At 40.6% G+C, this 288,358-nt stretch overlaps 1 long non-coding RNA gene across 3 annotated transcripts; it reads left to right on the top strand.

The window, feature by feature from the left end:
* The first annotated feature begins 251,270 nt into the window (after positions 1-251,270).
* On the top strand, positions 251,271-254,451 carry LOC137770776 (uncharacterized). Of its 3 annotated transcripts, none has more exons than XR_011075227.1 (3): positions 251,271-251,510; positions 253,565-253,688; positions 254,207-254,451. It is a non-coding gene; the product is annotated as an uncharacterized lncRNA (long non-coding RNA). The 3 variants fall into 3 exon arrangements; XR_011075226.1 differs by having other exon boundaries at positions 253,565-254,003; XR_011075228.1 differs by having other exon boundaries at positions 251,276-251,510; positions 253,565-253,636.
* Positions 254,452-288,358: the final 33,907 nt, after the last annotated feature.

Genomic DNA, 288,358 nt, shown 5'->3' with positions numbered 1-288,358 from the left:
TGATCACGTGTCCCTCCCTTCCTACTTGTCTGAATGGGCTCCACCAGGAGCCAGTCTCTCTTTCCATGTGATATGCAGAGACAAATGCCTGAGGCCAATGTCCAAGATCCTAAAACATGGATCCCACTGGAGACATAGGAGAATGGAGTCGGCTCCAAAGACACTTGGCAAGGTTGTGGCAGATCAGAAATTGAGGGCCAGGCCCCTTTCCTGCTCTCACTTGGCTCCCAGCCTTGGCTGGGTTTTGAGGGCCACGAGATGAAAAGATCATCTGGACATTGTCCATCGTGACTCTGCTCCAAGGAGTACAGTTCATGAGGCAGCTGGTAACAAAGAGAACTCCTTGCATGAGCCTGGAATAATTGTCCTCTGTGATGTCTGTCTACTAGTCATTCGACAAACCTGAGAGTTGGGTGTTTGCAAACAGTTCACGGGATCATCGAATCATATTCAAGGGGAATCTAGTTTATTACCACTATTGTAGGAGAAATATCCTCTCTCTTATTCTCTTGTCCCTACCCACCTCAGTTCACAGAATAGGACCCTCTGTCATCTGGGAAGTTTCAGGGAGAAAGAATTGGCTCTTCTTTCCAGCCCCTTCACTTACTCAACCTCACAGGAGAAGGTGTCACTTTGGTGTTGGCAAGGGTTGATGTTTCTCTGTCGGGTGGGTCTGTATGTTAACGACTGTGTGACAGGTGAGCTATCTTAGGTTCTCATGTGTCTTGGTGCCTGTCCTCTGTACTAGACTATAATTTCCATTTCTTTTTTTATTCAGTTCAGTAACTTCATTTATGAATCGCTATCATTCAGAGTTGAAAAATCAGTAGCCATTACGACAGATCTAATCCTTTGATGCATTATTGTTTCACTTGTAGAATAATCATGGAGTTTTGAATTGGATATTAAACTTTGAGCATTGAGAAACTGTCCAATAAAATTCCAAATTTCCAACTTATCTTGGAAAATCTGGCAACATGGGGCCTACATGGAAATAATCAGTAGGAGGTAGCCAAATTTGCCCCTCTAGCTGGGGCTGTTCTTTCCGGTTTTCCAGCTCCCTCCATGCCCACTCACACATTCACAGTATCTAACACCCCAGTGGATGTTTGAGTGTGTGACCCCTGCTAACATGAGGTGTGTGCCTCATTCTCTGTAGGGGTCACATGATACAGTTCGTGTGACGTGTGACCTGTCCTTTTGCGTGTTTCGATGGGGTGTGTAGGAAGCCAGAATGTCCCTCATGACTGGCTGGGTTAGGGCTCTACAGAGCCAGCCTCCCCATGTCAGGGTGCTGAGATCTAATGATAATCCCAGATGTCTAGGTGCTGCAGAGATGTCAGAGAAGAGGAGGCGAGCAGCTTCACCTGGGAAGAGCAGAGAAAATAGTACTTGAGCTGGGTTCTGGAGAACGACTCGGATGTCACTAGGCAAAGGAGGAGGAGAGCGGCTTTCTGAGCTGAAGGATCATCATGTGGGGGAAAAAAAGGCAATTACGCCGCACATGAAACTTTAAAAGACTATAAACATTTTGGCATGCCAAAAATGGCAGATGCATGAGAGGGAGCTGGGAGAGAGAGGCAGGGGTCAGGTAACAAAGGGTCCTCCACTGTCAATGGAAATCTACTGAAAGTTAATTTTCAATTAATTTATAATTACATAAGCAATGTACAATTGCATTTTATTCGAAAGGTCTAAACATTAAAGATAAACTTCTTTGACATCTGTGTAATCCTTAGGCCCTCTTTGTTTATCTAGGGCTTCTCAACCTTGTTACTACTGACATTTTGAGCTGGATAATTTCCTTGCTGGGGGTGACTGTCCTGTGCGCCCTGGACTCCATCCACTACATGCCAGTAGCACCCATCCCTCCTCCCAACTGTTTTGATCACCACCAGTGTTCTTGAGACATTGCCAAATGTGCCCTGGGGGCAAAAAGGTAGCCCCCAGTTGAGAACCAATGACCTAGCAGTAACCAGCATGCTCCGTTTGCTGTATTTCTATACAAAGCTTATTTCTATACATTTACCTATACACATATTTACCATGTTCTGTTCATTTTCTGGTTCTGTTGTGTTTTTCTTTTTCACGTATGTAGTATTTTGTTAGTACGTGTTCTGTTTTTCTTTTTCACAAATGCTATTATGTGATATGCATCAATTTTTAACTTGCTTATTTCATACATCTTTGTGTTTTTTGATACCTAGGTATATGCTGGTACATAGCAAGCTATCAGGTTTTTTTTTTTGTAGCATAATATTCTGTAGTAAGGCTATAGCACAGTTTATTTATCTGTATCTATGTTATTGGATCTTTAGTTTGTTATTCTTTCTTTCTTTTTTCTTTTTTGTATTTCAAACAATTTGGCAATGAATGTCCTAATATATTACCTCATGTACACAGAAGTCTGTACCAGGAAGACAAGGCAGCCTTGCTGTTATTCATCTCCAAAATGACTAAACCATTAACTAGAGTCTCTGTGCTTCTTAGGGAAATGATTCTTTTCTATTGGAAACAGCCCTAAAGGGAAAAGAAAAAGGGGGGCAAAGAAGAGAAGGGTGGAGGAGAGAGTAAGGGCGAAGAAAACAAAGAAGGGTTTCCCGGCTACTCCAGTGATTAGAACTGAGCATTAGTTCAGAAAAAAAGTTTTTTTTGGTGAGAAGATGAATAGCACGACAGGGTATTTCAAATGTCAAAGGAGACATCCTGGTGCAGCAGGAGGGAGGAAGAAAGATGATGCTTCCAGATTTTTCCCAAAGCTTCACAAGACTTTGCCTCTCAGCCTCTGATTTGACCCACAGCCAAAACCAACAGGCCTCTCATATTCCTTATCCCAAAGAAATGTGTCCCTTTAATTCCTGCTTAAGCCAATTATCTGAGATATGTTTTATATTCTGAAAAAATATCATGTGCTTTTAATAGACCCCTTTCTTCGGGGGCTGATAGGCTGGCACTGGGCTGGACTCCTCCAAGGGGGGTTAGTTCATAGCCTTGCCCTTGTTCACCTCACCGCATGAGTGGGTGTTCAGTATCTGATAGCCTTCCCTGTAATTTCTCCAAAGGGTAGAGGGCCAGAGCCTTTGGGATTAATCAGCTCTGTCTTGGGAGAAGCTGAAGCTGAAGATTCCCATTCTGCATGTGCCCTCGACATGCCTGGTCAGTGATCTCCCTCCCATCCTTCAAGACCTGGCTTCCCCTGGGAAATAGTTTAACCCCCTTGCCCTCCTGACTCACTTCCTTGATACCTCCCAAACCCTAGCACCTCCTACCCTCTCCCCTCTATAATAAGTCTCCCTGTGTACCTTAGAACCTCTACTGCTTCCTCTGCTATGTTCTGGACCATCCCTTGGGTCAAGACTCCAATACCTTGAGGGCAAGACTGGATCTAAGGCAGCCGCATGTTCTCATCTCTGCGTACTGTGCTGCATTCCACTGATCAGTGAGTCACGGAGCCTGCCCAAACTCAAGAGCTGGAGAAAAGGACACTGCCTTACAGGGGGAGGAGCCACAGATTTCGTGTTGCAAAGGAGCCTGGATACAGGGAGGGAATTTTTGCCGCTATTTTTATAAGCAATCTATTGGAGGCAGTTTTATTAAAATTAAAAATGCATATACTCTGGGAGCCAACAATTCCACGTTTGTCTACAATTGAGAGACTGAGAGACAATTTACACACGTGCATAAGGAAATATATGTCAGGACATTTACTGCAAATTTGTTTGAAATACAAAACAAGTTCAAGGTTAGCTAACATAGATACAGATATACTGTGATATATATATATATATATATATATATATATATATATATATATATATATATATATACACACACTACAGAATACTATGTCATATTAAAAAAAAAAAAACCTGGCAGTTTCCTATGTACCAGCATAGTTAGCTTATCCCAAATACTAAGGCATGTGAAATAAGCAAGTTAAAAGTCGATGCATATAACATAAAAGAATGTATGTGAAAAAGATAAAAAGAACATGTACTATTGGTAAATACAGGTACAGGTCAGTCTATGGAAATAGGTCCAGGAACTTCTACAGCAAATAGATAACACTGGTTCCTGCTAGGTCCATGGTTCTCACCTGGGAGTGGTCTTACCCTCAGGGGACATGTGGCTATGTCTGGTGACAGTTTCGTGTGTTCTGATTTAGGAGATAAGTGAAGGTACTAGCACGTAGCAGGCGGAGGTCAGGATGCTGCTAAACATCACCCAGTGCCCAGGACAGGTGCCTCTAGCAAAGCACTGCCCAGCCCCAAATGTCAATAGTACCAAGGCTGAGAAGCCCTGCTGCTCTAGGGAGACAAAGAAGAGATGTTTTAGACCATTTCAAAGAAAATGTAATTGTGAATTGCAGATGTAATTACAAATTGACTCAAAAGTAACCTTCAGTAGATTTCCATTGAACACAGAGGACTATTTGTAACCCGGTCTCTGCCTTGTCTCTCCCTGGTTCCTATAATACACCTTACATTTTTTTTTTAACATCTTTATTGGAGTATAATTGCTTTACAATGGTGTGTTAGTTTCTGCTTTATAACAAAATGAATCAGTTATACATATACATATGTTCCCATATCTCTTCCCTCTTGCGTCTCCCTCCCTTCCACCCTCCCTATCCCACCCCTCTAGGTGGTCACAGAGCACCGAGCTGATCTCCCTGTGCTATGCGGCTGCTTCCCACTAGCTATCTATTTTACATTTGGTAGTGTATATATGTCCATGCCACTCTCTCACCCTGTCACATCTTACCCCTCTCCCTCCCCATATCCTCAAGTCCATTCACTAGTAGGTCTGTGTCCTTATTCCCGTCTTGCCACTAGGTTCTTCCTGACTTTTTTTTTTTTTTTTTCCTTAGATCCCATATATCACCTTACATTTTTGGCATACCAAAATATTTATAATCCTTCAAAGTTGCATGTGTTTCATGATGATGTTCTTTAATTCACACGATACTCTGAGCTGCATAGACCTGGAGTGTCTATTCTACGTTTCTTCTTGGATGTCTAATAAGTAGGCCATAATTAACCTGCACGGAACAGATCTCTTGATTCCTACCAGCCCCAAACTTGCTCTTCTCCCAAGCTTTCCTTTATCAGGACTTGGCATCTCTTTCTGCCTGGTTGCTCACTTTCCTCACCCACATCCACTCCATCAACAGGCCCTGGCCGCTGTACCAGCAAACTATATCCTGCACTGACCATTTCTCACAACCTCCTGTCACTTTCCTGTCTCCCTAAGTATGCCATCTTTATATCTTTCCTAAGCCACAGAAAAGGGCTAGGGAGGATGACAGGGGCTGGTACCACATGGCCAGGAAAGCAGATTGTGGGAAGTGAGAACAGAGCTGAGGGAAGCATATTCTCTAAGAGAATTTCAATGAGAACCAGAATATGGAAATATGCCCTCTGCCTTTTTTTTTGGTAATAGAAAAAAATGTTAAATTAGAAGGCTAAAAAGAAGACCGCCAGCTGCGTTTTGAGGGAGGTTTTCCAAGCTGGGTTTGCATGTGGTAATCAGACCTTGTGTGCAGGATTTAGTCAGAGGGCACAGCAGCCCTTTGTTAGTGGGGCCGCATGGGGTTTGCCATGGCAACAGAGGGGGACTGCCCAATGTTCTTGAGGAGGAAGAGAGCAGGAATAGATCCTCTCAGTGGGTAGACTGGGGAGCCAGTCCAGGTTGGAGCTTGGGTTGCAGTCTCATCTATTAATGGGATTGAAGTGGAAGGTGGATTAAGTTTGATGAGCCCTGGAGTTTGAGACAGAGACTAGTGTAAATTCTAGTCTCAACCTACACTAAATGTTTGAGCTTACTAAACATCTGAACGTCTCATTTTCTTTACCTATACAAATAGATTTAATAATTTCTGGCTAGCCTCTATTCACCATTGGACTGAAAGAGCAATTAGAAAATAAAAGAGATAAAAGGCATCCAAACTGGAAAGGAAGAAGTAAAAGTGTCCCTGTTTGGAGATGACATAATTATTTATGTAGAAAACCCTAAACATTCAACAAAAAACTGTTGGAACTAATAAACACATTCAGTAAAGATGCAGGATACAAAATCAACATACAAAAATCAGTGGTAACTCTGTACACAAACAATGGATGCTCTGAAAAGGAAATGATGAAAACATTCCCAATTACAATAGCAATAACAAGAATAAAATGTTTAGGAACAAACTTAACCAAAGAGGTGAGAGATTTGTACACTGAAAACTCTAATACATTAATGAAAGAAACAAAAGAAGATACAGATAAATTAAAAGCCATCCCACATTCATGCATTGGAAGAATTATGGACAAGTATGGACATTGTTAACAAGTATGGACATTGTTAAAATGTCCATACTTCAGATTTAATAAAATCTCTATCAAAATCTCAGTGATGATCTTTACAGAAATAGAAAAAGCTGTCCTAAAATTCGTATGGAACTACAAAAGACCCAGAATAGTAAAAGCAATCTTGGGCAAGAAGAGCAAAGCCAGAGGCATCACACTGCCTAATTTCAAAATACACTACAAAGCTATAGTCGTCAAAACAGTATGATACTGGAATAACAAGAGACATATTAACCAATGGAACAGCATAGAGAGCCCAGAAAAAAATCCATACGTCTATGGTCAACTGATCTTTGACAAGGATGCCAAGAGCACACAATGAGGAAAGGATAATCTCTTCAATAAATGGTATTGGGAAAACTAGGTACCCATATTGCTGAAGAGTGAAATTGAATCCTTATCTCACACCATATACAAAAATCAACTCACAATGGATTAAAACCTTAAATGTAAGACCTAAAGCTATAAGACTACTAGAAGAAAACAGGGAAAAACCTTCTTGACGTTGGTCTGGGCAATGAATTTTTTGGTTATGACCCCAAAAGCACATTGTCAACAAAAGCAAAAATAGACAAGTAAGATTGAATCAAACTAAAACCCTTCTGCTCAGTAAAGAAAACAATCAACAGAGTGAAGAGACAACCTGTGAAATGAGAGAAAATATTTACAAACCATGTCTTTGATACAAGCGCTTAGTATCCAAAACATGTAAAGAGCTCAACTCAATAGCACACTTATTTTGTAAAGTGTATTTACATGTTTCATTGAGATACAAGTAACATACCATAAAATTCTTCCTTTTAAAGTGCACAATTCAGTGGTTTTTAATATATTCACAAAGTTGTGAAACCATTATTACTATCCAGTTCTAGAACATTTACATTAGCACAAAAGGAATTCTGTACCCACTAGTGGTCACTCCCATTAGTCGTCTTCTAGCCCTTGACAATCCAGTAATCTGTTTTCTATCTCTATAGATTTTGCCTATTGTGGATGTTTTAAACAAATGGAACCATATGATATATGCCCTTTTGTGTCTGGCTTCTTTAGCTTACCATGACATTATCAAGGTTTTTCCATGTTGTAGAATGTATCAGTACTTCAGTACTTTTTCATAGCTCAGTGACCTTCCACTGTATGAAAACAAGTCCACGCAAAAACCTGTGTGCAAATGTTCATAGCACAGCATTACTCATAATAACCAAAAGGTGAAACAACCCAGTGTTGTGCAATTAATGAATGGATTTTTAAATTTATGGAGCTGGGAGTTCCCTGATGGCAGGAACTGTGTCTTATTCGATGTTTTATACGTAACGGGTATTAGGTGAATGTTTGGTCAATTAGTAAATGAATGACTACTACTTCCATACTATAATATAGTATAGTACTACTATACTATAATAATATGCAATAATTGACTATTACATTAATTATGATGGAGATGACAGTATTGAGGATGATGGAAATTACTGCTTAATTGAGCTTGGTTAGGTTTCTGACTCTCTCTGGATTTCAGTTCCTCTGTTAATAAAACAGGGCTAATAGTGATGGTTAAAATGAAATCAGGGATGTGATCATTATTCCTATATGTAAACTTAATTCCCCATTACAACCTTCCTTTGCCAGGCCTGCCGTACATATTGCAACAATAGACAATCACTGGGCATTTAATAAATGTACCAGTAACCAAGAGTAAAGGACTCATTGCTCAAGAATTTCTTTGTATCAAGTAAAATTTCGTTTCTTTTGAAATTAAAAGAAACTACACTTGTTCTCCTGGATATACAATTAGTTATAAAAAGTTTATGGATATCTGAGGAAAGATTGAGGTTGAGGCTCATGTATTTTAGGATTTTAGTGTTTGTTTCATGTTTTCTCAGTTTCAATAAAAATCGCTGAATCTCAGGTTTCCTAAGGCAGGGCTGTATCTTTATCATCGTGTCTTCAGTGACAAGCAGAGGGGTTGGCACTTAGAATGTGCTTCATTATTGTTTTGCAGGTCACTACATAGACAGTATTTGATATAAAAAGGTGTCAAAACTGATCTCTAGGCTCTGTGTCAACCTGCGAACTCAATGCTCCATAAATTTCACCCCCAAAAATATGAGCAACAGTGAATTGGAGTAGATCCATCCAAGGAAACTGTGCCTTGCAGACCTGTTTCCCAGCCTAACTTCTTGGAAAAACGTATGACCTCGTGCAGGCAGACTGCCTCCGCCTGCCCCCCACTGCACAAGGGTAAGGCCTTTCAGAGACTCAGCCTTCCAGGATCTGGGTTTGCTGCAGGGGAAAGTCATGTCACGGGAAATCAAATATAGAGCCTGTAGCCTTTCACAGACGGAGGGACAAAAGCAGATTATTCGTGGTGGGAATAGAGACAGTCATTTTAGCCAGTATCTCCAGACTTAAAAAAAAAATGTCTAGCCAGTCTTTGTGGCTGAGCCCTGGAGAAAATAACCTCAGAGCCATATGGCTGATGGGAATGTGGAGGCTAATTTCATCTGTAAAATGATAGGCCTGGATGAGATAATAATCACTCTTCTCCTTCCCAGCTCTGCCCGGTGGTTTCTCTGAGAAACCCTACAGAGGGGGGTGTGGGATCCCAGGGCCCCCAGGGCCTAGGGGAGCCTGGAGAGGGCCACAGGGCTGCCACGGGGTTCCTGCTGGGGGGTTTCTGACTTTTTTCCTGCTGCTGTGTGCACTCAGCTTCCCCCTCTTTCTACATGCTGAGCTTCTCCTCTGCTCACTCATGCTCTCCTACAGTACACGTGTTACCTACACAACCAAGATGCTGAGCCTGAGGGAGGAGGGCTTTTAGCCATACTCCGGTGTCTGGAGCCATCACTGTCACTGATGTGTTTCTGAAACAGAAATCTGACGTCCCTCTGTGACTCCTTCCATAGCATCCATTGCACTGGGTTAAAGTCCTAATCTTTGTCGCAGCCCCCAAGACCCCGGAGCGTGGGTCCCAGACAACCTCTCCAGGATCATCCCTGGCTACTCCGTCCCTCAGCTGGACTAGGTGATTTTCTTTCCCTTTTTTCTTTTTTTCTTCTATAGACCATGTCCTCTCTCATCTGGAACTTGTGCGTATACAGTTGACCCTTGAACAACATGGGGTTGAACTGTGCGGGTCCACTTACACACAGATTTTTTTCCATGATACAGTAGCTGAATTTTCATTTTACAGATCTTTGAATGAAGTAAGTGTGGATTGGTTAGATCACAATATTTGAATTGAAAGAACTTAGGGTTTTAGTCCGGATTCTATCCAAACTGTTTTAGCTTTCTGCCCTTGGGTGAGTCCTTTATCACTTCCTTTGTTTTTGAGGCAGACAGAGCAGTAAGTGCATGTCTGACTGCGTGTAGGGCTGGAGCCCCAAACCCCACATTGTTCAAGGGTCAACTGTATTGCTTTTACAAGAACTAGAGTGATCTTTACATATGTAAATCTGATCACAACCCTCCCCTCTTAAAACCTCCAATGGCTTCCCATCGCACTTAGAATGTAATGCAAACAGCTTACCGTTCCCTACGTGGTTCTACAAGATCTGGCCCTGTCCTCTTTCTTATGTTTCCTGTCTTCTTTTTACTCCCTAAGGCAGCCCTGATCACCTTCTTTATGTGCCCAGAACATGCCAGGCTTGCTCTGAATTTAAGACCTTGGTGCTAGTGCTTCTCTCTGTTTATACTTTAGTTGTCCGCACGGTCACATGGCTGGACTCTTCTCCTCTCTCAGGTTTCAATTGAAATGGAACTTCCTTGGAGTGGTCTTCTACGTCGATCAAGTCTGAAATAGCTCCTTTCCATTGCAGTCTTCATGTCATGGATCACTCCCTGATGTTTTGTTAATTATTTATTGTTGATCGACCAGCTGAAAGCTTGACTCTATAAGATCAAAGACCTTGTCTGTCATGTTCAGTACTGTACCCTTAATTTTTTGAATAGTTCCCAGAATATAGTAGACACTCAGGACTTGTTTGTTGAATGAATGAATGAATGAATGAATGCCTGAACATCTCTCATCATCCTTTCCCTTCTTTCATGTGTCTAACTTCACTTAGACATCATTTCCTCCAGGAAGAGTTCTGTGACCCTGGAAGATGAGCTAGGTGGCCCTCATCTGTGTTCCCTTAGCAGTTGCTACTTTGAGAAACAGAGGATGTATGATGCTGAAGTCTCATTGCCTCTTAACTTGCCATTCTTCCCTTGACTATGTTCTTATGGGCAAAACCTCTAACCTGTACATTGCCACGTGCCATACCTAGTTTACTTGTGAACAGTTCAGTGGCTTTAAAAACACAGAATAAACTGTGTATTCTTTTGCTAAAACTGTGTGGTGCTTCCTAGGTAGTCGCCCTGCTGTCCTCTGGGTTAATTCACTCAAGGACGAGAATGAGGAACTATTTGGGGTTGCTGGACCCAATTCCAACGTGTGTGTGTTGGGGGCTTCCAACAGAATAGCAAGCAATTTTTGGACCCTGCTGGTGTCCAAGAATTCAACTCAATTCTGATACTATCTACCCAGAGATAGCATCAGATTCCACAGGCTAAGAGTTCAGTCCTGTAAGACGGCTCCCCTCCCCATTTCAGAAACCAGTCACAAGTCCAGGTTGTTACCTGTTCTTCTGACTAACTGGCTATAAATCAGAGGTTCCCACAACCTCCTCCTCAGGTCTGATTAATTTGCTAGAGCAGATCTCAGAACTCAGAGAAACATTTTACTTACTAGATTATCAGTTTGTTATAAAAAGATATAACTCAGGACCAGCCAGACGGAAGAGATGTATCAGGCAAAGCATGGGGAAGGGGCACAGAACTTCTGTGCCTTCTCTAAGCATGCCACTCTCCCCAAATCTCCACCAACCTGGAAGCTTACTGGATGCCACCCTTTTCAGGTTTTTTATGGAGGCTTCACTATGTAGGCATGATTGAGTGAATCATTGGCCATTGGCGATTGAGATCAATCTCCAGCTCCTCTCCCTTCCCTGGAGGTCAGGAAGGTGAAACTGCCTTCTAAAACTCTAATCCCATGGTTGGTCCTCCTGGCAACCATCCTCCAACCTTAGATGCTTTCCAATAATTACCTCAGTCACGCAACAAAAGACACCTTTATGCTCTCATCACTTAGGAAATTCCAAAGGCTTTAGAAGCTCTGTGCCAGAAGTGAAGATGGAGACCAAATATAAATTTCATCTTATAAATTACATCACAGGGAAGCACTAGCTGAGTGCCTGCTAAGGGCTGATATTTTGCTTACATTTTCTCCTCTTATTCTCAGAAAGCCCTCAATAGGAGTCCATGCTGACTCCACTCTCTGGGTGTGGGAATTGAGGCTCAGAGAGAGCAGTGACTTGGTCAAGTTGAGAAGACAGAAGCAGTGTTCTGTCCTCACTCTACACTTTCTCCTCTTTTCAACACCTGTCCACAGCAACGGTGCAGGACACGCAGCTGGCATCCCCTGAGAATTTTATTGGCCATCTTCAAATTAACAGCTTCCCTTCTGACCTCCCAGAAAGGAGGCCACAATCAGAAGTCAAGCCGCAGAAGAGGAAGAGACCCTGAGGCTCTGGTTCCAGGTATCGTCTGGGGAAGCGGCTGACGGAAGCCAGTGTTATTACCTGGCTAAGCCTCAGTGTTGATCTGCTCCCTTTCCTGAGATCACCCACGTCTGATCTGAGCAGTGTTTCCTGGCAACACGATTCGATGCTGCCGATAGTTAGATAAGAAAGGAAATGGAGGGACATTCATGACTGGCTGGTGATGATTTGTTTTTGGGGAAAAAAAAAAGGTATTGGATTAAATCCTGGGTGCACTGGTGCCAGGTTCTTTCCACCCTGGCACTTAGGCAGCTGGTGGGGCTGCTGACTGATCTCCATATGCCGTCACCTCCCATCTCAGCAGTTACGGTTTTGCAGAGTCACTTACTACCCTGTCTTAGCGTCCTCAGAGCTCACTGCAGTGGATTTAGGGGAAAACCACAGCCAAAACTATTTGGGCAACTGAAAGCTCCACAAGCTGGACTTCTGTGCATGAGAGAGCTGCTCTGTCTCCCCTCAGTCTCCTCTGGAAATCTCAGAGTAGATACCTCTGCCTTAGTGAGCCCTCTTCCACACACCATTTAGAAGGGCCTTCCTAATCTTCCACAGAGTTGACCCTTGGATGGTTACAAGCAGTTGCCCTTCCTTTCCCAGCCTTGATGGGACATATATCAGAGGCCCTCAGTGGAAGTCGGACACCCAGCTGGAGGACCCGGTCTTGCTATAAACTTGCTGCATGACCTTGGGAAAGTCATTTCACCTCCTTGAGCAACAGCTTACCGAGCCATTAACTGAATGGTTCAGCTACGTAGTGCTATGCAGTGTAATCTTATCTCAAGAGGCCCCTCTGGCTTTTTAACTGTGTGATTTTAAAGCCACTCTGAACTGACAGGGGATGGTGCCCAACATACATTAAGTAGAAGAAGACTGTTTTGATGGAAAACGGTCATCAAAGTATCCCACATTTGTTTAAATACATATGTCCGCATTGCATGTGTTGTTTTGGTAAGTTAAAATAACAACTTATTATAAGTAATCTTTTGTAAGTTGATCGTTCCACTAAATAATCGATTCATTCCAAAGGCTGCACGGGCCTACTTGGTATCAGACATTTGGGATACAGAAATAAAGAAAACGGGACCATTGTCCTGCAGGGTCTGAAGTCTAGGGAGTTTATGGGGACTTATGATTTATTTTTAAAAGCTTTTCACAAAGTAATTACTCTGCATTGAGGCTGGCTTGCCTCCGTGTCTGATACGTGGAAAGGGCACTGGAGCTCTCCTTTTCTCATGATGAAGTGTGTATTGTTCACGTTCTCTTCAGTGAGACATCCTCTCCTTAGTGCTCGCACTGGACTCACCCTTCCTGAGCTCCTACCCAGCCCCGCGTTTGTGCCAATAATTTAGTACTAAACCATACAGCATCTTCTTCCTCCATTTCCGCCTCCTCACCACCCATTCTCTCCTTAGCTCACTCCAACCAGGCTCTGTCCCCTCCGTTCCACTGAAAATTCTCTGGTCAAGGTCACAATGCTGTAGGTCTTTCGTTCCACAAGAGAAGGGCAAAAATGCACATTTTCAACAGCATCAAGTGGTAGAATGGGCTGCTGATGTCCATCTGATGTTGCCTCCTGGATCCTGCAGACTGTAAGGTGGCTCTTGAGTGCCATGCACCTGACCTTTCATTCGCTGGTGTCTGTTTATGCTGTCAGTCTTACCCCCACTTTGCTGTCTCAGGATTCTCTGTTCCCTTAGTGTGTCTTTCTCACCATCAGACCTTAATTCATGCTGCTCTTCCTGCCTGGGTGACCATCTTTGTCTTGTCCAAGTAGAAAATTCCTACTATTCTTTGTAATGGACCTCTTTCTGTCTTATTCCCCCCACCCTTTTTTTGTTTAGTTTTCCTCTATTTCCTCTTCCCAGAGCACCTTGATTTCCCTTTGGGGAATTATATCTCCCCTATTGCAGGCAGGAATGCCCTGCTGGGTCCTTCATCTCACCTACTTGGTACAGTCATGGAATGGGCATTGACTTAACGCTAGGCCAACTGGACTCTCTCTCCAGGAGAATGCATGAAATGTATGGATTCTCTCATTCCAGCAGCTGTTCCAGGTCCCGATTTCAGTCTCCATCTATTCCAGTCTCTTTCTTTAGCCTTCTCCCCTGACCTCAGAGTCTACTCTTACATTCCTGACATATGCTTTTTGAGACTCTCATCCAAAATGGGTTTCTGCTTCTCGCAATGGAAAAGCAACAGCAATAACAAGGTTGATACATCTTTGGAGACTCAGATAAGCAGTGACCTTCCCTGCAAAGTTCACAGGCTTCCTCCTTTGTCCTTCCTTGGCCTCTGGTTGCTCTAGCGGATTCCTCTTCTATGGCACTGTAACTGACCTCTCCGCCCCTGAGGGGGTTCCAGGGGGTAGAGATCAGAGCTCATTCAAAGGTGGGTCCCGAGAGCCTAGGATACTTTATCTGGTTTACTGCTGGGATGCAGATCAAGTTTGTTCAAGGGTGAATGAAGAATTAGAACCCTTGTACCTACAGGGCTAGTACATTCTTCTTATTGACAGAGATGACCACTTGACAGAGTAGTTTCCTTTTCAAGCAGTTAACATTTTGTTTTTTATAGAATTGTCCTTGTAAGAGATTTGACAACACTACATTTAAAGCTATGGATGCCCTTTGTATCCATCAGGTTCCAGTCAGGAAAACGGAAAGCATATCAGGAATTTCAAAGAGAGGGATTTAATATAGGAAATTGACTACACATGTGTTTGAAAACCAAACTAGCAAACAGAGGACATGAGATAATCCAGACATTTGTAACTGCAGGAAGTAACTACTACCCCTCGGGCAGGGAGAACAAAAATGGAAAGATAGTATTAGAAGAACTTAGGAAGGAGGAGATGGAAGCCTGCATGGCTGATTCTCATACTTCTGAGGGGGGGGTGGGGGGGTGGGGGGAGTGTCTTAAAACTGTGCTTCATTGGGCTTCCCTGGTGGCGCAGTGGTTGAGAATCTGCCTGCCGATGCAGGGGACACGGGTTCGAGCCCTGGTCTGGGAAGATCCCACATGCCGCGGAGCAACTAGGCCCGTGAGCCACAACTACTGAGCCTGCGCGTCTGGAGCCTGTGCTCCGCAACAAGAGAGGCCGCGATAGTGAGAGGCCCGCGCACCGCGATGAAGAGCGGCCCCCACTTGCCGCAACTGGAGAAAGCCCTCCAACAGAAACGAAGACCCAACACAAGCCATAAATAAATAAACAAATAAATAAAAATTTAAAAAAAAAAATTAAAACAAACAAAAAAACTGTGCTTCAACCTCTGGGGAGGGGGCACCCTGCAGTCAATGCTTAGACATCTGGGGAGGTGCCCCAAGGGCTGGTACTCAGATTTCAGTGGGGGGTACACTGTGACCAGTGCCAGGACTCTGGGAGCGTGAACTCAGCGCTTGAGCTCAGACCTGATGGGCCATTCAGCGCTGGTACCTCTAATGAGGCATCTCATGGTGGGTACTGGGAGTGCTGGAGTAGACTGAGGCTGGAACCTCAGCTGTCTTGCTTCTGGAAGGTGTCTGGCTGGATCTGGAAACAGGAAGAGTCTTCTTTCATCCTGCCACCTTGTAGTCTCCTGTCAAGTCCTCCTGCTGAGGAACCCTCATGGGAAGTGAGCCATCAAGGAGTCTGGGAAATGTAGTTTGCAGGAGCAGTTCCCAGCGCCAGCAACACAGAGTGTAGAGGAGGGTGGGGAGCCTTGAGGCTGAGAGACACTGGGTAAATAACTGACATAGACTCTTCCAGTAAGGAGAGACTAAGCAGAGTTGGCCTCCAAGGTAATGTGGCAAAACACAGTCTTCCTATTTTGTAACCCGTTTCCAGCCTGATTCCCAATAACTCTTGAGTAAGAAATTGCAGCTTGGGATGGGACTTCGGTGGAAAATTCTGATGCCAATGTGAAAAGTGGCTCCAAAGTCAAAGCATTCCTGCAAGCCGGTACACACGGAGCCCATGGTTTATTCTAGCTTTTCCTTATTTTGCCTCTTTCTGCAGTCCCTGCTTCCAAGAACATCTTCTGGGACAGATGATCCTATGGCTCAGATACTTGGAAACATAGCCATTTACTACAAAGCCTGCTGCTCCTCAGACCACCCTGCCAAACCCCTTGCTGTGCAGCCGCACCCTGTTCCTGCAGGCTTGCCTCTCTCCATGCGTCACTGCCCCACATGTCATCACCCCCTTCCTTGGGAAGAGAACGCCATGACTCGACACGTCCCATCTCCGGACTCAGTTTCTTCATTCTTCATTTTCCATTGCTTTTGCTCATCCCTTCATTCTGATGCAGGATGGAGGTCCCTGAATCTCTTTCTAACTTCTATGCTCTTCTCCTAGGATCCTACTGTGTAAAGAGCACCCTGTTATAATAGTGACAGTGAAATTTCATACAGCCACAATTATTTTTCATCTACAACCTCTTTGACACACTGTTAGGAGGAGAACAGGTTTTTGGATTCAAGTAAGCATATCTAGATCCTAACTGTAATTTAACTTGAAAAAATTTAGCTACTTAATTCTCCTGAGCCTGACTTTCCTCTATTTTAAGAGGACTAATAACTACTTCCAAAGATTGCTAGGAATATTAAATGACACAAGGTACTTGCTGCATCCACACATAGTAGGACAGGGTAAATCTCGGTTCTCCTTCCCCGTGTAAGAGTGGTGTTTTTCTTATACATTTATGGGGAAAGGAGGACAGAGCATTATATAAGCCTAGCCTGAGCCATATAGTAGATATTATAATAAGAAAGGACTTAAGGTTTAAAATCTGGGCAATGCTATGTGGAGGAGAATTATTTATCTATTCCTACAGGAAGATGAGAGTGATACTATCATCAGATGAGTTCTGACTGTGGACTGACTTCCCTCCCCCGAGTTTACCTGGCTTCTGGAAGGTGTCTTGTTATTTGTACAGCTCTGTTATTTGTATATGCATAAGAGCAGGGAATAAGGAGGCTGGAAGCAAAAGCACAGGGCTGGGACAGTATGAGGTATTCCTAGGGAAAGAATGGCAGATTATAGGACTAGAAAGGAAGCTTTGAGTCACACTCTGCCAATCCCTGAATGACCTGCTAAGGAGTTTTGCATTTGATTTCTTAGGCAATAGAAAGTTAAAACCAGAGAGAATAAAAAACAGAGAACCTTTTAAAATGGATTTGACATTTTATTTACAAAAGCTCTTACTTAAGGAATGACAGGCAAAGAGATTCAGAAAAATGCAAAATCCAGAAAGATCTCTCTTGGCAATTCTTTTTTTTTTTTTTTTTTTTTTCCCTTAAATGACTTTAGGAAAGATATACTTAAAGTAAGTGCTAGAGGCTGAGGTGTCCTTGTCGCTTTATCTTTTCTTTCTCCCATTCACATAGAACATGACTTGCCACTGCTTCAAACACAGGAAAGATTTCAGCAGTGGACAAACTGCAATTCTCAGTATCTCATGATGGGTTTATTCTGTTAGAAGCACTTGGATCATTGCTGCCTCTAAGGAGTTAACATTCTGGTTGAGAAGACAGATGCAAAAAGAGATCAGAATAATCAATAAGGTAAATGTAATGAGGAGTACTGGCTAGTATTGGATCCTCAAGATGGAGCTTGTAGGGCTTCACGGAGAACTTTCCGGAAACACACACACAACATTGGAAAGAAATAGCTAAGCTGAGCCTTAAAGGATGAGAAGGAGTCAACCACGTGGAGGAAGAGCCTGGAGGAGAGCAGTCCAGGTAGAGGAACAACCTGGGCAGAGATGAGAAACACCATCATTCACGAGGGGAGACCACAAGCAATTTGTGATCCTGGAGGCCAACGAGGCAGAGAGGAGTCGGGAGAGAGGAGCTGAGCAGGTGAGGTGGGGCCAGAAGGAATAGGGTCTTATGTGCTTGGCCAAGAAGCTTGCAAATTATCCTGTAGTCTCTGATGTGAGGATGGGGAGGGGCTCTGAGCAGGTAATGACACTGGAGATTTAACATTTCATCTGCTCTCACGACTGCATGAAGGAGGGAACAAGATGAGACCAGATGGGAGGTATTAGCAGTATTCTAGGTAGGCTCTTAGGAGGAATGGGGCTCTTGGGGGTGCCAAGGCGAGTATGGAAATGGGATCTGGGAGGGGTTGGTGCTTGACTGACACGGGGAGATGAGCCATCCCAGGTGTTTAACCACCATGACTGATAGGTGTGGTTGCCAACCACAAAACAGGGGGCACACGAGGGGTGGCCACTTCGGAGGAAGACGGTATGCGTAGCTTTAGAAGCAATGAACTTGACGTGCCTTGAGGAGGCTGAAAACTCATCCTCCCAGCTGTATCAATTACCAGCTCTTTGACCTTGGGTAAATGATTTAATCTCCTGAGCCTCAACTTCCTCATCTCACTTCAGGATGGGAAAATAATGAGTAGTTTTCGGCGAAAGATAAATTTGCTCAAGGAACTCAAGGTGTTGCTTTTATCAAACTCTTTCCATTTGTACCTTCTTCACAGTAACTACAGGGAAACAAACGAACAAACTTCTATCCTGAAAGTTGACCAATGTTCCTTTCTGAGCCAAGGTTCTGCTTCTGTTGGTCGTCTTAAGCCTCGGGAAATCCCCCACCTGTAGGACCGGCCCTTGGGTTTCATGTGTGTCATGTGGGATGTTCTTTCTGCTTCGTCTTAATATCAAAGTGACAGATTACAATGTGAAGGTCCCAGAGGTGGAGACACTCCTGCTGAGAAACCACATCGAAAAATTCAGAAGCCTTGAGAAGTAAAGGTGATCCAGAAAGAATTTTGAGGTGTGTGAAAGCTTTGAAATAATCTTTATTTTATATTTACTTCTCTCCTGTCATATTTCTAAAGATTTTGAAGTTCATTTCATCCTTACCTTTTTCTGTAAAAATAATGATACATAAATTTTTCGTCTCTATAAAAGCCATCATTTTTGAACCCAAAGATGGTGTGTGTGTGTGTGTGTGTGTGTGTGTGTGTGTGTGTGTGTGTTTTAGTGGCAGGATAGAAAAAGGGACAGACCCAAACCCCTCGGCCCACATTTACTCCTAGTAACCCATAAGATAAACAAGTCTCACCATCCCCACCTCACGCGCTCCTACAACAAAAAGGATTTGGGTGTGATGGGTCCAATTTTTGCTATGAACTGTGAACTAGCATATTTTAAACTTGACTTCTGAGGTTGATGAAGGAAGCTTTCTTGTCCTCTAATAAAAATGCAATGGCTCTCCTTTGCAAGCTCCTAAATCCACAAAGTTGTGTTTGAGTATGAATCTCATCTTCATCAAGGATAAGAATAGACTGGTAATTCAATAAGTCACGCTGTGCATTATTTCCATTCCTCATCCCAAAACAATTTCTATAGGGTTTGACATATAGTAAGTGTGCATTAAATATGTATTAAATGAGTATATAAGAAGGCATTAGCACTAGCCTGAGAATATGAAGATCTGGGTTTAAATCCTGGCATTGTAGGCCACTATCTACAATGACAGGGAGTCTTGGGTTCTTTAGAATAAAGTCCTTTAAGTTGGTTAGATCAGGATTTGGGTCCTGGTTCCATGCCTACCTGGCCATGTGTGGGGAGGACTGGGGTCAAATTTCATAACCTCTCTATAACTCAGTAGGCTGCAGTGGTTGAGCTTGAGGATGCTGGGTTTGAATCCGGTTCTGTCTCTTATTATCTAGAGGACTTTGGTAGTCCAGTCAAATGCCTTGATTTTCTCATTTGCAAAGTATAAAAAAATAATTGTATCTATTGTTATGAGTTTGCTATGAGGACTTACGATTTAATATACGCAAAGCACTTTGAGTAGAGCTTGGCACATGGTAAGCACTTTGTATGTGTTAGCTATTATTCTATTATTTTTATTACACTACCTCTTACTGTGCTGTTGGAACTCTGAGAATGCACTTTTTTTTCCTAGGGAGAGAGGTTCCAAAGCATTCAACATCTTGAGGGTGGTGTTAGGATGGTCGGTCATTCAACCTTGGCCACTTTGGGTTTCAGTTTCCACACATGCCAATGAGATAATGCTCCCCATCCCTTCTCTCTCTGTATATAGCATAGGCTTTAGTGAGGCTCAAATAAGATCAAATGTGAAAACACTTAGCTAACTCTCAAGGGCTCCATAAATATGAGTTTATTAGTTGGAACCCTTTCCACTACAAATGACAAAGACCCAACTCAAATTGATGTATGCCAGAAAAGAGGATTTATTGTTTCTTGCAACTGGATTCTGGAGTAGCTTTCAGTCCCAAAGGAAGAACTTTGGGAACCCAAACTGATGCTCATTATAACATGAACATGTAATTTACATCTGTATGTCGTCTCTGATGGCTGCATTCTCTCCCTCTCTACACAGACTTTTTTTAATATGATGAGGAAGATGAAACCAGGAGACCAACTTCATATTGTTCCAGTATTCCAAGCCAGCAAAAAGAGGAAATCTCCCAATCATCTCCTGTATATTCACTTCAAGGAAGAATTCTAATTGACTCTGATTTAATCTCCTGTCTAACCTTGGGCCAGTCATTGGATATAAGGGAGTGGATAACTAAGATTGTTTAGGCTTGGTCACAACCCTTTCCATTTAACACGGGACAGAGGGATAGTGTATTAGTCAGAGTTCTCCAGAGAAACAGAACCAATAAGAGATAGACATCTATATAGAGAGAGATTTATTATAAGTAAATGGCCAATTACGGAAGTTGGCAAGTCCCAAGATCTTTAGTGAGTCAACAAGCTGGAGACCCAAGAGAGTGGATAGTATAATTCCAGTCCAATTCTGAAACCCTGAGAATCAGGAGAGCTGATGGCATAGTTCTAATCCAAAGGTCAACAGGGTCAAAACCAAGGATAGCCAATGTTTCAGTTCAAGTCTGAAGACAGAAAATAAGCAAATATCCCAGTTCAAAGGAAGTCAGGCATCAAAAATTCCCTTACTTGGGGGAGAGTCAGCTTATTTGCTTTATTCAGGCCTCCAACTGGTTGGATGAGGCCCACCCAGAATAGGGAGAGCAATTTGCTTTACCCATTCAGCTGATCTAAATGTTAATCTCATCCAAAAACTCCCTCACAGAAACACCCAGGGTAGTATTTGACCAAATATCTGGACATCCTGTGGCCCAGACAATTTGACTCATAAAATTAACCATCATAAATACGTTACCAGAAGAAGGAAAAAAAGAGGACAAAAGGTATTGAGCAGATTTTTAAAAACAATACTCTCATAGATTATCATTACTAATAGTAGTTTCTTTGACTTCTATAGAGATGATTACAATAAGCCTAGATTAATTATACCCCAAACCCTTGAGTATTTCTCAACTCCTGGCAGAGATAGGTTACCAGGATATTGATCCCATTAGAAACTGTCTTGGTAGAGGAGAAATCCTACTAGTACAAGGTTCTCAACCTTGAATATATTGACATCTGTGCAGGAAAATTCTTTGTTGAGGGGTGTTGTCCTGTGCAGTGTAAGATGTTTACAGCATTCCTGACCTCTACCCACCAGATGCCAGTAGCACCCAACCCCCTGCACCATCCACCTTGCGACAATCAAAAATGTCTCCAGGCATTGTCAAATGTTCCCTGGGGAACAAAATCTCCTCCCATCTCTGGCTGAGAAGAATTATACTAATAGCTCCCGGCTAAGTAGTAAGTCATACCTCTCTTCTTCACGCTTAGTCCCAAGTGATGGAGGGAATGCTGCCATGCTGGGTTGGTTTTACAACTTTATAACTCCCCCTGCCATCCCTTCTACGCACACCCCATTACACTGAAGCTCCCCACCACTGGGGCAGTGAACAAGCATACTGTTGAGAAAAAACTGCAGGGTATACAACTCAAGATATTTGGGGGTCTAGTCCCTCCTCTGGCACTGACTTCTGTATGGCTGGGCATCTCTTTTCTCTCCTGGCCTTGGTTTTCCATATTGGCAAAACGAGAAGATGTCCTGTAATTCTTCATGTTACTCTAAAATTGTTTGATACAAATTGATGAGATTTAAACTGTGAAATGGAAAATCACCATACAGAATTCACTGACTGAGTACTTTGTGACTAAGATCCTAAATTTCCCATAAGCATCTCTTTTGCTTCTTGGAAGTGAAGATTGCATTGGGTTACTTGAATAAGGAACCTGGGCAAAAGTGAGGACTGACCTACATCTGGATTTCTGCTGCTACTTGATGTTTTGTTTTGGGGTGTCACTCAAGATTCCATCTGTGCGTAGGAAAACAGTGTCGAGTGGAAAATCATTCAGTGTGGCTAAACGATTGGGAGATTGTGCAAATTTAGATGCCAGAGTAACGGGTACATTACCAGAGTGGGAGGTAGTGGAATGCATAATAAAACACATATCTCTATAACTGGGTGAATTATTTCTCATCTTTATGTTTGAAATTTAGATATATGGGAGAGTGAACTTAGCCAGATGAAATTTGGAGTAGACAATAGTTGTTGCCTCTTTATTTTTCTTGTCAAAATTATAGGGCACTGAATATTGACTTTATTGATGAGAAAACTGACGCTCATAAAGGAAGAATTATGAGCAGTGGACATACTATGAATTATTGGTAGGGTTTAGACACACTTCGAGGGCTCGCAACATCCAGCCCAGTGATGTTTCTACCATATTAACTCCCTGGGACAAGGCCTTATGGGAAACAAGTGTAGAAACACCCTTTCCTCTTCCCACCTAATATTAGAGTTCAGAAAAGAAAGTCAAGTTGATGCTGGTTTTTCCGTCTTCCTCTCCTCTGCCTCCGCAATCTTGGGTGGGTTTTTCACAAAGATTTCACTCTTATTCTTGCCACTTGTTCCTATCTAGAGGCATAGCAGAGCTTATACTAGGGCCCAGAACAGAGCTCATGGAGCAAATGTCTCATAGTCCCAGCCCCCTTCCTGCCCAGCTGAAGAAAAAGCAAAAGAAAAGAAATAAAGGCATCAGTTGTGTTTTCATAATGACCTCTCTGGCAGATAGAGATGAGAAGTTATATACAGTTTTTTTTTTTTTTAATAAATTTATTTATTTATTTTTGGCTGTGTTGGGTCTTCGTTTCTGTGCGCGGGCTTTCTCTAGTTGCGGCAAGCGGGGGCCACTCTTCATCGCGGTGCGTGGGCCTCTCACTGTCGCGGCCTCTCTTGTTGCGGAGCACAGGCTCCAGACGCGCAGGCTCAGTAGTTGTGGCTCACGGGCCTAGTCGCTCCGCGGCATGTGGAATCTTCCCAGACCAGGGCTCGAACCCGTGTCCCCTGCATTGGCAGGCAGATTCTCAACCACTGCGCCACCAGGGAAGCCCAAGAAGTTATATACAGTTTTTGAACAGTCAAGTTTCTAGTTCCTATGTTAGTTTCCTGTGGCTGTCATAACACATTATCACAAACTTGGTGGCTTAAAACAACAGAAATGTATTCTCTCACACTTCTGGAGGACAGAAGTGTGAAATCAAGGTGTCGGCAGGGTCACACCCTCTCCGGAGGCTCTAGGGGAGACTATGTTTGTAGTCTCTTCCAGCTTCTGGTGGTTCCAGGTGTTCCCCGGCTTGTGGCTGTATCATTCCAATCTCTACCTCTCTGGTCACCTTTCTCCTCCTCTTCTCTGTGTGTCTCTCACCTGTCACCTGTCACTGAATTTCAGGCCCACCTGGGTAACCCTGCATGATCTCCTTATCTCGACATCCTTAACTTGATTACATCTGCAAAGCCTCTTTTAACAAATAAGGTTACATTCACAGGGTCTAGGTATTTGGACATGCACATGTATTTTGAGGGCACCATCATTTAGCCCACTACACCTAGGAACTGTGCTAATTTTTTAAAATAAATTTATTTGTTTATTTATTTATTTTTGGCTGCGTTGGGTCTTCGTTGCTGCGTGCGGGCTTTCTCTAGTTGCGGCGAGCAGGGGCTACTCTTCGTTGCGGTGCGTGGGCTTCTCACTGCGGGTGGTTTCTCTTGTTGTGGAGCATGGGTTCTAGGCACGCGGGCTTCAGTAGTTGTGGCACACAGGCTCAGTAGTTGTGGCTCGCAGGCTCTAGAGCGCAGGCTCAGTAGTTGTGGCGCATGGGCTTAGCTGCTCTGCGGCCTGTGGGATCTTCCCGGACCGAACCCATGTCCCCTGCATTGGCAGGCGGATTCTTAACCACTGTGCCACCAGGGAAGTCCCGGAACTGTGCTAAGTTTTCTACATAGGTGTAATATCTCTCAGACTTCTCACAGGTCTTTGAGCTATGAGTGAATATTCATTTTACAGATGAGGAGGTGAAGAAACAGCGGTGAATTTGGAAAAGGATGCTGAGTTAGAAAGTGTCAGAGGCAGGGTGCGCAGACTTGAGTAATTTTTATTGAGTTTATGTTCTTCCTCAACTCTGGATCTCCCTTTGAAGAGTTTAGTTACAGTCACTTTTGTTGTTAATAAATTTATTTTAGGATGAGGCCATGCAGAATAGGGAGTGTCATCTATAGAAGACATAGGTACTGACTCACTAGGTTGATGGGGAGGGGGTTCCCTCTAGGTTATTCTATTGGACCCAATTGTTACCCTCATGATTTAAGAGAATCTTGATTCAATTCTTCAATTCTGGCCCCGTCTCTATTTATGTTGAATACATTTTGTCAAGTCTGTTTACCCCTTGTTTCTCAGATTTTTCACCTGCGAAATGAGCACATTGGTCTTGAGCTCTCAGTTGATGAATCATACCTTTCAACAACATCAATCCTCAAGGACACAGTTTTTAAAGAACTGATCCCGCCTTTGCAAGTATCACGACTGCGGAAAATATTCGAACTCTTCCCACCACTACTGTACTGGTGGAACGGGACTCAGATGCTGGGAAGCTTTAGGGGTCACTCTGGTGAGACTCAGCTTCCCCAGCTACTCCTCTCTCCCAGGCTGTATCTCTTCCTTGGCCTTGAAAATTCATCTCAAACATTCCTCCTGCCCCGATCTTCCTGGGCCAAATTAACTATTCCTTTCTCTCACTTCCTACCTTGTACACACTTGGATAATGACATTTCTCTTTATGTATGATTGTCTTCCTTATCTCACTCCTCTAGAGGGTGTGGAAACACACAAGGGAATCTAGACTTTCTTTCAGGTGGTATGAAGACAGGGAACCTGCATTCTCACTTTTTTTTTTTCTTGATATTTGACTAAAAAAGTGCCAGAACACTTAGAGGGAAACAGCCTGAGATAGTGAGATACTGAAGCCATTTTTAAAAGAAGATTAGAGTTTGCTTCTTTGCAAGATAATTATTTCCTTTGTTTCCTTCCTCCTTTTCATCCTTTCCTTTCCATTCCTGTCCTTCCTTTATCAAAAACACACCCTGAACTCCTACTAACTGTCAGATGCTGCTAGATCTACAGACATAATGGTGCATAAGTTACTGCCCTGCAGTCAAGTAGAGCACAGTCTCATGGCCAACATAGTCAAGGAAACAAAGAATTACAGCCCATCATAGTATATGGCATTATATCGTATATAATATATACAGTATAATATAATACATAGAGTACATATTGCTTTGTTATATATTTTTGCATCGCATTTCACACTATGATATGTGCCACATGGCATACTACAAGGAAAATGTACTGAACACTTTAGTATAGTTTTCTTCTTGGCTTCAGGGGAGGTCCTAGAGAAAAAGGGATAGAAAATGACCATGTGTTCATCAGACAGAGGAGACATATTTAGAATGGAACATTCTCTAAAGCGCAGAGCCTGTGAGCTTGAAAGGCAAACTCAGATATATGATAGCCAACAAAATTCACTGGGGCCACTTTTTACGAGTTATTTTGGGGGCCTACCTGGGCGTTCCAGGGCTACTGTAGAGCCTACCCCTCCCCTGCCTCTACGTGGCAGCAGGCTGAGCCGGCATCACCATCTGCCCACAGTTCAGAACTCTGTCCAAACCAGTCTGCAGGACACCAGCGCGTAGAGACCCAGCACACGACCTTTCTCCCCAAGCACTCAGCCTGGTCCTCATTAACTGCCCTCTCAGCTACTTTGGACTCCACAGAAACCATGTGTATTTCCACTGCTAACTTAATCTGCAAAGCATTCAGTGAACTTCTTAATTTTCTTTTATTTCCCTGTAATCTGATGTTGCAAATAAAAACAAATTATAAAATGGGGGCAATCAGTGAATGGGCTAAGTTATCGATCACCGTATTTTAATGCTGCAAATAGCTGTTCATTGTTAGGTAATGAAAGTACAAAGTATGGTCCATTTTATCTTGATATCCCTGTGCTTGGCATAAATTGGGTAATGAGTAAATGGGAATTAAATTAAGTTGAGCAATACTGAAAGATTGAATGAAGCAGGCATTATGGATTCTCTTCATATACAAGAAAATGGGTCAGAATTTAACCGGGAAGGGATCTGACCCTCCCTGTTTGTGTGCTAGTTAGCTGAAGAGCTATTATTGCCTTCACTGCTAAACACTCATAACTATCCCATTGGCCTATTTCTGCTGGTGATTTAATAGAAGTCTGAGTGCATGGCTTTTCTCTTTTCAGCCCTCCTCTCCTTCATTCCATCTTTTTCCAGGCTTCTGGCTGTGAGTTCTTTCTGAAATGCACATTGGATCGTCTGTCCTCTGCTTGCTTATATACCATTTTATGGTCTTGCTCTTGCCTGAGCCCCATCTCTCACACTCAACCACACGTGCCCTATACTTGAGCTGCCATGGGGCTCCTCCAACACCCTTGTGATTTCTCCATCCTTCCTGCCTACACAGGCTGTACCATTTTCCAGGAGGATGTCTGTCCATCACTTCTCCATTCAATTAACTTGTATTTCAAAGCCTAGCTCAGACCTTAATACCTCCTAGAGGCCTTTTCTGAAGGCCCTTACCTGATTAGGAAGTCACTCTTCTGTTTCCCACAGTCCCTGTTGTATACTTACCACACTAAACTCACTATGTATGTTGTATATACACCAACAGGTCATGTGTCTGCCTGTTTCTCCAACTCAGCTCTGAGCTCCATGAGGATGGAGACCATGTCTTTGTTCTCAGTTCTAATCCTAGGATCTGGCATCTATCAGTTGCTCAACTAATGAAAGAGAGAAAGAAAGAGAGAGAGAGAGAGAGAAAGAAAGGGAAGAAGGAAGGAAGGAAGGGAGGGAGGGAGGAAGTAATTATGAAATGGATGAATAAGGAGAGTGGGACAGTCACAACCAAATGGCAGCAGGAGATGTACACGGTCCCATGGTCACTCCCAGACTGAATTATGTTGTGTCTAAGCATATAAGCTCTTTAGGAAGAATTTCCAACAGCTCCCCCCTATCTGGCTGTGGGGGACCAGGGATATATGACCACTCAGCTACTCCATAAACAGTGCTGGGGAGCTAAGGAGGACTTCAACCATGGAAGCCCGTGATTGCTTTTGTTTGTTGTGTCTCTGCTGCCATGGCTCCCAGATGACACCCCATCTCCACAAGCGCTGCTACAAATAGACTTGAAGCTGCCAGGTGGGTTTTCTCAAACCCAAGAGCCTCAGCAAAGCAGCAGCTGACAAAGGTTAGGAGCAGGCCCCAGACAGAGGGGAAGGAATGCAGGTTTGTCTTGATCTGCCTCATTGGAGGGGAAATGATAAAGGAGTCATAAAAGACTGGCAGCAGCTCAACTATTTGATGCCAAATGCCTCTTCCAAGGAATCATTTTACAGCAGCTCAACTATTTGATGCCAAAGGCCTCTTCCAAGGAATCATTTTCCAAGCAGAGTCTGCGCTCCTGCAAACATGGTCACGTTCATATAATGTTCTGCTTGTCTTTTCTTTTTTCCTGTCTTTCTTTCCTCTTTTAAAAATTTCCCTGATCTTTCAGTGAAAAGAATTAGTAGAAGGGTCAGGTCTCAGGCATCAGGTAAAAATAGAAGAGAAACAAGATAGGGAAGTGAAGCAAACATCCCTCTGGGGAGAAGGCAGGTCTGTTTGGAAGGAGGGGCACTCTCAGACCCCACTCCCTCTCACTCCTCAGGCTGTTTCTGGTCTGGGAGCCATGGATGCAGAGCCCATTGAGTTCTTCCTGTCTGTTGACCTGATCCCAGAAATTCTAACCCCATCATTTTCCCCTAATGGCTCTCCTTCTCCAAGTATCTGCCTGCCTGTTCTCTGGGGGAAGAAATGACACTGAGATGCTCTTCGTCAGCTTTTCTTTCTATTCTGTAGTAATTCACCACTGACAGCAGGTATAACTAAATTCTTTCCTTTCCCCAAGACAGGGGTGCGTCTCCCTTCCCCTCATGCTCCTGACATCTTGTTCGTTGGTTTTCTCATTTCCTCAGCGTCAGCCCCCCACATGTCCCCTAGCTCTTCAGCTTGCAGGGGTCACCTTGTTGGTTATGATGAAGGTGAACTTTGGCTCGAAGCCCCGTTCCACGATGGTGGGATCCCAACTGTCCTGTGTGACCTCTGGGGACTCAGGCCGGTGCCCTCTGGCCCTGGTTTTCATGTCTCTCCCATTGTCCATCCTTTTGCTTCTCCCCACAAGCCATTCCCACCCTCTGCCATTCATCACTGCTTGGAAAACAGCTCCTTTTAATTTATCTCTCCCAAACTCCCACATGGGAGCTGTGGATAGCAGACTTTTACAGAGAACCCACCCTAAGTGTGAGCGTGTGTGTAAGTGTGTAACTTTGCAGCTCGGGATGGATGTCGTTTTAGCCCAGGCTCTGGTCTTATCATTCCTCTTGAACCCTCCCCCTTTCTAGTACCTTAAAACTCACCCTCCAATGTTCTGGTTTATTTTCTGGGTAGAACAGTTTAACTATTTTATTTTAGTCCTGACCAGTGCTACTATTTAATAACAAAATAACCTATAAGAGATTTTGCTACTTAAAAGCTGTCTTCTCCCTCAAATACAATTTCATCACCAGTTCTTAACCTCACAACCTTCTATACCAGTGGTCCCCAGTCTTTTTGGCACCAGGGACCGGTTTCATGGAAGACAATTTTTCCACAGATGGGGCGGGGCTGGGGGGGGGAATGGTTCAGGCGGTAATGGGAGCGATGGGGAACGGCAGATGAAGCTTCGCTCACTCGCCTGCCGCTCACCTCCTGCTGTGCGGCCAGGTTCCTAACAGGCCGCTGGCCGGTACCGGTCCGCGGCGCAGGGATTGGGGCCCCCTGTTCTACACATTCACTCAGTAGACACGCAGCGGATATCACTGCGTGGTGTCCTAGGCCCTGCTGACTACGAAGGTGAAAAAAGGACGATTCTGATTTCCCTCCTGCAGTTAATTTTTTTACATAGCAATCTTTCTCAAGTCTTGCGGGCGTGTGCCACGTTTCATTTATTTCTATATTCCTGGCTTCCAGCATAATGTCTAGTATACACTGATAATGTGCAATAGATAACTGTGGCAACATAGTTTCAGATGTTATTATGCTACACATTTTACAGGTGAGAAGAAGAGTCAGAAACCTCCTACAGCAAGGCCTTAATCACACAGTAAATGGCAGAACGACGTCTTGAAATACCCAAATGTTCAGACACCAAACACCGCACTTTTATTTCTCTACCATATCGGTGGCATGTTTCCTGCAAACAGAAATTTTTTCAGATTTTACACACACATGAAGTCATGTGTTCCGATCATACTGGCCCCCCATACCCATAGGGTGATCTCCCACTGCTCTCCAGTGTTTGTGCAGGGATAGGTGGTGGGCAAGGATTGGGGGAGGGCCATGCAGTCTCCATTCTTGACCCCCCCCTCAGGCACCAGCTGCTCCAGCCACCTCTAAGCCTCGCTGCTGTAAAAAGTCTCTGTACGTCAGTCTAGAAGAGTTCCTGAGCTCTTTCTTACACAGCTGGCTCTTGAAGGCACAGCCTTGGTCATAGCAGCAGAATATTACCATCTTAGAGAAGGGAAAAATGATCATAGGTGTGTTGCCCAGTGTATCAGTTTTCTACTGTATGACAAGTCATCACAGATTTATCAGCTAAGAAATAGCACTTGGACATTATCTCACAGTTTTTGTAGACCAGGAGTCCAGGCATGGCTTAACTGGGTCCCAGAAAATTACAATCAAAGTGATGACTGAGCTGTATTTACATCTGGACACGTGACTGGAGAAGAATTCATTTCCAAGCTCATTCAGGTTATTTGCAGAATTCATTTCCATATGGCTATATGGCTAAGGCCAACATTTTGGTGGTGGTGCATAGGTTTAAATATCTTCTCTCTGGATTCATTTCCATTTCCATTTTAATGAAAACAATACAAATAATTTTCCTTAAGTGTAAAGTACTAAAATTCACTAAAAAATCATATGGGCATCAATTTTGAAGTGAATACTTGAGTATTGAACTCAACCCAAATAATAAGAATGCCAGAAATTTATCCTGTGGAAATAATGATCAAAGCAGAATTATGGTGACCTGACTTTTTTTCCTCTAGTATGTGGTCCACGAGTTGCACCGATAGCAGGAGTGTTGCTTGAGCTCAGTGAGAAATTCCCAGATCTTCGATTGGTACCACTTCGTTTACTCCCCCACCCCTACCCCCTCAGTACCCTTCTCTCCTACCGAAACACTGGAAACTCAGCTGGGAGCCAACACCTAGAGGTTCAGCTCAGCTCAATACATGTTAACTTGGAGTTGAATGTATCACAGTTCCAGCAGCTGAAACTTAAGGTCATTTTGAAGATGAAAAAGTTGTCATTTAAGTAGTTACAAATCGTTTCTACTTTCCTGGGGTAAAGATGTGGACTTGCTTTACGAGGGGATTGTGTCTTTTGTACTTTTTTGAAGAGGGACCACATCAGAAGGCTCTTTCAATCATATAGGTCAGGGGTTGACAAACTTTATTTGTAAAGCACCAGGTAGCAAATATATTAGAATTTTCGGGAAGTCAGTGCTGCCATTTTAGCATGAAAGTTGCCCTAGACAATATATAAATGAAGAAACATGACTGCATTCCAATAAAACTTTATGTATGGATCCTAAAATTTGAATTTTATATTATTCTCATGGGTCGTAAAATATTCTTCTTCTTTTGACTTTTTTTCAACCATTTACAAATGCAGAAACCATTCCCGGCTTGTGGGCCATATGTAATGGGCAGCAGGCTTGATTTGGCCCATGGGGCATTACCTGTCAACTCCTGCTACAGATGTAAAACAAGCACCTATCCACTGCTCTTGGGAAATTTAAGTTTTCTCCCTCACCCCCTTGGAAGTCAGTTGGAGTTGCACTGAGAGTTGCAAGGATCTCTGAAGATTCTTGGTGGTGAGAACTGTCCCTGAGTTTGGGCTTTCAAAAGAAGTCCTTTCTATGTTTGGAGGCGGCAGCCAAAGGAAGAGCTTTTTAGACTCCTGGGACCATTGCATCTCAGTGAAGGAGAGCTGGGCCCAGCCAAGCTAGGATATCAGTGATCTCATGGGCAGGTGAGGATGCCACACCAGGGAGATGAAGAAGTGAAGCGACTGCAACTTGGGTGAAATCATCTCAGTAGAGAAAAGAGTGACCCGAAGAAGAGCAGATGGTGGTCTGGGGACAAATGACTGGTTTATACAAAAAGTGACAATTAGGACAGATTTGTGGAACTTTCCCAGAGATACTTGGTGGAGTATGGTAAAAGAATGAATTTTCTATATCTGAGTAGCTTGAGGGATAATGCCACTATAATTTGGAAATACAAGGAAGCGCAGCATTTTTTGGTAGGGTCTGGCTTGTGAGGTCTGAGATGTGTGTTATCATAAGCACACTTGGTTGCCAAGCAACGTGCATATTCCCATTCTTCCTCTTTTTTTTTTAAACATTCTATTTTGAAATAATGCAAAATCTTCAGAAAAGTTGCAAAATAGTACATACCTCCACCACCCAGATTCCTTGATTATTAACATTTTTCTTCATTTGTCTTAGCATTCTTTCTCTATTACATACACACCCACACACACAGCACACACATTCATATATATATCATTGTTTCTGAACCATTTGCAAGTTTGTATTTCTTCAAAACAAGGATAATCTCCCATATAATGACAGTACAACTATCAAAATAAGAACGTTAGCATTGACCCAATATTGCTTTCTAATACATATACGCACCTGAAATTTCCCTGATGTCTGAATAATGTCCTGTTTATATTCTGGTTCAAATGCAGTAATGTAAGTTCACTTAGTTGTCATGTATTTTTTTTTTTTAATCAGTCATCAATTTTATACACATCAGTGTATACATGTCAATCCCAATCGCCCAATTCAGCACACCACCATCCCCACCCCACCGCGGTTTCCCCCCTTGGGGTCCATACGTTTGTTCTCTACATCTGTGTCTCAACTTCTGCCCTGCAAACCGGTTCATCTGTACCATTTTTCTAGGTTCCACATACATGCGTTAATATACAATGTTTGTTTTTCTCTTTCTGACTTACTTCACTCTGTACGAGTTGTCATATGTTTTTAATTTCGTTCAATCTGAAACAATTCCTCAGTCGTTTTTTAAAATTTAAATTATAGTTGACTTACAATATTATATTAGTTTCAGGTGTACAACATAGTAATTTGATATTTTTATAGATTAGACTCCAAACAAGGTTATTATAAAATATTGACTATATTCCCTGTGTTGTACATTACATCCTTATAAATTATTTATTTTATACCTAGTAGTTCTTTATCTTTCATGACTGACATTTTTGAACAGGCGAGGCCAGTTGCTTTGTAGAACAGTCCTCAGTTGGAATTTGTATGATGCTTCCTCATGATTTCTGAGCTCTTTAGCAGTAATATCTGCCAAATATTCTTCTCACAGGATTATATCATTAGGCACCGAATGCCAATTTGTCCCATTACTGGTGATGCTAACTTTTATCACTTGGTTAAAAGTGTCTATAAGGTTTCTCTACTGTGAGGTTAGTTAATAAGTATTTTGTATTGAATATTAATCAATTCATGATTAATAAAATATATTTTGGGCATTGAAACTTCAAGTCTTCTACTGTAAACTGGAGCTTTTCCTTCTCCCCCCATTTATTTAAATCAGTATAAACAAATAGATATCTATTTCACTCAAAGGATTACAACCTGTCAATAATGTTATTCATTTTGATGCACAAATGTTGTAGATCTGGCCAGTGGAGTCCCTCAAACTAGCTTCAGTAGTGTATTGACCTGTCCCCATCATTCTTTCAGCAATTCCTTGCTTTATGGTACAACAAAATGTTTTTGACCTATCTTGAATTTTCCCCTCTTCAGCTCTGGATAAGCCATTACTCTTAGGGGCTCTAGTTTCTTTACTGCAGAATAGTACATAGAAACCAAGAACTAGGCAGACTCACTGTGAAAGATGTGCCGCTGTTTCTAGGTCCTTTTAATGGGCAGAGATAGAACAGACAGACACACATACACAAAATCTGTATCTATCTATATTTGTGTATGTATGTAAGTCAAAAACCACACGTTTACCTCATCACTTTCCATTTCAATCTACAACACACCATGAGATTTACTCTAGTCTTACCCCTCTCCATTTTTGTTAATACCTTCTCCATCAGTGAAAAACCAAACCTGTAGCATTTTCAGTGTACTTACTTATATTTTCAATCCCTCCTATTTATAACGCACTGAAACATGCATGAGGGAAAGACCAAGAGAATCATACAGGTGCCAGCTCCAATAAATTTAGGTGACTGAATTAATTCTGGCAGTCACCTCACTCTAGTTATGTGAAAAAATAAACCCCTATTAATTTAACCACTGCAGGTCTAGTAGTTACTTTTAGCTGAATACATTCTCAGCTTGACCTCAACTTGGACAGTGTCTGTGTCCTGCATGGGAAGGCCCCCCCTAGCTCTGGGGATAGATCTGATTGATCTCAGGGTCCTCTCATTTCACTTTCCAGTAATTGACTTAGGGATGGGCATGTGGTCCAATTCTGTAAGTGATGTGAGAGGTGAATTTGGCCATGGGAACAATCAGTCTCTCTTCCTCTGTAAGTTACTACGCGTGAGTATAAGGCTCATGATTGCTGTGGCCGTCTAGCTACATGCCTGAAATGAAAGAGATACTTGGAGAGGAACCCAATCCAAAACTGCAGCAGGAAATCCAAACTAGTGTCTGCCTCTAGGGCCACCTTTTGACCCTCAATTATTTGAATTGGTATGTTTTCCTATTAACTAAACCAATTTGAACTGGATTTTCTGTTACTTGCTATTAAAAGCAACCTAACTGATAAATGCAGATAACAATAATATATATCAGGGTCAGTTCTTGGCAGTAAGAATACAGAGAGAAATAAGTCTACTTTCTTTTTCTGTTTTTTTGGCCACACCATGCGGCATGTGGGATCTTAATTTCCCTACCAGGAATCGAAGCCAATCCTCTGCCTTCAAAGCGTGGAGTCTTAACCACCGGACCACCAGGGAAGTCACAATAAGTCTACTTTCAATGAGATCAAACTACATATTACTCTATCAATATGTGCCATCAATGATAAGGAAGACGTAGGACACAATAAGAGCTCACTCAGAGGAAGTCTGAATGAAAGTTTGCCTTAACTAACCAGGATTTTACAGTGCATAGAAGACACGTAGGGAATAAAGACTATCATAGACAAAATACTTAGTACAAAGGCTTGAAACACTAAATGCTGGTGGGAGGTTGGGGATAGGAGTGCTAATATTAGAATGAAAATTTTGAGCCATTGTTGACTTAATGAAGAAACATATGTTGGTAGCATATGGGTGCTATAAAGGTATCTCTGGTGACTAAAGGGAATAAACATGTGCAGAAGTTTTGGGCAACTAAAGATGAAAGGTTAAATGTTCCCAGGACAGAAGGAACTCCTAAGTTATAAATTCACTGCTCTGAAATGCTTCTTCTTGTGAGACTATATTGTGGGGTGGACCCTACTTCTTTCAAGGGTATACTGAGTTGGATCCAAGAACTTGAATTTTCTTCATTTTACTGACAACCCTGTGCTTCATGGACCTGAAAGTAGAGGCCAGGAAGCTGCCCATCTCAAGACCTGAGGCTGTTCTCTAATCCAAGATGGTGGATATACCTACATGTAAATTTTCTTCAATGAGATTATTATTTTTTTAAACATTTTTATTGGAGTATAATTGCTTTACAATGCTGTAAAGCATTAACATTAGTTAGTTTCTGCTTTATAACAAAGTGAATCAGCTATACATACACATATATCCCCATATCCCCTCCCTCTTGCATCTCCCTTCGCCCCTCCCTATCCCACCCCTCTAGGTGGTCACAAAGCACTGAGCTGATCTCACTGTGCTATGTGGTTGCTTCCCACTAGCTATCTATTTTACATTTGGCAGTATATATAAGTTCATGCCACTCTCTCACTTCGTCCCAGCTTACCCTTCCCCCTCCCCGTGTCCTCAAGTCCATTCTCTACGTCTGAGTCTTTATTCCTGTCCTGCCCCTAGGTTCTTCAGAATGATTTTTTTTTTTTTAGATTCCATATATATGTGTTAGCATATGGTATTTGTTTTTCTCTTTCTGACTTACTTCACTCTGTACGACAGACTCTAGGTCCATCCACCTCACTACAAATAACTCAATTTCGTTTCTTTAGATGGCTGAGTAATATTCCATTGTATATATGTGCCAAATCATCTTTATCCATTCATCTGTCGATGGACACTTAGGTTGCTTCCATGTCCTGGCTACTGTAAATAGAGCTGCAATGAACATTGTAGTACATGACTCTTTTTGGATTATGGTTTTCTCAGGGTATATGCCCAGTAGTGGGATTGCTGGGTCATATGGTAGTTCTATTTTTAGTTTTTTAAGGAATCTCCATACTGTTCTCCATAGTGGTTGTATCAATTTACATTCCCACCAACAGTGCAAGAAGGTTCCCTTTTCTCCACACCCTTCTTTTTATTGTTTGTAGATTTTTTATGATGGCCATTCTGACTGGTGTGAGGTGATACCTCATTGTAATTTTGATTTGTATTTCTCTAATGATTAGTGATGTTGAGCATTCTTTCATCTGTTTGTTGGCAATCTGTATATCTTCTTTGGAGAAATGTCTATTTAAGTCTTCTGCCCATTTTTGGATTGGGTTGTTTGTTTTGTTGATATTGAACTGCATGAGCTGCTTGTAAATTTTGGAGATTAATCCTTTGTCAGTTGCTTCATTTGTAAATATTTTCTCCCCTTCTGAGGGTTGTCTTTTTGTTTTGTGTATGGTTTCCTTTGCTGTGCAAAAGCTTTTGAGTTTAATTAGGTCCCATTTGTTTATTTTTGTTTTTATTTCCATTTCTCTAGGAGGTGGGCCAAAAAGGATCTTGCTGTGATTTATGTCATAGAGTGTTCTGCCTATGTTTTCCTCTAAGAGTTTGATAGTGTCTGGCCTTACATTTAGGTCTTTAATCCATGTTAAGTGGATTTTTGTGTATGGTGTTAGGGAGTGTTCTAATTTCATTCTTTTACATGCAGCTGTCCAGTTTGTGCAGCACCATTTATTAAATAGGCTGTCTTTTCTCCATTGTATGTTCTTGCCTCCTTTATCAAAAATAAGATGACCATATGTGTGTGGGTTTATCTCGGGGCTTTCTGTCCTGTTCCATTGATCTACATTTCTGTTTTTGTACCAGTACCATACTGTCTTGATTACTGTAGCTTTGTAGTATAGTCTAAAGTCAGGGAGCCTGATTCCTCCAGCTCTGTTTTTCTTTCTCAAGGTTGCTTTGGCTATTCGGGGTCTTTTGTGTTTCCATACAAATTGTGAATTTTTTTGTCCTAGTTCTGTGAAAAATGCCATTGGTAGTTTGATAGGGATTGCATTAAATCTGTAGATTGCTTTGGGTAGTATAGTCATTTTCACAATGTTGATTCTTCCAATCCAAGAACATGGCATATCTCTCCAACTGTTTGTATCATCTTTAATTTCTTTCATCAGTGTCTTATAGTTTTCTGCATAAAGGTCTTTTGTCTCCTTAGGTAGGTTTATTCCTAGGTATTTTATTCTTTTTATTGCAATGGTAAATGGGAGTGTTTCCTTAATTTCTCTTTCAGATTTTTCATCATTAATGTATAGGAATGCAAGAGATTTCTGTGCATTAACTTTGTATCCTGCTACTTTACCAAATTCATTGATTAGCTCTAGTAGTTTTCTGGTAGAGCCTTTAGGATTCTCTATGTATAGTATCATGTCATCTACAAACAGTGACAGCTTTACTTCTTCTTTTCCAATTTGGATTCCTTTTATTTCTTTTTCTTCTCTGATTGCTGTGGCTAAAACTTCCAAAACTATGTTGAATAATAGCAGTGAGAGTGGGCAACCTTATCTTGTTCCTGATCTTCGTGGAAATAGTGTCAGGTTTTCACCATTGAGAACGCTGTTGGCTGTGGGTTTGTTATATATGGCCTTTATTATGTTGAGGTAAATTCCCTCTATGCCTACTTTCTGGATGGTTTTTATCATAATTCCGTGTTGAATTTTGTCAAAAACTTTTTCTGCATCTATTGAGATGATCATACGGTTTTTCTCCTTCAATTTGTTAATACGGTGTATCACATTGATTGATTTGCGTATATTTAAGAATCCTGGCATTCCTGGGAAAAACCCCACTTGAACATGGTGTATGATCCTTTTAATGTGCTGTTGGATTCTGTTTGCTAGTATTCTGTTGAGGATTTTTGTGTCTATGTTCATCAGTGATATTGGCCTGTATATTTTCTTTCTTTGTGACATCTTTGTCTGGTTTTGGTATCAGGACGATGGTGGTCTTGTCGAATGAGTTTGGGAGTGTTCCTCTCTCTGCTATATTTTGGAAGAGTTTGAGAAAGATAGGTGTTAGCTCTTCTCTAAATGTTTGATAGAATTCACCAGTGAAGCCATTGGTCCTGGGATTTTGCTTGTTGGAAGATTTTTAATCACAGCCTCAATTTCAGTGCTTGTGATTGGTCTGTTTATATTTTCTACTTCCTCCTGGTTCAGTCTCCGAAGGTTGTGCTTTTCTAAGAATTGGTCCATTTCTTCCAGGTTGTCCATTTTATTGGCATAGAGTTGCTTGTAGTAATCTCTCATGATCCTTTGTGTTTCTGCAGTGTCAGTTGTTACTTCTCCTTTTTCATTGCTAATTCTATTGATTTGAGTCTTCTCCCTTTTTTTCTTGATGAGTATGGCTAATGGTTTATCAATTTTGTTTATCTTCTCAAAGAACCAGTTTTTAGTTTTATTGATATTTGCTATTGTTTCCTTCATTTCTTTTTCATTTATTTCTGATCTGATCTTTATGATTTCTTTCCTTCTGCTAACTTTGGGGTTTTTTGTTCTTCTTTCTCTAATTGCTTTAGGTGTAAGGTTAGGTTTTTTATTTGAGATGTTTCTTGTTTCTTGAGGTAGGATTGTATTGCTATAAACTTCCCTCTTAGAACTGCTTTTGCTGCATCCTATAGGTTTTGGGTGGTCGCGTTTTCATTGTCATTTGTTTCTAGGTATATTTTGATTTCCTCTTTGATTTGTTCAGTGATCTCTTGTTTATTAAGTAGTGTATTGTTTAGCCTCCATGTGTTTGTATATTTTACAGATTTTTTCCTGTAATTGATATCTAGTCTCATAGCGTTGTAGTCAGAAAAGATACCTGATATGATTTCAATTTTCTTGAATTTACCAAGGCTTGACTTGTGACCCAAGATATAATCTACCCTGGAGAATGTTCCATGAGCACTTGAGAAGAAAGTGTATTCTGTTATTTTTGGATGGAATGTCCTATAAATATCAATTAAGTCCATCTTGTTTAATGTATCATTTAAAGCTTGTGTTTCCTTATTTATTTTCATTTTGGATGATCTGTCCTTTAGTGAAAGGGGGGTGTTAAAGTCATCTACTATGATTGTGTTACTGTCAATTTCCCCTTTTATGGCTGTTAGGATTTGCCTTATGTATTGAGGTGCTCCTATGTTGGGTGCATAAATATTTACAATTGTTATATCTTCTTCTTGGAATGATCCCTTGATCATTATGTAGTGTCCTTCTTTGTCTCTTGTAATAGTCTTTATTTTAAAGTCTATTTGGTCTGATATGAGTATTGCTACTCCAGCTTTCTTTTGATTTCCATTTGCATGGAATATCTTTTTCCATCCCCTCACTTTCAGTCCTTATGTGTCCTTAGATCTGAAGTGGGTCTCTTGTAGACAGCATATATATGGGTCTTGTTTTTATATCCATTCAGCCAGTCTATGTCTTTCGGTTGGAGCATTTAATCCATTTACATTTAAGGTAGTTATCGATATGTATGTTCCTATTCCCATTTTCTTAAATGTTTTGGGTTTGTTATTGTAGGTGTTTTCCTTCTCTTGTGTTTCTTGCCTAGAGAAGTTCCTTTAGCATTTGTTGTAAAGCTGGTTTGGTGGTGCTGAACTCTCTCAGCTTTTGCTTGTCTGTAAAGGTTTTAATTTCTCCATCAAATCTGAATGAGATCCTTGCTGGGTAGATTAATCTTGGTTGTAGGTTTTTCTCCTTCATCACTTTAAGTATATCCTGCCACTGCCTTCTGGCTTGCAGAGTTTCTGCTGAAAGATCAGCTGTTAACCTTATGGGGATTCCCTTGTGTGTTATTTGTTGTTTTTCCCTTGCTGCTTTTAATATTTTTTCTTTGTATTTAATTTTTGATAGTTTGATTAATATGTGTCTTGGTGTGTTTCTCCTTGGATTTATCCTGTATGGGACTCTCTGTGCTTCTGGACTTAACTATTTCCTTTCCTGTATTAGGGAAGTTTTCAACTATAATCTCTTCAAATATTTTTTCAGTCCCTTTCTTTTTCTCTTCTTCTTTTCGGACCCCTATAATTTGAAAGTTGATGCGTTTAATGTTGTCCTAGAGGTCTCTGAGACTGTCCTCAAGTCTTTTCATTCTTTTTTCTTTATTCTGCTCTGCAGTAGTTATTTCCATTATTTTAACTTCTAGGTCACTTATCCGTTCTTCTGTGTCATTTATTCTGCTACTGATTCCTTCTAGATAATTTTTAATTTCATTTATTGTGTTGTTCATCACTATTTGTTTGCTCTTCAGTTTTTCTAGGTCCTTGTTAAACGTTTCTTGTATTTTCTCCATTCTATTTCCAAGATTTTAGATCATCTTTACTGTCATTACTCTGAATTCTTTTTCAGGTAGACTGCTTATTTCCTCTTCAACTATTTGGTCTGGTGGATTTTTACCTTGCTCCTTCATCTGCTGTGTGTTTCTCTGTCTTCTCATTTTACTTTAACTTACTCTGTTTGGGGGTCTCCTTTTTGCAGGCTGCAGGCTCATAGTTCCCATTGTTTTTGGTGTCTGCTTTCAGTGACTAAGCTTGGTTAAGTGGGTTGTGTAGGCTTCCTGGTGGAGGGGACTGGTGCCTGTGTTCTGGTGGATGAGGCTGGATCTTGTCTTTCTGGTGGGCAGGACTGCATCTGGTGGTGTATTTTGGGGTGTGTGTGACCTTATTATAATTTTAGGCAGCCTCTCTGCAAATGGGTGTGGTTGTGTTCCTGTCTTGCTAGTTGTTTGGCATAGGGTGTCCAGCACTGTAGCTTGCTGGTCGTTGAGTGGAGCTGGGTCTTAACACTGAGATGGAGATCTCTGGGAGAGCTTTTGCCATTTGATTTTATGTGGAGCTGGGAGGTCTCTGGTGGACCAATGTCCTGAACTCGGCTCTCCCACCTCAGAAGCACAGGCCTGACACCCGGCCAGAGCACCAAGACGCTGTCATCCACACGGCTCAGAAGAAAAGGGAGAAAAAAAGAAAGAAAGAAAAGAAAAGAAAGTCATTAAAATAAAAAATAAAAAATAATTATTGAAAATAAAAAAATTAAAAAGTAAGAAAAAAAGAAAGAAAAGAGCAACCAAACCAAAAAATCAAATCCACCAATGATAACAAGCGCTAACAACTATACTGAAAAAAAAAAAAAACAAAACAGAAACTGGACAGACAGAACCGTAGGACAAATGGTAAAAGCAAAGCTATACAGACAAATTCACACAAAGAAGCATACATATACACACTCACAAAAAGAGAAAAAGGAAAAATATACATATATTGTTGCTCCCAAAGTCCACTGCCTCAATTTTGGGGTGATTCGTTGTCTATTTAGGTGTTCCACAGATGCAGGGTACATCAAGTTGACTGTGGAGATTTAATCCGCTGCTCCTGAGGCTGCTGGGAGAGGTTTCCCTTTCTCTTCTTTGTTCGCACAGCTCCTGGGGTTCAGCTTTGGATTTAGCTTCGCCTCTGTGTGTAGTTCGCCTGAGGGTGTCTGTTCTTCGCTCAGACAGGACAGGGTTAAAGGAGCAGCTGATTCGGGGGCTCTGGCTCACTCAGGCTGGGGCGAGGGAGGGGTATGGATTGCGGGGTGAGCCTGTGGCAGCAGAGGCCAGCATGACGTTGCACCAGCCTGAGGTGCTCTGTGTGTTCTCCCGTGGAAGTTGTCCCTGGATCACGGGACCCTGGCAGTGGTGGGCTGCTCAGGCTTCCGGGAGGGGAGGTGTGGAGAGTGACCTGTGCTCTCACACAGGCTTCTTGGTGGCAGCAGCAGCCTTAGCGTCTCATGCCCGTCTCTGGGGTCCGCGCTGATCACTGCGGCTGGCGCCCGTCTCTGGAGCTCGTTTAGGCGGCGCTCTGAATCCTCTCTCTTTGCGCACTCGGAAACAATGGTCTCTTGCCTCTTAGGCAGGTCCAGACGTTTTCCCGGACTCCCTCCCGGCTAGCCGTGGCACACTAGCCCCCTTCAGGCTGTGTTCACGCAGCCAATCCCAGTCCTCTCCCTGGGGTCTGACCTCCGAAGCCCGAGCCTCAGCTCCCAGCCCCCGCCCGCCCTGGTGGGTGAGCAAACAAGCCTCTCGGGCTGGTGAGTGCTTGTCAGCACCGATCCTCTGTGCGGGAATCTCTCCACTTTGCCCTCCACACCCCTGTGGCTGCGCTCTCCTCCGCGGCTCTGAAGCTTCCCCCCTCCGCCACCCGCAGTCTCCACCCGCGAAGGGCCTTCCTAGTGTGTGGAAACCTTTCCTCCTTCACAGCTCCCTCCCAGTGGTGCCGATCCCTTTGCTATTCTTTTGTCTCTGTTTTTTCTTTTTTCTTTTGCCCTACCCAGGTACAAGGGGAGTTTCTTGCCTTTTGGGAAGTCTGAGGTCTTCTGCCAGCATTCAGTAGGCGTTCTGTAGGCGTTGTTCCACATGTAGATGTATTTCTGATGTATTTGTGGGGAGGAAGGTATCTCCACGTCTTACTCTTCCGCCATCTTGAAGGTGTCTCCTCCTTCAATGAGATTATGAAACAAATCCCCCGGGGCAAACTCAGCCTTGCTCTGAACTAGCAGCATCTCTATTTGGTGGCTTCCTTCTACTGCTCCAGAATTGGTCTCCACCCAATTGCCCAGATCTGGTGCAGTTTTGATATGATGCTCTTGATAGATACACCTTTTGGGAAAAGACAATAGAAAGGTCTCCTCATTAGCTATCACCCTGGAAACCTGAACACCAATCAAGTCACTATGTTGGTTGCCTCATTCCAAAGAAAATTTACCTTGTATTACTTGAATTAATTAAAATCCAACAAAAGACAATGATGTAATGGAAAATAAAGAGATAAGTGTTGGATAAAAGACAAAATAATAATTCTTTTCGAGTATGGGATTTTATATCTGGAGAATCAAAGATAATTTGAAAAAAATAACATGTTTTTAGACAATTTAGAAATTTGGCCAGATACAGGATAAATATACTAAAAGCTAATAATCTTTTATGTATCAGCATCCAGGAGATAGAAAATTTAATGATGTACATTAAATAAAATAACCAAAACATTAACCCTTGATGGAGAGATCCAGAATGTCCATCAGACAACCAAATATCGCTATCAATTGAATGGAATTGAGTGTGGAGACCCCCCATTTATTTAGCAAATGCTATGTCTCCTCTTGTTGCCAAGTACTCTTGCAACTTGTGCCATGATCCTCACAGCAATCTTTATAATACACACTATAAGCCCTCTTTTGCATATGAGCAAATTGAGACAGGAGAAAGCTCCAAGGTCATACGGTTGGTAAGTGGCACAGTGGAATTAAAATTCCTCTCTGTTTCTCTGTTTGACTCCCAGATTTATAGTTGTGTCACTGTTTTCACCAGAACATGACATTAGGTTGAGTTCTCTGTTGTAGAATTCTCTCTTTAAGCTGATGATGTTCCTTTTTATGGGAAGACTACTACTACTATTTCCCTCCTTGGCTTTTCCATACATGTAGGTCAATATTTTTTATATTTGGCTTTTGTTGCAATTTCCCTCCCATTTCCACAGGTAAAATGCACCTACTTAAAGTCAGTAGCTGATATCTGGTTTGACTTAGAATAGCTGCTGGTTTGTAAATAGTGAAAACACAACTGTAGCCATATTCTTTTCAAATCGGCCCTTTTGTTTTAAAAGTTGAATGTAGAGAATTTGTGGCATTTTGTCTTGGTTGTACAAATTAAAACTTGAAAGAGGAGGAGAAGGGATGGTGGAGGTTCTGTGTGTCTCTAACTTGATTGGATTAAGTGTCCTCACTGGACTGACATTCTCATGGAGCATTCCTTAACTGTGATTCCCCAAATGTCAGGGCCTTATTAATCAATGCCATAGCTGAACATCTTTCCTGCCTTGTCTCTAATGACAGTTTCTGCAGGAATGGGATCTTTCCATTATCCTTGCTCTTGAGAAATGTGTCTGTGTATAAACTGGAAGGAAGGAAAACACAGGAGAGTCTTTTGAAACTTTTTGGCTTTAGCCTAAAATAACTAACGCAGAGTGTCTTGGGGAGTTATTTTATGGAGAATTTTTTTTTAAAAAGGAAAAGTAATGTGAAGCCCAGAAATTGCCTGCAATTCAGGATACTTACCCTTAAGAAGCAGATCTCATTATTCCTTCTTCTGTTGATTAGTATTTCACATTTGGTGGATTGATAATAAATAAGAATTAATAGCGATACATTGTGAGGTTTCAGATATGAATGGCAAATATAATATGATATAGTGGAAAGAACATGTGTTTGGAATTGTATGTAGCTCCATTCAACACTAGGTTCTCTCACTTATAAAGTACACAAAATAGTTACATGGCTGCTTTTGCTTACATATAAAAATAAAGTAAGAAAATGTAATTTACCTATTTGATTTGGCATTTAGCATTTTTTCCCCATGTTTTTCCTTCTGCTTGGAATGTCTTCTCCTACCCATATGCTCAGATAATGTTTACTTAGGCTTCAAGGCTTAACTCAGTGTTCACCTCCCCTGGGAAGACGTCTTTGGTTGTTCTTCTCCCCTGGGAAGAGTTGCGTTTCTTCCTCTCTGGCTCCCAGGTTACTTCTCACTATTAAAAATATCATGCTAAATTAAAGATATTTATTTCCCCAAGTGTGTCCTTGGTTAGACCCTGTCTTCTTCATCTTCACATCCACAATGCCTAGACTAGTGTCTGATGTCCTGGAGGTGTTAGAAAATGTTTATTTAGATAGACTTGGAATATATAAATGGAGTCATTTTCAAAAGACTTGGTCTGTATTGTCCAGAAGGTTTTCCCAGTTAGCCATTGGCTGTAGAATTGCAGAGCCAAACCCTAGAATGACAGATCCTGCCTGGCCAACTCATCCAACACCAGTGATTTGTGATCCACTTTCCCAGTTTCTTTCACATCCACATACCCCCTCTACCCATATTCATAATGTCTAATGTTGATTCTTTTTAAAAAACTGAGCTATTTACTTTGCATTCATCTAATCAATTACTTATGTGATGTCAAGTATTTGCTATGATAATTATTTTCTAGTGCACATTACAATAATTCACAGCTGCTAAAATGTTTACAAGTTTGTCCAAGTCGTACCTGCAAACATTCCACATACCACCAGTGGTACACAGAGCCTCTATGGGAAACACTGAGTTTTGGGTCCTTATTTACAAGTGAGGACTTTACTTGCTCAGAGAAGTACATGTCCAACCAGGAGTCTCACAGCAGCAGAGCCTTGACAAAAATCCCAGTCCTCTGAGCAGGTCTTCAATAGAAGCTTCATGTATTAAGCCAAATATGTACATTTGCTCGGATCTCCAGCACTTCGAGCAGCCTTTGTCATCACTCCAGGCCTTTGTGGCTCTGGTGAAAGCAAGACACTACATAGCTCCCTGCCTGTGCCCTAGCAACCAAGCACAACACAGATGGCTGGCTTGGCAATCTGCCCACCAGACGCTGATCGCATACCTGGCGGTGAGATACAATGACAGCTTCCCCCATGCAGCGATAGCGTGTATTTGCAAAGTGTGACTAGAGTTTATGTGATATACAGCAAAGATTGTGCCCCGTGCCTTCAGGCCAATTTGCTAGTTTCGAGTCTAGAGGCAATAACTTTCCACTGGTGTAATCACAACTCGTCTCTTGCAGCTGGATCATGTTAGGACAGTAGAAATTTCTTTTTTGGCCCCCTTTCAATAGTGCCTTGTAATAATAAGGTGGCATTTTCCCAAGATGTTTCTTGCCAGTTGCACACATGTATTGGCTCATGAAGTCTTGAGCATTTCCTGGCATCAAAGAATGAGAACTGTCTCTATTGCCAGGAGAGAATAGCCCCCATTTTACAGGTGAAGAGACCAAACCTCATTCCAACTCATGAAGTATTTATTATGTACTCATTGTTGTTTGTTAAATTGAATGAATGACTATAGTGTATAAGCCATTCCACCAGGCCCTGGACATACAAAGATAAATAATGCACAATGTGATTGAATAGGCACTCAGACAAGTAGAGGAGACAGATATTTATGCTAAGATCTCTGATACAACATGGTGAGTGGTCCAAAAGTGGGGTGTACCCAGTACTGTGAGAGCACAGAGGAAGGGGCAGTTAATTCTCCCTGGAGGAGGTTGAAAATGAAAGCTACATTTGAGCTGGACATTACATTCAGGGAAATGCATTCTGGCAGAGTGGTGAGAGCTTTTGCTTGGCTGCCTGATGAATCTGTGCTCAAGTTCTCACTTTACTACTTACTCATTTTGTGACTTTAGGCAAGTCACTAAATGTTCCAGATCTGTTTCTTTATCTATAAAATGGGGGCAGAAAGAGTTCATGTCATATATATTTATATAAAGTGAGAACAAAATGAAATAATTCTGAAGTGCTTAGCATCCTTTCTGGAGTCTAATGTTAGGGCAATAAATATTAGCTCTGGTCGTCATTCATATTATTATGATTACTATGTGATGATGATGTGAGTTGCCTTTCAGGCAGACTTGTGATGTGGTATTATCATTGGCATCAGAAAGCACTGACTAGTCTTACATTTAGATCTTTAATCAGTTTGGAGTTTATTTTTGTGTATGGTGTTAGGTAGTGTTCTAATTTCATTCTTTTACATGTAGCTGTCCAGTTTTCCCAGTACCACTTACTGCAGAGGCTGTCTTTTCTCCATTGTATGTTCTTGCCTCCTTTGTTGTAAATTAGGTAACCATATGTGCGTGGGTTTATCTCTGGGCATTCTATCCTGTACCATTGATCTATATGTCTGTTTTTGTGCCAGTACCATACTGTCTTGATTACTGTAGCTTTGTGGTATAGTTTGAAGTCGGGGAGCCTGATTCCTCTAGCTCCATTTTTCTTTCTCAAGATTGCTTTGGAAAGGGTGTGGTGAAAAGGGGACCCTCCTGCACTGTTGGTGGGAATGTAAATTGATACAACCTCTATGGAAAACAGTATGGAGGTTCCTTAAAAAACTAAAAATAGAACTACCATATGACCCAGCAATCCCACTACTGGGCATATACCCTGAGAAAACCATAATTCAAAAAGCGACATGCACCATAATGTTCAATGCAGCACTATTTACAATAGCCAGGACATGGAAGCAACCTAAATGTCCATTGACAGGTGAATGGATAAAGAAGATGTGGCACAAATATACAATGGAATATTACTCAGTCATGAAAAGACACAAAATCGAGTAATTTGTAGTGAGGTGGATGGACCTAGAGTTTGTCATACAGAGTGAAGTAAGTCAGAAAGAGAAAAACAAATACTGTATGCTAATGCATATATATGGAATCTAAAAAAAAAAAAAAAAAAAGGTACTGATGAACCTAGTGGCAGGGCAGGAATAAAGACATTGACATAGAGAATGGACTTGAGGACATGGGGTGGGAGGGGGAAGCTGGGGCAAAGTGAGAGTAGCATCGACACATATACACTACAGAATGTAAGATAGCTAGTGGGAAACAGCAGCATAACCCAAGGAGATCAGCTCTGTGCTTTGCAATGACCTAGAGGGGTGGGATAGGGAGGACAGGAGGGAGGCTCAAGAGGGAGGGGATATGGGGACATATGTATGCATATGGCTGATTCACTTTGATGTACAACAGAAACTAACACAGTATTGTGAAGCAATTATAGTCTAATAAAGATCTATTAAAAAAAAAAAAGAAGAAAGCACTGGCTATAAATTTGGCTCAGAATTTTACTACCTGTTTGTCCTTGAGCAGTCTTCACTATTCTGAAGTAATGTATACTAGTTGACCAAGATGGAGACGTAAGCCCCTGTAAATAAGAAATAAGAAATATATATTTTGTCTTTGTCCCTGATTCCTGGCAAACAGCTCCTAAAACTGTTGGAATTTCTGGAGTGATAAGACTGTTCTTTGTATGCTAATGAGATGACTGGCATTTGGGGACCCCTAAATAGCTTCGGTATGGGGGCTGGTCTCCAGAAAGACCAAAATATGATTAGTGGATTGGAACTTTCAGCCCCACTCCCTGTCTCTGGGGAGGAGAGAGGGGATGGAAATCGTGTTAATCGCCAATGGCCAATAATCTAGTCAATCATTCCTGTATCATGGAACCTCCATAAAAACCTCAAAAGTTTTGGGGTTGGTGAGCACATCAAGGAGCAGGGGTGGGGGGTTAGTTCACCTGGAGAGGGCACGGACATTCCTTGAACAGCATCCCCATCCTCATTCTTTGCCCAACTCTTCCATTTGGTTATTCCTGAGTTGTATCCTTTATAGTAAACCAGTAATATCAATAGTAAGTAAAGTGCTTTCCTGAGTTCTATGACTGTTCTAGCAAATTATCAAACCTGAGTAGGGAGTTTGTTGTGGGAACCCCCTAAATGTATAGTTGGTTGGTCTGGGTACTGGTGACAACCCGGGACTTGCAACTGGCATCTAAATAGGGCCTTGTGGCCCTGAGTCCTAAAGTTATGGGATCTGATGCTAAGTCCAGGAAGACAGTGTCAGAATTGAATTGAATTGTAGGACACCCAGCTGGTGTTGGAGAGTTGGAGAAGTCATATTGGAAAAGACACTAAGCATTTGGTGTCAGACAGGTTGTGAGTAAAAATCAGTTCAGAGCCACTTATCTTCATCCATTAGGTTTCATTCTAAATGCAAATCATTTGAACACAGTGGCATTTCCAGAATTGTGGTTCTTTGCAAACATCTCACTGTATCGCTCATTAAGTTTTGGAGGTCACATTTTTCAGAGAACTAGCACGATGTGATCATGGCACATTCCGTTTTCCAGTATGAGTCAAGTTTGGACTAAGTATACCATTGCAAGATGCATATCATACTCAGAACTTGAATTCTGATAGAGCAGAGACAAGAGACAGAAGTTGGGGTGATGTCCAGGAAGTGAAGAAGCCTGTGTTGAAAGGAGTTGCTTCCAGGCAGGGGATGCCCACAGCTAATGGGAATTCAGTGTAGGTGGTGTGCAGTGTGTTCGTCCTTCTCAGGGAGCTGGGGAAGTGAGGCTGGCAGAGTCCTGAAAGCTGAATCAGAGTCACCAAGTGGAATAGGTGAGAAAGGATTGTCTGGGCAGAGAGAAGAGAATTGCAAAGACCTGGGAGAATAAGTGTTTGTAGTATATTTGAGGAATGATGAGATGTGAGTAGTCTAGTGTGTCGGAGGAGTGTCAGAATAGACTGGAAAGAGTGGTTGGGGGCAAATTTGGGGAAGGGAAGAAAATGGAAAACTGCTTTCAGTTGAGTAGTTTCAATGTGTTTCACTACCTACCCAATCACTCTCACCACCATAAATGAAAAGTGTCAGTAATGAATACCAACAATGTGCTATGCATCATGCTAAATGGTTTACACATTAAATATCTTTTAGTCCTCACAAAAATGGAAAGAATTTGTGTTTCAACTAGGATAAATTTGTCTGAGAATAATATTTGCACATCCCCACCCTTGGATAACAGTGACATAAGCAAGATACAAATCTGTTTTTCTCTCATGTACAGTCTGGAGTTCAAGGATATAATGGTGGCTGTGATCCAAGAGGGTCTCAGGTACTTGGGCTTCACCTATTTTGTTGTTTCTCTATCTGCATGCCCCAGGCCATGTCATAGCCTAAATCTGGCTACTCTAACTCTAGGTATTTTTTCTGTATTCTTGTCAGTAGCAAGGAGGAAGGGTTGAAAGAAAATAGGGTCATGAGAATATACTGGAGGTGTTCTGAGAAAGCTTTCTAGAAGCTACCTCACAATATTTTTCCTTGCAATCTTTTGGTCCAGAAGTTAGTCCTGTGGCTACACCTAACTGCAGAGGATGCTAGGAAATATGGTATTTATCCTGGGTAGCCATGTACTCAGCTAATAATGTAGAAAAAGGAAGAATGGATTGCTATATCTACGAGATGTATTTCCAGATAAGGAAATTAAGGTTTAGAGAATCAAGGTAGCTTGCCTATAGGGACGCAGCTATCAAGTGCCTAAGATTTCAATTGATTCAAGTTCCAGTGGTCTTAACAACAGGACTTTCTCTTCAACATTACTTATATATCCTAGTTAAGATTTCCCTGAAAATGTAGCCAAGGACAAAGACTTGGGTGAGTATATTTGGAAGGGATTCATAGGGTGACCAACTATTCTGGTTGGTCTACAGCTGAAGGGTTTCCTGGGATGCAGGACTTTCAGTTTTAAAGGTGAGACTCTTGTCTAGGGAAGGGAGACAGACAAGGGAAAAAAGCCAACGTGAGGGTGAATCATGAAGCAACGGGGTTCCATTTCATCAGGGCCTCTGAGATGCATGCAGACTTCCCTTCCGAATGTTCACCTGAAAGACAGGTGCCTGCAGCACGCATCCAGGAGCTCCCTTCCTCATCAGCTGAGAGCTGGTCCCAGAGGCAGTAACTCCAGAGGTACTTCTGGGCTGGGCCTGCCTGCACCATGAGCTAGCCTGTAGTGAGTCAAAGAAAGCTCTTGGGCAATGTTTAGAGAGACATATTTTAGCAGTTGATGAGGGAGGGGCCTTAGCAGTATCAGGTGAGGGGGAATGCTCTACCAAGGTGAGGGGTCTGATTGCAGGTGAGTTGAGAGGGTAAGGCGGGTGTTAGGGGAGTCGGCTACATCATGTGTGTTGTCTTAAGAGCGTTGAGAGCTCAGATATTATCCACAGGACAGTGGTTTTTTAAACTGAACTCCTCTAATTCCTTAGGGATTCTAGGAGCTATTTCTGGATGAGGCCTGAGGTGTGTGTGTGTGTGTGTGTGTGTGTGCGTGTGTTGCAGGGATACTTTAGTACTTTGCTTCTCTTCTGAAGCCAGAGCAGTTCTAATTTTATCTCTTTCACATTCTGTATTGTAACTTTTACTCAAAGAAGAAATTCCATAGTGTAAAATGTTTGCAAAACACTGTATTGGGTAATGGAGAGTCGCTGCAGCCTGGAGAATGAGTAGGAAGAGCAGGCCTATAGGCAAAGAAAACAACCTTGATAGTGCAACAATCACCCAGTCAAGGGGTGATGTAGGACAGGCCAGGGAAAGAGAATGGACTAGGTGACCAGTTGGATCTGGATGGTAAAGGAGAAGACATTGAGGAGGCTCCACCTACTACAGATTTTTTATTCGTCTAGCTGAGGATCAGAATGGGGCCACTTACTGAGAAAGGACACACAGTGGAAGAAGCTGACTTAGGGTGATAATGATTCATCCATTTAATGCGTAATGACCAGCACCTGAGGCCCTTTGTTCTATAATACGAGAGAGTCTGTGGTTGGGGAAGTCACTGACAATTTAGAGAAGATCCCAGGCCTCTGCCTCCTCTTGGCCCCCCCCATAGGGAGAATCATCCAGGCAGAGTATCCTTTGTCCCCAGGGCCCATGGAGAAAGGAATTCAGTTCTTCCTTCTCTGAATAAACTAATCAAGGTGTGTTACCTAAGGCCTCACTTCTCCATCCCTTGAAGAAGCACTGAGCACTGAATTCACTAATGGTGCTCAGGAGATAATGTCACATGGAGTCAAATTGCTCTTCATTAATTCATTCATATGTGGGACATCAATGGAAAAGCTTTGCTGACAAAACTACTTGAAAAAGAACAATAAGTTGGAAATGGCATAGCTTCTAGCCTTGATGAGCTCTTTGGGAGTCTTCTTAGTCATTTGGTCATTTGAGACTTACTGTGTTTTGCTCATATATTTTATACTGATAAAATTAGTAACAATTGAACAACAACAACACTAAAAAAATCCATCATGCAATAACAAATAGAATAAAATCAATAATCTTTAAAGCCTACTTGGAAACTATTAGATATGAAAGGAAAAAAGAATGGATTTCTCAAAATCTGAATCTCAGTCATATGTGTATATTGTCATTTTGATTTTTTAAGGTATAACATGAGATAGCAAAGAACTTTTGAGATTACTACTTTAGGGATATGCTTCCATTCTTTTAAAGCCATTCCTGCCTCAGAATTCACCCTTATCCTCTTTTTTTTAATAATGGGTGTTTTGGGGGGAAATTTGAAGAAGTATAAAAGTATCTGAAAGTACTTTTAAATTATGTGTGTGTTAAGAGAATAATAAATATTTATGACTATAGTAATGATTTATTCTAACTCATATCAACTGGCTACACAAGCAAAGTCTGCCAACCAAGCATCTCTGGAGCCCAAACTATCTTTTCCTTGATTAGACATAGGCCTCCAGGAACTTAGTTGCAGGGCTGCTGTTCATGAAAAGAGTGCTGAAACGCTAGGGCTATTTAGTGCCCAGTTGAGGGGGTGGAGGCTGTCATACCTGAGTTACCCTGTACTCTTTCCCAATTGAGAAGACTCACCCATGAGTACCAACAGGAACAGAGCCAGACCTTGTACAAATTATGTGAAAGCCAACACTGTATTAAGTGTGGTCATTCCCCATCACTCTGGGGTTCTGACTCTGCCCCAACCATGCCAGCACCTCATGAACTTCTACTCCGTGAAGCACACTCTTTCCAGACCAAGTGATTTAACACTTGTCAGTGACAAAATCCTTTATTTAAATGAGACCTTTTATGAAAATTCTAAATGTAAAATTAATAAGAACAACTCTGCTGAAATGGATGTGAAGACCCTGCAGCCCATCTCTCGTAGATTATTTCTCACCACACTTTGACAGCTTCTAGAGTTTCGCAGAACCTAGTTTGCAAATAAATGATATAGACAATTCCCACTTGTAAGTGCCCATGGGAAACTTGCCTGAGTCAGACTTTCTGGGTTTGAATCCCGGCTCTTCCAAGCTCAAACTTTCACTATCTCTGTGACTTTGGAAGACATTACTTAACTTCCCTGTGCCTCAGTTTCTTCAGCTCCTAAGTGAATAACAGTTTTTTTACTAAAAACTGGGTTGCAGTGGGAATGACACAATGTAAGACACGTGAAAGAACCTAGAAGGATGCCTGTCACATAGTGCTCACCCAGCCAATATTATGTGTCATTGTTTTGATTATTGCTATAGCTCAAAATTATGTCATTAGTTATAAGTTAGTCTAATAAATCAATCCATGCTTATGTGCTCATCTTTCCTGGGATAGAAATAATAAAAATAACAATAATGAGAAAAACATCAACAACCGCAAAACACACCAGTAATCACAGGAGTTGCTTTGCAATGATCACTCTGTTTAGCCACTGTTTTCATATGTAGCCCTACAAGGTAAATACTTCTTAGACCCATTTTACAGAAGGGAAAATCAAGATTCTAAAAGATTAAGCCACTTGCCCACAGCCAGAGAACTAATATGTGCCATAGCCGGGGTACACAGCTTAGAATTGTTTAATTCAAAAGCCCAAGCTCGGGACTTCCATGGCGGTCCAGTGGGTAAGACTCCATGCATCCACTGCAGAGGGCACAGGTTTGAGCCCTGGTCGGGGAACTAAGATCCCATATGCCGTGCGGTGTGGTCAAAATTTAAAAATAATCTTAAAAAATAAAAATACTTAAAAACAAAACAAAAAAAACAAAAGCTCAAGCTCTTCACTTTTCCACTAACGGCCCCATGCCCTCCCTATTTTTTCTCTCAAAGAACTTTTCAAGAGATGGTTCTAAGGATGAAGGTTTCAGGTCCTGGTGCCTCCATGCATGGATATGCTCAGGAATAAGTAGCACCTTCCTTGCTGAAGTCCTATAAACTCTAATGCATGCGGATGGCAGTAGTTATATAAGGGCTCCAGGTCCTTCTTTTTCACTGTTAAAAGAAAGTGGCCTCATGGTTGTCACATATGAAATCCTAACTCATGAAAATGCTCCTCCACTTTCTACATCCTAGATACGCTTTGTTTTAAGTTAGCTTTGTAGATCTAACATTCCCTTTCCTCGGACCCTGAAAGATGAGACAGTATAATGGTGGACTTTGTTGTCAGACTGGGGTTGAAGTAATGCCTTGGCTACGTCCTACCCCTGTGATATTTGCAAGTCTTTTCTGTTCTCTGAGATTCAACTTTTTCCTTTATAAGGTAATTAATTTTATCCACAGAGTGGTTATGAGGCTAAATGCAATAGAAAGCTCTCAGCCCCATGCCTGGAGTCCTCAGTATACAGGAGCTATTACTGTAATTATTAAGTTCAACATCCCCATCAGTTTCAGGAATCTGTTTCCAGCCACATTTCACCCAAATGTGAGTTTCTTTCCCAGGAGTCTGTGTGCTCTGCATGGTTGAGAAGGCGCCGGGCTATTCTCTCTGCTCCCTTGATAAAGGCACTTTCACCGTCAAATGGCTCCACTGAATCAGCCCAACATTTTCCCCTCCCCTGCTCCCTCCCTGCTAACTACATTTTGGCACTTCTTCAAGGGGCTTTCTGTAATGAGCAGGTTCCCAGAGAAAGCTGTTTCCCGAAAGGCTTATAGCATTTAAAAGGAAACAAGTTTTAGGGTCTCAGAATTCTTGCTTTTGAAGAAAGAAAGAAAGAAAGCAGCTTAATCTGCAGGCCTGGCAGCTATAGCAGGAGCCTCAGGCTTTCCTGATCACAGCCCTAAAGAACCATCAACTCATCATGCATGCTATTTCCCAGCTCCTTTTGCAACTTCATTCTGGCTTGCCTGTTTGCCTGGGGAGGGTTTGGTGGGAAACCCAGCCTCTCCCCTAATTCTTTGTTCCTCAAATTAAGGCTGAGTATTGTTGCCATCCCTGTCAGACAAGCATAAATAAGCCCTTTCCTTATAGCAGCATGAAATATAGCTGTGTGGGTGTGCGCACTGTTTCTCAGACAGGCTTAGAAACCTGCGATGTCGTAGCAGAAAGTACATGAGTAAGAGCCAGACCAATGTGATGTCGATCGGCCACCAGCTGTGGCACCTTGAACAAATCACTGATTCTCTCTGAACCTCCATTGTCTTTCTTAGTTAAACTGGAATCACTGTGTCTACTTTGCTTGTGTTGTGAAGACTGTGTAGGCATTGCACATTTAGGTCTGGAATATTCTATGTGCTTAACAAATGTCGATTCATTTACAAAGTATGCATTCATTCATTCAATGGAATATTTTCTGAGCTCTTTCTGTGTCTCATACAGTACTAGGCATTGGAAATAAAGAAGTCTGACACAGTATCCCTGTTTTCATGGTGCTTACAGACTGGGGAACCATGTTTTGTACCATGGGTAAGGAGAGGTGGGGGTAAATGACCGGTATGATATAGTTCATCATAAAACCATTGAATATTAAAGTTGCATGAGGACTTAGAGACCAAATAATCTCTTTATAAATGAGAGCAAATGGCATAGCCGAGAAGAAAAGTGATCTATTTAAAATCACATGGAAAGCCACTGAGAAAGCTGGAACTTCATGCATAGTTAGGTACTTTTCCTTTTCTCTGCTCTCAAGAAGGCTATAGTTTCACTGGTGTGTGAAATGATTTGCAAAGAGAACGTGTGAGTATGTATTATTTTGTTAAAAAAAATACTTGGAAGGAGCTCTGCAGTTGGGGAGGTATTTAAGGAAGACTATAGGAGAGGCGGTCACATCTAGATCTTGGGTGAGAAGAGATCATGAGATCTTGAGTTGAGAGAGAATATTCTGGACACAAAGAAATGCATGAAAAACACTGCCATTTTGGGACTTTCTTTAAGAACCTAAAATCAGCTCTTTTGTTTTGTTTTTCTTTGTTTTTGGTTTTACAAACTCTTAATCTAAAGAGTCTTTTCTCTTGGAAGCAGCTCTGTTCAATGCAGATATTAAGCTTAGCGGGTGATAAATTACAAATAAACAGGCATTATACGCATAGATTCATGTTTCCATGACTCTGGATTATAAAAACACTATCCCACAGGAAGATTATACTACGTCTCTGATCTTTTTCTGAGGGCCATTGGAGATTAAGTTTACTCCAGCCTCACCATGAATATCTCATTAAAGAGTCATTAACAAAATAGCTTTTCTATCTCTAAAATCTATGAATTGGAAAGTAGTTATACCTCTTTTCTTTTTCTTTTTCCAATGGGATCTCACACAGACTTTTCTATAGAAGACTTTCTGTGCTTCCAGAAAGCATCACTTGCCAAAAAGAATATTATTTACTCAGCCTAAATCTATTGGAAGGAGGTTGAAGTCAACAATCAATATGACACATAGGTGTTTGGGCTATAAGGAAAAACCATAAACATTAGGAGAATTAACTTAGATACAAGAATATGTACCTAGTTTCATTCTAACCCCAGGACTTAGGGCAGGGGATTCCATCAAGTGTAATTATATCCTGCGGGATTTGTATAATGTTCATTTTCTTGGAAACTGGAGTCCAAATTATTTTTGATATGGTAAGAGCTCTTGGAAGCTTATCCCTTGCTTGTGAAATGGGCAAACTGGCTCTCTTTTGGAAAGCTCCGTGTCCGGGCGGACTGGGCCAAGATATCTTGGGCATCTGAAATGCCTTATGGAGTTGGTTTGTAAGGGCAACTCTCCAGCTTCAGCTGATTCTAGCAGCTGCTTTCCACTGCGTGGTGAAAATGGTGTATTGGAACTGTCCTAGGTTGGAGCTCTCACAGCTTTCCACTCAAATGCTGAAACAACTTTTGACAGGTTGCTGAGCTGGGTGGGGGGCCACTCCTTAGGACTAGGTGAGTGTAGGTTTTTTACAGCCTAGAGATAAGGCAAGAGGATATTCATAGTTCAGAACCTCTTCTCCCCCTTCTTGCCAAAGACAATCCAGGGGAAAAAGGCAACAGGGTGTGGTGCACTTGGGGTTGACTGTGGGCTCTATCCTTTATTCACTGAACTCTTGGAGAAGTTACTTGATCCTTTTCAGCTTTGGCCTCATCTGTAAAATAGAGACACTGACATCTGATTCACAGGGTTGTTATAATGCTCGAATGAAAGATGACAAGCAAAGCACCTGACAAATAACACAACACTTAACACAACATTTTCAATCAACTATACTCCAATAAAATTCTTTTAAATAAATAAATACCAGATAAAAATGGCAGTGATTTAAAAAAAAAAAAGCATCAGGTTGTAAAATAATTTGGGGAGATTTTAAAGGATGAGTGATCTAAGAAGTGGACACACTGAGACTCAGAAAGATGCCCATTGGAATGAAACAATAGAGTTTTGAATTTTAGCCCAGGTTTTCCACGCCTGTTCCCTTTCATCAGGGTACCTTCATTTCATCATTGTACCCAGCAGCGATCGACTGAGTGCACTCACACCAAACACGTCTGCAGGTGACTAAAGGCTAAAACCAAACAGCAATGTACTCATTTATATACAGAAGGAACTATGATTACGAATGGGTTTGAGTGCTCGTTATCTCTGGCCAGCTGATTCTTTCCCCTGTGCATAGACATGTTTACAAGGGGAGCCAACCTCTACTAGGTAGAGGGTGATCAGAAGATACAGAGTGAAAAATGGGTCAACTCAAGCCTCTTATTGGCTAATGGGAAAGAGACATGACTTTTGGTTGACCTTATCCAAGGGATAGGGATAAAACTACCAAGCACCTGGTATGTTTATATTAACGGGACAATGTCTATCCTGAAACACTTTTTCGCCCTCCCTCCCTTCTTTTCTTCTGCTCCTAGCATGTTTCATGAGCAGAATAGGTGGCGTACAACCAGACAATGACTGTCTTTTTTCTCATAGCTACACCTGTGGACCCTACCTGGCCTCTTCTATCCCTGACCCTTTGGATAAAAATCTCTGGCAGACCAACAGCTGATCTGCTCACTCTTAAAGAAAATGTGCCTTCTATCCATTCCAAATCACAATATAATTTCGTCTCAGTAATCAAAATATCCAGTTTCCTTCAGCAGTCAAAATGCTGAACTTCATTAAAGTTTAAGTTTCCCCCCACTTCTTAGCTCAGAAAGCCCACAATAGGTAAGGGGTATAAGCGTGGGTATTTTTTTTAGCTTTTTATTTTATATTGAAGTATAGCCGATTAACAATGTTTCGATAGTTTCAGGTGCACAGCAAAGTGACTCAGCGATACATATACATGTATCCATTCTCCCCCAGACTTCCCTCCCACCTAGGCCACCACGTAACATTGAGCAGAGTTCCCTGTGCTGTAACAGTAGGTCCTTGTTGGTTATCAGTTTTAAATATATCAGTGTGTACGTGTCAGTCTCAAACTCCCTGACTATCCCTTCCCTCCACCCTCCCGCCCCCACCCAGTAACCATAAGTTCGTTCTCTAAGTCTGTGAGTCTGTTTCTGTTTTGTAAATATGTTCATTTCTATCATTTCTTTTTAGATTTTGCGTATAAGTCACATCATAGATATTTCTCTTTCTCTGACTTACTTCACTCAGTATGAGAATCTCTAGGTCCATCCATGTTGCTGCAAATGGCACTATTTCATTCTTTTTTATGGCTGAGTAATATTCCATTGTATATATGTACCACATCTTCTTTATCTATTCATCTGTTGATGGACATTTAGGTTGCTTCCATGTCTTGGCTATTGTAATGTTCATTGTAGTGCTGCAATGAACATTGGGGTGTATGTATCCTTTTGGACCATGTTTTTCTCTGGATATATGCCCAGGTGTGGAATTGCAGGGTCATATGGTAGCTCTATTTTTAGTTTTTTAAGGAACCTCCCTACTGTTCTCCATAGTGGCTGTATCAATTTACATTCTCACCAACAGTGTAGGAGGGTTCCCTTCTCTACACACAGTCTCCAGCATTTATTGTTTGTGGATTTTTTGATGCTAGCCATTCTGACTCGTGTGAGGTGAAACCAGACACTATAAAACTCCTAGAGGAAAACATAGGCAGAATATTCTCTGACATAAATCGCAGCAATATCTTTTTTGATCCGTCTCCCAGAGTAATGGAAGTGTGGGTATTCTTTGATCAGTTGTTTTTGATCTTTTTCTCCACCTTATGCTTTTAATTCTCCTTCTCATTTGTAGAAAATTCTGTTTCTGATTCCTTCAGGAGCAAAATTGAGTCAAGGATGGAGAGGTGAGCTGGGCAGGAAAAGGTTTTGAGACTAGCACTGCTGCGAGCTGGCATCAGTGTTTTATGGCCTTAGAAATTGTTTAAAAGTGACTCTCTTATGGAGCATTCTGTGTGTAGCTGGAGACCTTTTTGCCTCCATCTCTTTTCTGGGGATTTCTCTCTTCCATGAATGACATGGTTGAATGCATCTCCTCTAGCTGGTCACCTAGGAGGCCACCACCCTCTACACAATCTTTGCTGAACTTGCATCATCCCTCCTGGCACCTCTTTCAAACAAAGCCTGTTCAAATGCCCCCTGACTGGCTCATTTGCCCCCTTTCTTGGACCAATGATGAGTCAGTGTGCAGTGACTCCCCAACCTGCTGTATTTGGCTCTACAGGCTGCTTCAGCCAACCTCCTCCTCTTTAAAATTCTCAGGCATGTCAAACTGATCAGTCACCAGCCCTCTGAGTGTTCCCAAACTCCAGGGAAAATGTGTAGGCTCTGTGGTCTTAAAATTCACTTAGCTTGAGGTGAAGGGATAATCATCCCTGTCTTGGGATGGGCTTGAAAGTAGGGTTCACGGTATGCTTCAGTGATAATCCATTTCTAATGCCCAACTTAAATCATTCCTTATTCCTTTAGGATAGATTGTAAGCCACCTCCTTTCCCAGTCCTGCATAGATGGGCAAGCTTCTTATGTTGAAATCGCCAAGTCTTTGACACCCATTGTTTTGGGGACCTAGATGAAAATGAGGCAGAATCCTATTAAAACATCCTGTTACCTTTCCTTCCTTTTCTCCTTCCAATTTTTATCCTTTAATCTTCTGAAAATATTACATACACTTCAGTTATATGATATGTACTCTGTTAGATGTGGGGGAAATAAAAAGTAAACACAACAAACAAATAAATATAGTATTATAATCAGTGTGATAAGTAACATTATGAAAGAAAATGTGGGGTTCTATGGGAAGACAGAGAAGGTACACCTAACTCTGGTCTGTAGTTTTAGATAAGGCCTTAACTGCATTCCAGTAGGAGGCCTTGTCTGAGCTGAGACTTGAAAAACTAATAGAAGTTGTTACGGCCAAAGACTTGGGATGGGGGAAGCATTGGGAGACATGGAAGAATGGGGAACAGGTGCACGGGCTGGAAGGAAGGCAGAAGATGGTGCCTTGCAGACACGAAAAGAAATCCAGTTTGGCTGAAACATTTTCTGAGAGAGAGGAGGTGGAGTGCAAGATGAGATTGGAAGGCAAATTGCAGCCAGATCATAAAACCATTAGAGGGGTACAAATGGAAACATCTGTGCTTTTGAGGAAGTGAATCATAGTACACAGTGTGTACTATGTGAGGTGGGTTTGGTTATATTCCCTTTCAGAGGATCTAGCACATTTATCTTGACTTTACTTGGATCTTCTGGACCCTTCTCAGTCATATTTCTCACATACCGTCTCATTCTTTCATCATTTCGGCAAGCATACGTTGAGTCTCAACTCTGAGCCAAGTCCTAGACAGGACCCTAGGAATTCATACATGAATGAGATGTATTCTGTCCATCAAGTCTTGTGAAAGACAGAGAAGGAAATTAATGGTGTTGAGTTTGAGTTCTATAATAGGAGATCTACTATGTATTCTAAATTCTGTAGTAGATGTTTTCCGTTGGGGAATAGAGGAGGCGAGTGGGAGAACACGGAAGAAGAAAAATGAAGGCAACTTGGAGGCAGGTGAGAGTGGTAAACAGATACTTCTAAGAGTAAGTGATCTGCCTGAGCCAAGGACTGAGAGGTGTGGTGTTAACCAGGTGTGATGGGCTCAGAGGAGCCATAGAGGCAGAGGGGACATCTGTGAAGAGTCAGGAAGCACACGAAGGTGTGCTTGGATTCAGGAAAGTGTAAGTTTCCCAGATTGGCTGGAAGACGGCATGTGTGTACATGGGAGTTGCAAGAGATGTGACTGGAAAGATAAATATGGGCCGGATCAGGAAATCCTTGTGTGCCTTATTAAATGCGTCAATTGCCTTAGTTTAATTTGGAAAAGGTGATGTCATCTCTGAGTTTGGGGAGCATCTTTCTATGTCTGTTCTGAAATAGCAACCCTTAGTTATTGCTACACGAATGAGGCGTCTAGCTCTAGGATTCACAGGAGAATACCAAATTTAAAACTGCTTGGCAATCATTTTCTGAGGTTGTCTTGTAGAGGAAATCAGTAGTAAAATGAATAGCTGGTAACACAACTCATTCACCAACTCAAGAGGCAGTTCATAGAACTTGGAGTTAAGTGTCCTGGAAAAGTGTGAGGCTCATGAAGACAGGCTGAAACCAGTCTGTCTGAAATGATGCTGAGTTGCTCATGTTCTACACCAGGAGAATCCAGGAGCCCAAGTTATCCTGCAAGAGGCTGGAGTTCTGAGATGCAGATACAGTGGGTTAATTATTGTCTAAAGCTCAGAGTTCTCCAAACATTCTAACTTGGCTCCTTGTTGCTACAGTGGAAGCTTTGCCGTTGGAAGATTTTTGGTTTTTGTTGTTGGTACCCACTCTCTCTTCTTCCCCTGCCTAGCAACTCCTTGGATACCAGAGCATTACCTGCTGCCCTGAAGGGCAGGGACCCAGTTGATCTGATTCTAATTTTTTTAACAGTTAAAAGTTGTTTTATTTTGCCAGCAGTCAACCAGTACTGATTCAGGTCTCGTGTGTGTGTGTGAGTGTGTGTGTGTGTGTGTGTGTGTGTTTGAAAAATGTGGTCTATGAGTCTAGAGCACACCAGGATGTGGGAGACTCAAAGGTTACTATTTAATTTTTTCAATTTTTTTCAATTTATTTATTTATTTTCCAATTTTTATTGGCGTATAGTTGATTTACAATGTTGTGTTAGTTTCAGGTGTACAGCAAAGTAAATCAGTTATACATATACATATATCAGCTCTTTTTTAGATTCTTTTCCCATATAGGCCATTACAGTGTACTGAGTAGAGTTCCCTGTGCTATACAGTAGGGCCTTATTAATTATCTATTTTATATATATATATATATATATATATATATATATATATATATATATATATATATATATATATATAAAAAATAGTGTGTATATGTCAATCCCAATCTCCAAATTTCTACCTTCTCCCCCCGCCCCCGTTTTCCCTCCTGGTAACCATAAGTTTGTTCTATATCTGTGACTCTATTTCTGTTTTGTAAATAAGTTCATATGTACCATTTTTCAGAAGTTATTGTTTAATATTATGTAGAAAACGTTTATGCAGAGCCAAGGAGGCGAAACAGTTCTCTAATAAAAAGACCATGGGACTGAAGAGGGGCTCCTGAGAAGTAAAAGTTGATGGAAAGACGAGCCTCTTGTTCTGGAGGTGTCACCACGTCTTCCTACCAGGGGGAAACCACAGTGCATGAAGCTCACCTCCCACTTGCCGTCTGTTGATTCCCTCGTAATAGCAGCCTTGTTCCATCTGTGAAAGGGGTCGGGCTTCGCAGTTAAACCTCATGTTGTGGTTTGATGCCCTTCTGACTCATGGGGGCATGAGAGAGGCAACCCTCTAGCCTGGGATCAGGTGAGCCCTCACTCACACCTCACATGAGCGCCTCAGTTCTGCAGGTCAGACGTCCAATGCAGGCCTCCCTGGGTGAAAATCAAGGCATTGGCAGGGCTGTGTTCCTTCTGGAGGGTCTAGGGGAGAATATGATTCTTGCCTTTTCCAGCTTAGATGCGTCCTGCACTCCTTGGCTCATGGCGCCTTCCTGCATCTTCAAAACCGGCAACATCTGATCCCTCCAGGACTTGCTTTTATAGTCGCTGATTCTGATTTTTAATAGCATATACTTTAGTGTACATATGTGTGTGTGGATAGATATGGATAGCTAGCTAGCTAGCTAGAGATATTTGCATGGTACCCATGGTGGGGGCGGGGCAATTGTATCTGTCTCCGTTCAACTATGTATAAGAAATGTACAGGCAGAATAGAGATGCGGACATAGAGAACGGACGGTGGACACTGGGCGGGGGGAGGGGGGATTAATTGGGAGATTAGGATTGACGTATATACACTACCATGTGTAAAACAGATAGCTAGTTGGAACCTGCTGTATAGCGCAGGGAGCTCAGCTCGGTGCTCTGGGGTGAACTAGAGGGGTGGGATGGGGGGTGGGAGGGAGGTCCAAGAGGGAGGGGATATATGTATACATAGAGCTGATTCACTTCACTGTACAGCAGAAACTAACACAACACTGTAAAACAACTATACCCCAATAAAAAAAAAGAAAAAAAAAGAAATGTAGTCCAGTAAAGAAATCACTTGACTGTCATTGATGTTTGTTTATTTTGTTAAATTCCTATTTCATTTTTTCATTTTCTTAAACTACAGTTTATAGCTTACTGTGACTACCTAGAGGAGATTATATTCTGGACATCAGGATCTAAAGTTTCCACAAAGTCAGCTTTCTCCTGGCATGAAACAAAATTGAGCTCTTATTTTCATGACTCAACCATGACATGAAGCATTGGTCCTATCATCTGATCAATTTTGGATCAGATCCATTCTGATCAAATCTGATCAGTCTTGTCCTTAAAGTGTATTAAGACAAGCATGATCCAGGTTGCCCACATCTGACGAGAACCCACTCACCTTTTTCCCAACCTGAGTCGTGAGCCTTTCACCTCTATTCACCTTACAGCTTTCCAACCTGTATCTGGATTCACTGGATTCTTTTCTCTTGCACAAGCCCTGAAGCCTAAATCGACAAAGCTACCACGTGTTGGTTTCTGATTTCCTTTTTCAATGACACTCCACACTGTTCTAAGGAATAAATGAGATAATGCATGTAAAGAACTTAGCACATGCTAAGCACTCAATACATAGAAGAATAAAATTTGCTATTTTATTAAGTGTCACTAGCCTTAGAATGGATTTTAGTAACGTAGGGGTCTCGCTTAAACCCTATCCAAGACTATTTACGACTGGAAATCCCTTCAATTGAGTTCTAAATTAGATGTCGATTTCCTTACCCCCACCCTCCGCCTTACCCTGCTCACCCATATCAGTGGGTCACTGGGACGCAAAGGCCAGCTAACCTCTTCCCAGTTAGAATGTCCATCAAGATGCCTGAGTTTGAATCCAGTTTCTGCTGCTTACTAGCTGTGTGAACCCAGGTAAGTTACTTCTCTGTGTCTTAGTTTACTCCTCTGTGGAGAGGATCCTATAGTGCTTGTCTCTTAAGGTTCCTACAAGGATTAATTGGGTTAAAATGTCCAAAGCAATTTGCAAACTGTCTGGCGCAAGCAATTACCATATGAGGGAATATTACTACTACAGTGAATCTCCCTGAATTTAGTCCAGAGCTCATCTGAAATTCCCCAAGAAAGGAAAAAAAATCACACAATGACTTCATGAAAGGAAAAAATAATCTGCAGAGCTGCACGTCTACCCACAACGCTGACCAAGTCTACGCCATTATGCAAAGAACACTTTATTTTCTCATTGTCTTGAAATAAAATGGGATTTTGACCTTATCTTTGGGAAATAAAAGGTTCATTAAAGGGCTGAATTCCCCTCTGCCCCAGACAAAGGCACCATCAACCCTCAAAGGTGAATTCGAACATCTGCTTGTAGATAAACTTGGAAAGTAACTAATTACTCATTAAAATAAAATATATCCTGCCAAAAATATTGCAGGGCTGTTTTACCTAGGGTCCCTGATGACATGCAAAATGCATGTGAGATGTGGTGGATTTTCTGTAAATGCAGTAGACTCTCAAATAGGATTTTAATGGTAGTAATGAATTGCCATACAAATGTAAAAGATTAGAATATATTACATTAATCCAAACACAATAATATGAATATGATTGCCTTCATCACCTTCATTTGTTACTGAAGGAAGGTCTTCTATCATATTTTGCACCTAGAGATCTCACTTGCACTTAAATGATCCCATAATACAAGTAATATGAGCAACCTTGATCAATATCAGAGCACCTTTCCGAGGAATTGGGACCTGCATTTACATTTCACAGACAGTTTTCACATTAGGATGGATAATGTAATTTGCTCCTCCCTCCCTCCCTCTCTCCTTCTCTCTCTCTCTCTCTCTCTCTCTGATTTGAACCTATACCTGAATAAGATGTGAAAGGATTTGAAACAGTAAAAGCTTCTCCTGAATCAAATTGTTGGCAATTCTCTTTTAGCAAAGTAATAAGGTCCTTATAAACTTTCAAAATTAAATCACAAATATCAAAAAACAATCTGTATGTATTTTAAGACACATTATTTCAAAGATAGAAAACTGTTTTGTCAGTATGTACACAAAAGGATCCAATTTTAACTTCTGTGACAAAATAAGTGTGAGATTGTTATCATACCCCAAGGCTAACAGAACTGGAAATCTTCTCTACAGTGAAAATATCATTAAAATTGTCTTTAAAGCTCAACTACCTACATGTTTCTGAATTACCTGCAGCGACAATTGTTTACATTTGACAATGTTGATAATAATAATCCATATGAGAACAGCATGTAGAGCCTACATGAATTTCTACAAAAGAAATGTAGTGAATTAAGGTCATATTGCTGCATTACAAGATTTAAAGAAAGAAATCCATAGATCTCTGTTATGGACTGAAATGTGTCCTCCTCCCCGCAACCCCCAAATTCCTATGTTGAAGACCTAACCCCCAAAGCGACTGTATTTGTAGGGAGGCAATTAAGGTTAAACGAGGTCATAAGGGTTAGGCCCTAATCCAATAGAACGGATGTCCTCCTGAGAAGAGGAAGGGACACCAGAGATTTCATTCTTTCTCTCTGAAAAGAGAAGAGGCCATGTGAAGACACAGTGACAAGGCAGTCATCCCCAGGCCAAGAGGAGAAACCTCACTAGAAACCAATTCTAAAAACACCTTGATCTTGGACTTCTAACTTCCGGAATTGTGAGAAGATAAATTTTTGTTAAGTCACGCAGTCTGTGGTGTTTTGTTATGGCAGCCTGAGCAGACAAATGCAATGTTATTCATTAATCATTCCATGATCATTTATTATGCTGTCAAGAATCAGACCATGTGCTAAGGGCTTGGACAGAGGTAAACTAGATATGGTCCCTCACATTGGACAGGTCCCTAAAGTTTCTCTAATGTTCAGTGAGAAGACAGACTCATAGAGGGGACAATTTTGCTCAAGGTCCCAGAGCTAGTTCATAGCAAAGCTGGGTACAAATTGCATCTCTCTTGATTAAATTTAGCCTGATGTTGGGGCCCATGCTCTTTTCATGGAGATAAATGGTAATTTCAGTTAAGACAGGGAGTATTAGGAATGCCATTTTGAAAAATTCAAAGTCCGCTAGAGAAAAAGACATTTGAATTAGAGACTGTTTCTTATAAGTTCCTATTTCTGGTTCTTGACCTTGAGCCTCCCATGTGCACTCAGAGCTTGATCGTGTCTTTGTGACTTTGAACCAAGCAAAGGTTGGTTCCTCTCCATTAACTAACTGTGGTTTAGCAACAAGGCCTGCTCTCTACTGGGGATAGAACTGGAACCTTTAATTTCCTGTCAGCCATGGTCCACACTGGATTTCCCTAGAATTTTCTGGAGGCAAAAGGCTACCACAGGAAGAAAACCATAGAATTCAACTGGAAACCATCCACATTTCCTCACTCTTAGCTCCATCTCTGACAAGCCTCGGTCAAAGAGACAGACCACAAGGCTATGACATAATTCTTGCTTGTCTGCCAAGTCAGAGAGAAAATGATGAGGAAGAAGAGTTTTATTTGAAAAAAAAATAAAGCTTGGAGGATTGTGTTTTTTAAACTTAGGGAAACAAAATTTTGAGACTAAGATCTGTCAGAGTATAACATATATAGGGATGTTAAATCAAAGCAGATAAAGGGAGATGGGTAAGTTACAAGGGTAAAAAGGTTTTAATCCTTGGTGTTTTCTTTGGGCAATGGAAAAAATATTATCTGCATATTACACTATCATTTGTGTTTTAAGTAAATGCCAGAGGAAAGGAATTGGGTCAAGAGGGAGGCACAGGTATTATATACTGAACCTGACCTAAAGAGTTGGAATGGAACGGTTGCAGATTTAAGAAGAGATGATAAAGTCAGAATGTCTGATCAATTTTGTTTTCTTAAGAGTGGAGACTTGCATGAGACAATGCTTGTTGAAGGAAACACACTCATGGCGCTGTGAATTGCCCATAACCTGCTAGTATTACTGATACCCTTGCTCTCCTAGACATTTCCCAGCCTCCCCTGCGTGGGGGTTTGTCATGTGACTATTTCCGACCAATGGAATGTGAGTGGAAGTAATATAGTCACTTCCAGGGGAGGTGGTTAAGTCTCAAGTGTGCCTCCCCTTGACCCTTCACCCCTGCAGCTGGAAGGGAAGGCTTTGAGTTGGCAGAAACATAGGCTGGAAGGGTTCTGGATACCTCAATCACTGGGGGAGAGCCATAAAGGTGAGCTGCCAGGCCTACATCAGACTCAGAGTAAATGAGAAATAAATTTTTGTAAAAGGAAGCCACAAAGATTTGTAGATTGTTAGTGCAGCTAAGGACGAATACAGGTGTTCTAAATGCCTTCTCCTCATTTTCTTGCATCTACAGCTCTGATCTGGTTCAGATGTCAGCCCTACCCCGTACGGCTCAGGGAGGGTGATCCTATCCCTTGTTCTAGAAGAAAATCCTTTTTAGTTTCTTCTTGTCCGTTCCCTTTGCCAGTGATTGGTTTGGAAGTGGACATGGGACCAAACTGTGAAGCTTTCTGGGGAACTCTTTTCTTGTTTTTAAGAAAAAGCCACTGATTGTGACTTTTCTCTTACTGATTAGACATGGAGAGTTGCTGAGAGGGGTAATGCAACAAAGCCAGCTAAGGGGGTTTGCTTAATAAAGTAGTTTAATTGCCTAGATGAAATGACTAAATACCATTCTTTGGGGCCCTGGAACTGAGGACAAGAGTAGAGCGACAAGATGAGGTCCCAGGAACACTGTGGTGGGCAGGGGCAGGGACATGCAGAGAAATAGCCTCTCAGGAGGGCAATGGCCTGTGACCTTTTAGAATAGTAACGTCTGACCCCGATTTAGCTGAAAAGAAATATACTCAGAGCAGATAAGCACCCTCCATCCCTGCAAACCTCAAAAGTATGCCAGATGGGGAACATGGTATAAAATTTGAATGCTAACAAAAATAAAGGAGTAGAGAAAACACTATAGAAAGGGGGAAAAAACCACATGTGTTGCACCAGACAGACTTAGTTTGAAGTTTTGGCTTTGCCATTTATAGGTTTTGTTTCATTCAGCAGTTTACATCACCTCTCTGAGTTTCAGAGAAATAGTAGTCTTTGTGCTTCTATTACTAAACACACTCTTTAAAATTTTTTTCTGCATGCTCTGTACCACGTATACTTATACAATCTTAACTAGGATTCAGAAGCTCTGCAACCTGGTATTGACTCTGCAGCATTTAGGTGTTTGCATAAACTTTTTCATTTGTAAAATGAGGAAGATGCCATAGTCATACCCATCAGCTTCTCTGGAGGAACACACGTGAAACACATCTTGTAAATCCTATTTAAAAAGGCCAAGAGACTATTTTTAATATTATTGCACCCATTCAATCTGAGGACCCCTGCTTTGCCTGATGAATGGGCTGTGACTTCTTTTATAAACAGCCACTCTTCCCCATTATTTAGACAAAAGGCGACAAAGTCAACCTTAGTTACCAGAAAAATCTGGATCGTTTTCACTTGACCTTGTATTTGGTCTGGCTTTGGGACCTCAGGAGCTGATAAACATCATTATTGGAAACTCTGAGAATGCCCTGTCACCCACACAGCTCTGCCCTTTCTGGATTTTCAGCCGTCCGCCCCCGGCTGCAACTGGCTGAGGCTTTGGTCAGTGTGGGAGAAGAGAGAGGAATTTGTTCAGCTGAGTCATGACCAGGCCCCCGCGTATGATACAAAACAGGTTAAAGCCCCCTTGTCTGTATCCTGAATCCATGACACAGTGGCCTTGAGGAAGGCAGAATCTTGGCTTCGTTTCACCTGGCAGCCCCTTTTCCCTTGGAAGGCAAGGGGTTGGGGTCCTTTTTGGTCATAAAAGATGAGTAAGGCACACAGGCAAGGGGGGTAATTGCTTCCACTTCACCCCCGCTCCCTCCCCAAGAAATGTTCTCTGGCAAAACCAAATCCAGGGCTCCCAGAAGACCCAGCCTTCCCAGAGCCAAGAGCAACTCCCACCTCCCTGCCGCCACTTACTGTCCCCAAGGGCCTATCCAGAAGATCTGGTCAGTAAGCTTAAAAATAGTTGAGTGTGTGGTGACAAGCTTTGTGGATTTGCTTTGTAAAAATATTCTGAGCAGGGAAATAAACCTTTCAGCAGCTTATTTTTCCGCTGCTCTGGGGAGTAACCATTTTCTGCTGCCGTAAGCACTTCAGGTACCTTGAAGGTAGGGGGCAGGGGTGCTGGAGGGAAGGGGCAGAACCCACTCAGGGCATGGATGGGGGTTACTCGGTAAAGGGGAGAAGTGTCTTGTCGGAGAAGCAGGTCTAAGAGTGCCAGCAACTCCTAGGATTCAGGCAGACATGATCCAGGCAAGGTAACATTTCTACACATGCTGCATAGAGAAGGAAATTCCAAGCTCCTGAGTTTTGACATCCAAGGCCCTTCCGGATCTAGCTCTGTGCACCTAGCATGCCCCCTCCCAGACATAATTAAGTCTAACAAACAGAATAGTTAGCAGTTTTCTCATCACATCATGATGCTTCATGTGGCCATATCTTCCCACACTCTGTTCCTTCTGCTAGGAAGGCCCTTTCCAGCCCTGGACCCTCACCATCATCCCCAACTCCCCAGCCACCTATTCAGTCATTAAAATCCAGCCAGGAAGTTTGCCTTCTCCTTGAAATTTTTCCTGATTCCCTTCACAGTTAATCACTCTATTTCCTAAGCAACAATTCTGCCATCATTGCATGTATCACATGCTGGGCTGTTCCCTCACAGGGTTTGTTTTATTCATCTTGATGTTTTTGTAACCTCACACAGGATCTGGCAATAGTAAGTACCACCAAACAGATTAATTGAACAAATAAAAGGCTGTAATATTACTGCCAAAGAGGAAGAAGAGACAGAACTGCCGGTTTTCAGGGAGCTTGGGTAAATTCAGGACCCTGGGGGGTTGAGAGTTTATGCCCTCTTCCTTCCAAATGGACATCTGTCCCAGTAAATCACTCGGTTAGAAGTTGTCACAAATTACACAGTAAAAGATTCTCAGAATTTTTGAGTTAACAGAGAAGCTTAGCATCAACTTTTTCCTTTCCAGCATTCCCTTGAGTTAAGATGCAATGATTCTATTTTTACAGGTGAGAAAACAGTTTCCACAGAAGAGGCAGGAGATGAGGAGAGCAGAGCCGGGGCTTAACACAGATTGCCTGTTTCCAGGAATTTTCTCTTTCTACAAATGGCCCAAAACTACTGAAAACAGAAAAAAAAAAAAAAAAAAATATGTGTGCAAAACTCTTTATGTTAGATGATGATTATTATTATTATTTTCAGAAACTGTAAAACCCAAATAAGATTTTGTTTGTCCAAATTCAAGAAAATCACCGAGGGGCCAGGCATAGGGCAGCAGAGAACAGGATGTGTCCCCACCAGGATCCCTAATTCAGAAGAGCTTGACCGCCCTCCTTGGTACGATGTTGATACTGATACTGCCATCCATTGAGAACCACTATCAAGATGGGGACAGTGTGGTCATCAGAGGTCAGGATCTGGAACCAGGCTGTCCAGGCTCAAATCCATGCTACTCAATCTCCCTGTGCCTCAGTTTCCCCATCTTTAAACTGATGGTTGCAATTAGACCTAACTCACAGAGTTAAGTTATACCATAGAAAACATTAAACAATCAGTGTCACTTCTTAGGTGCCAGGTATCACCCTGAAACCATCAGATTCTTTATCTTTTCATCTGAATATCAACTCATTCAGGTCTTATCATTTCTGTCTTACCTATTAAATACCTGGGGCTCAGAGATTAGGTATTTTTCCCAGTGGGTATTCTGGATTTTGAATCCCAATCTTTCTGAATTTAAAATTCTATGTATACTGTCTCTGTTTCTCTGAAGCTCCTGGAAACAGTGCTCCTTTGAGACTCTGCAAGAAGGAGTCCTATGACTCCGATAATCTATGAGGGTCCAGATGACAGACTGGGATTCCCTGAGCTCTCATCAGCTTTCCAAGTGAGAGGCTGAAAGTTCTGCATGGAGCATGGGTGTATCTTGCATAAATACCCAGAGGCTTGGGAGGTAGAGGGGAAAATATTTGGAGCCGGCAAGTCTAGTCAATTAATATGTGCTTGTGGGTCCATTTTAAAGCTGAAAGATCTTTTGTAAGTACCAAGCGACATTAAATTAGTCTGAGGGCAGATCCTGCCCGCAGAGTAGGAGGTGCCCAAACTGATGCGTGTGTGTGTGAATTATCTGCTGGTGATACGTAGGTGCTGACCCTCCAGTTGTGAGGGCAGAATTCAGTAAATGGGTGCTCTTGGGGAGTGAGGCAGGAAGGGTCCAAACCTCTCCTTCACACGGTGCAGGCATTTAGTCTTGCAGAATAGGTTCGCCATCCGTCTTGACGGAGTCATACTTGGAAGGTAAAGGTCTGGGCGGGACCACCCATAGGGAACCAGTGTGCCGATACCCACCGCCTGGTTTGGATCAGGCAAAGCGGGAGAAGTGTGGTTAGTGTTTAGCCAAAAGGTACGGCAGGGCCATAAATGGGAGAAAAACGAACCCTGAGCTCAGAGACGGAAAGGATATACAACCTGTCAGGAAGTGGAGTCCCGTGTAGGTCTGGAAAGTGGCTCAGAAAGGAGTGATGAATGGTGTGAGGGCCTGTCGGCTCTGGGAGTGCTGGATGTCTCCTGCTCAGTGTAGGGTGAACTGGTCTCTGCAAAGCTCTCAGGAGGGTCAGGGAGTCACCCTTCCCTTTTTGAACCTAAAGTCTTCTGTGCCTTCTCCAGGTGGATCTCACTTTATATCTCAGGAATGTTTCTGTTTTTCCTTCTCTGGCGGGGGTGGGGTGGGAGTGGGGAAGGGGGTAGAGAAGAGTTTCCTTGTAGAGGACAGCTGTTTGAGCCCAGGTCCATTCACCAGCTAGCTCTCTGCGACTGCGAGCAAACTCCCTCTTTTCTTTCAAAATCAGTTCCTGATCTGGGAAATGGGGAATGGGCTCAAAATAGTCCCCAAGCTTTCTTCCAGCGTCAACTTTCCATAATTTACAGAACTGGCAGCTCTCTGTTTTTGTGAATTTTCTGCAGAACTCCAGAGTCTTTCTGAGATGTCCTGTCAACCAGTTCAGTAAATGTGGGGATACCTAGTGGGTAAGGCTGTGTTCAAAAGAACAGCCTTGTTTTTATCTGTTTTAGGGGTTCATTAAATTCTCGTTAGACATCCTTTGGGGAGAAAGTGATACTTACATACACATTTATTTGTATGTATGGTTTATTTTGTGAGCTTAATTCTTTAAATGAAATTTATGGCAGGGTATAAAGATAACTTTTGCAACATGAGTAATAATTGCCTCTTGTTGTTTAGAATATCACCTTTTATTAATAATAATTCCACCTTGTATCTGTGAAGCATGTTAGAGTTTATAAAAGCTAATTGTTTGTGTAATCTTAACTGGTCCTCAAAACCACCTGTGAACTAGGCTTTTTTCTTTTTATTAGTTTTTTAAATTGCTTTTTCAATTATAAAATGAATACAGATATAGCAGGGTGCCATGTTAAATATTTAACATTTTTTTTCTTCTGGTGAAAAAAGAGCTACAGGCTACAATGGTCATGCTTGAAAAAGATGATTCAGTTTTTAATTTTTTTTAATAGAAGTATGGTTGATTTACAATATTGTGTTAGTTTCTGGTGTACAGCAAAGTGATTCAGTTATGTATATGTATATATGTGTGTATATATATACATATATTCTTTTTCATATTCTTTTCCATAATGGTTTATTACAGGATATTGAATATAGTTCCCTGTGCTATACAGTAGGACCTTGTTGTTTATCTATTCTATATATAGTAGTTTGTATCTTCTAATCCCAAACTCCTGATTTATCCCTCCACCACCCCCTTTCCCCTTTGGTTACCATAAGATTGTTTTCTAGTCTGTGAGTCTATTTCTGTTTTGTAAATAAGTTTATATCATTTTTTTAAGATTCCACATATAAGTGATATCATATGATATTTGTCTTTCTCTGTCTGGCTTACTTCACTTAGTATGATCATCTCCAAGTCCATCCATGTTGCTGCAAATGGCATTATTTCATTCTTTTTTATGGTTGAGTAATATTCCATTGTGTGTGTGTGTGTGTGTATATATATATATATATATATATATATATATATATATATATATATGCCACCTCTTCTTTATCCCTTAAGATGATTCTCTTTTGAGTCAAGAACGTGGCTCCCTTTCCCCAAATGGAAGGAGGGGGGTTTACCACCAGAGGCAACCAGTGTTCCTTGTTAGGGGAAATGAGCTTTGCAAATCTTGTCTCTGCTATGGTGATCCAGATGCTCTCAAAGAGTCCAGGGAAGGAAGGAAATGAGAACTTTTATTCTGGGTATCTAAATAGGGGAAAAAAAGAGTAGCCCCCGCTATCAGCAACTAGAGAAAACCCGCATGCAGCAGCGAAGACCCAATGCAGCCAAAAGAATTAAATAAATGAATAAATAAAAGAAAAAGGACCCCTGTTCTAGGCTGGGAGGAAGACTATGCATTACTGGTACACAGTTGATGGAGCTGCTGCGTCTGCTACGGCACCCCTGGCAGCACTTGCCCTTTGGTTCCAGATGGGGCTGAACAAGCTGAGCTTGCAGATCTTTGGGCCTGAAAACTAAGGACATTATGGCCTCAGGCTTGGGGCCAAGGGTGGAAGCCCTGTCCTTAGAAGAAGCACAGGGGTGGCTCATGCAAGGACCTGAATCAGCAGTGGCCCGGTGATATTTTCATGACCTTGTAGCAGGGGGTCAGCAGACTTTTACCATAAAAGTCCAAATAGTAAATATTTTGGGCTTTGTGGGCCACGTGGTCTCTGTTGGAAAGACTCAGCTCTGCCCCTGTAACATACAAGCAGCCATAGGTGATATGTGACAGAACAGGTGTAGGTGTATTACAGGAAAACTTACAGATATAGTTAGTGGGCTGAATTTGGCCTGTGGGCCATGGTGTGATATCCCTGGCTTAGGAAATTCCCAGAAATAGAATTACTGAGTCCAAGTGTACACATTTTTTCCAGTTGTTTTAGGTGTTATCAAGTCACCCTCTAGAAAAGTTGTATCGAATCCTTACCATCCATGCATTAAGGTACTTGCTTCCTTCCATGGTCCTCAATTCTTGGTATTTTTATTTTTTAAAAGAACCAGAGAAAATATGTGTACTCTAATTTTGCATATGAAAAATGTTAAAAAATGTTAATCTTCTTTTCTCACCAAAGATCACAAAGCAAGAAATCAGCAAATTTATGACTAGAAGGTGACTTCAAATTAAATCAGTACATTGAACGTGGAGAATCTCTGCAATGTGGGGATGGATTGTGTGTGGGGAGATACCAACAGCAAAGATAGGGAAAGGCTGGGGGGGGGGCGGTCACATGAATTGCAGTTGAAAATAACTTCTGCCTTCTTCATGATTGAATGAGCACTATGGCTGATCAAGGAACTCTCAACACATCTGCTTCGGATTCTTGTTACCCAAGACATTATGTGACTTTTGTGGGCTTGCTTCTTCATGAGAAATGTGCTGGCTTGAATTTATGTCCCCTCCCTTTACCGCATATCTAGCCAATAGGAGCCAGGCACCAGAAAGAAGGACACCCATTGGGGTTTTAGGCTAACCCCTTTAAAATCTTCTAGGGTGGGAGACCTGTTGGCTCATTTGTTAAAATTCTCTGTTGTTTTCTGATCTGCCAATGGCCAGCCATACACTAGCCAGGGAGGTGTGAAGTTAACTGGTAGAGTTCATTCTTTGGGGACACAGATCTGATTTGAGTTTCAGCTCTGCTCTAGAGTGGCTGTGGAGTCTTAGATATACTCTCGCTGTGCCCATTTCTTCAAATGTAAAATTGAGAAGAGTAAAACCTCCCCCTTAAGGTGTTCGTGAAGATTCAATAAACACACATAGGTAGAGTGTCTCGTCAAGTGTGAGGTATGATTTGTCCAATCCTAGGGCATTGCTCACAAACCTGGAATGTAACTTAGAGAGCACTGGGTATCTAGGGAGAAGACCTGGGTTGCACTGACTACTTCAGGTGGGCAAGGATTGGCTGGGTTACTGGGGTCTCTCAAATCACATTTCATAAAAAATAACCTGCATGGAGACAAACTAGGAATTACTAGTTAGGGATTAGGTCCATCAATCTAGTTCAGGAGAAGTTGATTTGGTCCCAAAAAACACTTTAAGTCCCTACAATACAAGGTCATGTGTTTTAGTCTTAGAATACAGAGATTAATCCTGGTGCTACGGAGACTCACACCAGAGAGAGAAATAGCAGAACTTAACATGAAACATTTTGAACATATTCTGAGAAAGGGTTTAATGGAAAAATCATAGGATGCTACAGAGACAAAGAGAAAAGTACCTAACCTAATGGTTTGAATGTCTGGGATTAGGAAAGACTTCTCATAGGGGGCACTTAAAAGTTTAAGCCTTATAGAATGACAATATGGAGTATATGTGAGTGGGTTAGTGTCAATGTGTGATGTGTGTGTGTGTATGAGAGAGAGAGAGGAGAGAGAGAGAGAATAAAGGCACTCAAGCAAGGGAATTCATGAGTGAAGGAATGAAACTGAATGGTACATTTAAGGGAATAGAAGTTTGGTGTTGCAAGAGATGTAAGGTGATAGTTGGGGTAATAGCAAAAAAAAAATGAGGTCGGTTATGAAATACTGGTCAAAGTCTTGAGGTCTTCATTCTTTGGAAGCCATTGAAAGGTGTTATGCAGGACAGTGGCAAGATCAGATTCATGTTTCAATGCTTTACAAAGATCCTCTTGGCTTCAGCGTGGAGCATGGATAGAGTGGCCAAATCAGAGGCAGAAATACTAGTTAGGAGGCTTTGTAGTATTTCGGATGAGAGACGGTGGTGGTTGAACTGGAGAAGCATGGTGGGGAAGGGGAAGGAGATCTGTTCAGTCACTATTAACTGGTAAAATTAGCAAGAGTGGGCGTGGCTTTCATGTGGAGGGTGAAAGAGAGTGATGATAAATCCCAAGCTTTTGATTTGAGCTCCAGAGCTTGATGGGACCATTCCTTGAGACTGGAACAGTGGAGGAGGTGGAGATGAAGAGTTTAGAGAGAAGAAGAGAGACTTCAATCAGGGAGTTCTGGGCTGGAAGCAGATGTTCTGGCTTCTGAAAAATTTTTCCGCTGTCTATGGGCAAATTGTGATCCTTCCTTAGCTTTAGCTTCTCCAGTTCTATCATGAAGGTACCAGACTCAAGACTGGTTCCCAAACATGCGTCTGTAGCCTCATAATTGTCAATTCTGATTCAGTAGGTCCGGTGTGTACTCTGGGAATCAAAATTTTCAAAAGTTTTCTAGTCCTGTTGCTGTCTGGTTTTGGGGACCTGTGCGTCAGGAGAGCCCTGAGGATTCTGATAGCTCAAGCATCTCAGTGCCCTTTTCCCCTAGTCCTTTCTCCGTCCTGCTGACTCTGCAGAGGCAAGCTGGCATCTGGCCTTCAGTGTGGCTCCACAGTCCCTACCACTACGTGCCAGTAACCACAGCATGTCTCACTCCTGCCCCCGTGCCCCTCCCCACTACCCCCACATAGGGGGAAGAAGCCAAGATGACTGCCTCTCACACATATTGAGGCAACTCCCTGCTGTGTTTTTTTTAAGGACATATGGTTACTCTCCTACCGGGGTAATCTGTAAAAAATTGCTTCTGTGGCTCATTGGAATGAAGTGTTGGTTATTTTTTTCCAAGCGTGGTAGTCAATGCAGAAAAAAAAACCCAACCAACTTCTTCAAAAATCAACGTTTTGTAGATAGAGCACATTTAGACATTGAGTTTTATTCTTCCAGCTATGCTCAGAGAACACATTGCCTACCCTCAGTGTTTTCATTGATCCCACTTCCTGCTACAGATGAGCTTAGCAGATGCTGCATGTAGACATGAGGAAAAATCATTCAATGCATCTGAAAAATTCACTGGAGCTTGGCCATCAATAGAGAGGCTTTAGGTGTTACTTCTCCCAACTTGCAAACAACATTAATTGCACTGAGACCTCCAGGTTGGACCAGGAAGTGGTTCCCTTACACCACACATGAGAATTTTGGGCTGGAGTGAGACAGTACAGGTCTTTCCCTCACTGCAAGGCTGAGATCAATTGTTGACTCCTAAAACCAAAAGGGATGTGGGAATCTGGCGAGAATCACAAAGGCCTGGAATATGAGAGTTATGGGCAAAGATGAAAGGTAGCAGGCTTTTTTAGCCTGGAGGCACCATAGAATGGCTTAATTATAACCTCCTCCCATATACAGAGGGTTCTCCAATGAGGTAAGCCCACTACTGGATCCCAGGCTGTTCTGCAGCAGAGACCATATCTTATTTATTTTTTATTCTTTCCACGGTGTCCAGTACAAAGCTCTGAATGAAGTGGTGGCTGAGGAAGCTGATTCAACAACTATATCCCCAGATCTCATTACAGAGTTTAACTTTGGGGTCCTTCAAACCTAGGTTTGAATTCCAGTTACACCAGTTACAAACTGTGTAACTTTGGATAAGACACTTGAACTGCGTGTGTTGAAATTCTCTTACCTATAAAATGAGGTTAAAATACTGACCATGTAGGGCAATTTTGAGGATTAAGAGAGAGTATGTGTATCTAAAATACCTACTAGAAAGCCTGGAAAATTGATTAAATGTTTGTTGAGTGAAGGACTACATAAAGCTCTGGAGAGCATTCAGATCGGCTACAGAAGACAGGTAAGTAGAGTGACTTGAAGTACTGATTTGCCTTGGACAGCGCTGGCTTAAGTAGGTTGAACAGTCAGACGTGCGGATAGATACCTGATTGAAGGGACAAGGAGATATCCCTGTAGCCTTGGAAGAACCTTAGCTTCATGGCTTGTGGCCACTTAGTATCATGGTTGTGCACAAGCAGTGTGTGTGTGTGTGTGTGTGTGTGTGTGTATGTGAGAACACGTACATGCATGTGATGTCTAGTACCTACTACCTGGATGTATTTTGAGCTTTCTGGAAACTTGGCTGGTATCTAATCCACCTCTGTATTTCCCTCTCTCCTGGAAACTGGAAACACCCTGGGTTTCAACACATGTGAGAGGAGAACCAACAGGGATTAGGTGTCTTCTACAATCTGAGAACAGAAAGAAAAACAAACAAACAGAAATTACTCTCTCCCTCCTACTGCTAACATTCTTGTGACAAAGTCAGATTTTCTCTTGGAAGCCTTCTCCAACTATAGTTGTTATAATGTATTCAGCGTACAATTGATTTATTTAAAAAGACTAGAACATTACAGATAAAGGTGTAGCTCCTTTTTCCTCCCTCTATTATCCTCCTCCCTACAAGGCAATCACCAGCATGAATTTTGTAGTCCCTATTTTCTATGTTTATTATGGAATGTATCCATAAATGATATATGTAGTTGCTGGGTTTTTTTTAAAAAAACTTTTTACATAGTGATTTCATACAATATTCTTTTTAGCAACTTGTTTTCCTCCTTTTTTTCTGCTCAATATTGCATTTTTAAGATCCATTTATGTCTTTATACACAGGTCTCATTCATTCATTTAGTTTTTATTGTTAGAGTACATTGTATGAACATACAGCCATTTAATTGCCTATGTCCTGTTGAAAGACATAAAGATTGCTTACAATTTTTCTCCATTCCAAACAAACAATGTTACAATGAACATCCAGGATACCCTGGTACATGTGAGCAAGCATTTCTCTACAGTAGAATTGTTAAGTCATTGGGTATGCATATTTTAAATGTCATTATCCTCAGCCAAAGTGATTGTACTAATTTACACTCCCACCAGCAGGGTATGAGAGTTCTGTTTTCTCATGTCTTTACCAACAGTTTGTGTTGACAGACTCTTTGATGCCTGTCAGACTATTTGGTATGAAATGGTGTTTCACTCTTGTTTTAGTTTTCATTTCCTTTATCACTAGTGAGGATAATCATCTTTTCATATGTTCACTGAATTGTCTGCTTCCATCATTTGCCCACTTTTAAGTTACATTGTTGGTTTGTTTAAACTGACATATAATTTCTCTACCTATTCAGGATTCTAATTCATGTTGGTTTTATATATTACAAATATATTTTCTAAGCCTGCCATTTTTTTCTTTAGTACCTTTTGTGGAAGAGAACCATTTAATTTTGAGGTAGCCAGTTTTATCAATACTTTCCTATAAACTACTGATCTGAGAGTTTTCTAAGAAATCTGGTTATTTTCTCCTACTCAAAAATTATTACCCTAGATTTTCTTCTAATTAATTTTTTATGGCTTTATTTAATTATTTTCATGTGAGGTGCAAGTTTTAAATGGAAAATCTTGCCATTTATTGTTTACTTTTTCCTTTCACTGATTTATAATGCCACCTGTATCATATGCCAGTTTCTCACACGTATTTGAGCTTATTTAAGAGCTTCAAATTCTGTTCCATTGATCTGATTTTCTCCCCCTGTTCCAATATCACTGTTTTAATTTCAATAGCTTTAAAATATAAATGACTTAAGAGATACATAGTTAAGTGCTACCTCTTATTATTTTTTCCTCCAGAATCAGCTTGGTTAATATTTGATGTTTGCAAATTCAGATGGATTTTTAGAATAAGTATGCAGAGTTGTAAAGGAAAAATCTTGTTGAGATTTTATTTGAAATCTCATTGAATATATTAAGGATTTAGATCAAATTAATAGCTTTGTGAATTTTAACATCTCCATCCATGGAAGTGGCACAGTTCTCCATATATTTTGCTTTCTCTTATGTTTCTTAAAACATTTTATAATGTTCTCCACAAGGTTTTACTTAAGTTTATTTATAAACAATTTTGATTTTTTTATAATGACTATACTTATATTACATTATTACTGATATGTATACATTTTTGTGTATTATTCAACCATTCTGAATTCTTGTAGTTGCTCCATTAGTTCATTTACAGCTTTTCTTGATTTACTATATTGATAATCTTAATATAATCTCTAAATATGTAATTACAACTTCCAATTCTTATGCCTCATTTGTTTCTCTTGTCTTATTTCATAGTTAGGACATGCAGTTGACTAGCAATGGTGAATTATGTGGACTATACTGTTATCTTTTCTTGACTTTAATAGAAATGCTTCTAAATTTCAGCATTAAGTTTTATATTTCCAGGGTTTTGATAGCTACTTATTAGATTAAGGAAGTTTCCTGCTGTTGATAATTTGCTAAGAATTTTGTCTTAAATAAATGTTGAATTTTATTGCAAATTTTATATATTCAATATCTATTGAGACATCCATTTGTTTTCTCATTTAAATTGCTCATATGTTGAATAATCATACCTTGATAGATTTTTTTTTTTCTTAGTGACTCATACCTGTCTTTCTGTGATAAATTCTACTGGGCCACGGTGCTTGTTGGTTAGGCTTAGAACAGTGCTAGGTTTAATATGCTAGTATTTTGCTTAAGATGTTTAAAATTAAGATTTTTGCAGCCTAATAAATTCTTCTTTGTACTTAAATTCTTTTGAGAGGGATTTGTGTCTCGTGTTACTGTCTTTTCTGACATTCTAATTTCAATCTATACAATTCTTTTCTACTAAACTCTTCCACCTGCTATTTTCTCCATACCTGCTAGAACTTAAAAGCCACATTCTATCTTGGTCTGCACTCTAATTGTATTACCTAAATGTGCACTTTTCCAATTGAATGACAAATTGTTATTTTTTGATACCCATTTGCTATGCCAATTGTACTCTCACAGTAGTAAGTGGGATTCTTAAGTAGAGAAAATCAAGGTATTCTTCATTTAGTCTACTCATCTTAGCAATGGCTAATAGTGAAATTCCCAGATAAATCAAAGAAATATCTCAACCACCTTCCACAAAACAATTCATTAATAAGTATTAATTAAATTGGTAGCATCCTGTGTGCAAGTCACTGTGCTCAGCCCTTTATATACATGATATTGCATAAAATTTACAAATATTGTATGGGATAGGTAGTGCTATTCTCAGTTTAGAGATATTAAACCTTGAGTTTATGGGGTTAACTAACTTACTTAGGTTACATGGGTGTTAAATGGAATTTTCATCCTGCCCTATCTGATGCCAAACAATATACTCTTAGCCATTTTGCTACACTGTGTCTATACCAAGGTTTGGAGATGCCATCCATGATAACTCCATGCCAGCACACAACAGAGTTTAACCTGTCGACTGAAAATAATGTACAACCTAAAGTTGAGAATTACGTTTTTATTCAGCGGACTTGCTGAGAACTTAAGCCTGGGAGACAGCCTCTCAGATAGCCCTGAGGGACTGTTCTGATGAGGTAAGGGAGGAGCCAGGACATATAGGAGTTCAAACAAATGAACAAAAAAACCCCAGGAAGTTGAACATCACAAGATTACTGCTAATTAAAGAAAACCAGACATCTCAAGTTAATGAATTTAGCGCTTTTTTTGTGTCTGAGAAGATGCAAGAACCTGGGCTCCTTGAAATCATTCCTTTGCTATGCACCTTAACTATCCAGGGCCAGTATCCTGTTTTTCTCCATCCTGAATCCCCTGAGGGTGCACAGTTGGGGGTGGCGGCAGTGGCTGATGACTTGATGGCCGCAGCATCCTTTGTTTATTGATATGGCAGGCGACATTTTTCATCCACAAACCCAACACTGTCTCCTGGTTAACATACTCCTTATATCTTAGCTCTCTGATTAACAGATAAGAATTCTGTTCCAGGGCATACACATTTTGTTTGTTTGCTTTGTTTTGTCTTATGTATGTCTCATTTTCCTTTATTTCTTCTTACACTACATCATAGAAATACCTACTCATGCTTTGACATCTTCTTTCTTCTGTTTTCCTGCCCTCATGTTCAATTTCCTCATTTCTAGCTATTCTCATTAATGCTTATTGATTTTTTTTTCACTTTTATACTAAACAAAAAGAAATCAGGAAAGAATTAAAAAAGAAAAGAAGTTGTCCTACATTGGAATATTGTGCCTCCAAGGCAGGAAGCTGTTGTTGGATTCTCTCTCGGTTGCCCTGGAGTCCTGGTTGGTGGCTGAAGCTGAGAGAAGGTCAACACTTTCGTGAACTAACTTGGATGCTTCTCTACCCTGGGCCTCTCTGACAGGCAATACGCTTCATCTTTGTCAATGGGTAAGGGTTTCTTTGACTAGCCAGGCATAAGACAGAGCATGAAGATGGAGCTGCTTGCCCAGTGGTGAATGTATTCCTGTTTTTGTAATCTACTTGCTGTCAACTCTCTTTTTTCCTTTATGATGTTTAATTGAAATCACAGCCTAATGAGGTCTGGCCAGTCTCTTTCCTTTGGCTGAAGACTTGACGTTACTGCCAATATATCTGAATAAGAGGAGAACAATTTCTGGAGAAATGGAAAACTTAAAGGCCACTAGAAATGAGTTGTTTATATGATGCATTTTTCCCCCTTACATTTTAACAGATTAATTTGTTACTAAGCTGGTGTTTCCCTCAACAATGATGATTGTTTTTGATGGTCTTGGAACATCCCTGGAACTCAAGTCCAGCCAATGAATCCAGATTTTTTTGTTGGTTGAAGTTCAGGGTCTCTGATCTCACCTGAATTAGCTCCTGGAAGTATGCTTGGAAATTTAAAAATTTGTGCTTTTATTTTTCCTCTTTCTTTTTAGCCCAATTCAGATGTCATGTCCCTACAGATTTTTCCTTAATTCCTAAATTGTGATAGTGCATCCGTCATCTACACATCTAGAGAACTTGTATTTGAACCGTTTCATTTGCCCTGTGCAATGAGATGCAATGTGGTTGAGGAGAGGATATGAGTATTAGAGCAGGGCAGGAATGTGTTTGCATCTTGGGATGAGTATTTACCAGCTGGGTGATCATGACATTTCAATATTTCATTTCTGTGAATGATAATCTTCAAAATAATAATGCTGATAATAGTACCTGCCTCATCTGGTTGTTGGGAGAATTCAATGAGGTCACATATATATTAGACTCGGTGCACAGGAGAGACAATGTGATTTCCCATTTCTTTGAGTTTATCTCCACCATCACTGGTACATGTAAAGTGCTTTCTACAGCACTTGTAGAAACAATGAATCTATCTTTCCATAACATTAACTTTGCAAGCTAAAGAGATTTTCATCAGGGGAATATATCTCATGAACTGGCATGCCTTGTTTTGGACACTTAGTCAACCTCATAGGCTTTATTTGAGATAACCTCATAAAAGTATTATTTTATTTCATGTGGGGACTTAATTCTTGAAAGTTACTTAGTGTTATTTTTTACAAAATTAAATCCTCTTTTAGAGCCACCTGGGGAATGCACTATTAAAGTGAGTCATGTGGTTAATCCTTTTGTGTAAAATAACCTTTTGGAAAGTGAATAATCCTCTGTAATTTATCATGCTTATATTCCGATACCAGTGCTTCTTAGAAAGGTACCTGATCCATGTGCATCAAGTACTCTGTACAATCTTACATTTCTATTAAAAAAAAATTCCCACTGAAGCCAGGGATGGGTCTACATGGATGATATTCTTATATTGTGTGTAGTTTGTCTTTACATTTTAAAGAATTAATGTAGAAAGGGGTTGGTATTAGATTCTCCACAGCACAAACTCATAAGGCTTTATTTTTAGGAAGGCTCTAAGAGCCAAGGGAAAACGAGAAGGAAAGTAATATTATTGAGTATCTGCATGCTAAGCATTGTGGTAAGCATTTTCACCGACATATCATGGTGTTATGAATAGCATTATTCCCATTTTATTGGTCAGAAAAATAAGCAAAGTAATCTATGCAAGTGTCAAAGTCAAGATTCGAAATCAGGTCTGCTTAGTGCTAAATCCCTTGCTAATTCTAACAATGTATTCCTTCTTGAGTACAATCTACTGAGTTTAGGCAGGAAGTAAAATCTAAGATTTGTGTGGTATTTACCTTATTGGGAGTCACTTTAAAAATATCTTATTGTGCATTATCTTGGGGCCTAATTTTTATTTGGGTATGCAGCATGGACCTAAACCTTGGCTCTGAGGTTAGCTTCAGTGAGGTTTTGAAGGAGTTAATACTTGCCCTTTTTTTTCCGTAGAAGATGGAATGTGGACTGTTGCTAGCAGCCACAAAGCTGAGTATTTATTAAGTACATTTATCTCCCTTTCATCTATTTGGCCGGTGTTCCCAACAATAATCTAATTTCCTCTAAAATTTTCCATGGAACAGGATGGCGACTCTAAATCCTGAAACGCTAAAGGAATCATTTAATGACCTGTGGTGAGTTGCTATGAACTCATTCCAGACTTGCTAATGAGTATTTGGAGAAGACTCATGGGGAAGCTCCAAGTCTCTCCAAAATGATCCTGCTAGTGGCAATCAAGGACTTTCTGGGGGTTTCTGGAAGTTCTAGATGACTCTTAAGGGAGTCTATTTAGTTCAGTTTGAGAATATAGTGCTAATAAGGCCAGTGGTTTGAGCCCTCTGTGCTAGCGCTCATAGACTATACTCTTCACTTTGGACAGCCATTTAGCACATAAATGATGTAGGTTGTATGTAGGCAAAACAAAACAAAACAAAAAAACCCAGTGGGGATGGCTTAGTGTGTACATTAACTCTGTTTACTCGTTTAACCTGAATTTTTTTTTTTTTTTTTTGGCTGCACTGCTTGGGCATGTAGGATCTTAGTTCCATGACCAGGGATTGAACCCATGCCGCCTGTAGTGGAAACGTGGAGTCCTGACCACTGGACCGCCAAGGGAGTCCCCGACCTGAATTTTCTAAGAGCACATTTGGTACTAAACTCTAGGGATACATGGCCAGTTTGAACTCAGACTGTCATTAAGTCTCTGACTATGAGGGATACATAAACAGATAATTATGTAATGTTATGATGCATACCATGCTAAGGGTAGCTATAGATAACATCTGTAAGATTAACAAAGGAAGGGTGTTGATTAATAACAAGTTGAGTTTACTAAGTATAATAAAAGTGAGAATTACTATAATGGTGATTATCACTATTATCATTGATCTCTTAGTGGTAATCCCACTGTTAACACCTGTACTTGAATTATTCAACCCAACAACCTTGAGATACTGGTGATGATGATGATGATAAAGAATGCAATATTAAACACTATTTTTAAGACACTGTGTTGGATATTTAAAGATACTATTTTATTGGATCATGCCAGCAACTCTCTGGGTTCTTTTTTTTTTACCATTTTGGGTAATAAAAACTTTCTGAGGTATTATTATCACCATTTTGGAGAGGACCAATCTGACATTAAGAGTCTCCATAAATTCCCCAATCACTCAGTGATGACAAAGAAGTTTCAAAACTTGGGCTAATTGACTGCTCTTTTCATTTTTCTGTCTTTCCTACCTGTATTTTTTCTCTTCTTCCCTTGACTTCTTTTCATCTTCATTTCTTTTCCCATCTGCTATATCATTCTCTTTTTCATCTTAGTTTCCCTAACTCATGTTTTGATCAGCAAAAGTGTGCCACTCTGCTGGGAACTGGGAATACAGAAAAGAGCAAAATACAGGCCCTGCCCTCCTGGTGCTCATGGTTCAGTGAGAAAAAGAAATAATATGTAATTATAGTACAGTGTGGTAGATGTTGTGATAAAGATGCCTGCTGTGGAATTACAGTAGTCCCACCCTTATCCACGGTTTCACTTTCTGTGGTTTCAGTTATCCATGGTCAACCACAGTCTGAAAATATGAAATGGAAAATTCCAAGAATAAGCAATTCGTGTTTTCAATTGCACACCATTCTGAGTAGTGTGACGAAATCTCCCGCCCTCTCACTTTGTCCTACCTTGGACTTGGATCATCCCTTTGTCCGGCATATCCCGTTACTTAGTCACTTAGTAGGCACCCAGGTAATCAGGTCGACTGTCATGGTGTTGCAGTGCTTGTGTTCAAGGAACGCCTATTTTACTTAATAATGGCCCCAAAGCACATGAGTAGTGATGCTGGCAATTTAGATATGCCAAAGAGAGGCTGTAAAGTTCTTCCTTTAAGTGAAAAGGTGAAAGTTCTCAACTTAATAAGGAAAGAAAAAAAATCATATGCTGAGGTTGCAAAGATCTAAGGCAAGAAAGAATCTTCTACCCATGAAATTGTGAAGAAGGAAAAAGAAATTTGTTCTAGTTGTACCGTCACACTTCAAACTGCCACAATTACTACCACGGTGCATGCGAAGTGCTTAGTTAAGCTGGAAAAAGCATTAAATTTGTACATACAGTAAGATAGTTTGAAAGAGAGAGCAAAAGACCACATTCACATAACTTTTATTACAGTATATTGCATATATAATATATTACAATTGTTCTATTTTATTATTAGTTATTATTGTTAATCTCTTACTGTGCTTAATTTATAAACTAAACTTTACCATAGATATGTATGTATAGGGAAAAACATATTATTTATAGGATTTGATACTATCCATGTTTTCAGACACCCACTGGGGGTCCTGGAAAATATTTTGCCACGGATAAGCAGGAACTACTATACGAAGTTCGGGCACATGGTCCCAGTTCAAAGTCTGTGAAGTCTTCCTGGAAGCGGTGCCTGGAAATGAGTTTTAAGGTAATATTTACACTCAGAGAATCACTAATGCAAAGGTATGAGAGGCTGGAACAGTGGGATGCATTGGGGGTCTGTGGAAGCTTTAGAAAGGCAGAAACTTAAGGGGGCTTGGAGAGGATCTGGCTAGAGTAGATCCTTGTTTCCTGTTAAGTTAAAGTCTTTTTTAGGTTTCCTCTTGAGAGCCCAGGTCATGTCACCATTTCCAATGCAAGTCACATGTGTGCCTCCAAATTGCTATTGACTGTGGCTTGCAAAGCTGGATGCTCAGGTTGACTTGCCCTCAGTGGCTGCTGTGACAAGATGATCAAGTGTTGGCTGTCCACTCCATTTTAGTGTAAAATGAAAGCAGACCACAGCTTAAACAGACACAGGCTCAGAGGAGAAGAAACTTCCATGTTCAGACCATTGAATTTGTGACAAAACTGTGCTCTGGGTTTGGCATATACAGTCTCACTTAATCTGCAGCATTCTCCTTTGTGGAAGGAAAGAACCCTAAAAGAAATCAACTGGGCTGCATAGAAATCTGGCTGTTGGTCTTAAAGAAACACTGTTTCTGATTGGTTCTGGAGTTATTCTTAACTGGAAGGGTCTTTTCTTTGTTCCTAGACCGAATTCCAATGTGTGTGTGTGTGTGTGTGTGTGTGTGTGTGTAGGCTTTCCCACACCAACAAGCAATTCTTGGACACCAGTAGGGTGTCCAAGTTGATGTGAGTTCAAATCAACTCAATTCTGACACTACCCAGGGATAGCACCAGATGCCACAGGTAAAAGGCTCAGCCCCACAAGAGCACCCTCCACTTTAGATGCCAATTGCAAGCCCCGGTTGTGTTTCTGGGCTACAAATTGGAGGTTCCAAAGATCCCCTCTAACTCAGGATGTGAGTCCAACTTGTTACCTGTACTTCTGATCAACTGGCTATAAATCAAAGGTACCCATGACCCCCACCTTGGGTTCAATGATCTTGTGAGAACGGTTCACAGAACTCAGGAAACTTGTTTGTTTACTAGGTTATTGATTTTTTTTATAAAAGGTATTAAAGGATATGAATCAACAGCCAGATGAACAGATACATAGGATGAGGTCTTAAACAAAGGAGCTTCTGTCTTCATGGAGCTTGGGACCCAGCATGGTGCCTATGGAAGCATTCTTGTTTCCCAACCTAGAAGCTCTCCAAAACCCCTTCTTCTGGGTTTTTATGGAGACTTCATTATATAGGCATGATTGACTAACTCATTGGCTATTGGTGATTGATTCAGCCTCCAGCTTCTCTCCCCTCCCTAGAAACCAGGGGGTGGGACTAAAAGTTCCAACCCTCTATTCCTGCTTGGTTTCCCTGGCAACCAGCCCCCATCTCTAGGTGCTTTCCAAAAAGTCATCTTCATGAATATAAACCCAGTGGTGGTGGAAAGGACCTTGTTATGAATAATAAGACACCCATTTCAGCTTTATAACCCTGAAGAGTTTTCAGGAACTGAGGACAAGAGACCCGATATTATAACAAAAGATGCTCTCATTGTTCTCATCACTCAGGAAATTCCAAGGGGAGCTGTGGGGCAGGAACTGTGAATGAAGACCAAATATACAAGAGAAATATATTTTTGTCATCTGAATGACCAAATATACATGTTTCTTATAAATCACAATATCATATGAGGCACTGCATAGGTGAGGACCGTTCTGTTCTAAACATGATTGCATTAAGCAGCTGTCTGTGATGCAGGGGTTGCTTAAGGCAGGAAAACATGGGAAGCTATAGATCTCGAGGTCCTCTTAGGAAATCTGATAGCTTTTGCCTTCACTGCACTGTTTTGATGGGCTGGCAGACATCCTTCCATTAGCACCTGCATACCTTGAGGTTTTTATCTGGCACAAACTGAATGTAGAAATCTAAACTAGATTCTGAGGTTGCAGACAAAGAACTTTGTTATTCCTCTTGCTTCATGCTTTTTGGCTGAAATGACATATATCAAAACATGAGATCCTAGAGGTGAGTTTAAGTTGCTTAAAAAAATACAATATTTTGGGGACAGAGACGGGTTCTACAAATCAGAATGAGGAAAGGGAGAATCATGGGCTTTAAGACCAAACATCTCTTGACTCAAGATCTGGATCCTACAGTTGGAACACCCTGAGTGGTGGGTTCTGGATGTGGACGGGGGCCAGGGCTGAGGGCTGAGGGGCTAAATATGATGGAGAAAGGAGTTAGAAGAAAAATGTTCACCAGTGGCATATAAGTCATGGTTCTGAGTATAATCCAAAACCTAGCATTCAGAGATAAAAACCACAAAAGAAAAAAGACATTTGAACTAAAGCATTAGTCTGAAGGGCATTGGAAGAGATTTGAGTCCATTATAAGTCAATGGCACAGAAACTCTGATCCAGAACAAGAGTATGTAGGAAAGGGGATGGGAGAGGGAGACAAGAAATTTCATGAGCTTTGGGGATGGGACCACAGGGCATTTTCATAAGGACACTGTGACAGTTTACAAAATGCTATGGCTATGTAAATTTATATGAGTCAGTGAACTTCTCTGAGCCTCAATTTCCTCATCTATAAAATGTGGGTCATAATACTGCCTTCCAGGATGGCTATAAGGAATGTACATATATTTGGAAAGGGGGACTGCAAATTTACTTAGCCAAATATGTGTGAGACATGTACTAAAATTACAGAATATTTTATATAAAAAGACACTAGTAAATAGAGACATATACCATGTTAATAGATCATACATTTTAATAAGATGGCAATTCTTCTCAAATTGATCAGTAGATTCAATACAGTAGCAATCAATTTCCCAGCAGGTTTTTTTTCTATATAGAATTTTACGTGAAGTTCCTAAAATCCACAAAGTAATTGAAAGCCTAGACTAGCCTAAGTAATGCTGAAAAAGAACACTGGTGATAGACCTACCCTGCCTGATTTCAATGCCTACTATCAAATACATTAATTAATACAACATATTATTGACATAAAGGGAGACATAGATATCAGTGGAACAGAACTGAGACCCCAAATAAACCTACTTATACACATCAATTGCTTTTTGAAAAATGTAATTAACGAGAGAATGAGTTGACTTTCAACAAATGATGCTAGATCAAATGGATATTCATATAGAAAACAATGAATTAACCCCTATCTCACAAATTATACAAAAGATAACTAGAAATGGATCATGGACCTAAATGTAGCAGCTCAAAGTAGAAGAAAATATAGGAATCAAATCTTTGCTACCTGATGTAGGAAAATTTTTCTTAGGACACAAAAAATATGACTTACAAAAAAATATTATATTTCATCTAATATAAACATTTCTGCTCTTCAAAAGATACTGTTAATAGAATGGAAAGACAAGCTATAGACTGGGAGAAAATATTTGCAATATGTATGTCTAACAAAGGACTTTATCTAGAATATATTGACACAACCGAAAAATAAAAAGAAACAGCTAAATAAAAATAGGCAAAAGTTTTAACAGACACTTCACAAAAGAGCACACAAATGGCCAATAAGCCTGTGGAAATATGCTCAACATCATTAGTCATCAGACAAATAAAAACTAAAGCTGCAAAGAGATACCACTACACAACCACTATAATGGGTGTAGTTAAAATGACCGACATTAAGTTTTGGTGAGTAGGGCAGAAACTAGAATCTCAAATGTTGCTAGCAGGAATGCATAATATTTTGGAAAACAGTTTGGCAGTTTCTTAAAAAGTTAAACAAACATTTACCATATGATCCAGCAATTCCACTCCTAGGTGTTTACCCCAGAGAAATGTAAACATGTCCACACAAAGATTTGTGCTTAGGTATTCATAACAGTTTTCTTCATAATAACCCCAAATGGGAAATGATCTAAATATATAGGGCTGGCCAAAAAGTTCGTTCGGGTTTAAGTAAAAATAAGACTTTTTTTTTAAAAAAAACATCTTTATTGGAGTATAATTGCTTTACAATGGTATGTTAGTTTCTGCTTTATAACCAAGTGAATCAGTTATACATATACATATGTTCCCATATCTCTTCCCTCTTGCATCTCCCTCCCTCCCACCCTCCATATCCCACCCCTCTAGGTGGTCACAAAGCACAGAGCTGATCTCCCTGTGCTATGCGGCTGCTTCCCACTAGCTATCTATTTTACGTTTGGTGGTGTATATATGTGCATGCCACTCTCTCACTTTGTCACAGCTTACCCTTCCCCCTCCCCATATCCTCAAGTCCATTCTCTAGTAGGTCTGTGTCTTTATTCCCATCTTACCACTAGGTTCTTCATGACCTTTTTTTACATTTTTCATTTTTACCAAGAACTTTACTGAACAACATATTCATTAACTGAATGAACTTTCCGGCCAACCCAATACAGTAATTGGTGAATGAATAAACAATTTGTGGTCTATGCAAATGGTGAAATACTATTCTGCAATAAAAATGAATGAACTGATATTACACAATATCATAAATGCACCTCAAAAACATTATGCTAAGTGAAAGAAGCCAGACTCAGAAGACTGCTCCCCATATGAATTGAACTGCATGAAGTGTTAGAAAAGGCAAAACTATAGTGATAGAAACAGATAAGGCATTGCCAGGAGTTCCATGGGGAAGGGAAGGGATTTATTGCACAGAGTCACAAGGGTAATTTTTGCAGTGGTAGAAATTTTTTATATTATTATTGTAGTGTTAGTTATACAACTGTATACATTTGTCAAAACTCATTGAAGTTTGCACTTAATATTAGTGAATTTTATCGTATGTAAATTATAATTCAATAAAGCTGACTTTTAAAAGAGCAGCCATATACCCATTGAGTAATATGAGTTTGCATGCCACTGCACAACTAACAGAAAACAAAGTTAGAGTTTAAAAATAAATCATTCATTGAACAAATATTGAATAATCACTTATTATATGTCAAAGGCTGGGCTAGGAGTTAAAGACAAAGTTATAAACTAGACAGTGGGTGGTAAGACAGGTTAGTAAACAGACAATTAAAATACAGTGTAACTGATATGACGTGGGATAATCACAAGATGCTACAGGTACGCAGAGAAGGGGTACGCAGCCTAGCCTTGGGGGTACAAAAGGCTTTTTATTAAAGATAATAGAATGCAAATATGATGGAAGAATATATGTAAGTTAAGCAAACAGAGGCATGTGGGCAGTGATCCAAAGGTAGGAAAACATGCAGCTGAAACCTGGAGTAAGGAAGCAGGTGGTGACCTGTGAGTGAAATTGAAGCTAGATGTAAACAGCTATAATCTAGATACAGCTGAGAAACAGAATTCATAGAATTTCATAATTCTTACATATGGGAGCTGAGGCAAAGCAAGAGGACAAGGGCGTTGTTACTCTCCTAGCTTGAGAAACTGGGCAAAGGATGACATTATTCACTGAAACTGAAATGCAGGAGCACAAGGAATGGGTGTAGTGAAGGGGGGGGGGGAAATGTGTTTTATGAGTGTTAACTACAAAGTGCCTGTGAGACATCCCAGTGCCATCGGTAGAAGATCATTGAATATAAAAGTCTGGAGCACAGAAAACTGACCAGAAAGAGAGATGCAGGTTTAGGAGGTACGAACCTATCACAAGAGAGGATGAGATCAACCAGGGAGATGGAAACAGGAAACAAGATGGCCCCAGATTAAAAAAGGAAGGAATAGCCAGACAGCTAGGAGAATAAATAGAATACCGTGTCTCAGAAATCAAGGAAAGAGAATGCTTTGAGTGACCAACGGTATTAAAGTGCAGAAAAGTCAAGCGAGAAGAAAGGTGAAAATTGCACATGCAGTCTAAAAGAGGGAGATAATGGGTCAGTTTTTCAAGTATAGCTTCAGTGGTATGAAGGTGGGGAAGCCAGATACAGAGGCCTGAGGAGTGAGTGGGAGGTGATGAAATGGAGATATTCATTACACTTTAGGGAAACTTCTCCGTGACAGAGAAGAGAGAGAATGTGGAATCTGGAGGAGGACCTGGGGATTGGAGGCAGTGCCTTGCCCACATGCTCATGGGATGCAGCCAGTAGGGAGGGAGAGATGGATGGAGTAACATTCCTGAGACGTCAGGAATGGATGGGATCCAGTTTTCAGTAGAACAAAGGATATTTCTTCCAGGTCATCAAGAGGGGAGAAGGGAGGTAGTGAGTGAAGATGCAAATGTGTAAGTTTTACGGCAGGAAGTTGAAGGAATTTTGACCCGTGTCGTCTATTTTTCTGTGGGAGGCAAGGTCATAGGGAAACTAAGGAAGAAATGGGAGTCATGCATTTTAGAGAAGAGGTGACAGTTTGAAATAGCTGCCTTGCAGAAGGGGAAAGCACTCTCTATTGAAACATAATGGGACTCCTGGGTATCACTAAAGGCCCAGTTAAGGTTGGGGACCATGAATTAAGACTGTTTCCAGTTCAGAGTGATTTTTTCCCCCCCAAGTTACCCAGCAACCCAAGTGCAAGTATAGAGAAGAACAAGCTGAGTTCATTCAGGTTTTGGTCTACACAGGACTCTATGAGATCCTTACAAAGCAAAAAAATGAGGATTTTGAGAAAAGTCATTGCTGGGATGTGAATGTAATCTTAGCTGGATAATGAAGGAAATGAAAATAAGGGACTCCTGGGAGATAAGGAGAAAGTAGAGGCATTTGTAAACTGGAATTTCCTAGAAGGTTTATAAAATGATATATTGGGGATAATTGACTTGAGATAAGGTGGAAAGATGGGCAAGATCATAGGAAATGAAGAAGGCAAGGAATCTGAAAGGCCAGGATGTTGAGTTATCCCATGCTGAAGTCACTAAAGATGAAAGTACTACGTGGGGTGGGCAGAAAACCTGGACGACTGGATCTTCAAAGCATCAGGAGGAGTAACTAGGACAGAATGTATAGGGTGACAGTGCCAAGGGGTATAGTGAGGCAAAACCCCAAGGCGAACGTCTCCAGTGAGTGGGAGCGGTGCAGAGATCTGAGGAAATCTAACCCAGAAGGGGTTGTAAGAAGCAAAGAGGACACAAACCTGCAACTTTTCACAGCATGGGAGTCGGAAAGAAGAAGAGCCTCCACTTGGGTGTCTATGGCGTAGCCTTAATGTGTTGGGTCCACGAAGAGTTTCAGGGCTTAACATCACTGATACAAATAGAGTAAATAGAGGCGTTTAGGTGATGGGAGCCTTTTCAGGCAGATGAGGGAGCAGACAGTCTGGTGGTGGTGGCAGTGAGAACTCTGCTGCCTTCTCTACCAGTGTTGGTGGCGTGTCTCAGCTGGAGCAATTAGTGCAGTAATTAAAGCTCTGGAATCAGCCGGACTTGGGCTGAGTCCAAATTCTGTCATTCGCCGCTGCTCATGGGAACTTCTCTGCACGTTGGTTTCTTCAACTCTAAAATGAAGATAATATTGTTTACTTCAGAGTTGTCTTCGAACTTCCATGAGATTATGCTTGCCAAACAGCATGGTGTAATCATATAGTAAGTATTTAACAAAGAGTATCATTATTACCATTATAATTCTGGGTGTATGTCATGCTGGAGTCCCCAAAGAAAGTACATACTGTGCTTAATGAGATAACCTTTCAGTTAGTCTGGGTAGAGGGAAAGGTGAGGGTATGAGAGTTTGCCATATGGAAAAGATGAAATCATTCAGTAAATGAGAACTTTTTACTCAAGATACATCTTTAAACCATGTCAAACGTCAGAGAACCTAACCGCCAGAGTGATCTTCCTTCTCTTTCTTAATAAATTCAGGAAATTCAGGATGATTGAACTTTTCCTGTCAACAGGAGCAAAGTGTTTAGAAAGAGGAGGCTTGGGAGAAAACTGTAACTCCCTGAACGCGTTAAGACACCCACCCCAGCCCTGGTTGCACAGCCCATTGACTTTTGATTAGAGAGCTGTACTCTTATAACAGACATCATTGTCCAGATGTAGACGCACTACAGTGGTTTCCAAGTAGGAAACAAAGATCACTTGGAAGTGGAAAATTTCCTGACTTTACTCCTCTGATGAGGGGCCCTTACTTTGCACCCACTTGAGTCTTCTTCGTGCAGCGGAGAGCACTCTCTTCCTGTCTCTTTACAACCTCCATCTCCTCCCAATGGCCTCCAAAAGGAAGCAGCCTGTGCAGCGGCCATGGTGCTTTTCCTGCTGGTATGGAAGACAGATTATACGATTTAAAACACAATCCTTCCCTGACCCAATTTAACGCCTGCACATAACTTCCCGGAGTCTGATCAATGTTCCTGATGCTTGCTTGTCCCAGGGGCTGCCTCTGTTCCTTCTGCAACTACCCTCTTAGATCTTATTATTTTTTTTAATCCTGACAGTTTCTGTCCTACTTTTTGTGGTTAACATTTTTTACACATTTTCCAAAACCCCAAAGTTTTTCTTCAAATTTTACTCATTCATTTATTTTGTAAATAAATACATTACTTTATCTTATACTGAGTTGAGAGAGGGAAATATCTGGCTGTCCATCTTTCTCTCTATCTGATGAGTCTAAAGACATTAATAGCACAGACTCCAGAATCAGGCTGTCGGAGACTGAATCACAGGTCTACCACTATCTACATGACCTCGAACAAGTTGCTTAACCTCTCTTTGCCTCAGTTCCCATCTGTGAAATGGGAATATAATAACAATCTCATGGAGTTGTGAGGATTAAATTAGATAAGAAGTACAACATGGTTGAAACAGTGCCTGGTGTAACTTAAGAGGTATAGACATTTTTGTTATTTATCTATTATCCTAATATTCAGTATTAGAATGCCCCCTGGGAAGAAGGGTAGGTGGAGATTAATCAATCCTTTTGAGGTAAGTGAGATCTTCAATGTGTGGGTGTTGGTAAACGCCAAAAGATCATGGATGAGAGTGTCAGCTTTCTGTGGGTTAGGAATGTGATTTATCAATTTTGTTCCTTAAATGGAATGGTTCAGAGATGAATATTGAGATGAAATAAGGGAGGACATAGGACAAGAATGGAGAAGTTAGGAAAACAGAGAGAGGTTGATACTGTATGCTATGAAGGACCGATGGACTATCTTGGTAGTGAGGTGGTTGGAGGACGTTTCTGGATGGGTGATATTCTGTTCCATTCACAGTTGTTTTCATGGTGACAGTAGAGATTTCTCTGCTGGAGGCCCTCTCTCTAGTATTGAGTGAAGTCTACTCTTTCCACAGATGTGTGAGTGGAGTTTCAGAGACTCAAAGAAATAGTCGTTTCCTGCCCCTGTCCCCAGGCTGGGTCTTTATGGAAGAGAACAAAGATATCCATCTAGAAATAAGATCCTTAGAGACAAGAAGCTCCTGGGTTCCTGAAAATTTGCAAAAGTAGTGGAGAAGAAGCCTTGGATGTTTACAGGTTGCACAGGTGGGGAAGGTGTCTAGCTAATTTTGCTAAGATCTCAAAGGTCAAGAAACCTCAGCTGACATCTTAACCAACATTTACTGAAAAGCAGTTATGTAGTAGACATTGAGAGAGGCCCTAGAACCAAGCCTTATCACTAGTCCTTTGACATAGTGAGCACAGTGGTAAGACCAAGTTCCCAGCCTAACAGAGCGTGAGCGTGGTGCATGGGAACCAGAAGGATGCTTCTGTCTCTTTCTACACCCTCCCCCTGCAACACTCTGTGGCCGTAAACTTCTCCAAACAACTGAGGCTTCAGTCCCTATGCCGGTAGAATTTCATATACAACCACCAAAAAGGTACAGAAACTAGATTCTATTTAAGCCTCCCAACAACCCCAAGATACAGATCATACCGCCATTTTGAAGAAGGGCATGGTTAGAAGAGGAGATTCATAGTTACAGGTGTGAGTAGATTTTGAAGTCTGCTAAGCCAAAGTTGATTGATTGATGGCTTTGCCACGTTCTCTCTGTAGGACCTTGAGCAAAATTCCTCACCTCTATGAGCTTCCGTTTTCTCTGAACAAAGAGATCTTACAGGTTTGTGTGAGGATTACAGCAGAGTGCTGGTCTCTTTGTAAATACCAATAAAATGGTGGTGTTACTATTTTGGTGTTTTCTTGCAAACAATTTTTCACATCTGTAGACATTAGATGTCTAATATTTTAGAGAGAAAAATTAAATAAAAATAAAATTATCTTCCTAAACTAGACCGCCCTAGTCACGTTAACTCCTGCATATAGTTTACAATGAATCTTTTTGTTCTTTGTGTGGAAAAATCTGCTTAATTTATCAGCTCTGCCAAGTTCTTATAAAGAAAAACAAAAAACAAAAAAGGTGAAGAGGCAGCAGAGAGAAAAAAAAGGAAAAATATTCTTTATGTAGTCTTTTTCTATTGACATTATGTATTTCCTCTCCAGCAGAGAGAAGTAAAACTAATACTGGGGTGCATCATACTCAGAAGGAACCAGAGCTGGTCTGGAATTAGCTGGTTCTGAACTGGAAGTGTTAGGCCATCTCAAAATCGTTCATGGGCCAGTTCAAACAGGGTTCTTTGGTTTATTGTTCTCTTTTTAAAGAAGTTCCAGATCATAAAGAAGGAAACTGCGCGACCTGTTCTGACTTTGGCCCTTGCCCTGGTCATACGGTCATGTTGGTGCAGCAATGGAGTGAGTGTTCATGGCCCAGATGCATAAGCAGAGAATGGGTTGCAACCCAGACTCTTGATTGAGAAACCTTCTGTGCTGCTTCAGATGAGGGGCTGTTTCTTTCCCCTTCCTTCCTCTTGAGGCTGAAATGAGGAGGCACTGAGAGCCTCACACAAGACTGACCTGGATGAAAGGGTCTTTGTGAAGAGAAAGCCATTTATCAACCACAGGGCCATTTTGGCTAATGATTGAACTGTAGTCACTCTGCTGCTTATGGCAACTTTACATCCAGCCCTAGAGTCTCACCTTCACCAACCAATCTGCAGGCTTACCCTGATGCACACCTATGCTGACCTGGTGTTTTGGGGGGACTTTCTCTAGGTTTCCAAGTGTTTAATTTTTATTGCATTTGAGGGACTAAGGAGAAGGCCTGGGGCGGAGGGACAAAGAAAACACTTTAAAAGGGAGACTTTTTCAGGGACTTTAGCCAATGTTCCAAAGAGCTGTGTTGATGAAATGAGGCAGCTCAAGTGAAAACAAATTGAATTTGGAAAAAAAAAAAAAATTCCACCACCCAGTGGCAGTTGGAGCTTCCATTCTGAGTTACTTCTAACTTCCTGGAGCCACGTTTGCTTTGCTAAGCAGCCTGAATCATTTAATCTGTCAGCTTCTCTCTGCCCCTGCCAGACCTCACTCAAGGAACACTTCCAGGGCCATGGGAGTTCACCAAGGCCTCTCTGCCTGTCCGAGCCACTCCCTGGAGGCCACGTATCCACAGCGCAAGTTTATCTGTCCTAATTCAAGGCTGCTTAAAGTCAGGGGAGAGCATTTCTGTTCCCATCCACAAAATAGATCCAAAGGATATGATAACAGCAAAAGCTAGTATTTTATTGAGCGCTCCTCGTGTGTAGCAAGCACCACACTGAGAACTTTATATCCATTAATTCATGAGTTCTTTACAATGAGGTGATACGGAGAGCGAATATTCTTCTGGCTTTACAGATGAGATGCCTGAGCAGGCCTCTGCTCAGGAGGAGTGGAAATTCTAGAGGAGAGGCCACAGGACAGAGTGACAGAGTGGGCCAAGTCTAGAGATACTAAGGAGGAATGAGCAAGCAGCTCTAGCTCTGGACCCAGTAAAGGAAGACTTGAAGAGAAGGTAATGCTTGGACAAGAACTGAAAGATAGAAAGAAGTTTACCTAAAGAGTTGTTGACAGAGAGACCAGCAGGGTCAACAGCATGGAGATGTGGACCTGAATGGTATGGCAGAACGATAGAAGGGGTCTAGTGTTGTTCCCATGTCAATTGTAAGGGAAGAGGGCAAAGAATGTGAATGATCACCATTATCAACTTTTCCAGCCTCCTTTGTGGTTAGATGAAGCAATATGCTGATTTCCTTTCCAGCCAATAGAATGGGGCAGGAAGTGATAGGCATGTCTTCCAGGTCCATAAACATTTTCGTGAGCGATCCTTTCTCTCTTTTCCCATATTCTGGCAGACAGAGAGAAATCTGAGAACCCAGAGGTGGGTAACCCACGAGACCAAAGGAAACAAGGGCTCTGAATTATGGCCTGAAGCAATCACCCCTTTCTCAGCCAACCCACATTAGATGGTGGCAGGAAAGAGGAACGGATTCTTGCTGTGTCATTCTGTGGAAATTTGGGGATTATTTGTTCTGGCACTTTGTCTATCCTAACTAACCGGGGGCTCAGCGAAAGGAAGACAACAACATAGTCCCTGAGTGCCTTGCATATGGGGAGGAAGAGTTTAGGATTTCTCTTTAAACGGATGGGGAGCTGCTGGAGAATATTTAGCCATGGAATGCCCAGAGTTCAGTTTAGAAGTTTGCTCTGGATGCTGTGTGTGCAGTGGGTTGGAGCTAGAGGCAAGATAGTGGAAATGGAAAGAGGTGTGGTTGGCTAGGGGTCTATCTGTGCTGCCCTCCAGAGTGTGCCTACCTCTTCTCCTCTTGTTCTATTTTTGTACCCTGTGGACATTGTAGATAGCAAGGCCTTGTGAAATCGTAGAAGCATCCAATGGCATAAATGAATGAATGACTTCATCACTGCCAACCACTTTGTGCTACCCACGGTGCATGGTGGTGATACACACCATCTCATTCCAAACTCAGCGCAGCCCCAGGAGGGAGATATCATCATTGTGATCAAATGGGTAAGAAAACAGTGACTTAGACACCTTGTGCTACTTTCCGGAAGACCTATAGCCACTAAATTCTAGAGCTGAGGCTCGAACCCTGGACTCTCTGACTCCAGAGCTCACACCCCATTCATTACACCCTGCTTGCTCAGTAATCTTTAAGTAAGAAGGAGCTTTTAGGGTTGAGTTTAACAATCCCCATGGTGGGGAATCCCTTTTACTACCTACTATTTTTGTGGCTTCTGCCCGGTATATGTTGTGACAGGAAATAGCCTCACTTATCACAAGTTCAATGAGATTTAGAACACTTTAAGTCCTCAGATATGTGGAGCACGTTTTTCATTTTACAGATGAGGGAATTGCCTCCTTCAAAAATGGGAAGGAAAGGGTTACACAGGCCTGCAATATAGTCTTTCCCTTTCCTGGGGACACCCTGGGGGAAGAAATGTGACCTGGTCAAATCTCCTTGTAAATAAGCTATTAAGGATTCCAGGGGAAACCACTGATGGTATTTATTAGTGGCAGAATTTTTATCTTTGGGATACTTTTAGCAGCCTGTACCTCATCCTTTTAGGATTGCTTATGGTAAATAAACCTGGAATCTACTGATTCACGGGGCATGGCGCCCTGAAAAATGTCACCTGAGCTATGTAATTGCTGGAGTATAAAATGGAAATGTTTCGTGACTAAAAGAGCTGGCTTTCATGTAAGCAATGTGTTTGGTTACATCTTTTAGAGACCCGTGTGTTAAATCTGGGCCGGAGCAAGTCCTAATGTGACAAGAAAGGGCCCGGGAAGTGGTATTCGCTGTCCCAGCCTCTCCCCACTTTCCCTGTGCCTCATGATTACTTGTAGCTTAGAAATGATTTGTAAAGCTTGATACTTGGTAAGATATTTGCTTCTTGAGAGTCTAATTTGAAAATCCAACCTTTGTGTTATGTCTGAAACATACTGCTTTATCCAAGATCACAGAGTTTGTCAGCAACGGAAGATTAAGTCTCAGACCTCTTACCTCCTGTATCCCAGACCAGTTTAATGCTGAGGTTTCCTCTGCTTCTACATCTTCTGCATCTTCTTCGTGACTTAGAATGATGTTGATAATGATGATGATGAAGGGGATGACAACAGTCATGGCAAAGCAACTACCTTTGATTAAATACCTACTATGTATCAGACACAATGCTATGTACTCTATAAATACAGTGTGAACAACACAAACATGTATAAAAACTCACTACTTATATAAAACAGATGTGCACAGAGCGTTCATTAGTTTGAACCTTATGAAACTTCCAATATTCAACCCACCAAACAGCAATTTCATATGGCTCCGCCTAATTCTATATGTCAAGTAATCTAAGTTAGGTGACTAAAGAAAGCGTCTCTGAAGATCTTCAGTCTGAATGATAAGAGGGAGCCTAGTATATAAAAATCAGAAGAGAGAATATCCCATGAAAAGGGAAGCTTCAACTGTAAGGGCTCTTAGCAGGGAACCAGTCTGGGAATTTGAGACACTGAAAAAGAGTACTGATATGATTGGGGCAGAGTGGGTGAGACAGAGTGACAGGAGTCAAGTGTGGACAGGGAGGCAGGAACAAAGCCCCTGGGCTTTACAGGCAGAACTAAAGAGGCTAAGTTTATCCTAAGTGGGTTTTGACTTGGGGTAGGAGCAGGGGAAATGAGATGTGATTTACATTTTTAAAGAGTCTCTCCAGCTGCCAAGTGGAGAATGGATGACAGGGTGCAAAACTGGTGACAGAGAGACCACGTGGGATGCTTCTGTCGTGGGTCAGGTAAAGAGCTAACGGTGGCCTAAGCTGGAGTGATAGCAGCGGGGATGGAGATAACTCATTAGATGTGGGATTAGTTTGGTTGCTTCTGATAGGCAGATATTGCCCATGTTCCCAACAGCCACATTATGAAAGCTCTTATTGGTGTTTCAGAGAATGTTTGCTAACAACCTGTCAGCTTAGAGAAGGCTGTGGAAGCAGACAAGGGTTGTCCTCGTTTACTTTGATATATGACTTGTGAATAAGATATTGCAAGTTTATTCTCCCCTTTGTCTCAGAGAAGGATTTGCTTTGGGTAGGGGGGAGCACTTGACAGGAGGCACTTATAGGGGGTCTGTCTTTGGTATACGAGAAGCTGGAGACTGGAGCTCCTATGTGCCTCTCCAGAAAATGAAACTGCTTCCAGGTCCAGAGATAATTAGACAAAAGTCTCACGGTTGCAGTGAGCAGAAAAGAAGGGCTATGATGGGCAGATTCTTGGCATAGCTGTTCAAGACACACAAGGGCTTGCCCAGTGACCAGGAGAGTAGGGGCTACGAGGAAAACTGGCTGAGGATTAATTGAATGATGAGAAGGAGGATGAGGAGGAGAGGAAAGAGAGTTTGGGGTCTGGGACAGCGCCCGGGCTGCCTTTGTAGGCCAGTTCCCTAACAACGCGTTCTGGGTGAAGTCAGGGGCTTGATTGAAGCTTAATTCAGATTCTTTGAATGTGCCTTAAGGAGACAGACTAAGAAATGATCCGATGAAATGCAATGGGAAGCAAAACTTGGCAAGGGCACAGTGGCAAATGAGCTAAGAATATGGGGAGATATCCTGCCAGACCCCCTTCCCCCAGGGACCACCCTCAGCGTATCCGGAGAAATCAATCAATCGGACAGGACTGGAGGGCTCCCACAGGACAGCAACGGGGGACCCCTGTGAGGGTTGGGGGTCTTCCATTTACAAACAGGATTTGAGTCTCAACAGAGCATTAAGACGGGTCAATGAAGGCACAGGGGAGGAGCTCAGCGTCTCTTAGTATCCTGTGGGCTACTCAGCAGGGCCAAATGCTATGTCCACTCCTGGACTCTGCCCACGGAATTATAGCCCTGCCTCCCACTTTGTGTGAAGGCCCTGGAGCAGGAGACGTGACATGATTTCAATGTCCCACCACACTGGGGAAATTCGTAAGAACCTTGTAAAGGGTCCACAAAATTCAGCAAGTCCGCAAACCATTCCCTGCCCTTGCACTTGAGCAGCCCAAATTTCCCTGTGCTGCCTCCTTCCTCTCTTGGGCATTCTTAGTTCTCTTCTCTGAATGTCTAGCTTGATATATGCATGATCCACTCAGGCGGTCACCTCCCCATGAATGTCTTCCTATCTGCCACTCACAGGGTCGTCTGCCAGGGACATCAAAATGAAAGGTTGGAAAGAACTTCATATAGATATTCTCCTTTTTATATATTCAACTTCTTCCTGCACCTCTCATCAATTTTATAAGCAAATTTATACCAAAAAAACCTCTTTACAGTATCCAAAGTGCTTTACCCAATATATCTCTGCATCTCACTCTAATTTTGTGAAGTAGCTATTATTCTCCCCAACTGACTGGTGAGGAAACAGGCTCAGAGAGGGTGAGACCTGCCCAAAGTCACACAGCAAGTTTCATGCAAGAGAAGGGCCTGGCACCCAGGTCTCCTGGTTTCCATCTATCTCGCTCACCCCTATCTAATGCTGTTTTCATTATCTTCTTTTCTTAATCTGCCATCTCAAAGGGTAAAATAGAACAAAATAGTATCCTCTGTTCCCATGTCTACCCAAATGTGGATACAGCCTCTAGTTCACTTTCCTTTAGCTCAGCTGAGACAAACTCTCATCTGGAAAAAATTTGTTTCTTAACATTTCCAGGCTCATTGACTGCCCCCTCCAACCTCATACTTTTTGATCCAACCCTCTCCCCCGTGACTATTCGTAATGATTAAGAAAAACACAAAAAACAAAAAAACCTGTTATTTCACACTACTGTCTGTTCCTTTGTGAAATCTCCCTTCCCTATTCCAATTACCCTCCCCAATCTTTGACTTAGAAGACCTCTACTCATCCTTTGAGTGCCAGGAATACCACCCTTGACTTCCAAGTGGGTTGAATGGGCTGTCTCTGCTCTCACAGCCTCTTCTCTGTGTTTCTTCCATCATAGCACTTATCAGACCATATTATAATTGCCTGTTCACATGCCTTGCCTTCCCTTCTGGCCCAGAAGCCCCTTGAGGGCAGGGAGTTCCTATCTTTAGCATCTAACACAGATCTTGACCCGTACTAGCAGGCACTCAAGAAATATTTCTGGCCCTGATAGGAAATCACACACTACACAGAGATAGTTACATTTCTAGGCAATTAGTTTCTAATAAGTAAATAACCATTTTCGTGCATCTAGAAGCAATTTTATTGGCCTTTTCTTATAATCATACATGCAATAAAATATACAGTTCTGAAGTATTCAGTTAGGTGAGTTTTGACTTCTGTATCTACCTTAGTAACCAACATCCCAAATAAGCATAGACTACTTCCACCTGTATTCTTCCTTGCTTTCAGCCTATGAGAGCAGTCTTCTAAACACCTTGGCCCAAGCTAAGAATCCTAGTTTTAAATTCATATCTGAATGTGATCTGTCCTTTACAAGTGCAAATCTTGGCCCGAAGGACCATGATGGCTGCAGCCAATTGGCAGGATCATGGTAAATGATGCAATGCATGGCATGACTCTTTTGAGCAGAAATGGCACATCTGTAATGTATAGTCAGCCGAATAACATTTTGTATCCCTCTCATTCATGGTCAGTGGTCAATGCAAAACCTTCCTTTCTCCTGGCCGAAGCAAAGAAGACCCAAGCAATCCAAATCAGCTAGGAACAGATAATGGAGTCCAGGGTCTTAAATCATCATTAGGCTTGTGGCCTGGTTTTCATTTGGTCCTGGAGAATGTCTTTTCCTTCCATGGATTGTGAGCCAATGTTTCTTTTCCTGCTGATTTATGACCTCCTATAAATTAACAGAGGCCTTTCAACTGGGAAATTCACATCCCAAAGACATGAATCCTCCATACATAATTCCTCCCCGAGGAAGCCAGAGTTAGCTCTCAATTACATACAGTGATGGAGATGCATGGTGCCTGAAACGATACAAATGCTACTTCTATTCCAATTGGAACCGTCACGCCAAGTCCTAGGAAGAGAACAGTCAGATTTGTATCCCAGAAGCATGAAAGCTTTGCCTGCTCAGGGCACAGGAAAGGGTTTGATCCATCTTTAGTCACAGTAAATATTGGTTTGCTGAATACCTCCCATGAGATGGGAGATACAGGGGCACAGGAACACATTGTCTCCTTTCAAAGGGTTCTCAGTTGGTAGTGAAGAGAGACACATCTATGACTATATGCAAGCTAATGTTTTCCCCTTGTTTGGAGATTATTTTTTACCAGTATTTTAGTGACTCAGGCATCAAAAGTCATAATGAAATGGAAAACAAGACGCTAAATCACAATTTTATTGTCTGGTACTGGATTTCTTTTATTCATTTCTTTTTTTCTTTTAACATTCACCAAGTGTCGTTAGGTACCAGATTTTGTGCCGGGGACCAGGAATAATGTCAGAAAGAAGAGGTGATCCTTACCTGCAAGGGGTTCATAACGATGGTGGCTGAGGATTTGTGGGCTGTGCTCACAAATTGTACATCAGGTAGACACAAGTGTGGAGTAAAACAGAGATTCAAAGTTTGAGGTAGAAAATTTACTTATGGATTGTATCTCTCTGAAGCTGACTTTTTTTTCTTACTGAGAAAGGAAAAAATGGGTTACAGTAGAAAAAGCTCAGAACAAGGAATCGGAAGGCTCGCCGTCTACTCCCAGATCTTTTTCCCATTAGCTGGTGATTTGATAAAAGTCATTTGAACTCTTAGCCCCAATTCCTTCATATGTACAATGGGATATATGCTTACCCTGGGAGCTGGAAGTTGTGTGTGTGTGTGTGCACATGTGTGTGAGTGTTCGATAAGAATCATCTATGTACAATTCATTCTTCCACACATTCACCACCCATTTATTCATTCCTCTGAATAAACCTTTGTTTATCCTACACAGTAGTTTTTTGTAGCTGCTGTAACAAATTACCACTAACTTGGTGACTTAAAAGAACAGAAATCTATAATCTCACAGTTCTAGATGCCAAAAGTCAAATATTGTATCACTGGGCTGAAATCGAGGCGTAAGCAGGGAAGACTCTAGGGGAGAATCTTGCCTCTTCCAGCTTCTGATGGCTGCCAGCATTCCTTTGCTTGTGGCCACGTCACTCTAATCCGTATCTCTGTGGTCATATTGCCTTGTCTTCTTCTGTCTGTAATTTCCTTCGACCTCCCTCTTATAAGGACACTTGTGATTGCATTTAGGGCCCACCCAAATAATCCAGGGTAATTTCTCCACTTCAAAATCCTTAACCTGATTACATCTGCAAAATCCTACTTTTGCCATATAAGGTAATATTCACAGGCTCCCAGTATTAGGATATCTTTTATAGGGTCATTATTTAGCCTACCACATCCTGTATTTGTGTGTTTGCTTGGCACTTTGAGAGTGGGTAAAATATACGTATTAAGAGTATGGACTCTGGGGGCTTCCCTGGTGGTGCAGTGGTTGGGAGTCTGCCTGCCAATGCAGGGGACACGGGTTCGAGCCCTGGTCTGGGAAGATCCCACATGCCGTGGAGCAACCAGGCCCGTGAGCCACAATTACTGAGCCTGCGCGTCTGGACCCTGTGCTCCGCAGCAAGAGAGGCCGTGATAGTGAGAGGCCCGCGCACTGCGATGAAGAGTGGCCCCCGCTCGCCACAACTGGAGAAAACCCTCACACAGAAACGAAGACCCAACACAGCTAAAAATAAAATCAATCAACAAATAAAAATTTTAAAAAAAGAGTATGGACTTTGGAACCAGAGTACTGTCTCTGCCACTTCCTAGCTGTGATTTGGGGTAAGCTACTTCCATTATAATAATATGGACCACATGAGATTATATGCATCAAGTTTTTAGCACCGTTAGTTCAGGATATTAAGTAAGGACTCGACAGATATCAGAAACTACCAACATTAGGCACTCATGGTCTAGAGTTAAAAGTCTTTGTCCGTTCCATTGGAGAACTCAAGATCTAGTTGAGAAAATATGAAATAAACAGGTTCAATGAAGCACAATAATTGCTATTAGCAAGGAAAGTCACGGCTGTGGGAACACAGAGTTGAGCCATATATCCTGCAGGGTAAGAAGGAGATGGAGGAGTCTTGATGGATAAGAAGTTGTCAACCCAGAAGGAAAAGAGAATGCAGGTGGGGCAGCATGTGCAAAAAAAGGGCATGATGGCAGATGAATGGATAAGGAAGATGTGGTACAAATATACTATGGAATACTACTCAGCCATAAAAAAGAACAAACTAATGCCATTTGCAGCAACATGGATGCAACTAGAGATTATCATACTAAGTGAAGTAAGTCAGAAAGAGAAAGACAAATACCATATGATATCACTGGTATGTGGAATCTAAAATATGGCACAAATGAACTTATCTACAAAGCAGAAACAGACTCACAGACATAGAGAACAGACTTGTGGTTGCTAAGGGAGAGGGGGGAAGGGAGAGGGATGGGCTGGGAATTTGGGGTTGGTAGATGGAAACGATTACATTTAGAATGGATAAACAACAAGGTCCTACTGTCTAGTGCAGGGGACTATATCAATCTCCTGAGCTAAACCGTAATGGAAAAGAATGTTAAAAAAGAATGTATATATGTGTAAAACTGAGTCACTCTACTGTACAGCAGAGATTGGTACAACATTGTAAATCAACTATATTTCAATAAAAAAAACAAAAAAATCAATAAAAAATTTAAAACTTCTGTTTGATAAAAACTGTTTAAAAGGTGAAAAAAAAAAAGGTCATGATAAAGGGCAAGGCTTACTGGGGAATAATATGGACTCTGAGCAGCACCAGAGAGATGCCAGGGGCTGCTTCGTGTGGGGCTGTTAGTGCCAGGCGGGGTCTGCCTGCTGGGCACGCAGCCTGTGCAGTTGCCCACACCCTGCACTTGAAAAGGTCTTGTGCCTTGCTTAATGCTTTGCTCTTGCTGTCTTGAAATTCCTAATAATTTTTTAGCAAGTTCTGCATTTTCATTTTGCACGGGGCCCTGCAAATTCTGTAGCTAGTCCTGGTGCCAAGAAAAAGAGTGCAGGCATTTTCTTAAGGACAAGAGCTTCCTATTAAAGGATTTTAAGCAGAGGAGAGCATAGGCAGACACAGGTTTTAAAAACATCAGTCACAAGTTGTTTCTGGGGAGAAAGATGGATGGGATGGCAGTGGAGAGGCTGTTGTAACCATTTGGGGTTAGAGGGTCTGGCCTAAGGCAGGGAGAACAGGATGGAGGCAACATCAGAGTTGATATATTTAGTGAGTAGAAGTAGTGGTAATTGGATGCTGAAGGTACAGAGAAGAGAGAAAATCAGGATCATTCCCATGTTTTTAGCCCCAGTGATGGAGTGAGGCAGGACCACTGATGAGACAGGGAACCCAGGCAGTTAAGTAGCAGCAAATTCCGTAAGGAATAATGCTCTTGAGTTGCAAGGGATTGCAGAACTCTCCTCCTCCTCCTCCTTCTCCTCCCCTGCATCTCCCCTTCTCCGTGTCCTTTTCCCTTCCCTCTCCCTCCTCCTTCTTTCTTTTGTGGAGCTGGGGAAATCAGACTAATCCAATAGGAAAAAGTGAGACAGATTTCAGACTTTACAAAAAGTGTCTTTTCCTTTCTGTCCCCCAGACAGCTTTCAAGCTGCCAAGAGCTTTCCTACCTAGTGGTCTTTTTCCTGCAGATCTGATCCCTCTGACTCTAAGGTTTGTCTAACTATCCTCACCTCCCTCCCCACACCCATGCCTTTCCACACTCACCACACACACATAGACACTTAACTCACTTATATCCTCATTCTTCTGGCTGTTTAACTGACAAGTCCTCAGGAAAGTCTTCACTGTTTTAAGCATTGCCTCCAAGCCCACTACCATGACACACCACACACGCACACAAAGGCACATACACTTCATTCTCCACTATATACTTCCCTGATTTCCTGTCCTTTCCATTTCTTTTAGCAGTGTCACAACAACAATAATATGTAAATGTTTGTGTAATGCCCCTTCTCTCCCATGAATCCGTAAGCATCAAGAGACAAAAACCATGACCACTTTGCTCGCTGTGTCACAGAAGCTGGAAAAGAATAAGTGATAAATTAATATTTTCTGAATGCAGCAGTATAAATGAATGAATGAATGATGAACGCAAGAGGTGGATTATAATGATGACGGAGGAAGCCACCCCGAACACACAGAACACATAACGCAAATCTTTGGGAGTCCTGTGTACTCTGACCCTGTAAAATGGGTCTCTGGCTAGAAAGATCTAAGAATGGCAGCTCTCAAAGTGGGATATTAGACGACTAGATTACAGTGAGAATTGCATATTGATCAGCACTTTACAGTTTATAAACTGCTTTTACTAGAATTATCTCATGTGATTCACCCAGCAGTGCTGAATCAGAGGAGTTATTATTCCCAATTGCAAATGAGAAAGAGGAGACTTGGGAGATGCTATAATTGCCTAAGATGTCACCAAGGCGAAGTGGCAGGATTAGTGTTCCCATCCATGTGTATCTGACTCTGCAGCCTGTGCTTTCTTCTGCGTACCTTGGTGCCACTTAAGCTAGTAGGCGTTTACCAAGCACCAGCTCTGCGTCAGGCCCTGTGCCGTGTGCTCTGGCTGCCGAGATGAACCTGACTCTGCAGTGAGAGGTAAATGGATGACTAGGCAGGATGGCACATACCCAGTGTGAACGGGGTCCCATGGAGGGGACAACTGAGTCAGCTCTGGGGTTGGCTGGGTGTTGGGGGCCAAGCACACAGAACCAGGCAGAGGCAGTGGCTTCCGGGCTAATCCCTGGCGAGCTGGGGTGGTGGAGCACTTGAGAAATGATCTCAGAGACACATGGGGAGGGCCTTGGCCCGGCTCACTCGGCTGCTGCCTGTCAGCTCCTGGGGGGCCCACTCAGCGGGGGATGCGGGAGCTGACTTCCATCCTCAGTCCTTCCATGGCCTTTTGCCCTCCTTCCAGTCCTCTCTCCCTTTTCTGGCATTTTCTCTTCCTGGACTCTCGTCACAGACCTCATTCTTTGTCCTCGGTTTTGAGTAAAGAAATAGCTGACAGGATTCACGGTGATGTTCCCACGAATAAGCAGAGAAGGGAACTGTGTCTATTAAGAAAAGGTAAAGGAAAGGAATAGGAAAAAGAATATGTATATACATATGTATAGCTGAATCACTTTGCTGTACACCGCAAACTAACACAACATTGTAGATCAACTATTCCTCAATGAAAAAATTAAAAGAAAAGGTAAAGTCACACTGACCCTAAGAGAAGTAACGACCAATAGTTTGGTTGTGCCTTTACGTACCTGTGTGAGTGGTATCTGAAGTGGAGTGATGAGGTCTGTTACAGAGAACAGAAGCTAATGTCTTCGCTTACTTTGGAGCAGGGCAGAGCATGTCTTTTGAAGGGGCATAATTTGGTGTACTTCCCCACTCTACCATTTAAGTATGATGGTGGTGAATTGCATCTACTTGAGGCTTAGTTTCTTCCTCTATCAAGTGAGGACAATAATACTTACCCTATGGGGTGATTGTGAGAATTAAATCAGAGAACATATGGGAAGTGCTTGGTCCAGTATCTGTTTCATGACTGCTTTTTGCTAAAGGGGAGCTGTTGGTATGATCTTTCATTCAGCTCACATTTACCCTGATCTTCTGGACGCCAGATGGAGAATGTACAGGTAAGTCACAGACCTTGATCTCAGGAACTAGTTTAAGAGTGGAGAAAGCTACATGAAAGCAAGTATCCAACGAGTTAGAAGTACTCATTGAGATAGAAAAATGACAAAGAACTTTGAGAGCACAGAAGAAAATGGGATGTTTCTGAATTGGGGGATAGAGGGAGTCAGAGAATCCTTCACAGGGGGAGAAATGAGTTGAAGTTCTCTGCTAGAGACATCTGGGGGAGGGATCCACCAGCACGAGGCCACAGAGTTATCCGGTGACAGTCAGTATGGGGGCTTCCTGACAATGGCCCTTTATCAACCTGATGCATTTTGAAGACTTTGGTTTGGGTTAGGAAGAGAACTTGTGATACCTTGGGTGACTGATGTGAAATGAAACAGTCGGAACATTTAAGATCACAGGCTTTGGAGTCAAAGATCTAGGTTCAAACCTGGACTTCATTGCTTTACTTACTAGTTGTGCCATTTCAGGCGAGTTACTTCACATCTATGGACCTCACTTTCATCATCTGCAAAACAGTGGAACTAGATCCAATTTCATAGAGCTGGCCCAAGGATACAGGCACAGCACTTACTCCAGCAGCTGGTACCCAGTGAATGATGTGCATGCGTGTGTGTGTGTGTGTGTGTGTATGCATGAGAGAGAGCAAGAGTGAGAGAGTTTGTGCATATGAGTCAGCATTTAGTGAGTGCTTACTCTCTATGGTAGAAACTGTGCTAATTATTATATGTGCATGATCAGGTGAAATGGGTTCTATTAAACCCATCTTACAGAGGGGAAAATAAAGTTTCAGAGAAGTCAAGTAATTTGTCTTAGGTCACAAGGCTAGAAAATGGCAGAGTCAGGATTCCAATCAGTTTGCTCGATGTAAAAGCACCTAAGTATTTGTGGTCCTTCTAATAATACCCACTTAAGTGCAAGCTGCCTCTCTTGGCCTTGAGCTACTCTCTGTGGCTAAGTTTCCAGTTAACATGCAGCCCAATCAGAATTAGAGACCCTCTGAAGCATGAAGTCCCCAAAATAGCAGGTTGCGACTCTTGGGGGAGAAGGTGCCCCACCCAATGCTTCCTCCAAAGCCTCGGAGGAAGGAAAAAGAAGCGAGGAGAGAGGACTTTACTCAAAAAGGTGACACATGTTTTCCAGGAGCTGCCTCCAGAGATGGGCTGGAGATTCTGAGCATAGTGGTTTTAAACGTTTCATTCAATTTTTCATTATTGCTTCAGGCCTGGGCAAGGTTGGACCGTTGAGTCCGAAGCAAAAATGGAAAAAAAAGGTTTTAAACTGCAGGTCGAAGGAAACCATTTCACTGTGTCCATTTCACATGGTTCTGCTTGTGGGAATGAGCTAACCAGATTCTACTGCCCTGGCTATCTCCGGAAAGGGGGATCCTGTTTGGGAAGCTGTAGGGAGTGAGAAAGAGGTTTGGAAAAAGTGGGCTTTAGCTTTGAAAAGATGGGATTGACTTTGCACAGTGGGTTTCCGGAATTGCACTGCTTGATTGCCCACTGTTTGAGTGGTACTGTGTGCTCTGCCTGGTGCTGGGCATTAGAGGGGTCCTGTAGGAGCGGAAGAGATGTAGTTTCTAAGTGATTTGATGGTGGAGTTTGTCCAAAGTACAGAACTAGCACAGAGAAGGGCATGATGAACTAACTCTAGGTCAATTTTTTCCTTTTATAAGTCTTATTGTAAACACAGGGGGAAATATGTCTTTTCAAAATGATTACTTTCATGGAAGGAGGCTGAGTAAATATAAAGATTCACAGGAAGATGAAGATGTGCACCAGGGCACTTGTTTCTTAAGAACCACACTGGCAAGTTCAAGTTTCCATCTACCCTTTTCTCATCACAAGTGCAGCTACCATCCCTCCCTCACATACTCACTCTGGCTTTTCTCTAGTTGGAAGCAGAGCAGTGGAAATTATAAGGGCACTGAGGAGCCTCCCTAACACAAGTTTCCCTCACCATGCATGATATCGTTCAGCACATACTTTCTCACGTTCAAAAAGTTATCAGAAATAAATAAGCTTAAAAATGTTCCTTCTTAGAATGGGTTCCGTTGAGCATTCAAAGAAGAGATTTTGGTTTAAAGGTTGGTGTAAAGATTGGGACATCCTTCCTTTAAATCTAATGAAAATGATAACAAGAAAAAGAAAGAAAAGCAGAAGGAGAGATAAAACCTACTCTGTCTTCAGTGAAAGTGGAAATAGTTATGACCCCAAACCACAAACTTTGATATATTCTTATCTGTGAAATCTGGTCTGTGGCAAGGGGGTGGATGCCCAGAACATGTGTGACTTGCCAAACCTGGAACTGGGTGCAGATTTCCCTAGAAGTGTCACAATCCTGAAAAGACTATTCTGTGATCCTTTGATTAAGCAGGAGAATCTAAGATTGTGGGCAGCCCAGGAAGAAGAGAGATGATACGACGTGAAACCACTGGCTTAGAGGCAGGCTCTGTGCACCGGCATTTGGAATTATGATTTAGCCCACCAAATCCTCCTTCCCCATCTAGTCTTGACACTCCATCTCTGAGAAAGAGGAGCTGAAGGGTGGAATGAATACGATGATCACCAGATCACAAATCAGAAGGCCTGTGACATACAGAGCTTAAATGGGAGCCTACCTGATCGCCCAAAAACCTAAAACCGAAGGAAACATTTCCACTTCCAGCAATGGAAATGTGAAATTTGGTGAAAGTGTTCTGGAAAACCAACAAAATAAAAATCCTGCCACCTTCATTGACTTTCCCATCTTTTACTTCTGCACCCCTCACCATGCACAATAATTGTTCAGCCAGTATTTTGTCACATTCAAAAAATTATCAGCAAGAAGTAAGCATAAAAATCTATGCATAGATACTTAACAGTCAAAGACATGGGGGAAAAAAAGAAAATATATCCCTGGGGGAAGAGTTCAAGCAAGTAGTTTTTTAGTTCCTAAAGGTTTCAAGGAAATTAGTTACCTTGATAGCTCATTTGCATAAAAAAATGAGCTATAAGTTGAAAAGCAAGGATTTTAGTAGAAAATTAAATCATAATAGAAGGTGAGAAGAGCTCAAGAAATAACTGAAGAAAAATGTAAAGTGTCACTGAGGTTAAAGTCACATGAAAATTTCCCAAAGTAGAATAAACTTAACTGAAAGCATAGCCAAGGACAAGGTTCTCCTTGAAAAAAAAAAAAAAAATCACATAAGAAAATGTTTTATAAAATAAAAAACGCTTTAATGGAAAAAAACATCAGTGCATCCTGCCCAAAATTTTTATATAGAATGATGAGCACAGATCCTAGTAAATTTATTATATTCCAATACTACTATTATACTACTGATAATAATAATAGAAATAATATAGAAGGAAAAAGTTCAGGCTTGCCTTATGCTTTTCCACAGCAAACACTCAGAAAATAGTGGAATAGTGTCCATAAAGTTTGGAGGGAAGGAAATTGGACTCATTAATATTATATCCAGCTGAGTTTGTCCTTGGAATATTAAGGTAATAGATCTACATCCTGAAACATGCAGAAATTCAACGTACAGCATGCATAAATCATCCTTGGAATTAAAGAACAGAGACTAGACAAAGAAATGCACCCAATGAAAAGATGAAATTTAAAAACTTAGGAGTAGAGAAGTCATAGTGAAACGGATTGATGGTGAACTTTAAATCCATTTACATATATAACCAATATTAAGGACTCTGAGTGTTCTTGTTACCTAGTAGAAAAATATTATAAAACTTGCCAATGAGAAATAATATTTAAAATCAGGAAATGGGGAAAGCGAGGATTCAAGAGATACTATTTAGGGTGGAAGCATATAATTTTAAAATATGTCTCCAATTACAATGTTTTAAATAAAATTTCCCCTCTTTAACTTCAGAGGGGGTTTTAATAAGTGAGGTATATTTTAAAATTTTTTAATTTAATTTTTATTTTATATTGGAGTGTATTTGATTTACAATGTTGTGTTAGTTTCAAGTGTACAGCAGAGTGATTCAGTTAAGTGGGATCTACTTTTATAAGAAAATTTTTATTTAAATTTCAGTAACTCCTTTAGTTTTGGATTGGGTTCTACTTTCTGTTAAATTCAAGAAAACTGGGCTTCCCTGGTGGCACAGTAGTTGAGAATCTGCCTGCCAATGCAGGGAACACGGGTTCGAGCCCTGGTCTGGGAAGATCCCGCATGCCGCGGAGCAACTAGGCCCGTGAGCCACAACTACTGAGCCTGCGCGTCTGGAGCCTGTGCTCCGCAGCAAGAGAGGCCGCGATAGTGAGAGGCCCGCACACCGCGATGAAGAGTGGCCCCCGCTTGCCGCAACTGGAGGAAGCCCTCGCACAGAAACGAAGACCCAACACAGCCATAGATAAATAAATAAATAAAAACATCTGATTGTCTTTTTTAAAAAAAAAAAATGTATTTATCAGATGTAAAGAACAAACTTATGGATACCAAGGGGGGAGGGGAGGGTGGCATGAACTGGGAGATTGGGATTGACATATATACACTACTATGTATAAAATAGATAACTAATGAGAACCTACTGTATAGCACAGGGAACTCTACTCAGTGCTCTGTGGTGACCTAAATGGGAAGGAAATCTAAAAAAGAGGGGATATATGTATATGTATAGCTGATTCACTTTGCTGTACAGCAGAAACTAACACAACATTGTAAAGCAACTATACTCCAATAAAAATTGATTTAAAAAGTGTATTTATCTGTGTCTTTTTTTCTTAATCAAAGAATACATTCTAATGAAATAGTAGAATGCCAATCAATTAGCATTAGGTTGAAATGAAAATCTATGAACGCGAAGAAGGAAAAAGAATAAAGATATGATGATTGAAATTGGTAAACATGTACTGTGCCTTTGGACAACTCAATATAATAATAAGCCATAATCAGTAGTAAAGGAGAATGTTGTAGGAAATAAGTTTTCCCACTGTGAGTTCTGCAGAGCTTAACAACCCTCATATTCTATAGACCTCTTATTGCATCTGATATTAATATGCCCTTTGCATTCAAAATACAACAGTTTCTCACACATTTAACCCTTTCAAAGGTCATCAGAGAAGTCTTCAGGACTCACCTTTGGTGGAATCTGCTTCTATCTTCTGGAATCTGTAATGAAGGAGAACTATATTTCTCTTTCCAGTGTTCTATCATTGGACTCTGGACTCTGAGATCTGTTACCCTGATGAGTGTACGTACGCTCTGTGAAGGATTTAGACTGTGTGTTGTGTTTTCTTATGTTTATTCACCATCCTTCAGAATCTGGCAGAGTGCTTGGCATATAGTGGTACTTAATAAATATTTGTGAACAGAATAGATGAATGAATAATGCATGCATAAATGTTAAGCATACATGAACATTCCCTAACTTTATTTTTTTATTTTCATTTTATATTGGAGTATAGTTGATTAACAATGTTGTATTAGTTTCAGGTGTACAGCAAAGTGATACAGTTATAGATATACATGTATCTATTCATTTTCAAATTCTTTCCCATTTAGGTTATTACAGAATATTGAACAGAGTTCCCTGTGCTATACAGTCGGTCCTTGTTGGCAATCTATTTTAAATATATTAGCAGTGTATATGTCAATCCCAAATTCCCAATCTATCCCTCTCCCTCACCTTTCCCCGCTGGTAACCATAAGTTCATTCTCCATGGCTTCCCTAACTTTAAAGAGCCTCTGCTCTCTGCTACACTATACTCCCTTTCCTAAGCTCTGGAGAAAGGAACAGTAGACATTCTAATCAAGAAATCTGTTGTCAGTGTCAAGGGACATTTTAGCAGCCTACACTGGCCTGTGGTCCTGCCATGTACGGTTATTCTTCTGATACGTTATGGGTTTGAGAAAGAAAAAAGTATTAGAAGAGACTTTGTCTGCTGATACAAAGAAATAAAAGACGACGTTCCAAGATCCTTAGGCACTCACACTGCTTTGGTAACAGGCTCACAGGTTGGAAAGCCCTCTTCACACACTTTCTACTCAGCTCTCCCTTCTGACCAAAAAGGATGGGAATGCTGGGATTCTGTCCCCCTGATGGTACAGCCTTGTCACACAACTTCAGGGGTCACTATCAGACTTCAATACAGGGGTAACTTTGGTATTTTGGAAGGTTGCTTTCCGTAATGAGATGTTAAAATGGGACCTTCTGTGAGTTAGTTTCAGAATATACAGTATAGTGCTAACTACTTCTAGATGCTAGTGTGGTGTTAGATGACACATGCAGAACTTATAAAGGATGAGGTCAAAGGTTATGGAACCATTAGCCCAATATAAAAGTATAAAAGTGAGTGAAGAGAAGAGTTAAAAAGTGAGAAGCATTTTAATGGGAAAAAGTTGTTAGAGATGTAGCCTTTTGCACATGGTGGGGGACAAGAGGTCATTCTACCTCACTTCAAGCTGTATGATCGAAATTTTAAGGAGACTGGAATCTGTAGTGCATCTGATAATGGACTCTTGCTTGTTAAAGCCTAATGTAAAAAAACTGTCTGGTGTCTGTTCTGGTGATGGATGAAGAGGGACAGTTTTATTGGGAATGACCCACTCTCCCAGAGTTCACTGGAGCAAATAATACATGCTTCTAATGGACCAGATGGGCCACCAGAAAAGAAGGGGCTGGGAGTCATCCTGAAAAATGTCTTTCCCAAAAAGGACTCCTGAATGGGTGTTGGGACCCCAATAAAGAGAGGCTCATGGAGACTATCAGAAGCCAGAGAGGAAGCTGTAAATGCCCCCCTTGCAGGGAACTGAATCTGAGATATCCAGAAGCAATGGTGGACCACCTATAAAGAACTGACCAATATGTCACAAGAAGGGATCGGCTTTGAACATTCACTGAACCTAGTCTCTGTACTTACCCACTATGATGCCCAAAGGAAATCAATGTCAGATTGCATCAGCGCTGATGAAGAAGGACTTTCCCTGGCCTTTGCTTCTCCTCAGTCTTTCACTTCAATCCTGGAGGAGCCATAGGCATCCTCATGAGGGGGTGGAGAAAAAAGAAAGAAAGGCAATTGTGAGCACCAAACCTGATGTAGACCTGACCTGGGGTAGGAAGAACCTTAAACTGCAAAGGAAGTTAAAATTGTGATAATTCCATAGGACTGAGCATGTTAATCACTGAACTGAGGCTGTCCAGGGGGTGTTTTTATTATTGGAGAGCAACCAGACAAGCCATGGAGCCAATTCAATATTACATCTAGAGAAGAACTAGCATCCAGAATACGTCTGAATGAGCAACGGGGAAAGAAAATAAAATGCTTCCCTCCTGCCATGCCACTTGGAGTGCTGATCTTTCAACGTCTTGGTTATACTTTTACTGTTTGCAGGTGGGTAACTAGAGGGCACAAAGCTCACTATATTTGAATTCCACCTATTTTCCTAGCCCAACCCTACCCTGTGCAAGATTCCCCTCTGATATAATTAAAATAACTAGTATCAATGACAGAGCATTTGCTTCATTCCACATACCATGCTAAGTGGTTTATGAACATGAACTAATTTAATCTTGCTGTTAACCATCCCAAGGCGGTAGGTATCATAGTCTCTTTTTACAGTTTAGGAAACTGGGGCTAAGCTAGGAGAAGCACTTTAACCAGTACCATATGACTAGAGAGTGGCAGAGTCCAGGTTCCAGCAAAAATCTCACCAACTCAAAAGTCTCCTCTACTAACCATGACCCCACTGCCTATCTCTCAAGCAGATGTTAAGAAGATACTTGCGATAAAGACTTTGTTAGTCTCTAATTAAACTCCGATGCCTGGGAAAGAACTAACCTTAAACAACACATTCTAGCTGAACTCTCCCATTGCCGTAAGAGTATCTTTTGTCAAGCAGCAGAAATCAATTCCCTGATATTTCTGCTCATTGTCATTAGTTCTGCCTTTTAACACCACATTAAACCAGTTTAAATACTTGAATACATGAGAATCTTTTTGCTACAATGGCCATATCTCCTTTAAATTCCTCTTTTTCCAGTTGAAGGATCTCAGTAATTTCTAACATTTGTCATCCTTTAACTTGTCCTTAAATGATACCAGTTAAACTTAGGTTCCCTGACAAGTCTGTCCACTGTGGGATACAGACAGCACTTTGCTTGCTACACCATATTGTAGGCAATTTAAACGTCTAGATGAAATTAGTCTTTAATAGTGAATGTTTGTTGGTTGGTTGGGTTGATGATTCCTCATCAGATTGTTCTTCAATCCGAATTCCTTAATCTAGACTCCCCACAGTTTGTTAATGTATCTCTAAAATTGTTCTGATCATATTAAATCTTGACTTTGCCCCTCAGGGGATTTGATATCTGTTTTGTTTTGTTAAGGGCCATGGCCTCATTTGAGTCATTTAAACAGTTCATGCTTCTGCCTTCCGCTTAGTGATCTTTTAATTCATCCCTGATACGTCTGAGCTTGTTTGCTTTTTGACATTCTGCTTTGGATATAATCCCATGACATGCAAACAGAGCTGTTTTCTAGACTTAGAAGCAGAGGTTAGACTTCAGGGGGAATGTTAATGATACAGCAACTTTTTGCATGATCTTAATTTAGAGATGGATTGACTTTAAGAGAATATGTGAATACAGAAAGAACGATAAGCAGGGAAGGAAGAACAAACTTGAAAAAGTTGGAGGGGGGAGGCATCTAAACAGTAGAGATGAATAATAGTGACTAGCAAATGACAACTTCCATTTATGAAGTAGTTTCTACATTCCAGACTCTGAAAAGTGCTTTACCTGCATCATATTATATAATTCTTGACACAATATTAAAATGTAAACATTCTTTCCCTCATGTTAGTAAGGAAACCGAGGCTTGGGGATGTTAAATCACTTGCTATAGTTCTTATAGCCATTAAATTGCAGAGGTTAGATTCAAACTTAGTTTCCTTTTAACTTCAAAGTCCAAGTATGTATACAATGGAATACTACTCAGCCAGAAAAAAGAATGCCATTTGTAGTGACATGGATGGACCTAGAGATTGTCACACTGAGTGAAGTAAGTCAGACATAGGAAGACAAATATATGACATCACTTACATGTGGAATCCAAAAATGATACAAATGAACCTATTTACAAAACAGAAATAGAGGCACAGATGTAGAAAACAAACTTATGGTTACCAAGGGGGGAAAGGGGAGGAGTGATAAATTGGGAGATTGGGACTGACATATACACATTACTATACATAAAATAGGTAACTAATAAGAACCTACTGTATAGCACAGGGAACTCTACTCAATGCTCTGTAATGACCTATATGGAATAGAATCTAAAAAAGAGTGGATATATGTACAACTGATTCACTTTGCTGTACACCTGAAACTAACACAGCACTGTAAATCGACTATACGCCAATAAAAATTAATTAATAAAAAAAATAATTAAGGTCTCCCCAAAAGTCTATCATGCCTTAACCACTGTGCAGTATTGCCTCCGAAGTAAGAAAGAATCTAAAAGAGGATGCCTAAGACACAAACAAAAACTCAAAAAGTCTCTGATGTAGAAGAGAGATCGAAGAGAATATAAGACTACTGGATTTCATTAGAAAGTTGGAACTCGAGGGAATAGTGATCAATGTTTCAGCAGTGTGATGTAGAACTGTGTTCTCCACTATATTGGAGGTGTGACAAGATGATGCTACCATTTTCAGACTAAGAATAGATCTGGGGTTTTCAACCTGGGGCAAGTTTGTCTCCCAGAAGATATTTAGAATGTCTGGGGACATTTCTGTTTGTCACAACTGCTGAGGGATGATAGTTTCATTTCCTGGGAAGAGGCCAGAGATGCCACTAAATGTCCTGCAATGCACAAGATGGTCCCACTACATTTACTTGGGCCAACTTGTCAATAATATTGAGACTGAGAAATCCTGGAATGAGCTCAAGTTAGTAATCTTTACTAAAATTGAATTTTGATCTCCTTAATACCAAGTAGCACTATCATGTCTGGAAGGAGTTGAGACTTGAGTACGCAAGGAAATGGGCTCACCGTGCAGGAAGAAGAGGAAAAGGAATATACTTTGGGGAGAGGGACTTAGAGCCTTGGGAGGAATGTGCTGACCTTGAACATGTCCTTGTTAATATTCAGTTCTGAGTTGAGACTTCGTGCCAGCCGTCCTTTGCATAGGTGGTTTTTGGGTCTAGCTAGAAAGAATTGGCCTTTGAATCAATACTCAATGATTGTAGCAGATTTGACTGTCTCGTGTGTTTTTGCTATTCCTTCTGTATGAAAAAAAATCAGTGTCCGCTGTAAGTTGAAAAAGGAGGATCTGTGACTTGTTATATTTAGTATCACAAGGGAGGAGAACTGCAATATTTGCTTTCCATAAATTTGCAAAGAAAAAGATATTTTCCACCCACCCCACCCATTCCATGGTTTTCCACTGACAGCTGCATATATGGATATCCTGCCATGTATCTCTGGAGAAAAGGAGAGCTGAGATGCAAGGACAGGCCCATGAATGGGCCCATTGACTCAGTTATTCTTCAATGGGCAGGCACGATTGCTTTTGGCAGGGGGGGGGCAGGGGGGGTCAGTCCTCTCGCTGTGAATGAATTTCTAGGGCACAGCTAGTGAATGGGCTTCACCCAGTAATTCCTGGTTGATTCCTATTTGGGCCAGTGAGGAGGTGGGCAGCATCTGCTGTAACCCTAGGACCCAAAAGCAACTCTCCAAGCTGGGATGCTGTACAATCATGCCCTGCTGATGGAGGCTAGGGGGGAAATGTAGGGTGGATCCCTCTAGGTATTAGTGGAGGAGGAGAGGAAAAAGAAGGAAATGGTTTCCATGAATTATTGCTAGGGGTTTAGAGAAATAAAAGCATAGTTTAAGGGGGGAGATGGAAGGATCTCCATAGCTGCCACTCCCATTGCTCTTAGGATAAAGTTCAAATTGCCTAATGTGACCGACTACATCTGGCATGAACAAGTCCCTGGCTTCTCTCTAGCCTTCTTCTGGGGTACCCTTATCTTCTCCAGCTAGGCTGACCACCATCTTTTAGTCCCTCTAATCCTTGAGGTCTTTGAAAATGCTATTCCCTCATCCTGGAAAGGTTTACCTCCAGTCCTTCTCCTGGCTAACTTCTACTCATCCTTAGGATGTAGTTGGAACATAACTTCTCTGACCTCCCAGACTAGGTTAGATTCCTGTCACATGTTTCCATAGTAACCCAATCTTTTTCACTGTGGTTATCCCAATTGCCATTCCATAGCTATGTTTCACATCTGTGAGCTCAGATGAAAGATAGGACATAACTGCCTTGGTCATTCCTGTATTCCCAGTACCTAACCCAGCAACTGGCCCCTGGTAGGTATGGCTGAACACATGTACTAAAGAGTAACTAATGAGGGAGAGAAAGAGTGAAGGAAGGAAGGAGGGGAGGAAGAAAGGAAGGAAGGGAGAAGGAGGGAGGAAAGAAAAGAAAGAAGGGAAAAGAGAAGTTCATACAAAAAAAACATTATCAATCATCAGGTTTAACGCCTGAGCTTATCTGTAAGTCAGTGGGAGAACTGAAGGCTAAAATCTAGACCTCCTGAATCTGAAGCTGATAAAGTAAACAGACAAATAAACACAATAAATCTAGAGAGAGTATTCAGAAAGAGGCCAACTCTCCCCATAACTTGGAGGGAGAATTGAGTTTGTTATGTTTTAGTGTGAGCCAGTGCCTTCGGGTATTCTATCAAGTAGCCACATGTTCTGTCTCCTGCCATTATTGAGACAATGATTAGGGGCATTGCATTTGTAAAGCAGAAACTTTACGCCAATGACTGTGAGTAGTACATAGAGTACATTTCCTCATTTATCCTCAAAAACCACACTTTGAGGGACTTCCCTGGCAGTGCAGTGGTTAAGAGGCCGTCTGCCAATGCAGGGGACATGGGTTCAAGCTCTGGTCGGGGAGGATCTCACATGCCGCAGAGCAACTAAGCCCATGCGCCACAACTACTGAGCCTGCGCTCTAGAGCCCGTGAGCCACAACTACTGAGCCCGCATGCCACAACTACTGAAGCTTGCGTGCCTAGAGCCCCTGCTCCGAAACAAAAGAAGTCACTGCAGTGAGAAGCCTGCTCACCACAACAAAGAGTAGCCCCCCGCTCGACACAACTAGAGAAACCCTATGTGCAGCAACAAAGACCCAATGCAACCAAAAATAAATAAATAAATAAATTTATTTTAAAAAAACACACACACACACACACACACACACATTGAGATAAGGATTGATCCCTAGTGGTGATGGAGAAATTGAGCCTTAGAATCTGAGGGTCTGTTAGGAAAAACCACACTCCCCTGGGTACCCGGAAAACTTATTCATTTATCCGCTCTCTGATCCCCCACCTTCCTGATGACTCTTACTTGTACTTCACTTCACATGTTACTTTCTCTGGGGAGGTTTGCCTTACTGTCTTCCCTCACTGGGTCAAAGCCTCTCTTAAGGGCCTCCATCTCTTCTTTTTTGTACCTGTAATAATTCTAACTGAGCATTTTTGAGTGATCAGTTGACTACTACATCAAGGCAAGGCACGTGCCTGGTTTGGATCGCCCTTGTTTCCCCAACCCCTGAATAGTCCCTGACACATAATATGTTGCCACTAACTACTTATAAGCAAATGAGTTGGATCCTTTTTATGAGTACTTACTGCATTTTGAACCCTGTGCTGGTTTCTGGATACAAAGAAAATTAGTACATGGCTATTGCTCTAAAGAAGCTCGTAGTCACATGGGGGAAAAGTACTACTTTAAAAAATAAGAGAATTGAAGTGTTATTGGTAATAGAGAGCCCAGGGGAATCCCTGGGTGGGGAGAGGGTAGAGTTAGTTACTTTTATGAGAGGATAGGAAACATTCAGAAAATGTTTACAGGAGGAGAGGAAGCTTGGTGGGAGCCGCCCAAGGTGAGAAGGCTTTTGTCAGGTGAGCAAGAGTTAAGGTGTGGTTAAGGTGAAGGAAATGCAGATGGAGGGAGCCATGTGAGCAGAGGAAAAAGAAAAGGAGGGAGGAAATTGCATTATGTGTTCGGTAATTGCAAATAGATGGGTTTGCCTGGAGCACAGGGCTGGTTCAGAGGCATGGCCAGGATGAGATTGAGGAGGCAGATGTGGCCTAGATCATGAAGTGGTTTTCACGTTTGCCTTGAGACTTTGAACTCCTCACTACAGGTGATAAGAAACACGTGTTGACAGCAGAGCATCCTTGGAAGAATATTGAATTGTTCATTCACTATCTGAATACACACTCACTGGGTTCTAACACTGTGCCACGCCCTGTACTACTGAAGAACGTGAGTAGAAATGGATAAGACAAATGCCCTCCTCCAAGAAGACTGCTGTTTATTAAATGCATAACAGAAGCCAAGCCCTGAAGTCAACAGACTTCATGCCAACCCAACCCTCACTTGTTTCACAGTAGGGATCTGAGGCCCAGGGAAATTCAGCACTGGCCCAAGGTATGTTAGTGGCAGAGCCAGGACTAGGACCTACGCTTATAATTCCTGTTCTCCTGATCTTGCCACTAAAATTATAGATTCTAATGCTAGGTTCAGCCTCTTGCTTCTCATTTTATGTTCTCCTTGCAGTAATGTGTGTTGGGAAGGGCGGGGGTTTTGAAGCCAGTTGGATCTTGGTGCAGATGCAAGCTCTACCACTGGCTTACTCCATGACTATGAAAAGTTCCTCCCTGGGTTTCAATGTCCTGTCAAATGGGGTGGAAGATATCTCTCTAGTAGGTTTCTAATGAGTGTAAATAAGTTGACACGTGTAGAGTATCCAGCACAGGGTGCAACAACATGTGATATAACTGAATCCATGTTACTGCTCCAGATCCCTTGCTGGAAGACAGAAGGAAGGTACATCTTCCAGTATCACCAGGATACCCCAGGGCACATCCCAAAGGATGTGAACTGTTTTTGCTCTCTCCCTCCTTGCAACCAAGATTTATCTCTTATGTCTGTGCCTGTGCCATCTGAGGGGGAGAATTGGTTGGAAACACTTTCTTAAACTAGAAAGACTGGCTGGGATTCAAAAAATGTCTCTTTGGAGTCTCCATGTCAGCAGGCTTCTCCATTCACCAGTTGAGTAGACAGTTACCGTTCTGGGTAGATAAGGCAATTTCATTATTCATCTGCCCATAAAACTCTGTCCTTCCTTGTCAGGACTGAGATGTTAGTTTTATGATATAAGGGCAGAGGCTACTCTTCAGTCTCTAGTTTCAAAGAGCAGCTTCTCTTAGAAAATGGTAGGAACAGGCTTGCCTGTTCGTGGAAGGACACTTTGCTGAAATAGTGGGGCTTTGTAAGTCCCTGAAGGAATGGAGGTGGCTGAATTTCCAGACTTGGATTTGGCTGAAGGCATTTCTGACAGACACATTCCCTCAATGGTAACTTTGGACTCACTAGAGCTTTGGGAGCAAAATTTTGCATTTGGGGAATAAAAGCATGTTTTGCATTTGGGGAATAAAAACCATGCCCTTCCTTCCCTCCTCCCTTCCTCCCTCTTAATAATTTAAAAAAAGAAAAACAAAAAACTTTACTATGGCTATATGTGCAGAAAGACATGCACCTACGTTCTTCATTTTCAGTGGAAAAGAACAAGATTCAGACACTTCTCCAGATGTCTCCAACCCTATAGCTTTCTAGAATTATAGAATTTTTTTCAAAATTTGAGAAGTTTCCTTGACCCGATGTTCTCAATGTATAGACACAAGTGAGATCTTCTATTGTTTTTCTTTTCATTTTCCTCTAAAATTCACTTTTAAGTACTCCCATGAGTTGTTTTTTTTTTTTAATAAAATTTTGACCTGCCTAACTCCCATGATGAGACACTGCAGACACTATATATTACAAGTGAGTGAGGCCATGGCATTGGCTGGGATGAAAACAAAGACCATGAAGTAACGAATCATTTCCTACTTATTCAAGGAAGATGTGCAGAGTGCCTGCCCTGTGGCACGTACAGTGTTGGGAGCTGAAATCACAGCAGAGAAGAAAAGACACGATCCTTTCCCATACAGAGCTATCCTCCTGTAAATTTTTGGCAGAATTCATGAATTTGGGTAGTTTTTAAATATTAAGACTTTATTTTGTTAGAGCCATTTAAATTAAGAAGAAGGTACAGGGACCTCCCTGGTGGCACAGTGGTTAAGAATCCGCCTGCCAATGCAGGGGACACGGGTTTGAGCCCTGGTTCTGGAAGATCCCACATGCCACGGAGCAGCTAAGCCTGTGCGCCACAACTACTAAGCCTGTGCTCTAGAGCCTGCGAGCCACAACTACTGAGCCCACGCACCGCAACTACTGAAGCCTGCACACCTAGAGTCCATGCTCTGCAACGAGAGAAACCTGCACACTGCAACAAAGAGTAGCCCCCGCTCGCAACAATTAGAGAAAGCCCACGCACAGCAGCAAAGACCCAATGCAGCCAAAAATAAATAAATAAATTTAAAGAAAAGAGAGAGGTACAGAGAGTTCCCATATACTCCCTGACACCATACATGTATAGCCTCCTCTATCATCAACATCCCCCATCACAGTGGTACATTTATTACAACTGATGACCCTACATCAACACATCGTAATCACCCAAAGTCCATAGTTTACATTAGGGTTCACTCTTGGGCTTCTACATTCTATGGGTTTAGACTAATTTATAATGATAGGTATCCATCATTATATGATCATACAGAGTATTTTTTACTGTCCTAAATATCTTCTATGCTCTGCCTATTCATCCCTCTCTCTTGGGTATATAATAAATGCTCAATTAAATGTTGTTGATGTAATTCGCTAAAGCCAAAAGAAAATGAAATTTTGTGATATAGGTAGAGTTGGGTTTGCTTTTGGATGTGTGACTCTCCTAAAGCAATTAGTTTCGAGAGGTGTTGTTTCCAACAAAGACCTTAAAAAATATTACACAGTTTATGGTAATTTGGGAAAACTTTACTCATTCTTCTAATTCATCTCCCCTGAGGACTATTTCCCCCACACTTCCACTTTCTTCACTGGTGTGGAATTTGGTCAGAGAGACAGAGTACTTTCCCTTTAAAGGATACCTTAAGCCAAGTCTTTTGCTTGAGTTTGCGATTGAGCACATGATTTCTTAGGAAGTTATAGACAAGAGAATTATGGTATTGGTAAGTCAGGCCCTCAAGCAACAGGGATTCAGTTTAAATGAGTTGATAATTGGGATCCCTTGAAACTTGTTATCTTTTAGACTTCCCCTGGCTTCTGTGACTAGAGGTAGATAGATGGTGACTCTCAATATCATCTTCCTTTCCTCTCAATCCCACCTTCACTGGTTCAGTGATCACATAGCTGATTCCTTCATTAATCAAATATTTACTGTGCTTACACTGTATATTAAGCACTATGCTAAGTGCTAAGGATTTAGATATGAATAAATTGTCATCCCTCTCTTATGAATGCTATCTTCCAGTGGAGGATTACATAAGGAGGCAAGAAATTTCAATCGATTATGACAGATGGGATGGTGGTGCAGAAACAGGGCTGGACCACAAAGCAAGGCTTCTATCTCCTTTAGGGGCCAGAGAGCACAGAAGATGATCTGTCTGAGCTGAGGCCTGAAGGACAAGTAAATGTCAGCTAGGCAAAGTGGAGGTGGGGTTTGGGGTGCGTTTCAGCCAGAGGCAACAGCATATGGAGACCCGGGGATTAGCAAGGGTACGGTACATACAGGAAATAGCAAAGAGTGGATGAAGTCTGGTGTGTAAAGTTGGATGTGGATGTAGCAAGAGCCGAGGTTGGAAAAACATACAGAAGGCAAATCTCGGCAGCCTTGTAAGTTCCCTAAGTAATTGGAACTAGCACAGTGCTTGGAACATTGGGACATCTTTGTTGAAAGGCTGAATGGATCAATGAACTTTATTCTGAGGGCAATGAGGAGTCCTTAACTGATTTTGAATCACCTTCTGATTTTTGTTAGGTGATCACTTGATTGAGGCAAACAAATGATTCGCCCAGTGTGGAAACTTGACCCAACAAGAGCAGTCTTTCTCCATGTTTTGCAATCAGTGGGACTCTGGGGAATGAGGAGAAGGAGACAGATAGAAGGAGATTCATCCTTGGGAGGAGGCTAAATAAGGCAGGTCTATGCCAAAGCAGAAGAAACGCAGAGACCATCAAGCCGTAGATAAACAACTGAATGGAACACGTGTGGTTTAAGCTTTCAGAGAATGGTGCTCTAGTCCTGTCTCTGTCCCTTACCATCTATGGACCTTAACCTCTTTAAGACCCAGTTTTCTTGTGGAAAAATGGGTCATAACATCCTGGCACATGGCTGTTGTCACTATGTAATGCCTTCATATATAATGTCTATATACAATACATATATAATTCCTTGTACAGTGTCCATACTTCTGTTTGGATACTCAGAACAGATCATTTAAGATAAGTAGCCATCACATAATTTGGATATTTTGTAAAATATCACTAAGAATAACTATATTGATTGAGTGCTTATACTGTTTTAGGCACTGTTCTAAGGATTTGCAGTGATAATTGATTTAATCCTTCCAAAGACCCTTTGAGATAGGGAATTCTATTATCCTTATTTTACAAAGGAGAAAATGGAAGTACAGAGGGAGAATATCTAAGTTCACATGAGAGTGTATTGCCAGAAGTGACAGAGCTGGGAATCAAACCCCGGCTGTCTGCTCCAGAGCACAGATTGAAATGCTTTCTTATATTATATTAAAAAAAACAAAAACAGACATATTATAAATATCAAAATGCCACATGTGAAGTTTTTGGATCTGACAACCCTGATCTGATGCCACATGGGATCATAAACTAAAGTGTCAAGGAAGTTGTCTTTTGGAACTATCTTAAATCATCTTATTTAGCCTCTAATACTCAGATCAGAAATAATCCTATTTTGTGTAGATTGCTAGACAATTAAACTACTGTTTTGCCTAAGCCTGTGTTTGAGTCACACAGGTTTATCTGGAATAAGTCGTGGCATTGCAGAAACATTTTTTATTATCTAGTTAAGAATCACCTTCTATACACAAAGAAAAACAGGTCTCTGTTTGATGTGAAGGGACTTGGCAAAGTGTCTGGGATCTGTTCATGGAAATGATTTCCTAACAGAAAAGATATTTGGGGCAATGGAGTTTGATAAGTAGGAAAGGGTATTCAGGTTTGAGGTAGTTTTCATCACTGAACTCATTAGACAGTTTGGTTGTATTTAACAGAAATAATCAAACTTGTTTAGATGATTAAGGGACTTTACTGATGGTCGTATCCAAAAGTCAGAGGTAAGGCCAGGGTTTCTGTAGCCAGAGCTCAATATTATGAGCAAAGGTCTATTTTCTGTCTGTTTCTTCACTATGCTTTCTACCTTTTTGTTACCATCTTAGCACATAAGATGGATATAAGCTAGCAGCCAGATGCTCTAGGTCTGCATGTTTATTTATAAGCGGGGACAGGAAGAACTTCACTCTCATTAGGGCTCCTTAAAATGTGAGAAAGCTTCACTCCCAGAAGTTTCATTCTCAGCTTATGTCTCCTTGCATCTCATTGGCTTAAACTGTGTCACATGACCATTTCTAAACCAACTATGCTGCCAGGTAGATGGGCTTCACGGATTAGCATACACCAATCAAAGTCTACCTCTGGAGTTGGAGGTGAGTCAGTCCTACCTAAAATGCATAGCTAAGAATGGCAGAGTCAGTTCTCCAAAGGAAATTTGTGGAACTATTACCCTCAAGAGAGAGAAATGGCTGGTAAATGGTAAACCAAGTTACACACAGTCATCTCTTTCTAGGAGAGAGTCTAAGTTTGCAGGTTCCTAGCATTGTCTTAAAGCAAGTTGTTGTGTAAATCCAAACAACATTTATATTAAGAAGGAAGTTTTCATCAATTGGATTATAAAATCTGGGTTCACTCAGCATGATTGGATCATCTGGCCCATAACTATCTGGAGGTCATTCTCAGAGCTTAGAGGAATATTAAAGTGGGAATGTTTTATTTCCCAGGGAAACTGATGATCTGGGAGAGAGGTTGCCTTGTCTAAGCCCCACAAGGTGATAAATCCAAAGCAGGCATGAGAATAACACTCTTCCTTGTTGTCTTAAGAAAGCACACAGAGATGAAGTGAGGTTTCAGCTAGTCATGACAAGCGCCAAACTATTCAAGAGATTACCCAAACAATTTAGCTAATTCCCCTGATTATTTCAAACATTAACTCACAAATAAGGCAGGACAAGAGTTAAGTAGAGGCACACACATGCACTTTAGACTGGCGTGTGAGTGGTAGCATGTTTGTGTTCTTATTTATTTACAGGGCTTAGTATCCAAGGGACATGTTTTATTGTCATTTATCAAAACTGGGGCTTGAGTTTGACTCCGGTTTAAGTTTTCCATGATCTGCTCACAATATTTCTTCCTTTAGGCAGCTCTTCCATAATGGTAAAAGCATTAGGCGGCAGCTTCCATCTGGCCGATCCCAAGTTAATTTTCATGTAATTCATCATTTTTAGAAGCTACCTCCCAACATGTTGGGCCCAGCTCAACCAGTCACGGCTTTTTATGAGACATCATTCAACTGTCTTAGCGTCTCAGAAGGAAGAACTCCACAATTATCTTTTATGGAAAGACTTTGGACACGCATTTTAAAGTTGCATGCCCAGGACTTTATGTGCAGAAGAATCAAGGTATCGTATTATCCAATGTCCTTGGCAAGTCCCTAGGACTAAATTTCAAGCTACAAGATGTTTATTGTTCATCTCAAAGGTCAGCTTTGACCGCATTTATTAAATTACGAACTTGCTTGTCTTTTGTCACCAGAAGATGGTATGAATTAAGGCTTTCTCGCTCTGGTCACAGTGTAGATGAGAGCTGAAAAGCAGCTAAAGGAGTTGGAGAGACCAAGGACATTGAACCAAAAAAAACATAGTCGACACTCATTGCTCTTGGGGGTCCCCACACTATTTGAGACAACACAGAAATGTACTATTTTTTTTAATATAAGGTGGACTAAGTATCAACCCCTTCCTTAAAATAAATAAAGCTGTAAGAAGATAACCTCCCACACCACTGAGCTTGCCTCCTCCATCTCCCACCGTCCCGATCCGTTCTTATCACTTTTGCAATCAAACAGTTTCAATGGGTTTTCATTGCCTTGGTTATAGAGTTCGAATACCTTAGAAGATGTGCAAAGACTCCTCTAGCCCCATCTCCTGCTGTTCTTCAAGCTCCCATTTTATCACCAAATAAATAATGAGTTAATTTTCTATTACATGCTATGTAGTCTAGTCACAAATCTAAGCTTTTTGCAAATACTGCTTCTTTGGCCTGAAATGACCTCCCCTACTTATCTAAATAATGGCATCACCTTTCATGATTTAGCTTAAATATTGAAACTCTTGGGAAGGGTGAATTTTATGGTAAGTGAACTATATTTTAATAAACACCTTATTAAAATTAACAAAACCTTGAGAACTCTTTTCTGACAAATTCTCCTCTCTTACCTAACTCTACCACACACAGATACCTGCAAGCAGATATCAACACACACACACACACACGTGCGTGCGTGCACGATACCAGGTTAGAGACCCATAATTTGCCCTCCCCAAACACCTTATATACCTATCTGTCTTCTGTATTTATGGATTTACTTGTTTATTTTCCATCTAGACTTGGGGTCTCCAATATGGTAGCCATTAATGACATGTAGATGTTGAGCACTTGAAATGTGGTTCAAACTGAGATGTCCTGGAAAGGTAAAAATCACACACTAAAGAGTCTTGGTATAAAAAATAATGTAAAATGTCTTATTCATAACTGTGTAATGATTACATGTTGAAATTAAAATATTTTGGATACATTGGTCAAATAAAAATACTAGAATTAGGTGGTGTGCTGAATTGGGCGATTGGGATTGACATGTATACACTGATGTGTATAAAATTGAGGCCTAATAAGAACCTGCAGTATAAAAAAACAAACAAAACAACTAATACTAAACTTTTATTGGGTTATTTGTATGGAAATATGTTAATATAAATGTTTCAGACATTACATGAAATTTCTAAAAATCTTATATTTGTATTTGTATGGAAATATGTATGGAAATATGTTAATATAAATGTTTCAGACATTACATGAAATTTCTAAAAATCTTATATTTGTATTTGTATGGAACTATGCATGGAAATATGTTAATATAAATGTTTCAGACATTACATGAAATTTCTAAAAATCTTATATGTTCTGGTATAATGTTATAAGTAATAATCCTAGTTATTACTTTAAAATGTATATCTCAGAAATAACTAATTTTCTTGTCAACTGCATTATTATGAACTTTCATCAAATCTTTAACCGTGGTCATTTTTAAGTCTTTTGTCATTTACAGACAGTTCTGGGTGTACTCTGATGCTTTTGCAAAAATGTTCCTATAAAAGGGTTTCATCTTCAAAAAATTCATGGAAAAGACTCTGACAAGTACAGGTTTCTGGTAACTGACTGTACTGCTGAACTGAATGAATAAGCATTTTCAGAACTCTAATGAAAAACTGATGAACTCATAAAAGTGCTAACAAAAGATCAAGATGAAAAAAAAAAATTAATTACATGGGACTGAGTGAACTGATGAGGATGAGTATAATTTTTGTGACTTTCTGTCTGAATTTAAAAAAAAAAAATCCCACAAGGACTCAGAGGCAAAGAATATACAAATCAATTTTCACTGCAAAGTAAAGGAGCTGTTACAGTGGAGGATTACTGGACTGAATGTCAATATTATGACATAGTATGAGTGTGTTTCATGTTTGGTAATTGCAATCATTGTTGCTTTTGTTGTGGTCATCCATGTACAATGCTTGGTGTCAGTCTATTTATCTCTTGTAAAAATAAAATACAGTGTGTGTGTGTGAAAAAAAAAATACTAGAATTAATTTCATCCCTTTTTTTAAACCTGTTTAAATACATCTACTTGAAATTTTAAAATGATGTTTGTGGCTCACATTATTTCATTTGGACAGCACTGATCTAGACTGTGAGCTCCTTGAACGTAGGAATAGTGTCCTGTTGGTCTCTGCAAGAATCTGGCCCATGGTAGGCACTCAAGAATACATCTCTGCATAAGGTGAGTGAATGAATATAACTAAGCCCCAAATCGAGAACACTGGGACCACGGGGGAGAAGACGTGCAAGGCAATCTGTACAAAGGAGGTAAGACTTGAGCCTTGAAACTGGGAGGGATTTGGGTAATACAGAAGAGATTGTAGGGTGACTTTCCCAAGTCACTTCCTCTCTCTGAACTTAGGTTTCCCATATAAAAATAAAAGGGCAGGGCAAAATGGGCTTTGATGCCAGTCCATTAAGAATCTATGATAAAGATGATATCCACCAACTAATGGTGACCACTCCATTTGGAATATTTATTTTACTCTTGATTGCACATTGCCAATTAACTCCCTACGTGTGTAGAGGGTCCAGGCGTGCCCGGGGTTTCTCTTAAGAATTTTCATATACATGTGTGTTTCGTGCCTGTCTCAGTCTATCAATAACCAATGTTGAAGTTGGACAGGTCTTTGTGGTTCTTATTATGATTGCAAGATGCCCTTCAGCAATAACCACTGGGAAACTTTGAAAAAATAGTGGTGTGGAGTGTTGTGCCGGAAGGGTGCAGGGTAGAGTAGGGCCTGGGATTCTGTTTTTACTGGGGTCAAGGCTGGAGGCCTAAGGTTTCAGGGCTCATTCTTTATTGGTGAATTTAAAACATAAAAGCGGGAATTTAAAGCATGAGAAAAAAAACCCAAACAAACAAGTAGCCCAAATGAGCTCTAAAACAATAGAACCTCAGTGGGGGCAGGTGACCTGTTTATCTAGTCCTGTGGCTGGCGATGGTTTATTCGAGATAGCCTTCTTTGAAGTAATGGATGCCTCAGCAATCAAAGCTCAAGTCGGGACTTACATTACACAAAAGGGAAAACCCAACTGTCAGGGCTTACACTACAAAGTGGTTGGTTCAGCTGATGAGCGGGACACATCAACCTAAGGTCTACTCTACTTGACACATCATGTCCATGGTCTCAATTCATGAAAGGCTCTGTAAGCTGTTCTTCGTGCCTCTGGTTAGGCCTTAAGCGGACATCTGACCCAAGGCAGCCACTGACAGATGACCCAAAGGTAATGTATTCTAAATAATCCATTCAGACAGACTACCTCTAACATTCAGATCTGAAAGTACAACAGAAAAATAGGATAGCTATTTGCAAAAGAAATCTCGCCCAACCAAAAATATAAATAGAAATGTATACAATATGTGTTATAAAAACATTACTATTATTTAATGGCCTTGACTAAAAGTTTGTACTGTGTTAGGCTGTGCGAGCTCTTTGCATTACCTCATTCGGACTCTGCAAGAACAAAGTTTGGACTGTTGTCTTACACTCATAGATGACAGGAATGGCTCAGGAAGTGGAAGCAACTTGGCCAAGTAGTAGAGGAAGAATTAGAACCCGCGTCTGTTTTGCTTGTCTTTGCCACGATGTGATGCTCTCTTTAGCGTCCCCGGGTGTAAATCTGGTCCATGCTGTCCTGCTGCTGACTTGATAAATTGATCCTTCAGGTGGAAATGACAGACACACAAAAACCTCCAACTCATTTGAGAAAACAGAAGCTTGGAACCCTGTTTCTGCTGAGTGTCACCCTCAGCACGTAATTGGAACTAGCACTGTGGTCCCATGAATGCCAGCCCTGTCATTCATGTGTCCTCGTGAAGCCAGCTCTTCAAGGATCACCTTAGGTCTGACCCTTATTATAAGAAGGAGCCTCTCTGCTCAGCCCTTCAGACTGGCTGAAACAGCCCCTTCTCCCTGAGATCCAGCAAATTTATTTCAACCTGTATTTTTCATTTTGATGGCCTCATACAGACTGACTTTTGTGAACTGACACAGATAAAAGAAAACAAAAACCTGGCTCTGAACCACATGTCTGAGTCTGTAAACCGGGCCCTTTCCCGAATGTGTGGAAAATATAACTGCTGGTTTTTTCCTTCCTCTTAGACTGTTAGTACAAGGTCCTTCTTTTAGAACGGGCAGGAGTCTACAGGGAGCTTTCGTTTTTTCTCCCTGACTCTACTTTTTTTCCAGATTATAATTTATATCTGAAAACATTTCCTATGGTTTAGAGATATTTTTAGAAGTAGGAGGGTGGCCTCAGGCAAAATATGAAATACTCTGAATTTTTTTAGAAAATGGAAGTTTTTTAGAAACTTCCAACTTCTCAGTTTCTATCCTTAGATTCCAGTCTGGATCTTGCCCTCCCTCTTGCCCTTTCCACTATCCCAGCAAGTCATCCTTGTCCCCTGCTTAATTCTCTCGGGAAAGGATAGAATAGGAGCTGGCAACTCTGATATTTGTCACTGAGAAGTCACCTCCTTCCAGAGATCACAATTTCATTCTCATGGAAGGCTTTTGTGCCTTAAATCAGAGAAACAGCAATTTCCAGGTTGAGAGTGTCAGGGAGGAAGAAAATTTCCCCTACCCTCTTCTGGCTGGCCTAAGAATTAAATTGACGTGAGGCAAAATTAACAGCAGAAAATCACACAAAAGTTTAATCACACGTATAGGCAGCAGAGACCCAGAAGAATGGAGTACTTGCCAAATGTCTGAAACCCTCACCTCAAATACCATCTTCAGCTAAAGACAAAAGAGGATGTTGGGGGTAGAGGTTTGGGACTTCAAAGGGGAGGAAGGCAATTCACATGGAGATGGATAAGTAAATCTTCGGTAATTGAATGTTTGCTGGGTTCGTGCAGAGACAATGGGACGCAGAGAGGAATTTTAACAAACAGGCTTGGCTAGGTTCCTCCCTGTCTCCACACCTCGTTCATACTACACTTATCCACGGGAATAGTTCCCTTCCTGGAACAGGTCCCCGATCCACATTCTTTAGGCAGTTAGGGGGAGGTAAAAAGAAAGACTTCCATCTCTTAAAAATAATCAGCCTGAATTAACCCTCATGCCATAGAGACACATTTTGGGGTGGAAAATTTTGTTCCCCTACAAGACTGACATGTGTGGATTGTACACTTGGGAAGGAGGGAGGGGTGGCACTGCAGTGTTATTTTATAGGCAGCTTCCTACCTCATCTATAAGCACAGAAAGGCAGAGGAGACCCTTATTGTATATCTCTATCAGAAGGTGGGATTTTAGCGCTGAGGAGATCTTAGATCAATGCTCTAGTTAATCTGTAATGTTCGTTATACAACACCCCTGACAAAGGACCACCAAGCCTCTATTTGTATACCTCTGGTAGTGGGGAGCTCACTTCTTTAGGAAGCTTGCTGTTATTATCTTGTGCTTCTCATCCTGAAGCACATTCTCAGAATCCATTGAGTGCTAGGAGGATCTCAAGTCCTTTGGAGAAATCCAGTGCTGTGTGTTTGCCCTTCAGAGAGATCATCCTCCAGGCCAAGGTCATCATGTCTGGTGCAAAACTAAATAGTGCAAAGGCAATATGGGGTTCACAGGCATTTTTACCCACACTTGGTAGGAGGAGAGGGGAATTTGGAGGTCTGGTTTCTGCAACCAAGCAAAGAGCTTGTTTGCCTGCGGCACAGAAAGCCCAACTCTGACAGCAGGAGTTTGCAGCAAAGTAAGGATTTATTGAGGGGCACCCAGCAAGGGAGCAGGAGACAAGCCTCAGATGCACTCCAACCTGGTCTTTGAGTTCATTTTTTTTTAAAGGGGAAGAACAAAGAGGCTGGCATTAATCATCGTTTCGTGACATTTCTGTGATATTTCTTATTGGGAGTCAGGGTGTCTCTGGTTTAGAATTCTCTGGCCAGGTGGTCCACAGCTTGGGGGTCTGTGAGCTCATCTTGCCCTAGAGAAACAACCTGAGTTTGAACAGTAATGATGATACGACGACAGCGATCTGACTCTGGTTGGTAAGTGTTCAGTTAGCACAGGATTGAGGTCAGAGGGGACAAGAAAGGGAACAAAGTTTTGGACAGAGATTTAATCGTAAACTTGGTAAGGGAACTAGGTTTTAGGGGGACTCTTAAAGGGGGACAGTTTCACGTCAAAGACAGTTCCAAAAAAAAATTACTACGACTTATGTCAAAGAGTGTTCTGCCTATGTTCTCTTTGAGGATTTTTGTGGTTTCAGGTCTTACATTTAGGTCTTCAATCTATTTTGAGTTTATTTTTGTAATGGTGTGAGGTAGTGTTCTAATTTCATTCTTTTACATGTAGCTGTCCAGTTTTCCCAGCACCACTTAGTGAAGAGATTGTCTTTTCTCCATTGTATATTCTTGCCTCCTTTGTCATAGATTAATTGATCACAGACGTGTGGTGTCTCTAAAGCAAAAGAAACAAAAGCAAAAATAAGCAAATGGGACCTAATTAAACTTAACAGCTTTTGCACAGCAAAGGAAAACATCGTCACAATGAAAAGACAACCTACTGAATGGAGAAAATATTTGCAAATGATATGACTGACAAAGGGTTAATATCCAAAATATATAAACAGCTCATACAACTCAATATCAAAAAAACAAACAACCCAATCAAAAAATGGGCAGAATACCCGAATAGACATTTTTCCAAAGAAGACACACAGTTGGCTAACAGGCCCATGAAAAGGTGCTCAATATCACTAATTACTAGAAAAACGCAAATCAAAACAACAATGAGGTATCACCTCACATCTGTCAGTTGACTGTCATCAAAAAGCCTACAAGAAATGTTGGATAGGATATGGACAAAAGGGAACCCTTTCACACTGTTGGTGGGAATGTAAATTGGTGCAGCCACTATGGAAAACAGGATGGAGGTTCCTCAAAAAATTAAGACTAGAGCTACCATATGACCCAGCACTTGCATTCCTAGAATATATATCTGGAAAAAATGAAAACACTAATTAGAAAAGATCCAACGTTCATAGCAGCACTATTTGCAATAGCCAAGATATGAAAGCAACTCACATTGTCTATCAACAGAAGAATGGATAAAGAAGATGTGGTATATACATACAATGGAATATTACTCCACCATAAATAGAGTGAAATTCTGTCATTTGCAGCAATGTGGTTGGACCTAAAGAATATTATACTTAGTGAAATAATTCAGACAAACACTGTATGATATCACATGTGGAATCTAAAGAATAAAACAAAAAATGTATACAGCAAAATAAAAATAGACTCACAGATATAGAAAACAAACTAGTGGTTACCAGTGGGAAGAAGGAAGGGGAGAGGAGCAGGATAAGGGTATGGGATTAAGAGACACAAATTACTCTGCATAAAATAGATAAGCAACAGGATGTATTATACAGCACAGGGAATTATAGCCATTAGTTTGTAATAACTTTTAATGCAGTGCTGAATCACTATGCTATACACATGAAGCTAATATAATATTGTAAATCAGCTGTACCTCATTTTTTTTTTTAAAAAAAGGCAATTATAGGTGAAATAGCAAAGTTTGATGGTGAGGACACTGCCTCGGGATCCAGAGCACCTGAGTCCAAAGCCTGGCTCCACCAGGCTATCTGCATAAAATTGCCCACTGACTCAACCTCTGTGAGCCTTGGTTTCAGCATCTGTAAAATGAAACTAATGATACTGTTTGCTTCTTAGAGGGATTAAGGGGATTAAATCATCTAATACATGCAAAGTATTGAGAGCACTGCCTTGCACATAGTAAGCACTCAGTAAACTTTTTAAAAATATTTATTTATTTTTATTTGGTTGCGCCAGGTGGGCTCCTTAGTTGTGGCTTGTGAACTCTTAGTGTGGCATGCATGTGGGATCTAGTTCCCTGACCAGGGATCGAACCTGGGCCCCCTGCATTGGGAGAGCAGAGTCTTAACCACTGCACAACCAGGGAAGTCCCAACTTTTGTTATTACTACTACTACTACTAGTACTATGGTTTACTCTCATACTGAGGAATCCTAAACCTTCAAGTACAAATTGCTTCATATAGGGATTCAGCACTCGAGTGTTAAATCCTTGCATTTGCAAGGATCTTACTGTGCACTAAGCAATTAGCCTTCACAGTCCCATTTGCTCCTCTCCAAAATCCTGTTGTCTGGGCACATTTTATTATTCCCCATATTGCAGCTGGGAAACCCGAAGATCAGAGAGGTCAGATGCTTTTCCCAAGGTCTCAGCTTAAATGTCACATCTTCAGAGAGAGATGCTTCAAACCACCCGACATAAGGCAGCCACTCACTCCCTCTTTACGTTTACTCTAAACTTATTGCCTGTATCTTATTTACTATTATCTGCAATTTTTTGTATATTTCTATTTATGATTTTGCTTATTTTCTGCCACCTCCCAGCTAGAATACAAGTTCTCTAAGAACAGGAGCCCTTTCTGTCTTGCCCCAGAATCACCCCCTAGCACCTGTTTTGCTGCAGGCCTTTGGTAAACATTTGTGAAAGGGAGAAATGAAGGACACCAGGAGGTATAACAGGATAGAAGAGTTATTCTGTGGGAACACCTGAAGGAGGTGGCTTTGCATTCTAGAGCTTTCCCTGATTTCATGACCTTGGGCAATTGACTTCCTGTCTCTAATTAGTGAAATGAGAATAATTATCTCTACGTCCTCTTTGCTGTGGTGAGGAAAAATGAAATAAAGTGTATAGATCACTTAGCATAGTGCCTGCAAATCAAGAGGACTCAGTAAATATTGGGTCTTACTCATCTGGGGAGACAGGATTTGTGGGGTTTGGTTTAGAATCCTTCCTGTCATGGTCTTTGCATATAGAGCAAATTATGAATAATAACTGATGGGCACAGAGAAGTTCAATAAACCAAAAATCAACTTCTTTTTGTTCCATTCAGCTACTTCAACAGTTGACAGTTAACTTTTTTTATTTTTAATTTTTATTGGGATATAGTTGATTTATAGTGTTGTGTTAGTTTCAGGCATATGGCAAAGTGCATCAGTTATACATATACATATATCCACTCTTTTTTAGATTCTTTTCCCATATAGGCCATTACAGAGTATTGAGTAGGGTTCCCTGTGCTATACAGTAGGTCCTTATTAGTTATCTATTTCATATGTTGGGATTGACAGTTATCTTTTAATTGGAGAACTGAACAGAACTTTCTCACTATTTTTCTTCCAGACTAAATGCTCCTTTTTAAACAAAGCCTCTCAATTCCACCTCAAAGGCAACCATTTTATTTCTTTCCACAAGCCCAGGGAATGTATGAAAAGGAATCCTAAGATGTTAAACTTAGTGGAATGGCGGGGAGGGCTTTGAGGTTGCCCGATGTGACTCCTTCCTATGTCCGGGAAACTGAGGCCCAGAGAGGGGAAAGGATCAACCTCAGGATAACACAGTAGGCAAGCCAGAACTTGAGCCCAGGTCTCTTGAGTACACTTTTTGCCTCATTTCACTGACACTTCTAGAGAAAAACAAAAAACACAGAAAAACAAATCCAGACCCCAAACTGTTGTGTCTCCCCCTCATCAACCTTGCATTCTTCGTAACCACTCCCAAAGGAAGAAGGATGACAGTTACAGGAATACAGTGATACTTCCCCATTTTAAATTTCCACCCAGGGACTCCTTTTTCTAACATGTTTATGTAAAAGATTAGGCTACGCTTTGCTCTAATTGGCCATTTTTCCACTGAGAAAGAGAGCTGCATCGGTGTTGGATTAGCTCAGACTGAAGCAGGAAGGCCCACTGATAGATGTATGTTTTAATCTGTCAGTATCAATGAAGAAAGAAAACTGTCACTAACTTTTTGTTCCGACCTCACCATTGGATTTTTGAGAGAGGACTTCATTTACTAAACAAAATGCTCAGTAGCGTCAAAACTCGTTTTAGATACATTTTTAAGAGGACTTCATGTGACACTCAATCCTTGATTCCCCAATAAAACAACACAGCTGTTCCCTTGCAGCTCGTCTCTCAGCAGGAGCTGCAAAATCATATTTAATCAACTCTGCTTTAAAAGCCATCCAATTTCCTCTAGGGCTCTGGCGTGCTTCCCCAGGCCAAGATGGCCCCTGCTGACAGCTCAGCGGCAACAGCCCAGGCGGAGTGATCTGCCATTCTGCAGAGCACTTCCTCATGTGCCAGCCCCTCCATTGGGTACTTTATATTCAAGATTTCATTTAATCCACCTTGCAGTCCCCTGAAATATAAATGATTGTCATATTTAAAGACAAAGAAACTGAGGCTTAGAAGTGAGCGGATTGGGATTCAGACAAGTACTGTCAACTTCCAAAATCTGAGCATCTTCCAATCTTCAGTCTGGCTTTGTATTACATTGACAAGTGACAAAGACTTATACAGGGCGATGAGTACGAATCAATCTGACCAGCATAATCAAAGCTGGCAACAAAGAGTCCCTGCCAAATGTTATAGGTCTTAAACTCCCTTAAGCTCACAGATTTGTCTCCCCATGATGACACTTTCTGTTAGAATGTGAATGCGCTTGGGGACTTCCCTGGAGGTCCAGTGGTTCAGACTCTGCGCTTCCACTACAGGGGGCACTGGATTCGATCCCTGGTCAGTGTAAATGAGATCCCTCATCCTCCATGCTGTGCCATGCGGCCAAAAAAAAGAGTGTGAATGCCTTCATGTCATCTTTTATCCAACAATCCTTGATGACTATCATATACAATTCATTCTCCAAAGTGAGGTGTAGGGATACAGAGATGAAATGGATATAGATCTTGCCCTTCAAGAAGCTCAAAGTCTAGGAATAGAGGTATAATAGCAACATAAATCATTCTGATGAGAGGTAGACAATGATATCTATTACGAGTGGGCCAAAATATTATATTATGGGAGTCTGAGAAAAAGAAAGTCTATTCCAGCCAAGACGTAAGATTAGGCTGTAGGAAGAGTGCAAGAGTCAGGATAATTAGCACTAGCTGCTGTGACATAAAGCCCCCCAAAATAGAGGCTTAACATAATAAAAATGTCTTCCTCATATTCTGTTGGGGTTCCTCAGGGTTCTCTTCTAAGTGGTGACTAAGGACACAGGTGTCTTGCATCATGTGGCTCTATCCTTTGACAGCTCTATGTTTCTGGCCATATGACCAAAGAAGAGAGAGAGAGAAAGAGTGGAGAATCAATGAAATGTTGAGAAGCCACGCCTGGAAGTGGCTTAATCCATTTCATTCACATCACAGGGGACAGACTCAGTAGCATGGCCCTAACCCTAACCCTAACTTCAAAGGATCCTGGGAAATATGTTTTATTCTGTATGCCTTGAACAGCAGAAGTTTCATTGAGCACATAATATTATTTCTGTTACAAAGGATATTGACACAGATACTGCGGAATTGTTTTAATTGAGCAAATTGAGAGACAAGCAGGATGTAGATAGTGTAGGGGATGTTAGAGGAACACTGATTCAAAGGATATTTGGTTTGGAAGGATAGTTGATATCAGAAATGAAAAGGCCTTGAGTGACAAGGCACATTTCCCAAAATGTGTTTTCCTCAGTGTTAGTGATCATAATGTTAAGAGTGATTTGTGCGGTCAGACAGATTTGGGAAAAGCTGGGTTATCAGACTGTAATTGTTTTGGTCCCCGTAGGAGCTCTTGAGATTTTTGGAAAGAGTCATGATATGTCAATTATAATAAAACTTTTGACTACAAAACCTCTTTTTTCACAGACTATTTTGTCAGATTAAAGTTTTGTGAAACATGCTTTACATAAGGAATCTTAGGCAATGGAGAGCCATTAAGTAGCAGAGAAAAACAGTTAGAACTGCTTTTAAAAGTATAAGCTTGCCAGAACTGATCAATTGGTAATAGCTGGCAGAAATGCTGTTAGGAGAAGAATCACAAAACCTCATCTGAGTTCATCTGGGAAAGTGCAGTGATTGATTAATAATGTCTTCTATGGGTTAAAGAACGTAGAGTTGTCACCACAACAACTAATTAATTATCTAATTAATTTTATGTGTCAACTTAGCTAGGCTATGGTGCCCAGTTGCTTGATCAAACAATAGTTTCGATGTTGGCTGAAGGTACTTTGTAGATGTGGTGAACATTTACTATCACGGACTTTAAATAAAGGAGATTACCCTTGATAATGTGTCTCATTCAATCAATTGAAGACCATAAGAGTAAAACTAAGGTTTACCTGAGAAAAGAGAATTCTGCCTCAAGACTGCAACATATAAATCCAGCCTGAGTTTCCAGCATGCTGGTCTCTGTATAGATTTTGGACTTAAGGTTGCAATGTCAACTCTTACCTGAATTTCCATACTGCTATCCTGCCCTACAAATTTTAGATTCACTAGCCCTCACAATCATGTGAGCCAATTTTATCTATCATCTGCCTATCTATCATCTATCTATCTATCTATCGATCTATCTATCGATCTATCTATCTATCGATCTATCTATCATCTCTCCTACTGGTTCTCTTTCTCTGGAGAACCCTGACTGATAAAACATGTGACAATAGCATGATGATCTTTGACTTCCTTGTTTTAAGTAAAGGTGGCAAGTTGGGTAAAAAAGAGTGCTTGGGTATTTGGAAGTCAACTCCAAAATAGGGAAGGAATTCAAGAAGAGAAAGAATTGAGTTTTGATTTGGAGTTTTGTATTTCGGATGTCTGAAGAGCAACTAACGGACATCTATTAGAAGCGCATTCATGCAGGGATAAAGAGAAGCCAGCATTATTTCCAGTGTGTAAAAATATTTTGGTGAGAAGGGCATATCTCCTTTAGAATCTTTTGAGAGATACACCTGTCTGTCCTTAACAGTTTCCTGAGGCTGAAATCTGGGAGAAATGTCTCCAATGACATGGGGACAAAGAGCTACTTTGTCCTGAAAGGAGGGAGGCATCTTTTGGGGCTAAATGTCCAAGGCACACCTGAGTGTGTGAGTTAAAGGAGAAGAATGAACACAGAGAAAGGAGGAGAGGAATGCCTTTAGGGAAAGCTGGATGGAGCTGAGTCACTGGGCATGACTAAGGCATGACTAAGACCTCCAGGGTGATGGATGAAGGTCTCACCACTAGGAGAACGGAGTAATTATGAATGCATGCGTGCATGGTGAGCCACTTGGTTATGAGAACCACAGTGGAAGCTCTTTATTGTAACAGCTCAACAATCATATACTGATTCCCACAATGCTGCAGGCATTCACCAGGCACTGAAGTCAGACAGGGGAAGACAAATTCAGCCTTGTTTTGGATCAGTCTCCCCCGTGTTCTAACAGCACCCTCAACCAACTCTGTCTCACCATTCACAGGTGTCATGAGGTAGCTTTGTTCTTACCTTCATTCAACAAAGATCTATTGAGTTCCTACAATGAGTCATGCACTGGTCTTCTCATGGTAAACATACCAGGAAACAAAAATGGCAACATTCCTTGCTCTCACAGAGCTAGATTTTAGTGTGGGTGGCAGAAAATAGCATGAAAAATATTTCAACTATATGATGAGTAATGACACGTTAAGCACAAATAAAATAAAGCATCTGTGTCAATCAGGGGAGGCAGGTTATGATGGAGTAATCAACAACTCTGGGATCTCAGTGGCTTCTCCTACAAGCCTCATGCCCATCATGGGCCAAGAGAGACCTCTGCTCCCACATGCTCACTGTCTTCCTCACTCTAGAACCCAGACTGATGAAGCAACTAATGTCTGTAATGTTGCTGGTAACCTTGGCATAAGGAAAAAAGAGATTCCCCCCTCCGCCCCCCCGCCCCGCCCCAGTGTCACCTGGGTAATGCAATAATACAGACTGGAAGTGACACAGATTATTTCTGCACATAACTCTTTGGACTGAACTGATTACTTGGACTGACCCAAAATATGGAGTCCACAAGTACAGTCCAATCATGTGTCCAGACTGAGGGGAAACCTATAAATTTGGCAAATGACAGTAGAGGTGCTTAGGTCATAGTAAGAAATCTGGCTTTTCCTATGAGCAAAATGAGAAGCCATTATGGGGGTATGAACAGAGAGTGAGTGTAGAAGGAAACAGATGTTTGTTGAGATCTTGGCTTGCTACTTGCCTTGTGTGTGTTGGAGTGCTGTGAACTGGGATAATAAAACCTACCTTATTGGGTTGATATGAAGAGTAAATGACATATATGTATGATGTTGGGTATGGAAAATTTTTTGTAAACAGATACTAATGTACTGAATTTTCTATATATATATTTGTTTTTCTTAAAAATAAGCATTAATTTCATCAAGAGCAAAAACCAAGTATTATTCATCATTGAATTCCCAAGGCCTAATAAGGTTTGACCCACTTTATTCTCTTAATACGTGTGCTTAATTCTCCAAAGGATGGCTGAGAGTAGGAGCAAGATGCAGATGACATCTGTGTATGTGTCTTTCTCCTAAGAATTCACATTTTGTCAAAAAAAGGAGCGCTGTCACCTTGAATATGAAAGGTCAGGATAGCAATTCATAAGCCACAGTTAATGATCAAGCTCCTGGCATCCCAGCTGCCAAGTCTGGTAGAGCCATGTTCCCTGTGGCCTCATGGCTTGGGGGACTGTTTTGGAATAGGATTATCTGTCAGCTTCTACTTCTGAGATAAGATATGACCTACCCGTAGCTGACACATCTGTCAACCCCACAAAGTCTTTGTTCAAAGAGAAATGTAGCCTAGCAGCAGTTGTAATGCATAGAGATAGAATTACAAGAATCCTGAAAAATCTTGTTCTGAGTGTGTGTCATTATTATGAATAGAGGCGCCATGGTCCAGGGTCAACCTTAAAGCACAACGGAGAAGTTAGGAATATTTTTTATACTCCTCTGCATGTGTCTCCTCTTCCTGCATAGTCTCTTTTCCACACCCCTCTCATCTTGATCTGGCTGTAATTTAACTTTGGCCCATCCAGTCAGCTCTTTTCCCTGCTCCCCTCCTTGTGTTTTCTCTAGAGGCATTCATCTTTCATATTATTGAGCACATTCAGTTAGTAGCTGTGAATTTAGAGAGATCAGCATATCATAGCTATGATGATCATACTTTTGGTTTGCTCAGGACCATCATGGCTTTTGCCTAATGTCCAGGTGTAATTATTAATACTGTCCCCTTTTGCGTTCAGTGTTTTCTCAGTTTGAAAAATATGTGGGTTCATTCATCATCGCAGAACTTTATCCCTTTCTAAAGGATCACAAAAAGATCGGGAACTATCAAGCCTCTCCAACAGAGTGATCTTAGAGTTAGTTTAAAGATTCATATAATATTAGAATAAACATTCATATAATATTAGGGTTGGTGGCGACCAACCAGCATAAACTTCTGAGGCTCAGGGTGGGCAGTGAATTGCCCACTCTGCTGCCAAGTCATCTGGAGCTTGACCTCCCCATCAAGTTCAGATGTCACATTCTTCCCTTTTGAGAGAGGCAAAATGGTATGATAAAACACCCAGCCTCTGGTCTCTGATGATCCTGGGTTCAAAATTTGGCTTTGTCAATTAATCTATGACAGTTGCTTCTTTTTTATTTATTTATTTATTTATTTATGGCTGTGTTGGGTCTTCGTTTCTGTGCGAGGGCTTTTCTCTAGTTGTGGCAAGCGGGGGCCACTCTTCATCGCGATGCGCGGGCCTCTCACTATCGCGGCCTCTCTTGTTGCGGAGCACAGGCTCCAGATGCGCAGGCTCAGCATTTGTGGCTCACGGGCCCAGCTGCTCCGCGGCATGTGGGATCCTCCCAGACCAGGGCTCGAACCCGTGTCCCCTGCATTGGCAGGCAGATTCTCAACCACTGCGCCACCAGGGAAGCCCCAACAGTTGCTTCTTAATTTCAAGTTCTTAATAAGAATAGTAATATATAACTTAGCCAGATTGACTTAGCCACATTTAGTCACATAATATATGAAAACTGTTTAATGTAGTTTATTGATAATAATTTAGAGCATCTATTAATATTATTAATAAAGTAAAAATTTACTTTCCATATCACTGCAAGTATCCATACCTGACACCTAGTAGACAGTATGCATTGATGGATTCGAACTGTTGAAATAACCATAAGCAAACTCTTCATCTTGGATCTTGAGATATATATATACATAGATATATATATGTAGAGAGAGAGATATATATAGATATATATCTCTCTCATAAACTGGTCCTCCAAATATTTTATTTTGATTAAGATAGGAGAAATCTTGGGTGTGGGGAAAAAAAAGAGAAGTATGAACACAGCCCAGATATTAGAATGAATGGTAAGATATTCCCCTGACTTGAGTTCTGCATTTATGTAATAAATAAGTGGACCTGCTACTGCCCCATTACAGAACAAACAAGATATAAAAATTATGCAAGCAGTCTTGGAGAAATTAGCACCATTTTTTTCAGTGTGTCTTAAGAGTTTATTGGACATATAAGATTGCTGTGAGTGTGAGTGATAACAGGAGTAAAGCTGCTACCTCAACAAGTGAAAAGGAATCCAACCAAGTCCAATTGTTCATAATAACAATTGAATGGAATCTGCTGAGTGGGATCACAGTCGGGTACACTGAGCACAGGCCCTCACAAAGGTGTGGTGGGACATGCTCTGGGGTGTCCTACACAGTGTGGCAGCAGGGGAATAACCCGGACACCTGCCACCTGGTTAAGATTTGAGATGCAAATGGATACACTTAAGTCACAACCACTCTAGCCCAAAGCAAAGCTTTTCACTCCCTGGTCCTGCCTCTTTGTCATTTTTCCCCCTCTGAGTATGTCCTTGAGGTTCAGCCCAGCTTGATACCCCAGGGGCAAGAACACACATGGGATTTGCCCCTAAGTGCTAAAGACATCACCTCAAATTTGGGCTTAACCTGTTTGGGGGCCCATAATTGCCTAGGGAGTTGAAATTTGCATTAGAGAAATGCGAAGAACCATTGGAGAGAGACATCAAATTATGGTCTTTAGACCATGTGGATTAAAATACCTTGGAAACCATCCTGAAAATGCTGATTTCTGGGTCTTATCTTTGACCTATCTAATTAAACCATTTGGAAATGGGATCTGAAGATACATAAGCTCACAGGCTATTTCAATCCTCATGAACGTTTAGAAATCACTTGGTTAGTGGCTCTACGAACAGTTCAAGGAAAATAACCTTTATCAAGATCCGATAATGGTAGCCGCCACTATCTCCCTCTGACCATTGAGAAAACTAAGGATCACAGGAATTACAACTGGCAGAAGACGCAAAGGGTTTGGTTACAGAAGAGAGAGATAATTGTTCTTTGTTACCTTACAAGGAAGTGGCAGTTAGGTGCTTGCCCAGATTCACATCTCCCTGAAGCTGCAGGGGCATTTCCATGGTCTGGGGAACATAAAATTAAATCTTATTGTGATTATTTGGTGAACGTTTTTTATTACGTCTGAAAAAAATGACAATCAAGCATAAAATAATCCTACCACTTTGAATGAACCCCTCTAGATCCTGCCACCTCCGAATATATCTAGAAAGTCAGAGGCATTTTCCAGGGGCAAAAGTGACTATTGCCTTAAGTTTGTATTTTTATTCATGTTAAATGAATTGGAAAAAGTTTAGATTTTCAGGAAATACTAACTCACACGTTACTCAGCAGATGGCAGTTTCCCCTCTGCTTCTTGCCTAAAAACACGCATTGGGTGCGTCACAAGCAAAGCCCAGCCTGATCACAGCTCGGTTACTCAAGACTACAGCATTTGCTTCTGTAGTTATCATGCAGCCAAGGGTGTAAATACAGACCTTAGACATTTGTAGTAAGATGGTTTAGGAGCCTACAGGAGCAGCACACTCAGTACAGAATCTGGAGGAAGGACATTGGTTTTGGAATAGGTTTGATTTATACAATGAGCACTTTGAACCCTTCCCTTTGACCGCGATGTTCGTCTGACGAGTTTGTTTGTTACTATTGCATAGAAAGCAGTCATTCATTTACTCCTTTCCTTATTCAATCAACAGAGAGCCTAGGATGCTGATTTAGAGCAAAGATTCTCAAACCCTAACGCGCACACAAATCACCTGAGGACCTTGTTAAAATGCAGATTAGGATCAACAGGCCTGAGCTTCTGCATTTCTAATCAGTTCCCAGGTGATGTCATATCTGCTGGTCGGTGGGCCACACTGAGTAACCAGGTGTTAGAGCATGGTCTTTCACCCAAGTTCACATCCAAGCTTTACCACTCACTAGCTATGAGACCATGAGAACATTACCGAACTTCTGAGTCTCCGTGTCTTCATTTTAAACATTTGTATGTAATATTTACAGATAATGAGAGTGCCTGACCTACAGGACTGTTTTTTTTTTTTTTTTAAATCATCACCTTTTTTTAAAAAATTTATTTATTTATTTATTTATTTTTGGCTGTGTTGGGTCTTCGTTTCTGTGCGAGGGATTTCTCTAGTTGTGGCAAGTGGGGGCCACCCTTCATCACGGTGCGCGGGCCTCTCCCTATCGCGGCCTCCCTCCCTGCGGAGCACAGGCTCCAGACGTGCAGGCCCAGCAATTGCGGCTCACGGGCCCAGCTGCTCCGCGGCATGTGGGATCCTCCCAGACCATGGCTCGAACCCGTGTCCCCTGCATTGGCAGGCAGACTCTCAACCACTGCGCCACCAGGGAAGCCCCAAATCATCACCCTTTTGGACCAGGATTCTTTCTTTCTTTCTTTATGGCTGTGTTGGGTCTTCGTTTCTGTGTGAGGGCCTTCTCTAGTTGCGGCAAGTGGGGGCCACTCTTCATCGCGGTGCGCGGGACTTTCACTGTCGCGGCCTCTCCCGTTGCGGAGCACAGGCTCCAGACACGCAGGCTCAGTAGTTGTGGCTCACGGGCCCAGTCGCTCCGCGGCATGTGGGATCTTCCCAGACCAGGGCTCGAACCCGTGTCCCCTGCATTGGCAGGCAGACTCTCAACTACTGCGCCACCAGGGAAGCCCCAGGACTGTTTTAAGGACCCAGTAGTGGTAGATCCTAGTGATCCAGGCCAAGTGCTAAAACAATTTCTTGTAACATCATGTTGTATCAGTGAATGTTTGCTATCATTATCATCAGGCACTTAGTGTATGCCTATCATATCCTAGGGCTCTAGGAAAAGACATAGAAGATGTGATTCTTATCTTCCTAGATCTAATAGCCTGCTGGGTGAAACAGATAGGTAATATATAGATACATACATCTCCTGTAAGTTAGCAGATGGACCAGGTTAGCAGATGCTGTGATGGCAGGAACACTGGTCGCGGAATCAGGAAGCCTGTGTTTCCTTTTCCTTTGTCATAAAGGATTTTGCGCAAGCCCCTTTCCTTCTCCAGATTGCTGTCTCCGCATTCGTAACAGAAAAATTATCCCAGACTATATAGTCCCATATCCCAAGCCATGACTTGCTAACTTTATGACCTTGGGCAAGTTTCTTCTACTCTCAGGCCTTATTTTCCTTATTTATAAATTTGAGATTATAAAATGATAGTCGTGAGGATTAAATGTATTAGTATAAAGAATTTAGATAATCATCTTGCTTCCTTGAACAGTCAGTAAGTGTCATTATCAACGCCATCATCACCATCATCATCATCATCATCCTTTACTGGCTCTTTTTCTTACTCTTTCTCACCACCTCTGTGACCTTAGCCAACTCCTATTAGCCATTACACAGAGCTTTCTGAAACTGCTCAACTCTATACTGTACTTATTTTAAAATTTTATTTAGAATGGTTCATAAAACCAATCAATTCTTTAAACCAGAGTTCAGCAAAAAAAATTTTTTTTTCTGTAAAGGGCCAGACAGTAAATGTTTTAGGCTTTGCCATAGGCAACATGTAAACAAATGAGAGTGGCTGTGTTCCAAGAAAACATTATTTACTAAAAAAGGAAGTGGACTGGATTTGGCCCACAGGCCATAGCTTGCTCGCCCCTGCTTTAAACTAAAGAAAGTATAAATGTTTTTTGATTTATGAGGAAGTAACACAAACCATGAAATGCATGATATTGTAGCAAAGTTCATGGCTCTGTGCTCTTCTCCACCTATCATCAGCCATGCCTGCACCTTAGAAACACAGAGTTTTACCTTGGAGAAGGGCTTCCAAGGTCAAACCTCCCCTTTTTACAGCTAAGGTAAACTGAGACCCAGAGAGGAGAGCTGGTTTACTCAGTCAACTGCTCTGGGGACAGAGTCAGCCCCAGAATGTTGGTCTCCTGGCTCCAAATCAGGAACTATATACATTTATTTTTCCTTTCACTTGAAAAGAGGAAGAAATCATTTCCTTCAGAAAAAGAGAAAAAAAAAAGCAACCTTAATTTTACTAGAGTTCTAATACAGAAATGGGTTTTTTCAGTCTTCCCGTTAATGGAGATGCCATAGTCAGACATGAAAACACTACTATGTCTGCTTAATGGAAATACCAGTTCCCTGCCCTTGTCACTTGGATCTCATATTAAAGGTCTCTTTTCATTTCTAATAGACCAGAAAAACACCCTCTCCCTCCACTCACATCAACTCAAATTCCAGAATCATTTCTTTGGCAGTAAATCAGCAGCGAATGAGATGGCCGCTCACATCCATCCATATCCTATCCCCAAAGAAGAAATGGGAACAGAAAGCCCTGGAATAGAAACAGGCTTCCTTCTGCTAGAATCTGAATGGAAATAATTCCTCTCCTTTTAACGTGCCATTTTGATGTCTTTGTTCTGGTCTTGCTGAACTGTGCTGGGGTGAAAATCTTAGAGATGGTAATAATAACAACAACAGCAGCAGCAGCAACAATAGTTATGATTTCCTGAGCACGTACTATTTACCAGTTATTGCACTAAATGCCTTAATCACGTGTGGGAGCACTGTGGATCCCATTTTACAGATGAAAAAACTGAGGCACAAAAAGGGTAAGTCAGCCATGCAAAAAAATAAAAATGGTATGCTCAAATTCTCCCTCCAAATAACAAACAGGTATACAATTTGACATAGAAATTAATGATGTGGACTTGTATGATTCCATTTATGTGACATGTCCATAGAAGGTAAATCTATAGAGATAGAATGCAGATTAGTGGTTGCCTGAGTCTGGGGGTGGGGATGGGAAGTGACTATAATGGCCCTGAGAGAGATTCTTGGCATGATGCGAATGTTCTAAAATTGTATCATGGGATGGCTGCACAACTTTACAAATCTACTGCAAATCACTGATTATTTCATACTTGAAAGAAATGAATTTTATGTCACGTAACTTAAACCTCAATAGAACTGTTAAAAATTAATCGTGTGGACAGAGGTTGTAAAGGCTTTTCTTCATCCTCATAGCTACTCCCCCTACTTAGGTATCTTCATTTCTCAGCCACAGACAGAGCTGAGCGCAGGAAGGTCCCTGCTCACCCAAGATTTTTAGTTCCATTTCTTTTTCGATGATAGGATTCAGAGGGATGAGTGCTGCTTCTCCTTCAATGCTAATTTCTTGCCAAAACAATAATCCTGGAATTTGAGTGGGTGCAGGTAGAGGAAGAGGGTGCTTCCTCGCGTTAATAGAAATGAAACGAGACTATTATTATAAACGGAATATGACAAGAACAGGGGACTGTCTTTTCCATTAAATGGACACAAGCATATTTTAATCTATTTTAGAAAGGGTTATTGCAATAGCTTATTTATGTATTTGTGTATTCACTCAATACATATTCATGAAGTCCCTGTAATGTGCCAGGCACATTTCTTAACTCTGGAGATAAGACAATGAACACAATAGATAGTATCCTTATCCTTCCAGAGCTCACAGCCCAGCAAGCAAACCACCCTCTTCTTTCTATCTGCGTGAAAATCCTACCTATTCTCCTTGGCTCTGACTCTATTTGGAGCTAACCTCTCCCATACAATCCCCCACATCATTTTATCTATTTCTTTTCTATGACTCCAGTCATGTCTAAATAGCACTGGAGTTAGATTTGTTCACTACCAGTTACTAGAATCCCCTTCTCTATGAGTCTGTAACATCCTCCCTAGTAGATGCCATGACAAATTCATCTCCTATGCACATCTCACAATGTGCATAGTAGATACCCCATAAGCCTCTATTATATGAATGTGTTCATTTATTCATTAACCAAATACAGTGGGCAACGTTCAAGGTGACAGGTGATTTTCTGAGCATTAAGAGACTTAGTGGTGAACAGGTCCCTGTCCTCTAGCAACTTACCTTGGCTTAGACACAGCGAGTTCAGATAATGAAGAATATCACAGAGGAAATAAGCAGAGGGTAACTTATTGTGGATGGCAGCAGGGGGCTGCTTCACTACAACAGAGAAAGCTTCTTTGAAAACTTGGTATTTGAGCTTAGACATGACAAATGAAAAGGGGTCAGTCTTAGGAATAGTTAGGAAGAAGAATATTCTAGGTGGAGAGAACAACAAGTAAAAAAACCCAGAGGCAAGAAAGAATTTGGAGTGTTGGGGAAAAAATGACAAAAAAAAGAAAGAAAGAAACAGACCAGTAGGACCAGTAGCTGCAGCCTACTGAGGAAGAAGGAGAGCAGAAGACTGGGGAGGTGGTCAGGGTTATGTCATTAGCGGCTGGCAGGCCACTATGAGGAGTTCAAATTTCATTCTAAGTGTGATGGATGAAGGATCTTAAAAAGCCAAGTGACATAGATCTGATTTATAGTTTAACCAGATCATGTTGAATTCTTTGCAAAGAATGTACAGAGGAAGGAAGCCTGAAGCAGTGAGACCAAGAATAAATACCTGCAGAGTAAGATTCCCTGGGTAGTAGTCTGGAGACCTGGGTCTAGATTACAGAGTGATCCCAGCATTATCAGACAGGTACATCAGAGTTTACTGTTTTCAAACCCAACTCATTGAACTTTCTGGCATCATATCTTCCTGTTAATTTCATGCATCTCCCTATGCACATCTGAAATGATATACATGTACTACGACCAAGAATCATCAGGGAGGTCACCCAGAGCTCTGGGTATCTCTTGATGTTGTATCATATATTTGGGGAGCTTCTGTGTCTCACTCCTTCTCCAGGGAATCTGATGCACTTCCTATCACCCCAGTGTGACTCTAACTGCAGCTCTCATTACAGCCTTTTATTGGCCAAATTCTGCTGGCTTTGGCACTCCACACACTTCCTCTCATTCAGAGAAACCCATTTCAATCCCAGGCTCCTCATTAGAACAAATATTTTACGCAGGTAACATCCCATTCCATGCATCCCAGGGAGAGCAAAAGATAGAGAACATTGGGTTGAGGCGTCAGGAGAACTGATTCAGTTCTCTTACTCGACTATAACTCATTGTCTGGCCATTTCTCTTCTCTGTGCCCCAGTTTCCCTAGTTGTAAAATAAGAGGTTGAACTTGGTAAGCTGTGGGTGTTTCTTTACTGACTCTCTAGAATGCGCTTCTCTTGATCCCTAACTGGCCTTGCTCATTCTTGTGCTGTCCTCTCCGTTGTCCTCAGGGCTGTCAGGGACTGTGGATTATTAGGTTGCCTAAGCTTCGGCGTGTACAACAACTCATTGCAACAATTCCCAAATTTTATTCCATCCAACTATCCAGCCGGCAAGACATACTCTGATTTGTTCACGTCAGAAATATCCTTAGAATGTCTACTGTGCCTCAGGCACCGTGTTGAGTGGTGGGGATGCAGTACAGATATGGTCTATCTACTCAAGGGCTTCAAAGTACGGGGGGAGGGGAAGGTAGACAGATCCCCCCACAAGCACAGGGCAGCACGATGAGTGCTATAGTGGCAAGCAGCTCGGGATGTGGAGGAAGTATACAAAGGAGACATCTAAGCCATGCTCAGAGCAACCCAGGGAAAGACTTCTGGATGAAGCAACTCCTAGGCCAAATCTTGAAAGCACTGAAGAAGTAAGCTAAGTGAATGGGCAGGGAGAGGTGCTCCAGGAAGCTAACACATGTGACAATGAACCAGAGGTGAGACTCTGTCAGGGCTCCAACATGCCTAGATGACAGAATGAGAGGAGCCAAGGCTGAGACTTAGGCAAAGAACAGACTATGCAGGGCCTTGTATATCATGCTAAAGAGTCACAATGAATGAAGGATAGAAGGAGGAAAGAGTCACTCACTACATACTGTACTAAGTGCTGCAGCGGTGTGCATGGTGTCACGTGAAGTGTCTAGCACAGCACCTGCCACCTATGAGGCATTATTGTCTTGTGCTAAAACCTGCAGTTTCCCTGGGCAACCAGCTCTGGGTCTGAATCCCATCTCCACCACTTACCAGCTCTGTGACCTAAAGAAATTTCTTAACCTCAGCAGGGGCCATCTTTCTCATTTGCATTAGGGTTGTTGGAAGGATTCAGTGAGATTACATATGTAGAGCTCCTAGTGCAATTCACTAACTAGTGCAACTCAATAAATGTTAACTACTATTACAAATAAATGCTATTCTTTCCTTCTCTTCCTCGCTCCTTCACTCCCTCCTTTTCTTCCTCTTTTCGTCTTTCCTTCCTTCAATTCCTAGATTAACAAACAAGGATTCTTAGATTAACAGACAAGATTGCAAGCCCTCCCATTTTCCCAATATACATAATAATGACCCATCATCTATTTGGCTCAAATGATGTCTAGATGTTGGTTCATTTAGGCAGGACTGTTCACAACTGGATGATTTTGGGTGTGCATTGGCGAGAATGGAGGGTAAATAGTCAAACCCAGTAGAAATGGAGGCTGTAGGTTCAACTCAAATCTTCCCTTATGCAGATTCTTCTGTGAAGACAGAGGACCAAACCCCACTCTGTTCTAATGGATGGTTTACCTGACCCCATGGATGAGAAGAGAAGCAGAGTGTTAATTGCATGGGCTTCCCAGTCAGCTCTGGGCATTCTCCCTGGTCCTGGTCTTTATTAGCTGTGTGATACAGGCAAGTTACTTAGCGCTTTGGGATCTTAGTCTCTTTATATGTAAAATGAAGATTATATGATCCACTCACAGCTACCCAGAGATAGTGCAAGAGAAATCTTGATACATAGTGAGTTTTCAATATAAGGCATATGTTTTTTGTTTGTTTTTTATTGAAGTACAGTTGATTTACAATGTTGTGTTACTTTCAGATGTACAGCAAGGTGATTCACATATATATACATGTATTCTTTTTCAGATTCTTTTCCCTTATAGGTTATTACAAAATATTGAGTATAGTTCTCTGTGCTATTCATCAGGTCCTTGTTGGTTATCTATTTTATATATAGTAGTGTGTATACATTAATCCCAAACTCCTAATTTATCCCTCCCCACCCCCTTTTCCCCTTTGGTAACCATAAGTTTGTTTTCTATGTCTGTGGGTCTATTTCTGTTTTGTATATTCTTATTAATGTTAAAGTTTTTACTAGTGTGTATATCAGAGCTATTACTAATAGAAACATGAATTTATTATTAGTGTTATCTAACAATATTTATTCATGTTAGTGTTAATAATTTTTTTTTGTGTTCTTGTTATTTGTATTCATATTATGCAGTAATAAAGAAGATAAAAATACCCCTGGTCGAAGTCTACACTTGGACCATTGTTCCCATGGTGAAGACCAACAGTTGGGCAAGGTGAGAAACTTTTGAAAAGATGGACCAGGACTAAGTTTATCTTCTCTACAAAGTCTATGCTCAGAAAACCAAACTTGAGTTTGCTGTTGTATTAGAAGTCATCTGGATGGTCTTGTTGGGGACTGGGGGCTAGAAAGAGGACAGGGAAATGTGCTGGCTGGATGGGTGGGCAGCTGCAGATGAGTGGTGCCAATCCTGGTATGCTCAGGTTCACAGCACCTGCTCCAATCAGAAAGCACAATTCTCCCCAAAGAACAGTGCGGCAACATTTTCCTGTGAGGAAAGTGCCAGTGGACTCAGAAAGGAGGAATGAGGGCAGGGCTTGGCTATCTGGGTCAGAAAGTATTTGTAGGGAAATAAACACGGTAACTCGTGAGACGTCAGAGGGAATTATCTTTAAGAAAAAAACAGGCTTGGCTTAACTCATTTTTCCATGTGGTTACATTTTACTGGTGCTTGCTAGGTGACAAATCACCCATTTTTAGCTTTTATTTAGCTTTAGTTTTGATCTTATGAGTTAAGAATGACTAATACCCCAAAGAGTATGACCCTGGAGGAAAGCAAGCTGGGAAAGCACATTTCTGGGTACGTGTTCCCTCTGTGCCTGGAGACATGGATTCAAATAAAAGTCAAGACTACTACCCCACCAGGGGCCATTGCTTTGGAAAGTAAAACAGGGTTTTTGAATACGTCTTTGTTTGCCACTCTTATTCGAGGTTATCCAAAGACGAATCTGCTTCAAGAGAGGGGAGAGTAGTAAATTTAATTGGAACTTTCAAACAATATTCAGTCCAAAGCTGAGAAGCTCAAGATCAAATAAATATTTAAAACCTCTGGCCAAAAACCAAAATGAGTGTCTTCAATGGACATTACTTCCTGGGTCTCGCTGGCTCAGCAGAGCAAGTGCAAGGGATGAAATTCTGTTCTTACTTAATTCCACTAATGGTCAGACTGTTGGGGGAAAAAGCTAATCACCTCACTTCCTTTTCTGACTGTTTTTGCTGTTTAGAGTTATGCCCACTAAGAGTTCAACCCTCTATGGCTGAAAGGAAGGGAGGATTGTGGATATCTACGTGTGAACTTTTACATGCACTGGCTGTGATGGGCTAGTCAGAGGTTAACCCTGTCTCTGGGGCTAATTTGTTCCCCTCAACAATCCTGGGAGGGAAGCATGGTTATTAGGACCTCCGTGGCCAAACCCTACATCTGGCCTTATTTCGCTTGACCTCTGGGTGGAGATGTCTCCTCTTTCTGAGCCATATAGAATTGCCAGTTGGAACTTTCTCAGTAGACTTAGTAAAAGCAGGTATGTGAGTTTACAAATTGGGGATTTGGCAAGTCACTTGCTGCCATCATTTGCATCCTTAGAGTCCAAGGATGTTGGAGCAGGAACAAAGCTTAACCCTGCCATATTATTTTACAGAAAGGGAAATTGGATTTTGGAGAGAAAAAGGGGATTGCTCAAGGTCACACAGATGTTGTGACATACTGCAGACACCTCCGTGTCCTCCAAGAAATGATGACGTAGCTGATACAGGAAGTTCATGGAGAAGAGTTAAGAGAAAAGAAGTGTGCATTATTATGAGGCAACCTCTGCCACCTCCTAGCTGCATAGCCTCAGATGAGTCTCTTAAACTCTGACTCTCAGCTTCCTCCTGTGTAAGAATAATAGAACGTACTCCGTAGGGTATGTGAGGATTAAATGATGCCATCTGTACCTGCAAGTCCCTCAGCACAGGGCCTGGCCTGCTGTAGGAACTCAATACCTAAAAGTAGTAATAAATGCTTATCAGGTAAGAAGCACAAGAGAGAGAGGGGATCTGTGAGTCAGGGACAGTGTTGGAGGGAGCGAAGGGAGTGATTTATGTGAAGCTGTTCCCATACTTGGTTCTATTTGGGAAAACAGACGGGTGAAGATAACAGGAAAAGGGGGCATGTCCTTAAGGAAATCGTGTATTGTTGCCCAGATGACATTCTGGTAACAAGGAAACCCCCTGAAATCGGTTTGTGCGCAGCTCCAGATATGACTCCCCAGGGCTTTCAGTGGCAAGTTCAGGGGTTCCAAGAAGGGTCCAGGAATGAGGCAGTCACAGATGGGAACATTTATTTCTTTGGGAGTCTTCCTCTTTGGATGTTCTCAGAGCTTCAGATGAACTAGAGGGGATCTTCAGGCTAGAACCTGGTCAGGGAGGCATGTTTCCCCTCTACCTTGCCCCTATTTATTTGACTCCCAACGTGGGAAAGATGCCAACTTTCCTATTCAGTCAACAGAGGAGACTCTGGGAGGTTTATAAATAGCTTCTGTAAACACTTTCTGAAACTTCCCCTAGGACTTCTAAACACTCCTTAATAGGGACAGATTGCAAGAGAAAAAAGAAACAATTTTCTAAGGGCAAATTGATAGGGCTGAAAAAGGTGGACAGAATGTAGATAAAAATCGTAGTGAAAGTGGGAATTTGGGGGTGGTGGTCTGCTTAGGAACATTTTCTAATTTCAAGTTTATAAGTAAAATATATAGATGAATAAAAATATAGATGAACACTCAAAGACAGGATGTGGTTTAGATTGGCTCCTTCATGATTCTAATTTTCCCACATCAAACAACAATTAATATTAATAGAAGCATATGGGGAAAATAACCGTGCTTGAAAAAATACATTTTTTTTCAAGCATTTTTAGACTCTCACTCAGTTTTAAGCTGCTGCGAACAGTCATTATCTGTTCAGTTACAAGCAGTTCTTATCTGTTCATGGCAAGTAGCCATACATTCCTCACCAACACCTTGACATTTGTGTCCTCCAAGGAAGGGTTGGCGTTCAAGTTCCAGGGCAGAATTGAAGCAGGTTTATTCTCCTCTGGGTGAGCAGACTTTTACATGGGGGCTCAGACTCACAGAGGATGGATAAAACACAAGAAAGCTTCAGCCTCCTAGGACTCACCTGAGACAGAACAGGGAAGCAAGGGGAGGGTTCTTAGCCAGAACGAGGCATTAAGGATTACTGTTTGTTATTTCTTATCAGGACAAGATCCAGCCTCCCAGTTCAAGCTGATTGCATTGGGGGAACGGGGTAGGAGGAGACGCCAGACAGGCTATGAATTCTTTGTTCCCTATCAGAGAGGAGACAGCTCTTTTAACAGAAGGTCCCAGCGGGGTCAAGAACAGCAGCACTGGCCTGGTGCATCTCTGGTTGCCTTGGCTGTATTAGAGAGAGCCCTCAGTCCTCCTCTATAAGGCCTCCTATGGGACCAACTAGGGGCAGTCTGGCTCTTATCAGGAGTAGCCAGGCAAGCAGTGGACAGCCAGCAGGCCCCTGGGGGATTGTCCCAGGGACCCCTAACAATCTTTGATCAGAACAACATATAATTTCTGTGCAAGAAGCAGAGTAACCGAACCATATATCTAGATAAATAATGTTAATGATTGCTTCTGTTGTTATAATTGTTCCCTTTCACATACAATCTTATTCAATGTTTATAGTGACATTGAGAGGTAGATGTAATAGATGTGGTGAAGATTCTCATTTTGCAAGACAGAATATGAAGCACTGCTAAGACAATTCAAATCTACCAAGGTCCAGAGCTCTTAAGTGCAAAGTCTGGGACGTGAACCTGTTTTTGAAACATAGACAAAGTCTTAGGGCCTTTTCCCTGGGTCCATTGATTCCATTCAGTCACATAATTCTCTAACTCATTCATTCATTCCTTCAGCAAATATAAATTGAGTGCCTGCCACACTGCAAGCACTATTCTAGGCACTTGGGTAATGTCACAGGACCAGATGGACAGAAATATCTGCCCCTGCAGCCAGATGCAGAATAAAGTATCTAGATACTTTACCTAGATAGTATGTGTACTATCTCCTGTACCACCACTTCCCATCTTAGATGACATGGCTACCAACTCAGGGTGCTTATTGTCTAGGGAAGTGGGGGACACAGGTGATTGATGATAATCAAAATACTAGCTTAAATACTAGAGAAAATGTGGTAAGTGATCTGGAAGAAAGAGAGTGGGGTCAAGGGGATCAGGGATATTGGGTAGAAGGACAAGTAACATTTTACATAGGATGGCCATGGTCAAATTCATTGAAAAGGTAAATTTGAACTTGATGGAGGTAAGAGATAGAGTCATCTGGGTAAGAGCTTTTCAGGCAAAGTACACAGCAAAGAAGAGACCCTAAGGAGCCTGGGATGGCTGGAGCGGGGAAGAGAGCAGTCAAAGTTGAAGTCCGCAAGATAAGGGGCCAAATCATGCAAGGCCATGCCAGCGATGGTGATGATTTTAGCTTTTGCTCTGCAACAATCACAAAGCCTCTGCATAGTTTCAATCACAGAAGTGGCATAATCTAATTATATTCAATATTTTAAAAATCATTCTATTGACCTGCTGGGTCGAGCTTAGGTTGAAGAGAGCAGGGTAGAAGAAAGAAATCCAAACAGTTTTGTGTACGGCAGAGACAATGCACTATGTTCCTGAAACCTTTCAAGTTTGTCCTAGATGCACAAGAAGAGATTCCCCATTCTCTTTTTGCAATAAGGTGAGCGTGACATGATGGCGTTTTGTCTGGAAGTGAGAGTACCACTTCCAGGCCCGGCCCTAACACCTGATGCGTGACCCTCAATACTAGGGCCCCTCTGAAGCATCCCTGGAGACCCTGTGTTGAGGACAGAAGCACCATAAGATGGAAGGAGCCAGGCCACCCGTGGTACCGTGTGGGGCAGGGCTGCTTCATCCCACACCAGCCACATTGCCCGTGGCTTGCATATGTGTGGAAACTGTGCAAAAGAAAAAAGGTGAACATTTCTTAAAAAGTCCCAATCCTCCTCTATTTCTTTCAGCCTTGTCACTAGTGATTGTCGAGCTACACTTCCTGTTTTGATTTTCCAAAGCAAGAAGAGCAGTGCACAGATGGGCTGCTCCTCTCCTCCCTGTCTCACTAACAGCTGCTCAAAATCACACCTATGTGCTGTCACACTTGTCACCTTCACAGCGTGCATCAGAACTCTGATGGCGGAGAATCTCTAAGCCCCTGCAATACTGGCAGTGGACAATAAGACAACAGCACAACAATGACAACAAAATAATTACAATTAAAACACACTTCCCTTTTCTTTCATCTTAAAAAGATATCAAATTTGTAGTAAGGTTTCCTTGAACATTTCAACATTTTTACTCTTTGTTAGAATTCTTTTAAAAATAGAACATCATTCACTACACCAGTCACTGAAAAATACTTAAACTCCTCACCACTATATTTTGTATCTATCTATCTATCTATCTATCTATCTATCTATCTATCTATCTATCCATCTATCTATCTATAATATATCCTTTCATCCATCCTTTTTGTGATGTTTTATCAAATATCACTTATTATAAAATTCCCAAAGACAGAAGCCTAACTGGCCTAATGATAGGCAGACACTAAGCTTTTCTCCAAGAAACTAGCATGATTCTCCCCTTGGGCATAGGAAAGGGGAAAGGGGAATTAACGTGGCTCTGTGTGCCAGGTTCTGCACTGGGGAAATTATTTAGAAGATCTCATTGGTCATTTCAGGGTCAATCTCAGCGGGTTGGTAGTTAAGGTGGAGAGAGCCCGTACTAGTATGATCTCCCTCTGACTAACAGGTGATCAGACTCAGCGAGCTGATACGACTGCCACACCACCAGAAAGAGCCTCTAGGTGCAAGGGGCGTGTGGCGTCACCATCATCGCGGACGCTGCTGCTTTCTTAAGCTGGAGAGGCCAGAGGCGGAGCAAAACTGCAAAACCAGCCCAGACCAATCACGAGAAGCACAGCAGCAGAGAGGTTTAGGAAACCGACTTCGGATTCAGCCAGAATTAGGTGTGGACCCTGGTTTTGTCACTTTCTAGATGTAGTCCTTATCAGCGTTGCTTAATCTCTCTTACTCTTCATGTCCTTAAGTATCAGTAATGGCTATAAAACACTGACCACAATGCTCGGGCTTACAGTGAGTACTCAAATCGTAACCGCTGTGGTTATTCTTGTGCCACTAAAAGGTCTCCTGACTCAGAAAGGAGCGTCCCCAGAGCATTGTTAGATCCATTCACAGATCTGTAAAACATCACACTTAGTTACAACTCTCACAGCCGCAAAATGCTCTCAACAGGCCATGGTTGTGGGTCAGAACCGACCTAGGCAAGGAGGCTTCTTCAGGGGTTCAAACGAGAAGGGTGGTTCCTAGGGACAGAGAGGGAACCACCCCTGGCCATCTCCTTTCTTTGCTCTCGTCTCCTTTCACATAAGTGGGTGCTGTGTGGGTGGGCTGGGGACCAGCAGTCTTGTCCTCTCCGCGCAGCCCCTCCCCCTCCCGCCAAGGGCAGGGAAGGACAGATGGCAGGACAGGCACCAGAGAACCAGGGACAAGGGCGGAAGGTCAGAAGACAGGAGGGAATGTGACGAACACTAGTCAGTTATGTATTCTAGGGTATCCGATGTGTTTGCTGTCTAGGCAACGCCAAAAAATCCAACAAGACAAAAGATGACTGTTTATCATCTTCCTCTCTATAAACTCTTTATGGTGAGATTGTCAGAAAGAACTTGCCCTGAAGATTTCATTTATCACCACCTCTTACAGGGAATAGAGTGATTTCCACTGGATCTGCTAGGTAGGTTGGTGAAAGAATGCGGACTAATAAATTATAAGCATATGCTTTGTACCACACAGGACCGTGCATCTTAACTATTTCATTAAATCTTTACAAAAAGTGGCTATCCCCTTTTTAGAGATAAGGAATGTGCATTTTAAGAAAAACTGCATAGCAAGAAAGTGCCAGAGCTGGAATTGACCCAAGTTTGTCTTTTCCAGGCCCATAGCCACCCTCATGTCTCTGTTACATCACCAGATTTAAGACAAAGGCAGTGTGGCATGTGGTCCTACCTTACCAAGGGACCGCTGGGGGCTTGCTGCTAGAACTCCTGAGAGAGACCCCACATCTGGAGAGCTGGTGTCTGGCCTCAGCCTGTACAGGAGGAGAAGGCACTCATCTGTTAGTCTTCAGCACATGTCATTGAAATTCTTTTTTTTTGTTAATTTTATTTATTTTTTTTATACAGCAGGTTCTTATTAGTCATCAATTTTATACACATCAGTGTATACATGTCAATCCCAATCTCCCAATTCATCACACCACCATCACCACCCCCCTGCAGCTCTCCCCCCTAGGTGTCCATACGTTTGTTCTCTACATCTGTGTCTCAATTTCTGCCCTGCAAACCAGTTCATCTGTACCATTTTTCTAGGTTCCACATATAGGCGTTAATATACAATATTTGTTTTTCTCTTTCTGACTTACTTCACTCTGTATGACAGTATCTAGATCCATCTGCGTCTCAACAAATGACCCAGTTTCGTTCCTTTTTATGGCTGAGTAATATCCCATTGTATATATGTACCACACCTCCTTTATCCATTCGGCTGTCGATGGGCATTTAGGTTGCTTCCATGACCTGGCTATTGTAAATAGTGCTGCAATGAACATTGGGGTGTATGTGTCTTTTTGAATTATGGTTTTCTCTGGGTATATGCCCAGTAGTGGGATTGCTGGATCATATGGTAATTCTATTTTTAGTTTTTTAAGGAACCTCCATACTGTTCTCCATAGTGGCTGTATCAACTTACATTCCCACCAACAGTGCAAGAGGGTTCCCTTTTCTCCACACCCTCTCCAGCATTTGTTGTTTGTAGATTTTCTGATGATGCCCATTCTAACTGGTGTGAGGTGATACCTCATTGTAGTTTTGATTTGCATTTCTCTAATAATTAGTGATGTTGAGCAGCTTTTCATATGCTTCTTGGCCATCTGTATGTCTTCTTTGGAGAAATGTCTATTTAGGTCTTCTGCCCATTTTTGGATTGGGTTGTTTGTTTCTTTAATATTGAGCTGCATGAGCTGTTTATATATTTTGGAGATTAATCCTTTGTCCATTGATTCGTTTCCAAATATTTCCTCCCATTCTGAGGGTTCTCTTTTCGTCTTGTTTATGGTTTCCTTTGCTGTGCAAAAGCTTTGAAGTTTCATTAGGTCCTATTTGTTTATTTTTGTTTTTATTTCTATTACTCTAGGAGGTGGGTCAAAAAAGATCTTGCTGTGATTTATGTCAAAGAGTGTTCATCCTATGTTTTCCTCTAAGAGCTTTATAGTGTCCGGTCTTACATTTAGGTCTCTAATCCATTTTGAGTTTATTTTTGTGTATGGTGTCAGGGGGTGTTCTAATTTCATTCTTTTACATGTAGCTGTCCAGTTTTCCCAGCACCACTTATTGAAGAGACTGTCTTTTCTCCATTGTATATCCTTGCCTCCTTTGTCATAGATTAGTTGACCATAGGTGCATGGGTTTACCTCTGGGCTTTCTATCTTGTTCCATTGATCTATGTTTGTGTTTTTGCACCAGTACCATATTGTCTTGATTACTGTAGCTTTGTAGTATAGTCTGAAGTCAGGGAGCCTGATTCCTCCAGCTCCGTTTTTTTCCCTCAAGACTGCTTTGGCTATTTGGGCTCTTTGGCGTCTCCATACAAATTTTAAGATTTTTTGTTCTAGTTCCGTAAAAAATGCCATTGGTAGTTTTATAGGGATTCCATTGAATCTGTAGATTGCTTTGGGTAGTATAGTCATTTTCGCAATATTGATTCTTCGAATCCAAGAACATGGTATATCTCTCCATCTGTTGATCATCTTTAATTTCTTTCATCAGTGTCTTAGAGTTTTCCGCATACAGGTCTTTTGCCTCCCTAGGTAGGTTTATTCCTAGGTATTTTATTCTTTTTGTTACAATGGTAAATGAGAGTGTTTCCTTAATTTCTCTTTCAGATTATTCATCATTAGTGTATAGGAATGCAAGAGATTTCTGTGCATTAATTTTGTATCCTGCTACTTTACCAAATTCATTGATTAGCTCTAGTAGTTTTCTGGTGGCATCTTTAGGATTCTCTAGGCATAGTATCATGTCATCTGCAAACAGTGACAGTTTTACTTCTTCTTTCCAACTTGTAATCCTTTTATTTCTTTTTCTTCTCTGATTGCCATGGCTAGGACTTCCAAAACTATGTTGAATAATAGTGGTGAGAGTGGACATCCTTGTCTTCTTCCTGATCTTAGAGGAAATGCTTTCAGTTTTTCACCATTGAGAATGATGTTTGCTGTGGGTTTGTCATATATGGCCTTTATTATGTTGAGGTAGGTTCCCTCTATGCCCACTTTCTGGAGAGTTTTTATCATAAATGGGTGTTGAATTTTGTCAAAAGATTTTTCTGCATCTATTGAGATGATCATATGGTTTTTATTCTTCAGTTTGTTAATATGGTGTATCACATTGATTCATTTGCGTATACTGAAGAATTCTTGCATCCCTGGGATAAATCCCACTTGATCATGGTGTATGATCCTTTTAATGTGTTGTTGGATTCTGTTTGCTAGTATTTTGTTGAGGATTTTTGCATCTATATTCATGAGTGATATTGGTCTGTAATTTTCTTTTTTTGTAGTATCTTTGTCTGGTTTTGGTATCAGGGTGATGGGGGCCTCATAGAGTGAGTTTGGGAGTGTTCCTTCCTCTGCAATTTTTTGGAAGACTTTGAGAAGAATGGGTGTTAGCTCTTCTCTAAATGTTTGATAGAATTCACATGTGAAGCCATCTGGTCCTGGACTTCTGTTTGTTGGAAGATTTTTAATCACAGTTTCAATTTCATTACTTGTGATTGGTCTGTTCATCTTTTCTATTTCTTCCTGGTTCAGTCTTGGAAGTTTACACCTTTGTAAGAATTTTTCCATTTCTACCAGGTTGTCCATTTTATTGGCATAGAGTTCCTTGTAGTACTCTCTTATGATGCTTTGTATTTCTGTGGTATCTGTTGTAACTCCTCCTTTTTCATTTCTAATTTTATTGATTTGAGTCCTCTCCCTCTTTTTCTTGATGAGTCTGGCTAATGGTTTATCAATTTTGTTTATTTTCTCAAAGAACAAGCTTTTAGTTTTATGGATCTTTGCTATTGTTTTCTTTGTTCCTATTTCATTTATTTCTGCTCTGATCTTTATGATTTCTTTCCTTCTGCTAACTTTGGGTTTTGTTTGTTCTTCTTTCTCTAGTTCCTTTAGGTGTAAGGTTAGATTGTTTATTTGAGATTTTTTGAGATTTTTCTAGCTATAAACTTCCCTCTTAGAACAGCTTTTGCTGCATCCCATAGGTTTTGGATCATCGTGTTTTCATTGTCATTTGTCTCTAGGTATTTTCTGATTTCCTCTTTGATTTCTTCAGTGATCTCTTGGTTATTTAGTAACATATTGTTTGCCTCTATGTGCTTGTGTTTTTTACGTTTTTTTCCCTGTAATTCATTTCTAATCTCATAGCATTGTGGTCAGAAGAGATGCCGGATATGATTTCAATTTTCTTAAATTTACTGAGGCTTGATTTGTGACCCAGGATGTGGTCTAGCCTGGAGAATGTTCCGTGCACACTTGAGAAGATATTGTAATCTGCTGTTTTTGGATGGAATGTCCTATAAATATCAATTAAATCTATCTGGTCTATTGTGTCATTTAAGGCTTCTGTTTCCTTATTTATTTTCACTTTGGATGATCTGTCCATTGGTGTAAGTGAGGTGTTAAAGTGCCCCACTATTACTGTGTTACTGTCGATTTCCTCTTTTATAGCTGTTAGCAGTTGCCTTATGTATTGAGGTGCTCCTATGTTGGGTGCATATATATTTATAATTGTTATATCTTCTTCTTGGATTGATCCCTTGATCATTATGTAGTGTCCTTCCTTGTCTCTTGTAACATTCTTTATTTTAAAGTCTATTTTATGTGATATGAGTATTGCTACTCCAGCTTTCTTTTGATTTCCATTTGCATGGAATATGTTTTTCCATCCCCTCACTTTCAGTCTCTATGTGTCCCTAGGTCTGAAGTGGGTCTCTTGTAGACAGCATATATATGGGTCTTGTTTTTGTATCCATTCAGCAAGCCTGTGTCTTTTGGTTGGAGCATTTAATCCATTCACATTTAAGGTAATTATCGATATGTATGTTCCTATGACCATTTTCTTAATTGTTTTGGGTTTGTTCTTGTAAGTCCTTTTCTTCCCTTGTGTGTCCCACTTAGAGAAGTTCCTTTAGCATTTGTTGTAAAGCTGGTTTGGTGGTGCTGAATTCTCTTAGCTTTTGCTTGTCTGTAAAGCTTTTGATTTCTCCAACAAATCTGAATGAGATCCTTGCTGGGTAGAGTAATCTTGGTTGTAGGTTCTTCCCTTTCATCACTTTAAGTATATCATGCCACTCCCTTCTGGCTTGTAGAGTTTCTGCTGAGAAATCAGCTGTTAACCTTATGGGAGTTCCCTTGTATGTTATTTGTCGTTTCTCCCTTGCTGCTTTCTATACTTTGTCTTAAATTTTGCCCATTTGATTACTATGTGTCTTGGCGTGTTTCTCCTGGGGTTTATCCTCTTTATCTCTGTGCTTCCTGGACTTGGGTGGCTATTTCCTTTCCCATGTTAGGGAAGTTTTCGACTATAATCTCTTCAAATATTTTCTCAGGTCCTTTCTCTCTCTCTTCTCCTTCTGGGATCCCTATAATGCGAATGTTGTGTTTAATGTTGTCCCAGAGGTCTCTTAGGCTGTCTTCATTTCTTTTCATTCTTTTTTCTTTATTCTGTTCCACAGCAGTGAATTCCACCATTCTGTCTTCCAGGTCACTTATCCGTTCTTCTGCCTCAGTTATTCTGCTATTGATTCCTTCTAGTGTAGTTTTCATTTCAGTTATTGTATTGTTCATCTCTGTTTGTTTGTTCTTTAATTCTTCTAGGTCTTTGTTAAACATTTCTTGCATCTTCTCGATCTTTGCCTCCATTCTTTTTCCAAGGCCCTGGATCATCTTCACGATCATTATTCTGAATTCTTTTTCTGGAAGGTTGCCTATCTCCACTTCATTTAGTTGCTTTTCTGGGGTTTTATCTTGTTCCTTCATCTGGTACATAGCCCTCTGCCTTTTCATGTTGTCTGTCTTTCTGTGAATGTGGTTTTTGTTCCACAGGCTGCAGGATTGTAGTTCTTCTTGCTTCTGCTGTCTGCTTTCTGGTGGATGAGGCTATCTCAGAGGCTTGTGCAATTTTCCTGATGGGAGGGACTGGTGGTGGGTAGAGCTGGCTGTTGCTCTGGTGGGCAGAGCTCAGTAAAACTTTAATCTGCTTGTCTGCTGATGGGTGGGGCTGGCTTTCCTCCCTGTTGGTTGTTTGGCCTGAGGCGACCCAACACTGGAGCCTACCCGGGCTCTTTGGTGGGGCTAATGGCAGACTCCGGGAGAGCTCATGCCAAGGAGTACTTCCCAGAACTTCTGCTGCCAGTGTCCTTGTCCTCACAGTGAGCCACAGCCGCCCCCCACCTCTGCAGGAGACCCTCCAACACTAGCAGCAAGTCTGGTTCAGTCTCCTCTGTTGTCACTTCTCCTTCCCCGGGGTCCCGATGTGCACACTACTTTGTGTGTGCCCTCCAAGAGTGGAGTCTGTGTTTCCCCCTATCCTGTCAGAGTCCTGCAATCAAATACCACTAGCCTTCAAAGTCTGATTCTCTAGGAATTCCTCCTCCCATTTCGGACCCCCAGGTTCTGAAGCCTGACGTGGGGCTCAGAACCTTCACTCCAGTGGGTGGACTTTTGTGGTATAAGTGTTCTCCAGTTTGTGAGTCACCCACACAGCAGTTATGGGATTTGATTTTTTTGTGATTGCACCCCTCCTACCGTCTCATTGTGGCTTCTCCTTTATCTTTGGATGTGGGGTATCTTTTTTGGTGAGTTCCAGTGTCTTCCTGTTGATGACTGTTCAGCAGTTAGTTGTGATTCTGGTGTTCTCACAAGAGGGAGTGATAGCACTTCCTTCTACTCAGCCATCTTGTTTCCAGGAAGCCTATCATTGAAATTCTTGCAAGGAGTCTGGTCAGAGCTGATGCTGGTCCCCGTGGATGACCTCAGGCCAGCCAGCGGCCAGCGAGAGAGAAACACACCGAGGTTCCCAGGGAGGCCTCTGCTGAATGTGTGTAGTCCTTCCCGGAATTGCTCTTCCTGCTCAGCCTAGTGTAGAAGGAATGAGGTGAGAGGGAGTGCAGGAGAGACTGTCCATACAAACAGCTTCTTTGTGTCTTTATTATCTGGGGTTTTGCTAATGCAAAAGCCTCCCGCCTGCAGGAAGGGAGGTCTGTAAACTGGCAGGTGGGACCCTGCTACCATGGAGGAAAGGATTTTATTCCATCTTTGGTTAGGTCCAAGGTTGCCGAGGGGCTTGGTAATACACCTGGCTTAATAATAGTGTTTTAAAATATGTCATCACGTCATTGTATGAGGCAGATATGATTGGCCTCACTTTACAGAGGAAAAGAGAGAAAGCTGGGGCCCAGAGATGCTTGCTTGTGAGTTCCTTGTGGATTTCAGACTAGAATCCAAGTCTCCTGACTCTTGGGCCAGTCCTCTTTCCAATATGGGATCTTAAACATGGCAATAAGAGATCTAAAAATTCTTCTTTGAGGCTTGGATAAAGGTTTGGGTTGTGGGCTTTCACCTATGTGGAGAGTCGATTCTAGTCTGATATTTTAAAGGCTTTGAAATGATCCATAGTTTATGAGTCTCCTTTCCCTGTGTTCTAAGAAGTAGATAAATGTTTTGGCCTTGCTTACCTCAAATACAAGATCAAAACAAAAGATTATGTGTGTTGATGCTTTGGGAGATGAGGAAACCCACACATATATAGGCAGAGAGGTTCAGTAATTAATCAAATCTTTAGAGCTCACAAGTTCACAGGATTGACCATTCACAACTTAGCCATAAACTCAGACATTTGAAAAGGCTCCTGAAAATGGGAATATACTTTTTCAAAAAGTTACAGCCCCCAAACAATGTGCTTTACTGCCTAGAACAAGTCACAGTCTGTGGATTACCACAAGGAACCCCAGTAAATATTTATAGATGGAATTGAATGAATGAAGGTACAAACCCTCTGGGTCTCCTGCTGGGGTTCATGAAATCTTATTAAACACACTTTTTTAGCAAGCTTGGTTATTTGCTTTTTTTTCCATCCTGCAGCAGATTAACTATAAGCGACTTGGAAAAGAAAGAGGAGCTGTCGGAAGCAGTGAAAATGTCAATAGAAGGCTTGACAGCTTGAGAATAGAAGAGAAAAAATAAAAGCAAAGCAGACAAAGGAACTTAGCTCCTGCACAATATAGCACTGGGTTGCTGAACCAACAAAAAGCTAGCTAAGTTTAAGATCATCAGAGATGTGCACAGACTATTTTAGAGTGACTTTCACCTATAATAATTTGCTTTAAACTGTTTTTGCAAACCCCCTTTGAAGAGGAAGTTAAGCATCAGTAATCACTTATTAGAAAGGCCTCTTTCTATGAGAAGATACAGATGAGTTTCCTCTGAGCATTTAACTGGGCTTCCCTGAAGGGTATGTGTACCCTTCATGACCTAGAAGACCCGTGAATATAATCTCTCTGGCATACTTTACACCTTATGGTTCTTTTGTATTCTAGATAGTCTGGGGAGTTTGAAGTCAGGGGTAATGCAAAAACAAACAAACAAACAAAAACCCCCCCAAAACACTCCTTTTCATCTTATCTCTGTAAGTCCATTATGGTGCAGCTGTCAGAAAGCACTTACCCCAAAGATTTCCTTTATCACCAGCTCTTACAGTGAATGAAATGGGTCGGCCATGATCTATTCTGGCTTCAAGATCTGGTCTTACATCTTTTTTCCCCTTTTGTGACAAAATACAAAAAAACTAGCAAACAAAAACAACAAAATAAAGGACCATACATTAACATACATACACAGACACACACACACACACACACACACACACACACACACACACACACACATATATATGATAATGGTTGTTAGCAAGGAGTGATGAGCAGATTGTCTGCAGAAAGCAAAAGATAGAAAAGGCTCTGTTTCCATGCTGAGCTTTCCTGATTCCTAAGTCCACAACCTGTATTAATTGTTCAGTCCCTATCCACTTGGGATCAATGAAGAGGTAAATTCAATATGTGGCTCTAATCTTTCCCATGAATGAATGGATAAATGACACTCAAGTGGCTCACTGGGGGCCATAATAGATTTATTGTGCTAAGCCACGAGGGTTTCCTGGAGAGTAAAGCACAAGAAGCAATGCTTAATAATGTCAACAATGGACATAATGATGGAATAGTAATGTCAACAGAGGAAATAATAATGGCAACAATAGATAAGAATTGCCTTTTGTTGGACATCTGGTGTTTGTCTGCAATACTCTGAACACTTTACTTGCACTCTTGCAATTAATCCTCACAAGAACATGTTGAGAAAGAATTCATTAACTGCACATTAGTGATCAGGAAACTGAGGTTCAAGGAAGTTACTCAAAGCCCCAACTCACACAGCTAGTAAGTGACAGGGCTAGACTTGAACCCTAGGTTTACCTGTCTTCAAAATTCAGTCCTCCATCTTTCCCTCCTCTTCCCCATCTCTCTTCCTCCTCTGCCTTCTTCTTCATCTTCTTCTACTCTAACTCCATAGATAGCTAACTCTATGGATATTCTCTTTGATCCATTACTTCCTAATAGATTTTTCAGGAGTAAAATGATTTAAATAGCAACATAAGTTTCTGAGCATCTACGTATTATAAGGCAACATGGCATAAAAACTCACAGTTTACAGAAATAATGGAGGAAAAGAGCACATATGTGTTAAGTGCCTATGATGACTCAGGCCTTATAAATTGTATTATATTACCTCTTAATTTTCTCAACTATAATGTGTATTTTATCCCCATTTTACAAGCTAAGGGACTGAGGCCAAGAAATTTTAAAGAAGAAGCTTATCTAGAATCATACATTCAGTAGAAACTCTGACTTGACTAAATATTCACCAATCCAGGCAAGGTGTCTGGCTGGACCGAGATATGTACAGCCATAATCAGTGCTCTGAACTTCCAGGACATCAGGGCTTGGAGAGCCCCTGTGCTCAGGTACATGCCCAGACTTTTTTTTTTTTTGCAATTTAACTTTTTTATTTTTCATTGCTGATTTTTTTTTTATATACAGCAGGTTCTTGTTAGTCATCCATTTTATACACATCAGTGTATACGTGTCAATCCCAATTGCCCAATTCATCCCACCCCCACCCCCACCCCTCCACCGCTTTCCCCCCTTAGTGTCCATGCGTTTGTTCTCTACATCTGTGTCTCAATTTCTGCTCTGCAGACCGGTTCACCTGTACCATTTTTCTAGGTTCCACATATATGCGTTAATATACGATATTTGTTTTTCTCTTTCTGACTTACTTCACTCTGTATGACAGTCTCTAGATCCATCCACGTCTCAACAAATTACCCAATTTCGTTCCTTTTAATGGCTGAGTAATATTCCATTGTATATATGTACCACATCTTCTCCTTCTTTTTTTTTTCACACACACACACACACACACACACACACACACACACACACACACACTGTATTTTATTTTTACAAGAGATAAATAAACTGACACCAAGCATTGTAAATGGATGACCACAACAAAGGCAACAATGACTGCAATTACCAAACACGAAACACACTCATACTATGTCCTAATATTGACATTCAGTCCAGTAATCCTCCACTGTAACAGCTCCTTTACTTTGCAGTGAAAATTGGTTTGTATATTTTTTGCCTCTGAGTCCTTGTGGGATTTTTTTTTTTTTATTCAAACAGAAAGTCACAAAAATTATAATCATCCCCATCAGTTCACTCAGTCCCATGTAATTAATTTTTTTTATCTTGATCTTTTGTTAGCACTTTTATGAATTCATCAGTTTTCCATTAGAGTTCTCAAAATGCTTATTCATTCAGTTCAGCAGTATAGTCAGTTACCAGAAACTTGTACTTGTCAGAGTCTTTTCCATGAATTCCTTGAAGATGAAACCCTTTTATAGGAACATTTTTGCAAAAGCATCAGAGTACACCCAGAACTGTCTGTAAATGACAAAAGACTTAAAAATGACCACGGTTAAAGATTTGATGAAAGTTCATAATAATGCAATTGACAAGGAAATTTAGTTATGTCTGAGATATACATTTTAAAGTAATAACTAGAATTTGACTTATAACATTATACCAGAACGTATAAGATTTTTAGAAATTTCATGTAATGTCTGAAACATTTATATTAACATATTTCCATACAAATAACCGAAAGAAAGTTTAGTATTAGTTGGGGTTTTTTGTTTGTTTTTGCTCTTTTATACTGCAGGTTCTTATTAGTCATCAATTTTATACACATCAGTGTATACATATCAATCCCAATCGCCCAATTCAGCACACCACCATCCCCACCCCACTGCGGTTTTCCCCCCTTGGTGTCCATATGTTTGTTCTCTACATCTGTGTCTCAACTTCTGCCCTACAAACCGGTTCATCTGTACCATTTTTCTAGGTCCCACACACATGCGTTAATATACGATATTTGTTTTTCTCTTTCTGACTTACTTCACTCTGTATGACAGTCTTTAGATCCATCCACGTCTCAACAAATGACTCAATTTCGTTCCTTTTTATGGCTAATATTCCGTTGTATATATGTACTACATCTTCTTTATCCATTCAGCTGTTGATGGGCATTTAGGTTGCTTCCATGACCTGGCTATTGTAAATAGTGCTGCAATGAACATTGGGGTGCATGTGTCTTTTTGAATTATGGTTTTCTCTGGGTATATGCCCAGCAGTGGCATTGCTGGACCATATGATAATTCTATTTTTAGTTTTTTAAGGAACTTCCATACTGTTCTCCATAGTGGCTGTATCAACTTACATTCCCACCAACAGTGCAAGAGGGTTCCCTTTTCTCCACGCCCTCTCCAGCATTTGTTGTTTGTAGATTTTCTGATGATGCCCATTCTAACTGGTGTGAGGTGATACCTCATTGTAGGTTTGATTTGCATTTCTCTAACAAATAGTGATGTTGAGCAGCTTTTCATGTGCTTCTTGGCCATCTGTATGTCTTCTCTGGAGAAATGTCTATTTAGGTCTTCTGCCCATTTTTGGATTGGGTTGTTTGTTTCTTTAATATTGAGCTGCATGAGCTGTTTATGTATTTTGGAGATTAATCCTTTGTCCGTTGATTTGTTTCCAAATATTTTCTCCCATTCTGAGGGTTGTCTTTTCGTCTTGTTTATGGTTTCCTTTGCTGTGCAAAAGCTTTGAAGTTTCATTAGGTCCCACTTGTTTATTTTTGTTTTTATTTCCATTACTCTAGGAGGTGGATCAAAAAAGATCTTGCTGTGATTTATGTCAAAGAGTGTTCTTCCTATGTTTTCCTCTAAGAGTTTTATAGTGTCCAGTCTTATATTTAGGTCTCTAATCCATTTTGAGTTTATTTTTGTGTATGGTGTTAGGGAGTATTCTAATTTCATTCTTTTACATGTAGCTGTCCAGTTTTCCCAGCACCACTTATTGAAGAGACTGTCTTTTCTCCATTGTATATCTTTGCCTCCTTTGTCATAGATTAGTTGACCACAGGTGTGTGGGTTAATCTCTGGGCTTTCTACCTTGTTCCATTGATCTATGTTTGTGTTTTTGCACCAGTACCATATTGTCTTGATTACTGTACCTTTGTAGTATAGTCTGAAGTCAGGGAGTCTGATTCCTCCCGCTCCGCTTTTTTTCCCTCAAGACTGCTTTGGCTATTCACGGTCTTTTGTGTCTCCATACAAATTTTAAGATGATTTGTTCTAGTTCTGTAAAAAATGCCATTGGTAATTTGATAGGGATAGCATTGAATCTGTAGATTGCTTGGGGTAGTATAGTCATTTTCACAATATTGATTCTTCGAATCCAAGAACATGGTATATCTCTCCATCTGTTGGTATAATCTTTAATTTCTTTCATCAGTGTCTTATACTTTTCTGCATACAGGTCTTTTGTCTCCCTAGGTAGATTGATTCCTAGGTATTTTATTCTTTTTGTTGCAATGGTAAATGGGAGTGTTTCTATAATTTCTCTTTCAGATTTTTCATCATTAGTGTATAGGAATGAAAGAGATTTCTGTGCATTAATTTTGTATCCTGCAACTTTACCAAATTCATTGATTAGCTCTAATAGTTTTCTGGTGCATGCCCAGACATTCTTGTACAGCATGTGGAGGGCACTTCGATGATAGCTATCAAATATGTAAAGGAGTGCATTTGTTGACAAAACAGTTATATTTCTGTAAATAATAGGACAAATGCTAAAAATGCACTATATAGTGATGTTTATTGTGTGTGCTTATAAAAATAATAGTGAAGAAGTAGTAGTGGAAAATAAAAATGTAAATATAATAAAAAACATCATTAGTAAAGTATTGTCATTGCCATATAATGGAATAAAATGCAGCTATTAAAATGATGAATTACACTAACATTTATTGACATAAAAAGATGTCTAAGATACAGTCCAGTTAAAAAGCACTTCAAAAACTATGTATCAGATGCTGAATAAATCCATGTTTCTGAAATAGAGACCCCACTCCCACCCTCCACATACACACATCATGGAACAAATGTATATAAACTCTGCAATTTTAATTGTGGTTGGCTTTAGACAGTGGAATAAAAGATTAATCTTAATTTACTTCTTCAAATTTTCCAGAATTTTCTTAATTTCATTTTGCAATAACAACTAGCATTTATTGAGTGTTCTAACTTAATTACATTTTTTTCATTATCAAAATAATCCTACTTTATAGATATGCATATTGAAGCTTAGAGAGGCTCATAATTTGCCTAAGGAGTGGCAGAGCTGAGATTTAAGTAGATTTTCTGCTTCTACAAACCTATGCTCCTCAGTATGTTTCTACACTACAATAAATGTATAACAATTTTGATATAAAGATGCAATTTAATTATAACAATAAAATAATTTAGAATTTTTGCTGTCCAGGAAATGTACAATTATCCTTGCATTCTGCACAACATATTAAATTATGTTTCAACTATTTCATCATTTTAGGGCTCAGCCTTTCTTTATTTTCAGGTCCATCTCTTAATTTCTAATACATACTTAAAATAAATATTGTCTAATGTTTCCTTAACTCCTGAGAGAGATTGTTTCACAAGAGCTATTTAGTCTCCAAGATGCCACGGAACATTTAAGAGGAAGAACATGTGGTTTTATGGTGGTGTGGTTGGTTATTTTTCGTAAAGGAATTCCTAGATTGCCAGGTGTCAAAACTCAAGGGGTTTAATCGGAAGTTACCCTCCAAGCCACAGCCTTCAAGTGCATTGGGTGCTTTATAAGATATAGAGCTGCTCCTCTCAGACCCACAGCCCTGTGGGATGCCCTACTGTGGTACTTAACGGCTGATAAAACCACTTGTCTTCTTGTTTAAAGGTCTCATTAGATTGAAGTCTGGGTCTGACTTATTAAACTGCTGCATCCTCAGAACCTAAACACTCACCTTCATAAGTCTGCTTGTTCACAGGGTCAGAATGCCCTCAAAACTCCCCCCAAGCCTCCTCAAATTTAGTTCCAAAATGTCAGTGATTGGTTTCTGCATTCTGTAGAGAAACATGAAATCTATGGCTTAGCAGAGGCTCCTGGGTGAGCCTTTGTTGCCTTAGAAATGTCATTTCTCACTTCCTGTGCCAGGAAAAGTTTAGAACCAAAGTGGTAATATGAAAGGTTTGTGCTCAGCCTAGACTAAGTTTCTCAAACAAACGTTGTGCATTGTAAGCAGGGTATATCTCTTGGGGATTATGATGTTAATTAATTTTATTTTTTCATTCTTTTGACGGGATTATGAGACTGCAGGCTGAGGCCTTAGGTTCCTAAAGAGGCAACTTAAGAAGAGAACTGTTTTTCATGACATCACAAGAGAGGGATTAAATCATCTGCTGGGGAGAAAGTTGACCATAGGGGATGCCCTGTAAAGAGAAATGCTGTGTGCTCAAGGAGAGAAATGTTTGGTATTCAGCTCTGGATTTCCTTTTTCTGCATTGTCTTTCCCTTCAACAATCCTCAAGCTTTAGCAAAGTCTCATGAAGTTGAGTGCATCTCAGTTGGGCTTAAAGGAATAAAGTGAGATGGTTCTTTCCATACAAGGGTAGAAAGAGTGAACTGTAGCAGAGAGAAAAGGTGGCAAAATGGAGGAGAAGTTGAGGGTACTGACCTAGAGTGAGAGATATGGCCCAACTAAGATAAATTTGTGGAACGTGTAACCACTTCCTAAGGATTCTCAGAAACACTTGAGAAACAGTCAAGCCTTCCTGTGTACACCATTGGGGCCTGGATGATGTCATTTGGATATGAAAGAGAAAGCCCTAAGAATGGAGAGCTTGGGGACACTTGGTTTATTCTTGGTTTAGGACGTTTAAGTTTCCCATAAGATGAAGAGAACAGGGAAGATATTTGTCAAACATCTAATAACCACCAGTAACTGAATCTGTTATTATTCCCGAACCACTGTAGCTTTACAACAATGATTTGATTTTTTATTCCCAAACATATGATATAAGGTAAATGCTTCATACAGCTTAAATGTCTTTGAGAAAACATAGATTTTTTTTCTGAATCCTGATCTCCTGACAATTTCATCAAAGCACAATGGAGCTCCAGCTTGGAAAAATCAAAATCATGGTCAGAGAAAGGTCCTTGCAGGCCAGGCCTGGTTCTTGCATTGATTATGAAAATGACTAAACAATTTTCATGCATTTCCAAGAACAAATTGCCAACATCCCGAGGAGACATTTCAACACATCACCAACTTGGAAGCTAATACTGGCAATGTCAACTGGGAAAAAGTTTTAGACACATCTGATGGGCCAGCCATAGGCACAAGTCTCTTAGACTGATTTGGGTAAACCCAAGACCTGGAGGGTCAGGGGCAAATGAACAAGCCCACTCAGAATCTTCTTCCCCCTGAACATATGTGGTTACTGCTGTGCAAACTACCCCCCACATTCTGTCAAAAATTTTTCTGTGACAAAGGCAAGGATCTGAATGGGAAAAGGAGGTAATTGATGGTCCATCTGATAGGATTTCCAGAGCAGAAGTTGAGGCCTCTGAATACAGACTCTGTTTCCTTGACATCCTCTGTCAACCCCCTCTTGATTGATGCAACATCCACCAGGGAAAGCCATTTCCTTTCCCAGCATGTCTGCAAAACATCTTCATCTCTGGGTGCCCAGCTCTCAAGTATACTGCCCATGAGTATGTGATCTGAACTGGTGTCTCCAATGTCCTAAACAACTAAGGGAGAGCACGGATCAAAGTCTTTAGGAAAAGAGGCCAGACCAGGGCTGAGGGGAATCTTTTCCAGGAGGGAAAGGTAATCATTTCTCAAGACTTAATCTGATTGAGCCAGTTAACATCATTTGCATCTTGCATGACTTCTGTTGGTGGGGCTAGGCCAACTTGACATTTTGTTATGTTTTAGTGTTTACTTCTTCTAAATAAGACCATGACTATTCATGTGACTGTTATGTATAAACTAAACAGAAGTGACTTTTAACGTGTGTAATGACTAATCTCAGTTTTTAAGTAAAACACATGGAAAGATACATATTAAAGTTGAAACTTTAAACTTATTTGAACCTTTGGAGTTTTGCTTTGCTTAGAAGGATAGAGATGTTCATTTTTTATTGTTAGTACTCTCATTTGACACACAAACAAATGAAGATTAGATGAGCCAAGGGCTTGAAATGGGGCAAAGCTGGGAGCTTTACAGGTTACCTGAGGTAGAGGCAGTGTTTTGCAGTGAGAAAAAGTATTGGTAGCAAGTAGTCAGACAGATTTGGCCAGTGTGCTGGACTTGGAGATACAGTGGCCAGAAAAACATGTCTTTTGTCCTCAGCATTGTCAGTCTCATTGTGGAGACCTCTTAGGAGCAGAAATTTATAGTAAAGTAATACGAGATGGTAAAAGCTGAAAGGGGAGAAGAATGAAGTGCTGGAGGAGCCTTACGAAGACCACCCTTTCCATCTGGGGGCACAGTGATAGGCCAAGGAACATGGACTATGGCAACAGACCGTGAAGTCAGAAAGAGCTTTGTATGAACTTTAAGTAGGTATTTAAGTGTGGCTGGGACACAGGGTACGTGAGTGTAGGTGAGTTGTGGTATGGTTGCCATTGAGGGGTGAAGCTCAAAACAGAGTCAAGAGATTCTGGAAGGCCTTGTGCTCTAATGAATTTGAACTTTATTCTAGGGCAATGGAGAGCCATCAATGACGCAAAGAGATTTATTTATTTGTGCATCCATTCATTAAATATTCACCATCCAATACTTCTTATTTAATAAACATTTTTGAGCACAGACAGGCACAAACACAAAAATAAACAACGAAACCAAAAACCAGATAAAATATCCTGCCTTGAAGGAGTAGGTGGCAATTTTAGATATAGTGGAGAGGGACAGCGTCACTGAGAAGGTGGCACTTGGGCAAAGAGATGAAGGAGGATATCCAGGAGAAAAATGTTCTAGGTGAAGGGAAAAGCCAGGGCAAAGGTCTGGAGGCAAGAGAATGCCTGATGTGTTTGAGAAACACCAAGCCAGCCCACTGGGCTGGAGTGTAGAAGTCAGAGGTGGTGGACTTTCAGCTTCTGTGCTGAGTCAGGAGGGAGGCTGCCTGACTGTTCTGAGCAGAGACAAGAAGTGCCTGGCCTTCTGGCTTAAAAGGGGGTTGCAATGGGTCAAGGGAAGAAGCAGGGAAACAAGTTAGGAGGCTAGTATAGTAACCCAGGAAGAAAAAATGGCGGGCACTTGGACTGCTGTGGAGCCGTGGGTATGGTCAGAAACCCGACAAGGTTTGCTGACCATTGAAGGGGTGTGCAAGGACAGGTGACAAGTCCAGAGAATGAATTTATGTTTTTGGTCAATCCCCTGGAAGGATGGGTTGCCTGAGTCCCATGGGGAAGACTGTGGAAGTGACATGGGGAACAGATACTGGGGGACGATCAGGAATTTTGTTTTCAATGTGTTCAGTTTGAAATATTGGTTAGAAATGCAAGAGCAAAAACCAAACCAACAGATGCCAAAGTTCTGGGGGAAGGTATGATCCAGACACATAAATTTGGGAGTTTTTAGTCTACAGAAGGTATTTAGAAATAGAAGAATGGATTAGAACACTGAGAACATAGTGTCAAACATTGTTAGGCACTGGACATCCAGCGGTGAGAAGAATAAACCAATCCCTTGTCCTTGAAGACCTCACAATAAAAAAAATAAATAAATAAATCAAACAATAGTATATATGAAATAATGGTTAAAACTGTATTAGAATGAATTCTGGATGCAGAGCAGAGAACAAAGTGGGAGGAGAGACCCAGCAGAGATTGTTCCACAGGCTGCTGTCATGATTCCCAGAGGACGTCTTGTCTTGAGTTTGGTGTTGGCAGTGGGAATGGAGAAAAGATTTGGGGGAGACTTAGGAGGCTTAATCCTCAGAATCGGGTAATTGTTTAGTTCCACCAAAATACCTGACTCAGAAGACACGAAAAGAGTTTTGCTCCTTAAAGAAAAAGTCTTGGCAGGGTGAGATTGTCACTCATTGGACTGACCTTAGGTGTAATACCTCCTCTGCTGCGTAACCCCTTTGTCAGCTTGGGTAGATTTTTAACTTTTCTATTTTTCAGTTTCCTTACCTGAATGAGATAAATAATGCTTCCTAATGTTCTTATGAGGATTAAAGGGGAAATTACACAGAGGCTCCTAGCAGGGTTGTTGTAGAGCACTTAACAGATGGACAGGAGGAAAAATTTCCTTTTCCTCTACTCATCTTAGGTTCACTGCCCGGGGCCCAGCACATTAGACCGAAAAAAGACAGATTAACAAGAGAAAACCAAACAGAAGTGTATTAACGTGGCAATCACACAAACACGCGGGAGTACTTACTTAGAGATGAGTAACTCAAAGAGATGATTGGATCTTGGGCTTATATAGCATCTTAGCAAAGAACAACAAAATGTGGAGAAGTGACAAAACAAAGGAAATGGCCTTTGAGCTTCTAAGGTTGGCAAATTTTAGGAAGGGAAATATATGGGGAGACTAATGATAGAGAAGAGTTAGTTTTAGCAAGGTTTATTATGCAGACTCTTCTGGTGCCATGTCTGGGGTGAGAAGGGTCTAGAGTTGTCTCTTGTGATTAACTTGTGTCCCTCCTGGTAGAGAGAAGAGAGGGGACATTTTATAAATTTACGGCCTGCTTTTAGGCAAATAGGGGGAAGTCGGAGAGCTTTCCTTCTCTCTGTTTCTTCTCAATTATCTTCAGCTCAAAATAACCAATATGTCAGAGCAGTATATTCTGCTATACCTTTCACAGCCATTTAGAAGATATTACTTCTCTTTCTATTGAGTTAAGAAGCTTAAAAAATCAATAAAATAAGATAAAAACAAAACTCATTAGATCATACAACTAAAAACATACAATGAAAGAAGAAATGGTTGTAGGCATGGCTGGATCCAGAGTGATCAGCCCTCAGCTTGTCTTCCTGCCTCAGCCTGCTTGCAGATCTATTCATTTTATCATCACACAGACTTGACTTAATAATGTCAGAACCTGAGGTGGTAAAGCTGGACACTGAAAATATCAGGCTACAACCTGTTAACTGTTTCATCATCAAATTGTCCCACCTCAAGTCCAGTATTTGTAAACTATCCACCACCCATGTCCTTCTGATACTGAATTGGTACACTGATCATTGGCAACCTAAGCAGAAAGAATGTCGCTTTCCCAATATCTTCAGCGAAATTTCTGGTTATGACCCTTCTTGGCCCATCCTATGTACGGCACGCTGCATCCTTGACTGTGAACTGGAGGATGGAATTCTCATCCAAGGGCGGGGATCAGCCTCACCCAAACCTCATAGAAAAAGGGTAAGGGAAGAACAAGGAAGCAGAAACATAGGTCCTCTAGCTTGCCTTTTGTTATTGGGTTATACTCACAAATATCTCAGAGTTCCTGACCTTCAAGCCCCTTACTTTTCTATCTAATAACCATGTTGAATTTCATGGCTCAAACACTATAACCTGCAAACTCCTTGAAAACAGTAACCTTGGGCTTAGGGAAAACTTGCTAAGTGTATGGTCCCACTCCCTCCCACCACTTCCCTCCTGTGCCCAATGTACTCACTCCCTCTTCTTGGGCTTGCTCCACAGTTATCCATCAAAAACATTCTGCAGTGAGAAACAAGACATACACTTCATTTCCACCCAGACTTTTAACAACTGAAGACAAAACTATTGTAGTTAACTACAGGATAAATAAAGGGATTCCTAAGGCCTTAGTGCACAATGACAAATTAGCAAGAACATGGCCCTAGGACCGGAGGGAGCTTTCCACCCAGGCTGAGCCACCAGCTCACTGTTGGAAACAATTTATTTGATGCAAATGAAAAACCAAACATTTATAAATCAGCTAAATAAGAAGCTTAGGGGGAGAGCTTCTGGGATTCGGACAAAAAAAAAATTGTTCTCCATGGGAGTGGGAGGATTGGAAATCTATCAGGACTTGGAGCATGCACACATCTGGTATGTGTTGCTGGGACACTTTGCCACTTTGTAAAGCTTTGATCAATTTAAGACTTCTGTTTATGGACCTTGCACTCCTACGGTTGGAAAACCTTTTCTTAATGTCAGAAGGACATTCTGGAACTGTCAACTCTACTTCCAAAAGCAAAGCCCTGATCTGTCCCTCTCTGGCTATCTTAACGACCTTACTATAGCCCATTCTATTGCCTAGACAACTGTCTGCAATAGTCATTTAACAAATTTTCCTGCTTCTATTTTTTTCAAATAAACTTTTTATTTGAGAATAATGGTAGATTTATGGAACAGCTGCAAAATTAATACAGAGAGTTCCTGTAGATTCCTTGCTTAGTTTCCCCTAATGTTTACATCTTACATTAATGATATATTTGTCAAAACTAAGAAACTAATACTGATATATTTTTCTTAACTAAACTGCAGATTTTGTTCAGATTTGACCAATTTTTACACTAAAGTCTTCTTTTCTGTTCCAGAACCCAATCCACTATACCACATTGCATTTAGTCGTCACATTTCCTTAGTCCCCTCTGGTCTGTGACAGTGTCTTTGTCTTTTCTTACTTTTCATGCCTTGACAATTTTGAGGAGTACGTGAGGGAAGCTGTTTTGTAGAATGTCCTTCAATTTGAGTTTGTCTGATGTTTGCTGCATGATTAGACGAAGTGTACGGATTTGGGGGAAGAATTCCACAGAGGTGAAGTTCCTCTTTATCACATTGTATCAGGAGGTACTTATTATCAGCAGGGCCTATTGCTGGTGTCTTAGTCCGCTTAGGCTTCTGTAACAAAATACCAGAGACTGGGTAGCTTATAAACAACAGAAATTTCTCTCTCACAGCTCTGGAGGCTGGAAGTCCAAGATCAGGGTGCCAGCAAATTCAGCATATGGAACGAAGCAGGCTTGCTTAACTATAAAGCCATAAATAAAAGCATGAGATATGCCCCAGGTCATTAAGTGAAGAAATGAAGTCTGCATTCTGCTGGTCGAGTTCAGCAAGATAACAATCCTTGGGATCAAGGACAGGAATTTAAGGGAAAGATGGCATTCCAAAGTAGGAGACCCTCATTATACAGAAACCTGAGATGATTCAACATATTTTAGTATATGTTACCACCCTTCTGCTGATTTGAATAAGCACTGTGACAGTCCCAGTTTGACCTCATAGGGTCAAATACTCTCCTGCCCAATACAAAGGAGGAGCTAGTGACGTAAGCCTGACGTCTACTTAAAGAATGAGAAAAAAGTCTTTTCCCCTCCCCCACTTTCCTTTGATTATAAAAATGTAGGCCACTTAATTCTCAGGGCAGAGCCCCCTCGCCTACACGCTTGTATCCCTCGCAAGCATCCTATATTAGTAAATCTACTTCTTGCCTATCACTTTGCCTCTAGCTGAATTCCTTCTGTGCTGAGACACAAAGAACCTGAGCCTCAGTAAGTCCAGACACCAGGTGAGTGATTCTCATTAAAAGACGGTGGGTTCAAGTCCCAATCTGAAGTGCACGGTTTCAGCTCCATTCGACCTTTGTGAGACAGGGTTCAGAAAGCTAGAAACCCCTGAAAACATAATATGGGAAATCAAAAGGTGCTGGGTAGCAAGAAAATAAGAAAAATGTCCCATTCACTAACATGTGATTCATACTCAATATATATCTGTCAAAGGAAGGGAGGATTATAGGATTTCCAGGCTTAGCAAATAAAAATGTAAAATGCTTAGTTCAATTTGAATTTCAGATGAACAATGAATGATTTTTTAAAATAAGTATGTCTCATGCAATATTTGGGACACAGTTATACTAGAAATGTATTTGTTGTTTACCTGAAGTTCAAGTTTAACTGGGTGTTTTGTATTTTATCTTGCAACCCTGAGGAAGAAGGAGGAAGGAAGCACGGAAGGAAGGGAAGGAGGGAGGAAGGAAGGCAGAGAGGGAGGAAGGGAAGACGATATGAATCAGGCTACCTTAGGTTCATGCAGTTAGATTTTTGGTTCATCTGACTCCAGATTTACCAAGAGAACATCTGTCTATAATTTGACGTTTCATGAGGAACTAGCCACTAGGAAAGAATAAACTGGTCAGACTGCCTGGAATTTCTCACTGTTAACTGACAAATTGGCTTTTGACTAAGACGTGGTATACTCTGTAGCTTGGTACAGGAGAGGAATGTACTGACTTCAGGGACAGTCATGTTCGTGTCCATGTGACAGATTTTGCAATATAAATTAATAAATTAAAATTCAAATTTGGTTCCAGGTGGATTAGAATATGAACATTCTCAAAGCTGCAAGGGCCTTTGGCCTTCACCTGGGAGAATCCTTCATCCTTACAGATGGAGAAACAAGACGAAGAGGGAAGAGCTTTGACTAAGCGCCCGCAATATTAGAACTGGGACTCAATCTAGTTTCCCTGGCTTCCTATTCAGGACTCAGAACTTCAAGGTATTCTCAAACAACAAACAAACAAAAAAAGACCTCAAACACTGATAGTATTTATCTGAAATTTCCTACCAGTTTGTTCTTTCAGATGCCGTCCTACTCTCTCGTTTGCTTTCTTTTTGTTTATCCGTTTATTTATTCCTAGTTTTTCATCTTTGTTTCCTTTGCCTAAATTTTTTTCTAATCTCTTCAATTTGCCCTTCAAAACCTAGCTCAGGGAACTTCCATGAAGTAAATGGAAGGGAGGGAGTTTGAGTTGTTGGTCTTGATTCTTCAATCCCCTATAACCGTACTAAGTATCTACACCCTTGCTATGGCCTCACTGTAGCTGGAATATATACTCCACTCTGTGACTTTGGGCCCTTGGCTTGTCATCAACATGACATGACAGGCTATCTTCTGCTTCTGTCATCACCATAAGCACATGGTCTGGTATGTACCGTCTCTTTAGCCTGGGCTGCAGAATGAGACAGAAAGAATAGACCTGACCCAGACCTACAGCTGGAAGCTAAACCCAGCAGAGCCCAGCGAAACCTATTGATGTCACAAGGTGTGCCTGCAAACCTCTTGGAAGAGCTTCTGCCTCAGAAGGGAAAAGTGGTACCCAAGTATACATATGAAATAGCCTTGCCCTAAGATAAAATAGGTTTCAACATTTATTCATTCGGTCATTCATTAAGTTATTCAACAAATAATCACTGAGCACCAACTATGACCTCATCTACTCTCTGAAACTATACATCATGAAAACTATTTGTCCATTAATGCATATTTCTGAGGAAAGGGTTTATGGCTTTCCTGAGCTACTCCAATTTGTCCTTAACCTCAACCAAATGAGTAAAGGCCCCTGGTAACAAGGGTTCACTTGGGGCTTGATTCATTTGCCACAGAAGTTCAGTATTGAATAGTACCATTGTATGGCTGCTCACCTGTGAGTACAGACTAAAGAAAAAAAATTGCTCAAATAATTTGAGCTTTACTAGAAGAGTTGACCAGAAAGGTTGAATGTTAATTTGCTAATTACTAAATGAGTGCATTAGTCATTTGGGATGATCACCTATGCTATTTGCAGTTGACTCTCACCATATAACTTGTACCCTAAAATTGTAATAAAAATACTGAATGTTTGTAAATACCATGTTAAATTTTAACTATCACCCTGATAATTTTGTAGGTTGGGCTCCTGTATGTCTGTCCGTTAGCACCTTAACATTTGTAACTATTTTCTCCTGTTGCACTAGTACAAGTCCCCACTGGTTCCTTTATGGTTGACTTACTATCTTTTCTTTCTTGTATAATATGATTTTAAGATCCTTTACTATTCTGATCTCTCTTCTCTGCATTTCCTAGTTTGTCCCTGATTCTCTTAAATACATTATTGAAAATTGACCAGACTCGAAATGTAACCAAATGCTTACCTCCTGCTATGGACTGAATTATGTCCAGAATGCCTATGTTGAAGCCCTAACCCCTTATTGTGATGGTATTTGGAGATGTGACCTTTGGGAGGTGATTAGATTTAGAGCTCATGAAGGTGGGGCTTGATGATGGGCTTGGTGCCCTTATAAGAAGAAACACCAGAGAGCATGTTCATTCTCTCTCTCCACCGTTTGGTAACACAGCAAGAAGGCAGCCATCTTCAAGTCAGAAAGAGATCTCTCACCAGAAACCGACCATGATGGTACCCTGATCTCAGACTTCCAGCCTCCAGAACTCTGAGAAAATAAATTTCTGTTGCTTAAACCACCCATGGCAGCCTGGGCAAACCAAGACATCTCCCTCCCTGCTCCCCGCACAGTGTCTAGCGTGGTGCTTGTCTTCTATGGTGTGATTGATGGACTGGACCAGGGGATGCCAGCCTTAGGAGACCAATCTTGGTTTGCCCAGAATTGACATATGCTGATGAACCCAGCAGGCCCCCAAATTCACACCAAACTTTTCCACTGCTGGTCTGGATTTCTGGGCTCCCAGTGCCAGCCTCTCCATGCTAGCCTTTGGGGAGCCAACGCATCTTGCGGAAGATACCACATGCATGAATAATATGACGAGTGTCTGAGTTGGCAGCGAGGGGTGGCAGAACTTTCCTAGGGATGAAGCCAAGGCTGGCAGATTTCCCACCTCCATTCAGCTCCTGGAAGCCCAGCAAATTCATGTGGCCATGTCTGGTGCTGAGGACTCACTGGTGGGAAGATATAGAGAGAGCTGGCATAATGTGCTTTTCTGCAGCCCCTGGGCAATCTGCACAGTCCAGTCACCCTTAGGTCTCCTTCAGGGAGCACTGGTGATCACCTGCTGTCACCACACTTGCCCTATAGGTGCCTCGTGCTGCTCACGAGAACAGGTGGGAGGCACGAACTAGTCAATTCAATTCCTTTACCTTTAAAATGGTAATTTATTTATGGTAATAAAAATATTGCTTAAGATCGTCATGACAATCAAATGAAGTAAAAAGGTCACACATAGAGGCCAAATAGTCAGGGCTGCCATCACCGGGCACTGTTCTCAGAACCATCAGTACACTGTTTCTTATAAAGCTGATAACACCCTGAGGTAGACTGTGTTACGTTATTTCACAGCTGAGGAAACTGAGGCTTGGGGAATTTATTGACCTGAATGAGTTCACAAAGCTAGTGAGTGTGAAATTTCTTTCCCAGTGCTTGGTATATAGAGAGCACTTAATTTGTACTTACTGAATGAAGTATCAGATTTGTGTTTTAAATTCAGGCTGACATCAAAGTCCATGTCACCAACCCCTGTGCTGGTATTGCTTAACTCTAAACTGTAGAGTGCTGTTCCCCCTGTGAGGAACTGTTTCCATTTGGTCATCACTTCTGATCCCCAAACTGATTGCCCTGTGAGTGGGATCCCAACAGACCTCCTGGGCCTTACATCCTGTCCATTACATCTTCTGTGGGCTACAGATCCGGGACAGGTTTCTGTGTGGGCCAGAAATAAAAGGAATGTTAGCACCGACACTATTCTTGAAGATATTATGTGCCAGAGGAGGGAGGGGAATAAGGAAAATGACATTCAAAGAGAATATGTAGTAATAGCCACTCACTTTTTTTTTTTTGGTTTAATTAATTAATTAATTAATTATTTAACATCTTTATTGGAGTATAATTGCTCTGCAATGGTGTGTTAGTTTCTGCTGTATAATGAAGTGAATCAGCCATACATATACATATATCCCCATATCTCCTCCCTCTTGCGTCTCCCTCCCGCCACTCACTTATTGAATGTTGATCTGTGACAGATACTTTGTTAAGCATTTTATGTATCTATCATTTTCTCCTCCTCATGAAGTAGGGACTCTTTCTAGCTCTCTTTTGTAGAAGAGGAATCTGAGAATATTAATTTAATTATTCCATGCAACTCTCTTTTTCCACAGTGAAAACAATCATGGTTAATCCACATTCTCTGACTTGAAGGTCAAAATTTAGCAAAGTCACCAGCATGATACAGAGGCCTGTGTCAGGGCTCTGGACCCCTGGAGCCCTGACTTCAGATCCTTTCTCCGTCAGGGAGTCCAGATGAATCAGACACAGGGGATAGCTCTTTGATTCTCAGTTTACTCACATGTAAAATAGCAACTCTTATCATACAATAATAAGATGTGAGGTAGCCATAAAGATTAAATCAGAAATGCCTGTACGGTACAATTTGCCTGGCACAAATTAAACACTTAATAAACATTTGCTGTCAACATTATCATGCACATGTAATAGAAAAGAACAAAAACAAAACCAAAGTAAGGCAGCAGATTCAAAGTGCAGAAGAGGATTTCAGACCCTTTCACAGTTTCCAGGGTTCCCTCACGTGCAGGATTTCACCCATGTGGCTCCCTCTCCAACCCTCCGAGACCCCTGGCTCCTCCTTGGGAGATGCAGTCATTTAACGATCATCCAGTTCTCCTGAGTGTTAAGTGACAGAGTCAGCACTCAAACTCTGGTCAGCCAGTGGTCTGTCAGCTCCTACAATGTGTCAATGAATGAGTTGCCTGGATAGAGTGGAAGGGTTATTCAGGGAACATTCCTTAGAAGAGAGGGCAGTGAGTCCCAATGACCCCACCTGCCACAGGTGTGTCCTGGTTGGTGGGATGGCTGGGCAGTTCTCCACTTTAGGCACCAGTGAGAATGGCTGGCCCAGAAGGAGGGTCTTTTTTACTGTATTCCACTGCAGATGAAAAACAAGTGTTTCCAAATAAATCGTTTTTCTTTATTGACTCTTCAAGTACTGCATATCCTGCTCTGAAACATTGAGAATCACCACCATGGAATGGTAAGAGGACAGACTTTGGAATCAGAAGGTTGTGGTTTCTAACACCAACTCTGACAGTTATCAGCTGCATGACTTTGGACAAGCCATTAAGCCCCCAAGCCTTTGTCTCTTCATCTGTGAAATGGGGACAGTAATACCTACTTGCATGATTGTTGAGAGGATTAATTATATAATGTATTCAAGGTGCCTAGATCACAGCGGACCCTTAGAAAAAGTCACAATTTTTCATCATTATCTTTTCATTAGTAAACTAATAAATTATAGTTACAAAAAAAACTGGCTTTCTAGATCCTGTGATCTTCACACATGGTGCCTTATGGTTCTAATACCAGAGATTGCCAGGCAGTTAGCTTGATTCACAGCTTCAAAAGGAAAGCTGTGTTTGGCGGTAGGAGGGGAGAGAAACTCACTCTCCAGGCAGACAAACATGTGGTCAGTTGACATGTGTGTCAGAGGGAAGATAGAACAGTAAAGAGAAATTTTCAGATCTCTAGAATAGATGAGGGTAGTCTGGAATGTAAGCCAGTCCATGGGCAACTGAGGATTGTTTCTGGAGCATGACCTTTGTTCCAGCTGTTTGGGCTTTGCCCGTACAGTGCATTGTTGGAGGTTTGTCTTGCTATCACATTGGATAGGTGGGATTGAAAATGTCATGTCACCTACAGTGACTTCAAACAGTCTGGTTCCTTCATCTTCTCATATCTATGCTCTGGACAGTAGACTTCAGATCTGGTCACACTGCTGAACAGAGCTCTGGAGTTTAACAGCACGTTTATACCATCTGAAGTCATCCAGCTGAAAAGCCACCCCAAAGGCTGAAATTCAGTGGGAGATAAACTAGCAAAAAGGCAATTACAACAGACTGTTGACAGTGTCATATTAGGGAAACTGTGAGCTGCTGTAGGAGCTGATAGGAGCGCTACCTAGTGCAGTATTGGTGATCAAGGCACTATCAATTTACCCACAGGAAGTGACCTTTTTGAAAAAATAACCAAATGGAGGTAGTGAAGAGGGAAGGTAGGGTTGGAGACAACAGCCTTGGATAAAGAAACAGCATGTTCAGAGCGTAGAGGTGGAAGAGAGCATGGCACATTCAAAGATCATTCATGGCTGGAATATAGAGTGGTTGGTGGGAAAATGGCAAGAGATGAGAATGAAAAGGGAAAAAAGTTCTCATAAACCATGCAAGGAGGTTGGACTTCATCCCTGGGGTGTTGGGAAGCATCTAAAGTGTTAAGCAGGGGCATGCCAGAATCACCTCTTATAGGAAGTAATATAGAAGGTGAACTGGAGGTGAGATGTGATGGTGATGATGATGGCAAGGATGAAGAAGGAGAGGAGAACCGCCACCATCAACAACACCACCACCACCAAAGTGGAACACGTGGCCAAGAATTCAAGAGCCACGCCCCCCTCCCTGTGGCCTCAGATGGCTCTACTCAATGCAAAGAATAGGGTCAGCACATGAAAGGAATTTGATAAATAAACACTGAATTATACATTTGATTTCATAGCTCTCCCTGTGGTGGCTGGCATATGACTCTCAGAATGTGGCATTAGATGGGTGACTGATCTAAAAGAAAAAATATCAAATAAATTCATGTATTATTCTTGAAAACCACAGAATAAGTTGTGGTTTTATGGCTCACAGAATGATTTACAAGAGTATGTTTAACCAAAGATGATTGCATTCTATCCCCATCTAATGGATCTCATTGCAGGCATCGAAGGGTAGGGTAGTAAAGGGAATTGTGGATTATTTTGTACAACTGGTGTATTTTTATTAAAGAGATGGGGAAACCAGTGCAGAGAAAGAGGAGGGTCCTGCTCATGATCATAAAGCAAATTAACGAAAAAAATAGTAGTAGCGTCTTCTGAATTACAGCCTTCTAGTCTTTCAGTTGTATCTGTGACTTTACCATTTACAAATTGAAGATCAGGTAAATAAACATAATAATCTTTCCATAGGGTAATATGCCTTAAGGTGTGTTCACCAGGATGCAGCACTGGTAAATGGTAGTAGCTGGTGTGTGTGTGTGTGTGGTAGGGGGAGTTCTAGTTTCACATATGTTTAGATATGATGGTGAAAACAAAGCTAAGTATATTTCTTTATTATGGATATTCAAGAGATTTTAGTAAACTAATACACCTTTTGAAAGCCTAAAAGGAAGATTTCATCAGCCTATGGTGTTCAACATCAGATTGACATGTTGTTTTTTATAAATTATGCTCATCATATTGACTTATTTAACACCTTCAGGATTGACATTATAATTCTATATTATATGAAAGGCTTTTAGGGTTTTATATGCTTTTCCGATTACATATTTAATTTAAGTATGTCTCTCTAGAAGTTAATCAGCATGTCTTGAAATTCAGCTGGAAGACTTTGACAGATACAACAGTTCAATGACTAAATAAATCACATCAACTTCTCCCAGCTTTCAACATTTTATGATCTACTTCAAGAGTCTGGCAACGTCTACCACCTTAAATTGGATTTCTTGTCATTTGACTGTCAATATTCTGCCTTCATAAAAATGTTCATTTCAATGCAACATGAAAATGTAATCTTTTATAAGCAACAATTGAGGACTCAGGTTAAATTTAGCCACAAGAGGTACAACAAATGAAGATAAGCCAACTGAAGTGATCATCAGATGAAAGGTCTCATCCATGCACAGCTAAGATTGCCCAATCAAGGCCTAGCTGCTAACAAATATCCTTTGACATTGTGTAACATGTAACATGCAGCCTAATTTCAGAGATGTTAAAATCAGGACTGGGTATGTGTTAGAGTTAAAGAAATGAATATTATGCTGCTATTTTATAGACCATGCTTTGGGAAATGCTGTTTCCTAAGAACAAGGAACAAAATGCCCTAGAATCTTGCCAAGCTCTTACCACCCTCTAACCATTCCAACTAGAGATTCACAGATGTCTTAGTCCCTTCAGGCTGTATAACAAATTACCATATACCAGGTGGCTTATCAACAACAGAAACCTATTTCTCACATTTCTGGAGCCTGGCAAGTCCAAGATCAAGGTGCCAACAGATTCCTTATATGGTGGGGGCCCAATTCCTGATTCACAGAGAGCAGTCTACTTCCTGTGTCCTCACATGGTGAAAGAGGGAGAGATCTTTCTGGGGTCTCTTTCATAAGGTCACTAATCCCATTAATGAGAGCTGAACCATCCTGACCTAATCATCTTCCCAAGGCCCCACTTCCTAATACCATTACATTGGGGGTTAGGATTTCAAACTATGAATTTTGGGGGAACACAAACATTCACTCAACAGTAACAGATATTCAGATAAATCTTCAGGTTATTTCTCAAAGGCATTATTATATCCCCACAACCATAATCTCATCTTTTCTATAAGGACTCAAACTATTTCCAGTTTTAAAATTTCTTGAGATTTTAAAATTTCTGATACTCAAAAATGTATGAGCTGAAAAATGTAGATGATAAGTGAGAATGCATGTTCCAGTACTGAAAGTAATATACAAATCTATCTTTATCCTTAAAACTTATTTCCCTTTTTCATTTTTTAAATCTTTTACTCATTTTCCCCAGTTTTATTTTCCTCTTTTTGCCAAGTTAACACATCTGAATGACATTTTAAAGCCTGTCAAAGAGTAAAAACTATAACATATGATCTTAATTAAGTTTGAGTGAGTGTTTTGCCAATTCAAAGTTGTAGTTAAGAAAGTATTTTATTTTAGAGAGAGAGAGTGGAAGTTTACAGATCTACTCTATTCTCTTTTTAATTAATTTATTTTTTATTTTTTCATTTTTTTTTTTGGCTGTGTTGGGTCTTCATTGCTGCACGCGGGCTTTCTCTAGTTGCAGTGAGTGGGGGCTACTCTTCATTGTGGTACGTGAGCTTCTCACTGTGGTGGCTTCTCTTGTTGGGGAGCACGGGCTCTAGGCATGGGCTTCAGTAGTCGTGGCATGCGGGCTCAGTAGTTGTGGCTCATGGGCTCTAGAGCCCAGGCTTGGTAGCTGTGGCACACAGGCTTAGTTGCTCCGCGGCTTGTATGATTGTCCCGGACCAGGGCTTGAACCCGTGTCCCCTGCATTGGCAGGCGGACTCTTAACCCCTGTGCCACCAGGGAAGCCCAGGTCTACTCTATTCTTGTCCTATTAATTCAAAACAAGCCTCTCCCTTGCTCAAAATTTTTTTATCTTCCTAGGTCAGGGTCCTTTATTTGATAATGGCCCCAGGGCATTCATTGTGAAGCTCTGGGGAATTACCTCCATTATATCAATAAGTAAACTATTCAGAATTGTATTTTGAACACCACTAAGTTCTTAGAAGAACTTCCCTAATTATTTATAGTGGGTTGCATGGTACCTCCCCAACCCCAAAGTATGTCCATGTCCTACCTCCAAAACCTATAAATGTGACCTTATTTGGAAAACAGTTCTTTGCAGATGTAATTAAATTAAATGTTGTGAGATAAGAGCATCCTAAATTACCCCAGTGGGTCCTACCTCCAAGGATAGTGGGGAAAAAATATGCAGCACAAGGCAAGAATTGCCTGGAGCCACCAGAAACTGGAAGAGGCAATGAAAGAGTCTCCCTTGGGGCCTTCAGAGGAAGCTTACTCCCGCTGACAACTTGATTTCAGACTTCTGGGCTCCTGAACTGTGCCGGAATACATTTCATTGTTTAAAGCCACCAAATTTGTGGTAATTTGTGTGGCAGCCCTAGGAAACTCATCTAATACTCCAATGCTCCGTGTTTTCCCTCTTCTGGAATCTTCAGAGACCAATACTGCTGACTTGAGAACTGACGCCAGAAATGCGGGGGCAGTGACTTCAGTTTTCAGTGATTTTATCAAAGAATGGGGGTGGGATATTCTTCTGTTCTTTCTGTGATGGTTTGGATGACTTTTTTTTTTTTTTATTTTAATAAAGCGCATAGTGAACCGTAAGCACTATATCTGAGGTAATTGTTAAAACCTTCCTCTGTGCCATAAAATTGATACATCATATTTTACGTTGTCTTGTTTACAATTAATTTATCAAGTGTTCATTAAAAAATTTCCAATAAAAGATTGAGTGAAATGAAAACGCCTGATACCTTCCACTCTCCTCACTGTGTCTCAGTTTTCTTATCTGTAAAAGGGAGATCATTGGATAATACTGAACTTAGAGTTGTTGAGAGGGCTTATCCAGTTAATACATGTAAAAAGTTTGGGAGGATGCCTGACACATTATAAAAGTTCTATAAATGTGGATTGGTGTTGTTATCATAATCACCACCACCATTGTTATTATTGTAATTATTATGCTTAGCAGCATGGTAATCATGAAATGGAAACCCAACACTTGTGCCCTGAGTAAATACCTAGCTTAAGATTAATTTAGCTTGTCTCCCTAATTGAAGTTTAGATGTCCACTGAGGTATGGAGAAATTTTTATGGTCTTTCTTCAAACTAAAAAGCATAATGGCATTACTGTGTGGTAAAGACATCTTGGACTTCAGACAGACTTGAGCTCCAATCCTTGTTCAACAGTGAACTTGCTCTGTAACCAGAGTCAAATTTTAGTAGATGCATCACAGGCTGTCTGCTCAACCTTGCTTCTCTTTTCCACTCACATGTTGAGTCGCAGCAGCTGTGAAATAGTCAGAGGCCACTGATGACTGAATCAAAGATGAGGCTGTAATGCCAGCTGAGACATCGGAGTACCTTTGTGGGGATTTATAAAGTGACCAAAGAGAAAAATAGATGGATTCTTTTCCAGGAAATGAAAACCCGAAAGTTAGTCTGGAGAAGAATGGGGAGAGAGGAACAAGGTAATGAGAATAAGACAAGACATGCTAAGTGGAGCAGAAAGGAAAGAAGAGAGGGTCCTTTCTTTCTTTTTGCTTCTTCTTCATTATCTTTATTATTATCACAGCTCCTTTGCTCTCATATAAAGAAAAAGAAGAAACACAAATGATGAGTTTGTATTTGGATCGTGAACGGACATCAGAATTTTAAAATAAATATGTAGGGACACAATTTTGTCTACTCTCTAAGGCTTAATAAAGCCCATGGATTTCATTATACGGTTTTTTTTTTCCCTAAAAGCTTCAACTAGGATTAAAAGATATCAAAGCATTTAGTCTATATTACTATATATTTTTGTCTATACTAGTCCAAATAAGCAGATGTTCCTAAGTCCTTTTCTGAAATTGTTTTGATATGTGTACACACCCTTGACTATTAGACGGATGGTTCTGATTAGTGTGACCAACTGAATCAAATAATCAGTCATTCAGTCAAGCAGTCCGTTGGCCTCTTTCTACCCTTGTCTCCTTACCAAATTGGCTTATTTGATTACATTGTTGATCAGTTTCAAGTTTAGTCTTCTTATATTTCCCCTTAAATGGAAAACCTAGGCATTACACAGTGTAACATGATTTTCCCAATGAAAATTAGGGATACAGCCAGGGATAGATTTGAGATTTTCTAATTTTCAGAGCAGCTACTTTTCTTGTACAAATTGTACACACACACACACACACACACACACACACACACATCAAGTTATCTTCACTTTACCTGTAGGGAAACTGAAGTTCAGAGAGGTGTGGTGAGTCCTCTGATGTCACAGAGCATTAAGACACAGGGTATCCCAAGGGACCAAACCATAAACCACATAATCTGGATCAGTTATTCAGGAACACTACCCAAACAGTACCTAAACAACAAGAGCCTAGTCTGGGGCTCCCAGGAACACAGTTTTTCCAACAGGATTAAACCATCAAAACTTGTGAGGATAGCTTCTGACAAAAGAAGGACTAGAAAATTCATTCTAGAGAGGAATGATCACCCCTGTGGCCTGAGCATAAAGAGGAAAGAGTATAGGGAGGCAAAACAGGTCTGAATAAGAAAGCCTACACTCTGCACGCTGTCTCCTTTACCATTATCGAAGACAATAAAAATACAATCCAAGAAACACCATCAATAGAGAATAAACTGGATGGGCATTTGTCGTGAGCAAAATAAGCTAACCCCATGTTCTTGTTCACTTCCTGCTACCTCATATTAAATTGTTTTCTCCAATGGCTTGTATGAGACAGAAAATTCCTTGAGTTAAGGTTAACGTCTTTTTTTGCTATATGCTTGAGGTTCAGCAAAGAACACAAGAAATATTTGTAAGATGCTGAATGGACATTTAGGTATGGCCTTCTCTCAGCTTCAAAATTCCTTTTCCTTGCTGTTGACTCTAAAAGGTCCTGTTTAAAGGTTACATCCTCAAGGAATTCTTTCCCATCTCCACCATTTCCCTATTAAAATCAATCTCTCTAACTCCCTAAGAGTGTTGTGTATGTCCCTTGTTATAAGCATTTTGTTCTGTTTTATCATTGTGTTACTTAAATGACATGCCATAGGCTGGCATCTTAGCTGTAAGGTCCCAGAAATTTCTAACCATTCTCTACTAAAGTCTGTTTTACCACAGTACCTAGGATAGTAATTTTCATTTAATAGGGAAAAGCCTGACAAATAAAGTGAATACAAGTATGGTTATTAAATGTTGAGTTGGCTCCAGGCAAATGCTGACAAAGTTTGCTCTTGGTATTTTTTCTCAAAGACTTGGTATTTGTGACTTTCTCTTCTCTCCCTGATTAGTGCTCTTCTACTCTTTTCTCATCCAGGAATATCTTCATGAGATTATCACAAATTCAATCACTCTAAGATATAAAAACTAAAAAATCCAAAGGAGTTTCATTTTAACCTGGAAAAGGTTTCAAGTTGGAGAATTATGATGTCACTAAGCTATCAGAGATGACTGTACTTGGAGAAGTGGACCAAGAAAACAGTGTTTATTACATTGGTCTATGCCTGTGCATTTTTAAACATGTTTTACCCTGTAGGAGATGTAGGCATGGCTAATTATGATTAGGAATGGGGTCACTGGAATCCTGGGATTTGGATGAGTCTTAGTTCTGTCAACCCAGTAGCCCTGGATCACATAAAATGAGTCTCAGATTCCTCATCTATAAAAAGAACTCTGAAGTATTTCCAAAGTTTTTTATTCACTATTTCTAGGATATCAGTTAAAGATAAAATTTTAGAAGTTACTTTGGAATCTGGGGCTAGGATTGAATACCAGCCAGGGATAATGTAATCAAACAACTAAGCAGGGCATGTTAAGGATCATCCTGACACTTTATAAAGTTTTTTTTTTAATTTAATTCAAAGCCAGGAATTAGGGTAAGGAAAGAATCTAAGAGTATTAGCCATTTTGTGTATCCAAAACTGGGAATAGGTAGGCAAAATATATGGGAACAGGTCATTATAAGGAAGGAAGGAAGAGAAAGAGAAAAGGAGAAAGGAAAGAAGAAAGAAAAGAAAAAAAAGGGAGAGAGAAAATATTCAAGAGCTAATCTGAGCACATTAAATATCATGTCATTAACTACTGGAAAAATAGACATATCCCACAAAACCCAAGTACATAGTAACTGACATAAATATTTTCTGCAAAGATCCACTCCGTCCTGGGTTTGTGTCTGTTTATGATTGATGACAGCTACATCTTGGCCCCAGAGGACAACCTTTATTCACATCACTCAGCTAAGCTAGTTTTAATTGTCTAAATACAATTCAATCTTTAGAGTCTGTTTTCTTGACTAGGTAACGTCAACATTGGACTTGGCCAATGGCGCTTCAATGGAAAGACAGCTACCTCGTTCTCAAACTTTCTCTTAAGGTGGCTCATAACCAGAACCTTCTACTGACCTGGTTTCTCACTCTTTTCTCCTTTTTGTATTCCATAGAATAAGATTATACAAAGACCAAATATATTTGTCAGCTATTTACTTTTATCCTTCACTCTGGTTTGTAGTAATCAGAAAATACTTAATGTTAATTGAGTATTGCCCACTGTTAGTACTTCGATCTTATGTATAGAGCACTGGAATTTACTGGGCACATACACTTTTATTTTCATTCTCACAATGATCCAATAAAGACATTTTTCTCTCCCCACACACCTCCTGCTACCACATCTCACAGATGAAAAATCTGAAGCTTAGGAAATTTGATTAGTTTATCCAAAATCCCAAGCCAGTAAATGACAGAGGTGAGATTGGCACATGAGTGTGTTAGAGTCCAAAAATTCATGCTCGTTCTTATCATGCCATCAGAGATGTTTTGAAGCTAAATGTGACACAATTCCTTTATGAAAAGTCACAGCAAGTATAGTCTGGAACATTTTCTTTAGCATGTATTTATAGAGATATTTGATAATAAAAACTTGCCACAAGAAAGCTTTTCATCCAAATTATTGACAAATGACATTTAGCATACTTTACTGAACACTTGAAAAATACTCTATTTAATTCTTATGACAGCTATTTAAGTGAACCAGTTAGAATAGGCCAGGCTGTGATGCAGTGACAAATATACCCCTAACTCTCAATGGCTTTATACAGCAAAAGTTTGTTTCTTACTCATACCAATTTGATGGGAGATAGGCAACTCTTCTAGACAGCTTTTTATGTGGCAATGCAAGGAGCCAGGGAGCTTCCACTCTGTGGCTCTGACATCAACATATGTTTTACTTCAGCGGTCCCCAACTTTTTTGACAGCAGGGACCGGTTTCATGGAAGACAATATTTCCACGGACAGATGGGGTGGGGGTAAGGGGGATGGTTCAGTTGGTAATGTGAGTGATGGGGGGGATGGTTCAGGCAGTAATGTGAGCGATGGGGAATGAAGGGGAGCGACAGATGAAGCTTTGCACATTCGCCTGCCACTCACCTCCTTCTGTGCAGCCTGGTTCCTAACAGGCCGAAGACCAGTAACAGTCCGCAGCCCGGGGGATTGGGGATCCCTGTTTTACTTGATTGCTGCATCAGGGGAAGAGAAGGTATGGAGAATTCATCCTTGCTTCTCTAAAAGCCTCCCCTTGGAAGTGATGCTTGTCACAGCCCATTGGCCAAGATTGGTCACATGACCTCAGCCTAACTGCAAGGGAATCTGGGAAGTCTTCCCATGCTCCCAGGAAGGAGAAGAAAACCAGATATGGTAAGTGTTAGTAATTTCTACTTGTACTCTTTTCTCCACTTTGCATAACTCTACACTTATGCCTGAAAAGTCTGGATTGCTCAGTACCAGAAAGAATCCAGTCTTATTCATGACCATTCACAAGCAAGTGCAGGCATCACATTATTTACTGTTTAGATCGTCTGAGTTAGACGTTCATAAATCTCACTTTCCTTTTCTTTCCTTTTTCTCTCCCCCTTTTTTTTTCTCCCAGGGTCCCCAAACATCTTCTTACCACCATCTGTTTTCAAGCTTCCCAGTCAGGTTTAGTCTCACTTCTTTAGATTGGTTCACCAGCAATAAAAATGAAACTCTCAACTATGCATTAATAACCTCTCATAGCATGACACCGAAGCTTCATTACCTTTAAACATATCTCACGATTGGAAAGAGGATGGGGAAAAATACATAACATGAAGAGAGAAAGACCCCTTTCTCTCCACGTACAAAAAGAGAACTAAGTACTCAGTGATTTTTAAGGAATTTGCCTAAGGTCACTGAACTGTTCATTATGGCTGGTGTGGAGATAGTGATGTTTATGAGCAGAAGAGGGGTGAGAGAGGAGGGCAATGACCTTCGGACTAAGTCCTCTTCAGCAATTCTAGGGTTGTTTCATGTTATATTGATAAAAAAGAGAAATAGTTCATCTTTCTACTACTCAAAAGCATTTTTTGTTTTTGGTGGAAAAATAAAAGGACAGCTTCCATCATTGTGCAAAAATTTCCTTTTCTTGAAGTTCCTGTCATTCACATATACTAATCTCTACCTGGTGAAGCAGGATCACTTATACACTTACTTTTTTTCAATAAATATATTTTAAAATTATTTTTATTGGAGTATAGTTGCTTTACAATGTTGTATCAGTTTCTGCTGTACAGCAAAATGAATCAGCTATACATATACATATATCCCCTCTTTTCTGGATTTCCTTCCCATTTAGGTCACTACAGTGCATTAGGTAGTGTTCCCTGTGCTATACAGTATGTTCTCATTTGTTATCTATTTTATACATAGTATCAATAGTGTATATATGTCAATCCCAATCTCCCTATTCCTCCCACCCCCCTTCCCCCTTAGTATCCACACATTTTCTCTCTATATCTGTGTTCAACAAATATTTTTTGAACAACTACTATATGCAGTATTTTAGGTGCTAAGGATACAGTGCCCACTAAAATGACTGTTCTTTCATTTTCTCACCAAAAGTGCTGTCTATAACATCTCTGAAGTCTCCAGTTCAGCTCCGCCTACCCTTCTATATCTTGATTCGCTTATGAAGAAGCAATGCTGGTGGCTGATACATATCACTCAATGTTCTTCTCCCCTTATCATCCACAGTAGGACACTGCTGTTTCCCCCTTTCTGCAAAGGAATCCAGGAATTCCCCAAATTAACACAAGAGTAAGCACAATTAGACTTATTTAAACTCGGGAGAGATGTTTTTCTCGTGAAGTAGTGGAAAACTTGACATCATATTTAAACTTAATCCAACTGCAGACAGATTTCTGAAGTTGAGAACTGAAATGTCAAAGACAGGAAAAAAGTGTTATCCCCATAGCTACTGTGCTCTGAGCTGAAAATGACTCATGAAAGATTGTGTGTGTGTGTGGGTGTGTGTGTGTGTGTGTGTTATCCTCAGATCACTGACAAATTACTAGAACTAGGAACTTGGAAATCACAATATGCTTGAACAACCAGAAAATGTGGACTAATTGGAGATTTGCGTTCTCTTTGGGTGGTTTTGAAATTTTCTTGAAACATGTACAGAATTAAAAGTAAACTGCAGACATAAGGGTTTTTTTGTTTGTTTCGATCTGATGAACACTTTTACATAGCATTTTTTTTAGCTTTCTGGTTTCCACTTTGCCACAGTTAAATTATTCACAAGCAGGCTAGAAATCTTTTCCGGAAAATGAGTTTTAGATTTCAAAATAGGAAATTTGTTAGTCAGTAAAGTTTAAATTTTTTCTCCTGGTAAACAATACACATTTATATCATTTTTTTAAATCAGTAAAGAAATAACTATTGAATTAAGGCATTAGAGAAATTTGTTTTAAAATACATTTTTTGTTTACACGATTTTTTTTTTCTTATTGTGCTAATTTCTCTTTCCTCCTTTTCCTGGCTACTCACTTATGCTTTCTCTCTGAATTTGGAAAATTCTTACCAAACATCTTCTATGTGCCAGGCATTGGTGTGCCCTAAAATTAAAGTTGTCAAGTAGCTCATGATTTTACTAAAGAGCAGATTACGAAACTACGGGACCAGTGCTGTGAAGTGTGACATGAGAGTCATGCTGAATGGATGATGGAGAGAGGAGAGCCTAACTCTGCTTAGGAAACTGGGGGACTATTTCACAGAAGATGTGCAACTCGTGTCATGCTTTGCAGGAAGCTCTCTAGCAGACAGCACATGAGGGTACTGCAGGCAACTGAAATTGCTCATACAAGTTCACAGATGCAGGAGAGAACAGCATGGCTGGAATGCAGGAAAGATCAAGTGAGTTGCAGTGAGAGATGAGGCCGTAGGGAGAACAATCATGAAGAACATGGCAGGCCATATAAAGAAGGCTTTACTTGTGACTCTGAGTATGTATTTTGGCCTCTCTGTCTTCCAACTTGTACAATTAAAACAATACAAATTGGGTATGTTCCAAGATTGGTGAAATTAATGCGGTGTGTCTACATAACTCTCGAATGGCATGCTACTTGGATGATGAGTTTTGTGTCTTCCCAGGAGAGCGTCCACAAGTTCATTAAGTAAAATGATGCACTGAGCTCTTTTGAGAACTTCCTATACACCCAGCGCAGAATCAGAGTGGGTGGAAGAGAACTAAGAAATATCAAGTATGTTTTATTCAAAGCAACACATGTATTGATCACCAAGAATATGTAGACCATCGTGCTAGGAACAGAGGGTACAAAGATGAGTAAGATATTGTCCCTCCCTTCAGGAATCTCAGAACCCAAGGTACAAATTAGAGGGAATGAAACGTCTCCAATTACTTCAATTACTTACTCCCTTTGTTGAATTTCTACTATATAATACTCACTGTGTTTAAAGCAGGGAACAACACACCTTTTTTTTTTTTTTTTAATTAATTTATTTATTTTTGACTGCACTGGGTCTTCGTTGCTGTGCGCCAGCCTTCTCTAGTTGCGGCCAGTAGGGGCTACTCTTTGTTGCAGTGCACGTGCTTCTCATTGCGGTGGCTTCTCTTGTTGCAGAGCATGGGCTCTAGGCGCGCGGGTTTCAGTAGTTGTGGCACACGGGCTCAGTAGTTGTGGCTCTCAGGCTCTAGAGCACAGGCTCAGTAGTTGTGGCTCACGGGCTTAGTTGCTACACGGCATGTAGGATCTTCCCGGACCAGGGATCCCCACTGGCAAGTGGCTTCTTAACCACTGTGCCACCAGGGAGGTCCCACAACACACCTTTATACCTACTGCATCATTTACCAAAAAAACACCTCTCTTCAAGAAGCTCATGATGTGCTGTCTAAATAATGTATATAAACAATGATAATATAAGGAGAATTATAGACAAAGAGGCTTTGAGAGAGTTTCCTTTAGGGTTATTCAGATGGAGGGAAAGCATCCTCTATAAAGCCGGAAGTTTTACAAGTACAGTCCCATAATCGTCACAATGATTCACCAAAATAGACATCCTTAGCTCCGTTTTCTGACCACGGAAATAGCTTGAAAAAGTTAAAGTAACTTGCCTAAAGATAAACGTTGCTTCAGGTAAGGGCTTGAACTTAGGTGTTTCTAGTTACATAGTCATGTTTTCTCCACTCTTTCCGGGCTACGTGGAATTAAGAAGAGCTTAGAGAAAGAAGTGGCCTTCAAGAAAACCTGATTCTGACATTCTCTTAAAGACACAGCCTTATGTCAGAGACATGGTTCTTCTAGTAGAAGCTGATCCATCTGTCTCATGGTCCAAAGAGGTCAAACTCGAATAAAAAACAGCAGTGGAAACTCTCAGACTTAGTATGTTCAGATGGTCTTGTGTGCAGACATGGCATATAATGTGTATGTATCCTTTCTGGCTTGCTGGAAATCTGGTGCCATTCCTATGGCAGGAACCAGTTTGCAATCACTCCTATTTGTTTTTTGAACATTTATAATGACATTGGATAAATTAATATTAGTGCATGCCCACTGTTCCTGGCCAGGGAATGTAGTAACATAAATCTCCAGTACTCCAAGTACAGTTTTGGTTGAGAAGACCTATCCTAGTCTCTGGTATTAAAGACGTTATGATATGGGAATTCCCTGGTGGTCCAGTGGTTAGGACTCAGCACTTTCACTGCTGGGGCCAGGTTCAGTCCCTGGTTGGGGAACTAAGATGCCACAAGCTGCGCAGCGCGGCCAAAAAAAGATGTTACGATATGAAAGCTTAGGATGTGACAAGACAGAGTGTAAGTGGACTTTAGTCTGAAGGCCTGTCCTTTGAAATGTGGACAGAGCTATGAGAGGCCTTAGAGAAAAAATGAATTTAGGATTGTAAATAATGCCTGAGCTGACATTTCCCTTGTGGGGACGCCGGTAATGGGGCCCAGCTGCCCAACACGATGTTCCATTGAGTTGTAAGGGAAAACAACATTTTTTCAAACTGATATTGTGAGTTAAGATCCATGGCTGAATGCCGTGTACTTTTGTACTTACAACAATTCAAACCAGATTATTTTATACTGAAGCCACGGAAAAACCATCCCTACTGCCAACCCCCATCCTTCCTTCCTCCTGACAGATCTGCTCAAAATACAGGTTGGAAATGGGAGCTGTTTACCAAATGTTTCTAACTGAGGTTAAATGATGAAAAGCTTTCATAACAGAGCCTGAAGTGTTAGGGATGATTTTAATCAGTGTGTAGGATTGTAATTAATCCCAGGGTTGTCCCCTCTTCCAGATGTTCAGGTGCAGGGCTATATTCCTCTAAGGGTTATAGTTGAGAACAGGCTGAAAGACCCCTTCGGAAGAAAGGCTGGAGAATACAAAGAGATTTTTGCTGGGAGGCAGAAGACTGGATGTTGTCTTGTTTCTGTTATTCTGGGGTTCCTTCTACAAAATAAGGAGATGTGAGGAAGAATGACTGCACAGCTACTAGCCCATATAAGATACTGAGAAAATATGCAGACGTTTTGAATTTAAGTGTTATTTATAGGTACTCCATAATCACTGAAGTCAAAGGCTAATGCAAGTTCTACTCACAGTTTTAGAATTCATAAAGTCAAATCTAGACAGCTATAATTAAATGTGTCATTCTAATAATTCTGTCTCAGTGTACTCATTTGTAGAATAAAAGGATGGACCTAGGGGTTTAAGTAGAGACTCTATGGCTTCCAGGACAAAGTCTAAACTCCCTGGCTTGTCAATCAAGTTCCTTCATGATCTGGCCACTTGACACCCTCCTGATTTCCTCCTTCAACCCCTCTGCACATTCACAGGCCCTCAATCTTTTTCTTTTTCTTGTTCATGTATTTTATTTTATTATTACTATTTTTTAACATCTTTACTAGAGTATAATTGCTTTACAATGGTGTGTTAGTTTCTGCTGTATAACAAAGTGAATCAGATATATGTATACACATATCCCCATATCCCCTCCCTCTTGCGTCTCCCTCCCACACTCCCTATCCCACCCCTCTAGGTGGTCACAGAGCACCGAGCTGATCTCCCTGTGCTATGCGGCTGCTTCCCACTAGCTATCTATTTTACATTTGGTAGTGTATATATGTCCATGCCACTCTCTCACTTCATTCCAGCTTACCCTTCCCCCTCCCCGTGTCCTCAAGTCCATTCTCTATGTCTGCGTCTTTATTCCTGTCCTGCCCCTAGGTTCTTCAGAAACATTTTATTTTTTATTTTTTTAGATTCTATTATATATGTGTTAGAATATGGTATTTGTTTTTCTCTTTCTGACTTACTTCAATTTGTATGACAGACTCTAGGTCCATCCACCTCACTACAAATAACTCAATTTTGTTTCTTTTTTGGCTAATATTCCATTGTATATATGTGCCACATCTTCTTTATCCATTCATCTGTCGATGGACACTTAGGTTGCTTCCATGTCCTGGCTATTGTAAATAGAGCTGCAATGAACATTGTGCTAAAAGACTTTTTTTGAATTATGGTTTTTCTCAGTGTATATGTCCAGTAGTGGGATTGCTGGGTCATATGGTAGTTCTATTTTTAGTTTCTTAAGGAACCTCCATACTGTTCTCCATAGTGGCTGTATCAATTTACATTCCCCCCAACAGTGCAAGAGGGTTGGTTCCCTTTTCTCTACACCCTCTCCACCATTTATTGTTTGTAGATTTTTGGATGATGGCCATTCTGACTGGTGTGAGGTGATACCTCATTGTAGTTTTGATTTGCATTTCTCTAATGATTAGTGATGTTGAGCATCCTTTCATGTGTTTGTTAGCAATCTGTATATCTTCTTTGGAGAAATGTCTATTTAGATCTTCGGCCCATTTTTGGATTGGGTTGTTTGTTTCTTTGATATTGAGCTGCATGAGCTGCTTGTAAATTTTGGAGATTAATCCCTTGTCAGTTGTTTCATTTGCAAATATTTTCTCCCATTCTGAGGTTTGTCTTTTTGTCTTGTTTATGGTTTCCATTGCTGTGCAAAAGCATTTAAGTTTCATTAGATCCCTTTTTTTTGTTTTGTTTTTATTTCCATTTCTCTAGGAGGTGGAAAAAAGGATCTTACTGTGATTCATGTCACAGAGTGTTCTGTCTCTGTTTTCCTCTAAGAGTTTTATAGTGTCTGGCCTTACATTTAGGTCTTTAATCCATTTTGAGTTTATTTTTTCGTATGGCGTTAGATGCCCTCAATCCTGATGCCAGAAATCTATACTATTTTATGCTTTTGTGCCTTCTGATAAGTTACTGCTTCTGCTTAGAATTTCCTTGCTTCCATTATAAAGCTGGAGTAACAAATAGCATATTCTCTAGACATTGGCATTTTCTTAAGTAAATTCCATGAATTACCACTCTCAAAAATGTTTTTCTGATGTGTTGAGCATGCGTTTTGAGGAGGAGAGGAGGAGCTAAGTCTCAATGATCAAGACATTAGGGAAAATGCTGTTTATTTTACCAATCACTTGAAAAACCACAAGAAGTATAATCAAGATTCTGAGAATTCCTAAAAAAGGGAAATGTATTTAAGCCAGCATTTTCCAAAGGCACATGATGACAAATTTTTTTCTCCTATATAAGAGCTACAAATACCCTTCAGTTCACAGTGGGAAACACCTGTTCAAGTTAATATAGAACATACGTCACAGACAGGTTATAAATTTTCAGGGAATTATGATATACGCTATCCTTATCAATAAATTTTAATTATTTTTTAAAGTTCAGGAAAATTGTAGTTGTAATATGAAATTGTAGGAAATAATAGTGACATCGTATATCTTTTACCAAGTTTCTCCCAATGATAATATCTTGCAAATTTATAGAACAATATCACAAACAAGATATTGACATTGGTACAGTAAAGACTGAGATCCACTACTACCTTCCTCAACCCTGGTAACCACTGATATGTTCTCTATTTCTAAATCTTGTCATTTCAAAAAGTTATATAAATGGACTAATACATTATACAGCCTTTTGAGATTGACTTTTTTCACTTGGCATAATTCAACTGTATTTAGATTGATGAATGCATCAATAGTTTATTTCTTCTTATTGCTGAGTAGTATTCCATGATATGAATGTATCACAGTTTGTTTAACCATTCTCCTATTGAAGGACATCTGGGTTATTTCCAGTTTTAGACCATTATGAATAAAACTACTATAAACATTAGTATACTGGACTGGTTTTTGTGTGAATATATGCTTTCATTTCTCTGGGTTAAGTTCCCAATAGTGAAAAGGCTGGGTCATATGGTAGTTGAATGTTTAATTTTTTAAGGAAACTGCCAAACTGTTTCCAGAGTTGTTTGCAGCCTTTCTTTATTATCTTTTTGATGCTTGCAGATCCTGTAATTATATCCCCTATTTCATTTCTGATATTGGTAATTTGTGTTGTCTCCTTTTTTTCCCTTTGCCAATCTCACTAGAAATTTGTCAGTATTATTGATCTTTTCAAAACACCATCTTTTGTTTAATTGATTTCTCTATTGATTTTTTGTTTTCAGGTCCACTGATTTCTGCTCTCATCTTTTTATTTTCTTCTTTTGCTTGCTTTAGGTTTAGCTGGACTCTTCCTCTTTTCTAGCATATGCATTTACTGGTATACATTTCCTTCTCAGCCCTTCTTTAGCTGTGTCCCAAAAATTTTTACATATTGTATTTTTCATTTAGTTCAATGTATTTTTTAAAATATCATTGAATTCCTATTTGACCCCTGGGCTATATATATGTGTATTGTTCATTTTTCAGGTGTTCAGATATTTTCCTCTTATCTTTCTGGTTTTGATTTCTAGTTTGATTCCATTGTTGTCAGGGAACACTGGGTGATTTCAAGTATTTTAAATTTGTTGGAGTTTGCTTTTTGTCCCAAGAGATGGTTTATCTTGATATATGCTCCATGGGCACTTGAAAAGAATGTGTATTCTGCTGTTGTTGGTTGGAGTAATCTTTAAATGTTTAGATACTATTGTTTGATGATGTTGTAAATTCTTCTATATGCTTTCTGATTTTCTGTCTTGTTGTTCTATCAGTTGTTGAGAAAGGAGTGCTGAAGTCCTCAAACATACTTGTGGATTTGTCTATTTTTCCTTTTAGTGCCATCAGTTTCTGCTTCACATATTTTGCAGCTCTGCTGCTTGGTGTGTATACATTTTGGATTTCTATCTGTTCTTGGTGGATTGACCCTTTAATTAATTATATAAGAATCCTTTCTGTCTCTAATGATTTTCTCACCCTGAAAGACTTCATCTTACATTAACATAGCCACTCCTGCATTCCTTTGATTAATGTTTGCATAATATATTAATATCTTTTTCATCCTTTTATTTTCAAACTGTGTATATCACATTTAGGTAATTTTCTAATAGACAGAAATAAGTGGGTCATATTTTTTAAATTTTCTTCATCAATCCCTGTCTTTTAATTGGTGCACTTAGATCATTTACATTTATTATAATTTTTTATATTTTAGGGCTTAAACTGCTATTTTATTTTTTGTTTGTACTCTGATTTTCACTTCTTTATTTTACTTTTCTTGTCTTCCTGTGAGTTTTTGAACATTTCCTGTTATTACTATTTAATATATCTGTAGTATATTTGAGTGTATTTCTTTGTGGTTTCTCTTGGTATTATGTTACATATACATAAGTTATCACACTCTACTGGTGTCATCATTTTAGAAGTATAGAAAGCTTATCTTCCTTTAAGTCACTTTACCCTCCCTTGTTTATAATTGTTTTGAATATTTTTTCTACATACATTTAGAAACACAAGACAGTGTTAAAATTTTTGCTTCAGCTGTCAAACTTAAGTTAGAAAACTCAATAGGGGAAAACATATTTACTCATATTTTTCCTTACTGTATTCTTTCTTCCTTCCTGATGTTCCAGGTTTTATTGTTTTCTTTCTATTTGGAGAACTTCCTTTAGCTGTTCTTTTAGGGTGAGTCTGCAAGTGACAAATTTTTCTTAGTTTTCTTTCATCTGAGAATTTCTTGATTTTCCCTTTATTCCTAAAGGATATTTTCAGTACATATAGGATTCTGGACTGACAATTCTTTTATTAAGGCACTTCAAATATATTATATCACTTCCTTCTGGCCTGATTTTAAAAATGCACTGCCATTCAAATTGTCTTTTTCCATGTAAGTAAGGTCCCATTTTTCTTTGGCTACTTTCTAGATTTTTTTTTTTGTCTTTAGTTTTCAAAAGTTTAATTATGATGTATGTTGATATGGATTTCTTTGAATTTACCCTGTTTGTGGTTTGCTCAGATTCTGGAATCTATAGGTTTAAGACTCATGCCAAATTCTTGAAATTTTCAATTGGATTTCCTTTGACTACTTTTTCAGATCTTGCCCTATTTCACTTTTCCTTTCAGCTTATACAAATGTTTACTCTTTTGTCATAGCTCCACAAGTCCCTGAGGCTCTGTTCACATTTTTTAGATTGTTGTTTAGACTGGGTAATTTCTATTGTTCTATCTTCCTTTCATTGATTCTTTCCTCTGTTTCTTCATTCCATTGTTAAGCCTATCCACTGAGTTTTTCATTTCAGTTATTCTATTTTTCAGTTCTAAAATTATCACTTGCTTCTTCATATCTTCTATTTCTTTGCAAAGACTTTCTGTTTGCTGAGGCTTTCTCTTATTATTTGTTTCAATACTGTAATTGCCAATTAAAGTATTTTTATTAGAGCTGCTTTAAAATCTTTGGCAGTTAAAGCTAACATCTCTGTCATCTCAATTTTGGCATCTATTGATTGTCATTTTTTATCCACTTTGAGATCATCCTGGTTCTTGGTACAATGAGTGATTTTCCATTGAAATTGGGAGATTATATTATAAAACTCTGGGTTTTATTTAAATGTATTACTTATATAAGAACTGGCTTTCTCTGACATCATCCTGGCAGAGGGAGGGAGAGCACTATCTTGTTACTGCCGGATGGAGGTAAAAATCCAGTTTTCTTACTTGGTCTTGGTTGATACCCAAGAATGGGAGGTTCATCATTACCGCTAGGCAGGAATCTGGCTCCCTATGTGATCTCCACGGACACTGCAATGGTCATGGTTTTATGATTGTTGGGTGATGGTTAAAGTCCTGATGCCCCACTAGGCTTTCTCTCACACTCTTCTAGTGGGGAGGGAAATGGTGGACTGGATTAGAAAAAACAGGCATTCCAGAGAGTCTCCAGGGACACAAGTAGGATGGCTCTTTACTAGCTGGTGGCATGAAAGCCCTGTTCCCAACTTGGCTTTTCTGGTATCACCTCAGTCTTGGATGTTGGGGTGTTTGGTTACAGCATTGTGAGGATGGAAGTCTGGGATGCTCCTTGCTTGGTATTTGATGATGTGGGTGTGGGTGGACCACCAGTTCTTCTGTGGTGTTTGGCTTCAGTAGATTGGTTATTGTTTAAAATTTTAATATCTTGCTAATCTGTCCCTTTTCTAGTCCTTTGAATAAGAGAATATGTTTTTGTTGGGGTTCCTTTTTTTCTGTGTCCATTGGTGTTTCCAGATTGTTGGCTTCTTCATCTCCCAGTTTTGGATATATGAGACTAAAAGAAAACCCAGAGAATGCCCCATCCTGTTGTTCCTTGAGTCCTGGGTTTCCTGGCTTGTCTGCCTTCCTTTACTTAACTTTCAGAGTCTTCTTATGTATGTCTAATGAATAATATCTAGAGTTTTCTGGTACTTATTAGGAGAATATTAAATTAGGTCTACTCCATCTTCCTGGAGATGAAAGTCCTTTATCAATAATTTTAAGCCATCATTTTGAATGCTTATTACCGCCAAGCACAATATAATATACTTTTTTCAGACTTTATTTTTAGAGCAGTTTTAAGCAATATGATATTCTTTGTACATTATTTTATTTTGTCCCTAATAAACAATGGGTGAGATGTCATTATCTCAATTTAACAGGTGAGGACTGAGGTTCAGAGAACGTAAGGAACTTAGCTAAGCAAAATGCAAAGTCGGGATTTAAACCTGATCTCCTGCATGTATTCTTCCTAAGATGACTCAATTTTAAAGTCATGCTGTTAATTCTGATCTCTAAAGGACTGTTGGTCTATTTCTGGAGCTTTTTGTAATTCTTGATGACTGAAAGAGAAATTCTAATAAAAATGGCAAGAGATCCAGGAATCAGGACACATGAAAGGTAACTGAAGGAAACAAGATACTGAAGAGAGAAGACAGTGTCTTCACATCTTTGAACAACTCTCAGGTGGATGACACACTAACTATTATGTGGGTCTCAAGGGAACATGACCAGGACTAGTGATTAAATGTTACAAAGACACAAAGTTCAGCTTCATTGTAAGGAAAAGCAATTGCAGATCTGAAATGAAGATTAATTGTTCCTGGTGGTAATGAACCCCCAATCCTGAGTGATTTCAAGCAGGAGCTGGATTAATGTCCTGTTGCTCAGAGATATACAGAGGTTTGGCAGATATGATCTCAAAGCCCTCTCTACTTCTTACGATCTTTAATGTAGGCTCCCATGGAAGAGCTATGTGATATTGGACATGTTACTTCTTTCTCAACTTAATTTTTCTCTTCTGTAGAATGGGGGTAATAATAATACCAACCTAATCATAAGATGATGTGTGTAAAAAGTTTAGTGCTATGCCTGCCATGTATAAACCACTGAATAAACATCAGCAGTGGTGATGATGATGATGATGATAGTGTAGTTTCTGAAGGTACTGCAGGATCTCTGAAGGGTTCAAGTTATTGTTGTAGAGAAGGTAGTTTGAGGAACTGATTAATAGAGTTTTAAATAATAAAATAGATTTAAGTAAAAAAAATTTTTACTATACCCAACCTGTCCATGAATATTTTATCATTCTAGAACTGACATGAACTTATCATTAATACTTAAAATGTCACATTTATGATACATCCATGCATAGAACAAATACACAATGAATGCCACTCACTTACAGGCATATGCTAATTCAAATCCTTCAAACTTTGTCCATCACCTGAGTCAACCAGTCTCCGCCTTCAAATTCCTCTTTGATCTTTGACAAGTCTGTTAATATCTCTTAGATTACAACTTTCTCTCTTAAAAAATGACATTTAGAGAATCTCATCTCTACTCTGTGACCTAGCTCTGGGATTTGGTTATTTTCCATTTCAAAATGAAGTCATGTATCTTAGAAAGGTCAGAAAAAATTGTTTATTTCACTCAATTGGCCATTTTTTTCTTCCCACTGTCTGTCTCAGAGTCACCAATGAAAGGATTTCATATTATCAGGTCAGGGAAAGACTGCACTGTAGCCAGATTCCATTTCAATTTTTTTTCAGTTTTAGAAGCAGTGATTCCATGGACCAGTGCCATCCCGGCTGGGCTTCGCTTTCATAGATGAATTAGCTATTCCCAGCATTTCTTCTTGCAAAATTCCTAAGCCTGTGGGGAAGAAGTTAGCCTTGCTTATTTCACTTTCCTCTTGAGAGGAAAAGGCTTCAAGGAGTTTGAGAATTGTGACTGGTTCCAAATAGACACTTTCACAGTTAAATCACTTTTAACGATGAAACATTTTCCAGACAATCTGTTTCAGCATTTCCATCTATCTGAGCACTGTAGGCATCAAGAAGGTGACTGCTTCCTACAAAGGAGTTCTGTAAGAAGTCACAGCCTTCCAGTGGCTTGTGGGGTATGCCCAGTCATAAGAGCTATTTCTGACTATAAGTTTGTGGTGAAAACATCTTTGGAGAAACCTTTACTTCTATTGCCTCTCATCCAGTTGATGGTACCCACGTTTCCCAGTAACTCAAACCAAAAATCTCCCCATTCTCTCATTCCTCAACCAATTACTCTCTATGTCCCGTACATTCTACTTTTTTTTTTCTTCTTTTATTTAGCACCTCTTCACTATTAACACTTCCGGTAAGCTGGACTATTGCTGGGACTATTATAAGAGCCTGAAATTCAGTCTCTTTGCTTCTCTATTCAGTCTCACTATGTGCTTCAACCTCATTTATGGTCGTTGACCAAGCCATCACTTTTAGTTATAAATCTGGGCACAGTCATTCCTGTTCTAAGTCTTTCATTCACTTTCCATCACCTGTAGGACAAAGCTTACATCTCATACACAGCAGGTAGGGCTTCTCATGACCCATCCTGTTCTGCTTTGCCAATTTTATTTCCATTAAGAACCCTTTTGCACCCAAAATCTAAACCACTGAACTACTGGCATTTTATAAATATGCCTTTATTCTTTTGTAATTCTATTCCCTTTACATAAATGACCTTCCCCTTAAAATCCTGTACCTAGCAAACTCATACTCTTTCACCATAAAGCATCACTTTAATTATAACCTCTTCTGAATATCTTCCCTGAATACCCAAGCAATTTTTTTCCTATGTGCCTATTGTGCTTTTATAAAAGTCTGCTATTATAGTTATTTTTATCATTTTTCTTTTATAGACTAGACACTACAGACACTAGAAGGAAATAAACAATCTCCTTTCCTCTTTTTATGCACAGATCTGGTTTTTTACTAATGTTTTAAGAAACAATAAATACATATATTTTTGTGGAAAACTAGCTATTTATTATTCAGATGTAAGAGCATTTGAGGGGAAGTAACTTTGGACTATTAAATGGCAACAGCCCATGACTGGAGTCTCTGTTGATGGCCAAGCTATAAAACTGCAAGGGGTTATGAAGGATTCAGTTGAAGGTTGATTCCAAGATGCCTGGGGGCTAGGGTTGTTAGTAAATCTTGCTCCTATGAAAGTCTTGATTGGAGATTAGTCATCAAGGAAGGAAGTCATGCCTGTATTTCTAACATTTATCATTCTACTCTGTTTCTGGACATGGAAGGAATATTTTTGTGGGAATAAATATGCAGAATAAGAGAGATCAAGAGTCAACCATCCCTTCTACTCCTGGAATCCCAGGTGTAGGAGTGTAGGGTCTTTGATGACTCACACTGTGAGAAAGAGATCAGAGGTAGCTAGAACCCAGGCACTACTGTCCCTCCATGTGGTGGCAGCACTGCTAGACACTCTACCTTGATGGAAAGTATAAGCAACTCTGCTTGTTGAGCCACGTAAAGATTAAATTATAAAGGGAGAATGCGCAACAGAACAATGGAGAATAAGCAGGGGTGGATCTAAAAGTGACTGACCAGCAAAGAAAATGGCACTTGACCAAAAACATGAGGGAATTCCCTGGTGGTTTAAGTGCTTAAGACTCAGCATTCTCACTGCTGGGGCCCCGGGTTCGATCCCTGGTCAGGGAACTAAGATCCTGCAAACTGCCTGGTGAGGCCAAAAAAAAAAAAAAAAAAAGAGAGAGAGAATGTGAAAAACAAATGAGGACTCTTCCAGGCATCCTCATAGAGGAGGTTTATTACATGCTATCTGGTTCTCTTGAGTTTCAATACCTGGGCAGAATCAGTTACACTGTCAAGACCTCTCCTGCCTTCCATGCCTCTGTCCTTTCTTTGTGTTCATTCCTCCACCAGAAGATTTTTTAAGTCGTAACTCAAACCCCATCTCTTCCAGGAAACATCTCTGATAATCTTCTACAAACCCTAATCCATATGATTCCCCTGGCTGGGGTCAGAGGCCAAGTGTTGTGCTTCTAGAAGCATCTCCCATAAAATACCTCCTCCCTTAATTGTATCAAACATGTAAATTTGCTTGATCCCTCAGTATCTCACACACTCTGACCCCTATTTCTATGAGAAAACAGAGACACAACATTGCAAAAGGCTTATATCAGATTCTTTTATGATGTTTGCTGTGATGGAGGTGTCAAAGAAAAACCAGAGCTCTCGACACTTGTTAAAGGTGGAAAAAAATAAATTTTATTAGGACTCCTGTAGTAGAGAAGAGAGACATCAGTATAGACTGAGCTCAACTCCAGCTATGACACAGGTAACTAAGGTTTTTACGAGGGATAACAGATATGGAACAAAAAGGGACTATGGAGAGGTGAAAAGGGAGGAACAAAAAAGGACTAGAGGAAGATGTAAAAATGGAAAATTTAGAAGGGCGGAAGTGGAGGGTTACTGAAAATGGCTTGGCGAGATGGGTTGAGACAATGTACATTTTGAGTTTGGTAGACTTGCATTTTCTTGAGCAAAGACTTGGCACGGGGTCTCAGATCATCTTTAGAGACATAGTCCAGTGTAGGTGGAAGCCACGCTAAAGTTTGGTCAAGTATTTTAGCACAGTGTTTGGGCAACTCCTTTGTGCTACAGGGGAGTTCATGATTCATATAAGAAAGAGCAGAAAATACAGAAGGAATAAAGGAGGTGCTATTGTAGGGAGTGTGGTAGACAGAATAACCTCTCCAGAGATGTACACATCCTAATCCCTGGAACCTGTAACTATGTTACCTTCCTGGACAAAACGGACTTTGCAAGTGTGATTAAGGATTTTGGGATGAGTAGATGACCCTAGATTATCTGGTTAGGTCTTATAAGAGGGAGTGTCAGGGTTAGAGAAGGAAATGTGATGACAGAAGCGGAGGTTAGAGAGAGTAAGCGATCTGAGAATGTCACGGACCTTGAGGATGGATAAGGGACCAGCACCAAGAAATGAGGTGGCCTTTAGAAGTTGGACTCGGCAAGGAAATGGATTCTCCCCTAGAGCCTCCAGAGGGAACACAGCCCTGCAGACACCTAGATTTTTCCCTGTAAGACCCATTTCAGACTTCTGACATCCAGAATAGTAAGACCATTAATTTGTGTTATTTTAAGCCACTAAAGCTTGTTTGTGTTTGTGGTCATTTGTTACAGCAGCAATAAGACAACACAGGACAATAAACAAGAACCTCCAACTGCCCATTTCAGCATTACCCCCGGACCCTGACACCACATCCTGAGGACTGTAGCCTCCAGGGGACTGAAGGAAAGTGTGTGCACTGGGGTTTACTCCTAGGAGCACAATTACTGGGTAGGGCAGGAACATGGTTGATACTCATTTCCCCAGGAGTGTTCTGGCATTTGCTCTGTTGCTGCGGTTTTGATATTAATATTAAAGATCTTAATGCAATCATCATTTTATCATTTGATTACATTTCCTTGGTGAATCAAATTACTCCCAAGCTAACTGACATTTAAGGAAAGAGTGCATGCTCCCTACATTGGTTTACTTAAACAGGAAAATGTTGGGGTGATTAGCACAAGAGAAAGCTAATTTCTAAGCTATTTCAGTAGTCTTTTCACATCTTCCAATAATCTCTATTCCAAAAGCAATATTGGCTGGGGCACTGGAAGAATGTGCTAGTATTTTCAGACAGGCTGCAAACTACCAACCAAGTTTACTGAGCAGCCTTGTTACTCAAGCCACAGAGATGATAATTCTTTCCTCCAGGGAAATCATATGTTCCCCTTCCTTGTTACTTCTTGTCTCTACTGTGCAAGTTACAGTGGCCAATGCTTAGCATATAACGTCCTGGAAATGTGGCACTGTATATTTTGTCAGTTCCTCCTCTGAGTCCTATTTCTGTTCCCCACCAGACCTCATTCTTTCACATTGATGTAACTGAGTTACAGACTCAGGTTTGAAGTAAGATGTCAGGGTGCAAATAATTGCCATGATACTTATAGCTACTGGTAATAAAGGGTATCTTATAAGCCAGAAACTGTGCTAGGCATTTTGGATTTATTTCGTTTATTCAACCTGAGTTTTCATATATTTAGTCTGACATTGGTTAATGACGTTTGCACTATTGGTTGGAGTCACAGTTGGGCCTGGATAGTAGGAAGCAAAGATTCCTAATAGCTGGTAGGGTTTCAGGGGTAATGTATGCTTCCGCTCTCTTTGTCCCAAGAAACAGATCTTATTCTCTTATTGCAGAGCACGGGCAGGGGGAGTGTGCCACATGAGGCATATAGAATGAATGATGCCAAACATTTATGGAAGACCATATGGGCACACAGACAGTTTGAAACACTCTTTGCAGATTAGGCTTTTTAAATATATACAGCGTGAACGCTGGAATTATACTGTCTAGTTTGGTCCTGTCTCCACCAGTTCATTCATTCAAGCATTCACTCATTTATTAATTCAACAACTATTTACCAATATCTGTGAGCATACCTCTGAGTATTGGGGATACCATTTGAACAAAACAAAGTTGTTTCTTTCATGAAGTTTATATTCCAGTGGAAAAAAAAAACAGGCAAAAACAGCAACAGCAACAATAAAAACCCACTTATATTAATATATGTCCAATGATGAGAACTATTATGTGGAAAAATAAAACAGGGAAGGAGAGGGGGAGAAACAAACAAACAGAAGTTTTCTCTGGAGGCAGTGATGTTTGAGAGGCGACCTACATAAAGTAAGAGCTGCATGCCACATTTCTCTCTGGGAAGAGAGTTCCAGGTTTAGGGATAACAAGTACAAAGGCAGGCTTCGGAGTAACAAGTGGGAGTGTGTCTGAGGCCAGTGGCTTAGGATGGGCTGCCCAGATTCCCTTATAAGTGATGCATTAAGGAAGTGCTCTCAGAAGGAACCTAAAAAGGAGTAAGGGAGGTGGGGCAGGAAAGGGTGAGAATTCAGGCAAAATCTTGCCCTCAGCATGATCTTCCCTGGAGATCCTACTATTCGCCAAGAAGCCTGGGAGGCAAGAGGGCTAGTTCCAGGCATGCAAAGACAGTCCTTTAAAGAAGGTCTCAGGGGTCAGCCGTTAGAGGGTATGGCACCCAGAAGCTGCAGGATGAGCCCAGAGAAACAACAGAGGGACACAAGGGAATCTGGTGGAGCATCGACTGTGTCTGCTAGAGTCAGCACACTGGAGACAATGAAAAAGAGCAGAGGGGTTGAAAACTGCGTCAAGGAGGAGTCTGGGGACCAGATCGTGGAAGGACTTTGAAATTTTACTTTATTGATAATGGGACATATAGGAGATATTTTGGGCACAATAGTGGCACACTCACCTGATTTACATTTTAAAAGGGTCAAATAAGCTATTGTGTGAATCATAGACTCAGAGGAATAAGAACAGAAGCACAGAGCTCGTTAGGCGGCTAGTGTAGAATTCTAGGGGGATTATGATCTTGGATATGCACTGTGCAACACAGAAGCCACTGGCCAAATATGGTTACTGAGCACTTGGAATGTGGTTCATTCAAACTGAGATGTGCTGTAAGTGTAAAGTAAGCATCAGACTTTAAAGGCTTACTAGGAGGGAGACCTTCAAGATGGCGGAGGAGTAAGACGTGGAGATCACCTTCCTCCCCACAAATGCATCAGAAATACATCTACATGTGGAACAATTCCTATAGAACACCTACTGAACGCTGGCAGAAGACCTCAGACTTCCCAAAAGGCAAGAAACTCCCCACGTACCTGGGTAAGGCAAAAGAAAAAAGAAAAAACAGAGACAAAAGAATAGGGACGGGACCTGCACCAGTGGGAGGGAGCCGTGAAGGAGGAAAGGTTTCCACACACTAGGAGCCCCTTCATCGGTGGAGACTGTGGGTGGTGGAGGGGGGAAGCTTCAGAACCACAGAGGAGAGCGTAGCAACGGGGTGCAGAGGGCAAAGCAGAGAGGTTCCCGCACAGAGGATTGGTGCCGACCAGCACTCACCAGCCCGAGAGGCTTGTCTGCTCACCTGCCGGGGCGGGCGGGGGCTGGGAGCTGAGGCTCGGGCTTCGGTCGGATCACAGGGAGAGGACTGGGGTTGGCGGCGTGAACACAGCCTGAAGGGGTTAGCGCACCACAGCTAGACGGGAGGGAGTCCGGGAAAAGGTCTGGAGCTGCCGAACAGGCAAGAGACTCTTTCTTGCCTCTTTGTTTCCTGGTGCGTGAGGAGAGGGGATTCAGAGCGCCGCCTAAACAAGCTCCAGAGACGGGCGCGAGCCGCGGTTATCAGCGCGGACCCCAGAGACGGGCATGAGACGCTAAGGCTGCTGCTGCTGCCACCAAGAATCCTGTGTGCGAGCACAGGTGACTCTCCACACCGCCCCTCCTGGGAGCCGGTGCAGCCCGCCACTGCCAGGGTCCCGTGATCCGGGGACAACTTCCCCGGGAGAACGCACGGCGCGCATCAGGCTGGTGCAACGTCACGCCGGCCTCTGCCGCCGCAGGCTCGCCCCACATCCGCACCCTTCCCTCCCCCCGCCTGAGTGAGCCAGAGCCCCCGAGTCAGCTGCTCCTTTAACCCCGTTCTGTCTGAGCGAAGAACAGACGCCCTCAGGCGACCTACACGCAGAGGCGGGTCCAAATCCATAGCTGAAACCCGGGAGCTGTGCGAACAAAGAAGAGAAAGCGAAATCTCTCCCAGCAGCCTCAGAAGCAGCGGATTAAAGCTCCACAATCAACTTGATGTACCCTGCATCTCTGGATACCAGAATAGACAACCAATCATCCCAAACTGAGGTGATAAGACTTTGGGAGCAACCGTAGACTTGGGGTTTGCTTTCTGCATCTAATTTGTTCCTGGCTTTATGTTTATCTTAGTTTAGTATTTAGAGTTTATTATCATTGGTAGATTTGTTTATTGATTTGGTTGCTCTCTTCCTCCATTTTTTTTTTTATATATAGATTTTTTTTTTTCCTTTTTCTCTTTTTGTGAGTGTGTATGTCAATGCTTCTTTTTGTGATTTTGTCTGTATAGCTTTGCTTTTACAACTTCAACTTGTCCCGGTGTTCTGTCTGTCCTTGTTTTTTTTTTTTTTTTTAGTATAGTTTTTAGCTCTTGTTATCATCAGTGGATTTGTTTTTTGATTGGTTGCTCTCTTCTTTCTTTCTTTCTTTTTATTAAATTTTTTATTTTTAATAACTTTATTTTATTTTATTTTACTCTTTCTTTTTTTATTTTTCTTTCCTTCTCCTTTTTCTTCTGAGCCATGTGGTTGACAGGGTCTTGGTGCTCCAGTCGGGGGTCAGGCCTGTGCCTCTAAGGTGGGACAGCCGAGTTCAGGACATTGGTCCAACAGAGACCTCCCAGCCCCAAGTAATATCAAACGGCAAAAGCTCTCCCAGAGATCTCCATCTCAACACTAAGACCCAGCTCCACTCAATGACCAGCAAGCTACAGTGCTGGACACCCTATGCCAAACAACTAGCAACACAGGAACACAAACCCATCCATTAGCAGAACGGTTGCTAAAATCATAATAAGCTCACAGACACCCCAAAACACATGACTGGATGTGGTCCTGCCCACCAGAAAGACAAGATGCAGCCTCATCCACCAAAACACAGGCACTAGTCCCCTCCACCAGGAAGCCTACACAAGCCACTGAACCAACCTTAGCCACTGGGGGCAGACACCAAAAACAATGGGAACTACGAGCCTGCAGTCTGAAAGAAGGAGACCCCAAAAACAGTAAGTTAAGCAAAATGAGAAGACAGAGAAACATAAAGCAGATAAGGAGCAAGGTAAAAACCCACCAGACCAAACAAATGAAGAGGACATAGGCAGTCTACCTGGAAAAGAATTCAGAATAATGATAGTAAAGATGATGCAAAATCTTGGAAATAGAATGGAGAAAATATAAGAAACATTTAACAAGGACCTAGAAGAACTAAAGAGCAAACAAACAGTGATGGACCACACAATAAAAGAAATATAAAATTCCCTAGAAGGAATCAATAGCAGAATAACTGAGGCAGAAGAACAGATAAGTGACCTGGAAGATAAAATAGTCAAAATAACTACTGCAAAGCAGAATAAAAAAAAAGAATGAAAAGAATTGAGGACAGTCTAAGAGACCTCTGGAACAACATTAAACTCACCAACATTTGAATTATAGGGGTCCGAGAAGAAGAAGAGAAAAAAAAAAAGGGACTGAGAAAATATTTGAAGAGATTATAGTTGAAAACTTCCCTAAAATGGGAAAGGAAATAGTCAATCAAGTCCATACAGGATAAATCCAAGGAGAAACACGCCAAGACACATACTAATCAAACTATCAAAAATTAAATACAAAGAAAAAATATTAAAAACAGCAAGGGAAAAACAACAAATAAGATCCAAGGGAATCCCCATAACGTTAACAGCTGATCTTTCAACAGAAACTCTGCAAGCCAGAAGGGAGTGGCAGGACATACTTAAAGTGATGAAAGGGAAAAAACTACAACCAAGATTACCCAGCAAGGATCGCATTCAGATTCAATGGAGAAATTAAAACATTTACAGACAAGCAAAAGCTAAGAGAATTCAGCACCAAAAAACCAGCTTTACAACAAACGCTAAAGGAACTTATCTAGGCAGGAAGCACAAGAGAAGGAAAAGACCTACAATAACAAACCCAAAACAATTAAGAAAATGGTAATAGGAACATACTTATCAATAATTACCTTAAATATAATGGATTAAATGCTCCAACAAAAAGACATAGACTGGAGGGATGGATACAAAAACAAGACCCATATATATGCTGACTACAAGAGACCCAATTCAGACCTAGGGACACATACAGACTGAAAGTGAGGGGATGGAAAAAGATATTCCATGCAAATGGAAATCAAAATGGAGTAGCAATTCTTATATCAGACAAAATAGACTTTAAAATAACGACTGTTAAAAGAGACAAAGAAGGACACTACATAATGATCAAGGCATCAATCCAAGAAGAAGATATAACAATTGTAAATATTTATGCACCCAACATAGGAGCACCTCAATACATAAGGCAAATGAAAACAGCCATAAAGGGGGAAATCAACAGTAACACAATCACAGTAGGGGACTTTAACACCCCACTTTCACCAATGGACAGATCATCCAAAAATGAAAATAAATAAGGAAACACAAGTTTTAAATGATACATTGAACAAGATGGACTTAATTGATATTTATACGACATAGACATACCATCTAAAAACAAGAGAATACACTTTCTTCCCAAGTGCTCACGGAACATTCTCCAGGGTAGATCATATCTTGGGCCACAAATCAAGCCTCGGTAAATTTAAGAAAATTGAAATCGTATCAAGTATCTTTTCCAACCACAAGGCTATGAGACTAGATATCAATTACAGAAAAAAATCTGTACAAAATACAAACACATGGAGGCTAAACAATACACTACTTAGTAACCAAGAGATCACTGAGGAAATCAAAAAATACCTAGAAACAAATGACAGTGAAAACACGGTGAACCAAAACCTATGGGATACAGCAAAAGTAGTTCTAAGAGGGAAGTTTATAGCAATACAAGCCTACCTCAAGAAACAAGAAACATCTCAAATAAACAACCTAACCTTACACCTAAAGCCATTAGAGAAAGAACAAAAAAACCCCAAAGCTAGCAGAAGGAAAGAAATCATAAAGATCAGATCAGAAATAAATGAAAAAAAAATGAAGGAAACAATAGCAAAGATCAATAAAACTAAAAGCTGGTTCTTTGAGAAGATAAACAAAATTGATAAGCCATTAGCCTGACTCATCAAGAAAAAAAGGGAGAAGACTCAAACCAACAGAATTAGAAATGAAAAAGGAGAAGTAACAACTGACACTGCAGAAATACAAAGGATCATGAGCGATTACTACAAGCAACTCTATGCCAATAAAATGGACAACCTGGAAGAAATAGACCAATTCTTAGAAAAGCACAGCCTTCTGAGACTGAACCAGGAAGAAATAGAAAATATAAACAGACCAATCACAAGCACTGAAATTGAGACTGTGATTAAAAATCTTCCAACAAACAGAAGCCCATGACTTGATGGCTTCCTAGGTGAATTCTATCAAACATTTAGAGAAGAGCTAACACCTATCCTTCTCAAACTCTTCCAAAACACAGCAGAGGGAGGAACACTCCCAAGCTCATTCTATGAGACCACCATCACCCTGATACCAAAACCAGACAAATATGTCACAAAGAAAGAAAACTACAGGCCAATATCACTGATGAACAAAGATGCAAAAATCCTCAGCAAAATACTAGCAAACAGAATCCAACAGCACATTAAAAGGATCATATACCATGTTCAAGTGGAGTTTATCCCAGGAATGCAAGGATTCTTCAATATGCACAAATCAATCAATGTGATTCACCTTATTAACAAATTGAACGATAAAAACCACATGATCATCTGAATAGATGCAGAGAAAGCTTTCAACAAAATTCAACACCCATTTATGATAAAAACCATCCAGAGTGTAGGCATAGAGGGAACTTACCTCAAAATAATAAAGGCCGTGTATGACAAACCCACAGCCAGCATCATTCTCAATGGTGAAAAAGTGAAACCATTTTCACTAAGATCAGGAACAAGACAAGGTTGCCCACTCTCACTGCTATCATTCAACATAGTTTTGGAAGTTTTAGCCACAGCAATCAGAGAAGAAAAAGAAATAAAAGGAATCCAAAAGGCAAAAGAAGAAGTAAAGCTGTCACTGTTTGCAGATGACATGATACTATACATAGAGAATCCTAAAGATGCTACCAGAAAACTACTAGCATGAATCAATGAATTTGGTAAAGTAGCAGGATACAAAATTAATGCACAGAAATCTCTTGCATTCCTATACATTAATGATGAAAAATCTGAAAGAGAAATTAAGGAAACATTCCCATTTACCATTGCAACAAAAAGAATAAAATACCTAGGAATAAACCTGCCTAAGGAGACAAAAGACCTCTATGCAGAAAACTATAAGACACTGATGAAAGAAATTAAAGATGATAAAAACAGATGGAGAGATATGCCACGTACTTGGATTAGAAGAATCAACATTGTGAAAATGACTATACTACCCAAAGTAATCTACAGATTTAATGCAATCCCTATCAAACTACCAATGGCATTGTTCACAGAACTAGAACAAAAAAATTCACAATTTGTATGGAAACACAAAAGACCCCGAATAGCCAGAGCAATCTTGAGAAAGAAAAACTGAGCTGGCGGCATCAGGCTCCCTGCCTTCAGACTATACTACAAAGCTACAATAATCAAGACAGTATGGTACTGGCACAAAATCAGAAATATACATCAATGGAACAGGATAGAAAACCCAGAGATAAACCCACGTACATATGGTCACCTTCTTCTTGATAAAGGAGGCAAAAACATACGATGGAGAAAAGACAGCCTCTTCAATAAGTGGTGCTGGGAAAACTGGACAGCTACATGTAAAAGAATGAAATTAGAACACTCCCTAACACTATACACAAAAATAAACTCCAAATGGATTAATGACCCAAATGTAATGACCTAAATGCCAGACACTATAAAACTCTTAGAGGAAAATATAGGCAGAACACTCTATGACATAAATCACAGCAAGATCCTTTTGGACTCACCTCCTAGCGTAATGGAAATAAAAACAAAAATAAACATGTGGGACCTAATGAACTTAAAAGCTTTTGCACAGCAAAGGAAACCATAAACAAGAAGAAAAGACAACCCTCAGAATGGGAGAAAAATTTGCAAATGAAGCAACTGACAAGGCATTAATCTCCAAAATATACAAGCAGCTCATGCAGCTCAATATCAAAAAACAAAACAACTGAATCCAAAAATGGGCCAAAGACCTAAATAGACATTTCTCCAAAGAAGATATACAGATTGCCAACAAACACATGAAAGGATGCTCAACATCACTAACCATTAGAGAAATGTAAATCAGAACTACAATGAGGTATCACCTCACACCAGTCAGAATGGCCATCATCCAAAAATCTACAAATAATAAATGGTGGAGAGGGTGTGGAGAAAAGGGAACCCTCTTGCACTATTGGTGGGAATGTAAATTGATAAGCCACTATGGAGAACAGTATGGAGGTTCCTTAAAAGACTAAAATTATAAATACCATACAACACAGCAATCCCACTACTGGGCATATACCCTGAGAGAACCGTAATTCAGAAAGAGTCATGTATCACAATGTTCATTGCAGCCCTATTTAAAATAGCCAGGACATGGAAGCAACCTAAGTGTCCATCGACAGATGAATGGATAAAGAAGATGTGGCACATATATACAATGGAATATTACTCCGCCATAAAAAGAAATGAAATTGAGTTATTTGTAGTGAGGTGGATGGACCTAGAGTCTGTCATATAAATTGAAGTAAGTCAGAAAGAGAGACACAAATACTCTATGCTAACACATATATATGGAATCTAAAAAAAAAAAAAAAAAAGTTTCTGAAGAAACTAGGGGCAGGACAGGAATAAAGATGCAGGCGTAGAGAATGGACTTGAGGACACGGGATGGGGAAGGGTTAGCTGGGACGAAGTGAGAGAGTGGCATGGACTTATAAATACTACCAAATGTAAAATAGATAGCTAGTGGGAAGCAGCCGCATAGCACAGGGAGATCAGCTCGGTGCTTTGTGACCACCCAGAGGGGTGAGATAGGGAGGGTGGGAGGGAGACGCAAGAGGGAGGAGATATGGGGATATATGTATATGTATAGCTGATTCACTTTGTTATAAAGCAGAAGCTAACACACCATTGTAAAGCAATTATACTCCAATAAAGATGTTAAAAAAATTTTTTAAAGGCTTAGTAGGAAATAAAGACTGTAAAATACCTCACTAATATTTATTTTGTATTAATCACATCCTGAAATGCTACCTTCCTCAAATAATTCCATAAAATGTTATTAAATATGTTATTCAACTGTTTCTTTTTACTTTTTAAAATTTAAAATCACATGTGAGACTCACATTATATTTCTACTGGACATCTCAGTTTAGACTCAAATGGTGAAATGTGCTTTGCTTCTGTATATTTTATGAAAGTAGAGAGGCTAGGATTTGCTGACGGATAGTATGTAAGGGTGTAAAAGGTAACCACCGCAGGATGGTGACATTTTCTAACTTGAAAATCACTGGAGGTGTTGGAAGCATATTGGGAGAGTGGGAAATGGAATTTGGTTTTAGACACAAGTTGGAGATGTCTAATGGACCTTGAAATGGAAGTGATGAATGGGTGGATATATGAGTCTGGAGTTCCTTAGAGAGATCCAGACTGGAGATTTAACTTTAAGGATACTTTGTCTATAAATAGTTTTTAAAGCTATTGCACTGGGTACCATCACCTAAGAAGTGAGCATTAAATGCAGTATATGGACAAAACCGTGGAGAAGACAACCATTCGGAAGATTAGGAGATAGTGGGGGATCTTAGAAATGAATCTTGCTAGTTGCTCAAACTTGGTCAACTCCTTTATTTAAGCCTTTGTTTCATTATAGATAAAAAGGGACTAATAATAGTACAAACTTCATATGGGTGGAAATGAGAAGTGATTGGGATAAGACATATCCACACTTAGCACAGTGTCTGGCCAAAAGTAAGAACCCAGTAAATATTACCTGTTACATTAGTCTCCCCTTCAGAGGTATCTTATTGGATCAGTCATCAGGAGCAAAGAAGCCTCCAATTCTGGGGTGTTTGTCCAGTTTTTCTAGTATGGAAAAAATTAATATTTTTGTCTGCTCAGTCTGTACCAGGCAAGAGCTAGGCACCATATTTCTCCCACTGCCTTTGCTGACATTTGTCACTTTTCCAGATGCAACACCATATGTACATTGGCTTGGAATGGATCCCAATGGGAAAACCTGCTTGGTTTTTAACAAAAACTAGACGGAGAAGATTCATTTTGGGAACCTGGGTCTAAGGAGGTGAGGCACCCATACTGTTATGGCAGGAGAGGCAGCAGAAGTGTCTTCTTGGTTGGCCCAGTAGAAATGCTAGTCTAGTTAGATAAATATCTCAAAGGCCAGTCTCCAGGCTGCCAAATTGGTTTGTTGGGGAAGAGGGAGCACCGTGGAATGGAGATGGCTTAGGGCAATCCTATATTGGCAACCATGGTAGGGAGCATAAAGGCTTCCTAAAGGTGTCCAAGTCCTAATTCTTGAAATCTGTGAATATGGTATCTCACATGGCAAAAGGGACTATGCAGATGCAATTAAGTATTAAAATGGGAAGGTTATCCTGGATTATCCTACTAGGCCCAATGTAATCACAGGGTCATTCTAAGAAGGAGGCAGGAGTTTTACAGTCATAGAATAAGATGTGAAGGTGGAAACTGAGATGAGAGAGAGAGAGAGAGACTGAAATTTGGATATGCAGACTGTTGCTAGGTTTGAATATAGAGGAAGAGGCTATAAAGCCAAGGAATGCAGGCAACCTCTAGAAGCTAGAAAATGCAAGGAGACAGCTTCTCCTCTGGAGCCCCCTGAAGGAACACAGTCCTGCTGGCATCTTGATTTTAGCCCAGTGAAACCCATTTTAAACTTCTAAGCTCTGGAACTATGAGATGATAAATCTGTGTTGTTTTAAGCTACTTAGTTTGTGCTCATTTGTTACAGCAGCCTTAGGAAACTAACTCAGTAACCCTTAAAAGTCATGGGCTTAAAAAAAAAAAAAAAAAAGTCATGGGCTTTAAGTCTTAACTATGGCGGAAACGTACCCATCCAGACTCAGTTTTCTAATAATTTCATAAATCTGGAACACGGCTAAGGAGAAAAGAAACAGAAGACTTCAGAGCCATTCAAACAGATGTTATTTATAAACTAAACTAAGGGCCCCAAACTTTCATAGTGCCAGAGCCTATGCACTGTTATTTTAACAAAAATTCCACCAACTTGGCCTGCCACAAATGAGAAGCATCAAATTGAAATAGGGGGAAGAGTTGTTGGGGGAAAGGAATTTGACAGAAGTGGAAGGCATAACAGTTCTCAGCCTCACAGCAGGGCAAGGTGTGAGGGATGCAGAAAAGCATCTCACAGAGCTCATTGGCGTAGGAGCACACAGGTGCCCTGCACTGATGGAAGCATCAATATACTACATATATTAAAAATAACATAAATGCTGTCTTTGAAAATCCAAGGGAAAAATAGGTTTGGAATGCTCAGGTACTCAAGAAAGAACTGAGCATATTTTATAAGCTCTTCCCCCCCGCCAAAAAAAAGAGGGTTAAATTTCATTTTAAAAATTGTTTCTCAAAAGTTTTAATCCTAATTAAGCAAGAATTCATGCTCGGCGTATGGTTTGGGTGACTTCTCAGCTGTACATAGGTGTGTAAGCATACGTATACAGATGCGTATTAAGGACTTTAAATGTCTGTTTATGCTTGGATTTGGGAAAGCTTGAGGGAAGAAAGTTGATAGACTGCAAAAAGGAGAGGGATGGGAATTTAAATACATGTTGCTTTGTTCCATGCACCGTGCTTTATACTTTGTATTCATTACTTTACCTACTTCTCATGACTTATCTATAAAGTTGTTGCCAATTTCCTAGGGGCCTTACATAAATTTCCCTGGCTCATACTCCCTAAGAGTGGCATACTAGGGCTTGAACTTACATCTTGACTTTAAGATCTAGATGAATCTTCCACTCCATTGTGGAGCTGAAAAATAGTCCTTTTTAATATTATCCCAGAAATAGTCCAATGATTAAAATGGTAAATTTCTGCCCAGGGTTAACAGGTGTGTGGGAGCCTCTCTCCTGGTTAATCTTTATGCATAGAATCATTTTAGACTTGAAAGAGGCCATGGACATCCAATCAACTTATTTTACACATGAGAGAACTGAAGCCAGATGTGATTCAGACACTGAAGGTCACATGGTTAATTAGAATAGGAGCAAAACCCAGGATTCCTGCTGTCCAATACTAAACAGGGTTAACTCCCATCACCTCTCAAATGGGGCATGTGTAAGGGGCAGAATTTTTAGGATTCACGTGGGCTTACGTGGAAATGTAGGAGACAACCCCCTTCATGGAAGTGAACTTCTAGGGGCTCTGAAACTGAGCCTTTTGATATGACTACTCTCCCTCACAGGCTGGGGCGAGGGGGATAGAATCAGTGTCTGAGAATTTGTGGCTTTGCCATGTGCTTTCTCATTCGACAGGGGACAGGAATCCACAGGCGGGCTGCTCTTATGGGAAGCACTTGTTTGCCTAGAGGGGTCTGTTCCCTTTGAACTTCTCTGGGGACTCCACATGTCAAAGAGAGCTGATCAAAACAGTAAATAAGGACCCTGACAAGGATTTTCAAAATTGCACACAGATGTCTCCATTTTAGAGAATTGGAAACAAATCTTTCTTCGATTGCTATAGCAACAAGAGGACAGACAAAACAATACTTTGCAAGAAGCCATCCCGTGGGGACTGATAACAATTTGGAGGAGTGGAGCTGGGGGTTTGTAGAGTCTGGGCCAACATGCGCAGAGGCGGGGAACCCCACCGCCGAGGAACGTGGAGCTTGTGTTCTAATGGAAACCACCAGTCTCTAGGGCGTGCTCCCCTCAGTCTGAGCCCCTATGTGAGAATTTGAAAATGGGAAAGGCAGGGGGCCAGAAGGAAGGCCTGGTCTGAAAATGCTGCCTTTTTGGCTCCGTCTCCATTTGCCCAAACCAATCCTCCGGATCCAGACCAGTAGAATATAAAAATTCACATGTTCAGAGCACTTTACCATTTGTAAAATATTTTCCTGAATTTATCATCAGAGTTGCTCATTTAGCTGTTTCAATTTAGTGGATGGATAAATAGTGCTCTGAGATAGATCTAGAGTTGGGATTTGAATTCAAACCCTTCTGGCTCAAAAAACCTTGACATAAACCAAGTTGCATGAACCACAGTCCCCCAGCCATTTTCTTGTTCTTGTGAAATTTTTAAAAAAAAATCTTTATTGGAGTATAATTGCTTTAAAATGGTGTGTTAGTTTCTGCTGTATAACAAAGTGAATCAGCTATACATATACATATATCCCCATATCTCCTCCCTCAGGTGTCTCCCTCCCACCTTCCCTATCCCAAACCTCAAGGTGGTCACAAAGCACCGAGCTGATCTCCCTGTGCTATGCAGCTGCTTCCCACTAGCTATCTATTTTACATTTGGTAGTGTATATAAGTCCATGCCACTCTCTCACGTTGATTGATCTATATTTCTGATTTTGTTCCAGTACCATACTGTCTTGATTACTGTAGCTTTGTAGTATACTCTGAAGTCAGGGAGCCTGATGCCTCCAGCTCAGTTTTTCTTTCTCAAGATTGCTCTGGCTATTCGGGGTCTTTTGTGTTTCCATACAAATTGTGAAATTTTTTGTTCTAGTTCTGTGAACAATGTCATTGGTAGTTTGATAGGGAGGGATTGCGTTAAATCTGTAGATTGTTTTCGGTAGTATAGTCATTTTCACAATGTTGATTCTTCCAATCCAAGAACGTGGCATATCTCTCTATCTGTTTGTATCATCTTTAATTTCTTTCATCAGTGTCTTATAGTTTTCTGCATAGAGGTCTTTTCTCTCCCTAGGTAGGTTTATTCCTAGGTATTTTATTCTTTTTGTTGCAATGGTAAATGGGAGTGTTTCCTTAATTTCTCTTTCAGATTTTTCATCATTAATGTATAGGAATGCAAGAGGTTTTTGTGCATTAATTTTGTATCCTGCTACTTTACCAAATTCATGCTAGTTTTCTGGTAGCATCTTTAGGATTCTCTATGTATAGTATCATGTCATCTGCAAACAGTGACAGCTTTACTTCTTCTTTTCCCTTTTGGATTCCTTTTATTTCTTTTTCTTCTCTGATTGCTGTGGCTAAAACTTCCAAAACTATGTTGAATAATAGCAGTGAGAGTGGGCAACCTTGTCTTGTTCCTGATCTTAGCGAAAATGGTTTCACTTTTTCACCATTGAGAACAATGTTGGCTGTGGGTTTGTCATACACGGCCTTTATTATTTTGAGGTAAGTTCCCTCTATGCCTACTTCCTGGATGGTTTTTATCATAAATGGGTGTTGAATTTTGTTGAAAGCTTTTTCTACATCTATTGAGATGATCATGTGGTTTTTATCATTCAATTTGTTAATATGGTGTATCACATTGATTGATTTGTGATTATTGAAGAATCCTTGCATTCCTGGGATAAACCCCACTTGAACATGGTGTATGAGCCTTTTAATGTGCTGTTGGATTCTGTTTGCTAGTATTTTGCTGAGGATTTTTGCATCTTTGTTCATCAGTGATATTGGCCTGTAGTTTTCTTTCTTTGTGACATCTTTGTCTGGTTTTGGTATCAGGGTGATGGTGGTCTCATAGAATGAGCTTGGGAGTGTTCCTCCCTCTGCTGTGTTTTGGAAGAGTTTGAGAAGGATAGGTGTTAGCTCTTCCCTAAATGTTTGATAGAATTCACCTAGGAAGCCATCAAGTCATGGGCTTCTGTTTGTTGGAAGAGTTTTAATCACAGTCTCAATTTCAGTGCTTGTGATTGGTCTGTTTATATTTTCTATTTCTTCCTGGTTCAGTCTCAGAAGGCTGTGCTTTTCTAAGAATTGGTCTATTTCTTCCAGGTTGTCCATTTTATTGGCATAGAGTTGCTTGTAGTAATCGCTCATGATCCTTTGTATTTCTGCAGTGTCAGTTGTTACTTCTCCTTTTTCATTTCTAATTCTGTTGGTTTGAGTCTTCTCCCTTTTTTTCTTGATGAGTCAGGCTAATGGTTTATCAATTTTGTTTATCTTCTCGAAGAACCAGCTTTTAGTTTTATTGATCTTTGCTATTGTTTCCTTCATTTCTTTTTCATTTATTTCTGATCTGATTTTTATGATTTCTTTCCTTCTGCTAACTTTGGGGTTTTTTTGTTCTTTCTCTAATGGCTTTAGGTGTAAGGTTAGGTTGTTTATTTGAGATGTTTCTTGTTTCTTGAGGTAGGATTGTATTGCTATAAACCTCCCTCTTAGAACTGCTTTTGCTGTATCCCATAGGTTTTGGGTCGCCATGTTTTGACTGTCATTTGTTTCTAGATATTTTTTGATTTCCTCAGTGATCTCTTGGTTATTAAGTAGTGTATTGTTTAACCACCATGTGTTTGTATTTTGTACATATTTTTTCCTGTAATTGATATCTAGTCTCATAGCCTTGTGGTCGGAAAAGATACTTGATACGATTTCAATTTTCTTAAATTTACCGAGGCTTGATTTGTGACCCAAGATATGATCTACCCTGGAGAATGTTCCGTGAGCACTTGGGAAGAAAGTGTATTCTCTTGTTTTTAGATGGTATGTCTATGTCGTATAAATATCAATTAAGTCCACCTTGTTCAATGTATCATTTAAAGCTTGTGTTTCCTTATTTATTTTCATTTTTGGATGATCTGTCCATTGGTGAAAGTGGGGTGTTAAAGTCCCCTACTATGATTGTGTTACTGTTGATTTCCCCCTTTATGGCTGTTTGCATTTGCCTTATGTATTGAGGTACTCCTATGTTGGGTGCATAAATATTTACAATTGTTATATCTTCTTCTTGCATTGATCTCTTGATCATTATGTAGTGTCCATCTTTGTCTCTTGTAATAGTCGTTATTTTAAAGTCTATTTTGTCTGATATGAGAATTGTAACTTCAGCTTTCTTTTGATATCCATTTGCATGGAATATCTTTTTCCATCCCCACTTTCAGTCCGTATGTGTCCCTAGGTCTGAAGTGGGTATCCTGTAGACAGCATATTTATGGGTCTTGTTTCTGTATCCATTCAGCCAGTCTATGTCTTTTAGTTGGAGCATTTAATCCATTTACATTGAAGGTAATTATCGATAGGTATGTTCCTATTACCATTTTGTTAATTGTTTGGGGTTTGTTGTTGTAGGTCTTTTCCTTCTCTTGTGTTTCCTGCCTAGAGAGGTTCCTGTAGCATTTGTTGTAAAGCTGATTTTTGTGGTGCTGAATTTTCTTAGCTTTTGCTTGTCTGTAAATGTTTTAATTTCTCCATCGAATCTGAATGAGATCCTTGCTGGGTAGAGTAATGTTGGTTGTAGATTTTTCCCTTTCATCTCTTTAAATATGTCCTGCCACTCCCTTCTGGCTTGCCGAGTTTCTGCTGAAAGTTCAGCTGTTAAACTTATGGGGATTCCCTTGTATGTTATTTGTTGTTTTTCCCTTGCTGCTTTTAATATTTTTTCTTTGTACTTAATTTTTGATACTTTGATTAGTATGTGTCTTGGCGTGTTTCTCCTTGGATTTATCCTGTATGGGACTCTGTTCTTCCTGGACTTGATTAACTATTTCCTTTCCCCTATTAGGGAAGTTTTCAACTACAATCTCTTCAAATGTTTCCACAATCTCTTTCTTTTTCTCTTCTTCTTCTGGGCCCCCTATAATTCAAATGTTGATGCATTTAATGTTGTCCCAGAGGTCTCTGAGACTGTCCTCAAGTCTTTTCATTCTTTTTTCTTTATTCTGGTGTGCAGTAGTTATTTCCACTATTTTAACTTCCAGGTCACTTATCCATTCTTCTGCCTCAGTTATTCTGCTACTGATTCCTTCTAGAGAATTTTTAATTTCATGTATTTTGTTGTTCATCATTGTTTGTTTGCTCTTTAGTTCTTCTAGGTCCTTGTTAAATGTTTCTTGTATTTTCTCCATTCTATTTCCAAGATTTTGGATCATCTTTACTATTATTACTCTGAATTCTTTTTCAGGTAGCCTGTCTATTTCCTCTTCATTTGTTTGCTCCTGTGGGTTTTAACCTTGCTCCTTCATCTGCTGTGTGTTTCTCTGCCTTCTCATTTTGCTTAACTTACTGTGTTTGGGGTCTCTTTTTCGCAGGCTGCACGTTCTTAGTTCCTGTTGTTTTTGGTGTCTGCGCCCAGTGGCTAACGTTGGTTCAGTGGGTTGTGTAGGCTTCCTGGTGGAGGAGACTAGTGCCTCTGTTCTGGTGGATGAGGCTGTATCTTGTCTTTCTACTGAGCAGGACTGTGTCCGGTGGTGTGTTTTGGGGTGTCTGTGACCTTATTATGATTTTAGGCAGCTTCTGTGCTAATGGGTGGGTTTGTGTTCCTGTCTTGCTAGTTGTTTGGCATAGGGTGTCCAGCACTGTAGCTTGTTGGTCATTGAGTGGAGCTGGGTCTTAGTGTTGAGATGGAGATCTCTGGGAGCGCTTTCACCATTTGATATTACATGGAGCTGGGAGGTCTCTGTTGGACCAATGTCCTGAACTCGGCTCTCCCACCTCAGAGGCACAGACCTGACACCCGACTGGAGCACCAAGACCCTATCAGCCACATGGCTCAGAAGAAAAGGGAGAAAAAACGAAGGAAAGAAAGAAAAAAAGAAAATAAAGTTATTAAAATAAAAAATAATTCTTAACAATAAAAAAGTTTAAAAGTAATAAAAAAAGAAAAGAAGGAAAGAAGAGAGCAACCAAACCAAAAAACAAATCTACCAATGATAGCAAGCACTAAAAACAATACTAAAAACGAAAAACAAAACAACGGGCAGACAGAACCCTAGGACAAATGGTAAAAGCAAAGCTATACAGACAAAAACCACACAAAGAAGCATACATATACACACTCACAAAAAGAGAAAAAGGAAAAAAATATATATCGTTGCTCCCAAAGTCCACTGCCTCAATTTTGGGGTGATTGATTGTCTATTCAGTTATCCAGAGATGCAGGTACATCACGTTGATTGTGGAGACTTAATCTGCTGTTCCTGAGGCTGCCAGGAGAGATTTCCCTTTCTCCTGTTTGTTTCTCTTCTTTGTCACAGCTCCCGGGTTTCAGCTTTGGATTTGGCCCCACCTCTGCGTGTAGGTCGCCTGAGGGCGTCTGTTCTTCACTCAGACAGGACGGGGTTAAAGGAGCAGCTGCTTCGGGGGCTCTGGCTCACTGAGGCCGGGGGAGGGAGGGGTGCGGATGCGGGGCGAGCCTGCGGCGGCAGAGGCCGGCGTCACATTGCACCAGCCTGAGGCGCGCCGTGCGTTCTCCTGGGGAAGTTGTCCCTGGATCACCGGACGCTGGCAGTGGTGGGCTGCACCAGCTCCCAGGAGGGCAGGTGTGGATAGTGACCTGTGCTCGCACACAGGCTTCTTGGTGGTGCAGCAGTAGCCTTAGTGTTTCATGCCCGTCTCTGGGGCCCGCGCTGATAGCCGCGGCTCACGCCCGTCTCTGGAGTTCGTTTAGGCGGCGCTCTGAATCCCCTCTCCTCGCGCACCAGGAAACAAAGAGGGAAGAAAAAGTCTCTTGCCTCTTAGGCAGGTCCAGACTTTTTCCCGGACTCCCTCCCGGCCAGCTGTGGCGCACTAGCCCCCTTCAGGCTGTGTTCACGCCACCAACCCCAGTCCTCTCCCTGCGATCCGACCTCCGAAGCCAGAGCCTCAGCTCCCAGTCCCCGCCCGCCCTGGCGGCTGAGCAGACAAGCCTCTCAGGCTGGTGAGTGCTGCTCGGCGCCGAGCCTCTGTGCGGGAGTCTCTCCGCTTTGCCCTCCGCACCCCTGTGGCTGCGCTCTCCTCCGTGGCTCTGAGGCTTCCCCGCTCTGCCACCCGCAGTCTCTGCCTGCGAAGGGGCTTCCTAGTAGGTGGAAACCTTTCCTCCTTCACAGCTCCCTCCCTGAGGTGCCGGTCCCGTCCCTATTCTTTTTTCTCTGTGTTTTCTTTTTTCTTTTGCCCTACCCAGGTACGTGGGGAGTATCTTGCCTTTTGGGAGGGCTGAGGTCTTCTACCAGCATTCAGTAGGTGTTCTGTAGGAGTTGTTCCACACGTAGGTGTATTTCTGATGTATTTGTGGGGAGGAAGGTGATCTCCACATCTTACTCTTCTGCCATCTTGAAGGTCTCCCCTGTCCTTGTGAAATTTTAACTTTCTTCCTACTTTGCCTGTTAGACTTTGATCACCCTCTGAGTAGCAAACTGCCGCTAGTGGAAGAGGCTCTAGCCTTTATTTCTGAGTTATCAGGCAGGAAAACAAGAGACTGCAAAGTTCAGGGTTAAGCAGTTAGCCGGGATTTGGGAGCAATTGATAAAATCTAAATCATCTCAATAGCTAAAGGATCTTTACAGGTCTTCTGATCTCATTCTCTAATGACACATGATGTTTAAGCCACATCCCCAAACAAGCAGTCTCTCAGTCACAGCTTGAACTGTGGTTGATTTGAATAAAGTATTTAAACTGATCACCTGACAAGAGCTGGTTGTACCATCATGACCGTGTTTCTGACATCATGACATTAACCAGCGTGTTTCTCCATATGGTTTTACATCATGGTGCCCTGAGTTAATAATAATCATATTTATACAAAACAAGGGGTTAACTGAAAAAGCTGCTTTGAGGACAGAAGTGACCAGTCCAAGGGCTCTGGCCATCCCAAGAATTGAGGGGTTCAATATCCATGCATCCCCTAAATGGCATTAAAGGAGCAATGACAATTAGAATAAATTTTAGGGGGGCAGAGGGAGAGTATAAAAGCTTAGACTGTGCCTTGCGACTTAAAATAACACTGATAAGTCATATGACATTTATATGTTATGATGTTTCAAAGGCATTTTAGTTCCTCTATTTCTATTGCAAACCCTGCTATCAACACAACACCAAGAGCGATAACATAGATAATGCTTCACATATATTTATAATGAGGATCTGTTGTGCTTCATAAATACTTTTTTTTTTTCAGTCTTGCAATAATCCTGAGAGCTGGATATTTTCTTCATCATTTAACAGAGAATAAGCTGAAGCCACTAGAAGTAAAGAAATTTGTTCTAGGTCACAGTCAGTGAGACTCAGAGCAAAGACTTGAATTCATATTTGCTTGAATTCAAGGCCATGCTCTTTCTACTTCAGAACTGCACATGGAGGCAATATTAAAAATGGAATTTTTTAAGGAAGAAACTGGCAGGTGGTTTCTTATAAACCAACTAATAAAATAAAGAAATTAAATGGAAGTCAAACAGAAAAGAGAATGTAAAAGAGAGAAGTAACTACATAAGGTTGGTGTGAGAAGAAAAGAATAGCAGGACTAGATCAGAGTTTTTTGTTTGTTTTGTTTGTTTTAGTTTGTTCTTTAAATATATTCCAGTTACCATTAGTTCTACCAGAGTCACAGTGTAAAAAAAGTGTTTTCAACTAAGCCACATAGTCTGTCCTCTGGGGCAATTACAAAGTATATTATCATAATAAAGATTTTCTTCAATTAAAAAGTGGTTGAAGAATATTAGATTGTGTTTAACCCGGTGCTTCCAACATTTATTTAGCAGCATTACCATTCTCTTTAATATACCTATTAACATTCCACGGAAGTAGTATTCTCAGGAAGTCATTCTGGGGAGCCACATAGTACATAGTGAAAAAGATTCCTCCAGGTTTGCCACGGGGCCCAGTATAGATAAAGGATTCTAAGGGCACCATATAAATCTTTTCAAACTTGTCTTTAAGAGGCCACCAATGTCCAGGAAGCTCAAACTATAGGACTATTTCCCATTTCTCTCAGGCAAGTCGAATGGCATTCCCATTAGAAATGGCAGAAATTTTCATTTCAAACTGCAAGTGATATGTGAATAGCCCACTACACCTCCAAAGGGAAGGATGAAACTGGTTAGAGTTTCAGATGCCTAAGTATTTGAATCATAGGGACTGGATGTGGGTGCAGGCCTTTGTGTCTTTCTGCCTTGCATCTTACTGCCCTTGAGTCTTTTACTGCATGTTCCTGCCAGCTGGCCGTGATTAAATCTCTGATGTTGATAGGCAATGAGTGAGACAATTATTACTACATGAGTATTCGGAGAACTCGATGGGTGGGTTTAGAGGGGCAGCTCGGTGTGATGTGCAGCAGTTTGGGCTGACAAAGACATTTATGGATGTCAAAATGCCAGATGTACTCCCAGATGGAGGGTTTGGACTTTGCGGTTGGGACTGCCAGATGTGAGACCTCCCAAGGTCCCAGGACAAGTGAAGATGATTTCATTCTTTACTCTGAGTCAAGCCATGCATCGCTGGCTTGGAGCATCCAGTGTGAAGCCAGGGACAGGAGGGAGGTCCTCACTCAAGGTCAAAATTGGAAGTCAAAGCCAAGTTTCAAGCTAAAATGGAAAAAGACCAGAACTGGAGCTCAGAAGATCTAGGTGCTATTTTTTATTAGTTTGTCTTTGACTTTGGCCAATGGCAGTCAACACACATTTATAGAATGCTTATTGGTGTCAGTGACTATAGAAGTTATCAAGAGGAAGAAAGCACAGTTCTCAGATTCTGGGGATCACATTTTAGGGGGGGGGAAAGTAAAGATATGATTACTGCCTAAAGTAAAAAATATATAAACTACTCATTAACGATAGTAATCCAATCAACTAAAGCAGCTATGAGAAACCAGGTGTGGTGTCTGAGCTAATCATTAAAAGATTTTGACACATAGAGTTATTCAGGACAAGGGAAGAACAAAATCAAAAGCACAGAGGCTTGGACATAATTAGAAATTTTGGGGAAGTTGTGATTTGAAGGTAGGGTGTTAAGGTCGTGATCGTATTCAATAAGAAGTTAGCAGGGATTTTGTGGGTGGCAGGAATGTGATAATGAGAAAAGAGGAGCCTCTGGAAATTTTTGAACAATTATAATTCATATTAAATTTTAGGAAAACAACAATAAATTTCATATATCTGACTCTGACCTGATGTCAGAAAATTACAGACTTTAGTCCTGATTTTGTCACTTTAATAAATGGTCAGGCCTTAGCCAGGTCATGTCCCCTCTCCAGACTTCAGTCTGGAATAAGAAGGTTAGACTTTGGTTTCTTCAGGCCAAAATCAACACAGTGTTGTGTCCGCAGTGGTCAGGGAAATGGAGAAGTGAGTGGCTCCTTTCTTCTCTACTTGGAATCTTGCCCCCAGCCATCAGGACAAAAAGAAATCTATAAACTACTACAAGTCACCTTGTATATGCATTGATCGAGCCCAGAGAGGCTGTTCTGCACTGGCTGTGCTCTTGTGGAGAGTGCTGGCTTTGAGGGTGATGCCACAGTTCTCACACCAACCCTAGTAGAGTTCTAGCCAGAGACAATCTCTGGTAGCATCCTCTATGACACTGCTGCAAAACGGGGGTTGTATTTTAGTTGTCCCTTGGAGACATGCTCTCATCTTGAGGATGGATGCCCATTTTCGAGCGATGGACTAAAAACTATTATTAAATGTTAATTGGAAATTATATTGGTGGGATGTTCATAACAAAATCTTCTTCAAAAGGAAGGGATTTGGGCTTCCCTGGTGGCGCAGTGGTTGAAGAGTCTGCCTGCCGATGCAGGGGACACGGGTTCGAGCCCTGGTCTGGGAAGATCCCATATGCCGCGGAGCAGCTGGGCCCGTGAGCCACAATTACTGAGCCTGCGCGTCTGGAGCCTGTGCTCCGCAACAAGAGAGGCCGCGATAGTGAGAGGCCCGCGCACCGGGATGAAGAGTGGCCCCCGCTTGCCGCAACTAGAGAAAGCCCTCGCACAGAAACGAAGACCCAACACAGCCATAAATAAATAAAAATTTAAAAAAAGAAAAAAGAAAAAGGAAGGGATTTGTGTACAATTCCTTAAATGGCATCCCATGTTAAAGATTAGGTAGTATTTTGAGGAACGTCAGTGTTTGGTCCTTTCAGGAACAAGAACGATAATACTATTTTACAGAGGCTCAATGGCAAGTAAAACCCATAAACTTCCAAAGATTTTCATGACCATTGGGATTCTAATTTTAAAAATTTCATATGGAGCCATGGCATTTGGAAAACTCAAAGACAATGGTAAATATAGGCAACACATGTGTTTAACACTGTTTTAGACTGGGGTAAATTCTTCTCTACCCTCAGGCTGAATCCCAGGCTCTCATGGAAATTTGGTAACTTAAACTAGGATTCAGAGGATAAGTGGGGTTTGTGTAGAGAGGGAGGTTCAGAGACAGTACACCTAATAAAAGAAAAAGCAGGGGGCTTCCCTGGTGGCGCAGTGGTTGAGAATCTGCCTGCCGATGCAGGGGACACGGGTTCGAGCCCTGGTCTGGGAAGATCCCACATGCCGCAGAGCAACGGGGCCCGTTAGCCACAACTACTGAGCCTGCGCGTCTGGAGCCTGTGCTCCGCAACAAGAGAGGCCACGACAGTGAGAGGCCCGTGCACCGCGATGAAGAGTGGCCCCTGCTTGCTGCAACTAGAGAAAGCCCTCCCACAGAAACGAAGACCCAACACAGCCAAAAATAAATAAATAAATAAATAAATAAATTTATAAAAAAAGAAAAAGCAGGTTCAAAGATTAGGATGGGTGTCATTTAGGAGTAGAGTATGGAAGAGATAGAAAATAGTATGCAGACTGATTTAATTAAAATCATGAATCCTGTGCAAAAACCATAAGCTTCCAGTGAGCACCTAATTCAAAATTCATAAATAACAGAATGGGTAGCTTTGATTTTATTTCAGCTTTTTTTGAAGTTCTTCCATAATTATTAATCAGTTAATTTTCACAGTTTAGTGAGGTGGGTAGTATCATGCCCCTGGTAAATAGGGGCACACATCACTTAGAGAGATGAGGACTTGTGTCCAGCAGCTAAGAGCTGGCAGTGGGAAAATCAGGGCAAGAGCCCAAAGCCTTCTGTTTCCAAGTGTCTGGTCTTTTCAAACAGGAAGTAGCCATTGCAATTTCTGGTTTCAATCATTTAACTACACTCCAAATGTAAACAAAGATTTCAAAAAGCAACATGGAATCCCACAGAGAGATCCTGGCAAAATACGCCCCGTGCTTTTATGCACACATGGCACTGTTTCTCTAGAGATAGTAAAAGAAGAAAAATTAAATAATACAGCTTCCAGCAAGTCCTCCTATAAGGCCACCTGAATTTTCAGAATGGCTCTGTTATTCTGATGTGACAATTAGGAAAAGTTACAAAAAGTTTATAGGAGGAAATGCTCCTACTTTTGCTCAAAGACCACCCCTTAATATTTTCCATTTTAAGAACATATACAAGAAAGCTCTGAGCATCAGGATACTGAAATATATGGTGACTAAGGATTACTTTGCATTTTTGGTGCTCTTTATTTTATTTTATTTTTTACCATCTTTATTGGAGCATAATTGCTTTACAATGGTGTGTTAGTTTCTGCTGTATAACAGAGTGAATCAGCTATACATATACATATATCCCCACATCTCCTCCCTCTTTGGTGCTCTTTAAATTGTGTTCATAACTCCCCTCTCGGAGAATATTGCTTGGCAAGCCCTTGCCTCTCACAAAACAACACTATAAAGTAACAGTGCTCCTCTTGTAAAGAGAGTGAACAGAAATCATCCCAAACCAACCATCCTGGAATTTTTTTCTTGGAGAACACCTAATCCCTAGAGTAGGTCAGATTTGGTGTATATTTCGTTAATTGTTTTCATATGCTCCTAGGCGTGCTTGGCAAGAGCTCTTAGATACTCCACGAGTAATTTTTAATCAATATCTAACCTTCCAGAGGCTCCTGGAAGCCAGCATTACTTTTTTGGGGGGGGGGGCAGTTTTTAAATTTGTTTTATTGAATTATAGTTGATTTACAATGTTGTGTTAGTTTTTGGTGTATGACAAAGTGATTGAGTTATACATATATATAATAGTTTGCGTTTGCAAATCCCAAACTCCCAATCCATCCCTCCCCCAACTCCTTTCCCCTTTGGTAGCCATAAGCTTGTTTTCAGTGTCTGTGAGTCTGTTTCTGTTTTGTAAATAAGTTGATTTGTGTCGTATTTTAGATTCTACATATAAGTGATATCATGTGGTATTTTTCTTTCTCTGACTTACTTCACTTAGTGTGATAATCTCTAGGTCCACCCATGTTGCTGCGAATGGCATTATTTCATTCTTTTTTATGACCGAGCAGTATTCCATTGTGTATATATACCACATCTTCTTTATCCATTCATCAGTTGATGGACATTTAGGTGGTTTCCATGTCTTGGCTATTGTGAATAATGCTGCTATGAACATAAGAGTGCATGTATCTTTTTGAATTATAGCTTTGTCTGCATATATACCCATGAGTGGGATTGCTGGATCATATGGTGACTCTATTTTTAGTTTTCTGAGGAACCTCCGAACTGTTTTCCATAGTGGCTGCACTAATTTACATTCCCACCAACAGTGTAGGAGGGTTCCTTTTCCCCACACCCTCTCTGGCATTTGTTATTTGTAGACTTTTTAGTGATGGCCATTCTGACTGGTGTGAGGCAGTACCTCATTGTAGTGTTGATTTGCATTTCTCTAATAATTAGCAATGTTCAGGATCTCTTCATATACCTATTGGTCATCTGTATGTCTTCTTTGGAGAAATGTCTGTTTAGGTCTTCTGCCCATTTTTTGATTGGGTTGTTTGTTTTTTTGTTATTGAGTTGTATGGGCTGTTTGTATATTTCAGAAATTAGTCCTATGTCAGTCATATCATTTGCAAATATTTTCTTCCAGTCTTTTTGTTTTGTTTATGGTTTCCTTTGCTGTGCAAAAGCTTATAAGTTTGATTAGGTCCCATTTGTTTATTTTTGCTTTTAGTTCTATTGCCTTGGGAGACTGACCTAAGAAGACATTGGTACGATTTATGTCAGAGAATGTTTTGCCTATGTTCTCTTCTAGAAGTTTTGTGGTGTCATATCTTCTATTTAAGTCTTTAAGCAATTTTGAGTTTATTTTTGTGTATGGTGCGTGCACTGCTCACAATCTTTCTATGGCTCCCTTGTGTCAAGAAGATAAAGCCAAACCTCTTTATGCACTATTCAAAGCTCTTCATAATCTGGGCCCTCGCTAGAGCCTCTTCTCTCTCTTTCATACCAATGTTTGAACCCTCGAAAACTCTCACCACACACCGTGCACATGTTCTCCCCTCTTCCTAGAGTGCACATCTTTCTCCTGTCTGCCTGGAAAATCCCTGCCAATCATTAAAACCCTGTGCAGGCATTAACTTTTACATGAAGGGCTGGCTCCTTGCCCTCCAGACTCTTAATTGCTTTCTCCATGGTACCTCTTATGTTCTTATATAGAATTTGCTTTTCTGTGCATTGCACAGTGCAGTTTTATTTGTTGACAAGTTCATCCTTACCAGACTTTGTCTATGAAGGTGGAGACTATGTCCTTCTCAGCATGGTGCTGGGCAGACAGTAGACACTGATCTCAACTTCAGTACCTATGATGGGCTGAACCGAATCCCAAGCAGAGAGCCATGTAAGATGGACAAGGCTCCCTTCTCCACTGTGACTTCAGGACCTGACCTATCCTAGCAGTCAGACCTGTGGGGTACGGATTGACATTTCTAATCCTAACCCACCTCCTCCCTTCTTGCCAATGATACTCTGGCAGAGGACAGGGATTGACAACCTCTCCACAAAATTCCTTGGATGTTGGATACTCAGGCTATTAGAAAATCAAATGCTTACTTCTCTTCTCTTACTTGCCACTAATGTCCTAAAATAGCTGAGAACACTTCAAAGAAACATACACCATTATTTTTACCCCAGTTGTTTTCAAAAGCAGCATTACTTTTATTGGGACATCTACATTCTCTATACTTCAGAACAGTGTGTTGAGAGGAGAGAGGTATCCTGAAGCACTTCCCTGAGAGTAAACCTTTAGCATAAGTACTGCCTGATTTAGGAGCTGTAGAATCACTGATTTTTCCAAATGCTAAAGAATATAGGAATCACATTTTAGAGTAACAGGGGGTAGGAAAGTCAAAGGCGTCAAATAAATTCAAAGTTGTTGCACGATTTTAGTTATTCTGTTTACAATTATTAATTACCTACTATGGATACCTATAGTTGACTCAATACCTAACTGGGTCCTGGAAATGTTATAATAAAAAAGTCGGGTGAATCTTTGTCTTGGAATTTTCAATCTAGTGGCCCAACCCAACCCAGGAATCTCTTCTGCAGTATTTCTGGTATGGAGACAACCTACAACTGTTTGGATATCTCTAAAGATGAAGGTCTAGCACTTACCATAATTTTCAACACATAATTGACCCTTAATAACCTGTTTCTCATTTAGATTCAACTCTCATTTATTGAAATCTAGTAAGTTCCACTGATAATCACTTTCTTGTACGTGGCATCCCACTGATTTGAACCCTCAAACAGTGCTGTGAAGTGGGAATTGATTGACCTTTTTGGTTTGTCTGTTTCCAGATGGGGAAATTAAGATTCTGAACAAAAAGTAACAGTACAAATTACTCAGGTAAAGAATCAAAGTTCTACAATGAAACAATTCTAATGTGTTAGCTGTGAAGATCAAATGAATATAATGGAGCTTACACTGTTTGTAAAAGAGGCTAATGCTGTTTTATAAGTCGTAAATAATAGAACTGAATTGTTTTGTAAACACAAGGGTAAGGACTTATCTAGATAAGCCTCCCATTAAGATTTTATTTGAAGCATGACTTGACCCTCTTCAATTAGGTAGCTCTTTCTTCATCAGACAGACTAACACTGCTCTCTACCCATATTAACCAACACGCAGTGAAATCCCTTCATAATCCTCACATGATCTAAAATTACCATGTTTATTTACCCATTTATTTGATTTGTGTGTGCTCTTCCACTTCCTGCAAACACACAAAACAAGAAAGCTCCACGAGTGCAAGGATTTTGATTTTTCCATTCTCCAGTGAATTTCCTGTCCTAGACCAGAGTCTAAACCCCTGTAGGTGTTCAATAAAGGTTTGAAAAATGAATAAGTAACTTTCTTGAATTCTTCAAGGAGGGATTATATATATGTGTGTTATATTTGTGTACTGAGATTTTTCTCACTATAGATTCAGTTCCTACATGGCAAGGACTATGTCCCAGTCATCTCTGAATCTTCAGTACTCAGCATAGGGCCCAGCCTAGAATAGCCTCCGTCAGTTTATATTTGCTAATGAAGGAGCCATCCCTGAGAGTGTCCATCTTTCTAGCACATCTGAGAATACAGGCAGAGAGAATCAAACTGTCAATGAATACACAGGCAGAACTATGGTGAGGAAGATGGACCAGTATACACAGAAACAGAAAAGATAATAAAGGGGCATTGAGGTGACTGTAGTCACCTAATATAGTTCAGGTATTTTTACCCAGGCTTATTCCAGGGCTTTGGAAATTATGCTTGGACTCCAATCATTCTCACTAAATTATCTTAGTCCTAGAATTCAACAGACCTAAGCAGCCTCCTCCTTTTTGAACTCATCTGATCTCCATATTATTGAACAGTGTTTTCTCTGGTTCTCACTCATTCATTGTGATTTTTTTCCTTAGTGTCTACCAAGTTAAAGACATTTCTGATACAATTGTTGCTCAGCTATTGGAAGGGGCCCTCTGTCCCTCAGAATACCAGAGGACTTGGGATGAATTCCCTAACAGTGCCACAGCCTATGAAAGCCCACAGCTCTTGTCATAGTCTCTGCCATAGTCTCTACCCATTCTTCTGTCTGGAACACCTGCATCCCCATGTGTGGTATCCTGCTGCCCGCCTGGCTCTAAGAACAGATCTTAGCCATTTTGTGAGTCCTTGGGGAGACTCTTCTCATATAAATGCATTAGTAAAGATTGGAAAATGTTTTGAAGATTTTGTAGAGACCTGTGGGACATCATCAAGTATACCAACATATACATAATGGGAGTCCTAGAAGGAGAGGCGAGAGAGGAACAGAAAGAATATTTGAAGGAATAAGAGCTGAAAATTTCCCAAATCTACACATTCAAGAAGTTCAACAAATTTCAAGAAGGGTAAACACAAAGAGATCCACACTGGGACACTTAAACAATAAAACTATCAAAAGACAAAGAGACAATTTTGAAATCAGCAAGAGAGAATTGAATCATCAGGTACAAGGGATCCTCAATAAGATTAACAGGCAAATATCTCAGCAGAAACAACAGAGGCTGTAAGGCAGTGGGATGGCATATTTAAGGTGTTGAAAGAAAAAAATAAAACAAACTGTTAACCAAGAATTCCAGATCCAGTAAAACTATCCATCAAAATTAGAGAAATTAAGACATTTCCAGATAAACAAAAGCTGAGCACGTTTTTCAATAGGAGACGCTCTCTACAAGAAATGCTAAAGGAAGTTCTTCAGGTGAAAATGAAGGGACACTTGACAGTGACCCAACCAAAGAAATAAAGAACCCTGGAAAATGTAACTGCATGTGTAAATATGTAACATAACCAAGTCCAACTTTGGGGGCTTCTTTAGGGTTTCTGTCAACTTCTTTTTTTTTTCCCTGAAAATGGGTTACACTTTCCTATTGTTTGGTATGCTTTGTAATTTTTTATTGTTGAAAACTAGATGTTTTGAGTATTTCAGTGTGGTAGCTCTGGAAATCAGCTTCTCTCTCCCTCCCTAGGGTTTGCAGTTGTTGCTGGCTGAGGGCTGCAGTCATCTATCTGCTTAGTGACTGTTCTAAACTATTTTACTTGTCAGTAAAATACTTTAGTAGTCTCTAAATTCGCAGTTTCATTATCTCAGTAGTCAGTCAGTGATCTGACAGAGATTTCCTTAGATGCCTGGAAACAAAAGACAAAAAATAAAAATATTCTTTTGGTCTTTCTTTGCAGATGAGCCCTGAGCTGGAGTACTCCCAGAATGCTTTGCCAGTGTTGCCTACAACTCTGCCTTAGCCTTCACCTCTTGCTTGTAAAGAAACCAAAGATCAGAGGGAGATGCAAGCCTAGGGTTCTCTTAGGACTTTTCAGACCATGTGTCTAGCCTTAGGTATGCACATTGTACTTGGGATTCCCTTTTAGACATGGCAGCCTTTCAAATCATTATTCCCACAAGAATCTTCCTTCTCAGTTTCCTCCTCCCCAGGCTTTATGGTCTGTCTGCTACTTGCTCCATATGTCATCCCTTGCCCTAGGCAGCTATGGGTAATTAATCTTTAATGCTTTCAACAGATGCCACCCAGCCTGAGTGGGGTGAAACAAAAGCAGGTCTTAGTGATAGTCCCTCAGGGAACTGCCAGATAGATCAAAATACACAATTTTTTGAGAACAAAGTCTGTATTGTTCCCTATCCCCTGGCATCAGCAGCTGCACCAGAAATGTGGACCACTCTCCCATGGCTGCCAACAAACTGAGGAATGGGGGATGGTAGACAGGTAAGAAACAACACTTTCTTACCAACATTTAGCAGGTTTTTTCTTCATTAAGTACTCCCTTGGTTGCCATAAGATTTGTATTAGATTTTGGAGTTCCTTATAGATTGATTATGTCAGTTTTGGCCCCTTATGGTTATTTCAGTAAAAGGACCAGTTCTTGGAACTCCCTAACCTGCCATTTCTCATCGTACTCTCAAAAACATATACCTTTTGATTCACAGATTTCTCTTCTAGGAATTTATCCCACTGATAGACTTGTGCATATGGCAAAAAGATATTTGCCCACGACTATTAGTTTTGGCATTGTTTGTAACAGTAAAATACTAAAAAACAAACAAAAAAACAAAAAAACAAAACAAGAAAAAAGAACCCAAATCCATTGGTTAAATAAATCTGCCTATCTGTGAGATGGAGTGCTCTGTACGTATGAAAAACAATCAAGTAGATTTCTTTATGCTTATAGAGAAAGATTTCCAAGACATGTTAACTGATAAAAGCAACTGGTAGAACAGTGTATTTTGTGTGTGAATTAGGAGCATACACAGGAAGTGTGTGGCATGTTTCCTTTTATGTGAAGGAAACCTAAGAAACTACGAACAACGTTTATCTGTGAAGGGCAGGGTGGGGATGGGAACCGTGCAGTTGGGATAGAGATGATAGGGACACTTTCCATGGATACTTTCTTAAATTTATAAATTGTGTGAACCATATAAATGTGCCAGTTATTCAAAAGGTAAGTTAAAAATTCAATAAGTATCAGTACCCTTAGAATAAAACGCTAGCATCCATCATCTTCAAGGCCATGCTTGATCCCACCTCTGCCTCTGCTGCATCATCGTTCCCCCTCTGTCTCCTGATACAACATGATCCAACCACAACCAACCCAATGGTATTTTTCCCCCCAGATCTAAAAACTTTCCAAATTCTTTCTCCTTCAGGGCTTTTGTACAAAATGTTTCCTCTTCCAGACATGTTCACTGCTCTGAGATCCACGTGCATAGCACTTCTGCCACGGGAGATTTCCTTCATCCCCATCATTCTCTCTCAGTACCTTGGTTTTATTTTTCCTTCATAGTAATTACTATACTAGAGTAGTATGCACTTGTTTACTTTTATTTACCTGTCTCTCCTACGAAACTCTAGGAGCTCTGTCTGTCTTGCTCACTGTCGGATCCTCAGCAGTACCTGGACCAGTGTTTGGTCCACTGATACATGTTGAGTTGCATGAATGAATGTGTTAGTGAAGGGGGGGGGGGGGCACATTAAATGCTCACGTACAGTGCATATCTTTTTAAGACCATTTTTCTTTTGTTTCTTGGGGTAGATTCCTAGTTTATTTCATCTGTAAAAAAGGGATGCTGAATTCGAGGGTCTCTAAGGTTCCCAGAGAGACTTTTCACAACACTCCTGCCCCTTCACTTCTACAACTAGCACACGTGAACTTGACCTTGCTCTTTTCCCTAGTAAGACAGTGAGCTCCTATTGCCAGCAAAATGGACTCTTCTGCTGGTATCAGAGATAGGAGGGGAGCCAGTTGTCTTGAGTGAGGGTCTTTCTCTTCTGCCACTGCTCTTCTGCCACAGAACCTACCATGTAGTGCTGCCTCTTGGCACCTCCCCTACTTTACCTGAAATAAGTCTCAACCAATAGGGACCCATAGGTACATTTTTCTCCACTTTCCCTCTCATGCCCAGGGTCCAGACAATAACGACTTTCAAAACCCAAATTAAAAATCTGGGCCATACATAACACCTCAACGGTCATTTGGCTCTGAACAGGGGCACAAGCATGGTCCAACAAACTGCTCCAATCTAATGACTCTTAGAAAAGGCAAAAAACCAAAGCAACAACAACAACAATAAAAAAGCTTAAAGTTAATACTCCGTTTCCAAAATCCAGAGAGAGTTAGACCACATGATTGTGGAGGGACAAGATTTAATTTCTTAGCAACGAAAAATAGCAGGGAGAGACCTGCCAACCATCCCCTCATGCAATCTCTCAAAAGGCAAGCATCCAGGGTCCCACGAGCCAAGGGACAATTTGGGTACATGGACATGCTGGCTGACATGGAGGGGAGGGTACGATAAAACAATGTGGGACACATTGTCTGCCTTTATAGACCAGGAGGACCCATCCCACTTCCCCTGCCTCTGGAGCTCCTTTCAGAGAAGGCACTGAGGCGTGCCATTCACTGGATGGTTACTAATTTCAGGCTCTAGCGACAACCACATCTACTGCTAACGGTGCTCAGATGCCTTTTTGACAAGGTCAGACATAACCAGTCAGCAAGGGGGTGGAAACCATCACAGAATAGAATGAACCAGGCCTCTGGACTTTGTCCAAGAGGTGGGTCTGCTTGAGACAAGCAGATACCTACTTCCAAACTGGCTGGCGACTTCTTTGTCTGAGAGTATTCATCTGGAAAGCAGCCCAAGTCTCTGTTTCCCTGCTGCTCTCTACAAAGAGCTACTAAGTCAAGGGCCTTGAAAAAGCAGAGGGCCTTGAGAAAAGCCAACATCAATACTGGATTTTATTAAATGGCAAGAGCATAGATTTTCAGATCTGACAGATAAAAGTTCCAGAGCAGTTTTATTTCAAGCAAATAGATTGATTTCTTTGAGGCTCTTTCTATATTGGTAGAGGAATTATCTTTCTCATATATTATCATGAAAGTTAAATTAGATCATGCTTACAAACACTGGACTCATTGTTTTACACAGTAATTGGCTATTTTTTTTTAAGAATACACATATTCTCATTAACCCTTGTATTTATTTATAGTGAATATTATGAAATATCTCCAATATAGATAAGCTGACACGTTTGCCCCCCTCCCCCAATAGTGAAAGGGGTATCCACAGAATGTCTTGAGGATTCTAAAACTGAAATTGCTGGCCCAGGCTCAAATTTATATCCTTGAAGTGTGATGCCTCTTTCACATTTTCCACTTCAAAGTAGCACTTTAAATATATTTGGGTCACACAAGCATCCATCACTGTTCTGCCACTTTGAACTTTAGCATGTTGAACCTTGTGGCAGTTAGTACCATCATATCATGTCATCATTGTGAATGATACAGAATTCTCAGTGCACAGATGTGTAAAGGACTGGCCTTTAGCTTATGTTGGAAACTAACCTAGAGATAATTAAACTGTAATCATATTTTACCCAAACACCCTAATCTCAAAAGACAGATGGATCAATAAAATTAGCAAATGAAAAGAAGATAAATCGCATTCTAGGCAGAGGAAGCAGAACATGCAAAGGCCCACAGGATGAAAACTGTTGACCTCAGGCAGCCTGGTTCTGATAGACTACACATCCCATCCTTGTCAAGCCATCATCATTGCTAAGCCATCTGTATCCATTCTCGACAATCTTACCCACCAATTGGCATTGCGAATCTGGATGCAGAGAACAATGAGAAAATGGTTTAAGACCAGTCTCAGCTGGGGAAGTGGATGTGCTAAGGACTGGTGGTCCACACTCCGCGAAAGGTAGAGAAAAGTCTTCCCTGTAGAGTCAGGGGTGTGGATAAAGCACCAGAGAGTGTAGTTCTCAGGATCTGGCATCAGAGTTAAAACAGATGTGAAATGTCATCATAGTCTCTTTACTGAAGGAATTTTACCCAAGAGCTCACCTCCCCTGACTAGTTTCCAGTTGCTGCCTTAAGTGCGGGTGGGGAAAGAGCGTGGAGAGTGAAGGGCACTCTCTTCTAGTTTAGAGTGCACTGAAGGGCAGACTGATACTGGTGCTTCCCAGATCTCTGCTCCTGTGAACCAAACCTGGAGGGGTGATGGAGCAGATGGAAAATGCCACCACCAGAGACACATATGCAAATTTCAGTGAACATTCCAGATACCATCTAACCCCCTGCAGCCACATACTCTATTACCTGCTCAGCCTCTCCATCTCAGTGGAACGTTTTCCAATCTACATACAGTGATTGCTGCTGGTCTCCAAGGGGTAAGTCTCAGATATGCTTTTAATCTGGAATCAATGAAGAAATAAAGACAAACCCTTACTGGGTACCTAATATGTGACTTGAGTTAGGTGATTCATTAGTAGGAGAACCACAGAACATTGGTGTTGGGCTACACAGGATTTAAATGACAAACTTAGGGCTTCCCTGGTGGTGCAGTGGTTGAGAATCTGCCTGCCAATGCAGGGGACACGGGTTCGAGCCCTGGTCTGGGAAGATCCCACATGCCGCGGAGCAACTAGGCCCGTGAGCCACAACTACTGAGCCTGCGCGTCTGGAGCCTGTGCTCCGCAACAAGAGAGGCCGCGATAGTGAGAGGCCCGCACACCGCGATGAAGAGTGGCCCCCGCTTGCCGCAACTAGAGAAAGCCCTCGCACAGAAACGAAGACCCAACACAGCCAAAAAATTAAAAAATAAAATAAAATTTAAAAATGACAAGATTAGGTGTCTTCATCTTTAAATGAGCCAAAGGATTATTTTCACTGATGAAGAAAGAGAAGGTAGAGAAATGAAGCTGGAGGGAGGATAGTAAAACAGCACAAGAGAAAAGCACAGAGATTATATGTTAAAGAGCTGATAGGTACAAATGTAGAGTCACACACACGGGCTTTGACTCTGAGCTCTGGATTCTCTCACTGATGTGGTTTCCAAGTCCAGGAAAGTCCTGTATTATCCTTCAACCTCAGGGTTCATTAGTCAGATGAATTGTATGATGACTCAATTTTAGAAATTTTAAGTAGGACAGGGACTAGCGCATAACAAATGGTTCTGCTCTTAATATCCCTTTAATTTTTTCCATCTGTTACTCCCAAATATCCTGTGAAGTTAATATTTTCTCCATCTTTCAGATAAGCACAGTAAATCTTGGAGAAGATAAGTTATTCGGTAAAGTTCACACAGCATCTTCGGTATGGGATTTGAACATTGTTTTCTCTTACTTCAAAGCCCTATTCCCTTCATTAGTAAAATGTCACTTTGGGGCTTATATAACTGGATTGGAAAGCAGTGGATCTTTTTTGCTCAGACTGAATTTTCATTTTATGTGAAATTACTTGGCTCCATGCAAAGAAGGTGGCATCTGAGTTGATTTTCCTATTTCCAGAACTTAAAACAGACAGGCACAGTGCCATGGTCCAGAGGAGGCTTGGGACAGATAGACACATGACCCAGAGGTTTGCCTCAGAAGGGGTCATTCTCCCCCTGGAAGGGCTACTTAGCCAATAGCCCTCTGATTTGCTGTCTCCCAGGTCTCCTGACCCACATGTACAGGAGAGAAAATTCCTGCCAGATGCCATTCCAGGGTCTGAGCTCCCCAGACAGGGTGAGATCATCCTTTCAGGCCTTGCATGCTTTAATAAGCTGGATGACATCCTGAATGAATATGTAAATGAACAAGTGAATGACTCCACAGGAATCCATGAACAGAGTCTCTGTCAAGAAGCCATTTAGGCTCCTGTAAGATGTACCAGTCTGCAACAGAAGAACAACATCACCCGCCTGGCAGGTTGGTGCCAGGGTGACTCAGCACCCGAGCATGGATTCTCCTTGACTGGTGAGTTCTTCCATTGATTTTGGCTTTGGTACCTCCTCGGGGAGACTATTACAGGGCTGAAGTCTCTCTACAGACTACCTTCTGGGGATGCATATTATTAACTGCTACAGAGAGACGAATGAAATAAAAATGGATCTGAAATTAGAGAATGTAATTTCAAGTCTACACTTCTTGGCCATGTAATGAATAAATGATATTAACTTCTGTAAAGTCTCAGTTACCTCATGCAATAAATGGATATAATCAAAAAGATTACCTATTTTGCATTGCTTTCTGAGCGTCATAAAGGTAGGGGATGCGAAGATTCTCTGTAAATGGATATGGGCTTTAAAATTGTCAGTTAAATTTTTTATTCACTTAAAACCTTGGACAATGAGTGACAGCTATACCTTAATTTATTTAGTCATTTGCTCAATCAAATTTTAGTCCATACATATCATTGAGAAACTTTTATGAGTCTGGGATTAAGCCTGGAAAGAACATCAAAATGTTTCCTAAAAATATGTCAATAATTTTACCACCCTGGATTGTGACGTCCATGGTGGGTGGGTGGAGGGGAGGGGAAATTCTTTGATGTACTGTGTTTCCACTCTTTGCCCTTATCCCAACCTTAACACTCAGCAACATGCCTTTCACATAAGTGGTGTTTAGGATAGATCAAATCAATCAAGTGTATTGAAGGTAGAATATCAAATACTTCTAGTCTGGCCCCCTCCAATTCATAACCCACAGAATACACACACACACACACTCACACACACACACACACACACACCAAGAGATTTATTATAAGGAATTGAGTCATGTGATTCTGGAGGCTAAAAAAATCTCAGGACTTCTGCAAGCTGGAGACTCAGGGAAGACAATGGTATAGAGTCAGTCGGAGTCTGAGGGCCTGAGAATCGGGAGAGCTGACAGTGTAAGTTCCAATCTGAAAGCCGGCCGGCATGCGTGAAACCCAAGAAGGGCTGAAGGGCTGGTGTTCTGGCAGTAAAATAATGATGTCCCAGCTCAAGGCAGTCAGCCAGGAGGAGTTCCCTCTTACTCAGACCTTTTGTTCCATGCAGGCCCTAACATTTTATCTTCTTCTAGTTAAAAGTAATTTATTAATCATTCCAACACATGCACTGAAGGTCTACTGTGTGTTCATCTCTGTGTTTGGAAGATATATTTATCATGTATACCTGACTAGGTCTCCAGTTAAGTGCTATCCATTGCTCTTCAGAGCCTTGCTGGGCACATGTTGACTGTTTTGAGATGAATCAAATGGAAACCCTGTCCTCCAGGCATGGTAGATGCCTAAAAGTAATTGAAGTACGAACTGTCACGATAGAGGTGGAATTGGAGTTAGCATGACAATTCAACTCATGGATATTAGGACAGAATTCTCAGGAGGAGTGATCCGAGGGGCTCTCCCAGGAAGTGCCAGGATGGCTAGGTGGTGAAGGGCATCCCTCACAGATGGCACAATTTGGACAAAGAGACATCATAGAGTATTTGGGGAACTCCAAGCAGAACATTATTATAGGAACATAAGGGAAAGGTAAGGAGTCAGATACAATGAGATGAGGAAACCAGTCTGGACTATGCTATTGCAGGCATGTATGGCAGATTTCTGAGAGCATTTTCTCAGAAACTTCCAACTGTCCCATTGTGAAAATATGGGTTCTTTTAGTGTGAGGGAACTAATTTAAGCGTGTTATCAGTTTTCCAAAACTGATCTTATAGTTGAGGAATGAAGAGATGTCAACATTCTTTCCACCTAGCCTCGTTGCAACATTTTGTGGCCACATTTAGAGATCAGAGAAGGAAAAATTCCCATTTTATAGCAATCCCCAATGGGAAGTTAGTTCCACCCTTACATCTTTAGCCTTGCACTTACTTGGGACACCTTCCTTAGATGGTAGGAAAGTGGGTACCATGACAAACTGTCCTTGAGAAATCGAAAAACTGTTTTAGATCACTGAAATATTAATAGTTGTTTAGAATGGCTTCCCTCCACAACATTGTAGCAATGCTGTTTTTGGTTTTGTTTTGTTTTTGTTTGGGCACAGGAGAAACATGGAAAAATCATCCAAGGAGACGTACCGGAAACCGTGCTAGACGAATGAAGAGAGCTTCAAGAGGTGGGAAAAGGCAGTGGTGGTCTTTGGATCAAAGAACCAGGGGGAAGATTGTGTAAGCCATCACAGGCTCATGGTTGGGTATTAAGCTCATCCTTAGATCAAACTCCTGGAAAATATATAAATTTTGAAAACAAGTTGCAAGAAACTCAATCTTCCTGCCAGCAACTTAGAAAAACAAATTATTAAACTTTAGGGCGGGGAGGAATCTGAAAAGTCAGCCAGTCCAATCAGTCTCCCTGGACAGATATGAAGAATGAAACTGAAAAGTGGTTTGCTCAAGGTCAAACAGCTTACCTCCCGCATTCCTAACCTGGGCTCTAGGAAGGATAGAACTCAAGTGGAACTCTCTTGATGTTTGTGCAATACGGTAATTAAATGATCTATTTCCTCAAAACAGAAATTGTCTTTAAGTGACTTTTGAGAATGAAGTAGCAGGGAAGAAAACAGAGGAGAGGGAGGAGGAGGAGGAGGAAGCTGGGTCAAATTCGAAATTTCCACCTGGGTCAATTTAAAGTTACTCAAGGGATGTCCCTGGTGGTCCAGTGGTAAAGAATCTGCCTTCCAATGCAGGGGACAAGGGTTCCATCCCTGGTCAGGGAACTAAAGATCTCACATGCCGTGGGGCCCATGAACCACAACTACAGAGCCCACATGCCCTGGAGCCTGCACGCCACAACTAGAGAAGAGATAACCCACACGCCACAACTAGAGAGAAGCCCGCGCGCCGCAAGGAAGAGCCTGCGTGCCGCAACTAAAGGTCCCACATGCCTCAACGAAGACCCTGGGTGCCACAACTAAGACCTGATGCAGCCAAATAAATAAATAAATAAATAAATAAATAAATAAATAAATAAATAAAATATTTAAAAAAATAAAGTTACTCAAAGGAATTTTTCAAAATAACAGTAACTAAGACCCACCCCCATTAGAAAGTTAGAGGCATTCCATGATTTGTTCGTCCCATAACAAACTCCAACGAATCCTTCATCTAGCAAAGCGGGTGGTCTTGGACATCTCATGCAACCTGTGGTGAGGAATTCTGCTTGGGATAACTGGAATGTTTATAGGAACTTTAACCAACAATGAGGTCTTGGAATGTAGGCTAAACATGCAGAACAAAGACCTCACACTGGCATAGAAAACCAGTGATCTGGAGTCAGAAATCTAGTGTTCTCCTCTGTGCTCTGACAATTGCTCTAAAATATTAGTTAACTACATCAGACCCACACCCCTCTCTAAAGGCGAGGAAACCTGTCTGTAAAATGATGGTGTTCTCCTTGGAGAACGTTTTAAATATCCTACTGTTTTACACCATCATGCATTTATCCAAAGGATCTCTGCCTGGAACATCACTCTTCACTCTTTCTGTAAATTCATCTTTCTGATTCTTCAGGCATTGCCTCCTTTGAGAAGACATCCCTATCATACAGCCTCACCCCCATCCCTGCTCCAGCCTGAATCAAGAGCTCCTCTTTAGGCCTCCACCCCACCTTATACTTCTTATTACCTTTATCACAACATTTTATAAAATATGCCAGACATTCAAAAAGCCATTAAGAAAATAAGAGTCATCCAATTAACTACCTCCCAATTAAATCATGCTTTAAGTCCATTTTTGTCACAGGATTTTAAAAAATATTTTCTTGAAATGACCTTTACACCCAGCACTCTACTCATTATCTTTAAGGAAGTTTAGAACTGAAATGGAATTTTTCAGAATTCATGAAATATGGCAATTAAGGGATATTTCATCCAAACTATAAATTGTCTTCAGTGACTAAAACATTAAAATGAAGTAGTGGAGGAAAGAAGCAGAGCAGGGGAGCAAGGAGAGATACCAGGGGTAATATTTAATTCATTCTGAAATTATCAGCTTCAAACCCCATGCCTGGTACATAGTAGACACAAAATATGCATTTCTGAAAGTGATCTGAACTACTACAGTCAGAGGCAAGTTACCTAAAATAATGAGGTTGTAATAAAGATCCATTTTCTCAGAAGCCCAAGATAAAGATCAATCGTTCAAGTGTTCCTTTTCAATAACTTAAATGGACTCCTTTGCAACATCTCCATGCAAAGCCATGACATCACCGGTGGGGCTTGTGTCACTTATGTGAGCAATGTTTCAATTGTGCTGTTCCCAAACTGTAGCCAAAACAAGCTGTCTTATTCCCCGAGGCAGTGGCCAAGGCTTGGAAACCCTGAGTGTGTACACACACATAAATCTCAAGGGGAAGAATCATGTTTAAACCTTTAAAGAACTTAAACGCATTTAGACCTTCAAAGTTGTTTGGTTTTATGGTAACCTGGATAGGGTTATCCAGAGAAATGTGAACATTTAGGGAAGGAGATGTGCATGTATTTGCTTCATTAAAGGTGATGGCATTCTTTGAAGTATCCAGAGAGTTACAAAAGAAGACTCAGACTCACAAGACTCCTTCCCTAGATAGGAGTTCTCAGCAGTGAGAAGCATGTTTTACATCTGCATAGAGTCTCACGATCCTATTCAGAGAAACTGTAATCCATTACAATTGTGTAGAGACCCTTGCAGGGGAAAGGACCCTGAGTTGGGTCTGGAACTATCTCCCTCTATAGAGAGAGAGAGAGAGAGAAAGAGAGAGATTGGGAACCTGGAAAAAGGACGGGTTTATCGGAGGTGTTCAAACAAGTGTATGTTTTCCTTCCTTCCTTATATTTGACCATAACGTGTGTTCCCATGCCTATATTCCTATATGACACCTACCTACCTACCTACCTACTTACCTATCTACAGGCTGAACTAGTTTACCTACCTGGTAAACATCAGACAGAACTGTTCATCTAAAGTTAGCCTGCAAACAGACAAACATCATACTATGGCCCCTGAATATCTCTGTGGCCTGATCACTTGTGACAACTCCTTAGTTTGCTTATTACAAGCTATTTGTGATTCCCTAAATACCTCATGCATTGTCAGGGCTCACACTTTTATCTTTGTTGTACCCTCTGCCGTAGTGCTTTTTCCTAACTTCTCTGCCTAAAGGATTGCCAGATAAAATAGGATACCCGGCACAATATAAACTTCAGATAAAAAAAAATTTGTTTTTTTAATATTGCATAAGATACACTCTATTTCTATTTGTTAATTCTGGCAACAGTATCAGCCTGGTTAATGCCCACTCACCTTTTCAAATGTTTCCTTGTCTATGCTGCTTCGCTAATCCTTTCTCCCCTTTCCCATGGAGTTTAGTAATTTGTTTTCGTATCTGCCTTGGTGGTCCTTTGTCCACGTTGCCATTATAGTATTGTACTTACGTGTTGTATTACAACATAACATCTGTATCTACATGTATCCTTACCTTCTTTTTCTCTTTCCCACTTATCACAAGACAATGCGTCCCTCTACCTTTCAAAGACCCAATCTCTCCACCTTTGTTCTCCATCCCATCTTTTGTAATACCTCTGTCAACAAGCCCCATATCTGTATTCCCAGCCTAGACTCTTCATTTGAGTTCCAGACCTGTATGTAAGATAGCCTACTTGAAACTTCTGCTTGGCTGTATCATAAGGATTTCAGGCTTAGTAGACGCAAAAGGGATCTCTTTCCCCACCACAGCAATTCTGCTTCCATTGACAGAGTGACTTAGGCCAGTATCCCCATTTTCCACCTACCCCTACTCATTCTCCAGGTCTTAGCCCTATTATCCCTTCCTCAAGGAAAACCTCCTTTTTTTTGCCACACCAGATTGGGACCCATTCTCTTGTTATACACTCACCAGGTATCCTACACTTCTCCTTAATACCAGTTAGCACAACTCAAACAGTATATTTACTTGGGTGGTTATGCCTTTCACTTTTTAAGCCCTTTGAAGTGAGGATTATGTCTATTGTAGGCATTGCATCCTCATTGCCAAGATAGTGTTTGACTCAGAGCATGCTCTGTGAATATAAATTAGATTTCTGAATAAATGAGTGAGTGACAGTTTACTTGCATTCCTCCTTCTTTCCTTATGATGAGTCCTTCACAGATCTGATATTTTTGCTTTGGACATCATAAGGGTTAAAAATGCAGGCTTTGGAGTTCAACAGACATGGATTCAAGTCTAGTGCTACAACTAATATGATTGTAGTCAAACTACTTCCCCTCATTAAACCTCATTTTCTGCATTAGTATATGGGGGATAATAGTACATATCTCATAAGGTTTTTCTGAAGATGAAATAAAAGGCATTTTAAACTCTTGAGAATACTGGTGCATAGTTCATTAAATGTGAGCTATCTTTCTGATTTTATTATTTATTTTGTTAGAAATCCCTTGAGTCTCACCCAATTCCACTCCATTCTAGGTAAAAATGCAACTATATAACTATAATGTCAAATTATTTTAAAATTAAGAAAATGCATGAGTGGAAACAAAATTAAACAACAGAAGATATTCATCAAGATCTCTTTAGCAAGAGGTGAAGAGAGAAGACCCTTTCTAAAACTGAAGAACTCTCATTCTTTAAAAACTAATAATGTGTTCAGAATGGGGAGTTCAAGGGAAATAAATGATGTAACTTCTCCATAGTAACAACTCACATTTTCCCCATAACGTAAGAAGACTTGCTGAAGTAAGATATTGGCCATTTAAGGGCTTATTTTTCTGTAAAAGACATGCAAAGAGTCAAGCTCAGTGTTAATTATTTTGGGGGGCATTTTGCACTGTTTGAAATGCCATGCGTTGTTGAAATTCTCAAAAGCCTTACCAGAGCTATCAGTCCATGTGAGGCCTCAGACCCAACCGTAAACACATGAGAGGTTTTATTGCATTTAATAATTCTAAGTTGGCCCAAACCAGCTTTTATTCAAGATGGCTTTATGCTTCCATACATGGACTGCACCAGTCTGCGAAAATAAAGTGAGGAGGAAATAAGAAACCCTCAGTCTTATGTCTCCTTTTAAAGAAGAAGAGTTAGACGTGGGTCTAGAAATGGGTCAAAGTAGAGAACAAGACTTACCATTTGTATTGAGCAAGCACATCATGCACCAAGCTGGTTGGGAACTTTCATGAGTTCCTTGCTTAATCCTCATGATGATCCTAAACAACAAATATTGCTATTCTCATTTTAGAGATGGAGAAGCTACGTTTTGGAAAGATTAACCTCAAGACTGGCTAAATCATTGCAGGACCCAGTGAAAAGTGAAAATGCAAGGCTCCTTGTTCAAAAAATTACTGAGAATTGCAAGATGGCAATAGGAGACTATTCAACCAAGCCCAGGGCCTTTCTAAGTGCAGGGCTTTTTGCGACCACACGGGTCACGTGCCCATGAAGCTGGCCCTGGTTTAAGCAACCCATCTGGTGTCACAAAGCCAATAAAAGGTAGAGTCAAGGGTTAGTATTCAGCCATCTAAAATTTAAGCCATGGTTTTTGCTCCTCTGAAACTCCCAAGTCTGTTAGCCTTCCTCCACCCCTGCCGCCCCATTGACTCTGTTTACCTGTTTACACTGCCCTTGCTCTATTTGACAGAAGAACTTCTGAATTTTCAAAATTTGATTTTTTTTTTTTTTTCATGTAAAAGCTTTGGAGGTACATTGATGGCTGAATTGGGCAATAGCCCAACTTCCTGTATTCACCCTGCTCTCTGATTTCCCAAGGCATGTAGTCACATCAGCCAGCTCCTCCAGTGTCCTGGGCATGAATCGGAGATTGTCTTTGAGAATTAATCCCCACAGAAGACTTGCTCCTGGAAGTAGCCTCTTAGATAGTGATAGCTGATAAAAGACTTCTTGGGACTTGTGGTTGCCCAACCACAAGTGGAGGGACAGGACCGGGAGTTTGGGATTAGCAGATGCTAATGTTTATAGGATGGATAAACAACAAGGTCCTACTGAACAGCACAAGGAACTATATTCAAGATCCTGTGATAAGCCGTAATGGAAAAAAATATGAAAGAGAATATACATATGTATAACTGAGTCACTTTGCTGTACAGCAGAAATTAACACAACATTGGAAATCAACTATATACCTCAATAAAATTTTTTTAAAAAAGGACTTCTTAGGGGCTTTCCTGGTGGCACAGTGATTAAGAATCCGCCTGCCAATGCAGGGGGCACAGGTTCGAGCCCTCCGGGAAGATCTCGCACGCTGCGGAGCAACTAAGCTCACGCACCACAACTACGGAGCCTGCGCTCTAGAGCCCGCGAACCACAACTACTGAAGCCCGTGCGCCTAGAGTCCGTGCTCGGCAACAAGAGAAGCCACCGCAATGAGAAGCCCACGCACCACATGGAAGAGTAGCCCCCGCTCACTGCAACTAGAGAAAGCCCGTGTGCAGCAATGAAGACCCAACGCAGCCAAAAATAAATGTAAATAAAATAAATAAATTAATTTTTTTTAAAAAAGGACTTGTTAGATGTTAGTCCCAACTGAAAACCACACATCTTTGAAACAGAAGTAATCCTAGTGATTACTTAATCCCATTTTTGTTTTGTGGTAGTTGTTTTGTATTATTTTAATTCCTTTTTGTCATAGGTATACTGAGACCCAGATGAATCAATAAGTAGCCCAAGGTAATACAGTAAATTAATGGCAAACCTGTGACTCGAATTCAAGTATTTTAAGCAAGAGACGTGATTATTTCTAAAAAGTGAACAGTTGATATCTAAATTATCTTTTCCTTGGCTTGTAAAGCAGATTATTCAAGAGTCAGATATGTTTTTGGATTAACAGACAACCACTTAAAAGAGAGAAATTCCACTGTGCCTTATAGCCAAGACTGAGAGAAGACCAGGTCTCCCATTCTATGCCTCTCTCTCTGTGATACAGAGATATACTGGCTGGATCATCTTGGATCAGATGGGCACCCCTCAAAAACTGTAACATGCTACTTACATGCTTGAAATCTTAACTCAGGTAGCCTGTAGAATTTTATAGCTTTTTCAAGACAGTCTGACGTCTCTGAAGTTTTCATTAACTGCTGTTTGGAAAAACTTCAGTTGCTGCAAAATAAACAGGAACAGAAAAATCAAGCTGTCTTCTGTTCCTGGGAAAAGTTAGTCATGCAAACAGCTCTGAACCCACAAGGGGACTGTACAGTGCCAGGTGAAGAGTGGCTCACTGGATTTCTGAATATTTTGTCTATTGGGTAAGCGAAAACTGAGGCTGTTGAGGATATTTTCGTGTCCTTTGTAGGTACTACACTATTTGGAGCAATGTCTTGCCCCTGATGACTCTACCATAAAATCCTGACTACATTCTCATAAGCAACCTTGATATTATGAGATAGTAACAACAGGCACACAATAAGTTCATGTTGAGTTTCTTGTCAGATGCCAACTAACTGTGAATGTAGAAACTGATTATTTGGTTGTATCTAGTGATCCATAAAATCTAGAGTAAACCTCCGGGACATCTAACTCAGATCAAGCCTCCTGGCAAACTTAAATGTCTCATAAATATTTACCTAGTTAATACTATGTCAGTCCATATGCCAGAATTCAGCTAGACAGTCCCGGACAATTTAGAGTTCATTTCTTTACTACTCCCAGTGCTTGATTTAGTTAAGAATTCCCAATGCCTCCAGGAAGCCCTCTTCTTGAACTCGGCATTCATCTGTACCATTCACTGGACCCTTGAATTCAAGACAGGGTTGGAAGATCATCCAGCCCAGTGTTTCCTAATGTGAAGTATGTATACTATTAGTGATACACAAGGTGGTTTGGGGAAGTAAATCAATAAACTTAAAAAAACTAACAAGTAAACATTCAACCATACAGTGTGATAATCATTGTGATGAAGCCATAATCTAAACCCAGCATTAATCCATTATCACTCTAATCCAGACAACAAAATTGATTCAACATTGTAAAATCTATTAAGTTATTTTATCATATTGATATTAAAGGATAAAAATAAATCTCAGTAGATGCAGAAAAAATATTCAGTACAAGTTAACCTCTATTAGTGAATAACCATGTCAACTTTCAAGAAGCAATACTTTTTTTTCCTGTTGCCCCCCCCCCAGATTTATTGAGGTATAATTGACAAAACTGTATATGTTTAAAGTGTACAAACTTGATTATTTGATACACACATACATTATGAATTGCGTATCACCTCAAATAGTTAACCTTTTGTTTTGCTGTGGTGAGATGCTTAGATCTACTCTATTAACTAATTTCAAGTATACAATACATTATTATTAACTTTAGTCACCATGCTGTACATTAGATCCCCAGAATTTAATTCATCTTATAACTGGAAATTTGTACCTGTGACCAGTATCTTCTCATTTTTCCCACCACCACCCTTCACACCCTGGCAACCACCATTCTACTTTATGTTTCTATGAGTGTGACTTTTTTTTCTCAGATTCCACAAGTAAGTGAGCTCATACAGTATTTGTCTTTCTCTCTCTGGTTTATTTCACTTAGCATAATGTCCTCCAGGTTCTTCCATGTTGCAAATGGCAGGGTTTCTTCCTTTCTCATGGCTGAATGATATTCCATTATGTATATACTTTTAGTATGTTATATAAATATATAATTTTATATAATATATCAATATATTATCCTGTATATTATAAAATACATAAAATGTATCATTTTTTTCTTTATCCATTCATTAATTGACAGACACTTAGATTGTTTCCATATCTTGGCTATTACAAATAAAGTGCAATGAACATGGGAGTGCATGTATTTCTTGGAGTTACTGATTTTATTTCCTTCAGTTGTATATCCAGAAGTGGGATTGCTGGATCATGGAGTAGTTCTATTTTTAATATTTTGAGGAATGTACAGACTATTTTCCATAACGACTGTATCAATTTTACATTCCCACCAACAGTGCACAAGGGCACAAGGGTTCTCTTTTTTCCACAGCCTTGCCAACATTTATCTTTTGTTTTTTGGTTTTTTTTTTGTTTTCTGTTTTGATAAAAGCCTTCCTAACATGCATTTGGTGATTTCTCATTGTGGTTTTAATTTTCATGTTCCTGATGATTAATTATGTTGAGCACATTTTCATGTACTTTTTGGCCATTTGTATGTCTTCTTTGGAAAAATATCTATTCCAGTCCTTTGCACATTTTAAAATTGTATTATTATTATTATTATTTTGCTACTGAGTTGTATGAGTTCCTTATGTATTTTGGAAATCAACCCCTTATCATATGTATGGTTTGCAATTATTTTCTCCCATTCCATAGGTTACCTTTTCACTCAATTGACTAGTTTCCTTTGCTGTGCAGAAGTTTTCCTAAGAAGCAAATCCACTTAGCCTGACAGAATACTGTATCACTCAGGGCAGGTTAGGTTATATATGGCATGGTGACAAACGGCCCCCAAATCTCTGTGGCTCAAAACAACAAGGATTTATTTCTCATTCACACTAAATATCCATTAGGGATCAGTAGGGATCTCTGCTAATTGTACATCCTTGGGGACCCAGGCAAGGAAGCAGCAACTTTTGGGCACTACTAGTCACCATGCTAAAGGGAAAGAGCTCTGGAGAGTCTTGAAAGGGCAAGTAACTGCTCTGACCAGAAGGAACACACTTTTTTCTGCTCACTACTCACTAACCAGAGTTAGTCGTATGCTCTAGAGGAGGCCAGGAAGTTTATCCCAGAAGACAAAGAACACTATATATTTGGCAAATAGCACTAAGGAATCATGCAGGAATCTACAAAAATTATATAGCTACCTTCATGCTTAATGCCACAACATTAAAATATAACTTTGCCCATGAAACCAAGAACCAGACAAGATTCAATGATATACTGGCGAGCCTAGTCATCTCAGAAAGGCAACATTAATTAACTAGAAATCAAATTAAACTAGTAAATAAGAAAAAAAAATGCTCATCATACATTCTATATATGAAATAAAAAAGGGACAAACATAGGTATAAAATTAATAAGAAAGTATAAGACACTTGCTTAATATAAAATTAATAATGATACCCAAGTGTTTTCTTGTCTCAGGAACAGTTAGACAATTCAATTAAAAATATTATTTTCTAATAACAAATAGACAAGTTCCCTAGAAATGAATCTATCAAATGATGTGTTGGACATTTTGTGCAGAGAGTTTTAAAAAAAGTTTGTATTAAACGAGATTTTTAAAAGTCCTAAATAAGTGGATCAATATGACATATTCATAGATAGAAATACTCAAGCCAATAAAGATATTAATTCTCCCCAAACTGATAGACAAAATTAATACAATACCAATCAACATCTCTGAAGGATTTTCTCTCTTTTTTGTCAAATTGACAAGCTAATTCTGAAATTTATATTAAAGGGCTAACAGAAGCTAAGCCACTCCTGAAGAAGACAAATGAGAGAGGAACTTGCTAGGGCATACAGTAAGACTTATTTGAAGTCATATAATTAAAGCACTTTAGATTGCTCGGATATAGATATGTAAACTAATGAAATCAAGCAGAAAGCTAAGCAATGGGACAGGCATTTATATAAACAGTGTATGACAAAAATGACATTGCAGAACAACGGAGGAATGGATCTGGCCACTGGTAAAATAAAAGAACATATTTCTTTATACTACCTGTAAAAATCAATTAAAAACTTTATAAAGTTTTAGAAAAGAGGAATATATATGTGATCTTGAAGTATGAAAATAAGAAAAAAGATACATAAATACAAATCAAAAATGGAAAAATTGATAAAGCTAATTACATTTTAAAATTAAGAATCTCTATCAGAAAACATCATAAAGAGAGTAAAAATATAAGCCCCAAATTGGAAAAGGTATCTCTGACATTTAGCAACAATAAAAAAGTGTTATTATCTAGAATATATAAAGTATAGATCATGCACCACATATAAAAGTGAACAGAGATGTGGACAGACACCGTGAAAGCAGAAACACAAATATACATTTGAAAAAAATGCTCAATCTCATTAATTAAAAAGGAGATAAGATAACTATTTAATACCCTTGAGACTAGTGAAAAAAGAAAGTCTAAAAATACTGATTGTTGTAAAGGGTATAGAGCAATAGTAACTCTCATATCTGGCTGATGGAATATAAATTAATCCAAAATATTGAAAATAAATTGACATTTAGTTACTAAACTTCAAAAACCTTAAATGTAGCAATTATATTCCTAGGAATATTTCCTAGAGAAGCTTGCACATGTATGTCAGGAGACATTCTATAAGCACGACTCTAGCAACATTGATTTTACTAGCAAAAAACTTGAAAAATATCAAATTCCCATAATCAGTAGAATGGATGCATTGTAGCATAGTTATTACACTAGAATACAATACAGCAGAAAGAAAATGAACTACAATGCAAAAAATCAATATAGATTCATTTCAAGGCGTAAGATTAATTGAAAGCAGTAATTTATGAGGAAAATATATGTAGTATGATTCCATCTATGTAAAGGTATAAAACAGGCACAATAAACAGAGGGATATACTGGTAGGAAAATCTGTACAGAAAAACAAGGAGTAGTTAACACAAAATTCAGAATAGTGGACACCTCTGGAGGTTGGGAGAGAGACAGATAATGAAATACACATAGGAAAAGGCACATAGGCAGCTTCAAAGGTTCTGTAATGTATTTCTGAAGCTGGATGGAGTATACATGGTTCTTTGTTCCTATCTATCTATCTATCTATCATCTATCTACATACATTAGATATATTTTTATATATATATATATATGTATATACACATAATATAGAATATTTCATACGAAAAATAAATGCAAATTGACTAGGAGCTTTCCAACAAATAGAAAAATGAAAGAGGAAAATTCAGAGAAAAACAGCATGGACAAAGGCATTAACATGTGAAAAACAGGTATGTATTGATGTATTTTTGAAAAGTGACACCTAATTCACATATTCGACCTTGAGGCTGGAGAAAGTTTCAGAGTCAACTGAAAAAACAAGTGAAAGCACTGCTGCTCAGATCTCTGACCCTTTTGGAGTAGGAAATTGGAGATGCACGTCCTTGTCTTGTTTCCCCTTTCTGAGATATCTAAGCACCTGTTAGTTACAATCTACCTTCTACTCTCAGGGGAAAGGGAACCTCTTAAGAGGAGTTGGAAGCGGGCTGAAGTCCTGGGAGCTGTGGTTTGTTTGGGGGAAGAACATGCAGCGAGATAAAGAATGGCTAGCTCAGGTTGGCATTAATGATGTGTCACTGGCGCTTACTGCAATGCTTGGCATGCAGTTATTCTCAATAAATATTTGGAGAAAGAATGAATGGAGACTTTGACAGTGAGGAGTCCTGGTAACATGCCTCCTTTGTTAATGTTGTCTTGTTCTCTTTTCTTTTTTTGGCTATTCTCACAGTGGCTAGAGAAACTTTATAACTTTTTCCCCTTTCCTTTTCAGTAGCCAGTAAGGGTGGGAAGACCTAAAGAGGTCCAAGACAAACTGCGAATGGCCTTGATTTCCAGTGGTCCTCACAAAGTGCTGACAGATGTCTGACATGGGAGCAAGATTGGAGACGCTGTCAGCTGAGGCCAAGAGCCAACCTCCTTTTCTGAGGAAATCTCCATAGATGGTGATGGATAAGACGCCACTGCATGTCAATTCTGTGCTTTTTCTTTCCTCCTCTTTACCACTCATTTCTCCAGGGCACATCTCCTTCCATCCCCTACCTGATCATTTTCCTTTCCTTACGCTTCTTAAAGGAGTGCTTTACATGCCTTTGCTTTGGTTAATTTCTTCTTGTACTCTTTGGACCATTATTTCTCCTCACGGTCAGGAGGATACACAAGAAACTGGGGGCATGGTTGAGGCAACGTAACTTGATTATAAATTTCATGGTTTTGAGAGTTCAAGTTTTCCTCCCATAGTGTAATTTCTATCTAGATTTAATTTCTTCTCATTTTTGAATTTTTAAATAATTTTTCTTTGGCAGAAATATAATGCAAATTCACTATAAATGAAATGTAGAGAGATATAAAAGAGAAAAAAGAATCCTAAAAATCACCCAGAGATAACAGTCATTCCATGTATTTTGGGGAATACTGTTCTAGTCTCTCTCTGTTTGATTTTTACTATTCATTTTTCTTTTGGAAATTAAGGGCACCACTCATTCAATGTCCTTCCTTTCCAGGTTATAACAAACATTGGGAAGAAGCACAGGAAGTAAAATATGGAGATAGTAGTAATAGAGACAATAATTTTTAACATGTGGGGCTCCTCTATAAGGTAGAATTGAAGAGGGGTCCTCCTATAACCTGTCCACCAAACCTGTTATCTACTGGGGGGAGAATTACATCTGACTGTGCTCACCTAGCTAGCTGCCTGGAAAATGGTATCCGCCTCACAAACAAAGAATGGACAGCTGAGGAAAAGGGTGAATAGTGGTACTATGGGCTCGTCTATAGGAGGCTGACCCTAAGCCTATCTCCAGGTGTTCTTAGACTTGAAATCAGGTAAACCAAAGAGAAACCCAAGCTCTTCTTCAAAATCTGTGAGGCAGAGAAAGGTGACTGCCTACTTCCAAAGGTTTGTACAAAACAGCCTCTCCCACCAGTGTAAATTTCAGTTTGTATCAGGAAGGATCAAATGAGGAAAACAGAAGCCATACTAATCATTTTAACAGAGAGATTTAATAGAGGGAATTGGAGAAGTAAAAAGTAAAACTAGGTAAATAAGTAAGTAAATAAATGAGGCAAGAAAAAAGTAACTTTAGGAAGCAGGTACTAGAGTGGGAAGAACAAAGAGAAGAGGCTGAGATTATCCCATCCTAGGAGCAGAGAGGAGTGATCTTGCAGGTTCTGGCCAGCAGGTACTGGGATATCAGGAGCTTGGAGAAGGAGCTTCTAGAGCTATGACTCAGATCTCCAAGAAGAACAGAGTCTGGCTGGAGCTGGTCTTTCTCAGGGTACATGATGAAACTGGCTCTGTGTGGGGAAAATACGGAAGCTAGAACTTTGCCATTACTTGGGTGAGGGGTCATTGCTAGAGCTAGGCTAATGAGAAAAGTAAGTAATCCGGAAGGAATAAGTGCTTCCTCAGACCAAGGCTGTTTCTAGAGCCTAATGGGAGGAGAAGTGGCAAAGGCGAGATATGGTTTGCAAAGTCCAGACCCCAGACTCACAGTTCAGAGTGTAGATGGATGCCAAGGTCAGTGTTGTAGCCACTCTGCAGAGACAGGATGGACCCTCACCCCAAATTTGGTTTCGATGTAAAGACTGATGGCCCCATGCACACTAAGAAGGTATGGAAAGATTTCTTACCCACAGAATTAAGTTTTCTGGGGAGAGCAGAGCATGATCCCAGGCTGATCTGAAAATGAACTTGAGAGTGCAGAAAAAGGGGACTGACTTGGGTTGTTAATGTGACCAAGGGGTGAGCTGGAGTGAGGGCTCCCCTGTGTGGACAGGGGCTTGCATGGTTTGAATCTTCCACTGGCCCCAAAGGAGGGAACACCAGGCTTTCTCATCACCCTGCTCAGATGTGGGACAGAAGGGGAAAAGGGAAGATTGAGACTTACAAGCCATCAGCAGTCAAGCATTAAAAAGTGGAGTCAGACTCTTTATTACACTCAGAAGACAGAACAGAGACTTTTCCTCCTGAAAAGGCTGAAAGTGCTCCTGTTGGCATTCTCCAAGGGGAGAACATTTATGGGGAACTGGTGGAATGGGGGAAAGGGAAGATTCTGTCTTTCTGTTCCTAACCTGAGTTACCAACCTGAGTTCTAGCTGTACACTGCATCTAGAAGCTTCCATTTCTTACCTAACAATATAGTCTGAACATATTACCAGATTATTCACTGTTCTTATAAAACAGTTTCTGATAGCTGCATGCTATTCTCTCTTTGGGTATTTGAATAAACTATGCTTTATATTATATCTGTTCTACACTGATGGACATTTAGGTTGTTCCTGGATTTCCTTATATTTTTGAAATATGTATTCTATGCTGAGAAGTCACTGCTCCAGTCCCCAAGGATCCACCGAGTCCTTATTAGGCGCTTGGCACAGGATAAGAAGTGAAAAACAAAAAACAGCCTCTGCTCTCCAGACGAAATGACCCCATACAAACAGGACTGTGCTGTTACACCCAAAGGCAGGCGAAAACAACCAGGGGAAGCATAAGGTCACATTTTTTCTTTTTATTTCTTTTTAATTAAAGGATAAATCATGAATACATTCTCATTCAAAAAACTTCATCAAAATACATAGGTGGCAAAGCATAAATATCATCTGATTTTTGCAACCCTGACTACCCATCCTTCTAAGCTTTTTTGTGGTGTGAAAAAAGTACACACACACACAGACACACACACACACATATACAGATACAGAATACACAGTACATATTCATATAATCTGGAGGTTCTTTGGATATGAGGAGGACCAGAAAATAGAAAAATAGAAAGATAGGTGCATAGATTATACAGAGTTCTGGCATTTAAACTCTTTCCAGTTAATATGATATCTTAGAAATGCTCTGTTCTTTGTAAAGACTGCACTGTTCTCACAGGAAGAATCCTTGGGGATTAATGTAACCTTTCCTCCACTATTAGACATTCGGTTTTTCCATTTTTAATAATTACAAAAATGCTACAATATAAGAGCATTTTTATACACATATCTGTATGCAAATGTGAAAATAAATCTGAGCATAGTATCCTAGAAATAAAATTGTTGGAAGAAAGGATATGCAAGTTAATTTTTTTCTATAGATTCTTCCTCTCAAAAAGAGCACTGATTTAAATTCTCTGCAAGTGTTCCTCTTTCAACATTATTTTGCTATGATTGGTTACTTTTGATATTTTTAAATATTACCATTCTAATCAGAAAAATCTCCCATTGTACTGTTATATTTTTAGCTCTTTAAACACATAGACTTATTAACGTTAAAGATCTTATTTACTGGAGATTAGGAGCGAAGATCGTGGAGTAGAAAGACGTGCTCTCACTCCCTCTTGCGAGAGCACCAGAATCACAACTAGCTGCTGGACAATCAGTGACAGGAAGACACTGGAACTCACCAAAAAAGATACCCCACATCCAAAGACAAAGGAGAAGCCACAATGAGACGGTAGGAGGGGCGCAATCACAGTAAAATCAAATCCCATAACTGCTGGGTGGGTGACTCACAGACTGGAGAACACTTATACCACAGAAGTCCACCCACTGGAGTGCAGGTTCTGAGCCCCATATCAGGTCCCCAACCTGGAGTTCCGGCACCGGGAGGAGGAATTCCTAGAGAATCAGACTTTGAAGGCTAGTGGGATTTAATTGCAGGACTTTGACAGGACTGGGGAAAACAGAGACTCCACTCTTGGAGGGCACAGACAAAGTAGTGTGTGCATTGGGACCCCAGGGAAGGAGCAGTGACCCCGGGGAAGACTGAACCAGACCTACCTGCTAGTGTTGGAGGGTCTCCTGCAGAGGCAGGCGGTGGCTGTGGCTCACCGTGGGGTCAAGGACACTGGCAGCAGAAGTTCTGGGAAGTAGTCCATGGCGTGAGCCCTCCCAGAGTCCACCATCAGCCCCACCAAAGAGCCCAGGTAGGCTCCAGTGTTGGGTTACCACAGGCGAAAAAACCAACAGGGAGGGAAGCCAACCCCACCCATCAGCAGTCAAGCGGATCAAAGTTTTACTGAGCTCTGCCCACCAGAGCAACTGTCAGTTCTACCCACCACCAGTCCCTCCCATCAGGAAAATTGCACAAGCCTCTGAGATAGCCTCATCCACCAGAAGGCAGGCAGCAGAAGCAAGAAGAGCTACAATCCTGCAGCCTGTGGAACAAAAACCACATTCACAGAAAGATAGACAAGATGAAAAGGCAGAGGTCTATGTACCAGATGAAGGAACAAGATGAAACCCCAGAAAAACAACTAAATGAAGTGGAGATAGGCAACCTTCCAGAAAAAGAATTCAGAATAATGATAGTGAAGATGATAGAGGACCTTAGAAAAAGAATGGAGGCAAAGATCGAGAAGATGCAAGAAATGCTTAACAAAGACCTAGAAGAATTAAAGAACAAACAAATAGAGATGAACAATACAATAACTGAAATGAAAACTACACCAGAAGGAATCAATAGCAGAATAACTGAGGCAGAAGAACGGAAAGTGACCTGGAAGACAGAATGGTGGAATTCACTGCTGTGGAACAGAATAAAGAAAAAAGAATGAAAACAAATGAAGACAGCCTCAGGGACCTCTGGGACAACATTAAACACAACAACATTCCCATTATAGGGGTCCCAGAAGGAGAAGAGAGAGAGAAAGGACCCGAAAAAATATTTGAAGAGATTATAGTCGAAAACTTCCCTAACACGGGAAAGGAAATAGCCACCCAAGTCCAGGAAGCACAGAGACTCTCATACAGGATAAACCCAAGGAGAAACATGCTGAGACACATAGTAATCAAATGGGCAAAAATTAAAGACAAAGAGAAATTATTGAAAGCAGCAAGGGAGAAACGACAAATAACATACAAGGGAACTCCCATAAGGTTAACAGCTGATTTCTCAGCAGAAACTCTACAAGCCAGAAGGGAGTGGCATGATATACTTAAAGTGATGAAAGGGAAGAACCTACAACCAAGATTACTCTACCCGGCAAGGATCTCATTCAGATTCGATGGAGAAATCAAAAGCTTTACAGACAAGCAAAAGCTAAAAGAAGTCAGCACCACCAAACCAGCTTTACAACAATTGCAAAAGGAACTTCTCTAACTGGGAAACACAAGCAAGAAAAGGACCTACAAAAACAAACCCAAAACAATTAAGAAAATGGTCATAGGAACATACATATCGATAATTACCTTAAACATGAATGGATTAAATGCTCCAACCAAAAGACACAGGCTTGCTGAATGGATACAAAAACAAAACCCCTATATATGCTGTCTACAAGAGACCCTCTTCAGACCTAGGGACACATACAGACTGAAAGTGAGGGGATGGAAAAAGATATTCCATGCAAATGGAAATCAAAAGAAAGCTGGAGTAGCAATACTCATATCACATAAAATAGACTTTAACATAAAGAATGTTACAAGAGACAAGGAAGGACACTACATAACGACCAAGGGATCAATCCAAGAAGAAGATAAAACAATTATAAATATATATGCACCCAACATAGGAACACCTCAATACATAAGGCAACTGCTAACAGCTATAAAAGAGGAAATCGACAGTAACACAATAATAGTGGGGGACTTTAACACCTCACTTACACCAATGGACAGATCATCCAAAATGAAAACAAATAAGGAAACAGAAGCCTTAAATTACACAATAGACCAGATAGATTTAATTGATATTTACAGGACATTCCATCCAAAAACAGCAGATTACACTTTCTTCTCAAGTGTGCATGGAACATTCTCCAGGATAGATCACATCCTGGGTCACAAATCAAGCCTCAGTAAATTCAAGAAAATTGAAATCATATCAAGCATCTTTTCTGACCACAATGCTATGAGATTAGAAATGAATTACAGGGAAAAAACGTAAAAAACACAAACACATGGAGGATAAACAATACGTTATTAAATAACCAAGAGATCACTGAAGAAACCAAAGAGGAAATAAAAAAATACCTAGAGACAAATGACAATGAAAACACGATGATCCAAAACCAATGGGATGCAGCAAAAGCAGTTCTAAGAGGGAATTTTATAGCTATACAAGCCTAACTCAAGAAACAAGAAAAATCTCAAATAAACAATCTAACGTTACACCTGAAGGAACTAGATAAAAAAGAATAAACAAAACCCAAAGTTAGCAGAAGGAAAGAAATCATAAAGATCAAAGCAGAAATAAATGAAATAGAAACAGAGAAAACAATAGCAAAAATCAATAAAACTAAAAGTTGGTTCTTTGAGAAGATAAACAAAATTGATAAACCATTGGCCGGACTCATCAAGAAAAAGAGGGAGAGGACTCAAATCAATAAAATTAGAAATGAAAAAGGAGGCGTTACAACAGACACCACAGAAATACAAAGCATCATAAGAGACTACTACAAGCAACTCTATGCAAATAAAATGGACAACTTGGAAGAAATGGACAAATTCTTAGAAAGGTGCAACCTTTCAAGACTGAACCAGGAAGAAATAGAAAATTTGAACAGACCAATCACAAGTAATGAAATTGAAACTGTGATTAAAAATCTTCCAACAAACAAAAGTCCAGGACAAGATGGCTTCACAGGTGAATTCTATCAAACATTTAGAGAAGAGCTAACACCCATCTTTCTCAAACTCTTCCAAAACATTGCAGAGGAAGGAACACTCCCAAACTCACTCTATGAGGCCCCCATCACCCTGATACCAAAACCAGACAAAGATACTACAAAAAAAGAAAATTACAGACCAATATCACTGATGAATATAGATGCAAAAATCCTCAGCAAAATACTAGCAAACAGAATCCAACAACACATTAAAAGGATCATACACCATGATCAAGTGGGATTTATCCCAGGGATGCAAGGATTCTTCAATATACGTAAATCAATCAATGTCATAAACCATATTAACAAATTGAAGAAAAAAAACCATATGATCATCTCAATATATGCAGAAAAAGCTTTTGACAAAATTTAACACCCATTTATGATAAAAACTCTCCAGAAAGTGGGCATAGAGGGAACCTACCTCAACATAACAAAAGCCATATACGACAAACCCACAGCAAACATCATTCTCAATGGTGAAAAACAGAAATCATTTCCTCTAAGATCAGGGACAAGACAGGGATGTCCACTCTCACCACAATTATTCAACATAGTTTTGGAAGTCCTGGCCATGTCAATCAGAGAAGAAAAAGAAATAAAATGAATACAAATTGGAAAAGAAGAAGTAAAACTGTCACTGTTTGCAGATGACATGACACTATACATAGAGAATCCTAAAGATGTCACCAGAAAACTACTAGAACTAATCAATGAATTTGGTAAAGTTGCAGGATAAAAAATTAATGCACAGAAATCTCTTAGATTGCTATACACTATTGATGAAAAGTCTGAAAGAGAAATTAAGGAAACACTCCCATTTACCATTGCAACAAATGAATAAAATACCTAGGAATAAACCTACCTAGGGAGACAAAAGACCTGTATGCAGAAAACTATAAGACACTGACGAAAGAAATTAAAGATGATACAAACAGATGGAGAGATATACCATGTTCTTGGATTGGAAGAATCAATATTGTGAAAATGACTATACTACACAAGGCAATCTACAGATTCAATGCAATCCCTATCAAATTACCAATGGCATTTTTTACGGAACTAGAACAAAAAATCTTAAAATTTGTATGGAGACACAAAAGACCCTGAATAGCCAAAGCAGTCTTGAGGGAAAAAAATGGAGCTGGAGGAATTAGACTCCTTGACTTCAGACTATACTACAAAGCTACAGTAATCAAGACAATATGATACTGGCACAAAAACAGAAACATAGATCAACGGAACAAGATAGAAAGCCCAGAGATAAACCCACACACCTATGGTCAACTAATCTATGACAAAGGAGGCAAGGCTATACAATGGAGAAAAGACAGTCTCTTCGATAAGTGGTGCTGAGAAAACTGGACAGCTACATGTAAAAGAATGAAATTAGAACACTCCCTAACACCATACCCAAAAATAAACTCAAAATGGATTCGAGACCTAAATTTAAGACCGGACACTGTAAAACTCTTAGAGGAAAACATAGGAAGAACACTCTTTGACATAAATCACAGCAAGATCTTTTTTGATCCACCTCCTAGAGTAATGGAAATAAAAACAAAAATAAACAAATGGGACCTAATGAAACTTCAGAGCTTTTGCACAGCAAAGGAAAACATAAACAAGACGAAAAGACAACCCTCAGAATGGGAGAAAATATTTGGAAACGAATCAACGGACAAAGGATTAATCTCCAAAATATATAAACAGCTCATTCAGCTCAATATTAAGGAAACAAACAGCCTAATCCAAAAATGGGCAGAAGACCTAAATAGACATTTCTCCAAAGAAGACATACAGATGGCCAAGAAGCACGTGAAAAGCTGCTCAACATCACTAATTATTAGAGAAATGCAAATCAAAACTACAATGAGGTATCACCTCACACCGGTTAGAATGGGCATCATCAGAAAATCTACAAACAACAAATGCTGGAGAGGGTGTGGAGAAAAGGGAACCCTCTTGCACTGTTGGTGGGAATGTAAATTGATACAGCTAATATGGAGAACAGTATGGAGGTTCCTTAAAAAACTACAAATAGAATTACCATATGATCCAGCAATCCCACTACTGGGCATATACCCAGAGAAAACCATAATTGAAAGAGTCACATGCACCCTAATGTTCATTGCAGCACTATTTACAATAGCCAGGTCATGGAAGCAACCTAAATGCCCATCGACAGATGAATGGATAAAGGAGGTATGGTACATATATACAGTGGAATATTACTCAGCCATAAAAAGGAACGAAACTGGGTCATTTGTAGAGACGTGGTTGGGTCTAGAGACTGTCATACAGAGTGAAGTACGTCAGAAAGAGAAAAACAAATATCTTATATTAACGCGTGTATGTGGAACCTAGAAAAATGGTACAGATGAACCAGTTTGCAGGGCAGAAATTGAGACACAGATGTAGAGAACAAACGTATGGACACCAAGGGAGGAAAGCGGTGGGGGGGGTGGGGGGGTGTGATGAATTGGGCGATTGGGATTGACATGTATACACTGATGTGTATTAAATTGATGACTAATAAGGACCTGCTGTATAAAAAATATAAATCAAATAAAATTCAAAAGTTAAAAAAAAAAGAAAACCGATCAATCTACCAGAGTAATAAAAAAGCAAAAAAAAAAAAAAAAAAAAAAAAGAATTATTTGGACCATAAGGTTAGTAGTACCAATGTTGAGAAACCCTGGGCTAGAGAATAGTAGAAACCGTGAACCTCCTACTTACTCCTCCAAATTTTTTGGAATACAGAGCTTAAAAAGTAAAGAAAAGAAAAAACTCTTTAAATTCATTGTTCCTCTCAGCATTTGGTTGGCAGAGGTGCTCTTGCTTGAAGAGATAAGTCAGTGATGAATGCAATTATCTCATTATATTGATTCTAGAGACTATCAAGGAATTTTTGGACTCTACAAAGATCTTACCATAGACCGTTATTTATTTGGGTAAAAATCTGTGATGAATATAATATCTGTAATGGATCAAATCAGTGATTTTACCATGAATTCAACAGGTTAGTTGAACAGTTTTTTGGAAGTCTAAACAAACAGGGCTGCTCTGCGGTGACACAGAATAAACCTACCAGGCTCAGTAGACCCTTTAGAATTTATCCCTCAATCTTACCTTCTTTCCTAGCATTGTATACTTGACTTCTTTCTTCCTTTCTAAAAGACAGAAGAAAAATGTCTTCCTTCCAGAAACAAAGGAAAAGAATTCATTTTGAGAAGGAGAGTCTTAGTGCCCAATAGTATCTAAAAGCTTTTCCCACCTCCACCAAGGCAATTTGCTGTTTCTTCAGCAGGATTTTTGTCTAAAGTTATGATGCATATTGAAGGCACAAATGAGCAAATTAATTGCATAAAAGTCAGAATGAAAACCATTCTAATTACACTGGAGTTTTGTATCAACCACTTAATCCTCATGTGGTTAGGTCAATAGGTAAAACTACTCCAAGCTTCTCCTGGTTACATGAGTCAAAGTTATATTACTAACTCTTGAGTATTAAACTATAGTTACTATATATTACATATAATATACATATTATATTTATTTTTTAAAAAAAGATCTTATTTACCTTATTGGTTTATAAGAAGATTTGATGATTAAGGTGTAGAATAACAGTATTTTATTTCTTTGACCTTCATGTTAAATCAGGCAGAAGCTCTTTACCACTTTTTTAAGCAACATTTTGTTTCTAGAAAGAAAAAGCTAAAGACTTGAATACGTTCTCAAAAGAATTATTTGTAAAACTTCAGAGCAATTTTTTTATACATCTTTACTGGAGTATAATTGCTTTACAACGTTGTATTAATTTCTGCTGTACAACAAAATGAATCAGTTATATGCATACATATATCCCCATATCCCTTTCCTCTTGAGCCTCCCTCCCATCTTCCCTATCCCACCCCTACAGGTCGTCACAAAGCACGGAGCTGATCTCCCTGTGCTATGCGGCTGCTTCCCACTAGCCATCCATTTTACATTTGATAGTGTATATATGTCAATGCTCCTCTCCACTACATCCCAGCCTCCCCTTCTCCCCCTGTGTCCTCAAGTCCCTTCTCAACATCTGCATCTTTATTCCTGCCCTACCACTAGGTTCATCAGTACCATTTTTCTAGATTCCATATATATGCGTTAGCTTATGGTATTTGTTTTTCTCTTTCTGACTTACTTCACTCTGTATGACAGATTCTAGGTCCATCCACCAGAGCAATTTTTAACTTGTCAAATATAACACTACAAATCCCTTGTAGACTTGTCTACAAGGGAATGTGATGGTTATTAAGTTATTGAATAGCTACCTAAGATGGATTGGGATGAACCACGTTGGGCTTTTATATCACCTGAGTGCCTCTACCTTTTCATACCATTTCATTTTGGTCTTTAAGGCAACTTGATGCACATTGTCTGCTTTCTTGATCTTCTTCCCTGAGATATTGTGATTTTTTTTTTTTTTCGAGGTGAAGTTTGCACTTCCTATTACAGACTTTCATAGGATCTTGACTTCCTTAATAGGACATAACACTTATGTAGTAATTTCCTTCATTTCTGTTGCTTCTGCTAGAACATAAGCCAGAGCCGGGCCATGTCTGATTTGTTCATTGCTGTATCCCCGGCACCTAGCACAAGGTGTGGCGCACTTTGTAAACTCTCCAATCATTTACTTTTGTGAAAGGAAGCACAACTCTCCCTTCTACAAAAGTGCTGAGGACCATTGAGCTGTTGTATATATTTAAATCACAGCAAAACTCCACGTGCAGTGTGGTGAGAAGCATGATTTCTAGATAACTCACTTTTTAAAGAATATTTATTTATTTGGCTGCTCCAGGTCTTAGTTGTGGCATGCGGGATCTTTTAGTTGCGGCACATGGGATCTAATTCCCTGACCAGGGATCAAACCCAGGCCCCCTGCATTGGGAGTGTGGAGTCTTAACCACTGGACCACCAGGGAAGTCCCTAGATAACTCACTTGTACATTTATGTAACTCAGTTATCACTTGGATCTCCTGCCTGAACCCCGTTCTTCCTCCCTTCTGATTCCGTGACCTGTGCATTTCCATGCAAGTCAAAGACTTAACCAAATATCCAGCAGACACCCAGTTCATTTCTCAAGGCCTCCTCTGCCTCCTGAGCTCCTTCTTATTCTGGTCCCTGATTCTCTGATAACATGTTTATGAGAAACTCAGGCCTGTCTTCACGTTCCATTCACACAAGGCAGCCATTGACTCAGTAGAGTTTAGAGTTAGGGTTCATATCAGATTAATTCAAGTAGTGAAATGAAATACAGTAGTATGTTCACTTTTAAAATATTCTTCCATACCACCAAAGACTTCCTCTCATCTCTTCTGAACTTGTTTCACTCTCTGTCTTCCCTTTCTCCAAAGAACCACAAATCCACTCCTCCCCTATTCTTATGAAGAGCTACTTTGCCTTTTTTCTCTGAAGTCCTGGAACCAGCCAACATCGAGGTCCTTGAGACCTCAATTTTTATCACAGTCACGTATTAAGGAACTTTTGCCTGATGAAAGATAATTTACTCCCAAAGAGGAAAGTTGTGCTGGTTGCTAAAACAATAATATGCTGCTGTATTAGTTACATTTACATCTATTACATCTAAAATCTAGGAATCTTTTACATAGGTGAATTTCAGTTCGGTTTCTGTAAACAAAAGAGCAGCACAGTAATTACTGCTCTCTCCTTCCATAAACAGGCATACCTATGTTATCATTCACAGAAAGCAGAGCTGGTTTCTCTTTACCCTTTCAGAACGTAGATCATGGATAAGGCCCAGAAAAACATGCCTTTAACGCCACAGTAATTTGTGAGAAGGGTGGATTCAGAAGCATTCTGCTGAGAATTGCCAAAAAAACACAAAAGAAGCATGGAAGAATGCAAGTGCAAAAGTCATTAATTTTCAAACCAGTGAGGACTAGTTTGGAATTTTTTAAAAGGCGATATGAATTACATCACAACACATTTATGGGAATAACTTAGCTATCTTTCCTGAACAATTGATGTAGATGATTCAGGGCAAGGTTTGTCTCAAAAAAATTCTTTTACATTCCATAGACGTATAACATATGTATATGTTATACTTATGTATGTTAACATATGTATAACATATGCAAATCACAAGTGCATGGCCCAATAACTTTTCACAACTGGAACACGCACATGTAACCAGGTGAGAAACAAAACCTTGCCATCTACCCAGAAGCTTTTCTCCTATGCCCCTCCAGGACCTCCTCCAGGCTAATCACCCTCTTCACTTCTGATACCATAGCTTCCAATAGATTCATTTTGTCTGTTGTTGAACTTTATATTGATGCAATCCTGTATCATGCACTTTTGGGGGTCTGGCTTCCTTACCTCAACATTATGTTTGTGGGACTCTTCCCTACTATTGCTATGGACTATTATCATTATTATTACTTGATATAATTAAATTTATACTATAAATACCATTTTATTGAATTGCAACATTGAATTCTCTTGGTTGGAATATTTTATCCTTTTTTCTATTCTTATTTAGAAAATATAATTTAAAAAACCCACAGAGGGACTTCCCTGGTGGTGCAGTGGTTAAGAATCCGCCTGCAAAGGCAGGGGACATGGCTTCGATCCCTGATCCGGGAAGATCCTATGTGCCACAGAGCAACTAAGCCCGTGCACCACAACTACTGAGCCTGCGCTCTAGAGCCCACGAGCCACAACTACTGAGTCCACATGCTGCAAGAACTGAAGCCCACATGCCGAGAGCCCGTGCTCCGCAACAAGAGAAGCCACAGCAATGAGAAGCCCGCTCACCACAACGAAGAGTAGCCCCTGCTCACCACAACTAGAGAAAGCTCGCACGCAGCAACGAAGACCCAACACAGCCAAAAATGAATAAATAAATTAATTAATAATTTAAAAAACCTACAGAAAACACACACACACACACACACACACACACACACACACACACACACACACTTATAATAATCTGTACTGTCCAGGGAGTGGAACTGACTTCAGTTATGGTAGATTCTATAGGTTCTAAGTCTTAAATGAGATCCTCCTCCTTCCAATTGCTCTTCCTCTCCCTCCTCCTCCTCCCCTCTTCCTCTTTTTCTTCTCCTCTCTGTCTCTCTGTCTCTCTCTCTCTCTGTGTGTGTCCCTCTCTCTCTCTCTCTCTCACAAACACACACACACACACACACACAACCCTCTCGTTGGCACATTCTCTGTTCAGTGAGATCCAGTATTATTCCTGGCCAAACCTAGATCTCCCTATGGTTGGGCAATTGGAAGCTAAAAGAATGACAAGGTTCCTTCTCCCACCAGGACCCTATAGATTGAGGGACAATTTTACCATAGGAAGGGGGATGCTGTTACCAGACAAAGGGAATTGTCCAGTCAAGCTGAGTAGGAGAAAAATACAGACACAGTGCACATCATACCTACTCTAGAGATGATGTCTAAGTTTGTGTCAGCACAACAATAATCCAATGAGATAAGAACAGAGACTGTCGGTCAGTTTCACACCTGATGTCTAGATCTAAGGGATGTCTCTTTTCTGATGCAAATACATTTTTGGCAGGATTTACAGAAAGCTTGGCATGACTCCCATTTGGTTGGCTAGGGAGTCAAGCATGGCCCGATTGTATCTCTAGAGAGAGGGGAATAAGCTGTGTGCTGCAAGACCAAAACCCAAGTGGGATAGTCAACCCAGGGCCACACTCCCAGCATTGGCCCCAAAGGAGGCTCAATGCATTAATAGTCTCCCTGGAGTACCTCTGGAGACTGAGGTGCCAACACAGTGGGAGCCTGGGCTTGCCTGCTGAAGACATGCATGTCCAGGCTTTCCAGCTGGTGGTCACGGTAACGGCACACATGTCTGACTTCCCTATCTCACTAGTGCCTGCTATCCCTGGACAAGGGTGGGGTGAGAAGGATGAATTATCAGAGTTCCTCTGGTGTCTCCATTTCTGGTAGCAGATAGCCCTTAATTGGTATAATTACTGCATGGGCTGCTACTTGTCTACATTCCCAGAAAACTAGGTTAAGTATTTCTTTTCATGGATGTCGATGTGCATCTTTTGGATGCAGAGAACTGATAGATGTAGACCCCTTTAATACAGTGGGTTTCTGGTACTGCCTTGGGGACTTAAGTCACTGTTTCCTGGACATTTATAATGGAAGATTAAAATGGAATGAAGGCACCTCATGCTGTGTTAATTTTAAGAATTGTGGGCTCACATATATTTAAAGGATGGGGAATCTCCCATTCATTGACACATTTAATGCAATAGATGGATATATAGATAGATAGATGATAGATAGATAAATAGTGATGGTTAATTTTATGTGTCAACTTGGCTAGGCCACAGTACCCAGATATTTGATTAAACATTATTCTAGATGTTTCTGTGAGGGTATTATTTAGATGAGATTAAAATTATATCAGTAGACTGAGTAAAGCAGATTACCCTCCATCATGTGGGTGAGCCTTACCTGATCAATTGAAGACCTGAAGGAAAAAGACTGACCTTTCCCAAGGAAGAGACAATTCTGCCAGCAGACTGCCTTTGGGCTGCATCTGCAACATTACCTTTTGCCCAGGTCTTTAGATGGTCACCCCACTCTGCAGATTTTGGACTTGCCAGCCTCCACAACTACTTGAGCCAATTCCTTAACATTTCTCTCTCTCTCTCTCTCTCTCCATCTTATCGGTTCTATTTCTCTGGAGAACCCTGACAGGGAGAGACAGAGAGAGAGAGACGACAGACAAAGCCTACTAAACACTCAGCACTCCTTGAAGAAGCCCACGGGAATTATTTCATCTTCGGCATCTTTAGAACATGCCTAAGAACTGAGCACTGATATTAGTCTAATTTCACAGATAAGAAGCTGGAGTTAGGGAAGATAAATCCCTTGCCCAAGGTCTTCTCGATGGTTAGTGCAGACCTGCCTTCTCACTCCGGGATATGTGCCTCCACATTAGGTCCCCTTGTCTCTGAGGGTCTTTGGCTCTCGTTTATTCTCCTTTACACCTGCCTACCCTGCCTGCTCTCTCCGCGTGCATTCGGAAGGGCTCTGTTCACACCAGGGGCACTCTTCCCAGCTGCAACTCTAGCCTGGAGTCTGTTCACACAGCCTGGTGTTAATAGAGACCCCAGATGCTTCTGGTTTCACTGACGACATCAGGGCCAAAAGAATGCAAAATAGAAGCAAGGGACACTTTCCAGAGGAAAATGGGCTCCTTTCTTGAGTAGACCTTGCTTGACCCCTTGAGCAAGGCCAGAATATGGGAATATGGCTGTGAGAGACTGGACAGAGGTGCCCCAAGCTGCCATGGAAACACAGGCGTGTAATACACTGCAACATTGTTACATTTCTCCTCACCTCCCCCTTTAAATTCTTGCAAATTTTCTGCACTAGTTTGTTCAGTCATTCATTTATTTCCTCATCCAATCAACATATATTTTTTGAGCAGGCATGATTGTCAAATGCCACACTTGGTGCTGGAGAGATGATGGAGAATAAAATAACCCTCCCTACTAGTTGCTGGAGTCTATTTCTCTGATGGAAAAGACAAGCAAATAGCCAGGCAATTCCAGTACATTGTGATAGGTGTTAGGGAAGAAGGAAGTGCACTGTGAAATCAAAGGGAGGACACAGAAACAAACCTATTCAATGAATCAGGGAAGGGTTTCTGAAGGAGGTGACATCTAAGCCAAGTCCTGAGCAAAGAATGGGAATTCTCCCATTATGGGGATGCGGATGGGGATGGAAAGGATTGTTTTTTGGAAGAAGTGAAAATGTGCTAAGGTTGGAGGGCTGGATTTGAGAGTGCACGTGACAGTTGCAAAGAATTCAAAGTTATTCACTGTGACGTAGGTGAGGTATCAGGAGTGGGGTGGCATGGGATGAGTATCAGGAGATGATGCAGGAGGAGAAATTGCTTGGAGTCAGATTCTGTAGCAAAGCTGGGCTAAAGAAGGCAATAAGGAGAAGAGAGGGGAAATGATGGAAATCATGAGCAGAACACAAACTGCTTTTGTCACCTGCAGCTGCTCGTGTGAGTTTGGGTTCTGGCCCTCTCCCAGGCACCGTGTGTTCTAGAGCGCATGCTTCTCCCCCGTCAAAGGGGAAGAGCCCTGCCCTGTTGACCTCCTGGATGGTGATGAAGAGCAAGTCAACAGTGACTGGGAAATGACAGTGCACTTTTTGACCCCCTCTCTCCTTTCAGGTCTCCAGCTCAGGATGGAGACACTTATTAGTGCACCACATTTGGGGTTGGGGTGGAGGGTTATTCCAGAAGCCAAGAGGTTCATTCTCTTCAGTGTTTTCCACAGCCTGGAAGATAAACTCTGACCCTAACCCGCTGAGCAAGGCCAGTGGCCTCTTTTCTTTCTGCTCATGAACCCCATCCTCTGGCCATACAGAACTCCAAAGCTGGTGTGCCAAAACCAAAACAAAGCAAACAAACAAAATTAAATTAAACCCTCCACTAGTCTAAAAGTTTGATCCCCCCAACAATACAAGGTTAATGAAAAAGACTTGAGACTTGGATGTGATTTTCAGGCATCTATGCCTTTGCCTAGATGGAAAACTACCCACTGCCCAAACTGCCCTTTTTTGATCATTTTCCTGGGTTCATCTGCACTCGTTTTCTGGCCTCTCTCCTTAGGAAGGCTTTCCTGGCATGTGGTGCAGCCATAGCTGGGGTTCCTCTATACGTTCATAGCAAACTGCACCTTCAGTATCATTTTAACCTCTACACAGCGCTTCTTAAATGCAGAGTAAAAAATGGTCCCATGTGTTTTATATTCTTAATCTCTCGGATCCCCATTTGCATCATTACTATATATTACTCCATTACTTCATTATTACATAGTATTGATTTTTTAGAATACCCTTTCCCAAAAAAACTGTCAAAAATAAGCAAAACAATAACAGCAACAGCAACAAACAAAACCTGGGCTTATAAAATCCAAAAGTCAAGTCAGTTTAACCTCTGAAATAAAGTAAGAGGAGTGGCATCAAATACGAACATTTTTGCCATTGCTTTTAAAGCCACCAAGTCTATCCCTTTGGAAATCCCCAGTCCCCACTCTGACAGGCCATGCTGGCTCGTCTTTCCACAAAGCCTCACTTGTCTAACCGCAGTTCCACCTGCTATGATTTTTCAAGGGAGAACATGCTCAGAGCCTCTGAACTAAACCAGGCCAAGAGGCCCCTTGGCTGGGCTCTCCATTTGAAAATCCTCATGCTAAATTCTTTCAAGTACATACTCAGCCCTTCTCAGGTTATCAGCTACACTTAAGAAATCTGGTCAAATTGCTTATGATATCTGATATATCACCAACTTAGAATCCCTGTGCCCCTTTCCTGGGAATCAGCCTAAGAGGAAAGGCAGATTTTTCATACACGTAGGATAGGATTGTCCTTCCCCTGTATGGTGAAGTTCCACACTCATCCTTCCAAGATATGTGCCTTAGTTTCTAGCTCCCCTTTGTGAGACTCTAATCTCAGTGGCTCAGGAGTGATTGACTTTCCAATCAATTCATTGCAATGTATTTACATGTGCATGCATATGTCCAAGGTACCCTCCTCTGCTCGTGACTCCTTGTAAGAGAGGCTACTCTTGGTGAGTTGAAAGTGGATTCCTGGCAGATACCTTGCTGGTGCAAAGAAGGAAAAACAACTGGCAGGTATCTTACCACAATAAAATTTATGATTCTGTATTGCAGTTACCTAGTTTCTTACCAGGACGAGCCACTGGACGGTGGAACTGTATCTCATTTACAGCCATAAGGCATTATGTCTTATTTCTAATCATTCCCACAGTTTCTAATATAGATCCTGATGCAGAGTTGGACTCCAGTAACTTATTATTTAATGAAAGGAAGAAGAATAAATGAATGCATTGACTTCCTGATAGAGTCATTTCTGGGTACCATATTCAAAATGAGAAAGATCCTTTATCTGTGGCCACCACAATTATATTTTTGAAAAAGACATTTGAGTTTTCCTTTAATAGGTCCACTTTCATGTTACCTGGATTTCTGGCTGTCTTCTGTCGAGATGCAATAAGCCCAGGATTGTCTAATAGCAATGCAAATGGAAGTACTACGTGCAAAGCCCTCTCTCTACGAAATCCCAGGATGGAAAGACCCACCATGAAGAAAACTTGCAGTCTCCTCTTCAATAATACCAGATATGAGTGGTATCAAAATCTTTCACACATAGGTACCTACTTGTCCACAAGTGAGTTTGTGTGTGAACATGGTGTCCATGGGTTCTCGCTCTAGCTCAGCACGACCTTGGATAAGTCTCTCTCTCTCTCTGGGCCTCAGTCTCCCCTTCTCTAACAAGCAGTGGCATGAATGCATTATCTCCATGCTCACTTGGAGAATTATACCCCCGTTTATTCAATTCATTGAAGCTGTTATGGTCTACATGTCTATAATTAGGGGTGACATTGTTCTGGCTCCCAGGTGCCTACCTTCATCATTTACTCGCAGGTGATGACAACTTGGCTAAGGGAGACTTACTCAGCATACGCTAGCAGGTTGTATCCCGAGAGAAGTGCAGTTATCTGATACTGAGTACTTGGAGTCTTCAAAATCCTCAATCGTGGCTGTTTGCTGCCCCCTGGTGGTTCAAGGAGGCTTCTGCAGATGCCCAAAGAAAATGTCTCTGAAACGTAGATCCCACTCTTTTCTTACTGGAAGTCTTATTGGGCGAAATATGTAACATGCCAACACAATGCCTGCTACCAAATAACTGCTGAATAAATTCATGTTCACTTGTCTCTTCCAAAGGAAACTGGCTTCAGATTGTTGTGTTTAGAAGAGCCTTTAAAAATACTATAGTGGTAAAACAGGAATTTAGAGCATATAATACTAAGAAAAATCAACAGTAAATGAAGGGTATGTATTGAGTAATACCAAGATATTAAAAGTGATCAAAGCAGAATGGCAAAGAAACTCTGAAAAAAAAAAAACCAAGAATATTCATTCATTCCTTTTTTATTCATAGTTCATGGAGGTGATAGGAATAGGGAAAGTCTAACACTGATTAGCTTCTCCATGTTCCATGTTTTTATAAGTTTTATTACATTTGATGCCCAGAAAAACCTAATGATGTAGGAGTTAATAGCCTCATTCTACACAGGAGGGAACTGAGGCTCAGAGAGGCAAATAACTATCTGAATGTCCATGGTTAACACGTGCCCAGCATCTAGAATTTAATCTAAGTCTGCGCTGCTCGAAACTATGGCTTCTCCTAATACATCACCCGGACTTCTGGGGGTTTTACAATTATTTCACCCTTCTACCCCTTTTACAGGTGGAGAAACCCTGACTCAAAGAGAGATGCTACCCCAGGGGTGTAGTGCTAAGGGTTTAACAACCAGCTCAGGGTGGTGGCGTGGGTCTAATTTATATAGTAGTTGCTAATCTACATGGTCTACTTTATTGAAAGTGGAGTTGGGAAGAAATGTACATAATCAAGCCCACCACTGATCTCATGTCTTATAGTGACATCTCACAAGTATATACTGGGTACAAACATGTACTAGACTGACATGAAAAAGAGCTGAAGTGTCTGGGTCAAATTCCAGCCTTCTTCTTCTTTCCGGTCTAGACAATACAACTGAGAATTGCTGATGTCACTCTGCTGATGGTCTCACCAGCTGACCATGTTCATTTCTGACTCCTGCTTTTTCCTACTGACTCTGGCTTCCTGACATGAGGAGATTAATACGAAGATGAAGTTGCAAGACATTCATCAGTTTGAAACGAGTGGCCATCAATCTGGAGAAATACCCCTCATTGCAGAGAAGAGGTGTTTGCCCTCATGGTGTGGCTCCAGTCAGCGTCATCCAGATCTCTGCAATGTGCCTTATCCCAATGGACTGTGTGTCCCATGGAAGCATAATATTTGTCTTTTTTATACACGTTGCTTCCCTAACTCATAGAACAATGGACTGCTCCACAATAGGTAATGAATCAATAGTAGTTGAATGACTCTATCTCTGGACATTGTATTAAAATTTCACTGTGAGGTGGATTTCTTACTACTCTGAGATATTGCAGAGGTCACTTGAACTCTCTGGAAATCAGCTTTTCCAGCTTTCAAATGAAGAAAATACTAGCTACTATGAGGGTTTGTTGTAAGATTAGAGTAATATACTGTATATCATGTGCTAGGTACACAGTAGACAATTGACAAAGAGCAATTCTTGTTGTTATTATTATTATTAGACTTTTCAATTTTTAAGATACTCATAATATAAAGCAGGATTCCTGAGAAAAGTACATACTGATCATAATACCTTATATATGTTTGGTGGACCATTTTATATCATGTATCTCAGTCGATAATCATAACTTCTCTATGAACGGTATCAAATATTCTATTTTAGAAATGAAAAAAATAAATGAAGCCTGAACAATCAGTAGCTTCTGGGATTTCTTCCACCAAAAAGCTTCCCTGCTTGGATAACTCTTCTGTGGTGTGCTTTTTTTTTTTTTTTTAAACATCTTTATTGGAGTATAATTGTTTTACAATGGTGCGTTAGTTTCTGCTTTATAACAAAGTGAATCAGCCGTACATATACATATATCCCCATATCTCCTCTCTCTTGTGTCTCCCTCCCTCCCTCCCTATCCCACCCCTCTAGGTGGTCACAAAGCACCGAGCTGATCTCCCTGTGCTATGCGGCTGCTTCCCACCAGCTATCCATTTTACACTGGTAGTATATATAAGTCCATGCCACTGTGCTTTAAAGCCAAGCTTTGCTGTCCTATTCTCCGTGAAGGATTCCCCACTTCCTCCTCTCAAAGCAGACTTTGCCATTCCCCTCTCCATGTTCCCATTGCATGGGATAACTAGATCTGCCATAGTAGCTCTCGGCTGTCATTCATTCTTCCATTTATTTAAAAACTTTTTACTGACTGCCTCCTAATAGTCAGGAATACTGCTCAGTTTAAGGTTTTGGGAGGTGAAACAGATAAGACTTCTTGCCCAAACAGAGCTCAGATCTAGTGAAAGAGACAGACATTAATCAGATAGCCATAAACATGACATACATATATATATATATATATATATATATATATATATATATATATATATATATATATATATATATATATACATATATATACACATACACCAAGTGGCTGCAGTTGAGATAGTAAAGGGTAGCTTGAGACTAGATTGATTTTTTTATCAAGCAGGGGCGACATAACATCCTACATGGTCTTGTGCGTCATGCTAAGGATTTCATGTTCTTATCCTAGGAACAACAGGAATCCCCAAAAGGACTTGAGAAGAGGAATGAATTAATCAGAATTTAATTTTAAAAGATCAGCGTCTCTTTTTTTTTTTTTTTAGAGAATGTGGTTATTTTCCATGCTACTTGAAGTCAGAGACCGTATTCAGTATTCCTGTAGTATCTAGCAAGGTGGCTGGAATAACAGTAGGCGCTTAGGGCTGTTGCTAAATAATGATGTAGGCATATATATACACACACACACGTACATATTCAGTA

This window comes from Eschrichtius robustus, chromosome 10 (genome assembly GCF_028021215.1).
Source record: "Eschrichtius robustus isolate mEscRob2 chromosome 10, mEscRob2.pri, whole genome shotgun sequence".
NCBI lineage: Eukaryota > Metazoa > Chordata > Mammalia > Artiodactyla > Eschrichtiidae > Eschrichtius > Eschrichtius robustus.
The sequence above is the reverse complement of the archived record's forward strand: the minus strand, read 5'-3'. Positions and strand labels throughout refer to the sequence as shown.